The sequence below is a fragment of the Camelus dromedarius genome, chromosome 2, assembly GCF_036321535.1.
Source record: "Camelus dromedarius isolate mCamDro1 chromosome 2, mCamDro1.pat, whole genome shotgun sequence".
NCBI lineage: Eukaryota > Metazoa > Chordata > Mammalia > Artiodactyla > Camelidae > Camelus > Camelus dromedarius.
Genome location: NC_087437.1, coordinates 6,863,419 through 7,133,001, shown reverse-complemented (window position 1 = coordinate 7,133,001; position 269,583 = coordinate 6,863,419). Strand labels below are relative to the sequence as shown.

At 40.1% G+C, this 269,583-nt stretch overlaps 1 protein-coding gene and 1 long non-coding RNA gene across 14 annotated transcripts; one reads left to right on the top strand and one right to left on the bottom strand.

Annotated features, from left to right (window-relative positions):
- Positions 1-81,411: 81,411 nt before the first annotated feature.
- Positions 81,412-124,430, bottom strand: LOC135322391 (uncharacterized). 4 transcript variants are annotated; one of them, XR_010382915.1, is made up of 5 exons: positions 124,294-124,430; positions 108,147-108,209; positions 106,061-106,132; positions 98,783-98,879; positions 81,412-82,559 (listed from the first exon to the last, which is right to left on the bottom strand). It is a non-coding gene; the product is annotated as an uncharacterized LOC135322391 (long non-coding RNA). The 4 variants fall into 4 exon arrangements; XR_010382917.1 differs by lacking the exon at positions 81,412-82,559 and adding an exon at positions 97,238-98,577; XR_010382914.1 differs by lacking the exons at positions 81,412-82,559; positions 98,783-98,879 and adding an exon at positions 100,739-104,405.
- Positions 124,171-222,006, top strand: SATB1 (SATB homeobox 1). Of its 10 annotated transcripts, none has more exons than XM_064490988.1 (12): positions 124,171-124,215; positions 148,893-149,127; positions 152,773-152,949; positions 153,733-153,859; positions 154,635-154,758; positions 172,940-173,051; positions 175,426-175,880; positions 183,370-183,582; positions 191,497-191,652; positions 218,408-218,611; positions 219,187-219,282; positions 220,978-222,006. In XM_064490988.1, exons 2-12 carry the CDS (start codon positions 148,917-148,919, stop codon positions 221,479-221,481), a joined length of 2,379 nt encoding a protein of 792 aa, XP_064347058.1. In that variant the 5' UTR covers positions 124,171-124,215; positions 148,893-148,916; the 3' UTR covers positions 221,482-222,006. The 10 variants fall into 10 exon arrangements, with proteins under 10 accessions (XP_064347058.1, XP_064347042.1, XP_064347044.1 ...); XM_064490972.1 differs by lacking the exon at positions 124,171-124,215 and adding an exon at positions 124,921-125,120; XM_064490974.1 differs by lacking the exon at positions 124,171-124,215 and adding an exon at positions 125,216-125,612.
- Positions 222,007-269,583: the final 47,577 nt, after the last annotated feature.

Genomic DNA, 269,583 nt, shown 5'->3' with positions numbered 1-269,583 from the left:
CTACCCCACAGGCAGCTCAATGAAACAGCGCTCTTAACAAATTACTCGATGCTAAGCACATATTAATTACTCGAATTATTATCATAATTAGCATTGGTTGTGGAGTCTGGCTTCTTAAGTGGTTTGAATCCTACTTTGCTCTGTATCTACTAATCATACAGCCTTGGGCATAACCTCCTTACCTCAGCTTCCACATCTATAAAATTGGATAGAATATCCTTTTAGGTTTGGTGTACAAAATGAGTGGATATCTATGTAAAGTATTTGGCAGCGTGCCTGGTATATAGTAAGCACTCAATAAATGTAAACTATTATTATTATTACCATTGCTGCTAAGATTATTCACGGGGCAGGATCAATATTCTCTGGGAAAAAGATAAAATAACCCATTGTAGCCATTTTGAAGATTTTTCTGAGGACCAAGAAGCAAAAAGCTGACAATTAGATGATACTAAAGGTGCAAAACTTCAAAAAAAATTAATTCCTTTAAAAAAAACTATTTTTTGGAAATAATTTTGTATTTACAGAAGATGTGCAGAGTGCAGAGTTGCCTTATATATGCCTCACCCAGCTTCCCCTAACATTAGCTTATTACAGAACCACGGTCTGATGATCTAAAGTAAGAAATTAACATTGCTACAATACCATTAACTAAATGACAGGCTTTATTCAGATTTCACCAGTTCTCCACTAATGTCCTTTCTTCCATTCCAGGGTCCAATCCAGAATCCACATTGTACCAGACGTGTCTGCTTCATCTCCTCCAATCTGCGACGTTCCCTCAGTTTATCATTGTCTCTCATGACCCTGACGTTTCGAAAAATGCTGGTCAGATAATGTGTAGACTGTCCCTAAATTTGGGTTTGTCTTAAGTTTTCTCATGATCAGACTGAGATGATGAAATTCAGGGAAGAGCACCACAGAGGTGAGGTGCCTCCTCGGGGCATGACACGAGAAGGTACGTGGTACCAACAGGCTTTGTTACTGGTGATGTTAACTGTGATCACTTGGCTAAGAAAGCTTGCTGCCAGGTTTCTCCACTGTCTAGTTACTATTTTCCCCTTTTCCTCTCTATTAAGTAGAAATGAGTCACTATGTATGGCCCTTGCTGAAGGGGAGAAGAAAGGATCTCCACCTTGTGGTATCAAAGAATTCACGGCTGTATAATCACAAAATATGTATAATTAATACATGTTTTGAGGAGGGATCATTTGTGGTGATGCAAAGCTTTCTTCTTAAACTTTTGCCCACTGATTTTAGCATTCATCGCTATATCTTACCTGCAGCGACTTTTACTGTAATGTCCTAGTGGTAATTTTCTATGTCCCTCATTCTGTCTGTATTTATTCATTGGAATTTCTCTGAAAGCAAAAAGTGACCTCCTTTATTTATTTCTTTAAGTATGAACTCATCAGTGTGTATTTTACTCTTCGGGCTATAATTCAATACTATATTATTTTTGATGCTCAAATTGTTACAGCTTTGACCACTGGGAAAACTTTACAGTTGCTCGTTCCTGTATCCTTTTGACTTTTTTTTCCTCACTTTTTTACTTTTTGAAACCACAGGATGCTCTGGTCTCAGCTTATATGTTCCCTGCCTCAGCCTTTTCTTCAAGGAGATCTGATTCCTTTTATTGGAGAATGGTACTTAGAAACCAAGTTCTGGGTGTTAAAAAGGGGCGTCACTGCTACAAGGCCCTCCCTGGGAATGTATGTATGTATGTTGACCAGTGAATACACACACACACATGGATGCATCCTCATTTTTATCTCTAACTGTGTACATATTAAAATAAACATGAGTTCATACTGGTACCTCTGAATCTCATCTGGGACCACAAGGTTCATTCAAGGTTTCCCCCAATTATTTGTAAACTTCTTTTCCAGCAGTGAGAAACCTGGCGTTTGTTTACTGCAATATATGTATCATTTGTTCAATTGTAGTTTCAGGATCGCTAACTCATACCCTTACAAGAGACACATTTATCAACTAGGGTAAATAGTGCGTCTACAGTTTTGGTCTCCAGGCTGACAGCGTCTAGTTAAAATACTGTTTGCTGAAGTTCCGTGGGTCAGCACCTTTCTTTCCTCATCACTTTTAATAATTATATCATGCATTTATTTATCACAGTCTGTATTCCTTCTTGGCGTCCACTGACATCCTATTGCTTTCAATTTACATAAGTAAGATTCATTCTTTGTGATGTTCATTTCTATGGATTTTGACGAATGCATAGAATCATGCATCCACCATCCCAATACCATTCAGAACATCACCCTCCAAATTCCCTCGTGCTGCTCCTTTGAATCAGTGCCTCCCCCACTCCCCCCACCGCCGGTCTGCTTTCCATTTCTATAATTTTCCTTTTCTAGAATGCCGTATAAATAGAATCACACAATATGTAGACTTCTGTATTTGTCTTTTTCATTGAAGAAAATGCATTTAAAGTGATGTTGTTACATGAATCAATAGTGGGCTCCTTTTTGTTGCTAAGTAATATTCCATTTTGTGGATACTCTGCATCTGGTTTATCCATTCTCCTGTTGAAGGACATCTAAAATGAACAGATTCAGGGGAAGTAAGAATTCCACACCTGACACAAGCCCGACAACTGAAGCCCCCAAAGGAAGGCACTGGACTTTTCACACATCAAAGATTTGGGCGTTTGAGATGAGGGGATCTCAGCTAAGCCTTCAGCTCATAGTCAGCAGTGCATTCCTGTGGCCAGGAATAGGGTAACACTCAGGGTTGGAGTATACAAATGGTGCATCTCTTGTGTGTATTATCTGATTGAAAATCACTTTTAAAATATATATTGGCTTTTAATATAAATATATATATATATACATTCATAAAGGCACAGCAAACTGAGCATGTAAAAATAATCTATTTTGGTCTCTACATTCTACCATCAAAAGAAAGCAAAGAGGTCAACTTGCTCAAACCACTTGGAATTATTTAAGAATGGTATTATCTATCTGCAAAAGAGAAAATACAGTTGAGGTGACTGTCAGAATGTTACTCTGGGAGAAGATAATGCATAATTATGAATTTATGTTTAAAATGGCCTCAGTCTCCTCCAGAAGGAAAATTGGGCATTTTCACAGGGAGCTGGATAAAAGGAGAGATGGCAAATGAGGTGGACTGGGATTCTGGTGATGCTTGGAACCACTGTTCCCAATCTGAGTCCTGCAAAGACACTGAAGCCCCCTGCACATAACGTATTGCTTGCAAAAGGCAAATTGGGCATAAAATGCCAATGATTTTACACCTGAGACACAAAAGCAAGACATATTACAAACAAGTGTATTTTGGGAGATTCTTTCAAAACAGTTAATCACTAACTTTGGCTCGTAGTCTGTTGTATGAACTTCAGTACCAAACAAGAGGCAGTTGGAGTTACTGTCAACAACAGAAGCACTGCAGAAGAAAGTCAAAATTTTAAAAGAAAACCTCCTGTACATTTATATTGTAGGAACATGTCTTATAAACAAGGGAGAAAATGTCACTAAGAACTCAACTCAAGGTATTATTCTTGGAAATAGTCACGTTCACATTGTCTTGTATTTTTAGGGGGTTCTTTTTTGTTTGTTTGTTTGTTTGGGTTTTTGGTTTTTTTGTTTGTTTGTTTTTTGTTTTTTGTTTTTTTTTTTTTTTTGTCTCCAGAATATCTCATGCCCTTTACTGAAACTAACACGGAGAAATTACACTCCTCTGAATTCCCTTGAATTTGGTCCATGTTAGGGATACAACACCCGCATCAATCCAAGTACATTTGAAAGGGGGCGTTTTTCCATCTTAATCCTGATAGACAATATTCTTTAACGTTTGTCTTGATTTCATTCCCCCAGAAGCGGACCCTGACATAAGGGTTTGAAAGCAAGTAGAATATTTGGAACATGATCCCAGGAAACTCGGGTAAGGGAATGGGGAAGAGAGATAAAAAGGAGATAAAATCCAGTAAAGTGCCTCATCAAGGAAATAATCGCTGTGGACCACAGAGACTCCACACTCCTGGAGAGCCGGTGGGAGACGGTGCAGAACACACTCAGAGTTATTCCAACTGAGGGGCCCGGCAGCCAGAAATAGGCCTGCCAATGCCTCAAGTGTCTGCTGAGAGCTGCTTCGAGGGACAGTTAACTCTGCAGTTTGCCCTGTGGCTGGACCACCCATCCAGCAGGGACCAGAGAAGCCCTTTAGAGAGAGACGAAAGTGCTTGCCTAAGCAGCTTTGGGAGACTGTAGAGGCAAGTAGTAAAGGGATGTGTGTAGGGTACCCATAGCACCCTGACGTCACTCGAGCATCACTCACAGACCCGTCGCAGAACTGTGGGATGAAAGCAATGTACAAATACTGAGGGATCGAGTCCTTTCTGCAGTTGGTTCTGATGCCATCTTCGCATTTTAGGCCCCCATGTTTTTGTAGTGAGCACCTTATAGTCTTTTAGGGAGGGAGAAAGGGAAGAATTATGAACGCGTTGCTGGTGTTCCCAGCTGAGTCTACGTGAAATTCATGCAGTTGTGACTTCGGGAATGAGGGGAGGAGAGAGTGGAAAGATGGTGAGTTCTGATACAAAGGGCAGCAGAAATGGGAAGTAGGAGAGAAGAGTCCATACGGTGGTGTCTGTTCCCCAGCTTGGCCCCAGGGACTCTGAGTGCTGGGGTCAGTCCCCTCAGCACAAGTATCAATAATTTGGAAGAAGACAACCAAGTATTAGCCTCTGTGCTCAAAGCGAGGCACCTCTCCAGTGGCTTCACAGGTGACATATCACAGGGTGGGTAGGGTTTAACATGTGGGAGAAATGGTCATGGAGACCGGAGGTACTGTCAACCACTCTGGGATACCAGAGAGGCTTCAGAGGAGGGGTGGTGTGACACAGGAGCTGGGTAGAGAAATGGGCCGAGCATCGTCATGGAGAGGAATGGACAAGACTCAGATACTGCTTGAGGAGTGTGGGGGGACTTCAAGATGGATAAAGGCTGGAGTGAAGTTCTTGGGTAACAAAATCAGGACACCAGTGAGAAACCCTGTGGGTCTCTGGAATGGCTCTGGAGCAAGGATTTATTCCTTTAACAAATGTTGATCAAGCTTTTAATACTTGTCAGGCATTATTCCACACCCTGGGGATACATCACCCAAGATAGAAAGTTCCTACTCTCACAGAGCTTACAGTTTAATGCAGCAATAGGCTATGTGTACATGCTACTAGCAATTGATTCTACTTTTTTTAAACATCTTTTTTATTGTCAAACAGTAATTATCCTTTAAATTTATTCTCTTAGGATCAGGAAATGTGGATTCTGCATATAGAAATGACCCAGGATGAAAATAGTTGCATCGAAATTGAATATGCACAATATCCCCATTAGTCTAAGCTATTTTTGGTAATTCTATTCTTCTTGCAAGTGATTGGCTAAGGCGATGGCATGTGATACAACTCTGGCCAATGAGACTTAAAGGAGAGTCTGCTAAGGAGCTTTTTTTTAATTGGAGTAAAGTCAGTTACAATGTGTCAACTTCTCATGTACAGCACAATGTCCCAGTCATGCATATATATACATATAATCATTTTCATATTTTTTATTAAAAGTTATTGCAGGATATTGAATATAATTCCCTGTGCTATATAGCAGAAACTTTCAAAAATCTATTTTTATATATAGTGGCTAAAATTTGTAAATCTCAAACTCCCAAAGTTATCCTTTCCCATCCCCTTTCCCTGGTAACCATAAGATTGTTTACTATGTCTGTGAGTTGGTTTCTGTTTTGTAGATGAGTTCATAATGTCCTTTTTTTTTAGATTCCACATATGAGCGATATCATATGGTATTTTTCTTTCTCTTTCTGGCTTACTTCACTTAGAATCATGATCTCTAGGTCCATCCATGTTGCTGCAAATAGCATTGTATTCTTTTTTATGGCTGAGTAGTATTCCACTGAATGAAATACACCACGACTTCTTTATCCAGTCATCTGTCGATGGACATTTAAGTTGCTTCCACATCTTGGCTTTTCTAAGGAGCTTCTGAAAAATAAGTTTTCCTTCTTGACAAAAAGACACTCAAGGAGAAATTTCCTCTTTTCTGTCTCTCCACTTGGTTGTGTGAGAACATGGCATCTAGGACCACAGAAACTTTCTTGTTTTTATGAGGAAAAAAACTAAGGGAAAATGCTGACAAGCTGCAGATGGAGAATGGACAGATACGTAGAACCTGGGTCATTAGTATCTGCTCTAGGCCAGTGATGGAAGAAATCCTGGACTTGCTCCCGTTTCTGAGCATATAAATTCTTCTCATTGTTAAATCTAGCTTTCAGAGCATATTCTGCTACTTGCATCCAAAAGCATGCTCTCTAATGGATTCAGTGAGTTTACCAATCAATCAAGAACATCTTTTTAACATTGTTACCAAATGTTCAAAACTGCCCAGGTTATATCACTGAAAACAGAAATGGTATTTCTTGACTTAAAGTAAATCTGTTTCTACCAAAGCATTCTATAGATGGATTTTACTTGCTTTGTTCTTATGCCTCTTGAAATAGAAGCCTTATAGTTTTCTCCATAGAGCTTTAAAAAAAGTATATATTGGAGGTACTAAATATGCCAATTGATAAATTTTTAATAAGGAAGAAGAATGAAAGTAGTTCAAGCCCAAATATCGTAGTAAACAGCTATCAGAATTCCTTATGGGAAACTTGCCCTTGTAGTCATTTGTTTAGCATCCAGGGCATGCCATCCTTCATCATCTATTTTTAAGGTGCAGAGGATGCCCTGCCCTGTCTCTCCTTCAACACCACTTCTTCTGAATGGTCACCCCACCAGCCACTTACTTTACGGAACAACAAAAAAAAATCTTCCAATGTCACTTAATGTAAGAAGTATCATGAGCCAGTAAGAAAATTTCCAATTATACCCTGACCTAACTTCTTTTATGGTGTCTTTATATTCCCATAAATCAAAACAGGCGAACCTTTAACACCCTCTTTGGAAAGTTAAATTTAAAAAAAAAAGAAAAGAAAGAAGCAGTTTTTCCTCACTGTCAGATTTTACTGTTATATTGTGAAGACCTTTCAAGACTTTTCCAATATAAACAATGTCAGGAGAAATCTCAAAATACATCGTATGATCTGAATTACAGATGACAAATGGCCCGAGTTTCCCATCATTCCAATGTTGTCAATTTGGCCTTCCTCTTCATTGACTCAGGACAGACAGTGGGACTCCAGACTCAGGCCTGCATTAAGTATCACATCCAGTAAATGAATTTATTTCCTTTACCAATATCATTGCATCAGGGAGAGTTGGGGGGAACACGGGCTTGGAAGAACATTCCTGGTAGCTTCAGATAGTTCCATTTCCTTCCTGTAGTCCTAATAAAGATGAAAAAGAAAGAAACAATGAAGACAGAAGGAGTATTCATCTGTTTTAGAATTCCCCTCCATGTTTCGCACAAATTCACTGCATGATTTAAAAAAAAAAAAAAATCCAACACTTGCTCAAAAGAGTGGGCCCACGAGCCCTCCACCTCCACCTGTCCGCCTTCCTCAGAACCACCAAGTTCACAGGTGATGCGGAGGGAGGTGTCTCCGATCCTGGGTGCCAACCCCCGTGATCCAATTTATTCCCTTCCTGAAAGCTTCCTTCCTCAGATGTGGCAATCACACCACCTCACCTGCCTCCTCCAAGAGCTTTGTTAAGTTTCCTGATTTGTTTTCCCCCTGCTTAAATAATCCAAAACCTGCTACTGCACCATAGTACTTCGCAGAAGAACAGATGCGTTTGGGTGCACCTGGGGACAGCTGCGGTCTGGACTCCAGGCCCCCATCAATTATCACCCCTCTTACACTCACCCTCCCCTCCATCACGTTGCCACCTGTGCTTCTGTGTGTTCCTGAGACTCCTTGGGAAAAAAAATGCAGTGAGTGGCATTTGGGAGTCTCTCCGATTCCCACACCATGTAGAGTCCTTCCTTCCATCCTTCTTTTTCAACGTACTCATTGTAAATGCAAATACGAAGAAATGCCTCCAGAAAGCACAGACTTCAAGCTCAACCCAGACAAAGGTGAGCAGCTGCCAGGACTCCCATCTGAGGCATGGCTTTGTAATGACTGCAGGCTAACGACGCCCCTTGCCTTCAAGGGCAGAAATGGCCCAAGAGGGAGGTGACCACTGTGCACCCGAGGGCCGCCCAGCCAGGGGACGTTTTTCAATATATTACAATTATTAAAACACCTGTGTTAAAGACCCTGCTCCAGGATGAAATGTTCCTGAATCTCTGAAATTACTCCTTTCTTACCTCGGCTGGCTTATTGACTGCATTTCGGGCAGCACTAGAAAACGGAGGCAAAGCCAGATTCAGAACGTCTTGTGGCTTTTTCTCACCTGTGTTGTGAGGCATGCTGCATCTGCTTCGAAACTTCTCGCGCTCTCTTATTCTCCTGCTATCCCAGTGAAAGCCAACCCAGATTTAAATGGCACTAAAAAGGCAACGGTAGGCAGGCTGAAGATCCAGCCCCGGGATGAGCCGCGCTGTTTACTTGGATTGAGATTGCCGTGGGAGGCGTCTTTCGTGCGTGTTTCCTACTAGCATCAGATGCTTTGGGGAAAGGTCACTTCAGGGAGGAACCCAGCAGGAGGGACAGAAATGCAGTTTTAAGTGAAGAAATTCCCTCCTGCTTCTCAAGATGTACCCAGGGCCCGTGTCAGATGCTCAGAGTGTTTGAAAGCAGCTGGTCACTTAGATCGAAAATCACACAGATGGATGAAAAGTTCTCGCAAGGATTAAGAAATGTCTTTGAAAGAGCCTTGGCCACATGGGTTCTGTGGCCATCGGCAAGGCTAGGACTTCAGCCTCGTTGCTCACAAGCCCACAGACTCCTACCGTCTGAACAGAGTTCTGCCTCTAGCAGAGTTTTTGCTTCCTTCAAATGCAATTTCTTCTTTGGCCCGGGGTTTCTTTCCTAAACAGGAGGGCTCCGTTCAGGTCCTGGCAAGGGAGACAGGGCCCGGTGGAAGGAAGCCATCCCAGGTTCTAAGGAGATTCAACTCCTGTTTACTCTCTGAACTTCCTTGAAGCACGGAAGGGCTCTGGGTCTGCCCTAGAGTTGCACCCACACTTGAACTTCTTGACTATCCCTAGGCTTAGAATCAAATCAGACCAAGCCAGGTTGAGCCCATAAATGCAACCCTTGACTCCCTGCTACCCCCACGCAACCTAGGAACGTACAAGTGGGTGCCATTTGAACCTTGCAAATCTTCTCTTGAGCAACCTCTAACCTTCCATTGGTGCTTAATATGTTCCAGGAACTACCCTAAGGCACCTTACATGAAATGTCTTATGTGTTCCTCACAGCAAGCTGGGGCAGAAGACACTGTTGGTTTTCCCATTTTATAAATGAAGAAGCTGAACTCTAAGGTGCGCCAGTAACTTTCCCAAGGCCACCGGGCTAGAAAATACTAGAACCAGAAGAGGCCCCACACTAATTCCAAGGCCTGTACGCTTTTAACCACCGTGTGACTCACCCCTCCCCCATCAGAGTCATCACACACACACACACACACACACAAATACCTGTTTAACCTCATGAAGAGCATCAGCAGTGTAAAAGAGAGTCACAGTCAGATACGCTTTTCTTTCTCAGACTGGAAAATGTTTACAATAGTATTATCTGGGCAGGGCTGGGGGATGCGGATAAGGATCTCACTGCTTCCGGGGGGTCTAAGTAGGTACAAATTGTCTGGAGGGCAATTGGACAATAGTATCAAATGCTTGGGGATTTCACCTTCTCCTCCAAATCAGCAAATTTATGCCCAAGGATTTCTCCGAAGGCAACGATTTAGACACGTGTGAGAAGATAAATACACCATGATTGCATCATAGCCTTGTTGGCAGTGGAGTGGGAATCAGTCCCAATGTTCAGTAGCAGGCAACTGGCCAAACTGTGGTATATCCATACATTGGAAGACTTATAGTTGCTCAAAGTTGTGATTTAAATGTACACTAAATGATACGGAAATATGTTGAAGATACAAGGCCATATGATCATATAATCCCACCTCCCCTTTTTTTTTTTTTTTTTTTGGAACATTTATACACACCCTTGGAGATTTCATGAAAAAGCATTTCTTACTCCCATGTGTTCGACTCCGATTTTCTTTGGCTTGTGGAATTGCGTGCAGGGGTTTTTATTTTTCATTTTCTCTGGCTGAATAATGTGTTATCTGTGTAATCAAAACTTTTTAAAAAGCTGCTCACTGTGGTAATAAGATTAAACTGATTGTATAAATCAGCAAATCTCAACAATATGGTATAGGCAGTTACAGATGTGAGATCAGTTATGACATGTCAACATTTTCTTATTACAAGTAATTCTGAACTAAAATTAGCCAGTGCTTTGTAAATTCAAAGTTATCCCTTTAATAACGACCTTTTTTACTCCCTTTGGTTCCAAGATGCTCTCCTGAGTAGAGGTAGAAGGAAGGGATTAGAATTCCCACTGACCGGGGATGTTCATGCCAACCACAGCTGATGGGATCCAATGCGAAGCCATCTCCCCCCTTCAAAGTGACAGCATCTGGTCTTGGTGGTGGTGGGGGTCAAACTCTAGCTAACGTCTGCATGAGAATGACCATTTGTCACGTGGCCTCTGCAGAAAATAAAAGTTGAGAACAAAAGCCCTAGACTGCTCAGATTATTTCCAAACAAAAAATGTTTAAAGTTCAACACTGTCCAAAAAACTTCATACTTAAAATTTATCACACCACTCCAGTTCTTAATGTTTCAAGCTAAGCCCACAGATTAGAAGATTCTGACTCGAACTCCATCCCTTTCTGCCACTTTCTCCATCCACCCTTACAAGGCTTTCCAGAGGTCAGATCCCTGGATCCAAGGATGCAGGTCCAAGTCAGTGTCAGGATGTCGACCAATGTGACTCTGAACCATATGCTTATCTCCAATTCCCTACCCCAAATTGTACAGTTTGGCCAAAGGAACCCAAAATAAATTACTCAGCTGAATTGTTTGCCAATGTGGCAAAGATCAAAGCACATGCCTGATAAATTGTAGGTGGCTGACACCTTTCTGGGCTGCAAAAAACAAGCGTTATGTGGCTTGAAACCATCCTGCAACCACGCACTTTTGTTGTTTGTTTATCACTTCATTCAGTAACTGTGCTAACTGATCGTCCAGGGCACGCCCTTCAACAAGATCGAATGTGCCGACAATGTGAGGGCCCAGGTGAGTAATTGTTTCCACCACTGACATTAGGATTAAGCATTTGTCAGATAAGGAAAATCCTACAGTTCAACTGGGAGCATGGGTGACAGTTCAGATAAAAAGTATTTGGAATACACGTTGCTATCTGATAAACATCTCAATCTACTTCCTTGTTATTATATCCTTGTAGAAATCTGTAGAAATCACAAGATTCTGTTTTTGAATACCATACAGCTATAAACATTTACATTTGTTTGGGTTTAAATAACTATCCATGTATATGTGTATACTGTGTGTATTTGCATATATATCAAGATACATATCGTAATGTGCTATAATTCACACCAAAGTTAAGCCCGAAGCGATTTTGCACACCAAACCGTATTTTAGTCACTTCAATAGAAATATTTAGTGAGCACTCTATGTGCAAGATCTTGTGGAAGATGCTAGCAAGAGACACAAAAATGAATAAGAAATGCAATATGTATACTCTCCAGGAGCTGACAGTCTTTCAGGTGGTTGGAAAGACAAGTAAACAAACACATATTAGGAGAACTCAGCCAAGTGACAACGAGAGAGATGTAAAGAAAGTCTTATGGGTATTTCAAAAATTATATAGAGAGACATATGTAAAGATGGGTCTAGATTAGGGGTTGTCTTTTTCCATAAAGAGCCAGACAGTCAGTAAATTAGGCTTGGTGGACCAAACAGTCCGTCACCACTACTGGAACTGTAGCCAAAAGTACTACAGACAAGACATAAATCAATGGCTGTGGCTCCTTTCCAATGAGACTTTATTTATGGACACTGAAATCTGAATTTCATGTAATTGTCACATATTGCAAAAGATTCGTTTTCTTTTCATTGCTTTTTTTAATCTTCCAAAAATGTAGCAACCATCCTTAGCGTGCACACAATGTGAAAACAGGGGGTGCACTAGAAGTGGTCTGAGAGGTATGGTTTGTGGGCTCCTGATACAGATACAGACGTAGCTAGAGAGCTGGAGATCACAACCAATTGGGGTGTGACAAGAAAGAACTGAGGAAGAAGCTTCATGGAGAAATAGCTTTTGGTGGGCACCACGAAGAAGGGGGCTGTTTGGAGGAGATTGGCAGTTGGATGGGAAAGGTAATGAGGAGTGCGGGGTTGGGGAGAAGTAACCAAGGTCAGTAGAATGTCAGGCTGAGGAGTTTGGTGGAATTGAGGGATGAATGGCTCAGGAGCTGACCCTGAAGAATCAGGGAAATATTTTAAATAAGAGGAGAATTACCCCAGCAGCCATCCAGAGAGTGGAAGGAGGGATGTTTGTGAGGACAGGGAGGGAGCTACTGCAGCCATCCCGCGGAGTGATCATAAAAGGCATGGCCTTTCAAACTGGCCACGGGACTAAGAATGGGAGGAAGGATTTGAGGGACAAGGATGAAGCCAGGGAGAGATTTGGCGGGAGAGGGAATATGGCGGCTGAGAAGAGAGAAGGAAGCAAATCTGACTCTGCGGTTCTAGTCTGGGAACATGCAAAGGGGATGTCGTGAACAGAGACAAAAAGGACAGAAGGATTCGTTTTAGAGGGATTATAGGAAGGACAATGCACATCAAGGCAAGCATACAAAGGAGTTGATGGTCCCCTGGTTCTGAAAGCGGTTTTCCACTTACATCCTACCTTCTCCAAGCTGCATGCCATCGACATCCTCCCATGGATGATGGAGATGATCTCAAATCAGCATGGAGCGTCACCTCCCAGCAAGCTGTTTTTGGGTGCTATCAGAATCGGGGCTCAAACAGTTGTCATTCACGTCATATGTCTTGGCAGAGAACAGGGGAAGAGCCACTTGGTACCAACCACTCCCAAACTCAAGAATTTAAATCCTCACATTCACCAAAACGCCTGAATAACTGGAAGCTGGACTTCGTTCCTGCCTTACTTCTTCTTTATCTGCCTGTTTACTGGAAGTCTGGATCTCGAATGACGTTTGGATATCAGGTGAAGTTGAGGAATCAGTAGCATACGGAGCAGCGCTGTCCAGTAGAACATTCCGCAGTGAGGAAATTCTTCTGTATCTGTTCTGGCCAGCGTACTCCAATATGGCGGCCACTAGCTCATGTGGTGACTCTAGGTATCCAGTGGGCAGCATGAAGAGTATCCGAAAATCCCAAAAAGAGGTGGCATTTTAGGATGGGAAGAGGCAGACGAGGCATTAAGGAGCACATGAAAGAAGGTAGCTAGAAAAACTCCCCAAAATAGCTTAAGGAAAGCTAAGGAGGAAAAGAAACTTTAGAAAGGAGGCGTAGTCATCAGTTTCAGCAGGTGTAACCGACATGAAGAGACACAAAGACAAGATGTTTTCACAGACTGTGGATGTGGGGTGACGGCTGGTGACCTGATACCTTACAGGAATGTGATGAGAGAATCGAGTCGCAATGGGTTTAAGAATGAACTGGTGACCAAAGCGGAAGTAGTAACAGTGATCACAGCCACCACCGGGACGTGACGTCGCTCACGGGAACTACTCCGGAAAGAAAACAAACAAAAAGGCGTGCTTCTCAAAATCATGTGTGGCTTGACTCAGAGTTATTGGAAAGACCAGACTGGGAAAGGCCTTGAAATGATTGTATATCCTGAATTCTAGGATGCCTTCAATTATAAGGTGGTTGATCAATATAATAACAGCTTTCTTTGGAGGGGGCAGGGGGAGGCCACCACTTCACACACACATATTAATTCAAATCACCAGACTTTCTAGACTCAAGCGAAGGTAGTAATTACAAAGGTAAAAGGTTTTTCTGTAAAACCCATGGCTTTTTTTTTTCTATTGGAGGAGGAAACTTCAGGTATGTGGACAGACTCCAGACAATTTTATCACGGATTCTCAGAGCATTCTGGCTAAACATTCTTGTGCAAATGGTAGCCAGAGTGAAAAATATACAAAGGTTGCCACAAGAGGTAATGATGTTAGGACAAAGAACAGGGGATGAGCGGAGAGGTATGTTGACTTGGATTCCAACGAGGGTGGGGACCATATTTTTCTGTCACTGGCCTCGATTACAGAGATGAGTCCAGTCTAGGGGTCAAAACCACTCTGAGCACATGGGTCTGTGAGAGACCACATGCTTCGGTGAACTCCGGTTTCAGGTGAGGCCACTTTTGAGAACTGGTGGCAAAAGGACTTCATCAGGGTTGCTACGTCGTTTGACAGTCGAAAGAGACACAAGGCTTTCATCCCCTGTCCCTGTCTCCACTCCTGCCGTTTTGGGAATCCCAGCTTAGAGGCCAAAACTGAGCCTGTTCCTCCACCTTCATCTGTGCAATTACCATCAGCATGGCCGCCAGCCCACCTCTCTAGGCTTTGTGTGCACATTGAGGAGTATTTCCTTTCAGTAAAGACCACAGAATCCTAGAACTAGAGAAGTCATCCTAAAACTACCCTCAGTCTGATACTGTCATCAGACAGCTATTTGTTTATCCTGCCCCTGAAAGATGACTATTTATTTTCTTCTTGCAGATTCCCTAGGGACAGAGACGTGACCTTCTGCCTTGTTTGTCTGCTGCTGCATCTTATCCAGATGTGAGACCCCCCTGTACATCCGTGGTGAGATGCCCCAACCTCGATGCTGAGGGTCTGGGTTCCACTGGGGACTGTGTTCGAATCAAGACGTCAGGGCCACTAAGTTCCTCCCCACAAAGAAACAGCTTCCTGTTTCTTTCTTGCATGTGTTCAGTTCATTTCAAAAATAATCATGGTCGTTCTTTGCCCTTTTGTCCAGTTTGTTTCTCTCTCTCGTATTCTTTTTTAATTAGGGAAATCTAGGGCAACATGGTACGCCTCTGATTCTAAATGTTGAGACAGGAAAGCTCTTCAAACTCAGGGTTTCCGTGGCAAATGCAACTCGGTCTCGCTACCCAGTCACAGAGGCACAAGCATTAACATTTTATGCTATATGACTAAGTATTGCACTTTCGGAAAGCGCTGGGATTAATGTTACTATGACAACTCCAAATTTCTGACTTTTATGTGTGTACAATTTCAAGGATACAGTTGCATTGTAATGCAAGGTTGTTTATAAAATCTCGCTTGACCACTAAGATATTTATTACAAGTCTTCACGGAGACCGAAAGAAAGTGTCCCCCCTCCAACCTCGCCGCTCACCAGCACGCATCAGTGAAATAGATGGTAGTGTATATGTGGTGGCAAAATATTATGAAATCAATTAAAATCTTATTTCTTTTCACAGTGGCTATACTTATAAACACACACATACAGTATGCAGCCCTGGATAAAAATACAAATAAAACATAAAGAGAAAACATATAAAACCTCATAAATATACAGTATCCTGCCTTATCAATATTCATTTATGCATATCTCTGCACTCACGCATTAATAAAAAGCACATATATTGGATTTGAATGTGTGAGGGATGGGCCGGGACGCTGTAATCAAGATATTCCAGCTCTCTTCTTCACGGAGAAGTATTACATTATCTCTCTCAGCCTATTATGTTTTCTGAAATTTCCAAATGTATGTTTTGGCCTCTTCAACTATAGTCTTCTGCATTTAAGTAATGAGAAAGTTAAGTACAATAAATGGATCACTCAAGGGCATTACAAAGAATGTTTTGATCTATTTAGAGCCTTTAGCTTCAGAGCAAAGGCCGGGTTTGGTGTGACCTGAGTGAATTCCAACTGTTTTGTTTCACTAACAAGTGAAGCATATATTTCAATAGAATTAATGTATGACTGGCTTCTCCAAGAAGACTCCATTTCAGGGGGCGGGGGGGGGGGGGAGCTCCTTTCTAAATTCCCTCAGAAATTTTTAAGAAAGCATTTTGAGTCCACACGTGAGCGATGTCATATGGCATTTGGCTTTAGTCCTTTGGTAACTAGTACATTGAAAAAGCTAAAGCCCTAAACTGTCCTTAGAAACAATCAACAGTACACGGATGTAAATTTCAAAATGGTAATAATAGATAGATAGATAGATAGATAGATAGATAGATAGATAGATAAATAAAAAGCATCTCAAATGTCGCGTCAGTTGGGAGGATCTGAGGAGTGGCTGGCCCCACAGCTCTGTTTTATTTCTCTTTGTAATTAGCGGTGCGAAGACGGTTTCCTTCCAGGACTCAAAGTGCTAGCACTGCTTTGTGAGACATCTGGGCTTTTTCTCAGCTGGGTCTGACCTGTTTCCCCATGGGACACGGGGTACAGGGCCCCCTGCTCCCTTTTCATTTGGTAACTGTGAATGCTGAGGCCAAACCCAACTCGGTGAGGAGATTACTGACTGTCTTCTGGGCTTTCGTGTCCCTTATGTGTCTCCCTTTTCTATGGTTTTTGTCATTCCTTTGGCAACGATGAGTAATGCGCCAGCATTCTCACGGAAGACCAGTTGTTTTATGGAACCAGGATGCATCGTTAGCGAATTAATTCATTAGCATCACCCTCCTATTATTGAATCAATCATCTGTAGAAGCAAGATGCCCTTAGTTTATAAAAGACATTTGTGCCTGTGCGGGAATAATTGTGAACCTGTTTTTCTAGAAAGAGTTGAGGAAGGCATCTCACATGGAGTTCCTTTGTGTCCCGACACAAAACAGCTAGAAGAACGTAACAGGGGCCAGAGGCAGCTCGAGGTGCCAGGGGCCACGGGGTCCAACCCAAGAATTATAATAAAGCCTCCAAAATGGAGTCCTTGATTGAATAATAGCCCACACTTATTGAGTTCTTACTGAAAGCAAGGTGCTATTTGTCTTTTTTCTTTTTTCAATTTTCTTTTAGAGGAGGTACCAGGGATTAGAACCCAGGACTTTGTGCGTGCAAAGCACATACTCTACCACTGAGCTATACCCTCCCTAAGGTGCTATGTGAAGTAGTTTTCAGTTACATGCTTTTTTAAAATTTATTTTTAATTGACGTATAGACAGTTTACAATGTCCTGTCAATTTCTGGTGTACAGCATAGTGTTTCAGTCATATGTGTACATACATATATTCGTTTTCATATTCTTTTTCATTATAGGTTACTACAAGACATTGAATGTAGTTCCCTGTGCTCTACAGAAGAAACTTGGTGTTTCTCTCTTTTATATATAGTAGTTAGTAGCTGCAAATCTCGAACTCCTCCCTTCCCACCCCTTTTCCCTCCTGGTAAATAAGCTTCTTTTCTATGTCTGTGAGTCTGTTTCTGTTTTGTAAATAAGTTTGTTTGTGTCTTTTTGTTGTGGTTTGGTTCCACATGTAAGTGGTATCATATAGTATTTTTCTTTCTCTTTCTGGCTTATTTCTCTTAGAATAATGATCTCCAGGTCCATCCATGTTGCTGCAAATGGCATTATTTCATTCTTTTTATGGCTGAGTAGTATTCCATTGCATACATATATCACAGTTTCTCTATCTAGTCAGCATTTACATGCTTCAATCATCACAAAAGCCCCATAAGGATGAGGCAATGACACAACAGAGGATGCAGTGATTTGTTCAAGTTCATACAATCCAGAAAGCAAAGGAGCCAGGATGTGAACCCAGGCAGCCTGGCTGCAGACTGCTCTCACCTGCGTTTCTAGACTTAATTTTATCAGGTCTCTTAAGGAGATTCGGGGTTTTAGGCATAGAGTTTTAGACCCCCTGGAGGCACCCCTATGACCATCTCCATCTGAGGGTGTAATAGATTTTCCTGTAAGTGAAGACTTCAGGGAAGTTCCTCTCTGTTCAGACAGTTTTACCTCCTGCAAGTCTGATTTTCAAATACATAAGGTCCTACTATATAGCACTGGGGATACTCAATATCTTGTAATTGTCTACGATATTAGAAAAAGAACATGAAAAGATATATATATATATGTATAAATGAATCACTATGCTGTACACCAGAAATTAACACACTTAAACATTGTAAAACAACTGTACTTCAATAAAAAAAAATTTTTTTAAATACATCATTGACCTTAAGTCAGCGAGATAAGAAAGGACCAAAGTTTTACCTTAATGGTAAAATTTTTCTCTTTATGATTGCAAAGGCTTTTTGTCTTATTATTAAAGTAATAACCTCTTATTTTAGGAAATTTATAAAACACCAACACTATCACTTAATGTTACATCCTGTTAATGATCACTCCTGGCAGTGATGCCATGGAAATTAGCCCTTTAACATATTTGTTGTGTCTGTTTTCCATATTTTGGATCACAATGTGTGTAGTAATTACTCATAATATTTAATGCCAGTGCACTAATATGCCAAAGACAAAGTGTCATATGCACCTTGTTTATTTTCTTTATAACAAAAGCCTCATGCTCCTTGTTTATGACCAGGTCAATGACTTTATGATATTTCATCATGTGTAATACCTAAGGTGTTTATAATTAGACATTTGTGTTTTCCAGTTTTTTTTTTCAACTATCATAGGGAACACCAAAATGAACATCTTTGTGTGTTTCAGATTATTTCTAACATGGATAAGGTAGACTTCTAGACGTGGGATTACTGTATCAGAGAGGGGGCCCTTTATAAGGTAGTTACTGTCAAAGTAAGGGTTCCTAGAATCTACTACTCAACTCTCCCTAGAAGCCTGAAACATTAAGCGAACCCGCTGTTGCTCGGGGAGGTTGAGTTCAGGGACGTGCCAGCCCTGTCACCAGAGTAAATCCTGTTTGGAACTCACTGACGTCAGCCTCTCAGGACGGACTTCCCAAAGCCGTATGTCGAGAGTACGGCCTTGGCTTTCATTGCGGACAATCAGGACCAAGTCTTCGTGGGCAAAAGCACTGCTGAAAACATTGTCTCCCGTGTTGGTCACTGTTTCTCAAATAAGATAAACAAACTTCATCCTGTCTGACTCACCGGCACAATCCATCTTCCTCCTGCAAAAAAAAAAAAAAAAAATGTATATATATATATATATATACACACACACATACTATATATATATATAGTTCCATTTTTTGCCTGGACAGTCGGAAAACCTACAACTTAAATAAATATCCCATAGTAGCCTACAACTACAGACTTTTCATTAGCAAAATGTCCCACCCACCGTTTCCCCCCCCCAATCATAACCTCCTCTTTTTGCTGTAAGTACACTCTCTTTCCTAGACAGTTTAAGTCCCACTTTTTGATGACTCTTCACTTGTCTTCAACATCCTCATGACACGCACAGTGCCCTGGTCTAAACACCAAATTTGAATCGTACATTTGAGTTTATTTTTTTTACTTGCCTTTTATGTCCAACTTGGTGACTGGGCCATAGGAGGGCCTCTCTCCTGCCACATCCTGTAGGAACTCCTAGAGGAGAGGGTCTCCTAGCTGAGGTTTGTGCAGTGATCTCTCTGTGGTCTATTTGGTATTCCCCAGGGAAGGACAGCGAAGAGAGAAGAATCAGTTACTACCCCTTTTCACCCTTAAGGACTTGAAGTCCCTTTTACATCATAATAACCTGTAATAAAGGCACAGACACTTAAGTCAGGGAGTCATTCTCCTGCAATAGGAACGTAAACTGCTAAACAGGTCCTGCTTTTACTAGGAGGACTACAGCTTAAGTACAAGTCCTCTACAAGATCTCAGCTAGAATCTTCTGAGCGGTTAGCGAAAAACAAATGTTGACTCTGCCAAGTATAGGGACCTAACCTCTCTTGGAGAGATGAGGGCATTTCTGAAAACCCCCCTTTCAGCTTGGTTAGGGTTTAGACATTGCTTTCTGTAACCCTGCACCACGGAACCTTTCTCAGGGGCACTCCTTCCACTCAAATAAGGACTCAACCGGGCTTGAGGAAAGAAATCTAGGGTCAGTGTTCCCGTTAGCCTGGCAGAGGAACCAATCCATCGATGAAGCCGCCAGGTAATGAGTAAGTTGGAGGTAATTGAATTTTCTGTCTGGAGAGGTCTTAAACTCTCAGGGGGGTGAGAGAAGAAAGACAGACTTGTTGATTCAAGGGGCTCTTTAAATCTCTCGTGTCTCACGTGTGGAAATGTCCAAAACTAGCTATTGAGATAAGATGAAGCCGCTTCAGAACAGGCAGTGACAGCTTCCCTTAATTCCATCAAAAACCTGCAACAGAGAAAATGCAGAAGCCATCACCCAGATCCGGGGGACCGGGAAGTAGCTAATGGAGCCATATATTCATCGTATTGATTGGTCCATTGATTTTTCTCCCCCGTTTTTAAGCACCCATTGCTTGGTCCTGTGCCAGAGATGCTTTAAAGAGCTTAAACAAAACTTACACCAAATCTTGCCAATGGTCCCCAAGGAGCCTGCAAAGTAACTTTCTCTGTTGGCCCAAGTGCAGCACACAGGTGAATCCCCTCCAGAAGAAATTGCAGAGTTCTGGATCCAAAAAGCTGCTCAACCTGTCAAATTAATAACCCCACCTGGGAGGGGAGGTAAGGAAAACCTAAGTGGTAAGCTTGGACTGTTGCGCCAAGAGGTTATGAAGAAAGAGGTTGGCTCAGGTGGTCCTGTGATTAAAAGTTGAAGGATTCTTATCTCAGCATCAGAGAATGGAGTGTATCCACTCTCACAGGACCAATCACAGATGTTCTGGGACCAGAAATTCCCTAATCCATTAGTGTCCAAACTCTACTGTGTTTGAGAATCATGGGGGCATCATTCTTTTGATACCTGGATGCAACTTCATTGAGTCTGGTTCGGTCAGGAACAGGACCTCAGAACCTGCATCGTAACAAGCAGATTCCTAAGTGAAGGAGGTCTTTGGATTCAACTGCTCGAACTCTGCCAACAGGTTTCCAGAGCAGTGTTGTTTGTCGACTGCTGTGGATGACCTGGACAGGTGTAAAATGGACACTGTTAAATACTTGGAAGATTGATAATTATCCCTTGATTGTTGTCCCTTCATCCTCCTGCACACAGTAACCGAGAGAGCCTCTGGCCAACCCTCGAGCAACAAAAACACACCAAGATTGGCATTCTCTGGAAACCTTTGATTGCAAGTAGCAGAAACTGGCTTACCGACTTAAGTGAACTCAAGCAAAGCGATGTGACTTTATCAAGAGGCTACCATGGTACCTTATGGCGTTTGATGACCTGAGATCTGGAACCAGAAACACATAACCCTCTGCCTCTCATTTCTTCTTCTCTCAGCATCTATTTCTTGAAACATTACTTCCTTGCTTCTTAATTTGCAAAGCAGGACACGGGTGCCCCAAGCAACCTAATTAACATGAGTTCTACAGGCCAAGATGAAATGCCAATTCTAACTTGGGTTGGTTCCTACCTAGGGTACAATCAATACAGATTCCAAGGTCATCCAGAGGTCAGGGGCCCCAAGAAGGGTGGAGGGTAATCTCGACCAGGGAGTGGTAAGGAACTGAAACTTTCAATCCTACTGTTCCTAGGCTTTCCGTTTATCTCAAATCCCCACACTCTGAATAGAGAGAACTCACAACATACTGAGCAGTATGTAGCCTGTCAGCAAGGAACCAGTCGTTCATAGATTGTTCTTTCTTAGAAGGAAAATAAAACATATAAACAGGATTTAGTCTCAGCACCGAGTCAGCTCAAGGCGTAATTGTCAAATGAATGGAAAACATTCTCCTTCCAAGCCTCTACACTTCACCTGTGTCCTCATGCTCACCCCCCCACCCCCATCTTCTTCAATCAGAGTATCTGTTATTTAATCATTCGCATCCAATATGCATGGGTTAAGTTGATCTGTCCCTTACTCCAGGGGAAAAATGACCACAGTAAGCTTAAAAACACCCATGGGAATGACAGAACATTAATTTCATTCACCCTGAAGGGACCCCTGTCCTGGAGCATCAGGCATGCGAGTTATTCCTTGTGGTAGGATTTTGGTGCATCTCACATTTGAGCAATAAAGCAAATCAAAAATGGACAGAGTATAATCAGGAGTCCTGATCTCAAAAGTAGATGTGTTCTCAGATATATCTTTTGGCACTTTCCTGACCTATTTGCCTGTATCAGGAGAATTTTCTGTTTTTAAATATTTAAACGGGGTGTAAGAGTTCATTTCAGCCTCAGCGACAGGCAAACCCCATGGCACCCTGCCATGGACAGAATTTTCTTCCTGAAAAAATTCATCCTCCAAAGGTTGAAGGTGGAGGTGCGTGCGTGCGTGCGTGTGTTGCGGGGCAGGAAGGGGGGAAGTTCAGTCACAGCTTAGCAAACCCTGAATGCTTTACAAACTCCATCGTCTACTGCTGGAGGCCGTTTTCACCTACCCAGGTGTTCTGTTCCACTGGCAGCTAGTTGGTGTGTGTGTGTGTGTGTGTGTGTGTGTGTGTGTGTGTGTGTGTGTGTGCGCGCGCGCTGATTTTAATCAAGCCACAAACTTCTTTGCCTGAAATTTTATAAGTTCTTTCTGGATTTAATCCACGTGTGCATCTGAAGAAAGAATTACCAACAAGCATCCTGTCCTGAGGCTAAAGACCCTTACAAAGCCGCCCATCAGAAACCTGAGCCGGCTTCTAATGAGCCTCCCTTTGAGTCCAGTGAGCACAACCACACCCTCTTCTTTGAGAGGAGATGAGCTCGTGCCCGTGAAACCTGATAGGACAGGAGGCAGCAATTTGCTTCCACACCTCTGCTTCCCTTTGGGAATTCACGCTCAGAGGGGAGGTCCCTCTACACTGAGCCACCTAGTGGCCAGTGCGGAGAACAACAGCCAGAGACACAAGTCTTGGGGGACAAAACAAACGGGGGACCCTCTTGGGGAGGGTGTGGCAGTGATTCCATGAGACTCCTGATAAGAAGGAAGCCACTGGACGACAGGGCTTGTTTCTGCTACTCAGTTTGTCTTTTGTAACCACTCTGCAGGGAGATGGTATTATTGGTGTGATCCAGAGCAAAAATCTGGACAGCCACAAAAATGTGTCAATCCTCACTCCACCGGTTGCTGATCACTCAACCTCGGACTAGTTATTCATCCTTGTGAGCCTCTGAAAAATCAGACTGATGATGGTAACCTCCAACCTTTGTTGTGAGAATTAAATGATGATTTAATGATGTGCGGAACGTCTCGCACGAGGATGGGCTCAAAATGTTTTCAGTGGATAACAAGCAAACACACTGCTAACCAGACTTGTCTGGGAAATTCTCACTGTTTCTCCTTTGAAGTTAGATCCGTGCTTCTCTTGTGTGCTCAAAGATTTGATGACAGAGTTGCCTTTTGAGAAAAGAGGAAGAATCTTTTAAGAAGCACTGTTAAGTCAGTGTATTCCTCTTACCACTGTCCAATTCACTAAGTCAAGTAGGACCCACTGTAGAGCACAGGGAACTATATGCAGTTTCTTGTAGTGACATACAATGGAAAAGAATCTAAAAAGAAAAAATATGTATGCATGTATTTGTATAACTGAATCGCTTGGCTGTACATCTGAAATTAACATCGTAAATCAACTACACTTCAATAAAAAATAAAATTTTAAAAAATAATAAATCAAGGAGAATCTACTCCTAGCTTCTCTCCAGTTATAAGGAGGATGTCCACCAGGCACCAAGGTGGACTCTGACGACCCCCCTTCCTCTCTGTCTTTATTGTGCCATATTTGACCAAACTAGATGTCTAGAAGCCTTAGGAGATATTAATCAGAGAAAACAGATCTTTTGACCAGTTCCAGCAGCTTAATTCACATCCATTTAGATGAAAGTTGAAAGCTGTTGATGATGGTCGCACGATCATTTCAGATCACGCAGAGGGATTCCGTCTAAAGCACAGGCCACCCGAAGCCAGTGAGAGGAAAGTCCCTTCCCCGTTTCCTCTCTGTCTTCTTCCTTTCTCTTTTAATTTTAACATCAAACGATTCCTTCCCCAGCACGAACCTCCAGGATACATCTGAGAGCATTGTCCATATCACAGACCCTCCACCTCTGCCAATGTGTGGAGGGGGAAAAAATTATAGAAAAATACTATCCAAACCAAATAGACTCCAATTTTGAGTCTGGGTAGTATGCCAACAACAAAAACCTAAATAAAACAGAATGATGTAGGGGATGAAATCGCACATTATTAGCAGAAGACACCAGACACTCAGCCATATTCTTCTCTCTCCAATTCTCAGGCTTGGTCTCACCGGAAGAAAGTCTCAGAAAGATGGATTCAGTGCACTGAAAGGGCCACAGTCCCAAGTAATGGGGTAAGGCTATTATTTGCCTTATTCGTTTGGGATATTTTAGAGACGGCATGAAAACTAGAGTCAAGGAATCAAAAGACTATCCAAGTGTAGGGACATCGATATTTTAAGTCATAATAACAGAATGTGTGTCTTTGACCCCCTTCCATGATGCGTGTAAGGTAACAAAAGCAGGGAGAAGGCTGTGGGTTCTCCCTCTCTCCTGAAGTGTTCAATCTATTTTGTTGATTCTGTTTTATTTTGAGAGGTGTTACATGAGCCGGAACTATGTTTCATACCACTGTGCAGTTCTTCCCAGTCTGAGAATTCCTTTCAAGTGGGCTGTTTGGTTGGATGTTTACAACAATGAAATGAACTCCACAGATGACGGTTAGAATTCAGATTTGGCCAAGGAGTTTCCAAGTGATTCGGTGACTTGTTCGAAGACATTCTGCCAGCAAATATTCAAGCTGAGATACAAAGATCGTGTGGCTGGGAGCTTCAACGGGATGGCAAGGCAACTTTGGAACTTCCTCTGCTGCAAATCTTCTAGAAACAAAGCTGTTCTTTTCTGCATAAAGCAGTCTGATATGCGGTCCTGACTGCAGATCAGGAAGGAGACCAGAAGACCTCTCCTGAGGGTCCTGTATTAAGACCCGTTTCTTTCTCTCTAAATGGAAGGGCAGTGATGCTAACAATTAAGAGGCAGGCTTCCGTACTTCCTTTGTCTGAGCTCTTCAGCCAGACAGGAAGGAACCACGCCCTCTACAAGGTAGAGCTCTCTCTGCAAGCTGGTTCACATGCTTTCACTCTCTAAACTTTGATTTGGGGTAAAGACGAATGTCTTAGAGGCAGGAGGGTGTCGCTCACTGGTAGAGTGTGTACTAAGCACGCACGAGGTCCTGGGTTCAACCCCCAGTAGCTCCATTAAAAAATAAAGAAACCTAATTACCTCCCCACCAAAAATAAATGAATTAAATAAATAGACAAACTCTTTCTTAAGGAAAACCTCAGGAATCTGCACACCCCAGCAAACGGGAGATCAGGGCTCCGTTTTCTCAAGCCGGATGTCACCCTTTTAGAAAACTTTCCGAACGAATAAAGTTGGGGCTCTTCTGCATAAAAATGAAGTGAAGGAACCGTCAAAGTCTCTAGTCAGCACCATCTGCAAGTTTAGGGGGAGAGTCTGAAGGCAGAGCACGAACAGAAATGTGAACACTCCCTCGCTCCATCCCCGCCCCCTCCCAGCCTTCCACCTGCAATAGACTGTATTCATATCTCCCAGAGGAAATATGCTATTACTGATAATATGATCACTGAAACACTGGGAGTGGTTAGATCCAGAGCTCTGGCAGTGGGTTAATAAAAGGCCTAATGAAGAACAAAAAATCCTGCCAGTCGCTGTAAAAAAATATTGCCCTCGGGAAATTATAAATCAGACACCATAGTGTGAAGTTTTAAAAAAAAGTGTATATATATATGTGTGTGTGTGTGTGTGTGTGTGTGTGTATATATATATATGGCATTGACTCACTGATAAATGCAGGAGTGGGCAGACTGGTGACGAAACAAATATGTCACTGGATGCCCTTGAAGTTTCAGTCCCCCTCAGCATGATGAAGTTGAACGCCTCCGCGGTGCAAAGCCAAAACCACATTTACTCAGCCTTGTCACTCTGCCCCGCGCCGCAGAAACAGGATGCTCCGTCCACAAATTAGTTCTAATTCCCAGAGCCTCACTCGCCTTCTCTCTTTTTATTTTTTTCTCTCTCTCTCCTTTATTTATTTATTTTTTTAATTTGTTTGTTTGCCCAATTCCACAGCATTCCTCTCAATAGACTCCTAAAGGCTGTCCCTGGATAGAGACCTGTATTGAGGGTTTTCTTTATCTGTCCACACTGAGCTTGTCTGGAAAGAATCCAGTGGAAATCCGTTTTATGGGCCGCCTCAGCCTAAGGCCAGCAGACCAAACTAGGAAGTACCATGAACAAACTACGGCAGAGGCCCTGACTAGGAGCTCACCTGACCTTTCAGCTACGTGGTCAGTGGTCAGAGAAGGCAGTCGGCCTTTCCCACACTAGGAGCACTCACACACCCGCCTCGCGAGCTGGATGAGCCATTGTCCATCACTGGGTCACTCTTGTCCGTGACCTTCCTACAACCCTCCCTCCAACAGGAGAGTCTTCTCCCAAGGTCCACTTCTGCCGGCTTTTCCCTTGGCAGACTGCATGCCAACTGCGGGCTCTGCATCAGAGACAGGCAAGTCCCCAGGAGACTCAAGGAGAGGGGGCTGAGCAGTGCCCTGGAGGTCCACGCCAAGCAGGAGCCCTCCGCCCACCCCTCCCCAGTTGCACCGATCCTACCTGCCCAAGCTGGTAGCTCTCCCCTGGAAGAAGGGCGGAGATGCTGGGATGATTCAGGAACGCCTTTTCATCCCGTGGGGTGTGAGGACAGACTGGGACGTCGGGGATACTTCTTTCCTTCCTTCAGGAATTCCAACAGGGCAACTCCAGAAGTACGAGGAAGCTCTCACAGAGAAACCTCCAACTGCCTTAAGGAAATTGAACCACAAACCTCCAAGGGACAATACGGGGCAATAAATCAACTGTGATGAGCAACTGGACCCTCATCCTGAATTCCCTCTCCTGAAATTTACATTTTCCTGGAGATGGCTAAAACATTAGCCTAGTAACTACCATTGTACTGGTTTCAGAGGGTCCGCTGGCCCCAGATGTGGATTCATATTTCTTTCTTTCTTTTTTAATTGAAGTTTAGTCAGTTTACAATGTTGTGTTAATTTCTGGTGTGCAGCACAGTGAGTCATTTATATATATTTTTTTATATATATATTTATATATATAAAAGTCATTTATAAATATATATATTTATATATATATTCCTTTTCATATTCTTCTGCACTATAGGTTATTATAAGATATTCAATAGAGCTCCCTGCACTATACAGTAGGACCATATCACTCATCTATTTTATATATAGTAGTTAGTATCAGCAAATCCCAAACTCCCAGTTTATCCCTGTCCATCCCCTTCCCCCACCCCCACCCCCATAACCATAAGTTTGTTCTCTGTGAGTCTGTTTTAGTTTTGTAAATAAGTTCATTTGTATCTTTTTTTTTTTAGAGTCCACATACAAGTGATATAATATGATATTTTTCTTTCTCTTTCTGGCTTACTTCACTTAGTATGACGATCTCCAGGTCCATCCACGTTGCTGCAAGTGGCATTGTTTTATTCTTTTTTATGGCTGGGTAGTATTCCACTGTATAAATGTACTGCAACTTCTTTATCCAGTCATCTGTTGATGGACATTTAGGTTGTTTCTATACCCTGGCTATTGTAAATAGTGCTGCTATGAACATTGGGGTGCACGTATCTTTTACAATTGGAGTTCCCTCCATATATATATGCCCAGAAGTAGAATTGCTGGATCATAGGGTAAGTCTATTTTTAGTTTTTTAAGGAATCTCCATACTGTTTTCCATATTTCTTTTTTTTTTTTCAGCTGAGATAAGATGAGAATCTATAAACCCAACTCTCCCAAAGATTCAGGGATGGGAAAAAACAGGAAAATAGACAGTAAAGGGAATATACAATTCATTTACAAATAGTACTCTGATTTATGTATTAAAGCTTTGTAAAGCTATCTTTTGGAGCATTGATTTCCATATGCCAGAGCAAGTCTCTGATGGAGTTTTCATTGGTGCACAGTGCAGCAAAATGCAAGAGAACAAAATGCAATGAGACTTTCATATGATGTATATGAAACTTATAGGATATATAATATCATATGATGCATAATATAAATGGTAAATTATATTTATTTTATTTATTTTGAGATTGGGTCCTTTTTCCTCTTATTTCAGAAATAGTCCTCTCTTTCAATAGCAGATTACACTTGCTTTTTCAGTGTCCTTATTTGGTAAAATAAAAAGTTGTCATTCTGTGTTGCCTTCCTACTTTTTAAATTTTACTGGTCCCAGAAATCCAAAAATCTGGAACTTAGCACAGCAAGGGGTGTCTCCTTGCCTTGTCCCCAGTCTGCCTCAACATGACAGAGACTACCTTTCTCTCATCACCACACAACCAGTCACCCTGAACATATCCAGAGTTCTTAAGGTACGGACCCAAAGCAACAGACCCATGTTTCCTCCAAAATATGTGGTTTGCCTTCCACTCCAACCTCAAAGTACCAACTTCAAATTTTTATTCTGAGGACTCTCCTCTTTACAGCTGTCTTTGAGGGAGAATTGGTTTCTGAAATGTGTTGCTAAGATGATGTCTACCACGTGAAGACAACAATTAGACCAGTGGCTCTCTGGTTTGCACCGCCACACTCTTGAGCCAAGCCAGGTATCCACTTTCCCATATGCATATGCTTGTATATATACTTATAGACTTAACAGCAGTATTGTATGTGTTTGGTCTTGTGTGTTATCAGCGGGAGCTTTGTAATGGTGTCAAACGTATAGCCACCAGACTTATTTGTCAAATAAAGTCCTTGATGGAATCTAGTTATTTAGTCATTTTAGTTCATGAATTTCAACTTATGATAGATGTTACTCAATACATACTGAATAACCCAACCAAGCTGGGTTAACTAATACTTAACTCAGTAAGTTATGCTTAAATAGCTGTTAGCCACATGCAAAAATAAAGGCCATGAAATGGCACATGGTTTACCCCTAATTTCTAAATATTAAAGAAATGACTTGTACCCAAAGAAGACCCTTCAGGAGCAACCATGGGACCACAAACCATTCTTTAAGAATCAACACTCTGAGGGGGGAGGATGTAGCTCAAGTGGTAGAGTGCATTTTTAACATGCATGAGGTCCTGGGTTCAATCCCCAGTACCTCCTCCAAAAATAAACCTAATTATCTCCCCCCCCCACCGCCAAAATAAAATAATTCAATAACACAATAATAAATAAATAAAATATTTTAAAAAAAGAATCAGCACTTTGAGAACCCCAAGCTACAGATGAATAAGCCATGTAAGGCCAGAATGTTGGCTTGGTAGATTCTTTCTGCGTTGATTTTCTGGGTTTCGTTATTCCTAAGCTTTTAGTTCAGTATTTGTTTTTTTTTAAACATGTCCTGCTGTCCTGAGAGATCTTAAAGAAGCACTTAAGTCTACAGCTGAATTAGGAATACTGAGAGACATCATAGGAGAAGCCTCAAGTCCACATCTGAATTTGGAGTTAGGAAAGAGAAGAAGCAGAGGCCCTGCCAGTGTGTGGTTTCGAAGGAAATATGTGTGCATCTTGGGAACAGAAAGAAGAGATGAAGAACCTCCCACTTGAAGGTTCGTCCTCTTGGCCAATTTTAGAGAACCAGGCTCTCCTCTTACTAAAGATACCACTCAATGCTGTTCGGAAGTCATTGAAGATAAGGACAGAAAATCAATCTTTGACATTGGTCCATGAAGCCTCTTGGTGGTCTTAACCAAAGCAATTGTCGTGGAGCAGCAGGGCTGGGAGCCAGTCTGGAGTTTGTTAAAGAGTGAATTCAGTGAAAGTGTGGAAGCAGACTTTGCAGACCTATCTCGGGAAGCCGAGCTATGAAAAGGTGCAGGGAAATGGGGCAGTAGCAGGGGGGGCGACAGGGTAAAGGAAATGTGAAGGTGGGGGCTAAGTCGGCATGTTTGGATGATGGGAAAGATCATTTAGGAAGAGAAAGACTGATGGTGAGAGAGAGAGAGAGAGAGAATGGTCAAATGAGAAAAGACCTTAACAAAGGGAGAGAGGCTGAGATCCGGAGTGTGTAAGGAGCTACCCACATTTGAAAGAAGGGAAATGCACTTCATTTTAATAGTAAGGAAAAAGAGGGTAGGTACTGCTACAGAGGGATTTGGATCACCAATTCTAATGATGGAAAAAAATGACCGAGTTCTGTATCTTGTGCTTTCTCCTTTCATAACAATACTAGGTCATTAGCTGAAATGAGGGGGAAAGATAGAAGTAGTGAGAGTAGAGTAGAGTTTTGAATGGTGCTTCTTATTTTTGTAATGTAGAATTGTTGAATAGTCAGTGTTAAGAAGCCATTTGAGGTCTAACATCTTAATTTTTTTTTTCCCCTCAGCTATGGTGTCCTCCTTCATGTGTGCATACGGAAAAAGCAACAAAAGCTGACCAAGGTTGGAAGTTTCCCAACTTTATACAGCAGAGGGAGAGAGGGCAAGAGCATGGAGAGATTTGCAAAGGAGAACTTTTAATCACAAGTCTAAGCTAGAAATGAAAGAATGTGGTACCGGGCATGAGCTAAAGGGTTTTGCGTCAGCAATGAGATCAGTGGGTTGAATGTCATGAAGTAGAAAATACCAGACTAACGAGATGTTGTGGTCAAAGAAAGAGATACACGAATCTGAGATTTTGGAGTAGGTGGAGAGGACGAGGGCACTTCACAGAGAAGTCAAGGAACTGAAAAGCCAAGGTCCCAAGGATGATGAAAGGAGTGTAGAAGAAACTGAAAATATATCCTGAGGCCAAAATTTAATTTAGTGGAAGAAGAGAAGTGGCCAGAAGGAAGTCTGTAAACAATGGTCATGAGACGAAGATGATGGTCTGTCTAGAAGGGCTGAGCCTCAAGGATACAGGGATTGCGGGGGAGGGAGGGGACTCCCAGTCTGAAAGCAGCCTGGTACAGCAGAGGACAACTGTGTCTCCTCTGGTCCTGATAAGGGGGAAGAAACCTCTCCAAGAGAGAGGACTGCTGAGGAGTGAGGTCTTCAGAGGACAGTCAGATGTCAGAACAAGTGGTGAAGTGGTCATTTATCAGAGGCTTTGAGTCCCTGGCTGGTTTACCTCCCACAGGATCTGAAAGTCAGGGAGAGTGAAGGGTGGGGCCAGTTGTCCAGCAATGAGAGTTCAAGTCATGGAGAGCAGAAGAGGACAAGCAGAATTGTGAGGCATGATGGAATGCTCCCAGCTTCTGCTTTTTCCTATGAACATCGCCACGACCATGAGCATCACTGAGTATCTGCAGGGTATGCAGTATTCACGTGCATGATCTCATGGAAACTTCACAATTTATGAGCAAATTGCCTCATTGCCCATTTTACAAAGGATGAAATTAGGACTTGCCCCCAAACACACAGCTTTTAAATGACGGAGCTTAACCACTCTTCTACAGGGTTTAACATTTAGTTGAACAGATGCATTACTGAAGGAGTTGATCATAATCTGAATTTTTGTAAATCAAGCCATCGTCATAATTCACTAAAGAAGTTCGTATTTCTAGGACTACTATTATGAATCCTTTGTCAATGCAAAAATAACTTCCCCAAATGGACACCTCCCGGGTAATCTGTTTGACCACACCCTATTTTCTTGAAGCCAGATCATTTTTATTAAAAGGTGTTGTTACACAGTATTCTAGATCAGAAATGATCAAGGAATTTTATAGACCATAAGTTGTCTCTCTGATTAGAAAAAAAAAAAAAAAAAGACCCAATAAGGTCAGTGGCAAAAGCAAGAATTACACCAAGGCATTATGACACTGCTCACTATAAAAGTCTGCCATTCCTTCCTCATTAGAAGAGCTTTATTTTCCATGGGATGGATTTCAAATGAGGATATGCTATAAGTGGAAAACAATACATACGGGTTCATTAGTCTTGCTCTTTTAAAGATAAATGCTGTATGTGGGATAAGTGCTGTGAGCAAGAAATTATAAGCAGGTTCCCATATGCTAGATATCTATTTCCACAGTTTGTATCATCATGGTTTCTGGGCACTTTGACAGATAGATGAGGCTAATTCAGGCAACGCAGTACATTCAGAAGAGTAGGTGAAAATCCTCTTTCTCCTTAGCTCCCTGCCTTGAAAAGCAATAATTCCTCAGAAAGTGAGAAGAATAAAAGATTTTCTTGAATGGAAACCTCAGAGAAAAGCTGTACAGAAGGCACAGGTTTCAATCTTTTGGTTCCGAGGAATGTTGACTGTGTGACCCGTTGATCAAGGTGTTTGGCATCTATCCTATGTAAATAATCCTAAATGGGGTAAATGCTGTATGCTAATCATCGCAGCCGACAAAAGGAAAAAATTCCAAAGCAAACAAGATAGAAAAGTGTTCAAAAGTTGGAGAGATTTTCAAATAATTTGTAGTGTATATTTCTCCAAATGTTATGTAACTGTTAAAATCATATGTATAAAAACTGCAGAATTATTTGGGAGAATTCTTATGTGACAAAAGCAGTAATATGTTAAATGTCATATGTCCCAAATATTAAATAAAGAGGTTGATGACAACTGTGAAAAAGAAACAGACAAAGCATAGAAAAAAGGTTGGGTTTAGGTGTTGAGACAAGGAGGAATTTTCTGCTTGTTCTTTTAACTTTTCTGTATTTTTCAAATGTCTGTTAAATAAAAAGTCTTATTTTAAAATAGAAACGATAATGTCATGATCTGGAGGTTTAATAGCTGGAAATTTTACCAATAATTATCACATTTTAAAAATGAATGTGTGTTTCCACTAAGTATATCTTATTGGCTAACCTTATGGTATTTTTAGACCATCTTTAATCAAATGTTCCTGATTTTACATACCTTTAAGTACACTAAAGTGTGGACGGTTGATGAATTTTGAGAAGCGTACGCACTCATATAATTACACCACAGTCAAGCTATCAATCTTGTCCCCACCCCTCCAAAAAGTTTCGTTTTGTGCATTACCAGTCAAATCCTCCCATCTTGTAGGAACAAGCAACCCCTGATCTGTTTTCCATCACTGCAGGTTAATTTTTCCTGTTCCAGAGTTTCATGTAAGTGTAATCATCCACTTTTCATTCTTGTATCTGCCTCTTTTGGCTCAGAATGTTTCAAGGTTAATCCACATTGTTGTATGTATCAATAATTGACTTTTTATTGCTGTGTATATTTATATAGCACATGTATGTATATACTATACCCTTTTATTCATTCACCTGTTGGTAGTCATTTGAGTTGTTTCAGTTCAGGGGTACTATAGACATTTGTGTTCAAATCTTTCTATGAACATGTTTTCACTTCTGTGGGGTAAATACCCACCAGTGGAATTCCTGGGTTGCATGGTAAATGTGTGTTTAACTTCATAAAATTAAACCACCTTCCATGAGGTTTTCCAACGTGGTTTTAAGCATAAAGCTTCTAAGAGAAAATCTTTCAACCTTAGAATATGCAAAAAATTCTGAGATGGGATGCAAACAGCACCAACCATAAAAGAAAATTTCTCATATCTAAGATTTCATCAAAGTAAAAATGTTCTGTTCTTTTAAAGGCAGCACTTAAGGAAATGAAAAGGCAAGCAAAAGACTGGGAGAAAATATTTACAATATATATATATATGTGAAAAAGAACTTGCATCTGAATATATAAATAACTTTTACAACTCAATGATAAGAACTCAAACACCCAATGAAAACATGGGCAAAAGATTTGAACAGACATTTCCACAAAGAAGATAAACAGATGGCAAAAAAAAAAAGCACATGAATAAATATTCAATATCATTAGTCATCAGGGAAATGCAAATTAAAGCCATGATAAGATGCCATTACACTTCTACCAGAGTGTCTAAAATTACAAAGATTGACAATCCCAAATGTTGGTGAGGATGTGGAGCAACTGGAACTCTCCAACGCTGTGTTTTTTTTTAGTGGTATGACTCATTTCACATTGGCATCTTAGACAAGTAAAGGATCAGTCCCTTGAGTCAGACCTGAGATTTAATTAAAGTTCGTACTTGTTCTGTATCTCACTATGCCCTCAGACTTTGCTAATTTCTATGGCGTGATTGTTGTTCCATCACTAAATATCAACTACTGTCTACATGAGAAAAGAAACAATTAATATTGACCTGATAACTTATTTCAGGACATCACCTCTAAAACACTACCGCTTCTTACATTTACTATCTCATCGCAGCTTTCTTCTAGACAAATTTTTATAAATTATTTTAGAGCTCATATTGTACCTCCTTCTTACCATGTAAATCTTGTAATGTCTTTGGCCAAAAGGAATAAAAATTCATACCAGGAACAGTTAGCAAGTTCTTGAGTACCTTTCAGTTTGTATATTAATTTCAAAAGCTAAATTTCCCTTTGACTCCAGTCAAGCTTTATGGAATCAATTAGAATGCTGACTGTGCTAGGTTGTGGAGTTGGAACTGTGAGACTGGGGAAATTCAAAGATAGTTTCATTTACCCTAGACTTAATTTCCCATGGTCTTCTCATAATCTATAATAAAACAGTTGAGTGGTCTTTTGGAAGTGAACACAGGCTCACTCTGAATTTTACTCAGTGTACTTTTCTACAAGCCTTATTTGCTGTTTTGCGTGTGTGTGTTAGTCTGATTTTTTCCAAACCTAAAATCAGATATTTTGGAGGCAGCTGGGAGTGAAACAATCTGAGATATGTTGTTTCTTTGCCAGAATAATGAAATTTCCACAATATTTTGATGATTTATGGAAATAATGGAGCTGATATTTTAAATCCAATTCTTCCTAGATCCTCAGATCATACATTTACTGGAGCTATCGCCGTACCATCACGTGAGGGCAGAAATATGTTTGGATGACGTACTACTGAACCCTCCAAGTTGACACATCAGATGTAGCTGATGATTTTATAAATTATCTGTGGATTCTGCTCTCCACGACTTACTGACCCCTTTTCAGTACCCATATAAATAGGCTTTACTCCATTATTCATTCCTTCCCAGGTTTCTTTAATATGCTGACACATACAGATTAAATCAGACAGCAGAATTGTTCATGGTACAGCCTGTACCTTCTTGGAGAAACATATTTAATTAATTAAGAAAAAAATAACAGCATTCTTCAGGAAAAGCAAAAAAAATAAATAAAAGCAAGATCAAAACTCCAGCTAAACTCTTTAAGCCATTATGAGTGACCTCTAAACCACAAACAATGCTAAAGTTCTTGGGAAAACTTGGTTTAACTGGCACTCACAATGCATATTAACTCAGAAGCAGAACTCTGCCAAAAATGTAAACCAGTCACTGTTTATAAATGTGAAAAGAAAATTAGCACATGAGCAAGAGGAAAAACACATCTTTGGTGTCAACCCTTCTGTGAACTTCACTACAGTGATTATCGTTGTGTTTGCTGGTTTTTGCAGAGGTGTGATGGACAGAGAAAGGTGCACCTGTGGTGAAGGTGCAGCTGTTTGTAGTTTCAGGCTGCAGCAGGCTGTGGCAGGTACCACTGCATTCATTGTTCACGATTCCTGATTTACAGAGCCCCTCAAAATCAATGCAAAAGAAGCAAGAGGTACAGGGGCCCCCAGTTCTGACTCACGTAGACTCACTAGAGTGCAAAAAACAAAAACAAAAACAAAGCGCTTCAGTGCCTGACTTTCTCCAGGTTCACTAAATAAGAACCCCTGGGCATGGGACCTGGATATCAGTATTCCCTAATAACCCCTGGTGATTCTGATGCACAGTGAGGTCTGAAAAACTCTGTATTAAAACAAACTTTAGCAGCTGTGTCCAACCCAGTCCTCTAAGATGATAGAGGCGGTAGGAACAGGACTGATGGTCATGGAGCTATTTCCAATTTATCGAAAAGTCCAAGAGAAACACACATGCAACCTACAACATCCGGGGGCAGGGGGAGGGTATTGTTTGTTTACTTGTTTATTTGTGTTTCGTCTGTAATTATACTGGCTCAATATTGTGTCATGAAAGAAAGATTTATCTGAGGAATGGGAAATAAAGAAATGAACTATTACATAAGAAAGCATTTCTCAGTGGACAAATATCTTCAACCATGGACTCCATTTGGGGAGAACTAAGAAGATCTCTTGTAGATAGCTGTGGTCTTTGTTTATATAGCATCCATTCTCCTTTTGAAAACAATGCTCTAATTTTGTTTTGGGAAAAGATTGCTCCTCTAAAGTCAGTCGGAGTCTAGGTAAGCCCACCACCTGGTTCTAGAATAAGTATGTGACCCAGACTTGAATAATTCCAATGTCACCTCCCCTCAGCCACAATGGCTGGTTCAGGTCCTTGAAGATGACCCTTATCTGGCCATTAGAACAATTATGTGTCAGCCCTGAACCTTTTCTAGAGGGATAAGAAGGAGCCACCAGGACCATCATGAGAGAAAAGTCTGTGCTAACATGAAGGCATTGCAGAGCAAAGCCGAAAATAGCAAGAAAGACGGAACTGGTCCAGCTGACACGATTGGATCCCTGAGATACAGATCAAGCCAGCAAGCTCTTGGGCTTGTCAGTTATGTGAATAAATAAGTTTAGTTTTATTAAATTTGTTCATTCATTCATTCATTCATTTGGTAAAAGTCACTTTGAATAAAGTTTCTCTTACCAGCAACCAAGTAAGTGTGATAAACACAAGATCATTGTCACTGAAAGTGTCAAAATCAGTAAGAATTCTGGAGATGCTCCACCATTCCATAGGCAGCTTTTGCCCTTTTGTTTTACTAGGCAAACTAAAGCTTTAATTTCCTAGAACCAGAACCTCAAGGAAATTTTTAGCCAATCACTCAATCCATCAACAACTATTAAATGAGTTCCCCATCTGGGCCTGAGCGTCTACTGGGAATGACAGGAAAGAAAAAGAAGGCCTGGTTCCTGCCTTCAGTAAGCTTGCAATCTCCTCAGAGAGACAAAGCAGACACATTAGAAATATCACATAATTTGTTCCATCTGCCAAAAATACAATTTAAATCCAACCTCTTTTGTAACTGATGGGTTACATTGTTGTATCTGATTCATGGCTAGAATTTTAAAATGGAAACATGAGATCTCTGTTTTGAGTGTTTGTATGTCATACACGTAAGGTATTGTCAAAATTAATTGGTAAAAGAATTCTATTTAATTGGCTGAAAGGAATTAAGTGCTTATATGAATACTCAAAAATATAAAGGAAACTGGCCAAGATGAATTTCAGGCTCACGTTGTCTAAAAAGAATTCAGTGCTGGTTATTAGTATTGAAGCTAGCTTAAGCTTGTTGGTTTAACTAATATAGACATGTCTTTAGAGTCATCAATGTTAAGTACAATAGTTCTGTTGTACCTGGGCTTATGGGAGGTCAGATAAGACCTTATTATATCTGTTACAAATTTATCAACAAGGAAAGTAACTCAATGTGAAAAAAAAAAAAAAGCTTTCAAAAAAAGAAAAGTAAACAAGAAAAGAGCTTTGGGGTAAAATCTGTAAGAGTAATCATGTTTTGAGAATGTCTGCCTAAAATTGTCTCTCCAGATTTTGGTACTTGAAACTTAAAACTAAGTTAAAGAGAACTCACTGACTATCTGTGTCATTTATAAAACGCTAAAACATTTATTGCTGGGCAGGTCTAAGTTTACCTACCTTTGCTTTCTTAGGAAAAAAAAAAAAAAAACTAAAGCATAAGTTTCCAATCAGGAAATGCTGATATGACAACCAATTCACAATTGCCTGCTTCTTGGTTTTTTCTCAGAGATTGAAGGTTTTTAAGGGTTAAAATTATAATATATGTGATTAAAGCTACTAAAATATTGAAAATATTTCAGTATGCTAAAAAAATAAGATGTGTGTTTTCAGTAAAAAAAAAGATTTGTGGAAAATAAATACTGAGAAAAGAATTTCATGCATAATCAGAATTTTCTAAGATTGGATTAAATTTAATTAGGTAAAAATGTTTTGTTATTAAAAATAGATAAAAAAGACTAGAGTTTTATTCTCTCTGTTAAGAAAAGAAAGCTTGCTTAAAATTCTGCTTTTGATAATGGATTCTGCCTGATTCTTTGCCTTTAAGTGATCGTGTTTGCTTTTAAAATCTTTGGTTAAGTAAATACATATTTAACAAATTCTAAAAGTTCTTTGGACCTCCAGCTAACTTTGAGATTCTTTAAAGGAACCCTGAGGCATCTTAGGCATTAAATTAACTAGGATTATTTGGTATGTTAAGTTAAATGTAATAAGTCATATTTCTGGTAATTGTAAACACCTCTATCAACTGCAGGTGTTTAACCATGCCTTTTTTAAAAAGTATTTTGTTGTTTATAGACAGTTAAACTGATGTCACAAAGATGCTTCATCTTTAAAAAGATTCATAGGAAGTCTATAGAAACAATGGGTAAAAATCACTTAGACCACCATCTCATTCAAGCCAAGGACATAAAATACTATGGGACTTAACTATTTTATACTAATAGACCTTTGTCCCCACATTGTGTTCATAACTTGTCTCTTCCATGGGTCCAGATGGCTGCTGCCTTGTTAAAATTCATCTGCTCCCAGATCTTCTATTATATCTTCAGGATACATCTAAATACGTGACACTCCCCAAAATGGGAGCCCAAAGACAAGCGTACCCCAGGAAAATTTCAGCCCCTACGTGAATGCTTATCTTTATCAATAATGCGTGGCACGGGGAAGCCTGTATATTAGGACATTTGGTCTCATTTACAGTTAATAGTCATAATCCTAATCTTCCTCCTTAAACTTTTTGCTCTTTAACTTCTTGGTCAGATTTGTGTCTTCCAGGTTACAACAGTCCCAGATGATGACGATGTGAGGATTCCAGCCCATAACCGCCCTCAGATGCAAAAACAAAAGGCTGCCTGCCCCAGGGGCCCCTAGATTAAACATTGAGAGATTTTTTACCCCCTGATAGGCAGGGTCAGCGCCCCTACTCAGCCATGAAGTAGTTTTAGAAGATGGACCATCACCCCTTTGCACCTCTATAAGTTTATGGGAGTAGAATCTCTGAGGGGGAATGAGACTGGAGGGAAGGGGGCAGAGCACAGCCATTCAAGAAATGACAGCAATTAACGCCAAGATGGTGGAAGATTCAACTCCCAGTAGACCTTGAAGCTCAACATGGCGGGAGATTTGACTTCTAGTGGACCTTGAGCTTCATTATATGCTCACTGTGATATATTAGCATGCCAAATGGCACTCCCACAGGTGCCAGGACCGTTTCAAGGTTAACCATAAAAGGTCAAAAAGTGGGCAGTGGCCCAGTTCCTGGCAATCCCAGCCCCTTCCCAAAGTAGTTGGAATAACCCTCCCACTTGTTAGCATAGGAAGCTATGGAGCCATAAAAACTAACCACCCCACACCTCGTGGCCGTTCTCCCTTCTGAGTGAGGAGGCCCACACGCTGTCTGTGGAGTGTGTATGTACTTTCACTAAGCACCCAACCCCCACACCTCGTGGCCTTTCTCTTGCCTTCTGAAACGGCCTGCACTCAAAATGAAATACCACAAAAATCACGTACACATCAGCGGAAAGAAGTATTAATAAGCACGCCGTAAGTGCTTTCTGGGAGCCGGACGTCATATGTTGCAAATGGTACCCAGTGCCTTCAAGGAACGTGTTCTCAAGAACACAGAGCACAGATTCCAGAGATGACCTTAGTGCGTCACAAAGCTCCATGCCATAATTCAACAGCAAACATGGTACCTCAGGATCAAGGTCATGAGCAGCATGATAATTACTTTACTAATTTACTCTAAAAACTCAGACTCCCAAGCACCACCAACTTCAATCTCAGAGGCTAATCTCCACTAAAAGTTGAACCTCTAGGGTTTGAGGTCTTCTCCAAACTCCACCACCAATCCCATGACTTCTCTGTTGCAATATGTCATCCTTAAAAAAATAAAACCACCTCTGCTGGTCCCTCCTTCTCCCTCCTTCTCCAGCTTTTCATTATCCCCCAACTCCTCAGCATCCTTTAATGCTCCATCATCCTCCAGCTCTCCCCCACCTCTCCAGCTCTGTAAACTGTTTGCAGCTCAGTTTCCAGAGCTGCCCAAGTGTATTGTAACATAGTTCTTGTACTGCAGATAGAGGAGGAGAAGATGGAGGGATGGACACAGGAGAGCAGATATTGGATCCATGGTGATACAAACCTCTATTTTCTTTCTTTTTCCTCCGGTTTTCTTTTTCTAATTGAAGAACAGTTGATTTACGGTGTTGTATTAATCTCAGGTGTACAGCTTGGTGATTCTTTTTCATCCTCTGATTTTCTTCCTCCCTTCAACATCCAAACCCAGATTCCTTTGGAAAGAAACTTCTATTGAGTAAAGCATTGCTTTGGCACTGTAAGAGAGGAGTTTGGGAAGAGGGTAGAGTTCAGGGGTAGAGAGCCTGCTTAGCATGCACAAGGTCCTGGGTTCAATCCCCATTACCTCCATTAAATAAATAAACCTAATTACCTACCCCTAAAAAAATTAAAATAAAAGAGGAGTTTGTTCATGCAAATGACTCTCCAGCCTGTGCGTGTCTGTGTCTATATGTACGTGTGTGTGTGGGTGTGTGTCAGTGTGCTAAGGGTTGATATTTCAGATCTTTGGGAAAGGAAGGAGGCCATGAGAGGCTGAGAAAAAAAAAATCACCACATAAGGACCCTTGTGTATTTTATGCACTCCTTTATCATTTCTTCAGAGGCTGTGGGTGATAGATCACATTAGCACCACAAATATTCACGTATCAAGAACACAAAGAATGCCTCAGTGACAGAGTCAGAGAACAATCCAAGAATGAAAGGTTCCCTAGGATCGATCAGTTCTGCTGCCTAACTACCTTAATTTTCCCTGTGAATTCTCGGTAATCTTTCTGTGAACGCACTGAGAACGAACACGAGGCATTGAAATGGAAATTACACAATTGGACTACATAGAACTCTTATTTTTAAATAAAAAGTTGACATTTAATTGAACGATGGAATAATAATGTTAAAATATTGGCCAGCATGATCCCACCCACGCACCCCAAGTGGTCTCTCACCACGTCCTTGGCTTACCCGCTGTTCAGTCAGCGAGGCTGTTCCATCAAATTGTTTCAGAGCAGAGGTGGGGCCGCAGAAAACAAAAATGGGAGTTGTTTCTTGGCTTTTGGAGTCAAAAGCCTAAACAAGGAAGGAGAGGAAATAGAAAGGAATCATAATCAAGCAAAAGATTGAAGGTAAAAAATCACGACAAAGCACACGACTTTTCCAAAGTCCTCTCGGCCAATTTAGAAAACAAAGTTCCCTGAATGTCACTGAAATAGGAACAAAGGAAATGCAATGCGAGAGAGAGACGTCAGTGTCCTGCCAAGAGAGGGTCACTGTCCATGTTCCTAGGCTAAGCCCAAGGCAGAAGGACAAAACCCCTGAGAAGCTGGAGAAATCTAGGTTGAACCAAAGGAGGCAAAACCTAAGAAAAAAAGCGACCACTGAGGACTCTGAGGCAGGTAGAACTTTAGACCCTGGGAATTTCCTGCTTCGCATTGCGGCAGAGGAGAAGGAAGATAATCGATTTTGGTCAAGTGTGGCTTGGAGGTAGCAGGAGCACCATGGACCTGTGATTGTGCTCACCGGAAGAAGGCTTATCTCCATGGCAACATGCGTAGATCAACAGCTGAGGTCCAGATGAGACAGGGAATGTCATAGCCATTGTGGATGGAGATCACTGAGGATCGGATAAAGCAAAGGATGTCTTCAAAGGCACCTAAATGGGAAAACGACATCGAGGACCAGACTTTGCCTGTCCCCATCCCTGCCCATGCATCCTCACCCATAATGCAAGATCTTTAACATTGAATAATTTATAAAGGCAGACGCAATATCTGTTAAGCTCCTTAAAAAATACCGACATATTTAAGCCATCAAAACCCATGATCCAGCTGAATAATAGGGCTCAATGCACTGTTTCTAAGGAAAAACCTTGTTTTTCATGTTGATGATCACAAAATTCTGTAACTGATCTCTTTCTAAAATGAAGATGATCAAAGTTTTACAACTGACAAATATGATCAACAGTTACCGCATGACCTCAAAGTAATAAATGCTAAACCAATCACACTTCCCCTCCACCTTGAAAACAGAGACATGACTGAGATATTTGCAAGCCAGCAGGCACCAAAGGCGTTTCTTCAAACAATGTTAGATAATACCACCATCTTCCCTGTTCCCAGAGCAGTGAGTGGGTGGCTTAGGGCCAGAGCAGAGTAAACCTCTGAGCTTTTATGATGGGAGTAAATTAAAAAGTATTTATAATGTCACTCATTTGATGCCTCCACACTCATGTACCATTTACATCATAGAATGGCATGCTGCTTTTAAATGCCTTGTGCGTTTCTGAGGTCTATGCTTTGGGTCATCAACAAAAGCTGTTGAGGACAAGGATTGCTTCAAATCCAATGCTGGCTGCCTCTTTATTTTATTAGATCTTTCTCCTGCATTTGACATCATTGTCCATTGACTCTTCTTAAATCTCTTTGCACTTTGCTCCTTGACTTGAAACATTGGATCATTCAACAAATAGTTACTGACCACCATGTGGCAGGTACCGCCCTAAGTCCTAGGAGTACTACTATAAACAAGAAGACAAGGGTCTGACTCTTATTTAATCAACATTCCAGTGCAGGAAAAAAGAAACAAAAAAAAAGTAATTTAAAAAAGAAATACATGAATGACACAATTTCAGATCATGATGTGTGCTTTTATTTAGGGTTATCAGGTGACTTGTGAACTGAGACTGGAATGATTGGAATGGATCAGACTTGCAAATATCTGGAAGGAATGGGAGTAGCATGTGCAAAGGCTCAGAGGCAGGACCAGCCAAACCTCATGGCGAGAAGACAGTGTGTCTTAAGTGACACACTGAATGGTCCAGAGGGGAGAGGACGTGGCTTGGAGAGGGAGGCAGGGGCCAGCTCTGTTGGGCCTCTCCCTGATCCTCTTCTTTTTTCTGATCATTCCATCTTAATCTCCTCCCTGAACACTTCCTGTTCTGCCGGTCTCATAAGTAGTCGTGTTCCCCAGATTTCTCTCTTGCCTCTTCTCTCCCTTTCAGGCTTTTCCCAGGTTATCAACAACCATTTGATGAAAACTCCAAAATCGTTAAGTCTAGTTGTAGAATGTGTTTGTTATGACTCTTAGGCCCCAGTGGTGGCCGCAGACCCACCTCTGTGTCAACAAATGAGAATGGTGTGAGCCTTATGCCTGTACAACCTCTAGCCAGAGGAGTTGAGGCAGCAGAGTCAGCATACATAGTAATTGTATCTAGGGTCAGTGGAGAAGAGCTGTGGAGGGCTAGGAACAGCATCACCTACAGGAAAACCAATTGTGAGAAAAGAAATTTCGTAACATGGAGCTGTTACACCTCTTCAGAACTTCTCCCAGGGCAGGGTGCACACTGCCCCCTTGTCTCCTAACTTGCTTGAAGATCAAGCTTCCAGGGACAACAGAACATTTATCCCTACAAGACATCTAATGGGCTATTGGAGGCATTCAATCAGCAGTTAAGGTAATGTGCCTTTATAACCCTACCCTAGATTAGTCTAGATGGGATAATTTCATAATGGGAATATTTCTGTAATGTTGAGTAGTCCTGTAATAATTATAAATTATTTGGAAAGGCTACTTACTGGTCATTTCCACTTATGACATGGAAGCCAATGGAGGAAATCTTGCACTGTTGGCTGTAAGTCTTAGACCTCCATTGCTTTGACACCAGCATGGTCCTTCCTTCCTGGTCTGTCCATTTTGATATAGCTAGGACATATGAACTCAACAGACCCTAAACTGAACACCTCGTTCTTCACCACAAGCTTAACTCTATACTCCTCCTATACTTCTGATTTATTCAAAGATGATGATTATACTTTCAGGCACCCATGTTAGAATCTAGGAGTCAATTCAGACTCTTCCATCTCCCTCATCCCCCATAGCCAATCAACTAACAGATATTCCCATTTTTATATCTCTTAAGTACATCCCCAAATCCATTCCTTTCTCTACTTTCTCATAACTTCTGTTCAAGTCAGGTTTCATCATCTTTCATTAAACCATTATGATCAATATTTCATTCCTTTTTTAATGTTAAGTAATATTCTGTTTTATGGATATACCATAATTTGTTTACCCATTAATTATTGGATGGACATTAGGGTTAGTTCCAGTTTGGGGCAATTGTGAACAAAGCTGCCACAAACATTTGCATATATGTCTCTGGTAATTAATTGTTTTTGTTTCTCTTGAGCAAATACTTAGAAGTGGAAATGTTGGGTCATATGGTAAGTGTACATCTAATTTAATGAGGAACTGTCAGACTGTTTTCCAAAATGACTGAACCATTTTGCATTCTCACCAGCAAAGTATTAGAATTCTAGTTGTTTTGCATCCATGCCAACACTTGGTATTGTCATTCTTTCTTTAATTTGTATCAGTCTTTTCTTATATATTTCAGAGAAGTCTGATGTCTTGATGTCTAGGGCAGATTTAGGGAATATGCAAGCATTGTAGGTAACAAGGACCAATCTCCAGATAAGTGTTTAAGCAATGTGGTGAAGCCCTGAAGAGTAGAATCTGGTACAAAGGCAGCAGCCGAGACTTTCTAAGCCCTAGGAGCTGAAAGGTGGCAACAAAACTGAAAGGGTTCTTCTTTAGGGTTCAAAAGATAAGAATGCAAAGGATGAGAACGCAACCTTTGTCATTTACAAGCATTAGTAGGGGAAATACAGGGTTAGGATTCCGAGAGCCTCGAGCCACAACATTTTCATCAACCAGTCAAAACGTAACATTGTTTTATGTATGTTTCTGTTTAAAGACATCTATTTAATATGTATTGTTGGTTCATTCACATTGAACTCATGGCCAACAGCACTATGACTCACCTGAATGAAGTTCATCTGACACACGTAATTTTATTCACAAGGCACATCACAGCTGCCTTGTTCTCAGGGACACTAGACAGTACTTCAGGGGTTTGGCAATGTATTTAGGGGCCATGTTAAACAGCAAAATCACCAAAAGCACAAAACTGCACACAAAAAAAAATGGGACACTAAATAGACCACAAAAACAGTATGTGTTTTATAATAAGAAAGCCAAAACAGGAAAGCAGAGGTTGCCTTGTTCATCCTTAGCTGGGAACATGCACCTCTGCTGACAAGAAATTTCAGGTCCATGAATGAATGATTTGGAGGTTACAGGTAAATTTTAGCAGGTAAATCAGCAAACATAGAATCTGCAAATAATGAGTGTGTGTGTACTCACAGTAGACAGAACGCTCCGTGAAGACATGAATATTGCTAATATGGCTTTAGAAAGAAAATTAGCTCTCTGTGGATACTCAACAGATCCTGAAGAATCAGTAATTTTTGATCCAACATTAGGAGATCAAAGACATTTATTCAAAGCTCTGTTTCTCTCTGGAGGTGTTAATAAATTAAAATCATTTAACCTCAGTCTCTAGCCTAGCTAAAGGGCTTTGCATACATGATGCTTAACTTTGTGAAATAACAGTTTTATCCAAAATACAGAGTTCAAAAACCAGACACCTTATTGCCATCCATCCAGTTTTCAAGGCTTAGAAAACCAGTTGCTCAGGGTTGGGGTTTTGTGGCCATTCCTTATGGAAACTCAGGATTCAGGTCTTTGTGAGATCATACTTAATTAGCACCCCAATTTTCCCTTCCACTATCTAATTCTTCCTCAGCCCTTTCTGGAAGAAGCAAATACCATTCCTTCCATATTTTAAATAAACTTATGTCACGTTATACCAAGCATAGATTTCTCTTTCCATAATTTTAATATTATTTTTCTTACTGCTCAGGGAAAGGGAATAATAATTGGCCATTCATTCACTTTTTTAATAAAAATCATTTAAGAAATGATGATTGAGTGACCACCATGTCCTAGGTCAACATCACACTCTCTGTGAGACTCCAGCGTCTACTTAATGTTACCCAGCCAGCTCTCTGATGGATCTAATAATCTTAATGCACATTTCCTGAACTTTTGATCACCTTAATGTTTATCTTCTAGTATCTTCTTTCTTGTTCTAAAGAGCTTCTTTTGGTTCAAAAGCCCAGAGCTGAAGCCAAGAAATACCTGACCAATGCAGGTAAAAGCAACAAACAGCAACAAAAAACCTCTTGGAATTTGAAACAGGTAAAGTTTAAGTTTTTCTAAATATAAAATGAGTGGATTTTATGGTCCCAAAGTATTTAAAATAGCTAGGGAACCTCTAATCCCAGTACCCAGAGATAATGCTTTTTACAATCTGTTGTCTTTGTCTCCTATGTATATTATTTTAGTTTAAATTGACAATTTACACATTTTCTTGCCTTTTCCACTGTCCCATAATTTAAGTTATTTATAAATATAATCATATTCTCTTGTATAATGACATCATAATTTAATTAATCATGCCCATGCTGTTAGGCAAATACATTCCTTGCAACTAAACAATATTGCAAAGGATTAGTTTGCTATCCAAGCGAAGCCTTAGTCATTTTTGACAGGGTTAAATATGGCCTGTTATTTCTGACTGGAATACACAGTGTTAAATTTATTCTTGGAGAATATAATACTTTGTGTTTTTTGACTTCCATTTGTGTTTACCAAGGTCATTTCAAATGTATTCCTACTAAAGGCGTGAATTTAGCAATGAAACTTTAAGTGGTTTTATTATAAATAAATGACACTTGAACAGAAAATATATAGAAGGACATCTCTGCTATAAACAAATCAAACAAAAATAATGTCAGAAGAATAAAAGAAAAGTTAGAACTTACAGTTTTAGAATAAGTCAGGGGGATGTAATGCACAGCCTGGTGACTCTAGTCAATAATACTGTAGTGCACATTTGAAAGTTGTCAAGAGAGTAAATTTAAAAATTCTCATCACAAGGAAAAGCAATATATTTGTTGCAACTTTGTATGGGGAAAGACGGCAACTAGCCTTATTGTGATGATTATTTCACAGCACATACAAATATTGAATCATTACTTTGCACACCTGAAACTAATATAATGTTATATGTCAATCATATTTTAATTTTTAACTTTTTAAAAAATATAAATAAATAACAAAAATAAAGAATGTTAGAATAATGTCAAAAATGAGTATGGAGTTTATGTCTACTAGAGTTCAAATTTGGCAGTAAAGATAGCAACATGGCCTATTTAGGGCAGTCCATTTCACAATAAATTATAAATTTGATATCATGCATGATAACGAAAAGAAATTAGAGCTCTCATTACCCAGAACTTGTGAAACAAGATCCACTTCTTCAAATGGGAGCATTTACTTTGTAATTTTAATCATTCGAGTCTCCCCACTGAATATTTATTGAGCCCCTCGTTCACCCCAGGGAACATGGCAATGTACCAATTTGCTTTGTATTTGCTGAAAAGAGCAATTAAAATGTCCAGAGAATTTTTATTTTAAAGAAAATGGTTAACTCACTGCTAATAGGTAAAAGGTGCTGTCTCTCTATCCCCAAGGTGAAGAAATAAATAGAACCTCAAATATGATCACCTAAGAGAAGCAGAATTCACTTGCACTGTAATCACTTGCTTAAATGGTAAGAACAGAAATAAGAAAGTAGCTAAGAGGTAGCTTAGCTGTGGCCACCACCCCCATCCTTTCTCTTTCTTTCTCAGTTGTGGGCACCGAGTAAGAGGAAGCTTGTCTTCTGGGAGACGATCTATGGGCAAGAAGTTATGATATAGGCATAAGAAATAGGTCTCAAGAGAAGGGAGTCCAAACTGGATGCTGAAAAGTATGTACACATGGATGATTTTACACAGAAACAAATCCCATTTACCATTCCTCAGAATTTGCACATGGTAAGATTGCACATCCCGCCTCCTTGATGTGAGATGTGGTCATGTGACTTGCACAAGCCAATGAAACCTTGGATGTGCAGCACTTCCTGGTGGCCACTTAAAGAAACAGGGCACAATTTGCCAAGACGCCTCCTTTCCATTGTGATCATAGAGTCACATTTTGAGATGCAACCCAATTTGCTTTGGAAATGTAGCATGCACAAGAAATACATTTTTTATTATTTTAAGCCACAGAGATTTTAGAGTTGTTACTGTTGTCCTACTGTAATTTATCCTGACAGCCACACTTGTGAAAAAAATCTCCAGTCAAAACAGAGAATGTTTCTTGTTCTCAGAATAACTTCATTTGCAGAGCACCAAGTAGAACAAGGGTAGAGACTGGGGTCTTGTGGCTGAATTAATTCTTCACAGCCTATGGACAGGTAATATTTGAAATTTGCCTCTATTGGACACAGAAAACTTGCTGAACAGTCCTTACTCTATGAGGTAAAATCCCCTTCTTAATTCGTTTGATTTTGTTCCTTTTTTTTTCATATTTGTTCACTCCACAAACATTTATTTGTTACTGAGTATGAACAAAGGACTTGGAGAGCATCTTCAAAGATGACATGAATCTTATATTGGAGGACTTTATCACCTAAGGGTGGGGTAAAAGACTTCCAAATATTAGGGTATAAAATGGGAAGTGAACTTCCCTGCCGTAACTCAATACTTTGGAAACAATAATTTAATTTGCTGTATAGCTTTCAGGATTTTGATGCACATAAAAAGTTTTTCTTTACTGTAAAGAGAAATGTACTCTGTATGGGTTTCTGGAACCTGAGTTATTACCATTTCCGGAGCATCTTTCCATATAAATACACACAGACCAACCTCATTATTTTTTTAACAGTTGTTTTGCATTACATTTAGAAATATCTCAGTTTATGTAACTAACTGCCTTTTTGTACGTGTCTTTTAAAATATGGTTAAAAATGAATAGTCTTATTATTTATAAAATATACTAAATTGCCAAAGTGACATATGTTTACTCAAACTGAATGGAAGGATATTAAAGGAAAGGAAAAGAATCATCTCAGCTACACCGTAATTCAAAGTTGCTTCAAGAAAAAAGAGTGGCTTCTTTTTATGAACATGTAGATTCGTTTGTTTCTTATTTAACTGAAATGTCCACGGATCTAGCTCTGAGCGTGTAAGCTCTACTCCTTCCTTGTGCTCTGTTTCATCTTTTGTAATATGCAGATGCTGCAACAGTCCCAACATACGTCTTCCCAGACTCACATCCAGAGTAGAGTTCATATTCCCAGAAGCTCACAAACAAGTCCCAAGACTTACTCTCATGGGACCAGCTGGCAAGTCATAACATCCCTGAGCAATCACTGTGGCCCGTGGCATTGGATAGGCTGTTTGATCAGGCGTGGGTCTTAACACCCTACATCTAGAATCACAGTGACAAAGGGACAACCCAAAGTGTGTGAGCTGGGGGAGAAGGAAGAACATAATTATTCAAAAAAAGGAAGAATAAATGTTCTTGGCCAAAAAATAAATTAGTATCCACCGTAGCCTCTGTCTCCCTCCCTGGACTCTGATTGGCTCTGCTCACCTAGGATCACTCTTAACCATCACTCATGGATTCTTTTACACATTTTCTACGAGTATACATGACATACACAAATAGGATCACACCAGAGATTTTTTTTTGCTATTCTACAATTCATTAATAATCCATTCTATACTCTCCATATTAGCCCATAGAAATCTACTTCATGCTTTTCAATGACTACATAATATTCCATTGTAAGTATGTCCTATCATTCATTTAACTAATCCCCTACTGATGAACAATTGGCTTTTTAGGGGGTAGTGTCTTCATTACAAATAATATTCCATTGAAAATACTTGTAGGTAAAGCTGATGCATTTGTTCAAGTTTATCTCTAGATTAAAGTCCTAGACATAAAATTACTGGGTCAAAGAGGATGTGCATTTTAAATGTTAATAAAGGTATTCAGAAATACAAATAAAAGTTCAAACTTCTGTACTCCTATCCGTCGTACATGAGAACGCCTGAGTCTCTTGTACCTTTGCATTTTTGCTCATGATGACTAAAAAGCAGTATTTTTATTTTATTTTGGATGTCACACATTTCTGGGCCACATGAATGCCATTACCTGTGAATTGCTCTTCTCCATGCTCATTTTTCTTCTGGGTGCTGAATTGTTTTCATTGAGCTCTTGGTATGTTAAGAAAATTAGCACCTCGTCTGTTACATTAACACACTTCTTTAGACTTTTAACTCTTTCCTTTTTCATGGTATGTTTGCCACGTCAAACTTTGTCAACATTTTATGCATTTAAATTTGTCAGTCTCTTTCCCTTGTGGTTTCTGGGTTTTGGTATGTTACTTCAAAGTCACTTTAAATGTGTACAAAATTCACACATGTTTTCTTCTATTCCTTTGTGCCGTTTTTTTCTTTAGGTCATGGATCAATCAAAAATGAATGTTAGCCTTGGGATGTCATTAATCACTTGTTTCTCTCTTCTTCCAGATACACAGTGGATGGCAGGTGCACAGTTCATAGTAGGTTGCATTATGAAGCTAGTTCTGGGTAGTCATTTGTGAGTGGACTTGGCACAAGTTCATACTATTTAACTGCAAAGGCAAGGCCTCACTTTTCCCTCTGAGAACGCAATTGGCCAAGTGTGATGTGGTGACTCCTCTACCCGCTTGGGTCTTCAACTTAATGCAATCCACAGAGGTCCCCTGACAACCAGGAGTGAAAAATAAACGTTTGTGGCATTGAGTCACTACAATTTGGTTGCTTTGTAACCACAGCATAACCAGCCCTATTCCAACTGACACAAGAGACCAAGTTGTTTTTTTTCTTGCATTTTTGTCTAATAGATGCTCATTTGTCCAGAATGTTCCACTCTGTATCTGGGGCACAGTTTTCTTAGCAATGGTGTCACTGCCTCTCTTTTATCACCTCCCTGTGAGCATTTGTTTGCATCCAGCCCAGTTTCCAGCTTCCAGCACCAGTTTTGTTGAGGTGTCCCTTAACTGATAGAACTCACTTTGCCCACCTGTTCAACACAGTGTAAGTTTCTGGAATTCATGCCTCCAGGCCTCCAGAAGCAACTCTCAAGCAATATCTGGGGAATAGTAGAGTATGAAAATTCCAGCTCATTTACCCCTTGGGTGAGATAAGTCTGAGGTGGAATTACTCATCTGGGTTTCCAGAGCTTCTCAAGTGGGATTAACCCCATAACAATGCTCAGTATTTATCTAATTACAACTTTGGTAACCCCATTCTTGTAACAACCTGGGATGTCCACATCCCAAAGGAGACATCGTGGAGAGAACATGACATCAGCCCTGAGAGCTTAATGTGAATTAAGACCTAGAAACTTCCAAGTCTCAGGAAATAGAATTGATTTCTATAAAAAGGTAATAAGCCTGTCAATTATTGCATGCTTATTCACATGTAGTGGGTACATTTAACTTTTCTGTTGTTAAATCTGCTTGAAATCCTATTTGAAATTCTTTTCCAGCAAGGATCTCTCAATTTTAAATGGAATGATTGGATTTTAATAAAAGGTATATTTATATAAATTAAGAACAACTATGCCACTATAGGGAACCGGATGGAGGTTCCTTAAAAAACTAAAAATAGATTTACCATATGATCCAGCAATCCCACTCTTAAGCATATATCGAGAAAAGGTGAAAATTCTAATTTGAAAAGATACATGCACCCCAATGTTCTTATTTACAATAACCAAAACTTGGAAGCAACCTAAATATCCATCAAAAGATGAAAGGATATAGAAGATGCGGTATATATGTACAACGGAATGCCACTCAACCATAAAAAAGACTAAAATAATACCATTTGCAGCAACATGGATGGACTTGGAGATTATCATACTAAGTGAAGTCAGAAAGAGAAAGAGAAATACCATATGATATCACTTATATGTGAAATCTAAAATATGATACAAATGAACCTCTTTACAAAAAAGAAACAGACTCACAGACACAGAAAACAAACTTATGGCCACTAAAGGGGAAAGTGGGAGGAGGGTGGGATAAGTCAGGAGTTTGGGATTAACAGTTACACACTACTATATATAAACTAGATAGACAACAAGGCCCTACTGTACAGCACAGGGAACTATATTCAATACCTTGTAATAACCTATAATGGAAGAGAATCTGGAAAAGAATATATGTGTGTGTATATATATTTATAACTGAATCACTTTGCCGCACATCAGAGAAAAAAAAGAACAATTAGTATATAGGTGACCAGGAAAACACAGATGCAATTCAGAGATAATGTAGTCATTCTTTAGGTGACATTAAATTAAATTTGAATATATTTTTATTGCTGATAAACTTCAAGTGAGAAGACATATTTTGAATGAAAGAAGAGTATGGTGGTATCCAAAGGATTGAATATTTATTTATCTCAATTAATTCAAAGTTTATCTAATGTCTCCTATGAGAGGGCATTTCAGGAACGTATGTGAAGCTGATACTTTTCCACCATGAATTAATCAGCATCCTCAGAGTTGAACAGGTATCAGATGAGAAAGTTCAGGCTTTACTAACATAAAGCAGCAAGAAACCAACAAACTAAAGCCCCTATAATCCATCATCAGACTGCAAATCAAAAACCAAAACACTATTTCAAATGATAGTTTTGAATGTTTTGTCATAAGCCATTATTGCTCTGTATTAGAGAAAAGGAGGTTTAAGGAACACCAAGAGAAAAATTCACTGTGCTGGTTACATGAGATTATGGCTGTGGGAGGAATTTTTCCACTACTAGCAAAGCCAGGGGGGGAAAAAATCTTTGTTTTGTTTTTTTGTTTTTTGCAGAATTTGCAGAAACAATAACTTTAAATCAGCCCTTCCGATCTACCACAGGCTCTGGGTAATTATCCCCAACAGGTCCCTTTAGTGAGTCAGTTTCTATTTTTTTCTTCAAAAGTAGTTTCTTTTTGACATTTTTATGCAGTCTTTCTGTTTGCTAAAATAACAGAAGTCTCCTACTACAAAAACATCCACAACTGTCAGGGATTTTGTTTCTCCAGAGCAGAGCTCTCAAGCCTCCTAACATGGTGGCTAATCTGATCATCTGAAATCTGTGAGTTTCATGTAGATTCTTCCTTCTCTTTAGCAGATTAATGAAACTGAAGTTGAGACTGGCCCACTGCTCAATTTAATGGTCAAACATGTATGCCTCATCCCTGATGTCTATCTGTGAGTTTCTCGAAAGATTCTTTTCTCCTTAATCTTGATCTGAAAGAATCCAGTGTAAGCCAAAAAGAAAAATCAAAATAATAACACCTGCATCAGGCCAGGATGGAGAAAGGGGAACTGATTTACTCTCCCACCTAAAACAATCAAAAATTAGACAAAGAAATAGAAAGCAGTGGTTTTGAAGAGACTGGATCTTCAAGTGATGAAGAATCCTGGTCCCTGAGATATGAGAAATAAATCAAGTGAATTGTATGTTGCTTCACCTTCCTACCGTACAAGAGTCTCCTGGCCACGCCTTGAGAGGGAGAGCCCAGGTGGAGGGCAATCAACTCCTGGAGTTGAGGAGACAGAGGTGAGAGTCTGAAGAGACCAAGGCAGCTGTAGTTCCCAGGGCAGAGCACCAGAGAGTGAAGCACTGCACAGAGGAAGCACTGCAGACATCAACAGCGTGTCCCCCTTGAGTATTCAGCTGAGAACAGATCAGTGCATGCACGTGAGGGAACTTCCTGAGCCCAGAGAAAGGATCACCCAAAAGCATTAGAGGTACCAGTGCCCAGTGAGCACTCAGGAGTAAGAATAGTCTCAGTACCCAACAGGCAGACTGACAACCTGAAAATTCACAACACATTGAGCACAATACTCAGATGAGGCTTTCTTCAGTGGGGAATAATTAGCCCATGAGTAAACACTACACTGGGTCTGCCTCACAGTTATTAAAAACAAGACCAGAAAGGACCAAACTGTTTCCAAGTAACTTAACTGTGTCCCAGAACAAAGCTCGAGAGTATTGATACAAACACAAGAATATTCAACATCCCACAAGGTATAAATTGCAATGTCTGGCATTCAGTCAAAAAGTTCCAGACACACAAAGAAACAGGAAAATATGATCCATAATGAGGAGATAAATCAATCAATTGAATCTGATTAAGAACTAAGCACAGATGTTAGACTTAGCAGAGAAGGATATTAAAATGGTTATTATAACCATATTCCATATGTTCAAAACGTTAAGCAAAAACATGGAAGATATAAAAAAGATTGACATCAAACTTCTAATGATGAAAACTACAGTGTGTGAAATGAAAAATATACTTTCTAGGATTAACATTAGATTAGACATTGTGAAAGAAAAGATTGGTGATTTTGAAGGCATAGCAATAGAAACAACCCCAAATGCAACATAGAGAACTTTAAAAAAACTGGACAGAGCATCAGTGAGATGTGGGACAATTTCAAGTCACCTAATGTATGAGTAATTGAACTCACAATGGGGAGAGAGGCAAAACAAAACCTATATTTGAAGGAACTATTGATGAAGATTTTCCAAATTTGCTAAAAGCCAAAACACAAGAATCTGAGAAACTACAGAAAATATAAAGAAAATGAAACCAAGGCACAGCATAATCAAACTGATCAAAACCTGTGATAAACAGAAAACCTTAAAAGCAATCAGAGAAAAAGATATGTTATGTACGAAGGAAAAAAGGAAAATTAACAGTTTCTTGTTGCAAACAATGCAAGAGGAAAAAAATGGTGTAGCAAGATCTCTAAAATATTGAAAGGGAAAAATCTGCCATTCTAGAATTCTAGTGAAAAGGTCATTCAAAAATGAAAGCAAAATAAAGACTGTTCAGATGTATGAAAGCTGGAAGAATTCATCAACTTCTTTGAGAAGATTAGTCAAATTGATAATAAATCTCTAGACTAATCAGGGAAAAGGGGGAAATATAAATTATGGATATCAGAAATGAGAGAGTGAATATCACTACAATCTTCACAAATATTAAAATGATACTATATACAAACTTTACACCAAGAAACTCTGAACCTTAAATATAATGGACAAATTCCTTGATAGATGCAGACCATCAAAACTCATTCAAGAAACAACTATTAAAGCTATCGCTTAAATAGCTCTCTGTTGATTAAAGAAGTTAAGATTGTAGTTTAGAAACATACAACAAAGAAATGCAGAAGCCCAGATGGCTTCACTGGAATATTCTAGTAAAGATTTAAGGAATAAATAATATCAATTCTACACAAAGACTTCCACACAACTGAAAAGGAGACAACACTCCCACCTCAGTCTGTGAAGCCAGAATTGCCCTGATAAAACAAACAGATGAAGACATTACAAGAAAAAATTGCAAGCCAATATCCCTTCATGATTGAAATGAAAATTTTCTTACCAAAATTTGAGCAAATTAAGTCTGATACTATGTAAAAGATAAAACAGCATGACCAAACATGCAAGGTTTTGTAAAGTTGATTTAACAATAGAAAATTACCAATGAGCTTTATAATAACAAAACACAAATAAGTGAAATAAGAAAAAATTATATAACATCTCAATAGATGCAGAAGAAAGCATTTGACAAATTTCAACATATATTCCAGATAAAAACTCTTAGAAAACTAGGAATAGAAGGGAACTTTCTTAATTTGATAAAGGGTGTCCACAAAAATACAGCTGAAAAACTGTAAATATAGCTTTATCTAACATGAAGAATGAAGCAGGATGTCCACTCTCACCACTTCTCTTCAATACTGTATTGGAATTTCTTGTCAGTGCAATAAAGCAAGAAAAAGAAATAAAAGGCATCCAGACAGGAAAAGCAGAAATAAAGCTGTTTTCACTCAGAAACAGTATAATTGTTTCTGCATAATCTTCATTGGAATCTATTTTTTAAAAACTGCTATAACTATTAAGAGAGTTTAATGTTTCAGGGTAAGAGATCAATATATAAGAATACAATTGAATTTTTATATATTAGCAATAAACAAGCAGAAATTTAAATAAAAAGAAAACACACCAGAAAAAAAGAACTCTTCCCAACTCATTCTATAAGGTCAGTGTTATTCTGATACCAAACCAAAACAAAAAGCCAAAAAAAAAAAAAAAGAAAAAAAAAAGAAAAAAAATTACAGGCCAATATCTGGGATAAATATAGATGCAAAAATCCTCAGCAAAATGTTAGCAAACCAACTTCAATAACACATTAAAAGGATCACACACCATGATCAAGTGGGATTTATCCCAGGGATGCAAGGATGGTTCAAAATCTGCAAATCAATCAGCATGATGCACCACATTGGCAAAATTAAGGATTAAATTCACATGATTATCTCAGTAGATGCAGAAAAAGCTTTTAAAAATTCAACTTTCATTTATGATAAAAAAAAAAACTCTCAACAAAGTGGGAATACAGGGGAAATAACCTCATAATAATAATAACATAATAAAGGCCATTGATGACAAACTCACAGCTAACATCATACTCAATAGTGAAAAGCTGAAAGCATCTCCTCTAAGATCAGGAACAAGACAAGGACACCCTCTCACCATTTTTATTCAACATAGTATTGGAAGTTCTAGCCACAGCAATAAGACAGAAGGAAAAAAAGAAAAGAAAAAAGAAAGAAAGAAAAGGTATCCATATTGGAAAGAAGTAAAACAATCACTCCTTCCAGATGACATACTATATATAGAAAACCCTAAACACTCCACCAAAAGAATTCTTAGAATTAATACATGAATTCAGCACAGTTGCAGAATACAAAATTAACATGCAGAAATCGGTTGCATTTCTATTCAGTAATAATGATCTATCAGAAAGAGAAATTTAAAAGAAAAACCCAGTTACAATTACATCCAAAAGAATAAAATACCTAAGAAAAAATTTAACCAAGTATGTGAAGGACCTATACTCTGGAAACTATAAGACATTGATAAAGGAAACTGAAGACAGCACAAATAAATGGAAAGATATACTGTGCTCATGGATTGGAAGAAGTAATATTGTTATAATTCCCATAGAGCCCCAAAGAATCTACAGATTCAGTGCAATCCCTATCAAAATTCCAATGGCATTTTTTCACAGAACTCAAACACATAATCCTAAAATTCGTATGGAACCACACAAGACCCCAAATAGCCAAAGCAATCTTGAGAAAGAAGAACAAAGCTGGAGGTATAATGCATGCTCCCTGATTTCAAACTATATTACTGAGCTATAGTAATTAAAGCAGTATGGTACTGGCACAAAAACAGACACATAGATCAATAGAACAGAAAAGAGATCTCAGAAATAAACCCACAATTATGTGTTTAATTAAGGTATGACAAAGGAGGCAAGAACATACAATGGGGAAAGGACAGCCTCTTCAATAAATGGTATTGTGAAAACTGGACAGCTACATGCAAAAGAATCAAACCAGACCACTTTCTTATATCATGTACAAAAATAGACTCAAAATGGATTAAAGAGTTAAATGTAAAACCTGAAACCATAAAACTCCTACAAGAAAACATAGGCTGTATGCTCTTTGACATCAATCTTAGCAATATTTTTTTGGATATGTCCCCTCAGACAAGGGAGACAAAAGCAAGAATAAACAAATATGACTACATCGAACTAGAAAGCTTTTGCACAGCAAAGCAAAGCATCAACAAAACGAAAGGGCAAATGGGCAAAGATATTTGCAACAATATATTCTGTAAATGGTTAATATCCAAGTTATATAAATAAATCATAGAACTCAATATGAAAAAAAGTAAACAATCCAATTAAAAATGGGCAGGAGACCTAAACAGACATTAGACATTTCTCCAAAGAAGACATACAAATGACCAACAGGCACATGAAAAGATGTTCAACATCACTAATCATCAGGGAAATGCAAATCAAAACCACAATGAGGCATCACCTCACACCTGTCAGAATGGCTGTCGTCAAAAAGGCTACAAATAACAAATGTTGGTGAGGATGTGGAGAAAAGGGAACCCTCACGCACTGCTGGTAGAAATGTAAATTGGTGCAACCACTATGGAAAACAGTATGGAGTTTCCTCAAAAAAAAAAAAAAAAAAAAAAAAAAGAGCTACTGTAAGATCCAGAAGTTCCACTTCTGGGTATTTGGCCAAAGAAACAAAACCCCTGATTCAAAGGGATAGATGCACCCCTGTGTTCATTGCAGCATCATTTACAATAGCCAAGATATGGAAGCAACCTGTATTTACTGATAGATGAATGGATAAAGAAGATACATGTATGTATGTATGTGTGTATATATATATATCAGCCATAAAAAAGAATGAAATCTTGCCATTTGCAAAAACATGGATGGATCTCAAGGGTACTATGCTAAATGAAATAAATTAGATGAAGACTAATACACATGAACTCACTTGTATGTGGAACCTGAAAAACAAAATAAGTGATCAAACAAAACAAAACAGAAACAGACTTGAAGAAACAGAGAGCAAACTTGTGGTTGCTGGAGGGGGCGGGGGCGGGAATGAAATATATGGAGGGGATTAAGAGGTAGAAACTTCCAGTTATACGATAAGAAAGTCACAGGGATGTAATATACAGCATAAGGAACATAGTAACAGTCTAATTATTTTGTATGGTGACAGTTCCTAGACTTGTGATCATTTTATAATTTATTTAAATGTTGAATCAGTATGTGTTTATGTCAACTATCCTTCAATTACAAAGAGAGAGAGAGTGCTTGCCTTCATAGGAAGGGGAACTAAACTAACAACCAACAATGGCGATAATAAAAGCAAAGAGATTGTGAAATAATATCTTGACAGACTGAGAATATAGGGTATTTAACACAGAACTGAATATACAACCAACGTATCTTCACAGATAAGGGTTCAACTCCTTTGGAAAAAACCATTTGATGGTCTTCTTTAAAAAGTGAAACTAATGTATAATCCAGGCAATTCACTTCTGGATATCTACCCAAGAAAATTAAAGGGTATGTCAGAACAAAGACTTGTACACAAATGTTCCTAATAAATGTATCTGTATTAGCCAAAACCTAGAAACAGCACAAATGCTCAGCCCAGAAAAAAAGGATAAAGAAACTGAGGCATAGCAATATAATGAAACACTACTCAGAGATAAAAATGAATGAACTATTGATACAAACAGCACAAGTGAAGCTCAAAAGAATTATGCTGAGTGAAAGAAGCCAGGACCCTCCCACCCCCCACAACAATGCATACTGTTTGGTTCTATTTGTATACATTTCCAGAAAACACGAACTAACCTACTGGGACAGAAAGCAGCGAAGTGGTTGACTGAGGATGGGAGGGGCCATGAGGAGATGGAGGAGGAAGAGATTAGAAAAACAAATGAGGACACTTTGGGTGTGAAGGGTGTTGCCATTATCTTGATTATGTTGCCAGTTTCGTGGGTGTAAACGTAGGTCAAAACTTACCAGATAGTACACTTTAAATATGCATTGCTTGTTTTATGCCAATTGTTCCTCAGTAAAGCTGATAAAAAATTTTTAAATATGAAATAAGTGGACTTGATCTTTCCTTTTGTGCAAGAATCCAGAAGCCCTTCAGCGCAGACTGGCGGTGAACACTATGGTGGCCCCACAAATAGGCATCAGGCTGTAATCTTAGGCGGTAAGAAGGTTCACCTAGATGTTGAACCAGTTTCTTTTTACCTAAAGCTTGGACAGACCAAGGTCAGATCCAAGGGTTTGGGGTCTAAAGAATGTTAATTTGAGGATGTTAATTTCAGACAAAAATACAGAATTTAAAATATTAAATTAGGTTGGGATGTGATTATTCATATAGCATAAGAAACTGGAAAATGTTTCTAACTTTAAAAAGCTGAAAAACACCTCAATCGCACAAAATTAAAAAAAAATGATGTCCATATTTATTCATTCACCAGTTTCACTTCTTAATACATTTTTTGTGCAAAATTTTCGTTCATCTCTTTTATGATAATTTTTACAGCATTGTCTATAAGAAAATAAAAAGAGAATTCATTCTTTCCTCTGCATATAATCTTAGGAATTGTACATGCAGCATTATTTATTATATTGCTGAAGAGAGCAAACTTTGTTTGACTTGATATTGATAAAAACTCAATCCTCCACTAGCAATTTTACATTTCTAATAATTGGAAGAATTTCCATAGACTCACTTCTACTCCTGTACATTTTGACCCAAATTTCACCTCACTACCTGTACACTTGTAGTGTTGGACCCCTAAGCACCCATTTCGTGATGAAACCTCTGACCCTGCGCGTTGTTGTCACAGTGCCTGGTGAGCTGGCACAGTGGATGGAATGAGGATTCCTGGAAGGCAGTCCTGCCCGGAGGTGGCTAGCAATACCTTAACTAAATAGGGGAGTGTCTGTAGCCCACATACATAGACCCTCTAAAATTGCATCCCCTAGGATTTCTGTAGTAGTTCCAGTTCTACCCAACCCAAGTAAATATAACAGGGCCGAGAGCATTAGAAGGGAGAAAAGACAGTGGGCTTAACCAATATCAGTTAAAAAAATCTAGTTTTTGAAAATTTTGGAAGAATCTGTGACTGTATGAACACATCAGTAGAGTCTCCCCTCTCTCCCCCACAGCCTCAGAAGGGACTCTGCCAGTAAAGGATCCTGGAACTTCAAATCGCTGGTTTCCCAGTGGAATGACCTTCGAAATGATCCTCTGTTTCTTCCTACACTTTCCTATTTTCTCTGTACTGTTTGCTGTCCCCTTCAAGCCATTCCCCGACTCAGTTCCTCAATCTAGGTGATGATAGGCATTTGGCTTTATATGTGATCCATAAAACACCTTGAGAATTATCCCCGCCGAATTTTATCACATGTAAGGGAAGGTATAGTGATGATAATTTCTGTAAAATAAGCAATTATCAAGATAAAGAGAAATACATTTTGCTTAAGATACACTAATGGCAAGGACGGGTATAGCTCAGGGGTAGAGCTCATGCCTAGAATGCATGAGGTCCCAGGTTCAATTCCCAGTACCTCCAATAAATAAGTAAATCTAGTTACCTTTCCTCCTTAAAAAAAAGAACAAAAAAAGAGTTTTAAAGATATACTAATAGATTGCCTCAGATGAGAAACCAATGTGCATTTACATGTTTTAAATTAAGCATATGTAAATAGTTTCAGAATTTTGCCCCTCAAACATAAACCCAGACTCCAGTTTTTGTTATTCCTCTGGAATTCAAACTCTGATTAATTAGAATTATCACAGGATGGCATCATTTAATTAATTTCTTTCTGCCTAACTTAAAATCCTTAGCCAAAACATTCTATGTTTTCATTCTGCATTGTTCAGAATTGTGGTAAGTTTTAAGTGGGACAACTTTTCTCACTTAATAGCCTGAATGGAATTTAATTTGATTATTAGGCTGCTGAATTGCTTCAGGAATGTGATTCTGGAAGTCAGTTCTCCTCATACCAGAGAGCCTGTGTCACCTACAACCCTTTGTAGCACAAAACACATCAAGTGGCTAAAACTACAAATGGTAGTTTGAGCAACTAAGTTTGCAGTCAGTCCAAGGGCAGTGCTTACTTCAGGTAAGGCTTGATCCAGGAGTTCAATGGCTGTCAGTATGAGCCTGAATTCCCTCTGTCCCAGTGGCTTCAAACTCGGGCTCTACCTGGTGGTAACTCCAGCAGAACCATGCTCTCTCCTGTAGGTAAGAAAATGCTGCCACAATTTCAGAACTCACCTCCTTCATACAATGCAGTTAAAGAAGGGAGCGCCTTATTCCCAGAAGACCAGCAAACATCTCATTCTATTTCATTGGCTCTGAATAGAATGTATTCTTTTTTTTTTTTTCTATTCATTTTTGAACTAGGTAGTATGGCAGGGGAAAGGGCAATGAGGAATCGGCTATAGTGGTTGGCTTACGTCAATCTAAGCTCACTTCCAAGGGAAGCGTGGGGTCACTTCTACACAAACTAAATGGCTGTGCCATGGGGTTGGGGGACAGGGAGGGAGGGTAGATTTTCCAGAGGAAAATAATGATGAGGGAGAATGGGTATTAGGGATGCAACCAACAAATATATGTCTGCTACAACATCTATGACGTGATTATGCTTTGAAGTTGGGTGGCGTGGAGTTCTAATTCCATTTGATTCCACCTAATTCCACCATTTATTATTTATAAGACCTTAGGCAAGTTAACTTTTTAAAGGCAGTTACCTCTTCCATAAAATGGTGAAAATGACACCTACCCCCCAGAGTTATTATGAAAGTGACAGAAGGTAATGTACATACAGGGAGTCACAGTGTCTGAGGCATGATAGGTAATAGTAATTGTCACTCTTGCACAAATTCTTTAGTCCTGTGAATGGCTGGTATTAAAATGGGAGGCAGGGGAATTCTCTTTTACAGAGAACAAATCACTATTCTGGCTGAAGGGAGAGCAGCCGTGGACATCGGGGGGCAACTGGCCTCCCCCAATGTATAGAAAATCCCCTTGCAAGCCTCCACTGAGAGGTATGTTAGGATGGAAATAGTCCTGTGGTCCGAAATCAAAACTGGAATCTGTTTTCTCAGAGATAATATGGTCTAAATGGTGATCGATTTCTGACACTAGCTCAGAAGTAGCCATTTAAGTCACAATGCAGCTAACAAATAGTACCTTCAAAAGAATATTTGGACCTGGAGATTGTCATTCTGAGTGAAGTAAGCCAGAAAGAGAAAGAAAAATACCATCTGATATCATTTATATGTGGAATCTTAAAAAATGACACAAATGACCTTGCTTATGAAACAGACACAGACTCACAGATATAGAAAACAAACTTATGGTTACGGGGCGGGGAGGGATAAATTAGGAGTTTGGGATTTACAGATACAAACTACTATATATAAAATAGATAAACACTAAGGTCCTACTGGGAAGCACAGGGAACTATATTCAATGTCTTGCAATAGCCTATAATGGAAAAGAATATGAAAAAGAATATATATATATGTGCAACTGAATCACTATGCTGTACACCAGAAACTAACACAACATTGTAAACCAACTCTACTTCAATAAATTGATAAATAAATAATAAAAAAGTAAATGCACATGCCTGTAATACACATATGGAAAAAAAAAACTTATGGTGGTTCTCACACACACAAAAAGTATATTGGTGTGACTGCAATGGATTCTGTCCCAAAACAGAAGTCCATCCAAGTCAGAGTTTCTATGGGGAAGATATAATCATAAGTGACTTCTAAATGAATGTTCAGTATATGCCCCATTATAAAATAGTGAGTGGCATACTCTGACAGCAGTGCACAGCACACACACACACCACTGAGTATGTAAATATATGTTAACATTTAAGAAATCTCCATCATCATCTTACACAGGAAATCGGGGGCAGGAGCAGTGGATGGACAGAGAACAGCAAAACAGCAGATGGTTACAGACAGGTAACACTTCACAAGGTCCGTTCCCTCTGCTGCCTAAGCAGTCAGTGGCTCCATACTGCACTGTAGCGTCAACAATGGTACTTCTCTGTATTTCTTTGTAAAATGCCCTTTTACATATATGCAGTAGCATTTGTGATCTTGTCTTTGGGGGAGAAGGGATAAAAGTGGAAAAACAAAAACGTTCTCATTGAGAAGCGAATTACTAGACCAGACCAGAAGGAACCCCTTCCCCAGCGCAAACTACGTGACAGTTTCTGGTGGGTCATCTTCAGCTCCAGTGAAGTTCATTGCTTTTATTTTTTTTTTTAATTCACAGCTCCCACTCTGTGTGAAGTTGCAGGTGTGAAGCATCTGTGTTCAAGGTAACATCTCATACATTTGCACAAAGTGGCAGTCTGGGCTTGCATCTTTCTAGTTTTCCTCTTTTCTTTTCTTTCGTTTTCTTTTCTTTTTCATTTGCATTTACAGGACTTCGCTCTAGCACTCAACAGCCATTATGGCCAGGGAACACTTGCTTTAATTCAACATAAAATCCTCCCCCTATAAGACCAAGAAGGCTTCTCTCCTAGACTTCTCTATGATATTTGAGCACAGCTGGTCAATCTATTCTGTATTAAAACCTCTCATGAACTTCAAGATATTATTAGATTTCCTCCCTTCTCCTGGCCACAGAATTATTCCCGCTCATTTGCTATAATATTTCTTGGTTATAAATTGTTTTATCATCTCTGTTTTTCCTATCTACCCTATCCCCCAATTTCCTCATCCTTTCCCGAACTGAATCCCTCACTGTGGTTATGGAATATAACCAAAAGGAATATTGGAATATAATAAAACGAGGGTAAAGTAAAGGATAGGAAAAAAAGGAGAGGAATAGGAATATAAGAAGTGACTAGAAAGGAATATAAGAAGAAGAAAGAAAACCCGTCTTTAGAAAAGGCCAGGAGAAAAAGACATGGTCTTTAGATGGCCCAAGAGTTGAGTCTCGGCTCTGCCGCTGACTTTTTCTGAACAGTCTTACAAATTACTTAACACTTCAGTTCCTTATTATGTAACATAGAGATCATTCATTGGGGGATTGCAAGGACGAAATGATAGACTCCCTGAAGAAAAAACTTTCTTGGCACCAAAAGTCTCAGTAAATGTTGCCCCGCCCAGACCCTCTTGAATTCCTTTGACATTTCTGTGCATTCCTTCCTACTCCTTGGCTTTTACTTCCAATGGCCCTGCACGTGACTCTCCTTAGGAGGAGGAGCCCAGGGCTGTTGGAGCCAAGGTTTCCGTGGCCCTGGGCTGGGCATCCGCAGTGACGGGGGCTGCAAGTCCTCCTGGGAGACAGTCAGCTCCCATAGGGGCGCCCTTTTAGGATGAGGCTAAAGCTCTTGCAATGGGACTTGTGAGCCTGAAGTTCGCCTGTCACTGCTTCCTCCCTGTTCTGGTCCTGATGCCTCTGCTCCCTCAACTGGTTTCCCCAGGGAGCACTTCCTTGTATGCACATCCTCATCTCAGGCTCTGCTTCTGAGGTCCTGACCTAAGACAGTTACCAATGCAAATATCATTCTCACTTCCTCATAGTGCAAGGTCTTCAGATACCTCAGTTTAAGAAACAGAATACTGATTTTTGCTCAGCTGAGCAAATATTCTGGACAAATTCCCAAGTAGGGCAACTTCCAGCACGTAGGGTATAGCTCAGTGGTAGAGCGCGTGTGCTTAGCATGCACAAGGTCCTGGGTTCAATCCCTAGCACCTCCCCTGAAAAAAACAAAAAACAAAAAACAAAACTAGGGTAACTTCCTTAAGTCATCACACTAGAACAAACTATGATGCATAGTGAATTATTTAGTGAATTTACCAGAAGAAAGGAAGGTGTTTAGCAGGTGGCAGAGCCATTTCCGGAATAATTCACGGTTGGAAACCGCCTTGCCATCCCTCACCCTGTTTCTGTACTACTGAGCCTACAGGGAATAAAATCCTTCCCAGCCTGTGGATGTGATTCTGTGCTGCATCCTGAAAACATGGTCCCTGCATGTCTAATCTCCTCCCCTCTGTTGCAAGAGAGCTAGGACTAGACATAGGGCTTGGAGGAGATGGAACGAAGCCTCGTCTCCGTGTCACCCTGGAGAAGGAGCTGGGAGAATCGGACACCTTGGAGTAAGCACACACACTGAGCAGAGTGGGAGGTCTTACAGAGAAGGGCTGGGGCGAGAACAATGACCTGCACTCACAGAGCATCCCGGGGATTGTCGGCCACCCTTGGGTCATTGCCTCTGAGGTGTGGAGGCCCGTCAGGCTGGCTTAAAAGTCCAGATGCAGAGATTTTAGAGCTGATGACCGCAGAGGGTGGGAGTTTATTGTATCTCACTCTCAAGCCACCACTCCTGAGGGGGGCATTTAAAAGACTTTAAAAATTCAGTGACTTGCTCCTCTTCCGGTGCATTTTTTACCTTTGTTTTTAACCCTCCCCGTTGCACCCAACTCCCAGATTGCTCAGCAATGGGTCAGTAAGTCTGCTGTCCCTAATTTAAATGGAACTCAGATAACCAATAGGAATCAGTATGTTGAGGGCCCCCCCCCCACCGCCCTCCAGGGCAGGACCACGCCTCCTTTCCTAAGTGAGCTTTGTGACAGCTTTCTCTGAAGAGACTGTATTTCAGTTCGCTGAGACGGCAAAAGAGACAGTCCCAAATATACCAGACAGAGCCATCATTATTTTCCACGTGCATTTGCCTTTCCTGAATTTTATGGGGCAAAGGTCTACATCCTTTCAATCTGAAAATTAATCGGCTCACTCCCCTCCATCTCTCCCTCTTTGACCGGTTTTTGTTCTACTTAGGCCGAGTTGGAGGCCTTCTAAAAATCAAGGATGGGCTTGGCATCTGTCTCAGCCAAGATTACCCTCCACCCTTGTAGCATAAATCTCTCCGATCAAATCCACCCACACAACTGCAACCCCATTCATTTTTTAAAAAACTGGATTTTTACATTTAAATGGGTAACTATAGAGAGGATTTTAACCACTTACATTAGACGAGTTGTGGGTGTTTTTTTTTTTTCCAAAAGATGAGAAATCACTATTTATTTTTCCCTACCTTGTGCTCTTGCCAAGGCCAGCATGATAAATATATTGAGAAAGCAAAGAGCGCGCACACACACACATGCACGAAGTTTCTACAAGGCCTCTTTTCCCCGTTGTCATGGTTTCTACTGAAGCCTAGTACTGTGGTAATCCCATTTGGATGATGTTCTGCTTTTTCGTTTGTTTGTTTGCCTATTTGTTTGTCTTAAATATCACATCATTTCCATACTTTAGATCGTAGGATGGTGCTGGTAAGGAATTTAGAACTCTCTTCACCAATATCTTCCTCTCTCTCCAGTCTGCATTTGAACAAGTTGTCCACACCTGAACTCATTTCCTTACTTAATCCATAGAGCTTGATAAGGTGGCCTTGGATTATTTAGACCTTAAGACCAACAGAATTAGGTTCTTCTCAAAGTTACTGATGATAAATTAGGAGCTTAGGATTAGCAGGTACACACTACTAAACATAAAATAGATGAACAACAAGGACCTACTATAGAGCACAGGGAACTATATTCAATACTTTGTAATAACCTATAATGGAAAAGAATCTGAAAAAGAATATAAATATATACACATAACTGAATCACTTGGCTGTACACCTGAAACCAACACAAACTGTAACTAAACTACACTTCAATTAAAAAAAACCTTTTTTTTTAAGTTACTGATGGAGGGAGGGTATAGCTCAGTGGTAGAGTGCATGCCTAGCATGCTAAAGCCTTGGGTTCAATTCCCAGTACCTCTATTCAAGAAAAGAAATAGGCAAATAAAACCTAAAATTACCTCCCCCTATTTAAAAAGCTTTTTTAAAAAAGAAAAAAACTTACTGATGACCTCTGTACTGTTCAATGCAATGGTTAAATCCCATTCAGTGATTCTCCTCTAAGACCTTTCTGCAACATAACATCCAGAATGATCCTGTTAAAAGGTAACTGTGATCATCTCAGTCTTCTGCACAAAACCCTCCATTAGCTTCCCATGGGACCTAAGTCAAAAGCCAATGTCCTGTCTATGATTTACCAGGTCCTACATGGTCTGGTCCTCATAACTTCTGTGACATCACCTCCTATAACTCACCCTCTCATTCACTGTATTCTTGTGCCCAGGCTTTTTCCTTTCCCCCACAAAAATGCCAGGCAGGCCCCGGCCCCAGGGCCTTTGTACCTGCTGTTCTCTCTGCCTGGATTCCTCATCCTCCAGTTACCCACATGGCTAGGTCTCCCATTTTCTTCAGGTTTTTATTTACAACCACCTTCTCGGTGAGGCTACCCTTACCTCTCTGTCTGAAACTCCTCCTTCCCTCCTTTATTTATTACTAGCCCTTAACACTGTCAAACTTGTCATTTACTGATATTTTTGTTTATGATCTGTCTCACTCACTGAAATGTAAGATCCACAAGGGCAGAAGTTTTGTCTGTCTTGTTCACTACAGAACCCCCAGCTCCCAATGCCAGAAGCATAGTAGGTGCTTAATGGATATTTGTTGAATCAATGGATAGTGCTCAGTAAATACAGAGAGAGTTTTATCTAACCCATCTCACTCATCCATATAAAAAGAAGATAGCGTAAGACTTGCTCTGGGAAAGGATACAAGAATGGTCACAGGAGACTGTGCTTGATCATTACTAACGCAATACAAGGTGTCAGACTAGAACCCACGACCGTCCAACTCGACCATGATCCCATATGTACTGGTCATTGGATGCACCTGGTTGGGAAGGAATGGATTTCACCCAACTCATCCAGCAGGTTAGGCTGCCAAGAATTCACTTTGTACTAGATTTCCTGCTGAAGCTTTACCAAACCCTCAACTTTCTTCCATGCCATGAACATAGCAAATTCACCATCCAGTAGCATTGATTTTGTAGGACCTACATCATTGTAAACATGTAAAAATGGAGTTTCTTGACCTTGCTGTATCAGAGAATTATGTGAAGTTTTGTTTAAAAATGGGGTCTTCATAAGCTGATGACCAGACAGGTCCCCTTCACATCACCTGATTCTCCTGCCCTTTGTTTTCCTGACTTTTACAGTTCTCCCCTTTGCAAATTTTTGTTTGCTTCCCTTTTGTGGTTATTATTATTTTTTAAAAAAAAATTTGAGGGTACATAGCAGGGATTCTGCATAGTTCACCTGAAAGCAACAGAAAATTAGTCAAGGAGGAAAGAAGTACCTGCAGGTTTATTGCTCAGCAGAGACCCATTGAGACAACTTTTCAGAATCGTGGCAAGTCTTCTGATTTTGTTTGTTTGTTGGTCTTTCTGGGTCTGAGGTTCCATCATACCTAAGACTAGTAGGGGGGGCTTCCCTTCCCATATTGTGACAGCTGCAGGCATGAAGATACCTGTAGGCACTCGTGTGCTTATCTGTTCGTCTGGGGACCGGAGATATTACTATTAGGGTGTGGAAGATTTGTTTCATACAGGGAGTTATGTAGCATCTTCAGGGGATCTGAGACCTAGAAAACAGCAGTCTTATTCAAGGAAGACCATGTTACCAGGGAGCCCAGTTATCAATCAATGTACCGCAAAAATTAAACCGTCTCTTATAACAGCAGTGGAAGCACTGTGGGCAATGAATTCTTAGGGGGTGGCAAAACAGATGAAATCCAGTCATCACATTTTACAACAGATCTGCTGCTTGATAAAGTACAACTGGAGAGCAGGCTGTTAGCAATAAGGCCATTTCTAAGAATAAAATGGGAGTTTGTAAAAGATCGATTTGAATTATTAACTCCAAAGAGTGGCTGGAGAAGGAAATGGTTGCGGGGATCCCTGGCTTTTCTCCTCCCGTGGATGATTAGAACAAAGGGAGGCACAGAAGAGCAGGGAAAAGAGGGGAAAGCAAATTTCTCTCCGACATAAGGAGGCACATTTTCACGCAGCGCCTTGTCGATACATAGAGAGGCCACCTACCAGGTACAGAACAACACTGCGTCCATTGTAAAAGCAAGCAGATGCCAAAGCAGGGGAAAACCACACTCATTTTTACCAAACACGGTTGTTTGGTTTTTTTTTTCTTTTGCTTACAAAAGCATTCCTTTAATACCAAGTGGACACCCCAAGCCTTTACTTTCTTCTGCACCCTGTGGACTCCTCTCTGCTCCAAATACCCCAACAACATACAGTCTGAAATGCAAGGCAGGTTGGAAGTCACAAGGAAAAAGCCCGGGTGACCACTACTCTCTCCCTCTCTTGTTCTGACGTTACAAACGGAGGATGAATCGATACAGAAAGATGATACAAGTGTTTTCCAATTCAGTACTTTTCACCACATTAATGGTGAGATTTGAACTTTTCCCTCCCAAGACAAGCAGAGAAATATGTTCACAGGTCACAGTGGTCAACGCTCTCCTTTGATTTGATGAGCACGTGTTCTCCACGTTGTGTGGAGACAGACGCATTCTGACTCCAGAAAATAAGGTGCTTCATTACAGAATCCAGTCCCGGGGAGGAAAAGAGAACTGCACTATCACGGATGCTGGAGACCCCAGGATATAATTTGGCCTTTTCCTCTTCAGGAAGTTGCTCTCAGGACCCTTCCAAGTCTTCCTCTTCAAACCCTTTCAGTAGAAAATCACGAAGTCTTCTTTAAAGAATGTAAAATATGACCTTTCAGAACATGTAGGTCCTATACTGTTAATAAGTAACATCAATGTTTCCTGTTTCCTGTTTCCATCATTGTTAAAGATGCATGCTTTCTTATATAAAGCAAGTGACTGTTAAGATGAGTTATATAATAACAAAGGCCATTAGGATTTAATCGTCTTTCTATTTAAAAGATTGGGGGAATCGAGTTTACATCTCAGATATTGCACATCTGATCAGGGCACTTCAAGAAACACAGTATAATAATGGGAAAGAATATGAAAAAGAATACATATATATGTATATATGTATAACTAAGTCACTACATTGTACACCAGAAACTAACAGAACATTGTAAATTAACTACATTCCAATAAAAAAGAAAGATAGGACAAACATTCCAAATATGAAATACAAGTTTTAAGAAATAAAAAAAAAGAAAGACAATATAGACCCAAGATAGGAAAAAAAAAAATCGTCTGGACTTGCTTAGTCTAAATATCTAAAGGATGAAAGGCATATGATCAAAGGTTAGACAATCATCACGGATAATAGACTTCTTCACCAAATTCTGGAATAAGAAGGCTAAAACACCTGAAGGAAGTAGTTTGAGGTTGAATTATTGCAATTGTTTGTGTTGAGTTTTTGTCTTTAGGAAAATTTTTCATATTGCAGGGTGGATGTAGATTTAGAAAACAGTTTTTTTCTATGACATTGTATGTAAGATTCAAAGAAGATTTGGGTTAATTTTATTTGTATTTATTTACTTTGTGTTCAGTAATGTAGGTATTCTTATTATCATCTTTTTTCAGGTGGAAACTGAGGCTCAGAGAGGGTAAGTAACCTTCTTGACATCACACAGCTGATAGGTGGTGGAGTCTGGCCCCAGGGTCTGTGCTCATCACTACTCTGTCACTTCTCATTCAATTACACGTTGGATGAATGGTCAATGAACACCCCAACAGGGAAAGGGGCTGTGCTAAGCTAAGTTAAATACTGTCCTTTCTTCAAAATGTCTACAGATTAAGAAGAGAGATGAGACATGGACACAAATGCCGACATCCTAAAGAAGCACGTGACATGCTACCTAACAGAGACACCTGGACTATATGAAGCAACTTTGTAATCTCTCCACATGGTCCAAGGACAGTGGGACGTGGCGGGAGCAGAAGAAGAGGACAATTTAGGAGGAGGGGGCCCAGCAATCATGCTGTGGGTCGTTAGGAAGGGAGCCCACAGTAAATACCATTCCAGTGTTGAGAAAAGAGAGTTCTCCCTGGGAGAAAAAACAGTTCTTACAAAATACTGGGCTTTTGCCGATTTCAATGTGTCGTAGGCTCAGTGAGGCCAGATGTCTTAGAGCAAAACTTGGCTCTGGCCTTTTTTTCTCACTTGGACACCAAAGAAACTGACCAAGTATTTGCACACTTTAAAAATATAATTTAGCTATGATACACCCATGAAAAGATTAAAATTGAAAAAAAAAAAAAGAGAGAAACTGGGGAAGGGTATAGCTCAAGTGATAGAGCATGTGCTTAACATGCATGAGGTCCTGGGTTCTATCCCCAGTGCCTCCATTAAAACAAATAAATAAATAAACCTAAGTACCTCCCCCCTAGATAAAAAATTTCAATGAAAGAAGTAATATGACTATAGAATTCAAATGTACTTCTAATAAAAAAAAAAACCTCGAGTCGATAAACCAATGATATTGGAATATAAACACAATCTCTGGATCCCTGAGAATTTGTGAAAGATATTGTTTGCTTTTTGTGCAGAAAATTTAGGAAAAGCTCTTAAGTGCAGAGTGAAGAGGAAAGAAGCCACCCACAGTCTTCTCCTGCCACCAAAAGAAAATCACTGTTAATAGTTTGAGAAACTTACTTCCAATGATTTTCTTTCCACGTGGTTAACGAAGTTAACACAGTAAATATAATACTTCAGTATAATATAAAAATGTTTCATACGAACTGAAAAGTTGTTCATAAGTAATTGTACAGGCTACATAATATTGTTTGAGTGGGTATTTTGTATTTTACTATGGAAGTGTGAGCATATAAGCCATTTTAATTTTATTTTGCTGGAATAATGTTGAAAGAACATCTGGGTGAAAAGCTCTTTTCTGATACTGTTTTTAGGACAAAGAATTTCTGGAAATGTACCTTTAACAGAGTATGTGTTAAGAATAGTTCCCACCTACTCTTCCTCTTTTAATCTTGTTTTTTTCAAATTTATTTCTTTTTAATTTTTGGGAGGGAGAGGCAGTTAGGGTTGGGGGGTTGTTTTAATGGAGGTACTGGGGATTGAACCCAAGACCTCGTGCATGCTAAGTACGTGCTCTACCACTGAGCTCTACCCTCCCCGCAGTCCCCATGGACTCTTGACAAAATGCCCTTATTGCTACAGAGAGTTCGATGGTATTAAATATGGGGTCAGCCTCAGCCCATGGTTTGTTGGCATCCCAGCTGCCCATGGAAAAAGAATCACGAGCTGTCTATACCTGAAGTTCAGGTAGACACAGACATACACACTGGACAGAGCATGGGATGGGGAGGAGATGCTGAACTCAGTCTGAAATGTTCCTTTCTACTCTGGCAAGGAATGAGGCGGGACCCCAGCGCTGGAAGACGCAGCAGAGAGTGAGGGAGAGAGTTGCTCCTCTCACAGCGAGAGGTTGTGATGCTTGCTTCCCTCCCAGGCTGAGGCCCCGAGTGGGTATCCCTGGACGGAGCAGCCTCTGTGTCATCAAAGGATAAAGAAACTGCATCACGTGAACAGGAGGACGGATAAACTATGGCACTGCTGAGGCCATCTTTAAAAGAAGTGGACATGAGATGGTCAGTTTTTCCATTTCACAGCAGAAAACCTGAGAACTATGGACAGACACTCAGAAATAGGGATTCATTGCAAAAGAACTTAAACTCAATGCATCCTGCAAATCTCGTACTCCCAATTTCTCCCTTCCCACCTCCTTCCCCCTACCCTGGAAACCATAAGTTTGTTTTCTATGTCTGTGAGTCTGTTTCTGTTTATTTGCAGATACTAACTAATATATATAAAATACATAAACAACAAGTTCATACTGTATAGCACAGGGAACTGTATTCAATATCTTGCAATAACATAGTGAAAAAGAATATGAAAATGAATATATGTATGTTCCTATATGACTAAAGTATTGTGCTGTACAGCAGAAATTGACACAACATTGTAAACTGATTATACTTCAATAAAAATATATAAAACAAACAAAAACAAAACAAACAAAAAATCTCAACGTATCCTCTAGGCAGGAGGACCTAATGCAAGGTGAAAAGATTTCTCTCTCTCACGCTCTGCCTCAGTAAAGGACTCAGCTAGGAATGTGTTCCAGGGCGAGCAGGCACCAGCTGGAGGGAGCTGAATGGGAAATAGGCAGGAATTTTGCAAACCGGTTTGGTAACTTGAAACTGGCCACAATGGGAGTATTTAGAGCATGGAAATCAGCACATGCCGCATATCAGAGCTTCCCCCACCACCTCCCCCTACCCAGGAAATCTGGTCTACCATCTCACCATCACTCCTGAACCAAAGCGCCTTTTCTGATCTCTCCCCCAAATTCCAGACCCATCACTGCCAACCACATCCAGGACATCTCTCCTCAAACTCACTAGGTTAAAAAGAGAACTCACCGTATTGTCTTCCAGGTGTGATGTGATGAGTGTGTGCCATACTTCTGTTAATAATTTATCCTCTGAACACCCAAAACTCAAAACCTCACAATCATATTTGACACTCTGCTCAATCATAACAAGAGGAAAAAAAAGGAGGAAAACTATTTGAGCAGCATGAATCTCTTAACACATCACGTCAGCCCTTGTGATAAGCCCTTAAACATCCTCGTAACGTCTCCTGAAAGCAGTTATTACTGCAGTTCTGCAAAGGCAAAACGAAGTTCAGGGAAGTTATGTTACTCACCCAAGTTTCACTGCTAACGCATCATTGCAGAACTATGTTTTGAACCCAAGGCCCTCTGCGTACAAAATCCACGGCTGCGTTGCTAACTAATCAGTTGCTAAATTCAGCCCTATAGGACTTTTTTTCGTTGTTTTTATGCGAGTATTACTTACATGCAATGAAATGCACAAATCGGAAATGTACGTGCACCATGTTGACAGACATACACCCATGTGTCAACTAGTACTCATATCAAAATATAGAGCATTTCCATCACCCCAGAAAGTTTCTTTCTTCCTTACTCCGGTCACTTCCCCCAGAGAGTAACCACTACTTTGATTTATTTCATCAGAAATGAGTTTTATCCATTCTAGAATGTCATAGAAATGAAGTCCTGGGCATGTCCTCTTCCATGAAAGGCTTCTTTAGTTCAGCATTTTGAGAATTAACCATATTATTCATGGATATCAGTATTTTTATTTTTTTTTATTGCTGAGTAATACGCCATTGAAAGGATAAATCAATTTTTTATCCACTTTTTATTGATAGACATATGAATGATTGGCTATTATGCATAAGGATGCTATAAATATTCTTATACAAATCTACTTGTTGACATGTGTGTTCATTTGTTTTGGGGTAAAACCTAAAATTATAAGTGCTAACCCATAGGTTAAGTGTATTTTTACCTATGAGAAACTGTCAGACTGATTTCCAAAGTGATCTTCTCATTTTACATTCTGACTAGCAGCATATGATGATTCTGGTTGCTCCACATCTTTGACAACACTTAGTATTGTCCATCCTTTTAATTTTAGCCACCCCAGTGAGTGTGTGGTGATGACTCATTGGCTTTAGTTTGTATTTCCCTAAAGACATTTCCTTAGTGGCTGACTGTGTAGACCTAGAGATGGAAGAAAACACGGGAGAGTCAGGAGTATATCTGTGTGACTTTAGACAAAAATTCCATTGATGGGACCCAGAAAGCACTAAATTTAAAAGGAAAAAATATATATATGACTTCATATATGTATACGCACACACACATATATGACTTGATATATATATACATATATATATATATATGACTGCATCAAAATTAAAACCTTAAGAAAATGAATAAACAAGCTGCACTCTGAAATAAATATATACACACAAGGGACTTATACCCAGACTATATAAACAACTCTTCCAGCTCAAATTTTTTAAAAAATCCTATGGGAAATTATGGGCAAAAAACAGAGCAGACACTTCATGAAGGAAGGTATACAAGGACCAAAAAGCTCCTGAGAAAATTTGTCAGAGCACTTCATCTTTACCTTTTTGAGGAGCCAACCATTTTGAAGTCTGTACCACAGTTTGTGGAAGTATAACTTCCCACCCAAACTGTAAACCCCTTGAAAGCAGAATGAGTCTGCGAGGCACCCTTGTACCCCCCCCCCCAGGGAGTGTGTACACGTGCAAACAGAGTAGGCTCATAGATATTTTTAAATGGTTGACTAAATGATGTAACAAAGTCTATCTTGAGTCATTTTAGCTGGCTATTAATTTTGTAAGCAAATGAAGCAGTAATATTAGAGCCGTGCCAAGAGGGAAGAAGTAAAACAGGTCGCAAGAAGAATAAACCAAAAATGGGGAAAAAGTATTTCACACAGACAGATGAAATGACATTTCACGGGTTAGTGTAAAATATAAGAGGAAATCGGGTTAGTAGAATAAAACAACAAAATAATGTGAAACAAAATAAGAATATGTATAAAATAATTTCCCAAAATAAGACACCTACTCTTTTGCATGGGCAGCCCATCTCTGTGTCGGTGATTTTACATCTATGAAAGCCCAGGGGAAGCTATCAGACCAAAACAGGAAGCTGTGCATGTGGTCTGAGGCGGAAGTCACCAAGACATGCCTCCTGTGTACTCTGATGTGCATCCTGCTTGCCCGAAAACTCAGATTCCTTGCCAAAAAAATAGACCCAGAAAACGCACATGGCATCATGACTGCGTTACAATAGTGTTTCCAGAGTCTGGTGACATCTTGGAATTCCCAGAGTCCCATAATTTTAACTCCTATCAGGCACGTCCTCCTTGAAATAAAGTTTGTTCACTGGGGCACTTGTGAACTACTTGGGTGAAATTTACTCATCCTCGTGATTCATGAACTACTGTTCAATATTTACAGTTATTCTGAAAGGAATTTTCTAGAAGTGGAAGCTTACCCAAATCATATACCTAATTATCTTAAAATAATGACGTTATCTCTGTTCCCAATGGTGACCTCAAATCCAGTTCTTTAAAGGAAAAAAAAAAAAAACAAAAAAACCTGAATATATTCTAATGATCTTATTTCTGTCCCAGATTTCAAACTAATTTGTGGAAATCATTCAATTCCCTTGTATTGTTTTGGTTTTATTTTTCCCTTCCTGATCAGAACTTTGGCAGATGTGGAAATTCTGACCAATAGGAGTAATTTTCAGGACTTTTCCTTTTTTGAGATTCTCAGGAGGAAAAAAGGAAACTTACTGAATGAATTAAATTACATTTCATGACTAGAGCAGTAAACAAGAGGATTAAAGGGACACTCTGGGTGGGGTTCATACAGGTCCTGGGAAAAGAAGGAGAAACTGAAGTTCTTTTTTTTTTTTTTTTTTTCTTTTTTAATAAGGAAGAGTTAAAAGATTTGAAAGATCCTTAAAAAATGGGATCTTAGAACTATAAATTGTGTGTGTGTGTGTTTGTGAATGTAGAGAAAGATGGTGTATGAGAGTCAGAGAAAAGAAAATCTTCAGTGAAAATTGTAGTTTTACCAAGAAAACCTTGGAGTAAACGTATTTATCTCTAGTCAAGCAAAACACATTCAGATAATTAGCAGAACTCAAACAATGTGATCTCACCCGAGATGCCACCTCAGTAGCATTATTCTCCAGCTGAGTAGGCCCATCTAACACACACACACACACACACACACACACCCCTTAACACCAGACCTGTCATTGCAGTAATAGACCTAGGGAAGGAGAGATGGAAATAGCAAAATGGCAGAACATGCTTAAATGTGTTGGTTTGGACATACTTACAGCCTTCAAACCGCTCTCCTGATGTCTCACTTCTTTCTCAAGTTTTCTCAACGAAAAGCTAAAAAGAAAAGCCAGTGCTTATGACCAGGGCTGGGAGAAAACAGAAAGCAAATGGTTCAAAATCCTAGAGTGACATCGAGGTAAAGGCAGATGCATTCTGGTATTCCATTCTTGGTCCTTCCAAATTATAAGCGGACCTAGGAGACACCATCAAGACTCCTCCTCACTCTCCCTCTTTCAGGGCAACGTTGGCTTAGATCTTTCAACAGATCTGACGCACTGCTGTATGTATATCATTTCTTAGATCTGTCATATATTTTTTTAGTGCTCAAGGAGGCCTGTTATGAAAAGGAGCCCCCTAGTTTATAGACATCTAAGTTCCCTCTTTGGCATTTTGAACTTCTCCAAAACTCAGCATATCGGAAAAGTCCTCCATCCCAGACTGATTCCATCCCGTCAGTGGGTCTGCTCCACCCGAATAGCAGGCTTCCGCATGTCATTTCTATACTTTAATTCAGATCCTGTTGGTGACTTCCTGTCCATTTCTATTTTGAATTTTGCTGGGTGGCTTAAAGCATTTACGTCCCTTCGCATCTCTTCTCTAAGATGCTTACTTTGGCGCCTCACATCGTCCCTGCACGGTTTTCTTCACGCGTAATCCTTTGACACCCCAGGCGGCAGGCTCTGAAACAGCTGTTGGGCTTCCTGTGTCCCCCAGACTCTCCCAAGGCATATGGGCGACTTGGGAGCGTCCTAAAGGGTCTGATGCCCCGGGTGACGTGTGCTCTTGTTGAGCGAATTAGCACCGCAGAGAAAGGCGTGCGGAAGGCGTGGCCTCCTGAGGAAGCCTGGCGGGTCCGGCTCCGCACGATTCGCTGCCGCGTCAGCAGTCCTCGCATTTTGCAGTCCTCGCATTTTACACTCCTCGACGGTTTTAGCCTTTGAAGTTATGATTTAGGAGCTGTCAGTCGGAATCCATGATCCAGGAGCATGCGGTTTATTCCATCAAAGAGGAGCCTAGTGCCTGTCTTATTTCTAACCGTGCGCTTCTGCAGGAATGCGGAGTCGATTTTCCAGGGACCTCAGTGCTAATGCAGGTTTTTTTTTAAAATTTGTAATTTACCAATAAATCTACAATGACTATTTTAAGATCTAAATACATGAAGCGTTAAGTGGTGAAAAAGACACCTGCACTAAGGAAGAACCAGTAATACCTACCAGCTAGGCGGTGCTGAGCAGGGGACAGTTAGGAGGCTGTTACCCACATACACCTAATCTTCATAAAACTGCTACAACTTGGGCGCTATTGTTTCTATTTCACAGACAATGAAACTGAGCCCTTACCTTGCTGCCAGTCTATACAGCCTTGAATCCAGAGCCCAAGGTTTTGACCGACACTATATTGCTGCTCTTGGTAATACATTTAAGTACACTTTGAAAAGGCGTCACACTCCGTCAATGTCAGGTGGTACTGTGGCCGTTGGGAAAAGGGCCTTATTCTTGCACTGTTCTTACCGCTACCAACTAAAGGAAGAAGTGCCTTAAAGTGGTTTGAATGGCACAGCTGTCCTGAGAGTCATTTCGGTGAGTGTAGTCCTACTTTTCAGAATCAGGGGCAGCACCACTTCAGAACTAGTGTTTTACAATTTCAAGAACTCGAGCGACGGGCCAATGTCATCGGAAGCGGCTGTTACCCACTCGTGAGTGTGGAGAAGGAAGAGCCTTGGCAAAAACTAACAAACAGAACCACTACTTCAAAACGAGTTCAGGTGTCTGTTCCCTGGAAGAGGCCTGTGTGTTAACGTCTCTAAGGAGAAGATTTTGTGTCTGGGACACCCCGAGTTAAAGACATCTGTTTCCTTCATCTGTCACTGTTCTTTTGGAGTGAGATATCGATGGAAGGTCAAAGGTCAAGAGTCCTGAAGCAGAAAACTCAAACGATGTGTTTAGCACTCCCATAACACTACTCTAGTGTATGCGGCTATGACATTTCAGAGTTTATGGGCTGTGGTTTTCTGATCTCTCTCTGTGAAAGAAACATTCTGTGTCAGTCTCCCTTGAAATGGGACCACACATCACTGTTGAGAAATGAGACTAATTCTGCCAATACCTTGATAATTCGGGCAGCAAAGAGCAACTGCAAGTTATCAATAATGGCTTTATGAAGCACACAGATTCCAGCCATATCTCTGCAGGAGAATAATGCTCTCATGACATCAACCCTTTAGCTGAAAAGAGGACTTAATCTGTGGCTGAGATAACTAAAGCGATCTTAATTATAGCTGTGAATTTGGTCTCAACCATAAATTAGGGGAACTACTTTGTTGACCTCAATTATATTTGCAAGAGTTTTCTCTCTCCCTGTCTCTCTCTTTGTCACCCTCTCTTTCCCTCTCAATTAAAGAAGAGTCTGCAGGCCTGAGCTGATGTAGTGAATATCTATTAAGGCATTCAAATATCTACCCCTCTACTGGCATTAGTAAGCATTGCTTCGGGGCAAGCGCAACCACAAACAGCCTCTGTCACTTGCAAGGGGATGTCAATACATCCTTCTGGATGAGGTAAGAGACCTGTGATCACACACCTTCGGGAGAGAAGCAGATGGGCTGTGTTTGGATGAAAAAGGTGAATAAGCCAATTTGGGGACCGTCCAAGCCGAGACTAGCTGGAGAACTGGAATTAGAATGTAGATCAGAGCTGAGGTGCGTAACTGACTTCCACCCCTTTCTAAGCTTTTAAATTCTTATTAGAAAGCTGAGTGGAGAAGCCGTCCACAGTGTCCTCTTGCAGCACCTCTATTTCTTCTGCCCTCAGGAAGTCTAATTTACTGTTGTGTGCAGTTCTGACTTGCTTCGTGTTATTACCGATTCATCCCATTTTGTTTTAAATTGTACTCTGCTTTGTTCTAGAGGGGAAACCTTGAACCTTTAAACCTCCCCGAGGAAAATGTGGTGAAGAATCCATGGTAGGTTTTGTAACAGCTCTCAGACTCTATCTACACAGAGATACGGTTGGAAAGATCATAGGGGTCTGTGTAAATTGTTATTCCTGAGTTAATGAGAAAAGGGCTTTGACCAATTAATACACACTTCTCTGCCTTTAAAGCAATGTGGGAATGTCCTTAAAAGATTTCTGATAGAAATAGCTGAAACATTGTGTGTGTGTGTGTGCGTGTGTGTGTGTGTAAAGCCTTAGGTTTGGGTTAGAAGCTGGAAGGAGAGTTGAAAATTAAAAATAATAGGCAAAGTCTTGAAAGTCTAAGTATTGTTTTCGCTTTGAATCTTAAAGAAGAGTTTGAGTGGTTCGTATTCTATCTAAAATGGTTTGTTCATAAATAATGAATGTTAGAAAGGCAGGATGCCTAATGTCCCTTTAAGTCCGAAAGGAAATTTATGAGCCCTTCAAAATTTTAAATAATTTCAGACTGTGTAAAAAGAACCCCTTTAGGTATTATTCTTGACCTGAGCTCTACTCTGCAAACTTGCTAGAGTCATGTTCCATAGAAGGCAGAGTTAACCTCCACACCACTGATACTTTGGACCGGATCATTCTTTGTTATTAGGGGCTATCCTGTGAACTATAGGATGTTTAGCAACATTCCTGGCCTCCCCCTTACTAGTAGTAACCCCACCATCAGTCATGAGACTTAAAAATGTGTCCATATGAAATAAACAAGGACCTACTGTACAGCACAGGGAACTATATTCAATATTTTGTAATAACCTGTAATGAAAAAGAATAGGAAAAAAAATATATATGTATCACTGAGTCGCTATGCTGCACACCAGAAACTAGGCCAACATTGTAAATCAGCTATACTTCAATTTAAAAAAAAAAAGTCTCCATACATTGTCAAATGTCCCAAGGGAAAGATTGGGACAAAATCACCCCAACTGAGAACTGACGATTTAAGAATAACGGTGTAGTGTGTGTGTGGCAGAAGGAGGGCCGATCTCACTAAAGACACCAACTGTAAGATAATTTCATCTTTAACTGGGTGTTGTCCGTAGCTGCAACAGTTGGCATCTCCTAAGAATCTGGCCTTGCCTCCTACAGAGCTTTGACAAAAAGGAAATGTGTAAGTGGCATTATGTGACATCTGAAAATAGGTAAGTCTTTCAGCTTCCAGTTTGCAGACTTAAGACGGCTGCCCTGAGACCACCAGGTCAGAAGGCCAGTCTAGCCTCCTGGAAGATGAGCGGCCACGTGAAAACAAAACAAGGTGCTCCAGCCGGCAGCAAGGCCCAACTGCCAGATGTATCTTGGACTTTGCAAGCCAGCTGATCTTCAAGTTAATTCAGCCCCGTAAGTGAACCTGGGTGAGATCAACAGAAGAAATAACCAGCCTACTTACAGACTCAAGAGAAATAAGGAATCTTTATTTTAGGTCTCAAAGTTTGGGGGGGTTTCTTATGCAGCAAGAATGACCATGGTTCCCTGGCTGGTACCTGGCTGCTGTGGAGAGATTCCCGCGTGAAAGGTGATGGGTCAGATCCAAAGAGATGAATGCCTTCCAGTTAGAGTCATGAAGACATGGTTCCCATGACCTCAGAGACTTCACACAGCTTCCCCAGGGCACACATGTAGATTACATACTAACTCTACAGAATTGCATTTAATTCAGTGAGGAAAAATTGCATTTATACAGTATCATTGTACAAAGTTAAGAAGGGAAGGACTTTCTACCTTTTTTAAAGTAGGTGAAGACAAAATCTTGACTGTTATTGTGAAAAGAAATAAAACATGATGCTCTGGAACAAATTAAAAAATATAAAACAAATAAGGTTGGTGAGGGGTTTGGATGGATTACTTGTCAACTTGGCTATGCAGGCAGAATTTTTCCAGACTTTCCTTCCACTTATGGTTCTAGATTAAAATTGACCAAAGGAGAAGTTTGCACGAGGTTTTCGAAAGGTGTAGGGGGAGCTGTGGCCATCATGCCCTGAAGGTTCTCACAGTTGGATGCAGTGAGAGACAGATGCAGAGATGCGAATGGAGTCCACCACATCCTTGCTTTGTCCCCCACTCTGTGTCCAGCTCTCCTTCCCAAGTGTTGGTCCAGCTGACCAACAGCTCCCCCAAACTGGACCCTCTGCTGGCTCTCCATGATGGACTTCAGCATCTGGACCCACTTATCTTCCAGATTTTCCTGTGAGCTCTCACTGGTCCTCTTGTCCTGCGTAATGAAAGGACTGGCTAGTGGCCTTTATCTTACCCTTCAGCTCTTCCTTTTGGACTTCTCTCCAATGTCCCCCCATTTGTGTAAGGTCTTCCTATAATAGATTCTTTATATCATGATACTCGGGGTAGTTTTTGACTTCCCGGTTGAACTCTGGCAGGTAGGGTAACACAAACAGTTCAGAAACAGGAAATGCTGAGAATAGATTTTGCTCTGGCATTCTGTGTGATCACACTGATTTTGAGGATCCCAATTTGTTTGGTTTCCTAGCGTCAGTGATGCTGGGAGATGCCCCCGTGTTATCCTGTACACACAGTCCACCTGGTGCTGGAGAAGCAGAGGATGGAAGAAACATTCAAATTACTCTTGCTCCTTAGTTGTTGCAATTATAAATCCAGGAAGATTCAAGAAGTAGCAAAGGAGATTAATACACTGTATAAACAAAGAAAGATTTCACACACAAAAACTGTATTATGATAACACTTTATGTGGAATCTAAAAATAAAAGGACACAAATAAACTTACTTACAAAACAGAGACAGACTCACAGACAGAAAACAAACTTATGGTTATGGGGGGAAAGGGGAAGGGAAGGATAAATTGGGAGTTCGGGATTTGCAGATACTAACTACTATCTATAAAACAGACAAACAACAAGGTCCTACTGTACAGCACAGGGAACTATATTCAATACCTTGTAATGGCCTATAATGAAAAAAATATGAAAAGGAATATATATATATGTACAAATGAATCACCATGCTGTACACCAGAAATTAATACAACACTGTAAATTGACTATACTTCCATTTTAAAGAAAAGGAACACTAATCAGGGTATTTAATTTAGAGAAGAAGTAACTCTGAGTATTTAGTGAGATGAGAAAATGTTTATGGCATTTGAAGGAAGATGTATCTCTGAAATAATTTAAATAGGTTTCAGTGCCTGTCATAAATACCAAAATAACCAAAAGAAAAATCGGCAGGCAAATGCAACCTTGAGGGGTATAAATTAGTAAAGAATAAAAAATTTTCTGTAAGGCAAATTGAAATGTGTCAGGGAGAAATAAATGCTTCGAGCGCCACGCTTGGTAAAATTGAGCGCTGGACTTCTGAAAGCATTGCATGTGCAAAAAGTTACACTGTTTGTGGTGTACTCCATAATGGTCAGAAGGAATTCTGAAATTGTAGAAACGAGGCTGCAAGACTAGAATTCTGAACTGTAGATAATTTGTTAAGCTCAGTGGATCAAGTCAAACATATGCTGCTTTCTTTCACTCACCTTTGGCTCTAAATGGTTAACCCTGGGCTAAATTGGATGGGCTCTCTACACAAACTCTAGGGTACATCTGAAATCACCCGGGGGCTTGCTGAAATATGCCATCTGGCACACATCCAGAGATCCTAACTCAGTTGATCCTGAGTGAAATCATGAAATGTCTACTTTTTGAAATATTCCAGGTGATTCTGACCAAACTAGTCCAAGATCATACCTTGAAAAACAGTTATCTGGACCCAAGAGAATGAGTTCCCAGGCTCTGTGGCGAGTATACCAAATGAAAATCTCTAAATGTTATTTTTAAAATATAAAAATACCACGCAATGTCCAACAAGCCTCTTTGCCGAAGAAAACACGCCATTTGCTTTGTTCCCAAGTAAAACGCACGAAGCTCATTATTTGTGCATGCGCGTGTGCGTGCATGTGTGTCAGCATTCTCTGCTGATTCTCCTGAGGCTGTTGGCAGCTCTGTCTCAGAGGGGAAGGCATGAGGGTCTCAAAATTAGTAGCAGACCCAGGAGGATGGCCCAGACCAAAGCAAAAATTTCCCCCCATAGCATATTGCTAAGTCCAAAGAAATGCATAAAATTCCTCCTGTGAATTTACTGGCCAAGAAAAATCTATATTTTCTTTCTAATGAAGTCCATTTAGGAAAATCAAGGGCACCTTGAGTTCACTATGAAGAGTTTACTTTTGGCAAAAGGGAAAATGTTCAAACAGCCAGCTTCCAAAAATAGCAAAGGTGTTCCCATTTTGTATTTAAGAATTTTGCAATAATTCAGATGTGGGATGGGATCTCAATCATCCACACGTCGCATCTCAATTTTTCCTTCTTATTTTTATTTTTGTGTGTGTGAGTGGTAACGTCATTGCATTTAACAAGGACAAGTGTTTCAAATGTTCTCTCTAGCACCCTTGCTTTGTAGACTTCGTCCCCTCTGTCAGAAATGCATTCCCTATACCTTCTTCACTTAACTAAATCCTGCTTTTGCCTGAGACTCAGCTCAAATGCCACCTCCTGCCGGGGCTGTCCTGGAAATGCCACCCATTGCCACCCCCTTACCCTCCCACATGGTCTTATAGTCCCGGTGTTCCCCTCCATCAGTGCCCCGTGACTCTGACGTCTGCACAGCCTTTGCCTCCACCAATAACCTGTGAGTTCCATGAGATGGAAAGCCTCTTCCAATTTGCTTGTTTCTATTTCCGGGACTGAGCAAATAGTAGGGGTTAAAAAAATCTGCATAACAGATGGATTTTAAAAATTGAAATTATTAACATTTGGTACCTCTAACGAAACATAACATTAGTCCCTGAGTATTAGTTGCAGGTATACAAAAAACCAAGAGGTCATTAGTTGTAAGTTGTGTAACTACATCAAGAGAAGCGAACATCGTAACACATCGCACACCCACAGGGGCACACATGGACATCAGTAGAGAACTCAAGGAGTAGTGTGACCTTCTATGTTGAACTGCTATAAAGTGTGGTCAGAACTTGTTTTCCCTAATACACTGAAAAATACACACACACACACACACACACACACACACACACACATACACACACTGTCTCTCTCTCTCTTAAAGACAATGAAGTTTTCTGACCCGTTTGTTTGCTCGGTCCAGCACCTCGCACAGAGCTGAGCAAATGTTGATTTCCTATTTCCTTTGCTCTTTTTAATCGGAACCATTGAGTACCATTCTTCAAGGCAAGTGTACAGATTCTCCTAACCCAAAATAAGAAAACAACTAAGTGCTTGATTTTCAAAGAAAAAGCAGAAAATGTTCCCTTCCATTGATTCATTTATTTAAAATACAACATCATCACTTAATTAGCATTGCTTATTTGGGTACAATTTTAAATTTGTTTTTACTGCTCAAAACTTTTTTTTAAAAGTGCAGACTGCTTATTTGTTTTGTCTTCTTTTCTCCCATTGCAAGTTGAGCTGTGCAACGCCAAACAAACTGTGATTCAGAAGATGAGTTTTGCTATTAATCAGTTAAATTAAAAAGTTGGCATATGAAGCTCTTAGCTTCTTAAAATAATGACTAAATAAAGACGTGGTAGTTTAATACGTAGATAGTGAGACAATAATCGGAAGATAATAGAAAACAGACATCTTTAAATAGGTAAAAGTGAGAATCTTATATAATGCATAGGGTTTATATCAATAACCTCCAAAATTAATTTCTCATGAACAGGTGAATGCAGATCACTGCACCTTACTCAGTGCACCTCAATCAGACTGAACCTGCCGTCTGACTACAAAGCTATCATTGCAGAGGCATTTATATCCTCAGCAAACAAATACGGTTCAGGTAGGAAGATGAATACACACAGGAAGGGAAACATGTACATATTTCAGATGAAAAAGTGTTCATTGAATTAAAAACATGGAGACTTCAAATACTTGCAGCCCTACATTCACCCCAGATTTCCTACATCACTTTATACCATTCTTAATCTTAATTCTTTATCTTATACCCAAAATACATTTTATTAAAAAATGTGCAGAAGAAGTGAAGAGACATTTTTCCAGAGAGGAAGTGCTGATGGCCAACAGGCACACAATAAGATTCTCAACATCACTAATTACCAGGGAAATGCAAATCAAAACCGCAATGAGATATCAGCGCACCCCTGTCAGATTGGCTGTCATCAAAAAGTCTACAAATAACAAATGTTGGCAAGGAGAAAAGGGAACCCTTGTACACTATTTGTGAGAATGTAAATTTGTGCAGCCACCATGGAAAACAGTATGGAGGCTTCTCAAAAAACTAAAAATAGAACTACCATATGATCCAGCAATCCCACTCCTGGGCATATATCCAAAAGGAACTCTAATTCAAAAAGATACATGCACCCACAATGTTCATAGCAGCACTATTTATGATAGCCAAGACATAGAAACAACCTAAATGCTCATCAAGAGATAATTGGATAAAGAAGTTATGGTATATTTATACAACGGAATGCTACTCAGCCATAAAAAAGAATGAAATTTAGCCATTTGCAGCAACATGGATGGACTTAGAAAGCATCGTGCAAAGTGAAATAACTCAGAGAAAGATAAATATTGTATGAAATTGCTTACATGTGGAACCTAAAAAATACAACAAACTAGTGAATATAATGTAAAAGAAGTGGACTCACAGATATAGAGAACAAATTAGTGGTTATGAGTTGTGAGAGGGGAGGGGCAAGGGAAGGGGGGGAGTGGGAGGAACAAACTACTGGGTTTGTACCAGACAGGCTCAAGGATGTATCGTACAACAGAAGGGAATATAGACAATATTTTGTAGTAACTGTGAGTGGAAAGTAGCCCTTAAAAGTTGTATAAAAGTAAAAAATTTAAATATATATATTTTTGTCAATATAAATATTCCCCGAGACTTCTGTACATTATATTGTAGACACTCTTTTATTTGATAGTTTATAAACTTAGAGATATGCATATAGGGAAACTCATTTCTACAAGAGTATCTTAATATATGTAAGTCTGATAAAACTGGGCTTATTTTACAGTCAAAATGTTGAAACTGAGAACTCTGCCTTCCATCTGACATTGGAAGACTTTGGAAAGAAACAATTGAAAGACATTTCCATACTATGTTGTCCTACACCCATTTCCTTGATGAGCTCACCCATATCCACTGCTGATCCACTGATTCTGCGCTATTAACTCGTCCATTTACATTTCCACACCTGTGCCACATCTGTCTTGCCGGTATGACCTCAGCGCTTAGCCAGACATGGGACCAGAGGAGAGTAAGTGTTTTTATTGCTACACTTTTGTTAAATTTCCCCAGGGCCCACCTTTCTAGTCAGAGAAATGTGACCCTGCCTGTAAATTCTACCACTACCGGTAATGGGATTATCCTTGACCTAAGAATGCCCCTGCTCTTCCAGGGAACATGGTCTTCTTCTTCAACTCTCCAGCACATATTTGGGAAAGAGCTTTAAAATTCACCTTGCAGCTTAGGGATGATGAAATGCCTCACCCTTTCACTATCACATCTGGCTCCTTGGGTTCACAACTTGGAATTGACCCTGATTCCTCTCCCCTGTTATTCAAAACCCCTCAAAATACTGATACAGCTTCATCTTCTAGCAGACCCATGATCCGTCCATTACCTATGAAATACATGATCGGAATCCATGCAACAGAGAATGGCAAAGTTATGGAAATTTACTGACAGTCTTCTTTCTGGTTGTAGTGTAGATAAAAGAAAAGCAATAAAACAACACAGCATTCCAAAAGGTGACTCTTGCATTTGTTATCAGCGGTGCAGCTCTTTACATGGGATCTCGTGCCATTTTTTGAATGAAAGTGCGTATAGGGAAGGTATTGGGTCAGGTGGATCCTGCTCCTTTTCCCGTCTTTGATGTCATTGCAAAAGATCAGGTCATAATCATTTTCCTGGTCTACAGCAATCATCTCTTCAATGGCTTTCCCATTCCCGCCCTGCCATAATATTGGTGAAAACACCTTCCTAAAAACTTCTAACCCCTTGCTAGCTCCCTACTGCATGTGAAATGAAGTCTTAACTCCTTCGGAAAGCATCCAGAAAAGAGCCTTAATAATGTGGCCCCGACTCACTCAGCACTGCTCTCTCCACTGCCTCCCACCTTTTCCTGTGTGCCTTAGAGGGAAACGCTTCATGATGGACATGGCCATACTATTCCATGCGTCCACGTTGTCCAGCCAGTGACTAACATGGAAACTGACACATGTCCGATGCCAAAAAAAGAGTCCAGATTCAAGATGGTTGATGAAATGTCCAACCTCCCCCCCATTCCAAATCACAGGATGGGGGGTGGGGGTGGGAGCAGAGCTGGAAATCTGTCCCTGGCGGCCCTGGAAACACAGGAAGGATGCAAGAGGCAAATGAGCTCAGGCAGGAGTTTGAGGACAATATGGACATTGGCCTAAAACAAGGCTCTTATAAATTTTCATGATTTCCAATTATTTAGGAAAATCAATTTTTTTTAAATTGTAGTAGAGTCGGTTTACAACATTGTGTTAGTTTCTGGCGTACAGCACAGTGATTCAGTTATACACACATATATATACACTCCTTCTCATATTCTTTTTTATTATAGGCTATTACAAGGTATTGAATATATTTCCCTGTGCTGTATAGTAGGACCTTGTTTATTTTATATATAGTAGTGTGTATCTGCAAATCCTGAACTCCCAATTTATCCGTCCACCCCACCTCCCCTCCAGTAACCATAAGTTTGCTTCCTTTTTTCCTTTTCTTAATTTTTAAAACAACTATATTGTGGTATGATTTCTGTACAGTAAACTACACATATTTCAGATGTACAAACTGATGAATTTTGGTATATGTATAAACCCATGAAACCACCACCACAATCAAGATACCTAACATTTCCATCACTCCCCCAGAGGGACAAATTTCCAATTCCCAATTTATCCCTTCCCACTCTTTTTACCCCCTGGTAACCATAAGTCTGTTCTTTATGTCTGTGAGTCTGTTCCTGTTTTGTAAATAAGTTCATCTGTGTTGTTTATTTTAGATTCCCCATAAGAGTGGTAGCATATGGTACTTTTCTTCCTCTTTCTGGTTTACTTCACATAGTATGACAATCTCCAGGTCCATCCATGTTGCTGCAAATGGCATTATTTTATTCTTTTTGTGGCCAAGTAATATTCCATTGTGTATATATAACACATCTTTATCCAGTCAACGGTCAATGGACATTTAGGTTGTTTCTATGTCTTGTCTGTTGTAAATAGTGCTGCTATGAACACTGGGGTGCATGTATCTTTTCAAATAAGAATTCCCTCTGGATACATGCCCAGGAGTGGAATTGCTGGATCATACGGTAAGTTTCTTTTTAGTGTTTTAAGGAATCTCCAATTTCCATAATGGCTGCACCAGACTACATTCCCACCAGCAGTGTAGGAGGGTTCCCTTTTTTCCACACCCTCTCCAGCATTTACCATTTGTGGGTTTTTTAATGATGGACATTCTGACTGGTGTGAGGTGATACCTCACTGCAGTTTTGAGGAAAATTCATTTTCTATCACGGACACAACTGATGAACAAGTTAGTAACCTGGCAGATCAAGCAAAGCAATTGTCTCATATAGTACTGAAAAGATAAAGCTCCGGAAAGTGTAAGGAGACTGTTAGGGGAAATAAAGGATAGATTAAGAAGTTTCAGTTTCTATTTAATAGTGATTCCAGTGAGAGGGAACAAAGAACATGCAGGGTTGGAGTAATTTAAACACGATAAAAGTAAATTTTTTTTTTAGAGAGAGTATAACTTAAGAGGTAAAGAACATGTTTTGCATATACAAGGTCCTGGGTTCAATCCCCAGTGCCTCCTCTAAAAATAAATAAATAAGTAAACCTAGCTAATCCCCTGTCCCCCCCAAAAAGGGGGAGGGGGGGAAGAAACATTTCCCCAAGCTGGGAAAAAAAAGATGCAAATCTTTTGTTGGAAAGGGTTGATATTGCCAAGCTGGAAATTTCTCAACTTAGTGAAAATTCAGCTTCAAAGATAAAGAGAAAAATCACAAAATTGAAATCACAGAAATATGAAAAGAGTTTCCTTCAGCCTCAGAGGAGTTAAGCTAAAATGCAGATTTATTGTCTACAAATCTGGATGCTGGAATGGAAAAAGTTCCTCTCTGGGTCTGAGATTAAATTATTTTGAACGTAGAATTCTATACCCGGCAAAATGATGAATCAAGTGTAAGGGCAAAAGAAAAACATTTAGGGGCATGAGAAGACTAGGACAGCTTAAAATCTAAAAACTTTCTGTAAGAATTACCCAACGCAGTACTCAGACAGAGCAAAAACTGATGTCTATCAATAGAGAGGAGAGCAAAGGATGAAAGAAGAAGTAGTGAAAAAAGAAAGCAGTTAAACTCTTGATTTGGCTTAAATAATCATTATTAAGTGACTGAGACATTTTTAAGAAAATTCTATACTTCTTATGCTCTAGGAATTCCCAAATAAAATAACATTTTATTTTAAAATTTTAATTTAATTTAATTTAATTTTTTTTCCCATTTTTAATTGAAGTATAGTTGATTTACAATGTTGTATTCATTTCTGGTGTACAGAACAGTGATTCAATTGTACATATATATATATTTTTTTCTTTTTCATATTCCTTTTCATTACAGGTGACTACAAGCCATCGAATAAAGTTTCCTGTGCTACGCAGTAGGACCTTTTTGTTTATCTATTCTGTATATAATGGTAACAAAGCAATTTGTTTCAAAAGAACAGATGGAAAAACATAAAATAAGAGAATATTATATTATCTATTCCTGTATACCAATATTTTGGTAAACCTAGAAATCCAGGTTCTGAAACTCTCGATTCTAGATTCTAGTGGGTCCCTAATCTTAGAAGGTAAAAGAAATTGTATCTTTATCTCCACTAACCTCTGACTGAATTCAGCACGACCCTCCGTTGTGAATCTTGGCAATAAACATAGCGGGTGTTAGCGATACCTGTGAATTTTCATGGGTAAAAATCACAGGCGTGTTTATATCACTTTTCAGTTGGTGTGGTGTGTGGAAATATCATTAATAGTAGTCATTAGATCAGCTGTCGATTGCACATAATCTCCAAATTCCTGTTTATAAATGCTCCTGCAAATGAGCTGACCACGCCCTCCCTCCAGGTAAATCTGCCTAGTTAACCCATTACCACTATAGTGACCCCCTCGCCCACTTTACTCTCCAATATTCTTACTCCTTCTGTTCATCAAGAGTTGAAAGGGGGTGCGCTTTTCCCATCACTCTTTAAAGTTCTGTAGAACCTGACAGCTGAGATGAGAAATTTTTAACTCTCCATAAGGCAGGATGGTGTTTTGTAATCCAGAGAACTGAGTGAGCCACCAGTATTAGCCTTGCAAGTTCAAACACATCACATGATGGAGGTAACTGTTGAAGTCTTATTTAAAGTAACTTATTAGTATTCACAGATTGTGCAGTGATACAGGCCGTGTGGGTTACACGTTCTGAGAAGCAAAGGTTCTTTTCTTTGTTTGGATCCTTCTTTGATTCCCGCTTTGTACACTGCTACGAGGTAAAGGCAAGCATACATAGTGTATTACATAAGCAGGCTTTGTGCATTTTTATTCCGTGAAAACACTGAGCATATTGAAATAATATTGTGAGAACATCACAAACATAATCCAGAAACACACACACACACACACACACACACACACGGTATTCATAGGAAGGCACAAAAAATCATGTGCTTCCACTCACAATAAAAGTCAAATTCCAGGAAGAACATATTTGAAAATGATTTTAAGAAGTGCCCCATAGATTTCACCAACTGCCAAAGGGGATCATAGCATTTAAATAAGAACCCAAAAGGTAAAGACTCTCTGACTTAGATCAAGTAAGTGTTTCCTAAGAAGGTAAAAATTACCAAAACTAACTCAAGTAGGGAACCAAGGCGGAGAGTATAGCTCGGTAGTAGAGTGAAGGCTTAGCATGCACAGGTCCTCGGTTCAATCCCTAGTACCACCATTAAATAAATAAACCTAATTACCTCCTCCCCCAAAAAAACAATAAAAATTTTTTTAAAAAAAGAAGGGAATCTTAAGATTGTTTAATATGTCTGTGAGTGGGTGGGAAGGGATAAATCTGAAAATGTGAGATTTACAAATGTTAGCCACTATATACAAAAATAGATTAAAAAAACAAGTTTCTACTGTAGGGCACAAGGAACTATTTTCAATATCTTGTAATAACTTTTAATGAAAAAATATGAAAACAAATATATGTATTATATATATGACTGAAACATTATGCTGCACACCAGAAATGGACACATTATAACTGACTATACTTAAAAAAAAAAAAAGCTGAGCTAGAGTAACAATTTTAGGAAACACTGAAGGGTATAAGCAAAGGGTTACATACACATCACCCATCACCCTTACCTGTGCCAAAATGCTGCTACCAAACTCAAAAGGAACAGATCATTTCTCTTATTTAAATCCTTTGAACTCTTAGACAAACAAAAAAACAAAGTGCCCCAAACATTCTTCAAATCAAGTAAAATGACCCTGAAATCAAGACAAAGAAAAGTATGTATACAAATGAAAACTATTACAGCAATATTACTTCTAAATATAAGTATGCAATTCCTAGGGCATTGAGAGTTGTGGTTTTGCAGGCGGCAGCAAAAAAAACAAAACAAAACAAAAAGGAGTCAAATAAAATAATAACTATCTAAGCTGGAAAAGCGAAGTGAAGAGGAGAGGAAATAGGTCAACGATCTATGGATCCTGCTGTTGGAATAGAAAGATCAGGTTAAGAAGAGTTCATAAGGAAGATTACTACATATTTTTATTATTGGATCTTAAGTTACAACTTAAAAGAATGAAGTAAATATACATGTACTAAAATGTAAAGCTCCCCAAGACATCGTGCTGAATGTGCTGAATAAAATCAAGACGCACACGTGTGCGTGCATATGTGTGTGTTTTCTCCCAAATGATGCCATTGCAGAGAGAAGGGCCCACACAGTTTTATTTATTTATTTTACTTTTCAGTGGTTTGAGATGTCTACACCTAGTATGCATTTGAATTTTAAAAATATTAAAAAAGCTATTTCCATGTTAGAAAAAAAAATGCTGTGCCTAGGTGCGTGACACACAGACATCGCTGTTCTTATTTCTGTTTGTTTTCATCCAATATTTTTTTGATGCAAAATTTTTTTTTTCTTACAGAAGGGAGTCACATTGTGCACACTATTTTTTATCAGTTTTTTTTCCCACCTTTCCCCTGATATTATATATTTCTCTAGTATCACTTTTAAGGGCTAAATAAAGCCTGGTTGTTAAATATTTATGTTTCATTCAGTTCTTGTTTCTACCAAAAAACACTTCCATAAAAATCTCGTAGCTGTAATTTTGCAAACATCTATGACTATTTTCTTAGCGTGAATCCCCCAAAGTAAAAAATGCTGGTTTAAAGGTTTTATGCAAAATTCTGAGGCATTCAATAGACATGGCCAAACTGCCTTCCAGAAAGATTTTAAAAATTTACACTCTCACCAACAGCATATGACAGACTTCTTCCATGCCATTTTGCCAGCACTGAGAATATGACTTTTTTTCCATCTTGTTTTTAATATGAGGTTCTTCAAACTAGATTTATCATAAAGTTAAGGATTTTTCCATTCTAACTCGATATCAAATTGTATTTTCCAACTCAAATACCACAGTGATAATGACCTGACAGCAGCTTGATGGTGTGAGATACAGAAGTCAGGGCAATCCATGCTGTACTTCTTACAGACTTCTCTCCTTAAGTGTCCTTTCTTTGCCAATCAGTTACACGGAAAGATTGAGGATTAGATTTTGAGAGTCTCATTCTAACTGCCTCCAATGAGTAAAATTATTAAAATTTAAACGTAACTTTAAAAACTGTGTGTTGGACCTCTGTGCCATGACGAAGGTCAAGTTCAAGACTCTTATTTAAAAAGACCTCCCCCTGAGGGAGCACAGAAGGCGGTCTATTAACATTACATCTTTCTCCTTTCTTTTCTTCTTTGTTCATTTTAAAGCAAGGCTAATACTGCCTGAATGCTAAAATTGCAGAAAACTGTCATGACTTGTGCTATATTGATAGGGCATCAAATTTGAGTCTGTTCCCCCCCGGAATCCCTGTAGACAACGAATAGTGAAAATCCTTGATGAATTATCCAGCTAAACAAAGCCTTGCTATTTCGTTTTCTAAACAATACTGGAAAGGACCCATTAAAGATCGCCAACTTGGGATGGGCATTGTACATTATTTTCAAACAAGAAATTTAGAGTTTGGTGTATTTGGAGTTTGGTTACTAAGCATCTTCTTGTTCCTGTAAGAGACAGTGATAAATTTTCTAACAGGCATGCTGTTTGAAATGCTTTGATACTAAACTTTGAGACTGTGAAATGGTCTAAAATTTTTAAATTATTTCTTTTGTTAAGAAGATATTTGCTTGCTGTGGCTACAGTTGTGAGTGTCCATGCAAATAAAATAATAATCCACTGAGAAAAAGATGAAGAGGATGCTTGCAAATGACTTCATTGTGTAGGTACAGCCATATTCTTCAATTAATTATAGCGACAGTGTTAACTTTAATCGTTCATTCTCATGTAAAAATTGCAAAAATGCTACAATGCTGAAAAAAAGAGTAGTTGAGACAGATCAAAGAGGATCAAAAACAATGGAAACCTCTGGTGTCTTAGCAGTTATCAAAGGAAATCACACAGCTCTCAAGACAGGCAATATTTATTTATTTCATTAAAAAGCATACAGTTGAAGTCAAAAACGAAAAGAAAAAAAAAAAACAAGCTCCCACAATAAAACACTATTTTTCTCTGTAGCTTCACCCCAGATCTTTTCAAACATATAAAAGCCTGCATATCTTATTTACAAAATAATTACAAACCCTAAAACTAAACTTTTGCTTTATCTGCTACTTACCTGACCGCTAACCTGTTTCTTTCATTGCCAAACTCCAATGATAAAAGGTCCACATTGATCAAGGCTGTTTCACTTATGCCCAGCTCAACTTTTTTTGTAATATATCAGAATATGAAGTTCGTAATTTCAGGTGAGTCACCACATTAGAATAACGCCATGTGACAAAGGAGGTGCTCGACCATATGGAAATTTACAGAAGAGGTTTGCAGAAACTTGCTTAAGAACTTCCTGGAACCCCTCACCTATTTCAAGGTTATAAAGGGGCCAGATGTGGGAGATGAAAGAGGAATTTGTGAGGGGAATAACTTTAAAGAGAACTGTTCTTGAGTTCAGCTCACAAGGGGAAGGAGGAGAACCCACCACTGCCCACCACCCCAAACCTAGTGGGGCATCAATGAGCCCCCCTGAGCTGCTGCTTCACCTGTGTTTTTTGCAGCTGGGGGACCCAGAGGACCTTGACTGAACTCCTATCTATATGGGAAAGCACAATAGCTCCTATATGGGAACTCTATTGGTGGCAGCACCGTGGGAGGGCCATTGCTGGCCTGGGAGGTTATCTGCGCTTTCCACAGACAACAGGTGAAAATGTGCTTACATCCTAGAGCAGGTGATCAGACTGGAGTAATTCAAACTTCTACCCAAGAGGACCCCAGAGAGAGTCTGTGTGGAGCAGACTGACAGAGGACCAGGGGCGGGGGTTGAGGGTGGGGTGCTGCCCCCTGGAGACCTACCACGTCAAGGGGGTTTCAGTCAGAGAGGCCCAGCAGAGGAAACTCTCAAAACCTACCAAAGTGTCTGAGAGAGAACATGTCGGTGCTGAATGTTTCCCAGACATAGAGAGGGCCACCTTGTCTTCAAATGTATCAGTTACCACTTCTACAGGGAATCTAAAAATGTGATACAAATAAACTTATTTACAAAACAGAAAGAGACTTACAGACATAGAAAACAAATTTATAGTTACCAAAGGGCAAAGAGGGGGGAGCAGATTAATTAGGAGTTTGGGATTAATAGATACATACTACTGTATATAAAATAGATTAAAAAAAAAAACAAGGTCCTACTATGTAGCATAGGGAACTACATCCAAAATCTTGTAATAACCTGCAAGGAAAAAGACTATAAAAAAGAACATACATATATACATGTATAACTGAATCACCATGCTGTACACCAGAAACTAACACAACATTGTAAATTAACTCTACTTCAATTTTTAAAAATGGTACAGTTAAGTGGATTTCCCACCTCTCTGCTCCTTGTGCGTCTCTGCTTCAACCCCTGGAGGGTCGGAAACTCCGATTAGCCAAGTTGAGGAAGGGGAGGGAGAAAGAAAAATGAATTAACTGTAAATTCAGTTGGATTCACATCAGATGCTCTAAATTCTGAGATGAGATTGTGACTCCAGGTGACCAGAGGATGTGCAGTTACATGAGAAGGACCAGAAGAGTCGAGAAGCCTCTCCAGGTTTCCCACCAGGAGCAGAGAAAGGTTACCCTCTGAGCAGGTTTAAAGGGCATGTGCAAAGCCAACACAGATTATTCATTTCACTTGGTCCCATGAGCCCAATGCTCTTAGGAATCACTGTCTCAAAAATTGATGATCATCTTTAAAAGGCAATGTAGTATAGGGAGAAAATAAATGGACATGGAAACCTAAGATTTGAAATTGAATTCTGAATTCACAGCCAAATATGGAGTGGCCTTGGTGATGTCACGTAACCTCTCTGAATCACATTTTTTTTTTTCCCATCTACAAATGTAAGAGGTTGGAATATTTATTCTCTAAAATTCTTTCCTGTTCTTAATGCTGTTTGTTATGGTTTGGATTCCTCAGAAACTGACCCTGAGTCAAGGATTCTAGTGCCACCTGGGAGGTAATCTCAGGAAATTTAGCAGAGAAGCAGGAAAATGAGAAGGAAAGGAAGGCAATAATAATATAATGTGTGTTATCAAGCCAGTTACCACTGCGGGCTCTAGGAGTTCAATCCACTGAACCACCCAGGGAGGCAGTGTAGACCGGCACTGGCCAGTAGACTATGAAGCAATGAAGCAAACTAAACTGGTTGTTTTAGATGTTCTAGTAGCCACATTTAAAAAGGTAATAAAAAATGAAATTAATTTTAATAATTTATTCAACCTATTAAATCCAAAATATTAAATTTCAACATATAAAAATTATTAATGACATTAAGTTTTTTTTTACTAAGTCATCGAAATCAATTTTATACTTATAGGATTAACTTGACTTGGACACTAAAGTTTCATCCTGATGTGTATTTAGATTTTGGAAAATTTACAGTTAGCAAGTAGATTTATGTAGCTAAGGTTTTCTAAATCTACTTAAAGGACTTCAAATAACTGAAGAGTATCATGTTTTACTTTAAATTCATTGAAATCAAAACTGAAAATGCAGACCCCCAGTCACACTAGCCACATGCTACATGCTCAGTAAGCACATGCGGCTGGTGGCTACTGCACTGGACAGTGTGTCTCCGGGTTATTCTACCCGAGGACCAAAGAGGCTGGGGCTTTTATCCTCCTCGCGGACCGTCATTGGCTAAGGGCTGCATCTGGGGCGGTTGACAGCTGGGCTCACAAGTGAGCCTGTCTACCACCAGAACAAAGCTCCTTGCAGAGAGATGCAGGTGTTCACAGTAAGAAGCCTTCTGCACAAGGAGGTGACAGCCAAGGGGATGTGGGCAGAGTGCTGACAGCGTCGGCTGCACTCTATGACCTCCACTTTGCCAGGGATTGCCATTTTGATCGAGTCTCTTCTTCGTCTCTTGGAAGGATGTGACAAACCCTTTTTTTTTTTTTTTTGGCTTGTTTGTTTCAAATATCTCCCTCAGTTTCTCATTGTCCTTCACGACCTTGACACTCCTGATGGGTGCCAGATGGATAACAGTCTAACCCTGACACTCTAACCCTGTACATTGGTGGTTTCTCATGATCAGATTAAGGTTATGCACTAACAGGAATGATATCACAGAGGTGAGGGGCCCTGTTCAGTGCATCATGTCAGGGGTCCATGTCCTCTTACTGGTGATGTTAAAAACTATGATCGCTTGATTAAGGTGGCATCTACTATGCTTGTAGGTACAGTGACATTACTCTTTTTCCCTTTGTAAATAATAAATATTTTGAGGCTATGCAAATACCCATTTTCTCCTCAAACTTCTGCCCACTCATTTTAGCATTCGCAGGCGGATCTTGCCTACAGCAAGTCGGACTAATGTTCTAGTGCTCTAGTGACGATTTGCTATTTCCTTCTTTCCTTCTACATTTATTAACTGGAATTCTTCTGCAAGGAGTCAATATTTCTCCACCATTTACTTATCAATCAATTATGTCACTATGGACTTCTGAATATTTATTTTACTGTTTTATAATCCAATATTTTATTTTGTTACTGAAATGGTTCCAGTATTCATTGGTCATCGTGAGGAATTTCAGGTTGGCTCCTGTGTCCTTTCCACGCGCCGCACCCTTTGTACTTCCATATTTTTCGGTATTACAAGATCCTCCAGGCTCACCTTGTATCGTCCCTGCCCAGCCTGAGAATCTATCACCTCTCCAAGGACCTGTTTTATATCATAGGAATGGATAGTTTAGGACCCTCCACTTTCATCCAGGGAAAGAGGATCAAGTCAGAAAAGAAGCTGGAAGGACGTTGGAGAAGCCCAGAATTCAGGGCTTGAGTAGAAGGGTCTGTCAGCGAAGTGGGAGGAAGCTCAGAGCACGGTGTCGGAGAAGCCAAGCAAAGACACCCCCACAGAGCATACTAACCTGGTCCTGCCATCTTCTCTTACTATTTCCTTTTCAGAGAAGCAGGGCTCTTCCAGCCAGACATCCTCACTGCCCTAGGAGGACCAAATCCCCGACTCTGAGAAAAGGCAGTAAACATAACCACAATTACCACATTCAGCCAGTGGACTCTAGACCTTCATTCTTCTAGCTGAAATGTTTCCCCTCTCCTCTCTCAACCCAAATCCTACTCTTCTTTCCAAAGCAGGGCAAGTTGCACATTTCCCCAAACGCTCAGCCTACATGTATCATTTGCTTTACACGAATACCGTGGCTCCTGTCTCTTCAGTCGATTCACGTTTGGATTATATTCTTTAAAAAATTTATTCTATTTTTTTCATATTAGTTGTTTCCCCAAAATACTGTAGCTCCTTTATGTCAGAGGCCATACCTCACACTCAGCAGTTAATATCTAAATACCAAATAGACGTCTAATAAATATGTATCATTTTAACATTCATATTAATAAATCAACCACTATATTGAGTCATCAAAGAAATAGTTAAGCACTGGGAAGCTTCCAGGAGCTATCTTATCTATGCAGGAATGTTAAAAACTACTCCTTAAAATGCAAAGTTAGAATAGCTATGTGAATTGCTTATGGCTTTGATGATATTCCAAGAAAATATAACCCTGAGCCAGGGTAATTCTTATTTCTCATCAGGAAATAATTCATCAGGATATTTATGGCTTACCTATTAATAAAGTAAGCCCCTGTGATATTTTATATGACCCTTTTTCGCCTTGTTTTATAAAAAAAACTATCTGATCTATTTTCATTTTGAAAATCAAGTACCTGTTACAGAATTACTAATGTATATAGCCATCAAATTTTCAAAGGACAAATGGGAGACTGTTAAAAAAATTCATTGATTTTTTTTAAAAAAAGATAACATCATTGTTTTTCTTATTAAACTAGTACTCATTTGTTGAAAAATATCAAGAAAATAGATAAGCAAAAATAATTTCATAATCCCAACACCCAGAAACGGATACCATTAACATTTGTCCTAGCTTCACTGAGATACAACTGACTCATTAACATTTTATAACGTATCATTTGTGTGTGTATATATGTATATATCTGAAGTATATGTGATCATTTTATACAAATTACTTTGTAACTTACTTTTTTCACTTAATGTTTCATATTTTTCACATCATTAAATATTTTCAACATTATTTCCCTTGTGATAGTGAATGGAATTTTATAGATTAGATGTATTGTAAGTTATTAAACTAGTCTCTATGCTTGGACATTGAGGTGTTTCCCCGCAATGAACATTCTTACACTTAATATGAACACACTCATATTCTTTAGCACAAATTTCTAAAAATGAGTTTCTCTATATGAATGACTCTACACAATTTTAAGGTTTTTGTTTTGTTTTTATGCTGTTAGCATCAGGTGGTGCAAATTTACCATCTCAATCAGTGGTAGTTAAAGCAACTTTCAAAGAATATATCATCTCATATTTTTAAAGGAAACTTGCTCCCTTCTTGAGTCTCCAAAAAGATGATGAAATAAAGCTGCATTTTCTTTTTTTCTACTATGGGAGTGCCCTTTTCCCTGCAATTTTGATTAATTTTTTAACATTTGCTTCCTGATATAAAAAATGCACAACAACCCGCATTATTTAGTGTAAGTTGCAGGGAAAGTAGAAGGTAGTCCGAGGTTAAAAACTTCAAGAAAGAAGAACAAAAATAAAGTTTATTTATTAGGCTCCCACTTGTAATCTCTTGTCAAAAACAATTATTTTTTGAAGTAAGTTTTCTTGCTTTCTTTGGCATGATTAGTATATTTGCATGAAAGATGATATTTTGCACTTTTATTTCAGATTCACCAGTTTTTTTCCTTATACAAAAGAATCTGGATCAGCCAACAGTTGCACATGCACAACTGAGGGACAGTTGCCACATTTAAAATAAATTTCCCAGTAGAAATGTAATCATTAGTTCTTTATTTGTAGTTATGTATACATTGCACAAAGACCAAAAGGGCCAAGAAGAAGGGAAATACAAGTTCGTTAATAACAATTCTGCTTGAACTTCAAATTTGGTTTCATGAATTAGTCCTTCCTGTTTGGAACATAAGTCTTTGTTGTTAATACACACATCAGATTTATTTCATGTGCAACATTAAGATGACAATTCAATAATTTCTAATTATAAATGTTTATATGAAGAGAAATGAACACAAGTCCTTAAAGAAAAAAGAAGCTGATATATATACATGTCCCCATTTCCATAGCTAAAAACCAGAAAAGCAATGTTAAGTTACTTGCAAAAATTTGAACAGTTTTGAAAAACAGTCTACTTTCTTTCCCCTCTAAAGTTCTGAAAGGCAGAGGATGAAATCAACCTTCATTTTTTTTTTTTTTCTATTTGCCTAACATCAATCATGAGTGACTAAATCTCTACAAGTTTGTTCTAAGTTGAAAAGTCCTTTAAACTAATATTGCATTCTTGAACTATTCTTAAACAAATACTGAATTCTTCAAGTGTAAAGGAGACAAAGTTGGCATATAGGGAAAAAGAAACACTATTGGTCCCCAAAGAGACATTAAGACAGCCAAAGATCACATAAGTGGTCTGTTTGGCAGGGGCAATAGTCCAAGGGAGGGGATATTTGTCCTAAACAGGACTGTGTGTGCCCACCAGGACACAGGAATCAGCACACAGGATCTCCTTTTGCTGTTTGCAATATTATTTCTATTTTCTGCAAATTGGATAATATGTATCGATAAGACAAACAACACTGCCTCTTTTTTTAAATTGAAGTACAGTCAGTTACAATGTATCAGTTTTTGGTGTACAGCATCCTGTCTCAGTTATACGTATATTCATTTTCTTATTCTTTTTCACTAATGGCTATTATTATATATAGTGGTTAACATTCTCAAATCTCAAACTCCCTAATTTATCCCTTCCCACTCTTTCCCCTTTGGTAACCATAGTTTGTCTTCTATGTCCATGAGTCTGTTTTTGGTTTGTAAATAGAATTTGTATCATTTTTTTTTTAGATTCCACATATAATTGATATCATATGATATCTGTCCTTGTCTGACTTACTTCACTCAATATGATAATCTCTAGGTCCATCCATGTTGCTGCAAATGGCATGGTATCAACCTAAATGTCCACCAACAGATGATTAGACAAAGAAGATGTGGTGTATAAATGCAATGGAATACTACTCAGCCATAAAAAGAATGAAATAATGCCATATTTTGATTAATGTGTTTCTTCTTTAACTTTTACTTCATTTCTGGACTTACAGAGGCACTGTGCATTTCCCATTTGTTTTAAGCCTCTGGCCAGTAAGCACTTTCCCGATGCTTACAGTGTCAAAGGAAGAGGAGATAACTCAGAAAGAGCCCCAGTTCTTGGTACTCAGAGATTGGCAGCAAAGCATCATCTGGGAATTTACATTAATCTACTGTCTATGTATAAGACCTCCTTCATTGTCTGTTCAGGTTATGGGGATTCGTTTTGTTACAGCAAGATTGTACAGAGAAAGGGAAAAAGTTACTGTTCTGCCTACAACACCCAAAATAAAATATTTTATTCTGCAAAAGATAAGAGACTTGAAAGCCAAGATTTGTTAAGAGAAGATTTTCTCCGAGCCCCATCTTTCCCCCTTTTATCATATCATGAAGCAGGTGGATGCAGACCATAAGCTCTTTCCATAGAACAGATATCTATTCCACTTATGACCCAGGTTGTGAAGGTTTCCCTTCATTAGGTTTATTTGGAAATAACTGTATTTACAGAAGAGCTGCAAACGTGGTTCTGAGAGAGAAATACAGGTAAGTTCATATTTAGAAATTCATATCATAAATGGACATTGCCATGACATCTTAGCATGCAATCGGTGGACTAGTCTTGGTGAACAAGATGTAGACCAGTTTAGGTGTGTTAATCTCTCACGGCGAGTTACTTATACCACTGGCTGCATCCTTATCAGCTGCAGGAAGACCATGTACTTGACCGACGATCCATCAGACAGGCTGATCAATCTATCTGAAAGATGATGGTTTTGAAATCATCACCTTTGGATGGGAATAAAATGGTGACTACTTTGAATAAGAGCTTGTCATCGTGTGTTCCTTGGACCTACAATATCAGCATCACCCAGGAACTCCTTAGAAACGCAACTTCTGTGTCTCCACCCAGTGTACTGAACCCCTGGAGGGTGCACCCAGCAATCTGTGTTTTAACGAGCCCTCCAGGTGACTCTGCTGCACATCTGAGTTTAAGAGCTACTGGTTAGAATGTTTTAAGTGAAAGAGTTACGTTCGAGCTGGAGGAAAATGAAACACTATTAATTAAGTGCAAATTATCCCTGCTAGAATGCAGACCTGGAGCCCATGAAAAAAGATCAGACTGGGTACAGGAAAAAGGAAGAAAATGAAACTTTCTTTGCATATTGGAGCAATATGCAGATGCTAAAAGCCAAATACTTTGAGTGGGGATGATTTTTAATCCTTCTCCATAAACTTACCTCTGGAGTTGGGGCTCCACATTTCTAAGCATCACTCATTCCCCAGCCCAGCGCAGCTTGTTTTAACCAAACAGGATCACAGTAATAGGAATGTGAATGAAAAAATGAAACAGAGGATGCTGTGGCCATCAAGTCATTAGTTGCCACCACCGACCCTGACAGCGAGGACCCCTCAGGATGGAGACAAGCAGGCAGCCCGGGCTCTGCAGCCACTCCCTACAGTGCCCACTGAGGGAACTCTGGATGGGAAAGAACAGGACACTGGCCCTAGACAGCTAGGTGCGCACCGAAGGAACAATTTCAGTGAGCCCAGAGCTTTGCACCTTCCCGTACATAAGAAAGCGCTAAATTCTTAAACATGAGATAACTTTTTTTTTTAATTAACAGTAATCTTTTGATAGTCTGACTACCTGGTCTTTGCAACAGAATTCCCGTATATCGGCTCCTCCTGTGCCTCTTTGGGGCAGACCCTCAGAGCCATCTGAGAGGCTGTCATCCGGGCTCGAGTCCTCAGAAAGTCCACCAAATAAAACAGAACTCTCAAATTTTAGGTTGCGCATTTTTTCGGTCAACAGGAACAGAAGTGTTTCTTCAGCTTTGCTCTCAGCGCACAGACTGCTGAATTTCTGGCTTTCCTCATGGTCCCTGCAACTATTAATAGCTCAGGAGGACCCTCTTGGCTATTTTGTGATCACCGTCCTTTCCCCTCTGTGACTTCTAGTATATCGTCTTCCCTGGTGCTTGTGTCCCTTCCCAGGTAAGGCTGATATGGTTTGGGCTTAGAATCGGGTTGACCTGGACCTAAGCCCGATCACAGCCAAGAAATTCTCTTCTTTTCCCTCAGTGCTACATTCTCTTACTGGGGGATGCCATCTGGAGCTCCCAGGATCCTCTAAGACCGGCTTTTGCAAACTGAGGCACGTACAAACCAGCCGGGGCTCCTGTTCTGGTGCAGGTCTGATCCTGCAGGTCTCGGGTGGGCCTGAGCAGCTGCATTTCTGATAAGCTCCCAGGGGATGCTGATGTTGCCAGTCTGCAGACAGTCACGTTGAGACACAAGATTTAAAGCTGCAATTTTTCTGCTTTCACTGTGTCTTCTCCCTGGGTTTTAAACACACGGGAGGGACTGTAGTTACAGGGTGATCAGCTGTCCTGGGTTGACACCCTGTGTCCTGGGGTACCCCTACACAGTCCTGGGCAAACCCCGGATGACTGGTCATTCCAGCAGCCCCCAACCATTCTGAACAGCTCTCACTCTGCTTCTCCCGAACTTCCCCCACATCTGGCCCTTGTATTCTTGCTTCTTAAGATGAATGTTTTCCCTTGAGGCTCTTCTTTTCTCCTCCATATCACGCCCTCTCTTTTGGCAGACCTGTCTCCACCAGCCCTGAAGACAGAGTCGCATGTGCACCCCATATATTTAGTTAGCTCAGTCTAGGAAGAGCAGTCCATTTAACTTGGTTTGGAAGGTTCCATTGAAGGTTTCCCCACAGTTAGTCAGGTCTAAGAGCCCTCCCCGAGATCAGCCAGGCCCCTATCTGACTGTTCACTCCTGTGCTTTCACATAAACATTCTCATCCGCCGTGGTCCCTGGAAACCAAGTAGCTTTGCCCAGTGCCTGGGAGCAGTGCCTGCCCTGCTTTGCTTCTTAGGTGATGTTGGCTGTTAACTGAAACTATGAAAAACCAAAATCTTCAACTTTGAGGCTTCGCGAATACATGTTTTCCAGGATTTCCAGCTGTCCTGTGCCTGTTGAAGCCATGAATTCTTTTAAGCACAATCTCATGCCTCATCATCTGAGAAATACAGCTCTGATTCTGTCCATCCACAGCTAGAAACCTTCATTAACACTGAATTTCCAGCAGAATAGTTCCCGAACTGTCCCTGTTAGTACAAAGTCAAAACTTTAGCATGCATCTGAATGACCCGGAGGAATGGCTAAATTACAGATTGCTGGCCCCGCCCCTGAGTTTCAGATTTAGTTAAAGCCTGGGTGGGAGCCCAGAAATTCGCATTTCTAACAAGTTCCCAGGGGACACAGATGCTGCTGGTTCACAGACCACACTCCAAGACCTACCAGCCTAGTGGACCCACTGCATCCAGCCACAGGTTATGTTCCTAACACCCAACCACAGCACGTGTTTTCAAAGATAGCCTTTTATTCCCCATTCATACTATATGCCTTCCTACTCTGTGCCTTTGCTCTGTTTCATTCATTTATTCACTCACTTACTGCCTTAGCTAGAAAAAAATACCATAAACTGGGTGGCTTACACAACAGACATTTATTTCTCAGTTCCAGAGGCTGGGAAGTCCAAGATCAAGGTGCCAGTAGATTGAGTTCTTGGTGAGGACCCTCTTCTTGTCTTGCCTTGGGTCTCTTCCTCTTCTTGTAATAGCACTAATTCCATCATGGGGCCCCACCCTCATGACTTCATCTAAACCTAATTACTTCCCAAAGGCCCCACCTCCTGATAACCACCACATTGGGGTTTGGGGTTTCAACATACAAATTTGGGGGGACACAGACATTTAGTCCAGAATGCTCATGAATTCATTCATTCAATCAATGGTTCATTACCCTATCAAACTTCCCCCTCCAGTTTTATTGAGGTGTAATTGACAAAAATTATAAACATTTAAGGTTTACAATATGATTTTTTGATATACTTCATTAGAAGTATCTTTAACTTTTTAAAAAACCAACATGACTGGCCCTCATGAAGTTTATGGTATTAAGAGAAGAAAAAGTTTACCCTTTTCATTTACAGAGTGCTTCAAGGTTTCCAAAGAGTTTCTGCATCTCCCATTGGATCTTCTCCAGAGCCCTGAAAGACCAACAGGTACAGATCATTTCACACATTTCACAGATGAAGAAACTGAAGAAGTGGTTCATCCAAGGTAATGCCAACCCAGGTCTTTCCAGTCCCAGGTCAATGTTGTTTCCACCCAATTCCACAACTTGAGTCTTGGCTACTTGTATTCTCTCCCTTCCTGCTGTCCAAATTTTACCCCTTCTTTAAAGCCCAGTCCCTACCACCTCCATGAAGCCTTCCCTGATAATCCTAGTTAAAATAATTTCTCCTTCTAGGAAACTCTAATTAGAAAAGACACATGCACCTCAATGTTCACAGCAGCACTATTTACAATAGCCAAGACATGGAAGCAACCTAAATGTCCATCGACAGATGACTGGATAAAGAAGTTGTGATATATATGCAGTGGAATATTTTCAGCCATAAAAAAGAATGAAATTACGCCATTTGCAGCAACATGGATGGACCTAGATATTACCACATTAAGTGAAGTAAGTTACACACAGAAAGACAAATATCATATGATATCACTTATACGCGAAATCTAAAATACAGTACAAATGAACTTATTTACAAAACAGAAATTGACTCACAGACATAGGGAAAAAAACTTATGGCTACCAAAGGGGAAAGGTGGGGGGAGGGATAAAATAGGAGATTAGAATTAGCAGATACAAACTACTATACATAAAGTAGATAAACAACAAGGACCTGCTGTATAGCTCAGGGAACTATACTTAATATCATGTAATAAACTATAATGGAAAAGAATCTGAAAAGGAAAAAAATGTAAACATACATGTATGTATATCTGAATCACTTTGCTGGACACCAGAAACTAACACAACATTGTAAATCAAGTATACTTCAGTTAAAAAAAAAAAACTTCTTATGAAGATAGTACTTTATTGTTTCTCTACTGGCATTTAAAAAAAATATAACCTCCATTTCTAGATGCTAATCTCCTTGAGAATAGGATCAATATTTCACTCTTCTTTTTGTCTCCCAAAGCAGTCAGTTCTTATCTTATAGTAGCTGCTCATTAAAGTATGAAATGAACAAAAATCAGAGAGATGAAGATTTCACCTACTTTCTGAGTCAATGGTTATATTCATAAGACAATCAATGAAGAATGTGTTTGAAGACAAAAGCAGAATTGTGTGTTGTCTCTTTAACTCCTAGCTCCATAAACAGGGATGGGGAAAACTAGCATTCACTGAGTGACTGCTGGGCGCCAGGTGTTTTAGGTGATGACATTTTGCTTTCATAACCTTGTAGACAATTACTATTGTTCTTATTTTCAACTGAAGACACTGAAGCCCAGAATTGTTTAGAAATTTTCTCCAAGTCCAGATATTGATGACCTATTGCAGAGAGGACCAAACTCAATTCCATTGAATTTTATGTGGTAATATGAACACATGAAATCACCTCCAATTATATTATAAGAATAATAAATTGTCTGGCATCTATCTCTATAAGAAATTAGTTCAAATTATATCAATAATTTTGAGATCACTTTCATCTTATTATTAATAAGGTAATAATAATACCTTGTAATTGACCCATCATTGATTCACCACTTGTTACATGAATACTTTGATCCACTTTTCCAAAAGAGGAAAGGAATTTCATTATTACTATACTCTTTTTTTGTTCTTCATGTGGCTGGTTATCATTACTTGTGAAATGCTGGCTTGTGACTTAGTAAATCTGCCATGACAAGTGATATGTGTTATAATAGAACATGACTATTAGAAAAGAGAATGTGAAAAGTTTAGGGTAAATCCTGGAATAAAGTGGGTGTGGGGTAGATAAACCTAGAGACGCTTTCATAAATAACCCCAAAAGGAATAACTTTAGCAAAAATGGAAAACTCAGACATTGAAGCAGTTTGTTAACATTTCCCATATTATAGAGCTGTGAATTATTACAGAGTTTAACCAAAGGACGTTATTAATGAATGTCATAGAACCCGGACAGAGGCAGGTAAGAGACAGAAGCATTAAGGAAATGGTTAACTCACCTAGGAGGGTTCACGCCTGGGTTCCGCAGCAGAAGTCTTACAAGAGCAGAGGCCAGCAACATCCTGAAAACCAAACAGACTCATTGAAGGTGACTGCTCTCCCAAGGGTATAAAATACCAATTTGTATCCTTTCCTCTTACAGGTCCTGCAATATTTTACCTGGCAAACACCTGTCAGTATAATTGTGAGGGGTTATTATAAGGTTTTACCATTTCGTTCGTTAGCCATTAAGACAGTTAATAAATCCTGGCATCTTAACAGTTGTTTGAGGGGTTTTTTGTTTGTTTGTTCTGTTTTTGTTTTTGCTTTCACTGAAACTGTCTCAAGTAATAAGAAATTCTACCAAAATCTTCCAAACTTTGGGGATCTGCCAAGTGGAATAAAGTTTCAAAGCACACCTTCAGGTCCCCTAGGGTGTTCAATTTGGAAAAATCAAGTCACAACAAAAGTCCTATTTCTTAAACAGCTTTCTATTGTCAGATCAGGGAGCTGGGAAAAAGTCATGCATCTAGAGAAAGGTGAAATGGAGGCAGCAGATAAATATTTTCTCTAATTCAGGGCTGGTGATATTAATATCAATGGTAATATTGGCTTCAATGAGCAGTTTCAATCACTCATGTACATGTCCTCAGAGATACGACACAAGCAGAGAGACTATGCTTCTTGAAAATAAAAAACAGACGTTTGATTTTTGTCAATCTTTCTTGGAAAGAGTTCAAAAGTGCCCCCTACAACAAGTGGTAGGTAGGTTCCTAGAAATCTCTGCACTGGGGAATTCATAGTAAGGACGAAGAACGATCTACATACAGAAACAAAACTTGTTGCTATCTAAGGACCGGCTAGAGGGAAATGTCATTTTTGTCCAGTCCCTAAGGAGCTGTAGCACAATGAGGTTTATTTGTAAAATAACAATAATAATAGTAGACGGTGCTTACATATTTAAGTTCCACCCAGTGTTCTAAATACATTTAAAGTATATTAATCCTCCCAATCAACTGATGAGGTAGGTACTATAATCATCCTCATTTTACAGGATAAACTTAGAAACAAAAGTTCAACAACTTGTCCATCATCACACGCCTAGTAAGTGGTGACACAGGCAGGCTGGCTCCAGAGTCCAGGCTCTTAACCAATATACTTTATAGGTTTTTTCAAATATATAAATAATGGTATATATTTTTGAATATAAGGAACAGATATTGTTAAATATTTAATATTATTAAATTAAATATTTAATATTTATATTTTTAAAAATTTAAATCATTAACAATTTGAGAAAATGAGAAACAGAAGAAAAGAAATGGAAGAAAAGTGCTACTAACCTCACAGAATTAATGTTAGCCTTTGGGAATATTTGCTTTCAGTCATATTTATATGTAAATTTTTTGATTTGCTGTAGTTCTATGATTTTTTTTTTTCTCTTCACAGTATATCAGAACTATTTCCTATGTCACTAAAGAGTTCATGGGTGTTCATTTTTAGCACCTGTGTCATACTGCGTAGACTGGGGAGACCGGACTTGTTTGGCAAGTCTCAGTTGTTACCTCTTGAGGTTGGTTACAACAGCCCAGAAGAGATTAAAGGGCAGGCTGTGCACGTAGACAGCCAAGTTCAAATCCTCACTTCTCTATTCACTAGCTACACAATCCTGAGTAAGCTACTTGACCTCTAAATGTCTCAGTTTTCTCATCTATAAAATGAGGAAATGAAAAGTAACTGCCTCCACTTCCTTGGGTTTTTGTAAGGCTTGACTGTGTGGATTAAAATATTACCTGCACACAGTTATTACTATCATAAGTAAGTCTGCCGTGAACATCATCATACATAAAGCAATTCACATTTTAAAAATAATATTTTCTTAATAGATATTCCCAGACATAAGTTTACTTGGTCAAAAGATATAAACACCTTTTTTTTTGTTCTAATATCTGATTTATGTTGCCAGAGTATTTCCAAAAAGTGTTATATAGGTTTATATGCTACCATTTATGTAAGCAGAAACCATTTCTCAATGTACCCTTACTGACTTTGCATATTAACATTAAATTTTCTATTGGTTTTGCCTTCCAGCTTAGCAATCTATTCTCCAGCTCTTCTAATCTGCTCTTAAGCCCATCTATTGAGTTTTTAATTTCTCAGTTCTGGAATTTCCATCTGATTTTTATCACAGTTCCCAGTAACATGCCAAAATTGTCCATCTTCTCACTTAATTTCTTTATTAATCATGGATATTTTAAAGTCTGTTACTCCTGCATCCAGATCGCCTGTAGGTCTGTTTTTGGTCATTTTATCTTGTCTGCTGGTATGCCTGGTAATTTTATTGAATGCCAGATGCTGCATATGGAAACTTATAGAGATAATTTGAGCCTTTGGATGATCTATTGTCAAGTGATGTTTTACTTTAGCTTCTGACAGGTAGTTATGTAAGTGAGCTCTCTCTTGAATTCCTAGCTCTCTGGGTTCTTGGCCTCTCAAGCCCTCTCCACCTTGAAGCTCTCTGATGCCTTTAAACAAATATTTGCTAGATTTTATCCAGCTTTTCTACTTGCTCTCAGAGGATGAGCTGATCTAAATGAAAATACTCTGCAACAGCTGGGAATGTAAATCCCTGATATTCATTTAAAAAATAATTGATTAAACCAAAATATAACATTTTTGTTTTAGTGGATATTCATTTGGTTATTAGTAAAGCTGAATTTATTTTATGTTTGCAAATGTGTTATATTTCATCTTTTGTGAAATGTGATTTTAGTCTTATTTCATATATTAGTTAAATGTGTTTCTATTCTTATCTCACGTACCAGTTCTCAGCTGTGTTATTATGAGTTTGCATGAGCTTCTGTGTAATAATCACATTAACCCTTTCTGTTATGTTTAAATAATTGCACCTAGGCTACTGTTTGTTTTATTGTTGCTTTAATATAATCAAATCCATTTTATCTTTCACTTTGCAATTAGTTACAGTATTCTAATCCTATACGAAACAAGTCCCTTTGGACTTTCTAAGGTTTGAGTTTTGTTAACTTACTATATGTGTGTGATGAGTGTATAAATTGATGTTTTCAAAACTGTTAATCAGTCCACGTATTGTAAGACATTCTCTATTGATTTGTATCCTGAAATTACTGAATATTTAATTATTATACAAAACATAATTTATTTTGACAGTATATTTTGCCTCATTAATCTATGTATGTTGGTGCCTGTATCACATGGTTTTAAGTATTATAACTCTATAATCAATTTTAAAATTTGATAAGACTAGTCTTTCCTCATTATTCTTCTTTCTCAAAACTGATTTCTGCTATTCTTGCCTACTTTATTTTCCAGGTTTATGTCAAAATCAAGTTGCTCTCATCATTATCTCAAAATATGAAAAACAAGAGATTGTCATTAGATTCCTCATTAAATCAATACTTTGAAAAAATTAACAATTTAAAAATATGTTCTCTTTTAAACCAGAAACCAGTCTTTTGTTTAATTTAATATTTCCATGGCTCCTAAAAGTTTTATTTGGATAGGCAACATCTTTCTGTTTAAAACTGATCATAGAACTTTGTATATCTTGTTGCTCTTATAAAGTTAATCTCTTTAAATGGCTATGTTTGAGTTCACGGTTGCAACATTTAGAAATACTCTTGATTTATGTTAATATTCATATGTCTTCACTTTTTATTAATTTATTAAGTCTATTCATATTTTCATTCCCTTCTTGGGGTTTCCAAGCTATAAAAATATTTCCCAGTATATAATGATAATGTTTTTCTTTTTTCACTCTGTATAGTCCTTCTTTCTTTAGTGTGTTTTATTATATTGATCAGGGCTTTTAACATAACATTTAATAAAAGCACTATGGCAAAATCATTATACCACATATACATTTCTAGTATTTTTACATTAATTTTAATGTTGACTCTTAGTTGAAAATATTTATCATCATATTGAAGAAACAGTTTATTTTTCCTTTTTACCATTGAATCAGGATAGGTATTAAATTTTATCCAATGCTTCGAAACACAGTCTGTTAAAGTAATCATTTACTTCTTTTCCTTATTTAACCTATTAATATGAAATATTTCGTTAGTAGAGTTTCTAATTTTGTAAACTTTTGCATGGCTTGAATACACATTACTTTCATTATTTTGCTATGGTGAGTTCTACTGCATTAAAAACAGCATGTATAAATTATTTTTTGTTTAACATGATTTAATGCATAATTTTTCAGTACCATATTCCTTCACTAATATTACATTATTAAATGATTATAAATCAGTCCTCTTTGTCTTTATTTACTGCTTTTTGACAGAAATTCTGCTTTGCTTAATATTCATTATTGTTATATCTGATTTAGATGTGGGCATGTTGCGCTGGAAAGTCTTTGCCCTTTTAAAAAGTATTTTCATGTCATTTCTTCTTTAAGTATGATTCTTTAAGCATCACCAAATCATAAGACTTTCATTTTAATTTAATGTGAAGATCTTTCCATTTGAATGGGGAAATTTAAGCCATTTATACTTGTCATAATTTTTAAGCTTGATTGGACTTATACATTCTTCTTTTCAATAACTCCTAATTGTTTTCTTTCCATCTTGTCTTTTGCATGAACTATGTTTTGTTTACTTTTATCTTCCACAATTACTTAAAAAATACTGTCTCCCATTCAACTAGTACCTATATTAAAAATTTCACAACTATCCTTAAATGCATTCTTATCCAATGATTTAAAGATAAAGAAACAACTTCTAATGTTTTTGTTTTTTCCATCTTCTCTTTCCACATTGTGATCATTAGTTACAGAATCTTCATTTAAAAATTTTAAAACTGCCTTTTCAGAATTATTTTCTTGAAAACATTGCTTCTTTAGTTAAAAAAAAAAAAACCCAATATTTAGCCATCAGCATCAACTGCATTCCTTAGAAGCCACATGTTATCAAAAGGTTTTATAAAAACAATTACTTCAAGGACAAATGGGGCTAAGGGCTAAATAGTTTCAAATGCACAATAATGAGATAATTTTTACTACAGTCATTTCAATAATAATGTGCTTTTATATATCTCTTTTTAACTAAATTACAACTAATAAATGTTTCTATCAAAACCAATGGAAAAGAATACATATGTATAAACGAATCACTATTAACACAACATTGTAAATCAACTATACTTCAATACAAAAATAAATAAAATGATGAAACCATCTTAGATGCAATGACTGGGGCCTTGTTAAGAAAGTTACGGTGTATCTACATAATAGATGACATAAAATATTATTTTATGCTATGGAACATGCTCATGTTACATTGATTAACCAGAAAAGTGACTTTAGTCATGATGTACAGATGTCGTGGTGCAGAATCCCTAGCTAACCAGAAAAGAACGTGTAACATGAACAAGAAATAAATCTATGTTGCTTTAAGTAAAAAAAAAAAAAAACCTTTAAATACAGTTCTCAATAATTCTGACTCAGTAATGTTAAGACTTATGATGTAAAGTAAGACCAGATTTTAGACAAGGAGTTTCTAGGACCATAAAATAAATATTACAATTTGCAACTATCCGAGGTGAGAAAAGGACTCTAACACCAAGCGAGCAACCAGCCATTCAAACACATTTATCCCAAATATTTTTATGGAATAACTTCCCTTCCACAGGTATAACTCCAGTTCTAAACAGCCAGTAAAATGCAAATGATACATCTTAACATATTAGTGATGTTATCCTCAATTCTATCCACAGAGGAAAAGCTCGCATGCTTTCAAAGTACTTCCACAAAATTCCCCTTTTCCTGTAAGCTTACGGAGTCAGCTTCTAGCACTTACAATGAAAGCAAAGGAGAAAACAAAAAAAGAACAAAGGAGACCATTTTTGTGATGCTCATATATTTCAAGTCATTGGTGCATAAGGCCCAAGAAGCCATCAAAGGGAAAACTCATGTCTTGACCATTGAAACGCAGAAATGTAATTCTGGCCAGGAGTAACAGTTACTCTGTGAGCACAGGCAACTCCTAAGGTATGTCAGGGCCAGCAACACAGAAGGCCACAGAAACATGCTACAGTACATACGTGATGAAGCAGACTCTTCATTCCAATATCTGGAATATGCTTATTTCATACGTTGCTATTGTTGATACATAAAGTTATTTTTCAGATGGTTTCAAAGCCTCTAAAAAAAAATAATCCAGTGGAAGAATGTGTTCATATATTGCAACTCATTCAGTGTCTTTGCAGAAGTCCCTTCAAATATGTATATTGGGATGGAAAAAACTAGCTTAAAAACAGTTTTGTTAAATGTCTGTTTTTCTAATTCAATGAATGATTTTAAAAATTAACTTCATTGTTTTTTAATTTACCATCTGTTAACTCAATAAATATGAGTTCTTAAAGTTAACCTAATAGTCTTGAAATTTGCTGTTTTAGAAGCTGATTAAAGTTATTTAAATTAATTTTATTGTATATCCAGACTAGAACAAAGCATGTCTGCATTTGGATAGATCTTGGCTAATAATTTACAAATAAATGTGCCCACTTTTAAAATGGACTGATTTCATTTATGGTCCTTAATATATATCAGTCAACTTGTAGAAATACAGAGATGCTAATGTTAGGTAACCAAAGAGATACACCAAAAGTTGTAGCCATAGGAAAAACTGATCCAGTACAAAATTTTCATCAACTCTGTCCCTTGTCTAATAAAGAGGAAATGTGGAGCGAATATTAACTAGAATGCAATTTCTTTTTATCCTACATTCCTGTGGATGAGAGGTTTTCTATGCTTCTTTAAATACTGCCTTTCCTCTTGTCACAGTTTATTGGACTAAGTGTGGTCATGGACTCAAGTGGGACAACTGATCAGACTCTTCCCTGAAAACTGTGAAGGACATTAAGATGGTCCTTTCTCTGGATGATTCAAACGGAACACCCAGGGCTCAAGAACAGCCAGCAACCATGTTCTGCCACGTAACTGAGGAGAGGAGAGAGCTGGATGGCCACAAGGCAGAAAGACAAAGAAGAGATACAGAGAAAGAAGACTGACTGGGTTCCCTCAAGCATACCTGACTGGATTCTCTGAAGAGCCCCAGTGTGCTTTCCTCTTAGTGCTTAAGCTCAGAACCAGCTTCTATTACTTAGAGGTCAAAACAACTTGAAAAAATGCACAAGAGAGGAAATCCTCCTGACAGCAGTGATTGTTTAATCATGGAATCCAAACTACTATATACAGAAGAGATAAACAACAAAGTCTCACTGTGTAGCAAAAGGAATTAGTCAATAGCCTGTAATAATCTATAATGAAAAAGAATATGTAATATGTTTAACTGAACCACTATGCTGTACACCTGAAACTAACACATTGTAAATCAACTACTTTCCAATTAAAAACAAAATTAAATTTAAAAAAAATCATGGATTCCCAGGCTTTAACTCCTCCCTCTGCTTTCCTTTAGATGAGACGTCTTTAATTTTAACATGTATTTTATCTATTCTTTTCTTTTATGATTATTGCTATTTCGGCTTATCTAAGAAATCTTTGTCTATCTCCAAGTTATGTTAGGTTTGAAAACATAAAGCTCTAAAATCTATGGTTTTAACTTCTACAGTTACATCTATAATCCATTGCCAATGAATTTTTGTGTATGGTATGAGGTAGGGATCAGGGATTTTTGTTTGTTTTCTAGGTGGATGTCTAGTCATTCTAGCATCATTTGAAAATATTTTCTTTGGCATATTGGGTTGATTTGGAGGAGATTGAAAATGGGGAGGGAGAGCATGAGAGGCCACCTGAAACTAAACTACCGACTTAATACTAAACTAAGGAGGTAGATGTCTTTATTTTACTAATCTTATTAATGAGTTTAAAAAAGCAATAGTGGCTTCTTCACTTAACAAAAGAATGGGTTGGCAGGCCATTCATCAGAATTCACTTTTTCCATGAAATTGCATGTAATGCACTTAAAACATATCTGATGACCAACAGTTAACTCAGTTTTGTGTTCTGTGCTGTTACCAGTTTACCCCTTTACACTGTCTGTATAATGCACATCTGTTTATGTTCCAAACATTAACTGAGGTCTAGACTAGGACTTGTATTCATTAGATAGGATAGACCATAAATGCCCCAAAATATTAAATAAAACAAAACTGAAAACAAAGTTAAAGTAGGATTCAGCTGCTGGTCCTGCTTATTTGTTTGTCCCACTTCTTTGCACCATAATTGGAGCTTTTATTGTCCTTCCAATTGCATAAACCAACTTCCAAGTCATCTTATGAAGATCCTGGAATAATAATATCATTGGGTTTGAGATGACCCCATAGGGTGAACGATCCTCAAAATCCATTGATTCTCAATGTGCAAGTCACAGATGACCTGTATATACATCACCTTCATGGAACCCATGGAAAATGCTTAATATTCCTCCAAAACAGTGGGGTAAATGGATGAGGCAACTGGCTCAGGAGCTCTGACCACCCTAAGCCTTTCCCAGGTCCTGTTGGGTCACCCGGAAGGCTGAAGGCCTGGGTATCTCGGCACACTGGTTATCCTTTTGTAACACAGCAGTTGGCTCATTCTCATCTAAGTAATTCTAAAAAATGCACAGAAGTGGATGGAAATCTGCAGTCTGGGCAGATAAGCATCCATTTCCCCTATTTCGGGAAAAATTATTCCCAATTTCGTTTGGAGAACCATACCTCCCAGACTACCTGATTTGGGTCGGATGGCTACACTCGCAAGTCCAAGGTGGGCATTTGACCCAAGGCTGGTGAGTTAAAGAGCCACAGCCCTTGACCAGGGTGATGAATGCAGGGACGGGTACAAGAGGCAGTCTGGGCCAGCCACAGCCAGCTGGAATTCTTCAGCTGGAGACTTTGAGAAGGGGAGCTGTTTGTGCTGGGGTTTCTGTGTCAGCAGATCTGAAGCTTGGAGGGACTAGCTCACTCTAGTAAAGGAACAACTAGGCTGAGAACGAAGTGAAAAAAGAAGAAAACAGAAACAAGAGATAGTTGGTGATACCTTATTTGAGCAGCTAGATCTAATTATGCCTAAAGCAGCCCTTAGACTGTAATTTCCAAATAATGTGTGTACGTGTGAGTATGTATGTGTAGGAGAGAAGAAACTATGAAACCAAGCCTTCTTTTCTGAGTTGGACTTACAGCCCAAGTTTCTCAAATCCCTGTGGATTGCTGGATCCCAGGTTGTTTCTCCTGAATCTGGATTTACAGATATGAAGTCAAGGAATCTGCATTTCAAATAAGCATTCTATTTAATTCCCAAACACACTAAAGTTTGAGATCTACTGATCCCATTTTACAGCTTAGGAAACTGAGACTAATAAGGACCAGGTGTCTTTCCCAAGATCACTCGACAACATGTATTTATTCTAGGTACGTGGGAACTCTGGGTGAGAGCAAAGTTTCTTGCCCTCTTGGACATCACCAAACTAGCTGATAGTTATAGAATCAGAACTATGATTCCGTTCCACTCAGTTTTCTTCCTGGTGACTTGATCTTCCCAAAAGTATGCTCTAATACGTTTCTTCCCTAATGCAACATATTTTTCATCTAAAATGTGAACATTTCCTAATGGCCAAGATTTTACCTTGGGCAGCATTCATAGCATATAAAAACAGGAGGTACTTTAACCATCTTAGGTAAATGTTATGAGTGCGTAAGGTCTGGAATTTGCAAACAGTTCCACCGAAGTGATGGAGGAGAGGAAGCAGCAGAAAGGGGCAAATGCAGCCCCCATGCAGTTGTCACGCCCCACCCCCACCCGGCCGCTCAAGTCTCAAATAGTCTGGAGGTCTTTGAAGACTCTTGTTTTTGTTAAAAATTCATGCAAAACGTTGCATTCAATTCCAGTATATGTACAATTCTTTTAATAGAAAAGTCACTTCTTCCAGAATCTTTCAGTAAAAAATAAATATTCCAGAAATAGAGGCCATAATTACTCTCCCTGCTTTGTGTACCCCGGGCACACCAGTAGGACACCCTGGAGGGACTTGCTTCTAGCCCACTACATTCCAGTCAATTCATTTTCGATTCTTGTTTAATCCCAGGATTTCTTTTCTTCTAGTATAATCATGACGACAACAACATTAACAAAAGAAGCAATGGTTAGTCTTAATTGAGTGCTAACTGTGTTGAAACACTGTGCATTTACCTAACTAGAGGAGGTGGGTACAATTATTATTCTCATCATAAGGATGAGGAAGTTGAGGCAGGAACTAGGGGAGCTGCTCAAGGTCACGCAGGTAGTTGAACCAGGATTAGAATCCAGACAGTCAGACCCCAAGGCTGCTTTGCCTATTTACATATCCATTTACTCTCAAGTTCACTCAAAATACTGTGATTCGCTCACGCTGCTCCTTTGTATTCCTAACGCCTGGAACACATAAAACGGGTGAATTTTACTGTATAAAAGGGAGTTGCATAAAAACATTACAATTTATAGAGCAAGTTGTTGAGAATTTAAAGACTTGCTTGTCCAGTGAGCTGAGTGGCTTTGAGAACCTGGACGTGCCCCGGGGAACAGAAGCTACGGGAAACCAGTGACACACCTGCTGCAAGGGTAACTAACATTTATGGGAGTTACGGGAGAGTTGGCGGGGGGGGTTCTCGCAGACTGTGGAGTGGCAGGTGAGTATGACTTCAACACAGGAAAGGAGCTGGGAAAAATGTGTTTAGTGGACTCAATTTTTTTTTTTGTAATTGAAAAATTAAACATCATCAAGACAGTTTTGGGCACATGGTACAGGACAGCCTGAGTTATAATATCCTCTGATGGATGATGATAAAGAAACATACGTAAACTATACAAACGGGTCTCTAGTTTCACAGAGCCTGAGTGTACAGTTTTAGGACCTGGTACAAGATCTATCTGTTTAGCTGACATTCCTGAATAAGACGGGAGGATTAGTTAAGTTTAGTCCTAGACAATAGATACTCTGATGCGGGCTGATCTTTGTGCCCTGCACTGAACGATTTACGCATTTAAAAAAAAAAAACCAATCATATTTATCATACTGTGATTCAGAAACGTTACATATGATCAATATGAGATCATCACACCCTTGAAAAATAAACAGTCTAAGTCTAGGAAGCTTATAACAAACTCAAAATATATGCCCTCCTTTGAAAACTTTCGCTTTCTTCTCTTTCATTCACTAGCTCTGCAGATGTTGACTAGGAACTCCTTAAGTGGAAAGTCATGTGCTCTAAAACAGGCAGGGTCGTAAAGGGCTTTGCATCATGGCTCAAATGGTTATAGAGAATCAGCTGGCGCTTCCCAGGCTCTGGCTTTTCCTCCATCTGCCACCAGAGCGATCTTTCTAAAGACATCTGGATGGTGCCACCCTCATCCTTATACGTGTCAATGACGCTCCATCTCATGCAGTAGGAGACATGTGACTTGTGGTCCTTAAGCTGATTTTGCCTGGCAGACATGTTTTCCCCCCACACTTGTATTTTAAAAGGTGGAGAAGTTTTCAACATTTAATATCCCAAATGTTTTATACAAATCTGAATCAGTAGCTTCTTTCTGAATGTCGGAAGATCCGACATTTGGCACCATGTGGCAACAACCATCCCATTCAGAGAATCTATTCTGATTGCCACGGTCCCTACCACTGCCTCTGGTCTCAACTCAGTCTGCTCTGTTCATTTATATTCAGGCTTGGACCAAGGTAGACATAAGAGTTCGCAATCCTTGATGGATGGGATAAGGTCTAAACTCTACAGATTATGTCTGCAAGGTCTTTCGCAATTTGAAGCTATCTGGTTTCATCTTTCGCAAAGACCCCATGTTCCAGCCACAGTGAATTCCTTGAAGTTCCCTAAAGGACATGCTTTGTCATCCTCAGGGTTCTTCCTCATCCTGGTGTCTCTGCTTGAAATATCCTCCCTCCACCTTCCTTTTCTACCTAGAGGAATCTCATTTATCCTCAAGACTTGGTTCAATTCCTCTATGGAACTTCCCTAAATCCTGCCAGAGAGTTAACTTGCTTCTTCTCAAGTGTTCGTATAGCATTCTGTGCCTCTGTTAGCATTGCAATAACTTCTTTTTTTTTCTGTCATCCAATTGGAAATGTGTTTCTTGAAAAGGAGAACTCTTTATAAGTCCCTATCCCCAATCCTTAATAGGCGCCTGGCACCCAGTAGGTTCACAATGACTGTTTCCTGAATGAACAAAAAGATGGATCAAGGAATGAATGAATACTTCCAAGAGAATTTTTAAATTTATGTTACAAGATTTTGATGTTTACAATAAGGGAAGTAACTACTCAAGGCCAAATTTCAAAGTTTGATAATGATCATGACATCGTCAGATAACAGTTCTTAAAAGTTCCTGTTCACTGTACCCTGTACAGGAAAACAAGTCTTGAGAAAATAAAATGTGTGTAATGTTAGTAAATAGATAAAGAGTGACTCAAAGTTGACAGTGTGCCGCATTTTGGTGGGGAGGGGTGGACTGTCCACATTCGGAGAGTAGATGGTGAAAGAAGTCAGCTCGCTGTAAGCCGGGGGTTCCTCTGGCACTGTTTATTCTGAAGAATGGGACATTTGGGCCACGAAGTGGCAGGAAGAGTCACTGAGCAGGAGGCTGTCATGCGGACAAGAGTCACTGTGAGTAGGGCAGTCCTTAGAACTGAGAACCACAGCTCTCCACTTTGGGGCATGAGGTAGGCTGCTCTATTTGGCCCTGATGTGATGGTTACAGGGAGTCATGTAATTAGTCCTGGATGATAAGTTGTGAGACTCAGTGATGTGTGTCACTTCTGGCCACAGTATTTAAATACCAGCCTGAGACCTTCCAGAATGCACTTTATTTTCCCCAGAGCAACATGAAACTCAAGACGGGAACTGTTCCATTAGCCTGAGGGGAGAAGACATGGAGCAGACCAGCTGACCTGCAGTGGACTCATAGCAGAACAAAGAAGACAACTTTGGCCACTACAGGTCACTAAAAATCGGAACTGTTTGTTACTCCAGCATAACACAGCCTATCCTGACTAATACAACAGATTTGCTCTGTTTTGCTGCAAGTGGCAGAACTAAGACTGACGGCTGGAAGTTTTAGGGAGACTGATTCTTTGCAATGTAAGAAAAATGTAATAAAGTGAACAAAGGTGGAATGAACTACTTATTGTATTACTCATTCACATTACTAATTTGTATTACTCATACACTGAACTCTACTCTGCAGTAAGTACTCTGCAGATAAAATCATTGCCTTTAGGGAGGTGAGCGGCGAGTTCCCCTTTTCCCTCAAGATGTTTGTATTGATGGCCCCTAAAGTTCTAACTCAACAAATTAACTTTAAAAATACCTCCCAACCTGGAACTGCAGGATGTCTATTTCCTCTGGTCTAAACAAGTAAAAAAAAAAAAAAAAAAGAGAGAGAGATCTTTTTAAAAGATGCCTTCAATTCAAATCATTTACTGATCCACTGAGTTGTCTTTTCACGTTTTTTTAGAGCTCCTTTGATTTTTTTAATCTTTTCATGTTTTAATGCCATTTTCCTGGCAAATAAGTTCCTTGCAGGCCAGTCCTCTTTTATTCCTCCTTTGCTTCTTTATCATGCTACTTAGTAGGCAATATTTTATTTTCTGTTCTCTTGGGAAAATAATCAGCTTTTGCCACTAGCTATTATTATTGACCAATTGATATGTTTCAGATTTACTTGTCTTTCAACCATTTACATTAGGTTTGGACTTGTTTAAAAAATCTAAGAGCACAATTGTATTACCTTAATAACTTTCAGGCAAAATTCTTTTTTTTTTTCCTTCTGAAAGTCCTGTACTATTGAATTTGTGGCCAATTACAATATTTCATTAACTTCTTAATCCAGTAAGTAGTTAATGTATTCCTACTATGCGCCAGGGGGCAAGGTTTACATAAAGGTTTATCAAGATATGTTACTTCATGCACTGTACCTATCGTTACCTAATTTTATATTATAATAGGACCTACCAGCTCTCTGTACAAGACTACTTGTCGGGGGGACAAATTCACAAGGTTGGGGCAAAATGTTCCCTTGGTTAAATCAGAGGGGCACATCACACTTTAAATTCTGGGTGCTTAGTTGATAACCTGAGGTGGGGCAGATAAGTCAGAGTGTATAAGGTTGAAGAAAAACAATCTTTTTTTTTTTTAATTTCCATTTCTGTTAAGCTTCATTTCAGGCTTTCAGAATTGGAGAATCAGCTGCCTGCTACAAGAAATTGCTAATAAGCAGTAATTAAAGACTGAGAATTTATTCTTTCCATTCCAAACCTGATGTCATTCCCAGATGGAGATCTTGGTACTAGTCAGGCAACTCAGCATTTTGGTAAATTAAGGCAGGAGGATTTGGTGTCTCTTGGATCCTGTGGAGATGGAAAGCGGTCCAGGAAGGAAAACCTGTGTTTTATTTTGTTTTGCCTATTGCCATTGTTCGTACCTTTTTTTTTTTTTTTTTTTTGCTTGGCTTCAGAATCAGGAGTTGAGGTGGGCACCTATGTCTTAAAAAATGAGGGGCTAGTTCTCTAAAAGAATGTTAATTCATAAACTTTCTATATTCTTATGTCTTTGGAGTTATCTCTGCGTAAAATGACAATCAACTGAAAAAGACGGATAAATTCCAATGAATTCGATACCCATTGATAGAAAAGAACGAGCATTAAAGAAGGCAGAGTGAATACAGGCGCTCCTCAATTTAGAAATACAGCACAGTTGATGTGCTGTTACAAGGACCTGAAAGTAGAATCAACCACTGTGTAAAAGATAAAATAAGACGGCACGGATATCAGGATTTTCCCAGCGTGCTTTATTCATAAGCATCTGACAGAAGAGGACCTAACAGGGCTTTGAGGAAAAACTGAATTCTCAGCCCAGAGTCACTTTCCAGGAACTTCACTGCAAACAGTGCTCTGTGCTGGCGGGATAGAGATCTTAGCAATCTCCCTCCTGCTTCCATAGTTTCCTTCTCTCTAAATACAATTATTTATGGGGATTTAATAAGAGAGCAAGCCTTGTGTGAACGGAACTCAAGAAAGTGCAGCTTCTAAAAATACACAGAGGCGCCTCTACAGTACTTACTGTTACGAACTGATGTTTGGCAGTTCAAGCCATGAACTTAACAACTAAACACACAGACACAGACACAGACACACAGACACAGACACAGACACAGACACAGACACAGACACACACACACACACACACACACACACACACAGAAAGTAAGGACTTTCTTTTTTCCTTTCTGCAATTCCCTTAACTTTGAGTAAACAGTAGTAATTTTCTGTTGTCATACTCAATGCGAATTTCCCACAGACAACACAACACAAAAGACCTGTTAGCTCCTTTAGAGCTGGGGGGGGTGGGGGGAGGAACGGCAGGAAAAGAGGGCTAAGTTGACCGAGTTCCAGTTTCTCCTTATCCTGAACCTGGAGTTGCCCAGATCTTGCAGAGATGTTTGGAGTTTCCGTCCCCTTTTGGAAAGGTTCCCTCTCCCCTTCTTCTCTCCGAGTCTCCCGTCATTAAATCATCTCCCCTGGTCCTTTCCGCTTCCAGTTTTTTGGAGAAATTGGACCTCAGTTTGGGCGTCTTTTTCCAGTGGGTGAAAAAGATGTAAAGCGACCGACGGGAGGATATTGAACAAACGAGCAGGGGCGCGGCGCTGGGGTCTCCGAGAGGGCCCCCTCCTCCTCCTCCCGCCATGTGCTCCGCAGTTGGGGCGCAACGCCCCCGGATGGAGTGCTGAGAGGGGCTAGAGTGGGGTGACGGGAGATGGACAGAGCAGGCTGTAAGGGAAGGAGGCCCTCTAGGAAAGATCATCTCGACCGAACACTGACAACAGAAAAAAAAAAACTGGCCCACATGCCCCTAGTGGGGAGCGATCCACCCCACACAGGCTGGCTTGGGGGGGGGGTGCGTCGAGGCCTCTCACCTGACTTCCTCCTCCGCTGGCACACGCTACAATCACCCCTTTTCCCCCCACCCCACCCCCCAAAAGCCCAGCCAAACAACGAACAACAAGAGGAAGCCGCAGGCGGCAGGAGGAGGGGTGCGCGCGCTGGGGGCCCCGGAGAGGTGAGGGGGCAGGGTTGGCGGGCGTCTAGAACCGCGCCGCTCACCGCCACACGCACCCCCCCGGGCGCCCACACTTACCCTTGCCGCTGGGGGTCGGGGTCTCTGGGGCCGATCGCAGCGCGCGCCTCTTGCCCGCCCGCGCCCCTCCGGCCCGCCGCCCCCCACACCCAGGCCGGCGCGCCGGGAGGGAGCCAGGGAGCGGCGCGCGGTGGCGGCGGCGGCGGCGGCGGCGGCGGCTCGGGCTCGGCTCGGCTCGGGCTCCGGAGCGCCCGGTGTGGCCGGCGGTCGCCGAGGCTCCACCGCCAGGGGGAGAAGCCGGGGCGGGCGCTGGGGAGGCGGGCCGGGCCCTCGCCGCCCAGCCGGCCCGCCCGCGCCGCACACGCTCCACGGCGGCAGCGGCGCGGGGTCCGCCGAACCCCCGGGCGCAGCGTGCCCGGCCGGGGAGCCGCGGCTGGATGCGCGCCCGGGTGGCCGCGGGGTCCCGCGGGGGGCACCCCGGCTGCCCCGGTGCGCCTCCGGACTGCGGGCGCGGCGACCGCAGAGCCGAGAGCGGCTCCCGCCGGCCCCTTCCCCCTCCCGCCCCCGCCGCCGCCCCCTCCCCCTCCCCCCGTTAACATCTCCTCCCTCCACCCCCCCTCTTCCTTCCCTCGGCCCCGCGCGCTCGCTAGCTCGCTCCTCGCCTCGCTCTCCCCTTTAAACGCCCACTTCGGATGGGAAAAGAAGACAACTTGAAGTCAAGTTGCAATTAACTTCCGCGGCAGCCGCAGCTCCGGCGGCGGCGGCGGCGGCACCAGAGGCAGAAGCCGCCGCCTCGGAAGTCCGACGCCGGCGCGCCCTCCCGGGGAGCCGCGCCCGGTCTCGGGCCGCGCTCCACAGCCACCGCCGCCCCCAGCGCCCATGCCTGAGTGAGTTCTGCTCCTTTGCCTCTCTTTTATTTTGCCCCCCACTCTTGCTCTTTCATCTCTGTCTCTCTTTTTTTTCCCGAAATCTATCCAAACTTCACTGTCGCACCCACCCACGGTGCCCCTTGTTGGGGCGGCTCGGCTCCCCTCTCGTGGGCGCCCGGCGTCAGGGGTCTTGCGAACCCCTGCCCTCTCGCGCAGCCGGATCCGGAGGGATGGCGGGTAGAGTGAGGGAGAGCACCCCGGGACGGGGGACTTGAAGATGCCATTCGTTCTCTCTCGGGGTGTGGACCCGCTCACACACCTGCCCGACAGACCCCGGCTGAACAAACTCCTCCAGGTCTTCAGTCTGACCCCTTTTGGAAGAGAAAGGGGGAGTCGAAAAGACGGAAGGAGGCACAGGGGAAAAGGGAGACCCTCTCTGTGCGCCCCGGAGCAGAAAGGTGCCCGGCGGAGTAGGCTGGGGAGTGGAAACGTTCCCCCGCCGGATCGCAAGTAAGCTCAGCATCTTTCCTCGGTCCATCTGCGCCTCCCTCCGCCCCCCGCCGCCGCGGCTGGTTGGAGCGGCGGCAGAGAGGGGCCTGGGAAGTTTGTGGCAACTTCTCCATCCCGGGAGCCGCTCGGGCGCCAGGGCGCTCAAGTTGGAGCCGGGAGTTTGAAAGCCGCGGCACTCCGCGGTTCGAGCCCTCGCCGGTTGTAGGGAGGTCGGTCCTGTAGCGGCTCCTGGAGTGAATGTGGGTTTGGAGTTGGGCTGGAGGCAGGAAGAGGTGCTGCCCTCTTTGCGGGGACAGAGACATCACAGGTGCGGCCTCAGGGTCCGCACCGTGTCTCGCTCCTGCGGTCCCGACCCGAGCGTGGCGGCCTTCTTTGAGCGCTCCCCGACCGAGACTCCCGGGGCGGCGGAGCGTAGGTTTAGACAATCATGACGAGAGGGACGAAACAGGCAGGTGGCAGGTCTGGGGAGTGACAAGCGCGTACCGGGGAAATCCGCTGAGCTGGACTCTGGGGATGACCCCAGAAGACGGAGAGGGGCTTATTTAGGGTCCTTGCTGGGGATTTTGGCCCTGACCTCCGTTAGGGCTTTGCAAATTTCACTTAAAAGTGTCAACCACAGGATTGCCTCTCAAAGTGCCCTGGTTGGCAACTTTGACCTCTGCGCCCTTCCTCGGCGAACTTTCTCAGCAGCATTCCAGATTCCCAGGCAAATGCAGTTAAGACTTGGACTCCACACGGTTGTAAAGAGGTAGAGAAAACAGAAGCACGTCCGATTCTCAGGAGAGAACCTTTCTGCCCCGACTGACTGGGGTTCCATGCTTGCATCCTGGGAAACCAGGGGACCGGACTTTCCCAAGAGGACAGAAGAGGGGGTAAGAAAGAGTAAAACGCGACTGCTAGGTGTCAGGATTTGACCTAATCCGTCCCTGAAATCTACAGTGTTCGTGCTGCTGACCGAGTAACTCATCCAGTTGAAACTTTATTGAAATTTACACCCAATCTTAAAGTGGATTTTTCTGAGATGTCAGGAATTAAGATTTACTCTGTAGTCAAACGTAGCTGGGGGGGGGGGGAAGTACCTCAAGACTGGAATAAACCAAGGTTGAGGTGTTTGCTCTGAAAAACCTTTAATCTGCTGTGTGGTACTAATGCTAGGGTTTAGCAGCCGTCCTTTATTTCTATTGCATATTATTTTAGTAGAACAGTAGTACATTCTTATACTGGCTCCTCCGGTCTGCTGACAAACATTAGCATTCAGGCTTACATTTTTGACAAATGTGCAGACAGGAATAGCATGAATAGGCATCTTAAATATTAACAACCTAAGCATCTGTTGTGAAACAAATTTAATATATTTACTCTGTTTTTCTCACATTGTTAGAAAAGGTTATAATAAGTGCATAATTTCAACTTTAGTTAGCAGAAGTAACCAGCTGTATCTTTCACTACCTCTCCAAGTGTTTAACACAATCACCAGACATAAATACTTTAATTAACTTGGTTAGGCACATTATTAAATACACTTTAGACGATGTGTCTACCATGTAAAATGTAACAGTGGCAAAATATGTATCCTATTTGTGCACATTTTAAACGACTATGCATTTTATAAATATACCAGGCATGTTTATTCTTCATCGCCATTTGACACTTATTACTTCATATTTTTCCTAATGGAAACAATATTTTACATGTAGAGTCATTCAGTCATATGTAATACATAATATGTAAACAGTAGCTATAAAATACAAAGCATTGTTAAATTTGAGTATGGCTACACATAACAAGATTATACCAGAGAAATAAAAATCACTGCTCAATTTTGTATTCCTTTCTGAATAATGGATACAAATGATGGGTGGAAAAAGAGCAAATAGGGATTTCCCTCCTAAAGTACCAGTGCCTTAAAACCTGTGTGGGGTGGGGATGGGAGGGGAGGGGCAGGAGGGACAAGGGGAAGAAGCAGGGGGGAAAAAAAAAAGATCAGCAGAGAAAGAAGACTTAAAGAACTTCCAAGAGTCTGAATAGTTATTTCCAGAATCAATGCATTCTTCATTTTCCCACAAGCTGAAATATGTAATATATAATAGTTCTTTGTATGTAAAAGTATTCAAAAGGAATGCCTTTTGTTCAGTTGCTGTAATAAATTAATATATTCTTTGGTTGATCATCTGCAAAAGTAGTTCTTTTGTCTCTCAGCATCTTAAACAAGGACAACAACAAAATGAATATTGGTTTATTTTTGCAAAGGAGTCTGTGGCCGGCTATATGAACCTGCGATTGAATAAGCTGATATGCTGAATGATGGTTAAGAAAATCTGCATTAAATTAGCAAAGACTGAAATATCTGGGGGAGATTTTCCTTCATTTTTTCACATGACAGGTTGTGGATTGTAAGTTAGGCCTAAAAGGTCAGGTGACAGGCACCTGTTCCTCATTATTGTAAAAATCTTTGGGTAACAAACACTATCAAGCTAAACACAACATGGATGTACAGCAGGGACTCTCTAAAGCACTCTAGTGGTTTTTCATCTGCTCTGTAAATTTCCAAAAGGGCCATACATAGATAGGCCCTTTACACAAACACATCTTTTCTTCCAAGACGTGTTTTCTTGAATGATGCTTGTAGTATATTAGTACTCGGGGCTGATGAAGTATATAAAATACATACATATGACAGGATCAATCTTTGGACTGTGTCTAGACATGTTGAAGTCAAATGTAAAAATGTGTTATTTTCCAAACTTCTTTTTCCCTTTACAGTCCACTGATTAATGATCCAAGTTTGTTCGTGTTTTAAATAGAAACCTCCCCAAATTGCCTTTTATGCTTTTTAGAGAAGGTGAGTTCCCATTTGCAGTGATGCCAGGAGATATTCCGCTTGGTACTTGAGTGTAAGGAGACCATGAATTGCTGTATACTGCCATAGCTCTGTGGTGTATAGAAAATGGGAAGAAAACCACATTTTACATGAATGCTGTTAGGAAGGATATCAGTTTGATCTTCACACTTGCCACATCTCTCAGGGGAGTTCAGTAACATTTCGATTAGAATTAAGGAATGTGACTGGGTTTTTATGAATGATTTCCCTTTGGATATTTCAGAGAGCAGAATCAGCATACATATTGATCGGACCTAAGAGGCACAAGGTTGCAAAATGTTAAAGGTGCCAGTTGCTTTTCATTAAGCAGAGGAGGAGGAATTGGAGTAAATTCGCTTGGTAACTGTGATTCTTTAGTTCTGTATGTAAATATGCTCTTTGTCTGTCTTTGATTTGGTATAGCTGCTGCTGATCCTATGAAGTGTTCCTTTTTAGCATTTGTGATCAGATTACAGAACATTACTCCTGCTCTCCAAATTGATTTGGTTTTCCAACTCCCAAACTCTGGGATGATTTTAACAAATTGGTTTACCTTTTAGACAGAACAGAGTTTAAGTTAATTAATAGAGCAGGCACGAAAAATCCTCCACGGTAGGGTATATGTTCTGGTAAAATGAAAGTTATGTCTCAGCGTGATGGCCATCAGGCTTCAGTAATCTGTTCCTCGTGTGGAATGAACACTTCCTACTTTCAGCTAGCAGACACCTACTGTTTATTTACGCTGCATTAAACTGACAGCTCAGCAATCGGAGGAAAAATATTACTTACCTTCCTGAAGTAAATACCAGTTTATAGGTTAGTGCATGTATTTATATTCCTGTCACCACTAAATAACTGCTCTGTCTCCATTTTAATATCTACCTGTACTATAATCCAGGGCTCTGACTCTCCCTGGTTGGGGGCAGGGGTCGAGAGGAGGTTTTCCGATCATCCCCCAGTGGCTACACTTGAAAGACAAGGAATTTCATCTTCTCGTGTCTGTCCTGCGAGTTGAAAGAAATATTACGCACTTTTGCTTTACGTACCTCAACTGTAACATCTAAATCCCCCAAGGATCCACATGCCACTTAAAATAGTCATCTTAGAGCCACCTCAGGACAAATACGTTCCAACACATTCAAGTGTATGTTTGCTACAGTCGCTCTCCACAAAGTTCCAAATAGGTAACTTCAACTATTTGATTACGTAGATAAAAACTTTGATGAAGTGTCTTCCCTCCCAACCCTTAGTTGGAATGTTGCAGTTTTTAATGGAAATCTGCAAATATGAGTATTTGCAGTATTTGCAAAGTGGGACACGTTGATATTGATTGATGATTGATTGACACTGTTAGCTTTCCTCTGAAAATATTCTTCCCTCCTTTGTCTTTTTGTTAATTTTCCAACCTCAAGGGGAGGGGGAGGTTACAACTTTGTTCCAATACTAAATGCATGTGTGTTTTGTTTTTTTTTAATTGAAAGTCTGTTCTCTTTCGAGACCCCTAGAAACAGCAGAACATTCTTGAAGCTGAATTCCAGAACTTCTGATGAACTTGAGAAAATGCTTGTTTTCACTTCCATTCTAGAAGTAGCTCTTACACTCATCCTGTACACACGGTTGTCAGTCTCTAATCACATATTCCATTGACATCAGAGCAGAATGTGGTCTTAATACAGCATATAAATCAAATCTGTTACACAAGGTTCTTCTCTTTCTATACCAAAGAAAACGTGTCTACTATGGTAATTTATATATCGTTCCTAAGTGCGATTCTCAATGGTAAGTCTGTTTAAACTTGATGTCTTCATAGAGTGTGATCAACACATTAACACACATTATTTAGTACTTTTGAACTTATGCCAACGGTACCTTTTGCTGTTTATTTTTTTAAGTCTTTTTTAAGATCAGATACTTCATTTCAGAGTAAATAGATACAGATTGTGTGTATATATATTCAGGGTGAGATTTAGTAGCGTAGCATTTCTCCAGCATATTGGCCTATTTTTATTCTTTTCAGTTATTCTGTATCACTTCCACAGTTGTTGCTGTCTGAAGGTTCGTAAATAGAAATTCTAATCACCTCTTTTCAATGGACTTTCAAGGATGTAATTAGGTTCTGGGGTGATCTGGTTTAGTTATGAGTGATGAAAATTAGTTAACCGGTACCCTGGCATGTATGTTCCTAGATTCGGCTGAAATTTATTCAATCCAGTTATTTGATATTTTGGGAATGAAATGTCTTGTGATCAAAACTTAAGAGTTGGTTCAGTTTCCAGTGGAGGAAGGAGCTTGCTGGATAAGACATTGAACTGTGCAATATTTTATTACACTCATCACTCACTTGAGATCCCGCTCCTTGTTGCATGAAATTTTGCTGCATCTCGGGGTGCAGGTCATCCAGATGAAGCTAAAATGCTTGCAGAGGAAGCAGATATCAGGCTGCACCTGGTTATGCCTTTGCTAGGATGTCTGTGGACCTGCATTGGCCCCCCCTTCCTTTGCACCCCTTCCCCCCAAGGTGTGCAGGAAGTGGAGGGCGTTGCACCGGGTGAAGTGGGTGGACTCTACCCAGAGCTGTGACCTGATTTGTGACGTACCCTCAGAACTGCAGTAATGGTCCAGCTGCTTCACAGGCAACTGGTAACCACCTCATTTGGGGATGCTTCTGCCTCGCTAGCAGTGCCAGAGCGAACTCCGTCATTGTCACCTCATCAAAGACTACTTCTTGAGAGCGCTCCTCTAGGGCTAGATTCGGAGAGCAGCCTCTGATATTTGGAAGGGTAAGTGCCAGAAAAGTTGCTATTAGTTCCGTATGGAGAATCAGGGCTGCAGCCACAGGGAGAGCCCGGCGTTTGGTGTCCGAGGGAAGTCTCTGGGTTGGGATGTTGCTTTTTCTCAGCAAGGGATGATTTGGAACCAGAGACCCAACAGAAATTCTACAGTGTGCATTCTTCTCTGGGTGATGAAATGTGGGAGGAAGCGCCCAGGAGAAATTACTAGACCTTCTTTTCCTGAGATATTTAAAGAAAAGCTAGTCAGTAATCTGTGTGAGGGGGAATTCTTTAGCTGCAGTTTTCCAGGAAGCTAGGCATATAGTAGAGTTGATTGCCAGACGCTTCTTTTCTAGTCTCACTCAATGGTTTCTGATGTGCCGTTAAGAGCATGTGTACGACAGTTTGGCCTTTACTCTTTATAATGTTAGGGACTTTAAGGTAAAGGCGATTTTATGTTATAAATATTTGATTGTAATTTATAATTATTATAAATAAAATAGAACCTAGTCTACTCAAATATCTTTTGAAATGGAGATAGTCTTGAATAGAGTGTGTCCGTAATTAGCTGTTTGATGTTGAATGCAATTGAGTTTTCTTGTTCCAGTGAAGCAGACAATGGAAATCATCGGGGATTAACAACAGGGCTATGTGATTCTTGCAGTAGCAAACCTATCTCTCCCCATTCACTGGTTTAAAAAAAAAAATTATCAGTAAATAAAGGACTAAATTCAAATGCTTACAGTTTTCAATTTTAAAAGAATATATAGAATGGATAAAATAATCCAAGTGTTTCCCACTGTGTTTCACCAACTGAAATGATACCTAGATGTTCTGTCTAATATGAGACAGGTTTCTCCAGGCTGTCGAGGAAAGAACAATATTTTAATAACTGTGCTTTTAATTTTTTTTTTCCCTTAGAGGTGGGCTCTCTTTTGGGTGGTTTAAGGGGACTCAAAACCAATTGAGAACATTATCTTAAAAGTTTAAAAATGACAGCCTTACTTTGTATGGAGTCATTGTGTTTTAATAATACTGTACGCTTATTAGTGTTATTAGAGCGGTAGACAGTTAATTACAGCCTTTTCTGAGACATGTTAACTGTATATTAACAGTCATGTTAAAAAAGAATGATGTATACTCTTAAATACAAGCTGCTGCTTGCTAGGCTCCTTCAAAAATAGTCTTTGAAAGTGTATGGAGTCAGATTTTTGGTCCAGAATTCTCAAAATATTTTCTGCTAAAGCCACTTAATTTTCAAACTTTACACGGGAATGTACAATTTTCAATTTTCTTCCTGTCTTTTTTTTTTCTTTCTTTCTTTCTCTGAAATAAGCATTGGCTTGATCACCTTTGCCCAGTGGCATTAGAAATCATTGTCCCTCAGCAGTTTTTGCCCTCCCACACTGTATTTTGAGATGCCTGCCTTTTTGTTTTGTGATGACTTTGGCCAACATAAGCCATTAAAAGCTTATTGAGTTGATTTAGCACCTCTGAAGACTCCTCTTTGTGGAATCATTTTAGTCACTGATTCTTGAGCCAAGTTGTGTTTTCTTACAGTTCTCTACAACCTGATATTTAAGGTGCATTTGAGCAATTGATCACAGCAGTAGTTCCAGGTCTATGTTACTTGCCAAATCTGAAGCCTGGGTTTTTCCTTTGGTTTCTGGCAGAACAATGGATGACTGAAACCAGAGGAGTTTAAAGCTGGACTGAGCCTGCCTTAGACAATTCTATCAAGTTGGTTAACGATTTGAATTCCCTTGGTTCATTTGGATATGGAGACCTTTTAACCTTGTTAGACAGCACTTACAGATGCATTGGTATTCCCACTTTACAAATGTTCAGGTGATGCTCCTATTTATTTCTACAAGGTATTAAACTACAAAAAAAATTCAGTGTGAGGTGCACGTCTGTGTTCTGTAAAATAGTAGCAACTTCGCAGTTAGCCTTCTGTGTCTTGTGTAGGGAGCACTCATTAAAGATTTGCTAAATTAAAATAAAATAGCGAATTTAGCTTGTGCTGATATGGTTTAGCGGGAACAGACTTTTCTAATTTTCTTTTTTTGCTGGGGTTATCTGAACACCTCCTCTCCACATGCCCCATTTTCTGGATAATCCAATGTTTTCCTTCTCTGACTAAAGGTCATTTTGGGACCATAGCACTGGGGTTTTGTTTTTTTTTTAACCCTTGTTGACCTTCAGAATGAGGTGAGGTCTCTCTGCTGAGGTTCATGGTCCTTTGGTGTTTGGCTTGTGGTAACAAAGTGTCCGGGAATCAGCACAGAGCACTCCTCTCAGGTCCTTGTAGTCAGGATACCATAGAATTGTTTTTCCGATGTTCTGGGGCCAAAAATACTGTGCACTAATGGCCCAAGTCTGATAGACCTCTACCTGTTCTCTCCTACAATAATGATTTTTTTCAGGACCCCACATGATTATTGCATAAAGAGTTTTTTTTTTTTTTTTCCATTGTGGCTATATACATTGTTTAAAAATGTTTCAAGATTCAGGGTATTTATATTAATGAAGGTTTCACTCCACTTCTTAAAATTAATGCCAGAGTTGCAACAGGGTTGTGTTAGGTGCCTCTAAAACATTCTGAAAAGTTCTGGGCATTCTATGAAAGTTATCTTAAAAAAAAAAAAACTTCCTCTTTAAATTTCTTTTCATGTGTGGGGCTATTTGCGAGTCAGTCCTACTTAGTTACACAAAGGAAAGTCTTCCTTAAACAGTGCACTGCTGTGTGACCTATTACATTACCATGCACATTCTGTCTCTTTAAAAACAGTCTCCTCTATTTGCCCTATTAATTGTTGATATGTTGCCATCCACGAGACAAAAATTAGAGCTGTAATTAAATAATCATGTGATGCTCCTTAGTGCCAGTGAGAGCAAACTCATTTTTCCAGGCCCTGATGGTCACTGATTATTGTATTACTACTGGCTTGCTTTATTTTTTTTAATGATTCTCTATCTCTATGTTCCCTAATGACTGTCCTTCTTTTCAAAATTAAAGAAAATAGAGAACATTCAGCCAGTTAATTGGCTAGAGGTCCTCAGGGAGGTAAGGTAGACATACCTTTCTCTGCTTTTGGTCACCTGGTAGGTTCTTTGGGGAGGCGACATCAGTGGTGTGGTTGCCTGCCATTTAATTTACACTGGTGTTTTGGCTGGGATGGAGGCATATGGGGGATGCCAGGAGAATTACAAAAGGAGCCGGGTATTAAAATTCAGAAATGATTAAAATTGAAATAAAAGGATGCTGCTTCTTTGCCAGTACTCTGGCAGTCATAATGACACATAGAGATTAGTTTCCACCTTCATCTTTTCCTTCTTTTTCATTTCCTCTTGTTTATTGTTGACACATTTTTCTTATGTCTGTCTCCCGTCTCTGTATCTTTTTGCACCATTATGCATTCCCGCCTCTCCCTCTTTCCTTAAGCCCAGAGATGCCTACTTAACCTTATTATAACAATAACAGAATAGGTTATTAATATTTAATATGCACATGATTAAAATTTCTCTCCCTTAAACATAGGTCAGCTGTATTGTTATTAACCGGCATGTAATTTTTCATTTAAAATATTCTTATTCTGCCCTGGCTGCTTCTGAAATGTAGTCCACTTTTGTAGTGATTTAATACATAATGTTTAGAAAACTGTGGTCGGCTAGTGAGAAAAGAACTTACCAGTCCTGGATAATCAATTATGCATGAATTCAAATGTAACAGATGGAATCTGGTGAGTTAAAGTTTCCCTTTGCCTTAGTGGTTTTTTGTTTTTTAATTTGTTTGTTTGACACCTGTCTCATATATAGATAAACATCTAATGTAGCATGTGAGAAATTTCCTTGTATCTTTATATTCTCTCTAAAGTGAACTTGATTTTTTAAATTAAATTTAAAGGCAGAGATTTTTTTTTTTTTTTTTTTTTTTGTGGTCTTAAAGATGATCAGATTCTTTTCCATCACTTTATAGGTATGGAACCTGGTCTTGCTTGGCTTATGAAGACTCTCTCTCCTAGCTGGCGGAGGGGGAAGCAGGATCTCGGTGTCCCACCTTTTCTCACTGTAGCAGTTGTCCTCTTTTGTAGGAATTGCTTCATTATAGAGCATTATTATGCTTACTCTGGGTTTTAAAGAATTTCTGAGAAAGACTGTAATTGACTAGTCTTAAATTGTGAGACATTCCCTTGTATGACAGGCAAATAGTGTCTGTGAACATATATATACAGCTGTATGTGTATTATACAGACATCTATTCATGCTATGCTGTTGGCCAAACAATTGGATTTACCAAAATCTGGGAATTTTTATTGAAAAGATTTGGTTTATATCCGAAACTACAGCACACGCCAGCCACAAAGATGCCTTTACACTAGCTTGCAGTGTTGTGAATTCTTAGTGACAAAACCCCTTTGTGCAAGGTGAACTGAAAAGTTATTTTTGAGAGTCTTGTTACCTCCACATAGAGATAAGTTTAATTCTCATTAAATATGACATGAATGGGTAGTATCTTTTTGCAGTCGTGTAAGTCATAAAACAGTGGGTATTGTCCATCTTTAAAGCAATTACAGTCTCAAAACAGTTACAAGCTGGTCCCCATCAAAATTTTTCATAAATATGTTGTTTGTTTCTCTCCCAAGCGTATTTTTATATATAAATAAAATACAAATGAAAGTCATCTTTACAGGGTAAATAAAAAGAAATGATTAAAAAAATAGCCTGAAGGCTCAGCAGTTCTGGTTTTAAAGTTATACTTACTTATAAGCATTACTTATCAAGTTTTTGCTTCATATCAGCTGGAAATTTGCATATATATTTATAGTCCACGATAGTTATCTAATGAATCAAATACACAATAAACACACTAATAAAGAAAGCCACACCTGCAAAATAGGTAACGGGATATGCTTGAGTAACAGTTGTCCTGTAAAACTATTTTTTGGTATTTTATATACTTTTATACACAATAAATATGTAAATTTAATTTGGCTTTACTATGTATTCATATTCCTTAGGCATCAGAAAAATACATATACGTAGGTATGAACTTCAATAAGGTATATTTTATATATGACCTACCAATCTATTAAAAACTCCATCGTTGATATAAAAATCCCGAACAGAAATCAGTATGAATAGATGCTAGGAAACAGAATATAGGACAGTATACTCTAGGAAAAGGTGATACTACAAATTACTGCATGCAGAAGTGAATACTACCATGAAAATGTGACTGATAAAATCAAATGTGAAAGTCTTTGGGGTTTTTTTTTATAACAAAAGTTACATTGTCTTGTTAAAATTGCAATCTAGAGTCTCTCTCTAGAGACCATTTATAAATCATTACATTGACTACATTTAGACAATTGTGATCCATCTTGGCTGTGCTTCATGAAAGAGGTGGGCACTCTTAAGGACTGTTTAATTGGGAGGGTCTACTGTTTCATGAGTACAGTTAATTTTGACTCAGTTTGAAAATATCCAAAAAGAATTTTTGGACTCCAGGTACTCTTACTTCTCGATTTGTGTCTATCCTTCTGTCTCTTTTGCTAAAAGACAGCAGTATAGAAGAAAATCTGAAAAAAAGTACCATTTTCCTGCATCAGAGGACCATCAAATTACCTACTTAGGGTGGGATCTTGGTCTCTAATTACCAAGCCATGTTAATTATCCTCGGGTCAGGTATTCCTCGTATGAATTAATTATCCAGCATAGACTGGATTGTGGCTGTTGGCGGGTAAGGACAAAGCAGTGGAGGGGTTGGCAGTGAGGATGGAGTTGTTTAGTAGCTCATTGTTTTTCTGCGTGGTCTGATATTTTCATGGTAATATATGTGTGCCAACCTTAGGAGTAGATGAAAGATTGTTTTGCCTTAGTATTGTGGTTTTTAATTTTTTTTAATTGGGATAAAAGATCTATTCCATAAAATATGCCGTCCCGATGATTCTTAAGTGTACAATTCAGTGGCGTCAGTTACATTCACAGTGTTGAGCAACCCGTTGCCACCATCTCCTCCAAGTCTCTTCCATCATTCCAAATAGAACGTGCTTTAGTTTTGCGTTAAACTTCTTTGCTTCAACAAATTTCAAGCTTTATTGTGGTATGTAATCATTGCCCAGATGTGCTGCAGTGTTTCTGGCAGTTGCTTTTCTTCCTGACAAACAACCCCTCTCCACTGCTTTGTGACCGTGGGCGTGGCAGTACGACATCAGACACTGCCCTTGGCTGGTACTCCCCCAAAACAATCTGGGACTAGGATGCAGGTCTCTGGTAACCTACAGCTGTTTCTCCCTTCAGTTAAACCAGGAGAGATTAGCAGTAACACTCGCATCACTAAGAAGATTTGGTTGGTACGTCTTGGCTAAAGGTTGATTGGGAATGGTTGCTGTTGGACCTCACTTAAATTAAAGTCCCCTGAGCTTCGCAAGAGGACCACACAGCAAGCTTGGTGCCCTCCCATTGGCCCCTGGGCATGGACAGTGTGAATACTACTGTTCTGCTGAAGTACAATGGCTAAGTCTAGAAACGAGCTGAACAGTTTTCAACTGTTTCAAAGGGACTCCCGCTCAAGGTTGAAGTTTTCTGGGAGGAAAAACCCTGCTCAACTGTGTTGGGAGAAAGAATTAGAGAAAACCGGGATGGTTCTGGCTCCAGTAAATAACAGACTGGTTTTAGAACTTCACTTCCACGTGTAATTTTGTGGTTAGTTGCCTATGTCTGTGATGATAAATCATATAGTTGCACCGGATTTCTGGCACCCCCGTAAATCTCAGGCAAATGCCCAAATGCTAATTTATCATGGTTCCTCGAACAGCATGCTTTTTTACTCACCAAATCAATGATCTAATAGCTTGCTCCACACCCGCTCCACCCCCGTGCCCTCCACCTTTTTTTGTTTGAAACTAGTCACTTGCCTGCACACACATTTCCTAAATTTGGGGTGAGTGCTGGTTCATAGAAAAGCCTCAATTTTTCTGAGTGACCCCAGGACGGGGTTACAAACTTCACTTGAGGCTGTCCAAGCAGGTATAGTCAATTTCCTGCCTCCAAAACACTACCTAATATCCAATGGATGCCAAACCCGGCTATACCCTGGAATCACCACGGGAGCTCTAAACCGCCGCCTGCCTGGCTCCGACCCTGGGCCATTCTAGCTTAACTGCAGTGAGTACGGCCTGGACGTCTGGGTTGTTGAAGTAGTTCCTCAGGTCACGTCAACGTGCAGCCGCCCAACTGACTTCCGATCCCGCACCTGGCTTTACTTCTAAGTTTGTGAGAATCTGGCTAAGATTCTTAATAAGCACTCACTCATACAGACAGCGATGGCAGGCACTGGGAGAGACTCCAGGGACACAGACCTAAGTCCACCCTTAGGATCTGGACAGACTCACAGTTGGGAGGGGCAGATGTGTGCATATGAAGTGCCTGCCCCGCTGCAGGACGGCGGTGGGATGGGGCATTGGGGAGGAAGTAACTAATCGCTGGAGAAGGCTTTGGACAGAAGAGGTGCAATCAAGCTGCAAGTTAAAGGATGTGGCAGAAGGGAGGTCCCCAGGTGAGAAGACGGAGGGAGGGCACTCTAGAAGCAATGGGGGAAAAAATAAGGCAACCTGAACCGCTTCAGTACTTTGGTGGTGATAACTACGTGGAGGACTTAGTAGAAACTGCAGGACCCCTGCCCTCTCCCTACTCAGTTTTGGATCTGGATCTAGAGAGAGCTACCGATTTTTGATGGAATTATTACCATTGTGTTTTGTCAAGGTTACGACCCACGCTGACATGTATAGAATGAAAAGTAGCTTTAAAAAAAAAAATTGTCCAGTAAGTCTTTGCTTAAAAAAAGGTAATATTTCTGGGTAAAAGGCCCAGATAGCACGTGTCGGGTTCTCGAAGCCAACTATAATGGCTATGCACGCCCCACAGTCAGCTCTCTTCACATTCGCCTAAACATTGGCCTTTCTTTGCTTCGCTTTAATAATGACCTTTGTCTATTTGAAACCAGAGTCCAAGTGTAATACAACTTGTGATCCCTATGTGTCTGGCTATAACTGAAACCCCACTTATTAGGGAAAAAAGCAGCAAACCCCTTAAGCCCCGTATTTAGAGTTCGTCATTATTTCTCCTTTCTCTCTCCTGAAACGTAGTCGAGGCTTTTGCTGTTATTTTCTGCAGGACACCATTATTTGTTTGGTATTTGGATGCCCTCCCAGTTTGAGTAGGGATCTACATTAAAGCTTCCCAAAAAAGCCATTTCTAATGGCAACCTATGCGTATTTAATGTGGGGATGAGAGTCAGGGTGGGGAATGAGTCTGTGGTTTTTAGCTTCACCTGCGAGCTAGCTCAGTGTTCATGGAAAGCAGCCTTTGGGGTAAACGCATATTATTCCAAATGCACTGTAGGACCCTTTCACACACAGACATGTTCTAGCAAGTTGTCTTCAGTTTGCGTGCAGTGGCACCAAAGCCTCGTGCCACGCAGCTTGATTGACAGACCTATTGGCTTATTCTAAAATGGAAAATGACTTCAATTTGGACATCATTAGAATGTCTGAAAGCCATTCAGCACCTCTAAGACTCTTCCTCGCTAGGTCCAGGATTTACTGAGTCGTCTTTTAGAGAAGTTCTCTTGATAAGTGCTGTCCTATAGAACTTTCTGTGGTGGTGGAAGTGTTCTGTCATCTACACCGTCCCATAGGAGAGCCACAAGCCCCAGGGGGCTCCTGAACACTTGAAATGTGACAAATTTTATTGAATTCCAGTTAATTCCGATTTAAATGATACAGCCACTTGCCCCACCGTTAACCTCATCTCACTTCTGAAACCTCTGAAAGGAGTTGCCTTTGCAGTTAGCCGTGGAAGTGGGTTGCATGGGAGACTGTGAGCTTTGTGCTCTCACTTTGCAAGGATGCTGTATGAATTCCTGGGAATATGGCAGTGAGCAAGGCGCAGCCTCTGCTCTTACGTGGATTACAGTCTAGCATGGGAGATATTTTATGAAGCCAGCAGTCATCCAAATTGTTCACTGACGATGACTGTGACAGAGAAGAAGGGACAGAGGCTATGGGACCATACCTTTGCGTAAGATTACTCAGAGAATTTAATCGGAGCTCTGTTGATTCACTAAAGGGGGAAAGCACGAAGCAGCTTCCCCTCCTCGAGTTCAAGGCTAGGCCAGGCTGGTTGCGGGACCCAGGGCCGGCAGAGCAGGGCAGCTACCCTGGGCCAAGCCCCCGTGACCTCCAGAGAGGTGGGGGTCTGTCTGATTCTGCTGCACGCGTGCACACACACACTGCAAACTTCTGAACCTGATCATACAGATCCTCTGTGAAGCGAGGCAGTTGTGATGATGTCAGTCACAGATAAGACGTGAGAAGAAGGGTGCAAATGTTTACAGGATATTGCATTTCCTCCCCAATATATGTTTTGACAAAGTCGTTTGGGCTCCAGCCCCAGTTTTCTTCCCCCTCTCTGCTCTGACAAATTTGTATTTGGTCCATTCAAGAAACGCTGTGGGAATCAGTCCTGACATCCCAGACAGACAAAATGAGACATATGACAGTAGAACATATGGCTCAAATAGACATCCTTATATGGCCAACACAGACCGGATTCCCAGAAATTCATATATGGAAAACGCCACCTGCAGCTACAGCCAAAAAAACAAAGAGTTGACACGACAAAAAGAGCAATATGCTACGTAAAATGTGCTGCTTTAAGAGGGTAGAGAGGTAGCCAACAGTATTTGAATTTAAAAAGATGGAACAAAAAAAAAAAATGTCCTTAGAAAGTGCTCTGGTGGTAAGCATAGCTTTGCTCACACAGTCACTGGCGGATCTGCCACATCTTAAAAGCGTTCAAATTCTAAATGCTTTCTCTGTTTATTACCAACGTATGTGCTATTCAGAACACTGAATGTGTTTTAATGCTGTCGGATATCTGCCTGCATACTTATCTTAATACGGTGCCATCTGAAACATGCAGTAGTCCTTTTATTATTATGTCCCCCCCTAAAATCTTGTGTACGTGTTATAGTATTTTCTCTTTGCTACCTCTGTGTAGCCAGTCTGAATGCCTTGTCCTGTGATAAAAAATTGATGCACTCTTGTTTTCACTGTACATCCACATGTTAAATAGTTCATGTAAGTGACTTGCAGTATTTCACTTTCTGGAGGTTTTCTATTTTTGATAGCTAGATTTCTAATTTTTTTAAACTTTTTCCCCAATACTTGCGTGCATCTTTATTGCCAGATATAAGATGCCTGTGTAGAATACATGGATGTTTTTCCGCCTCCAACGTGATAGTTTATTTTCACGTATGTCTAGAAGGGTGGTATTTTCCTAATTACCTTTCTTTTCTTCTTCTTTGTTTTAACCTGGATTCATACTGGCCAGTGCTCAGTGGTATTCTAAAGGGGTAAATAATATATAGGAAGTTGATCAGTGTACTGTAGCACTTGGAGGGCATAAACCTCTGTGCCAATTTCCTTATGTCATTTCTTACAGAGTTCTGAAATAAAGAATGTGCTTGAGGAAAATGAGTATCTATATATGATTAATAGATTTATAATTGTACTATATCATTATTTTATAATAAAGCCATTATTTGATGCCTGTATCCTCATTTATTCTGTTTATCATTTTCCAAGGCCATATCCATCCTTATTACATCCTTTTACTTTTTTTATGTTTGACAATTAGTTTGTAATTCCTCGGTGAAAAGTGCTCTTCAAATTTAAAGATTAATATTTTAATCCTCTTGTTATATTAGCATTGGCCAGGTCATTCGGAGGCTGAGGTAATCAGGAAGCTTTTTTTGTCTTAATTTTTTGTGTGAATAATGGGATAAACATCATTTACAATATTTTCTTCCAGTGTCTTAATCTTGATATTTCCAGTAACCATTTTTCAGTCTTTGCTCTCTGCTCAAATTTCATTTTGCCCAACAACTTTCTTCTTTTCTTTTTTTTTTTTCTTTATAAAAAAACATTCAACTTGAGTTGAATTTGCATGGGTACATGATTTGTTGGTAGTCCACTTTAATTTTTCTCTACTTTTAAATTTTGCTATTGTTTGTAAATGTGTACAGTGTGATACTAGAATGCATTGTCCCTACTGAAAATCAGGCAGGTTTCAGAGAAACGAGTGAGGCATCACCAGGCTGAAGCGACTGAAATATTCACCTTGGAAAGTCCCAACTTAACCTATCTTATTGCCAAAATCATTGTCATGATAAAGGTAACTGATTGCTATCCATGTTTTTTAAATATCAGATATCTTCAAAAAATAAGTGTAAGTCGTTCCATCCACAGTACCAACTCTTGACGCCACTGCTACATTTTGCCATGTTTTCTTATTTCCTTATTGAGTATATTTCTTATATTTTAATTAAAATATCCTCCTCCGTGCTTCTTCACATTTCAACTTTTAAAAATATGGTTATCACTTGGACTTTTTTTTTTAGTAATGACTGCCTTATATTTATTTTCTTGTTTTCGATGCTGTGTTTTGTGTTTTATCACATCCGTCCTTTTGCTCTAGGCTTGGGTTTGTATGTGCCAAGATTTCACTGTTGCCTTCCTGGATTTTTGACTAACCTTTATGGTTTGTGGGTGAAACGTGGGTGCCATTACAGTGCTCTGTTTTCACTGTGTTTCTCCTGAACGTGTCCTCCCCAGGAGGTCATTATTTCCGGTACTTTATCTTCTGCTTTACCTTTTTCTGGTCTTAGATTTCTAATGCACAGTGTCTAAGAGTGAGTGGGTAGCTTTAAAGAGCGTAATTTGCACATTTCCCTCTTATCTCAGTACTTGCACTAACTTGTTGCTTTTTTATGTGTAACAAAATGCTTATCTGGATTTTTCTCTTTTCCCTCCTAGTGTATTCTGAAAAATAATTCTTATAACATTTTTGTTTTTGTTTCACGATTAACTTGCCTTCGGGGTTCTAAAATGTTCCTACTGAAACCTAAGCGATAAACCCCGCATCTCTATTTTGAGCCAGACGGCAAGGTTCTTCATTTTTGTAGGAAGTATGTTTAATAAATTATTTAAATAGGACGAGCATACTTGTGTGCCAATGACCATTTACCTACCCGGGTAATTTCTTTAGCTTACGTAAGTATGTACTGCGGGTGTACTTACCCACCCCAACTTTCCTCTCTCTCACCCGGTGTAAATTAAGAATGGTGGCATCTTTCCCTTCGTCAGGTTTTTTTCAAGTGACCCAAATTTTGTCTCACTCGGCCACTGTGGGCCATGTCTTTCTTCCTCCAACGTGTTCTCCGGCTCACAAGTGAGGGAGTTTTGAATCTCCATCTGACTCGTACAGAAAGGCTTACTCATCTTTTTTGAACGTTGGTTCCTAACAGTTTAGTATTCTTACTCCTTTGAGGAGCAATCTTTGCTAGAGCGTTTCAGGGATCCTGGCCTTTATTCCTCTGCAAACGCTCGTGCACCCTCCGCGCTCCTCCCCAGAGCTGGCCCTCCCGATGGGTCCCCTCCGGCCACTTCCTGAAGTCCCCCTACCCCGGCCCTCGGCGCCTGTCACCTGCCCGCCCGGGACCTTCTCCTGCGGGCCGGTGCGCCCTCCCTGCTTCGCCTGTCCCTCGGGTGCCCGCCCCCGACGCTCCCGACGGATTCCTTTCGGTGGCTTTTGTGGCGCGTGGGTGGCTGGTTAGTTTCCCCCGGCCCTCGCCCCCTCCTCCCCATCACTTTCCTCCCCCGCCTCTCCCCGCCCCGCCGGCCCTGCCCCTCCTCCCGGCCCGCGCCCCCGCGCACACCTGCCCCCGCCGCCCGCGCGCCGCGCCACCCTCCCTGCCGCGCCCGGCGGCCGCGGCCCGGGCCGCCCCCGCCTCCTCCCCGCGCGCCCTCCCCGCGCGCCCGGCGGCCGGCGCTGGCCCGCGCGCGGCGCCCTGTTATTCTGGGTATTGTGTGTAATGAACGTCGGGCCGCCTCACTCTAATCAAGCTCATTACAAATTCTTGCGCGCCCGGGGCCGGAAACCGTGCGCTCCCCCTCCCCGCACTCATTCACTAGTTACTTGTCTCGCTGCTTTTTAACTCGCCGCCCCCGCCCCCTCCCCCAATCCCGGCCCTCCAGCCCGGGTTTTAATCCCCATCCCTTTTCCGCCTTCTCCGTGCACCCTGCCCCCCCACCCCCACCCCGCCGCCTTCCTCCTCCTCTCCCGCCCCCTCCGCCGCCGCCGCCGCTGCCGCCGCCGCCGCCGCCGCCACTCGCTCGCTCGCTCCCGCTCCCCGGACGCGGCGGCGGAGCCGGCCCCGCTGGGGAAGGGATCGGGGCGGCGGCGGGCGGCCCGGAGGAGGCTGCGTGCTCGGGGCTGGGGCTGCGAGCGGGGTGATTGTGTATTAAAATGAGGAGGAGGAAGAAGAGGCAGCCACAGCGGCGGCGGCGGCGGCAGCAGCAGCAGCGGCGGCAGCAGCGGCGCGGAGGGCTGCAGCCCGGGCGGACGCGCGGGGCCGAGCGGGGCGCGGCGGCGGCCACCGCAGCCGGGAGGAGTCGGCTCCGAATTTGATGGGGGCAGAGCCGGCGGCGAGGGGGAGAGCGGAGCGGCCCCGTCCGGGGACCGGCGCCCGCCCGCACGCACACACACCGCCGCGCGCGCGCCGCTCCCGGGGCCACCCGGCCACCGCCGGCCTCGTCGCCACCGCCGCAGCCGCGGCCGCCCTCTAGCCCGCCTGGGGGCCCAGGCGACTCCGGGGGGCGCCCCCACCCCCTCTTTGCTTTCGGGAAACTCCTGCTCAGTTTTGCCGGGGTTTCTGGCTTTCTTTTCCCCCAAGTCCCAGTGCCATTGTGGGGCTCGTTGTTTACCTCGGACTCCGGCTGAGTGAGAGCTCGGCGACTTTTGGGGGGAGGGGGCGGGGAGTCGGTGGCGGCGGAGGCGGCTGGGGTGCCTTCCGATCCCCCCTCTCCTCCCCCCCCAGCCCTCTTTCTCTGCCTCACTCTCTCGGCTCCCCAGACGCTCGCAGCCCCGCGTCCATGGGCAGGGAGGGGGTCCTCGGGGCTGTCGTCAGCGAGGGCCGAATCAAAAGTGGCATTTTAGTGCCTTGCCGGGGCTTTTTCCGCGACCTTCTGCCCCCCACCCTCTCGGCCCCCCGGTCGATGCCCTCGTTGGGGGCGCGAGGCCGTGGGAAGAAAGTTTAAGGTTTGTTAATATCAGTCGCAATCGTTGGGGAGGGGGCGGGGGCGACCGGAGGGGAGGCGAGCCGGCCTTCCCCTCCCTGCGTTCTCCGGGGTGACTGGAGAATAATATCGCAAGTGACAGCCAGAAGTAGACTTTCTGTCCTCACACCGAAGAACCCCAGCGAGCCGGAGGGAGGGAGGGAAGCCAGGGGACCTTTTTTTTTTTTTTTTTGCCTTTCTGGAGACCTTGTCCGCAGTGATTTTTTTTTTTCCTTTTTAAGAATCCTCAGTCACCACCTCGCCTCCCCAGCACCACCACTGTGTACAGCTCCTAACGGGTTTTGCTTTGTTTTTACGATTTCCCCCCACAACGAATCACTTGTCAGATCAATTTTACCTTCTCCCTCCTCCCTGTTTCCCACTCTCTCCTCCTCCCCCATCGAAAGCCCCGTTCTCTGAGGTTAGACATTTTACAAACCATATATGTTATTTTTCGAACTGTGATTTTTTTTAACCCCCCTCTCCTATGGCTACTCTTCTAGACGTTTATTTCTGCCCTCCCTGCCCTTCCCCCGCTTAGGGGGGCGGGGGTAGGGGAAGAGAAAATAATACAATTTCAGGGGAAGTCGCCTTCAGGTCTGCTGCTTTTTTTTTTTTTTTAATTAAAAAAAAAGGACATAGACAACATCAGTCTTGAACTTCTCTTCAAGAACCCGGGCTGCAAAGGAAATCTCCTTTGTTTTTGTTATTTATATGCTGTCAAGTTTTGAAGTGGTGAGTTTCAGGTCGGTTTTGCTAATTTCACTCAGTAAAACTGCAGTGTTTCTGTTTCTAGATAGTACTTTGCTTCTTTGTCTCTTTAAAAGGTCACAGTGAAAGCTTGGCCTGGATCGTGCCGGCCATATGGAATGGATAAGGGCACACGCTCTTTAAATGTGATTATGGGGTGCTGTGGGGGTGAGGGAGGCGATCCAGCAAGGAACTCGTTGAAAAGGCTCCCACACTGCGAAAAAAAAAGGTTCTTGAAACCGGAATTTCGTGCTTTGCTTTTTCTTTTTAAAGGAAGAAATGGCTGTGTCTGATTTCACTGTTTAATTCATTAATTATCCTAGATGGACTTAGTTGACGGACAGGGAAATGGGGTTTTAAGAAAGTAGCCTGCTTTCTGTGTGCCAACCAGACGTTACCATAAAATGGTTTTTTTTGGTTTTTTGTTTTTTTTTTAATTGTGACTCAAAAGAAACTCTTCAGGCTGGCATCTGTTGAGACCTTAGTTAGTTCCCGAGCTGTCAGTCCAGCAGGCCCCATGGTGGAGGTTGCTGTTCGAGTTCCAAACTGAGGTTTGGTGAACTTAAGCCTTGGGCATAGTTTAACTGAATAAATTGGGTGTTTTATGTGCATGTAATTTTGCTTTATAATGTACAGCTTTTTACAAGATGACCGAGTGTTTAATAGCTGCTTATAGACGGGTATTCAAAGGACAATTTTGCATGACCTATATGATGTTTTGATTGTCAATACATTAACTAAATTATCATCTATCACTTTCGTTTACTGTACAGCTTATAATGCTGTTAAGCCTCATGACTCCTTAATATGTTTTGTAGCATTAACTTTGATGCTGTTGTCTGCTCCCCCCTTTTTCGGGGGGGGGCCTCTTAAATTGCCCTAAGGGTTAAGTATTTTCTTTTCAAACCGTACGTTTGAAAATTCATCTTCTGCTCTAGGGTAAAGCAACCAATTTCAGAAAAAGCAGTTGTGTCTGATAATCCACGTGAAGCATTATAAAGAGTGTTTTGAATAAGTTAATAATCACCACTAATTTTGGCTTTAGACTCCAGTTTAATAGAATGGAAAAGAGTCATCTTGATAAAAAGTGGTTAAAAGCGGCACATTTATTGTTAATGAACCTCATAACCAAAAACAGATGGGACCTCGATCAACGGTAAACCTTTAGTCTCAGCGAGCCACCCTGGGGTACGAGGATAAATAGCCATTATTTCTCTAACTTTATAGTTCTTCAATTGGCCTTCTTAGGTTGCTTTTAAACCTACAGATTACCATCGCTCCCCCCTCCCTGATCACCTCTTTCCTTGATTATAATGGACAAAGTAATCTATGGTTAAACAGAGGGAATAAGTGCTTACAGAAAGGCCATGCTGATAATACAAGCTGGCTTTCAAATCTGGATCTAAATAGCTTCTTCAGTTCAGTGGAATATATATATTTTTAAGTACAAGATATGTTGAATTGCCAGACAGCTGGAGGAAAGTGATAATTATATTCTCTCTGGTTTTTCTAAATATGGTCCCCTCTCCCTTAATATTGGTAAGCTCAGTACTTCAAGTACCAGCAAAGTTCATGAAATAATTCTGCTCACCTGTTCTTATCGGTGCTAGTTAAAACTGTATTTTAGAAGTGACTTTGATAATGTACTAAATAATTCCTTTATTACAAACAGTATGAAAATTGATGTCCAATGTGTAATACAACTGAAAATAATTATCTGTTAATTTTTTCTGAAGTTAATTAAGATGTTGACTTCATTGCCTGCTGAGATTATTTTTGAACACTGGCAATTCTGTTTTACCAAAATTATCAAGATTTTTCTTTTTTAAAGCGAGCTTAGCAGTTCAATCTAATGTGTCTGTTACAAAATAGTTTTTGCTATTTAAATTGTTAACAGTCTTCTGTTACTAATGGACACCTAAATATTAACTCTAAAATATCTGGGTTGTAATCCTTCAGTACCGGGGCTATTTGAAGAAATCCTTCACTTCTATCCATTTGCTTAGGGGTGGAGCGATCCAATCACGTTTTGAGCCAAGTCTTAACTAAATCTTTCAAACAGGTCACGCAAGTCTTGACACTTTGACAGTAGAAGACTTTTTCTACAAATTAACCTGAAAAGCCAATAGAAAGTTTAAAAAGCAGATGTTTGCTACTCTCTTTTGAGGCAGTGTATACATATATATTTTTTTTCTGTATAAGAATTAAACTATATAAAAATACAAATATGTTCAGCTCTAACTAGTATTTTGGACTATGATTATCTTTCCATCTTTGATTAAAGTGTTGTTACTGTGTTCTGTAATAACATTTCTCATTTTTAAAAATTGGGACTACGTAAATACAATTTGCTTTTTTCTTTTTTGCTATCCTTGTCATAATTTTTGTTCCGAAAGTAAACCCATTTCCCCACACTTAAGTTTTGTTGGTAGGTGACAGATGACCTTTTTGTTCATGTGTGTTGGTGCAGTTTCCACGAATTATTCTGTTATCTTGAATGGAAATATAATGCTGTGATCTAGAAATAGAAGAACATCTGCATTATAGTATATATCTAGTTAAGCAATCTTCCAAATATGTTATCTTTGTGGAGAGAAATACGTAGGAATAAAACATTTGCATGATATTACATATACAGAGAGACAGAGAAAGAGATGCAGGGACCCCCCCACCCCACCCAATTATAACGTGTCTCCTTCTTTTTAAATTCTGGCAGGTGATCTTTAGAGAGTAACTGAGTATGGATCATTTGAACGAGGCAACTCAGGGGAAAGAACATTCAGAAATGTCTAACAATGTGAGCGATCCGAAGGGTCCACCAGCCAAGATTGCCCGCCTGGAGCAGAACGGGAGCCCGCTAGGAAGAGGAAGGCTTGGAAGTACAGGTGCAAAAATGCAGGGAGTGCCTTTAAAACACTCGGGCCATCTGATGAAAAGCAACCTTAGGAAAGGTAAATACTTTGGAGCCCAGTCCTGGGAAGCGGCAAGCCCTGCATCCACCCCGGGCTCCTGGTTTTAGGGGGTATCGGGGTGGAGAGGCAGAACAGGGCTTCGTGCGTCCTTTTCCTCGATTCTCTTTCTAGTCTGAAAGGAGTTCTATTCCTGGCTGAAGTGTTAGTCACGTTGGAAAGTGTAAACTCGCGTGCTGGAGCAGAGCAGCTTACTCCACTGTAGACTGGAATCATTGGACTTTGTGGATGATAAGGACTGAATTAGAAATAATGGTCTCCCTTACACAAGGCTTCCACCGACAAGGTGTTATTGTCGTAGAGGGTACGTGGGTGGCTGTTGCTGAAACTGACCCTGATTAAGAATAAAACACTTAAATTGTTCGACTACAAGCGTAGCCTTTTCGTAGGATTACTAGTTGTAAGGCAGTTGCACAGATAATGGAAGTCTCCTGTGGTATGATGTAAAAGTTGTGTGATGTCATTTTTTTTTTTTTGGTGATTTGTTTTCTTAAGAGTAAACTCATTATTTAGCAGCCAAAAACCTGATGACGCTAGTGTTTTCACTTTTGCTGGATATTTTTTGATAAAAGAAGGGCAGATTTTGGCAGGTTTTTAAGGAGAGAGGGTACGTGACTATGCGATTCCTCCCTGCCTATTTGATACCACATTGTTGAAGTTAAACAACTTGGACTGCATTCAGCACTGTTGTTTCTATAAATCAGGGCCTATGCTGGGAGGCATGTGTGTGCCTTAGAAGGTCTTTATTTGTCTCTGAATAACTGTATAGGATTCAGATTTTCCTTACATTTGCGAAAGCAAAGGCTAAAAATGCCGTCTTGTAGCAACCAAGAATATTAAGTAGATAAAGTTAGAAGGCAGAGGAATTTCATTGTGTGTGATGCATAACATTTATCATACAATCATTTATTTTTTCCTGGGTTTGGTGAAAACAAAGAATATATTGATCCTGAAATGAACAGACACAGCAGTCCGTATTGTTAGATCTTTATCTATTAAAAATGGAAAAACAGCACTTCAGCAAATTCTTTGGCCTCTACTCATGATTACCCTATTTATTGATTGTTTGCCAAGAATGTATGCATCTTAAGAAAGCCAGGGTAAGAGCATTAAAAATATAATTTATTACGGCTTTTCAAACCGAGTGCATTAATATTGTACTGTGAAGCACTGGGGCTCTATAAAAAAGACTTTCTGACGCCTGCAAACATATAAGTTCCATAAATTCCTAAATAGGAGATTTCAGCTGTCTCTGGTATTATGTGATATTTGCACAGCAAACTTTAATGCCAGGACAGTTTTAGACAAGGATTCTACAGACTTCGCTGCTCCTTATGGCAGACGTGCTGTTTACACAGGCTCATAAACCTTCAGCAAGGCTTCTAAGACTGCCTCCAGGTTTAAATCATGCGGTATTTTTAGCAGTCAGCAGTGACCAGTGCACTCCCCCTTTTTTAATGCTGGAGGGTTATGAAGTTGCTGTAGTTGGAAGTCTCGCCCGACACCCAGATTTAGCAGCTGAATTTGGATTTAAATGATACTGTTGTCGCTTTATCAATAGCCACCCTAATTATCTGATAGGGGCCCCCTAAATAGAGTCCAGGATAACTCTTAATGCATTTCCATCGTTTGAAAGACCTACGGTTATTTCACAGGTCTAAGGAGCAGCAGAGAGCAGGACACGTCTGTATCTTCCTATAAGAGGAAAAATCAATGCGTATGTTTTTGTCGTGCTGGTAACCCAACTCTTTGAAGACATCAGGACAGGGGGAGGAGAAACCAAAGTACAGTAATTTCACTTCCTGCCCAAGGGCTTTTTTTTTTTTTTAAAGCATTGCATTCATAGTGACGTTTTTAAAATGCAGTTTAATTGTAGAAGGTCCTCTGCTTACTTTGAACAACAAAATGACTCCAGCCTTTTGGTGGTAGTGTTAGTATTTCCTTTTCTTCTTTTTCACCTGCGTGCTTTTTGCTTCACAGGTGCCAGATAAAAATTGTGGCTGGGATGAGAAAGCCTGGCTTAAGAAAAGGGGTTAATGTTGTAATTTGCCTCGGAGGTTTGGCCAGAGTACCTTCAAGCCAAGGAAGAAAGCACAGTGTTGTTTTTGCTGTGGTCTCCCCAAGTCGTCTTCTGGCCCCTGATGGGTTCCCTCCCCAGTATAAAACAGCTGAAGGAATGACAGGAGGATTGGCAAGCTGTGGGGCTTGTTTTTCATGCCCAGCCTGTTGGGTACCTCCAAATGAGTTTGTGAGCTTTTCTAAGTAAACCTAGAGGGGTTTATTTGTCAGAGCTAGAATCTCTTGTGAACAGTTCACGAAAGCTGCGGTGGAGAAAGAAATGTAGAGAAATGTAGCTTGTTTTACTGCTGGCTTTGTTTGGCGGAAACACGCAAATAGGGCATTTTTAAAGGGCATCTCTGGAGTCTGGAGGACATCCTGATTTTTTAGCTCTGCCTGGCCTGCATGAGACATATTCAGAAGTTGGTTGGATTCTGCGAGTCCACAGGGCAGGGCTGAGAGAGGCATTAATGTTAGAGGACTAATTGGGGACCCTGGGTGCCCTGGTAAAGTAACCCTTGTCATCATTTATGCTAAGGATGACAGTCCCCTGGCAGTGTGCCACCGTACAGTTCAGATGCATCTGCTTTTAACCCTTTTCCGTTTATCATCGGAAGCATGACGGTGCGCTGCGTAAACACCTTGAGAACTGCTGCATTCCAAGATTTGTTTCTTGAAGCCTCTTTTCTAACAACGGTGTGGCCTGTGTTGGTTAATCACCTGGCTGCTGGCTTATTACATGGCATTACAGTAAAGAAAGAGAGAACACAGCACATCTCTGCAGATGCCTTTATCCTAAGATGTCCCGATGAAGCCAGCTTTCTTTCTTCTCATTTTTATCCTATTTACTATAACAAAGATGGTTCATTTTAAAGACATATGGCTCCTGGGGTATCTTTTGAGTCAGGTAGAATCAGTGAAGAGCCCTAACAGTAAATCTCATTTATCTGTGTTTTGCACATATTGAAATCATATATTTTGAACATCAGTTTGGTTGAGTTTTGTGTTTCTTTTATGGAATCATTAAAGTCAGTATCTTAAAAAAGGACGCAAATGCTGATCATTTTATCATCCAAGACAATGTGTTTGGACACAAACAGGGAAAGTTGAATGTTAGCAAAAGTGTGTAGGACACGTGAAGGTGGTTCTTCCGAAGACCCTGTAGTCAGTTACACGTGCGCGCCAGGTACCACTCGCAGCTCATCAGACCAGACACTCCTCTCTCGTCAGCCTTATTATTTGATCCAAAAGGTAATTCTGCATTCTCTGATTTGGGGAAATGCACTGTTAAAATTAAAGTAGAGCCCAGGTTACCTTAGGACCCGGTTCACATTCTCTTTGACTATTTCTCTTACAACTTCAAAAAAGGAAAGGAGCGTATATGTATGTGTGTGTGCGCGCCTGCCGGTGTGTCTGTGCCCTGTCTGCCTTGGAAACACAGTCTCCCCTTCTCTCACTGTTGCAAAGGTTTATTTTTCATGGCGTAGCTCTCCGTCCCGCCCCCACCACCTAAGACTGTGATTCTGAGGATTGTTGGTTTGCGTCTCTTTTGCTCTGTCTCCTTGATAGGGACCATGCTACCAGTTTTCTGCGTGGTGGAACATTATGAAAACGCCATTGAATACGACTGCAAGGAGGAGCACGCAGAATTTGTGTTGGTGAGAAAAGATATGCTTTTCAACCAGCTGATAGAAATGGCACTGCTGTCGCTGGGCTATTCGCACAGCTCTGCTGCCCAGGCCAAAGGTAAATAAGGCATCCATGGGGCTTGGAAAAATTGCTCGGCATCCTTTGTTTACCTTGCAGAGAAAGCCCTGGATATTTTTGTTCAAAGGACTGTAGTCTGTGTATTCCATTGGTTCCTGATAGACTGTGGCTTTAAAAAATGGGCTTAATTCAGTTTGGTTTAGTTAACACACATTTTGCTCATGTGGAATGTCGAGGTAGATTTTTTTTTTTTAAATTACTTCAGCTGAATCATTAGTATGCTTATTGACCTTAATAATCTGCTCCACTGAGGACCCACAAGGAAGTGAGGAGCGGATTTGAGCAGATGGACTGTTGAGAGTCAATTTGCATTTATGACTGAATATCTAGTTCTGTTTCTTTTATTCTGTTTCTGATGGTTTTATGGGCTGTAAAGTATTTTTCAATGCTGATTCCCATTGCAATAGAGAATCTTATCTAAATCGTAAAGCCATTGAGAACTGGTTCAGCTATGTCTTATTAGAACTTCCCGTAAGTTAGGAAAATGTGGCCCAGGCATAGGTTTTATGGATGGGTTTTTATTTCCAAAATAATAAACAACCCTCCAGTCATTTACATAATTTCCCGATTTGGAAAGCTAAGCTGTGAATATTTTCATTGACCTGCCTTTTAGAGGGAAGGGAATTATTCAGACAGAAATAACAATATTGCTTGTGGTGGGGGCAGTGGGGAAAACAAAAACCAAAAAACAAAAAACCTTCTACTAGATGTATGATCTGAAGGGTGCAATCTTTAGTGACACATTCTCTTTATCTGGAATAGGGCTGATCCAGGTTGGAAAGTGGAATCCTGTTCCACTGTCTTATGTGACCGATGCCCCTGATGCTACGGTAGCGGATATGCTCCAGGACGTGTATCATGTGGTCACACTGAAAATTCAGTTACACAGGTGAGTCAGGGCAGCAGTTCTCCTGCGGAACATGCTCCTTACCTGATCTTTTGAAACAAAGCATCTCTGGTCAACCTTCAATTGTTATTTACTCTGGGTTTCAGAAAGGTTAATCCCAATTGATTTTGTGGCCTTAACCCCCTTCTGTTTTATCTTCTCAACTTCAATCTATCATTTAGAAGCCACTTTTCCCCCCAACCTGGGTCGATCTGTGCAGGTTATCAAAAGACAAGACTCTTTTTATTTAGTCAATTAAATGATGCCTTACAAGAAGGCATTTTACATAAAGTTTACTTAAGAGAAAAATATTTTTGCATATCATGAACAGTGCCATCTGGGTACGTTTTGTGAAAGAATGCCTTATTCACGATTGCTGAGATCTTATTTATTTTTATATATGTATATTTATATTCTTTTACCATTTTTATTCGTCTGAGCAGAGTCGTGAAAGGAAAACGGTTACTACGTTAATGGTTTTCACGATGGCTCGTGAGGAAGCAGTACACCTTAAATTGTCTTCCCGAGCGCATCAGAGCAGGGAGGTAGAAGTAACATGAAAAAATAGCCACCACAGGCAGCTGATGTATAATTCATGCATCGATACAGCAGATGTGTTGTATAAAGTAATTAACTAATCGGAACAATCAGGAGACCGAGAGCAATCTCCAGATGCATCTGTTTGATGCACAAAATGAAATCTGTCTGTCTTAAAGGAATGTTCTGCAGCGGGATGCAATCTTGTCATAATCCCCTCTCTAATCTATGTCTCCAATAGTTGCCCCAAACTCGAAGACCTGCCTCCCGAACAGTGGTCGCACACCACCGTCAGGAACGCGCTGAAGGACTTACTGAAGGATATGAACCAGAGTTCCTTGGCCAAGGAGTGCCCCCTTTCACAGGTATTTGGCATCTCTCGGAGTTGATAATACACAATCGTGAGCGGCCCTGGTTTGAGGTGCGAGGGGGTTCCGTAGCCTAAAGCAACTGGTATCCAAAGCAAGGTTCTCCCCCAAATGCCAAGTGACTTGACCACTGGGGCCTTTGAAAAATATGCCTGATTCATTCTGCACAGAGAGCCTTCACTCATTTTCTTCCTTGGGGAAAAGAGCGAAGGAGAGACAGCCCAGCACAACCCTGTGCTAGCTTTAGGTTTCTTCTGAGTGCACTGAGCTTCGCAGCTACACAGTCCTGAGAGCCCCTGCTTAAGGGAATCAAAGTGGTATAAGTTCCTGGAGCCCTGGGTGAGTGGGCGTGGCGTTGCAGGTATTAACATACAAACTTCACCATGCTACCTGAAAAATTAAGAGTACAGTTTTTGGCTACTTTGTTCATTAGCCAAAAAAAAGAAAAAGAAGAAAAAGCATTTTGTAAAAAACATTATAAAAATAAGAACAAAACAGAAGTCTCTTCTGGAAGAATTATTAATTATCAGGATTTTGTCGCCAGCTTTGTGGCATTGGTTTACCTTTTTTTTTTTTCCTCCCCACTTTTAGTGAGATCATATTTTTTTCCTTGGAGATGCCTGTCATCCCATCAGGGATTTTTGAAATGAGACAAAGATTTATTATTATTGAACTTGATTTTTTTTTTTTGGACAATGAATTTTGGTAGCAGGGCAATTAAAACTCCAAGCAAGAGGCTGCCTGTGTTTCAGAATGTAAAGCCAAATACCACTTTTGATAATGCTCAGCTGATTTCAAATCAGAAAGAAAGGGTGCTGTGAGCCCGCTATTCACGGGCTGCCTGTGTGGTCAGGACACAAGTGTGTCACAGTGCCGTCCACCAGTGCCCTAACCATCATTCCACCACAGAGTGTGATTAAAGTGCTGCTCTGACTCCATGCTCACTCACTTTTTTAAGTTTCTTTTTCAATGCATGTTTAAACTGTACGTCTGAATGTTAGTCGTCAGTTATTTGAACTTGAACTGGCTGACTGCAGTAAACATTGCTGCAATTGAGATGTTCTCCAAATGCATTTCCCATGTGATGCCCATAAGGATATTTGGGTGCCTTTGGAGGGAAGCTTGCGGGCTTTTGTGCTGCCGTTTCTTGGAAGCTCCGTGCATTTCAGGTTTGCTGCATTACAGTCCTTCTGCTTGACTTTGATATTTGTTAGCAATTAGAGGAATGAAGCAAATGAATTAAGCTTATAATTAATGATGGCTTTTTATATTCTTTTAAGGTAAGCTGTAGCCACAGGTAAAAAATATCCTCTGGTATTAAGAGTCCATTTCTTGAAATTTAGAGCAAACTCTTTTTTGTCATTCTAGCTGAACTCCTTCCATTATCTCTCACCCTTGGAGTAGAGAGGATGTGAATTTATAACCATCAAATAAAAGTAATTTAAATTAATTAAACACAGTTAAATCAATAGGATGATATAATGAAGCAGGTGACTCTTACCTCTGGGACTTTGGGTTTTGCGACGACTGCACATAATCTGTCAGTTGATTTCTAGCATTTGAACATTTGAAATGTTTTAGAAACAAACTTCTTTTTTTTAATTCAGAGCTAGAATATGGATAAGCACCCATGATAGGAATCCCATGTATGTTCATGTTACCAAATGTCCCATTGATTTTAGAAGGAAATTCAGGCAAAGATTTAAGGCATTTACTGTGAGCTGGAGAAGAGGGTGCTAGGACAAGAATTTATTGATACAGTGGGAACTAGCTGTTAAATGACATCAACATTCAGCCAATAAACTCCACCTCACTGTAGCTTATAAATACAATTGTGAGTTTACTTAACGTTATCATGGGAAATGAATTGAATCCAGACAATTATAACATTAAACAGAATGACACAATGAAATCCAGGACTTGGTTTTGGAGTCAGGCATTGGTGAATTTCTCTAAAGAAGCCTTGAGTGGAACACGTGACCCCGTGTAGCTGGGGACTCCACTGTCATCATTCAGGGGTGAAATTAGACTGTAAGTTCAACATCAGTTGTAATTACAATCTTCTTTTCTTTAAAAAAAAAAAGTTGGAAAAAAAAGATTCATCAGTGGAAGCAAATATTCTAAATTAATTTAGGTTTATGAGAAAGTGCAACTTGTTCTCTAAATGAGGGGGTTATTCTATATTCTGCTGCATCATCTTCTCTTTCTTCCTCTAAAATGAATTCCTGAATCTGATCCTCACTTCAGAATGTTTTAATTATGAACTATTTTTCCATTTGCTCCTTTATTTTCTCTTCTGTCAGAAGTTGTTAGTTAGAGCAAACGCAGGCACTCTTAGGCCTACGGCCCCAAATGCATGCTGAGCTTGGTCAAACTCCTCTTTCTTGCCTCTGCGGTGAGATTTGGTGATGAAGAGGGTGTGAAAATCCCTAGCAAGTAAATACTGCCTCCGTCTTACACCAAATGGGGCCCAACACCAAGAAATACTCTGTGTAAAGACTTTTTTTTCCCTTCTTTGAGGTTTGATTCATTCAAGTGATGCTCAGCTTGTAGCACCCAATTCAGCACATGCATTTTGCTGTACCTTAGGGTTCGATTTTGTTGACTGGGATAAAAATACCCCAGTCTCAAATATGACTGTCAAGTCCCTTAATGATACACTTAGCAGAATGTCCACCCCATAGGCAAGTGGGTTCCGTTTACAGAGTAGAGATCCTGCGGAAAGGGGGATTGTCCCACAGTTGCAAAGCACATGTCCAGTTTGCACTTGGAATCTCGGAATCAGACAGATGAAGGAGCCAGTGCCCCTAGAGATTAAAGTCAGAAGCCTGGTTAGGACGGACCCGAAAGCCCTTTCCCACTGGCAAGTTTTAAAGTGTTGATTTTGGAAATGAAGACGTAGGTTTTGGTGCAATCATGTTCTCTCTGGTACTGTTTGCAGGGTTTTTCTCTCTAGCTGCAGAAATTCCATAAGTGTGCATGTGGTTTGACTTATAACTCATGCTTTCATTTCTGTTGCTGCTTCCCTATCATAAATCTGCCCGAATAGCTTGCCATCCATCTATTAAGTTTTTTTGACCCCGTGTTCGTTAATTTTTGTAAAGCATTCTAAGGCTTAAGAAAACCCTAGCTCATTATAATGTGAGGTTGGGCGTTCTGTTATCATTCTTGCTTTTTTTCAGTGGATGTGGTTAGATAAGTTGGATGTTGTATTCTGCCCTGCAAGTAAGGAGGAGAGAATAAAATCTTGGGGACAAGAAAGCTTATGTCATGGGAACTTGAAGAGTGTGGATTTGGAAGGTAAATTGGAATTTGAAAAAGGAAACATTTTGATTTACAATAAAACATTTTATTTTGATTTTAGTTTTCCCTGAAGTTTTGGAAATTGAACTTAAACCTAAGTATATACATTCCCTAGATACATGTATAGGTTAATATAATATAAGCCCTAGATATACACATTCAATATAAGAACAGATTCATTGTGTTAAAAGTGTCATAAGTAAGATGAGTTAATTGCTTTTGCCAGGCTAGAGTCTTCCTTCAAAAAATGTTTAGGTCAAAAAAAAAAAAAAATGTTTAGGGCAGATATTCCTGAGGGATTTTAATCTGATGTGTGTGCATTTTTACCACCCCTCCCCACCACACACACATGCACACTTGTGTGTACGCACACACACATCACCACTCTCACATTTTTAAGACACTAGATCTTTCTGTTTCATTTCTCACCTGGGGAAAAGTCGCTCCAAGCCCAAGTCCCACACAAAGTGAGAATTGTCATTTTTATTTCCGAGTAGCAAAAGATGTATAAAATGTGTTAAAATTCGAACATTCTGTCGAGAAGTAATATTGAGAAAAATGATTTTTTTTCTCTCCCGACAGCATCTCGGGATCTATAATGTGCCAGACTTTTTATTAGATCCTGGCAAAATAGCTGAAAAAAGAAACCGCCCTGCCCTCCTGAAGCTTAGCATTTAACCATGCGGATTCTCCAAAACTTGACAGTCATTTCCATAGACCTTAATAAACCCCTGTATTCACCTGATTTTCAGCCTTATTATACAAAGCAACAATTTAAAAATCCCCGTCCGTTAGGCTATGTGTGTGTGTGTGTGTAACATATGTCTATATATATATATATATTTCACTACACTTTGTGTTAATTCTTTTCATAATTTTTAGACCAAACTGGCATTTCTGAAGAAATTTTAATGAACATTAATAATCAACTTCTCTCAAGAGAATATCCAGCAGTAGATTCATATATTGTATTTCACATTGAGAGTCTAATCTATGAAATTTATTTGTGTATTCACATATTTATTCATTCAAAAATATATATATTGGCAGTCTGTTGTGTGACAGGCATCCTGTTTCCTATTGTGTAATGAGGATGACACATCTTAATAGTTGAAATAATAAACCTGCATTTGGTGCTTTTGCAATATCAAGAGTGTGTCTATAACCCCAAGTTGTGTTTAGTTTAAATTCCCCTCTTCAGCTGAGGACCCTGAGCTATGGAATGTTTGAGTCCCATGGTTATGTGGCTGGTAAAGCAAAGGGGCAAGAATTCACACCCAGACCCTGTGAATTTAACCAAGTATTCTTGGCTAGATGGGTAGAGTGCTTATTTTTAAGCCTTTCTCTAGTTAATTTGACATTTTATCAAATACTTACATTTCTCTGCAACTTACTGTTCTCCATTTCTATTTATTCTCACCGCTGAAATGTTTAACGTCTTTTGTTTTTGTAATTTTGATATTGTCATTCTTACATTGACTTGCTTTAGAAATACCATCACTTCTGGGGGTGGGTGGGGATAGCTCTGGGGTAGAGCGCATGCTTAACATGCACAAGGTCCTGGGTTCAATCCCCAGTACCTCCGTTAAAAGAAAAAACAGAAATTTTACTTTAAAAAAAAAAAAAAAAACCATTGTTGCATGCTCCTAAATTAGAGCACGTGAGGGTGATTTAGACCACAGGGGCTGACATCTGGGGTAGTCTGGATTTGTGGGGGGTTCCAGAAGATTTGACTACCAGCTGTGGGACCGTCACTTCCCCCCGTCCTCACGTCTGGATCGGTGGGTATGGCTGAGCTAATGGCCCTTTTTATTTGCGCCCCCACAGCAGTGTTAGACGTCTGCACGGGAAACAGCGGGCAGTTCTTTAAGTCTGTTTGGGAGTGTAGAGCTTAGTTGTCCACTGGCTTGATGTGACGAACGAGTTGATAACTGGCAGCCCCGTTGAGAAACACAGGTTCCTGTTGGAGCTGTGCTTGGAGGATTTTGTACCTGCCCCTTCCTGGTATAATACTGTCAATCTTGTTGTAATTAACATCGTGTATTTTGAGGAAAAGCTCCACAGAGGAACTCTTCTTTCCTGTTTGAAATTGCACAACTTTCCCCAGTTCGTACCCCACGCCCATGGGAGTCCGAGGCTATGAGTATCTGCTTTGCCAGGCACGGAAGCACTTGATACTAATTGGGTTTTATTGCCGCTCTCAGCAGTTGCAGTAATGGCGAGCTGGTCAACCAGTTCTACGTGGGTAGAGGTGTGACTTGCTCAAGTTGCACCCAGTGCTTTTTCCTGTCTCCTTTTTTGAACCGGTTATTGCTTCACTCTAGTACCTCTTTCTCGAATTAGACCGTAGAGGGGGAGGGTATAGCTCCGTGGTAGAGCGCGTGCTTAGCGTGGGCAAGGTCCTGGGTTCAAGCCCCAGTACCTCCGTTAAAAAATGTGCATAAACAAATAAACCTAATTACCTCCCCGCAAAACGAAACAAAACAAAACATCAAATTAGACAGTGAGATGTCTGTCCTGGGTTAGTAATATCCCACACAGAATCTACAATAGACGTGTCCTCCAGGCTGCGAGTTTTTCTTTTTACATCTCCTCTCTCAGGCTCATTTTCAGCCGATTTAGATACATAAGGATTTTACTGTAGCTTGATGTCAGTTTCCTGTAACCTTTCAGATACATTCATCCAAAAAGCCAAACTTAATAAAGCATCTATCTTACAACGGATTGATCTCAAATATTTTATGGCCTATCTTTTCACTATAGTCACACAGACGAGTTTAAGCCATGCCAATTTAGAGAGTGCTTAACAGTGTGTAAGTACTTCATTTTCACTTAATAGATTTTTTACCTATGCTTTGTTTCAGAGCTGAACAAGTTTCCTTTGACCTCAGAATCACTAATGCAAGGAAAATTACCATATCATGAATGCACCTCCCCTATTTTTTTTTTTTCTGATTTGCAGAATAATAAATACAGCCAAGGCTCAGGAGTAGGAATGGCCTGAGAGAAAGCCTCTTAAATGCTCTTTTCTAATTTTTTTTTTTTCTTTTAAAGTTAACCAACTCAGGCTAATCAATCAGATTTTCTTGCTAAAACAGAGCTAGTTTTAAAGTGCTTTTTGAGTGTCTTTTTTTTTGAAATTTACTACTGAAATTTCAAGTTGGGCTTTATCTGAATTTGGTTTTTAAACCTGTTTTATTTCATGTCAGACAGGGGCCCCCAAGAAACTCATAAACAAACAGAAAACCCTAAATTCGGGATAATCAAGACAAACAGATACACGCACCCAATTTTTCCCCCCTCTTTCTTTGGAAACTGCTTGATCGTAAGGTGCTCTGAGTATTAAAAAAACATAAGAGAGCCTTTAACGTAACAGGAGAGAGCTTCAGCGGGGCCTCACAGCTCACTGCCAATTGAAGTAAGGAACGCTCTGGCTGTTGGGACTTTTAAATCTAGACTTAAAAGTTATTTGTTCTGTTTAGCATTTTTAAAACGATTCTATTAGGAATTGTATGTGCTTCAGTTTTAATTTTAACTCATAATGATTGTAAAGCACCCTGGGATTCCTGCATGAAGGGCGTTATAAGATTGTATTGTGTTCTAATATGCTGTGGTATTATGGGCAGTTCAGAAGGTTACAAAGGAGGTGGCTGACTTCCTTTCAAAGTCTCTTTCCTTTCTCTCATTCTTACTCTAAAACCCTATCCTCTTTAGCCGTGATCTTTTTCTTTCCTTTCTTCTTTTCCAAAAGCTATTCTCTTGTACGGCACTATTTTCCCGTTTAAAAAAAAAAAGCAACTCTAACTTGGTTTACGCAGAGGTTAAATTTTATGCAAACCAGATTACGTGTTGAAAGTTAAGAGCGATTAGCACTTTCCTTGTTAGCACCAGTTGAGATCACTCTTCTTTTCCAGATGACAAGACAGGGTATTTCATCACTGGGTACCACCCGACTGTCCCAGACTTGTCCCAGTTTACTGTCAATCCAGCGTTTATTCCTCTGCAGTTAAACAATGTGGAGCTAACAAGAACAAGTACTAACGCTATGAAATGTCACAGTAGAGATTTCCCAACATGTAGTGACACTCCTGGGTTATTCTGGCATAGGACAGAGCTTGATTTCACTTTATTTCTTAATGAAACTATTTTTTAGATTTATTTCATTAGCAGTTGTGTTCTCTCCCCCTTTGTGGGAGTCTGTGTGTGTTACTGCTTGTTGCCACCCCATAATTAATGCGCTCAGAGCGTTCATTCCATAGGAGTCTAGAAAGTGAGCTGTGCCGTCACGGCTCTGTAAATTCAGGCAAGTGACTCTGTGCCTCAGTTTCCTCATCTCTAAAGCAGAAAGGTAACAGTACTGATTTTTCAGGATTGTTATGAGAATTACATGAGTGAATCCTTGTAAAGCATTGAGAACAGTGCTCAGTTCTAAAGTGTGCAATAACATGGGTTGTTTTTCTAAAACGTGGGGGGTTGAGAGTTTGGCATCGCACTTGTGGGTCTCAGAAACTTTGTTGCTACGTAGAAGATTTCTATGCAAGCGTGAGTTTGTATGGAAACAACCAAGAACTTTTCATTTGTGAAAAAAATTAAAGAAACGTTTTATAACTTGTCCTCACCTTGAAGGAGCGCTTTTAGTCGGGTCCTTAGAATCATGTATCTTAAAATGGAAGTGAGGGAAGACTCAGGCAAGCATGATGCTTTAAATAAGCACATTTGCAAGTTAAGCAGATATGATAACTTAGATGGGACAGTGTCGGGGAGGGAAAAGAAACCTCCTGGGACTGTCATCTGGATGTGAGTTTTCCCTAGTGCTCTTTCCTTCACCCTCACCCCTGCTCCCCACACCCAAGGCTCTGTCCCCTCCCTTTATACAGCCCCATAGCAGTTTCCACATTGTTCTGTAATTATCTGTGGACAGACTGTGTCCTCTACGTGAGTAATTGACAGCCACAGAGGGGCTAAGTTTTATTCACCATCACAGTCATGGATCTGGCACACAGGAGGATCTCAGGAATACCTGTCAAGCCGAGATAGCCTTGTAGCGTTTTCATCACATCTATTTCATGAACCAGTAAACTATGTCAGTAGTTTTCTTTGTAGTGTTTTATCTATAGTCTTATTTAGAATATCCTACTTTACAAAATATTTTCCCTATTATGCTTAATTCTGAATTTTTAATTTATGTAACCCAAGAGCAAATTACTTCTGCATTTTTCTCTAAGAACCCCTACTGATAATCCAAGCTGTCCCATAGTTTTGCTTATATTGTGATGTTCTTAAATATATGGATAAAATTATGTTTGTAAGCAGAACAGTAGTCTTGGACCCAAAGATCTGAAAAAAGGACCCAAAGAGCTAAAAAATGCCCTAAGAGACCTAATTATACATCACTGTTAAGCACAATTTAACAACACAATTCAGTAAACATTTTAAGTTTTTCTTCTATAATCAGGTGTGTATTTCAGCGTCGCTCATAGTTTTCATTTTTTCTCCATTGTGTTATATTTGAGATCCACACTTTTTTACTGTTAGTTCCATTTGTCTGTTTCTCATTTGAAAAAAAAATATATATATATATATAAAGGGGGGAAATTTCAATAGCAAAGTCAAATGATTTCTAGACCAAGATGTTGGTACTGCCAACATGGAAATGCTAACAGTCAGTACCACCCCATGTTAGTTCACAGTGTCCGTTCTTCATTTGAGGGTCCAAAGTCCACATTTGGCAGTGGAGGCTCCGTTTGGGGCTGTAAACATATAATGTGTAAAAGTCAGCTGTGTACAGGTCCAGAGTCACCTGGGTTTAGAGAGAGCTGCAAATGTAGATAACTGTTCAGCCATTCCAGAACAAAGCCTCAGAGCCTTTGTCCCACCTCCCGCAGGAGCACCAGCTCAGCCTGGAGCCCACGCCTCCAGTGATGGACGGGGCTTGGGACTTCGTGGCGGCCAGCCCATCCATCCAGCACAGATTGACCATTTCGCCCTAACTCCCAAAGAGCTGATCACCAGTATACTGGCATTTTCATAACATTGACAGAGATGAGCCACATTACCTTGATCTTTCTCTCTGACCTCATTCAGAAGTTACATTGGTTTATATTTATTTAGTAGACATGGGAAATCTTGACTAACAACTAATAAAATACAGAAATCAGGGGTATGATTTAGCCTTCAGTCTCCTATGAAATCTTGGATCCGTAGACCCTGCAACAGGCTCCCAAGAGTTTGTGCAGACCCGGAAGTTACGAGTCTCTTGGGGCAGGATGTATGTGGAGAGAGCTTTCGTAAGTTTCATGAAATTCCCAAGGAAAGTCTTTGGCCCTATAAAAAACTAAAAACCAAGCTTACTTCCCCCCCCCCCCATTTTTAGGCAATGTGACTTAAAATCTAACAGCGTTCATGTAAGGAAGGCGTGCAGAGAAGGAATATAAAATCTGAAGAGTCACAGCCTAATTCTAGTACTTACTTTTGGAAAAATGGGCTGATTGTTCAAACTAGTTCTTTTTTTTTTTTCACTCGGTGCCTTAACATTTTTCAAAATGACTTATTTAGGACCTCTGGAATTTACTACAAATTTGATGTCTTTTCCTGCTATTTCTAAGTACAGATACTAGAAATTTTAATCTCCAGAGAGAATGGGAGCTCTAACCACGCAAGGGCCAGCAGAGAAAGAAGAATCCCGCATTCCCCAAATGTGCAAGTTGGTAGAGAATGCAGGAGGTTTAGAATCTTAGGAAACAGTTTTTGCTATAAAATCAAATAAGGCTCATTCGATTTAGATTTACCTAATGAAAAACTTGTGAAAATTCTATTTGGAGTAGCATAACGTTTAATTCAATAATAGGGAGTATATTTTTAATAATCATATTATAAGCAAGATACCAAGGGACTTTAACCTTCTTAAAAAATAAAACTGTAGTGGGGGATGTTTGCACAGTGAGTGGATGGTACGTATTACAGTTGCAGCTCCTTTAGTCACTGAAGACCCTGTAGGACCTCTGTTGGGGAATACACACAGATCTCATAGAGTCTTCAAGCTGTTAGAAAGGACCTTGGAGATTTTCTAGTTCATTTCCCTTCATATTGCAGATGAGCAAACGTAAGCCTCTATGTGCAATTAATTTGAAATGTTACATGCCCTTCGTAATAATACACTTTTTAACAAATATTTTCTAATTTAAGCCAGCATAGTCAATTAGTTTGAATGAGAAGGTTTCAGAATAGTAAGAACGATCTATACGGGTTCTCAAACAAAAAGACAGAATAGAGAATCTGGTCAAAAGATACTCTCCGGGCTTTATATAAAATTCCTTTAATTATGTGGCAAAGCCACGTGAACTGCGAACCAGCGTTTTCTTTTAAAATTACAAATTGGATATTTCAATCATTAAATGAAATTTCTGTGCTTCAAAATGATCGCAATGTCATCTTTAGGAAATGTGATAAGAGAATTCAGGCAGAATTGGATGGGTTCTCTTTCTGCTTGCTTTCGTAGACCTTTGGGGCTCTGTCCCCAGTTTCTGTTTTTAGCACAACACAAGGATTGCTTGGTGTGAAGATGCTGTTTGCAGGCACTGGGGTTGATCAAGATGGCAAGAACCACAATGATGACAACTGGAGTTTAAGTAAAATTTAGAAGTGATTAGTCTCTCCTTAACAAATTGAGATTTCGAATATGCCCCAGTTGTGTCTCCCCAGAGAATAGCTTAGAAGGCAATAGAGGATCCGGAGGGAAAGATCTGGGGAACGTAAGCTAACATCACAAACAGAATATTACACCCAGAGGTCCTGCCATTTGCTTCCCATAAATTGAAGCCCGTTTCCCTCCCTTCTTGGCACCCCCGCCTAGTACCCGATAGGGTCTACCTGTGAATTTTCACCAAGTTCATTCCATGTCACCATCTCCTATGATGTTTTTTAGAGCTTGTTTGTAGAATTTGATATCCTTTGGGATTTAAAGAAAACTTCATGTGCTGAGAACCATGAGATAGTATTTGAATATGGGGCTGATTCCATTTGCTCTGAAGTTAAAGTTTGACCTTGGAGTTCTCCACCACGCACATAAAAACCCCCGCTGTGAAAATTCAGGCCATAGGCAGACAGGACCTGGAGAAAGGGGAGTGTCATTAGTGTGTGTGGAGTTGTACTGCTCAAAAGATAAAAATGTAAGGGAATAGAGAGCCAGCAGTTTGACAGATTGTTCAGTAAATGCTCATTTTATTGAAAATTATAAAAAGGTGCTTAATGTCTCTATGCCATTAATATAATACATAAAAAGGTTACTGTCAAGATTAGTGTTCCAGCCCTGAAAATTAACTGCTGGGTTTTATAAACCATCACTCTGCGTCGCCTGAGAAGTTAAAGGTTTCTGTATATACATTTTGCACACGTGGACACTTATCTCAGAAAACAATTATTTTAGACTTTACGCCAAAGGCATTAGCAGTGATATGCTTTCATTTAAAACATGGACCTAAGTGCTGTGTATTACAAACAAGGTGAAACCATGAAAGATCGCCTTGCAGAATTAAATGTGTGCAAGATTATTTCCCTTGCTGTCTCTGGAGTATTCGATTCAAAACATACATCCCTTCCTACAGAAGAAGAGATTCAGATTCCTTAGTTGAAATTAATTAGCATTCAGAAACCAGATAGCATGTTTTTGGGTATTCATGAGATCTCTGTTTGAAAAAAAATGTTTTTAACTTGTAGAAATGTGTTGCAACACACAGATGGGAAGAAAAAGAAAAAAAAATCTCTTTAGCAAGCACTGTGTGTAAAAGGAATATTACATTTTGCACGCTCCTGATTGCTCTGTGTAAACAGTTTTTGACATCTGTCTTTATAGTTTTCTAGGAGAGGAAGACTTTGTTAAAAGAATCATTTTTATACAGCAGTCACCATTTTAGTCTTGCTTTACCTGTATTATGAAAGCAGATGGTCTGCATGTCTTTTGAATATTTATAACTATCAAAAACAATCTCTTGCTATTCACCCTTAGGCTTATGAGATGTCAGGACTGTTCTGGTTGAAAAAAAATCATCTTGGGTGTTTACAGAAAGAGGATTACATTAAGCTGAAATGACTATACATTTTCCAGTTTAATATTTGTCCATCAGCTGTTTAATCGTATTTAGATAATTGTGTAAATAAGATGTGGTAGCTTTTGGCCTCTCTGCTGATGGAGCCTGAAAGCTTTAAACGTGGGTGAACCACCCATTTCGGAGATGCTCTTGGTACCTACATCCACCTGTGCTAAACCATCAGCAAGTCTTTAGTAAGTTTGGGTCATGATATCACAGTCCTCTTTGTGGAGGGGGAAAAAAATTGTGCACAGAAAGCCCGTATGGAGATCACAGGAAAGCTAGGGAGCTGCTGGCTTCTGGGACAGGCTGTTTAGTTTATTAGAGTATATTGTAATATGCAAATATGGTACAGCACTCCAGTTACCCTTTAAAGATGACAGGGCTTTCCCTTTATTCTCTGCATGCTCGCAGCGCTTTGAGGGTATTTTGGAAAACTTTTGGTATAGTGGGGGTTAACTGTTTTTTGACTGGAAGCTGAGCAGTCAGAGATAACAGATTTTGCTGTGGTTGGTTGATTTGGCAGAAAAGCATGAACAGTTTTGGTTTAAATGATTGAATAACCTGATTAGCATTGTTTTGGGGTGGGTTTTTTTTTTTTTTTTTTTTTTTTGGTTGTTGTTAAAGGCACAACAAAGCAATTTGAAGGGTAATCAGATCCCTGTCTTCTCCCAGTTGACGAACGTATTTTTCAGAAGGCTTCCCCTCTCCCCAAAGTCTTCATTGGCTGCAAAGATGACCAAGTAGAAAAATAAAACTATCTCCCCTCAGTGTCTAAGTGTGTTATAAATACAGCCCTCCAATTCGTGTCATATTCTAGCAGGGGTTTGAAAGAATATAATCTTTTGAAAAATGATGTAACCTCAACCAACTCCTTGTGGGGTTTTTTTTTGGGGGGATGTGTATTTTGTTTTTCAGATGTACAGCCCTGCTGTGTTTCAGAGCTAAGGTTCAGAATGTTCTAACCAGCTCGAAGTCGGGGCTTTAGGAAAATTCCACCCTTACCTTTTCACAATTAGAAAGGTTATAAATAATGTATTTGGCTGAAAAGGAAGCCCAGCCGGTGGCAGATGGTACGATTCTAGAGTACCGGGGCTTCTGTGAAGATGGCGTTCTTTTAGATCGGAACTTCAGCAGACTCTCAGAGAAAGCCAGAACTCCTCACCGGGCGCAGACATGTGCTTTATGGCTCTTAGGAAAGCTTACAACCTGGCCCCTCGAGGGGAAGATTGTGTCACCCTGGTGTTAGCAAGCACGTCACAGCCAATGTCTGCTGACTTCCAAATTGTGTCTCCCGACGCTGGTGGCTGGGGACCTCGTCATTGGTGGGGGTTACGCTGTAGCTTTTGAACTTGGGCTTTAAACCGGAGGAGTTTTTTTCAGCCTGATTGTTTCCTTCCCTGAACGTGGATGCTTTTACACGACCGGCCACTGACTAGGAAGATTCGTGGTGCAGATCGTGCCCTTTTCCCGGTGCTTTGGAGAAGCTTGTATAAATAGACACCGGGAGAACCGGGGTAGCGTCAGCACTGAGCGCTGATTTCTGAGACATCTGTGTGGATGGAGCTTAAAAAGCATGGGAAGGAATCTCTTACAAATGAAAGAACAAAGGTTCCTCAGACTCTGAGTTCTCTCTTGACAGCTAAAAGTGATGGATTTTAAAAGATTCACGTGACAATTAAGCTGCCATCACCTTTGACCTTGATAGAAAACAGGAGTGAGAGGAGGATTTTCTGGTAGCCTGCAGGCACGACTTATTTCAGTGACCTTTTACTGATCACCAAATATGTGCCCAGACCTGTGATGAGTCCCGGCTACACAGAAATAAGACCCAAGTCTCACCACCTAGTAGAAAATAAACAGCATTGGCAGGTGCTCTGTACAGGACGTTTGGGCCATCGGGAAAGGCCTTGCAGGAGTCCCCACTGAAACTGTACCCGAAAGGGTGAGCAGCTGTTACCTAGACATGGGAGAGGGCGTGGGTCACCCCTCCAAGTCAGGGGAGTCAGTTACCAGGTGCAGGCCAGCTTCAGAAGACACCACCAAATTGGAATATTGAACCAAATGGAAATACTTTTTTTTTTGTTGGTGTCTCCTCTTGCTATCCCTGGACCTGACTTATAATTTAATAATTTAATTTGTATACTCTTTGTTTTTCCTAAGGAAATTTACTGGACTTAAAAGACATCATTTGAAGATTTTATCTGAGACTCTTTTGTTGTTTAAAGCAAAGTCTTCCAACTGGTCTGAAAGGTGGTCGTATAACAAAAGCCAGTGAGGAGGGAGACGGAGGGCTGTCATGGTAATTAACTTCCCTTAAGTCCAAGCTTAAGGAAGTTCCAGGCTGGGTGCTAATTGCATCACATTGGTTATTTTGTCTGTTGTCTGCCCAAGTGTAGATAGTATGTGTCTTCAAGGCATTATTTTTCTAGTGACTTGTCCAGTGCTTGGCACATAGGAGTTTGGTAGGTAGATGCTGAATGAGTTGGGGGAGGGGGGAGAAACACCTGTATGAATGGATGCTCAGGACAACCCATGAGGTCCGCGCCGCTGTTCAGGTCCCATTTAGGACCGGGGATCGCGATGGTAGTTGATTCATTTGACTGAGGTCGCAGTACCAGTGTGCGACCCATCTTGGACTTGAATGCAGATTTAGCCAATTCTGCTTCATCAAATGAATATTTAGTGTGTGCTTAAGACACACCAGGCATTTGGGCTGGAAAGGAACACAGGGCCCCAGACCTGCAGGGACTCACAGTGTACAGAGTAGTGTTTTTAGCTACTGGTCTTTAAACCAGTGTTTCCTTTTGATTGATAGAAGAATCCTAAGCCTCCCCCCTTAAAAACGTGGATCTTTGTCTACCTCCCCCCCCCCGCCCCGCCCTCTGGTCTGTCTTTACCGTGCAGGAAAATCCCATCACACTTGACTTTCTGCTATTGGTGTTATCAAAACAATAAGTGGTTCTTTATGATTTTCCAAATTGAAGATACACCACTGAATACGGTCTTTCAAATACCATGTGCTCCACAAAAGTCTGAAATCTCTCTTCCCTGCCCTTGAACCTCATAGCACTAGTCAGGTGCCACCCCAGAGCCTTCAGGAGGGATTTTACCACGAGGGGGAAAAAAGTCTCGTGCGGTGGCTGTCTGCGCAGTTGAGTCGTGAGACAGATCACTGCGTATTATTCCAGTAAAAACAGAGTTGACCCCAAGTTACCTGAATTATGGAATATTTCCCAGCCCCCTGAAAGCACAGGAAGATAGAGAACCTTGAATGCTGCTTTGGCATGCGTCATAACCCATGGATTAGCCTTTTGATTTGTGTCTTGCTTGGGCTAATATTTACATTAATCCGAGTTCCCTAAGCACACCCTACTTGACAGAGGGGAAAGCATCCAAAAAGTCACTTAAGGACAGAGCCTACCAATTTAGGGTTAAACAAAGGCAGAAGGGAGCTTTGATGATCACGCACATATGGGTATTATTTTCCACACATGGATAATAATGAACTGCGTAGCACTGTTACATATGGGCTCCCGTTGTATAAAAATATTCTAGAATTTTTTCCCCACACACATGATGTATTTTTTCTCCTCCCCCCCCCCCCACCATATATTTTCCACTGTTGGTCTACTGAATCCCATTAGGTTGAAATGATCTGTTTACATGTCTCTTCCTAATAGTAAACTTCTTGTTGGCAGAGGCTGTGTCTTACCCTTCTTTGCATCCCTGGTACAGCCGGGCACATAGTAGGTATGAGGCAAAGAGCAAATCTCATAGACAGAACAGCGGGCAAACTCCAGTAGCCTGGACGTTTGTCAGCAAAATTTAGATGTGTCATCCATTTCTGAAAAGGACATCAGCTACATCAGAATTTCCATGTACTGTAATATGAATGTTTAAGAATCTTCCAGCACGTCTATATTGAAGTGTAATAATTTTTTTAATTGGACCAAAGTAGAAGACTGTGGGCTGTCTGTCGCCCATTTGCAGAATCGACGGTGATTCATCAGCATTCTCACTAGTTTTATTAGCGTCTGACTTTATTGATCCGTCATTACAATAGAGTAAGTGTGATTGAAGCTGACAGATTGTTAACCAGATCGGGTGATCTTCTGGCTCAGGCTTTGGCAACCTTGCTAAGTATCTTTTTGGACTTTGGACGGGAAGGATGCTTTTAGTAAAACTGCACGCTCCTGGATTAATGGCGAAGCATCACGAGCCCATGAAAAATGTCTTTTTAGGGAAATAAAATGTGAAAATGACTATAAAGTAGGACATGTCGAGAAAAAAAGATAGCCCAGTGCCTCTTAGGAGAGCGAGCCGTGTTTTACATAAATAATGCACCCCCAGCTTACCCTTCCCTGGAAGTTCTTCAAAGATCTCCAGGGTTTACATATAACAGGAATGTGTGCATGTTATGAAGTTAACACTGATCACGGATATCAGGAAAATCTGTGGGAACCACAAGGAGGGCTTTACCTGAGAAGTCGCTTAAAGAAGATACTGCTATAAAAATACTTTTGTCCCCAGACTGGCTTTTTCGGTTGTTCACCGGCCTCCCAAACAAGGCTGCCTTCTGTAAACTGTCTCACCATAGTCTAACTGAAGTCTGAAATGTCAGTTCTCCAGTTTCTATACAGAGGAGTGGAGGATGGATTGGTGCTGCAAAGTCTAATTATTCCTGCGACTCAATTGGAAATTAATTTAGCCGCTACTAGAGGATATGAGTGTTGTGGTTAAAAATAACCGTGATTGAGTCACTGAAATTATCGGTACCAAAATTCGCTGGGAAGAAAATGAGTTTTAGAAAACCAGCAAACTAGTAATACATCAAAAATCATTGTCTTTCTTCATTTGTATATGTTAAACTGTCAACTCTGTTTTTCAGGCTTTTGTTAGAAAAAGGATGCAGACATGTGACAAAATAAGTCATTTGCTTTTTGTGTGTGTGTGTGTGTGTGTGTGGTGTCCTTGAGACATCAGTTACCATGAAATGCATATATTTAAAAATTGTAGGGGTAGTTGGAAATTCAGAGCCCAAGCTTTACTCTACGTGAAGCCAGCAGTAAGATGGCAGCCTAGTTTTTTTTGCTTTTGTTTTTTTCCTTCTGCTGGAGGTTCTCTGTGAATAGTTTGTTTCTCCTTCAGTGTGGTCAGTCAGCCTTTGAACAGTGCTAGTTTGGCTCTAGTTGAAACCCAAATAATAAGAGTGGAAAGAACAAGTGGTGGTTCCCAAACTCTAATGTGCACGCAGATCCCCAGGGGGACCTGAAAAAATGCAGGTACTGAGTGACTGTCCGCGGGAGGGTCCACTGCTCTGCATCTCTGATAAGCTCCCAGGTGATGCCAAAAGTGCTGGTCCCTGGGCCATACTGGGAGTTGCAAGGATGGAGAGCCCAGACTCTAAACCACAAAGTGTCATTTATTTCTGAATTGCGTTCAGAAAGTCACCTTCAAGTATTCGGATTTATCGGGATCGGTGAAAGTTCGTCAGCCCAGGAGTAGCCAACATTGATGGAGGTCCCTTAAATTCAAGGGCAGAGTCTGTGGGTGTGATAGCTTTATACCAGTCTCCGTGGGCTGTTGCTTTCTACTGAAATAAGCACTGGATGGTCCACTTTATGAATTTTAAGAAGTCGAGGCTTTAGGCTAAAGTGTGAAACAAAAAAGGTATGGGTACTCAGTTGATGTGGAAAAAAAAAATACATTCCCACCATCGAATTCATTTCTGTGTCCTGCCTTGCGTTTCGATGTATTACAAATGTTTCCCCCCCTTCTCCATGCAGAGTATGATTTCTTCCATTGTGAACAGCACTTACTATGCAAATGTCTCAGCAGCAAAATGTCAAGAATTTGGAAGGTGGTACAAACATTTCAAGAAGACAAAAGATATGATGGGTAAGCAGAAATCCCTGCCCGGGGTGGCTCTGTACCATTACTTGTCATTGGGGGGTGGGAGCGGTGATCAAAGTCACACCGAAAGCCAGGTCTTGTGATTGCCCAATTAGAGATCCATTTAAAATCTTTCTTTGCTGGTGGGGAGTGGGTCTGAGTCTAATGAGATAATGAAATTCCATAAATGTTTGTGTTTAAATCAGCCCAACTGACTTGGTTGTCAGACTTGCCGGAGATCCAGGCGAGGGGAGAGGAGCTGTCATTTTTTAACATCTCAGTGAAGACCTAACCTGGCCTTGAATAATGAATATTGGCTGTGGTTCCTCTCAGAGAGAAATCATGCTTTTATGTTTTGGGATTTTTGTTTAAGAGACGGGGAGGGTGCCTAGTTTTCCACCCAAGTTTTAAGGAAATTAAATAGTGTTTATAGTCCCCAGAGTTGGGCTCAAGGGACTGTTAGAGCTGCCCCCTTGGTAGGTACAAGGGTGAACATCCTTTTTTTCCCTTTTTTTTTTGGTGGGGGGAGGTCTGAGCATCCTGTCACCATCCTTACCCAGAGAACCATTGCGTCATTTCTAAACTTTGCATGCCAACATGGCGTCCTATCTCAAAATGTAACTTTAGGTCAATATTTGTTACGCAGGAAATACATTAAAATTATCTGCAGTGTGCAATGACAGATAAAAGTTGTGTGTTGTACCTGAGCATTTAGATTATGACATTTTCTCCCTGTTGAGTTCGTTAGTGTTCATAAAAGCAAACACTGTGATTAAGGTTAATGTTTTAATTTTCTATTAAGGTTTTCTTTCACATACTGGTACCTTCCAAATAAAATATCTTTAAAATAATATAGGAGTGGGACATTTAATATGCATAGCATTATGTCCTGTTTTAAATCTGTTTCTGTTTCCTGCCATGACATTCCTTTAATAAAGCAACAATATTAACTTTTCCTTAAGATTTTAAGAGGCAAGAGAACCTGAATTTTGAGCATGTTTTAGCTTTTAATATTTGAAGCAAAACCATCCATCTACCAAAACAGATTCTCTGCCTTTTATAGCTTAGAGCTGTAATGAAGACAATGCATCATTTTTGGAATAATTGCTTGAATTACTATTCCCTCTGAATGGCCCACTTGGGCTGGTATCACTGGTAGAAAGGGAAGGTTTCTTCCCCAATTCTTAGTTATATTTTGCACATCTCAGTGACTATAGCAATCAGTTCCTCTAAATATAAAAGCCTGAATATATAATGAAAAGAGAAATGATGATTGAAATTTACCCGGAGTCCATACATGGAAAGCACGGTGTACTATTTGGAAAGACTCACCTGTTTCCCATCCTCAATCTTTCCAGTCGAGAGCATCAAACCAGCCTCCTCCTTGTAACAGCAAAGTGTTTGGCATACTGACTGCTCACTCTCAGTCCATCCACTTGCAAGATATAGCCCGGGGAGACATATCCAGCCTGGGTGGCTGGTTGTAAATTGCAAAATCGTGACAGTATCACCATTGTGCCAGAACTGACTCCCCACCCCTTCCTTGAGAGATTGTCTTTGGCATCTGGTGATAGCCATAACTTCTTCAAGAAACATTTGGGTCTTGGCAATACTGGGTACACCGGCTTGCAGTACAATAAATCATTTGCTTCATTCTAAGAAATATTTGCGGACATCCCTGCCGTCTAACAGGATGGTTAGAATTACGTGACACAGGATATATAAGATACTCAACACAGTGTTCAATATGCACTTTGTTATCATTACTTATCATCATGACCCACTTTTATTATTTATTATATTGATTGCTTTTTATATATTCATGGCTAGGTTAAAATTTAACATAAATAACATTTATGTCCTCTTTTTTTCTTTCAAACCTTTTGCCTAGAATAGTGAAAGTTAATATGTATTAGGAGAAAATACGGGTGTATTTCTTTTTTCTTAAGTTTGCCTATGGACTTTTCTTAGCCCCACCCACTCCTAATTACCATTAAGCAAATAGTGTTCTTCTAGAAGTTACTTTAAAATAAACATTGCTTTATAAGCCTCTTTGGGGTGATAAGTAAGAGTGAATAATAGTTTGACCCCAAAACTAGTCACATAGAATTTGAAAATAATTGATTTCATGCCTTCAACCTAAACTGCCTTCTAAAATGAGACCAAAAAGTGTCATCCCACTTTTTGAAAGTTGGTGGAAAGGTGCAGAAGAGGGAAGTCAAAAGACAGACAGTGGGGTTCCAGCCTGGAATGTTCTGGGTTTAGTTGGATCTGTGGTGTGCCCCGTGTGCCGGCTGTCTCCTTGCAGGGAATGATGGGAGATCTTTATCAAAGCGGGTCACCATTGGCTTAACATGATTTTGCTTTTTATCCACTTTAGTCGAAATGGATAGTCTTTCTGAACTGTCCCAGCAAGGTGCCAACCACGTCAGCTTCGGCCAGCAGCCGGTCCCAGGGAACACGGCGGAGCAGCCCCCGTCCCCCGCGCAGCTCTCCCACGGCAGCCAGCCCTCTGTCCGGACCCCGCTTCCGAACCTGCACCCTGGGCTTGTGTCAACGCCCATTAGTCCTCAACTGGTCAACCAGCAGCTGGTGATGGCCCAGCTGCTAAACCAGCAGTACGCAGTGAACAGACTTCTCGCCCAGCAGTCCTTAAACCAACAATACTTGAACCACCCTCCCCCCGTCAGTCGATCTATGAATAAGCCTTTGGAGCAACAGGTTTCAACCAACACAGAGGTGTCTTCCGAAATCTACCAGTGGGTACGCGATGAACTGAAACGAGCAGGAATCTCCCAGGCAGTATTTGCACGTGTGGCTTTTAACAGAACTCAGGTCAGTTTTGTTTTGCTCAATTTGGAAATGGTTCTCCTCTCTCTTTCTCTTTCTTCTTTAATCCCAGCTATACTAATATTTATTCTTTGATTCTCTACTCACATTTTCTCCTTCTCTCCCTGTGATTGTGTTGTCTTTTCCTGGGAGAGGTGCCTAAATTTGATCACTCCTTTCCCTATCAGAAACGGGGGCTCCTCTCCCAAGAGAGAGCTGTGGATAGACGGCTTCTGATTCAGGAACCTTGAAAGAATAAATATCGAAAATACTCTAAACTGACACTTTTACATAATGGAATCATGGACTGTTGGTAGTAGCGGACTGAACAGTTGCATGACTTCATCGAGGCCATTGGTAGGACCCCAGGCTCTAGCCTGCTCTCTGTCTTTCTGAGACCAGGGATCCGAAGACCTCTTCTGTAGCAGGCCAGACAGTAAATATTTTAGGCTTTGCGGACCATAGCAGCCAGAGACAGAAATGAATGGAGGTGAATTTGGTGTTTTAGTCCAACTATTTACCACAGGCCCTGGGGTAGGTTTAACCTTGGAGGCCTTAGCTGGAGACATGTCACTGAGATCTGCATAAATCCCCTGTGTTCCCACCTTTGTCCTCCAGGGCAAATTCCTGTGAAGATATGATCAGCATGGGTGCTGTTTAGCAGAATGTGGAGAAAGGGTGATACCCATGGGAAGGCCTCTGATAAAGATAGTTGAAAAGCCCGAAATGAATTCATTCTATTAAACTGTGAATGAGAGGATTTTTTTAAACCTTTTTTGGAAACTGGTATGATATATATGGTGTTTATCTGGGGCCTAGGCACACACGCACACCAAAAAAAAAAAAAAAAAAACCAGCAGAACATGTAACTTTGATTAGAATGAGGACATGATGTCCTTTTAACTTTCTTGTTTTGCCGCTCTTCTTTCTTTTGTCAATTTTTTTTTTTTGGCCTGACTCATACTTTCCCTTCATATTTAAGTTATTTTGTTTATTACGTGATTATAAGAATAAAATCCCGGTACAAAAATATCTAGTATTAATTCCTTGCTGGCAGAGTTTCCAGACCTAGGAGAGTCCCAGCTGTGACTTATTTTTGGCTTGCCTTACTGGATTGAAAGTTAGGAGGCCTTACAAAGCCTTTAACTCAGTGTTTGTGTTCCGTTTCTTTCACTGTTTTTTTGTGCATCATTTGTCTGATTTTAACAGGGCGGTTGCAGTGTTAGGTCTCATGTTAAAATTGTATGGTTTTACCTAGTTGTATATTTTTACAAGCTAAAAATGTCTTTATTAATTTGCTGGTAAATTTAATATGACAGCTCCATTCGGTTGGGGGTGGGTCATTATTTTTAAAAAACGAACCAATGAATGTATCAAGTCAACCTTCTAGAGGCTTCTGTTTCTGGGGCATTCTTTATTTTCGTAAATAGCAGTAACGACCAGTAGTGCAAAAAAACAGACAGGCCTCTGCATAAAAGTTCAATGAGATGCTTGTTGAGTTGGATTGAAAGCCCACGAAGACAGCATTGACTTGGACACAAATGACTTACCGATAAGCACTTTGGAAATTGAGCAAATTGTTCTTTGTTAAAGCACCAAGGAGGGCATGTTTTATATGGTGAAGAGGGTCCAGCTGAAGGAGAAAAGGGTGAGGTCAGCCCCCATCAGTGCATTCTGTCTTCTCTGGGGCTGTAAGGTCCAGACTTTCCCCAGGAAAGTGACCATTTGTTCTCCTTGGGTTAGCACATGGACGGAGTCCACAGATACCAATAGGATTTGTTACTGGAAAAAAAGCCAGAGCTCTCTGTCTTTTTGTACCATATTAATCTCTCCAAAAAGATAGTCATCTCTGTGGTTAACATCGAAAATGGTGACTTCATGTTCTTTTTGAGGGTGAGAGGAGAATGAAGTCCTGCTTGTTACTGGTCTCTTTATTAGAAAGAGTCGTTACCGAAAAATTACTGGGATCCCCGGGTGGCAGAGGGGTCTGATTTTACACCTTCCTATTGGTAATCGGTACTCCTCAGTTAAAGCGGTTATTGGACCGTATCTGAGGCTGTTTGATTTCAATGAGAGTCAATTTCTATGTATATTTAAGTGTTCACTTTTGGGGAATTTGCTTTGGGACATGCAAGCCATGCGTGTCTTTCCGGTGGTCACACTTAAACACCGCGCACGCGCACACGCACAGCTGCATTTATCTTAATGATTACACATTCATATGAATGCATGTAGTGTGTTTATTTCAAAGTGTATGCATTTCAATAAAAGCAGGTGCAGCGCGAGAGTGTATGGTGTGAGTGTGGAGGACGAAAATACGCATGCTAATGCATATGTATAGAGCGGGAGCTCTGCGGAGTTATACTGCACATCACACATTTGTGTGCACTTACTACAATGTGCAATTCCAGCTCCAAGTTTAAAAAAAAATGTAAAATATGTACATACAAATGCAGAATTCTGTGATATGATCGGATAAAGACGTTGGGACCCTATAAACAGAGTATCAAAACATTCATATAACAGATAATGCTGGTGTGAGTTGAGAATATTTTAGCCATTTAGCCATTGACATTAAAATCCTGGGTTTCATGTTTTAACTCTTAATTAGAGAATTTTCTCATCATCCTAATTGGGTCTCCTAAATTAAAACAAACCCCTCTCTTAAGACGTTCACTTATCACTATTAAAAAAATAAAAAAGTCTACCTTTTCTGAAAATTTGTGATGAAATTTATATAATTACTTGGGTTTTTTAAAATTTTCTTTTTAATGAAGTGTAGTTGATTTACAATGTTAGTTTCAGCTGTACAGCAAAGCAATTCAGCTATACATATACATACGTATATATACATATGTTTTCAAATTCTTTTCCATTATAGGCCATTACAAGAAATTGAATATAGTTCCCCATGCTATACAGTAGGTCCTTGTTGTTTATCTGTTTTATATACAATAGTGTCTGTCTGTTAATCCTGAACTCCTAGTAGAATTACTTGTTTTAAGGACTCTTTCCCTTTCTAAATTGATGGGTATATGTTCTTTAATTGCTACTGAAGGTACCAGCTTTTAGCATATGTCATTCATTCAGTTATGCCTACTTGATGTCTTTTTAATGGAAACCTATGGCTCACATTAATTGCCGAAGCCTCTAGATTTATACTTTTCAGTTCACTTCTCTGTATTATTGCTATTTAAAGGTTGTGATAGAAGAAACTATATTCTTTAGTGCTTTTTTTTTTTTTTTAATAAAACCCAGAGTTTAACTCTGATCCCATTCTCTGCCTTTTTCCCTTTTTTTCCTCCCCCCCTCCTGGTCTTTGGCACACTTCATTTTCCAGTAAAATAAAGAATGAAGATGGATTATTCAAAACTGATAACAGTAATGGACCATCATGTAATGTTTTATTGAATTTGAGTTCTGTAAATTATGTGGTGGAGAGAAATTTGCCTGCTTAAGTATAACAGAAATCGCTCCTGTGTCCCTATAATTCTTCACAGTGTAATTTAAGAAAAGTCTACTATCCATATCACTATTGAATAAAAGGTAAAAAGGTGCTATTACCCCGACGTGACAGCTCTCGTTTGGCCTCGCAAACGACAGAGATAAATGTGTCTGCTTATAACTTATTTGGCCTGAGTCCAAGGTAGTGGGTGGAGTTTGAAAGTAGCCTTCCACCTGGACATGTGATTAGAAATTCACCCAACAACAGAGGCAGGTAGTCTTGAAGAATATTAATATTCTCCATGTTTTATTTTTAGGGGGAGGTTTTATCAAATCGTATTTTCCTGTGGAGGGCTTTGAAGTGCCACGAAGCTGATAAAATCTATTTGAATCAGTGATGATGTTCAAAGAGGAGACAAACTAGAGGCCAAACTGGCTTTTTTGTTCAGATTGGCAGTCTCTTTCACTTATCTGCCGTTTTAAAGAATTCATAATTAGCTTTTGGAAGTGCTGATAATACTTACTGAAGGTTTTTTCTTTCTATTACAATTACTAATGAATTTTACTTGTAAACTCTTTCTGGAATGTAAAAAGAAAAAAAAAAGTTTAGGAATTCACCTGCAAGTTCACTCTTTAACTGGAAAAATTAGAATGCTCACAATCACTGTGTAACGACCGTGCAGACTGATTTTATGTTTTCAAGGGGTCAGAGCAAATATTGAATGATTTGAAGATGTGACGCACAACAAAAAGCAGCTTCTCATTCCCCAAAAAATCAATGTCCGTGAGGTGCTGGTAACTTTACATAACGGACCAATTCTCAAGTTCTTTGCAGAAACAAGAAGGACTAATGATTTTGCTCCATTTCATTCAGCAACTGTGTTATGTCCCTGTGGTGCACAGTAGTGATTCATTTTAGTCCTAGTGTGTCCGCCATAGCCAAGTATGGTACTTGACAAGCTTGATGTATTATCTTTTATCATGAAGAAGAGTTTTTGGTAAGACATCCCTCTTACTATGCACCATGGGGGATTACTACACATGACCTTGACCTAACTTGGCAAGTCCTAACTGTATTTTCAACCATGTGGAAATGCGAGACAAGAGCCATGGGCATCTTGAATCCATAAATGTGGCTACTCAAGTAACAGCAACCAGAATAGGACCAAAACATGCATTTCTGCATCCAGATTCTAATGGCAGTCATTTTGCATCCAGAATTTTCTCAGGTGATCACTTTTTTTTTTTTTTGTAAGTAATTAACACTTTCTAATCAGGACATTTTCTAATAATATTTTCAAGCATTTCCACCAGGGGGCACTCCCCTCATTGAAAGCCTGGGCCAAGAAAAAAAAAAAAGAAAGAAAGAAAAAGAAAAACCCCAAAGGTTTGTAAAACACCTGAGACTGTCTACACCGGCTGCCTGAGTGTTCCAGGGTTTGAAATATCACTCCAGACTTTCAACATATTCCAGGCAGAAAAAAAAAAAACTGCACTTGCTTTAGTTAGAATAATTAAGTGGAAATAAAATGTTTTGCCCTGAAAACATTTTATATGCTCAAATGGGAAGTCATGCCAACATCAAAATATGGGGAGAGAAATTTCTAAATCCTCCCCCCAGGTGGCCTGCTGTCTTTTCCTTTAAGCCATACAGGAATGACTCATGTTAGCAAGACTTGATGTTATTGTGTATTTTTTCACATGCTGGCTTTCTCACTGTAGTTCCCTGCTGTCTCGGAAACATTCCTAACAGAAAGATGATATTTTGTTATTGGAGATTTCTGAATGCCTAACTTCAAATTTCCCAAATATGATAACATCCTAAGTGTTTACAGGATCTCTTTTGACTTGAAGTATTTTTTTTTTCAATTATGGAACAATTTAGTCTGGATAAACAAACATCGTAGAGAGTGCCACATAACTTCTCACTGAAGGCTCACCTTGAGCAAATTAATAATTACCAATAGACTTTTCCCAGGGGTAGTATATCTCATCCTTAGGTTTGTCACCCATTTGTAATTTTCTCCTTCTATGGTCTGAATATATGTAATCCATTTAGTAAATATTTATCAAACACCTATGTGGCAGGCATCTTGCTGGGATGACGGATCATTCTACCCAAGGAATTTATAACATTGTATTTAGGTGTACCGGATGTTTCTACATCTTTCTGTATAATTAAGATATATTGCTTTGCCAAGTCCATCTTTTAATACCTTTTAAACTTTTTATCCCCATTTAGTGGGGAAGAGTGGAGAGCAAGGGTTATTTTTTCCCACCTGTTTTCCAACATTGTTTTGGAGACCTGGGTTTTTCGGTTCCAACGTGATACTTTGAAAACACAGTCTGATTCGCTGGCCTTGTGCGAATTAAATAGCTGGATGATTGACTGCCTTTTAGTCTGACTGAATTTTAGTTAAATTGACTGGATGTTGTGCTCTTGTGTAAACATGGTTGCAGTGGTACTTGTCAGTGTTATGAATGGAAGGACATGTACCCTTCATCCTTCAATAGCGTTTCTTAGGGTGAAACCAAAGGTTTGGGTCTCATTTGCATAGACACAAGTGATAGACTAAAGTGTACGCTTAAGCCCCCTGAGCCTATTGGAAGTTCTTTTTTAATAGCAGCCCATAGACCATTTTTAAAGTGGATAGTGCTTTTATATTGTCTATACCCAACTGTTCTATTGGGGCAGTAGGATACACTCTCCCAGAGGAATTGGGGATGAAACCAGGTTGGCAACTTCTAGAAAACCATTGAAAAACCGCAATGGTATAACCTGGGGCTCGATTATTTTGTCAGAACACTTAACCTCCTTTCCCCAAATGTATCGTGTCACCATTTCTGCAGGGTTATGAGAAAGTGAAATTTGCAGATTATTTGGAGATCTTGACATTTTATTCTGAGCTCTTGTGTGACGAGCTGAAATGTGGGAAGCAGACATGGCTTGGCATGCCAGGCATCGCTTCATGTGCGGCTGGAAGAGGTCAGGGCTGCTCAGCTCTAATCAAATGGAGAGAAAATGTTTCTAATCCCTGTATTTCATATAATCCCGTATATAATCCCTTAAACAAAAATGTGGAAAACCACCCTTTTTTTTTTTTTTAAAGCATTTCTCCAAAAATTAAAGTAGTTGACATTGACAATACTCTGTTATTTGGGGAGGAACACCATAAAGGAGTTTACTCACGGTTTGTGAATTTCTTTATCACTAATAAAAATGTGTATTTCTCGAGAAATCTGATTATTATGTAATTTGACATTCTTTTCCTAGCATACTAAGATGGATTTTTGCAATGTGGCAAAGGGGTTGTGTATTTCAAATTGAAAGGCTGGCTTCTTAAGTTCAAAATTTCAACCTGTCACCCAGAGGTATCCTGGATAGGAAGATGGTATTTAGAATCATTAGGGTAGTCAGTATAGTTTTCTTAAGCAGTAAATAGAATCTCCTGTCCTCAACTCATTTGAAAACCATATCAATCAAATGACTGAAAAATCATTTGAAAACCAAGGAATAACTTAAAATATTGCCCGTGAAAGCGTCGCATAAATCTTAGACGATGCCCTAGTAATATTCTCTTTCCTAATATGTTGCAATCCATTTTCTAGTATTTCCTTTATAAATCCTGCTTCTCTAGAAATGGCTGGATATCTTTACATATGGGGCTGTTGGCATTCTACTGGCTTTGTCTGGGCAGCTTGCAGACTATACAGTTCGGCGCTGTTGTAGTAGGAGCATTTCATTTATTCCTAACTTCCCTCAGTCCTCTCTCCGTGAAAGATTTCATGGCAAGTTAAGCGACTCAAAGGAGGGAGACCAATTAGGCAGTTTCAGTTGATGTTATATGTACAGCGGAGGCTTAATAACATTAGGAATACAATTGAGGCTCTCTTCTCTACCATTTCAGTTGTAACTAATATATTCCTACGTGGAGTGGGTGCTCCGGCCGGTTCATTTTCTGAGCAGAGTGGAGGAGGAAAGGCAAGGACCGCGGACTCGGGCAGGGCAGAGCGGGGCGCACGCTCACCCTGTGCCTTTCGTCCCCCGCAGGGCTTGCTTTCAGAAATCCTTCGAAAGGAAGAGGACCCCAAGACCGCATCCCAGTCTTTGCTGGTAAACCTTCGGGCTATGCAGAACTTCTTGCAGTTACCGGAAGCGGAAAGAGATCGAATTTACCAGGATGAGAGGGAAAGGAGCTTGAACGCAGCCTCGGCGATGGGTCCTGCCCCACTGATAAGCACACCGCCCAGCCGCCCTCCCCAGGTGAAGTCTCTTTTTCCTTCTCACTTTTCTTTCTGCTTTTGGTTTAAAAAAAAAAAAAAAATGTCCAAGGGAGAATCTCGACAAGGTATTAGAAAGATAGATGGATAGGGGTTTACCAAAAAAAAAAAAAAAAAAAAAAAAGTAGCTCATAGACTGCTTGAGGACATTTGGGTCGCAAATTACTCATTCTGGTATAAAAAAAACTACTGATTTAGATAGAGGGGGAAAAATTGCTTTGTGTTGCTTATTTTGGGGGTTCTTTGGGGTTGAAAAGTCATCTTTACATGAGATATTTGTCTCTTTTTTTTTTTTTTTTTTTTTGAAGTATAGTTGGCTTACAATGTTGTGTTAGTTTCTGGTGTACAGCATAGTGATTCAGCTATATACATACATGTATTCCTTTTCATATTCTTTTTCATTATAGGCTATCTCCTACATAAGAAAAGAAAGTGTTAAGTAAAGAAGTATTTTCAACTCAATAGGGAAAAAAATGTAATGAAGTCAGTTTTATCCCTCCGAGTTTTAGATCCACCATTTGAATAGTAAATAAATAAAAATAAATAATTCCATTTGTATTTACCCTTTCCGATAAGAACTGCAGCTGGTCCCAATTACATACCATCTCGTTTGTAATCTTTCATAATTAAGTTTAATACAATCCTTGAAAGCAGCTTTAAATGGGGCTGATAAGGAATTCCATCTGTATTCCCAGAAATGGGCACATTTTCTATTTTCCAAATTTTTGCACTTTTTAGAAAGGGCAAAAGTCACCTTCCAGGTAATTTTGTGTGTACGCATCTGTATTGTTTTTTTTTTAATCAAGTTTAAAAGGTAGCCTCAAAGAATTCAAAAGAAGTTAATTTTCAGTACAGCTATCAGATAAAAGATTGACAGTGGTTTAGCCTTGAAATCCATAAGCAGATTTATTTCTTGCACCATTTAATTTGTGGCATGTGCAACTCTTAAAAGTAAGGTCAGCAAAAACTGGATGAAAAGTGAATATGGAATACAAATTTTAAGTATTTATGTAACATAATGTCATAATGAAATTATATCCTAATGTTAATTTCATCAGTAGTTAAAAAAATAACCATCCATTTCCAAGTATAGAAAGAGAGGAAACGCTCATTCAACACTAAAAATGAAACTGCCACAGATACTCATTTTAAATAAGGAATTGGCATAACATACAGCCACTTGTTGAGGGTCTTAAACTGCATAGTGTACTGTCCTGAAATGATTATTTTTTAGAAACATCACAAAAGTCCACTTTCTCCATTTTATTCAGTGAAAATCAATTTGGTCTTGGTGTCTATCAGAGCAAACTGTCAGGCAGTCATGGCTGTAACTGTGAGAAAGTCACGTTTCTCCAGCAGAAAAAAATGGCGTCTGTATCCATGCATACACACCCACCTGCCCACATTCACATGCTCATTGAATTTGATTTGTCAAGCCTTGGATGAAATAGTTCTTACAAAAAAGAGGGAGGAGCTCTTTACTTACATATATGACTTTTGTGAGAGTGATGAAACAGAAGGTAAGGTGCTTTGGACTTGATCTGACGCTTAGACCACTTAGTTGTGGCGTTTAGAGTTCACGGCATCCTTAGTTCATTTTGCTGCTACAGTCCTCACTGGAAGCCCTCTAGGCAGAATCCTTTTACTTATCACTTAGTCTGCAATACTAACAAAAGAATGGCTTGGTTAAGACCAGTATGAATTTAAGCATTGAGCTCTTTTTTTTTTTAAGTCTATCCAAATATTTGACTTAGTATAGTAGTTTCTTAATATAGTTTTTGTTTTCTAATTTTTCTAGGACTTTAATGTTTTTATTTGTTTTCCGCATGTGATTCTGCTGTCTTTACCCATCAGGTTTTTTTTCTTTAGCCAAAGTTACATTAATTCTTAATTCATATTTATTTTTGTATACTATTAAGATATTCTTGGGTTGCTTTCTTATGTGTATGTCTAAAGACTATATGCTGACACGTTGGGATAGAAAATAGAATTTATTTTAGCCTGAATTACTGATTAACTGGTTGAGCCACCTTCAGCTGTGTATGTGTGTTCTCAAGCAGAGTTGAGACCACACCTTTGGTTGGGGTGGTTATTTAATCATTGATGGACGTATTAAGTCCATAGATAGTGTCGCTTCTTACTGAAGCTCTTTCGAAGGAAAAAAATTTCCATTAACACAGTATTCTTGGCCATCTAACCAAATTCTGAAATGATCATCTGATAGGTGTGAATAATTTTATTTCACCGCCGTCATTTAAATCTTCAGGGTGTCTTGTGCGCCCTCATTGAGAATCCCCTTCCGTGACTTAACATCACCCTCACAGAGTTTGTTCACCTTTTACCCTTTGACACTGACTCAGTGAATAGAGTTTTAGGAAATTTTTAAGGTATGAGACGTATTATCAATGTAAGACGAGTACTTGGGATTTGGAAAAATGAGTTAGAGAGCAGCTGAGCCAGCACCGTTTTGCAGCAGTCGAAGTAAAATGCTTAGGCTGGAACCAGTGTATCACAGGTAAGGTTTAACACGCTAATTTACTAATGACTGGAGTGAAAGGGGGAAAAGGGTGAGACTGCAGTTACAGAAACAGACTGCAAAGTTTTGTCTTTCTTAATTTTATCTTTAGCCAGAGAGGAGTCTCTGTGACATCACTGTGCATTTCGTCCCCCTCCCCCACCTAATTTAGATAGAACATATTTTGAGCCAGATCTTTGGCTTGGGTTGGATCCAAACTGAATTGTTGAAGGCAGAGGTCCTTGGTGGCTCACAGAGGCCCCAGGCCACATCTAGATCTGAGAAATTGGATTCTCTTCCCTGGAGAGTTTAGGTCACATGGAAGATGTTTGGGGTGACCCTGGGTCATACTAGACAGAGGATCTAACTATTAAGGAACGCAGATTCTAAATCATCTTCAAGAAGGGGCTTCCTTCAGGCCCCAGGTTTTATTCTTAGTAATACCACCCCCCCAGGGAAAACCTAGATGAGCCTCGGGACGCCTCGGTGAGCTGTTCCCTGTCCGCACCTGTCCCTCACAGCTCCGTAGAGGTAGCCATGCCGGGAGCTTTGTCTCCTGGCTGGGGCAGTGGGCTCCAGGCCAGACCTGTTTGTCCAAAGCGTATTTTCCCAACTTATGTGCTCTTAATTCAAGAAATACGAATACCTTGCCCTTACGATGGTTCACACTTCTAAGCACCATCATGTACATGAATTCATTGAGTCCTCATGCCAACCAAGTCCAAGATTTAGTCAGTTTTTAAACCTGCCATTAAGTCTGTTGCCCACTTCAAGCTGCCTCCTCGAAACAGACATTTTAGAAAGGAGAAAGTGAAACTGGGGGACTCTCTGTTTGTCATGGAGGATGAGCAGTTTTACTGTTAGGTTAGGAAGAGGAATGTGTAGAGAACACTCTCCTGATAGACTGCATCACGTATGTGGCAGATGACCCACTTTGGAAGACTTTGAGTGATTGGGCATTTCTTCCAAACGTCACTAGTATGGACCCAACCCCTCCAAACGTCCCTGGTCTTAAAGGTTTCTTTTCTGGCTGTGCTTAGCAAATTTTCCAGATGAGTTTACGAGATTGATTTGATTAATATTAATTAATTACTGTTTTCTGGGATTAGTCTATTCCAGATCAGTTTTAAGTTGGTTTCTGTGTAGGTGTGTACTTGTTATGGTTTTTAATTTGTGTGTTTTAATACGTGTTGACTTTTGGAGTTAAATTAGCAATTTCTGTCTTCATAAGGACTGTTTGACAGCCTGTAATCATCGGGTTATAACTTTTACGTGAATTATATCATTACTTTTGCCTTTATATTTTTTACATCTCATCATGTAATTCTTTGTTTTTCCCCCTAATGTAAGATGTGATATTTTATTACAACACTTTAGAAAATGTAGGGAGTTTATATAAGCAACATGTAATTAATTTAATCTGATAGCTGCACTTTTCTGTCCCTTTACAACAAATCCTTCAATAATATAATGAAACATAGATTCTAGTTATGGGCAGAAACTTCATACTTGATAAGTTTTATTTGTTATGAATCCCTTGACCAGTTTTATGTTAAGATTACTTATGTGCTTATAAAATGCTTCTCATTAATAGTCATCTTTTAAAAGCTAGAGGAATTTTGAAAGTCCAGATTTGGAAAGAAATGAATATTGTTTCTACAAAAGGAAGAAAAGCATTAAAAGATATCATCCTGATACTCAAAACAGTGTTAATATATAAAAATTTGAAAATAGGGACTACTTTTTTATCACCAATAGGAATTCCTCAGAGTAGCACATTTCATACACAGCATTACTAAGAACACACTTCTAGTTTGCATAACTTAACTAAATTCATATTGGAGTCTTTAACCTAACAATAAGACCATTCGCCACTAAAAATTAGATGTTAATGGGCTAGACTTAGCAAAGGGCTGCCAAAAAGCATGTCTTAAAAAATAAGAATTTTTTCAAGTAAAGAAATCCTGTATAAAACATCATAACCTCCGTATATTTGCAGTGGTTTTTAAGATCAGTATTGGCAGTAGACAGACTTAAGTTCAGTTCTCAGCCTTGCCCCATGGACAAATCCCTTAACTTCTTTGTTAGTTTTAAAATGGAGACGTTTTGCAGGTTAGAGTTCATGTATGTTAACACAGTACCCTGCTCATGATAAACAACTGATCAATGTTAGTCTCTGTTATCATTAATAATTGTTATTAAAACTCCATCAACCTTTATGTGTGTGCACGCTCTCACACACGTGTGCAATACGTGTGTGCAGGAAACTCCTCCCGCGTCAGGGGACGGCACAGTCACCAAGCAGGACCCCAGTGGAGTCCGTTCTGTGCAGCATGTACGTAGGTAGCACACGGGGGCGTGTGGAGTGTGTATGGTCCATTTTGTAGTGTGGGTTGATGGATTCAACAGTCCGTGAAGAAGCAAAAAAGCCTTTGCATGGAAAATGTGCGTCCTCCTGCACAGTTTCATTGAAATGAAACAGAGACCCCAGTGCTCACCCTATCCCCACGTGGAAGGGTAAATACCAAAACTCCAATCCTTAACTACTTCCCCGGCGCCGCCGTAATGATGGAGTAGAACCCGCTACCTTGATAAAAGCTATTCGGAAAGCGACTGCATTTATTTTACCTCCTGTGTTATTTGCGGAGAAGAGCTGAAGAGTAGTTTGTTTTGCCTGGAATGAACTACTTTATGAATTTTAATGTGTGATATAATATTAAAAGCTAAACCAGGATTAAAGAAGATTTTTTTCGGTGCTAAGCTAAAATAGTACTTAGTAGAGTGAGGTATAAAAGATTCTTGTTTCCATTTTTACCTGGGGGAAAAAAAAATTCAGCTTTCATATTTTTGAAAAGCTGTCCAAGTCAGTTCCCCTTAAGCAATAGCTTGTGTTTAGGAAGAAAGAATGTGATTCCAAAATTCTAATAGCTTATCTGTGATAAGATGCATATCCAAGCCAACAAGATGATAAAGAAAAGCTTTTCTAAATATTTCTTAAGTGAGTAATACAGTTTCTTATTATTTTTAAAAGTTGTTGCTCTCGCTTTTTTTTTTAAGTGTTTCATGTTACTTCTTATCCACTTCTGATTGTGTTGGCTACTAGGAAATGGTTCTTTGATTTTTTTTTAATGATTTAAAAGTTTTGCTTTTTGGTTCAAGTTGTAATTGCTTTATTTAAAAAAAAAATTAAAGCCAAGAAAATTTTAGCAAGAAAATCACAGGGTTGAAACAAATGATGATAGCCCACCTCGAAGATACATTCTTAAGCGTAATTTTTACAAAGGAATGAAAATTATTTTAAAAACACTGAGTTTCCAAAGTCTGCTCTCTGAACTATGCAGATTGCTACCAAGGAACTATTTCTTCCAGTGCGCTGGACTTCACGCCTCCATTTCCGTAACATTCAATTTTCAAAGCGATTGAAATGGCTTTTCTTTTCTCTTTCATTTAAGCAGTGAGAAAAATAGGTATTAAAAGGGACCCCATGGGGTGATCAAATCTATCCTTCTGCCTCAAAGCAAGACCACCCCAGAGCAAAGTTGCGAATCTCACCAAAGCAACTTTGTAGGCAATTTATGGTAATGCGTTAACTCTTCTGGCTCCTAAAGTGGTGTTTAGCAGATTATTGCTTCAAAGCCCTGTGTCTGTGCCTAGTGGTCTCCAGTCGTTAATATACCTCCGTGAGTGCCCTTGCTTACGAATCACAGAGCTGGCAGGGGACAGCTGGAAATCTAACCCCTGCTCTTGCCGTCTCTGTCCCCGGATGATGGTTTGGGACAAGCCAGTGAGGCTAGCCTGTTGGGTACTTGTCCTGCCTCACCTTCTGCGTCCTCACTTGGGGCGTGTGGTCCAGCTGTTTCTCATCGTCATCCTTTCCGTGCTCACAAGGGTCCAGGTGGGAGAGTCTAGCTGCCTCCTTCAGATAAGCCCGAGGTGAGTTCTTTTGCTAAATGGCTAGAAGTTAGGAGACAGAAGGCACGTTTTAAAGGAGCCTCATCTTTACTCTGTAAGTGCAGGGAATTAAATTGCTTAGAATAACCTCCGCCCCTCTTTTGATATCAAATATTTAGGGGCAGGGTGAAATGAACATTGCAAGACTTGCTGCACAACCAGGAGGAATGTCATTTAGTGTCAGAAGATCATTTGTTTATCTTAAAATGAGCTTCATTTTCTATTGTTCATAGTGGATGAGAGAAATGGTCCGAGATGGTAAGTTTCTAGAGCACAGAAACCTGGGCTCTGTAAAGGACCCTAAGCAATGCGGTTCTTGATGACTCATTTTGTCAGGAGAAACATGGTCCTGCACCTGTGGTAACTTTTCATTTATGTTTTCATCAGTTTCCCAGAAAACAGCTGCCCCATGGTTCATATGTAAATTTCCCAGGCTGGTTCATGTATCTGCGTGATAAAGTCAAATTTTTATTTTAAAGATTTTAAGTTTTAAAGATTCTTTTTTAACTGTTGAAAATTAATGATGGCATCAATAAATCTTGAGGTTATTTGATTTTCCCAAGTTTTGTGGCATTTTTCTGCTGATACCCACTTATGATTATTCCCAAAGGCATTGATACTGACTTCACACTCAAAATTATACATTTTGCATATACCTGTAAAGTCATTGATGATATATTTTGTGTAACTTGCAGTCATATTCTATTAAATATTGTGAAACATTTTCTTATCATCTGGCTCCACAAGTCAAAAGGAAATAGTTATATACAGGGGTGCCAGGAAACGATGAAATAATTATACAGAACAGCTTGGACATGCACGTGTAAAATGCAACCAGCCTTTATGATAATTAAGCAAGGCACTCTACCTGTTTCATGGATGGGTAGAAGATTTAAATATGCAGCTCTGCAAATGGCTTTGTTATGGAAGACTTTTTAAATGAAACATAAGAGGAAAAGGCATAAAAGAAGAGTCTAAAATTAAAAAGGCCATAGTATGTAATCACTATTAGTGATGCAATTGTCTGTCAGGCACCCGGTACCCAGTGAAGATACGGCAGTGTGCATTATAATTTTAATTGTGAATTTCCTTTGTTAGAATGGCAATGGAAGGTAATTGGGAAACAATTAGTTTAGGGTTTTCAAGTCTTTGAAACTATCCCGTTTTCCAGAAAACTTACTTTATGGCATTATAATTCCTGGCTGTCAGCTGGCGGTTGCTGTCATATTACAGATGCAATCACCTGTGACAATGTGACTCCCTTAACGTAAGCAATCTGATCTCCGGGTAATAACTAATGTTGAATGACCGCCCTGTTGGTCACCTTGATCGTAAAAGGAGCGACACTGTCCAGTTTGGATGCCTAGCCTGAGAAGCTTCAGAACCATTTGGCCAGTGGAAAATGACGGGCATGTCCAAAATGTTTTGTAGGTGAAAACGGCTACTATTGCCACGGAGAGAAATGGGAAACCAGAGAACAACACCATGAACATTAATGCTTCCATTTACGATGAGATTCAGCAGGAAATGAAGCGCGCTAAGGTTTCCCAAGCACTGTTTGCAAAGGTGGCAGCAACCAAAAGCCAGGTAAGAGCCTCTGTCAGGCATTGAGAACTCCGAGCTGCGTTACCTGGGAAAGCCCACTCAGAGGGGTATCACTTCTCAGTTGGAACTGGTGTCCCTGAGAGGTCATGGTCTCCAGGGTTATGGACAGAACTCTGTGATGAAACACGGTGTTCAGATTCAGGGTAACAGACACTTGGTTGGGTTTCCTCCAACACTCACTCTCCAAACCACGGATTTCTCGGCAAGTCCCTGAGTCGGTTAACGTTTCCAGAAGCGTATTGTCATGTGTCATTCCTCCAGCTGGTCTAGGTAGTGGAACAAATAACTTGAATTACTATTATTTCATTAGTACTTCGATGACTTTCATTTCCATCCTAAAATACTACAAACATGATCTTTTTTTTCTGTTCCAACTCAGACATCTGAAACTATTAGGTGCACTTATTAAAACAGACACACATACTCACATATGTGTTTGCATATTAATGATTTTAGTTTTTCTATAAATATATGTAATATGTAAGTATATAATGTATAGTAAATAAAATAAATATAATAAATATATAATCATAATAAATAAATATATATAAATAATAAATATATATGATACAAATTTAATTACAATTAGAAAAACTGCCTAAATCTTTTGACTTATAAAGGAATAGAATGGAATTGGAGAAGTCAAAAATTCCTACAAGATGAAGACATAATGAAGGATGGATAATGGAGTCTTTTATCAGTAGGGTTGTCATATGTTGATCATATATGTTCATCCAAAGTAGAGTCATCTTTGTAGGAACAAACTTAGAGTTATCTACAACCCTGTGTTCAAAGCTAAGAATACTTTTAAAGGACTGGAAGGATACTGAAGTCTCTTCCCGTTTGCAAAAAGATTTGAAAACACTATCAAGGTGGGACTGAGAGGCAGTCGGGGGATCGAATGAGATTTTAACAACTTGAAATTTTAAACAAATATACTTCACTCTCATTAATGAACTCGCCTTTATAAAACAGCCTGGCTGCTGTCAACTTCGGATAAAATGATACAATCCTGAGAGTATTTCCAATATGACATATTTACCGTACGATACTTTCACGATTCGCTTTTTCTGAAATTATCAACGTTAATAGCGGTAACTTGAGGGGAATTTTGCTTTGGAAACGGTTGTTCTTGTTTTAAGTTATAGGCTAGATGAAATACTTCAGGGATATCTTGGAAATGTTATATAAAAATGATTAAACTCAAGCTGTGGACTGTAAAAATTACAGCTTTATAGGCCACACGCCTGCCTACCCTTCAATCACTGTCAAAGTGATAATTTCTACAATAATATGTTTCTTTTATTGTGAGATTCTAAACATCAAGTGCTGTTTAAACATTAAACGGAATTGTTTATGTTAGCGCCTCACTCAGTGTGTCACACATCGGGCCACCGTAATCTCTCATGGAATGTAAAATTCTGTCATGAATCATGGCTTGTATATCGGAAATTACTGTAATTTTGATTGGAAATTACAGGGCTCTTGAAATGTTTCTAATTATGATAGAATGTTAGAGCCGCTTCAAACCTGTGTGCGTCTTTAGATATCTTCACTGACATGCCAAGACGAGGCATTGAGGAGAAATGTCCTGCTCTCGCGTCATCCTCCCACCCTGCACCTTCTTGTTTGGGCCACTTAGTCTAATTATGATGAGGATCTCATATTTAAACATATATCATCCTGTCTTTCTTTCTGATTCTCCATCTCTTCTGACCTGTCCCATTAAATGATGGAAACTCACAGTCTGTCTTCCTACAGGGCCACTTTCCCCAAATCTCCAAGGTAGGCAGACAGAGAATCGAGGTGTGTTATTGTGATGAGGGTCTGCCCTAAAACCAACCAACAAAAATAAATCTTGAAAGTTTTTGATGCTTGGCATCAGTCATTTAATGACCGCCTGCCCCCGCCCTCCTTCCTGGCTAGAGCATCGCTTCTTCTGGCCAGCAGCTTCTTTTGCTACCTTTATTCTTTTCTTTCTTTAAAATGAGATCCCAGATTCTCCGCACCTGGGCGGGGTTTCCGATGTGCGGACTATTCACACAGTGGCAGCTGTTGGTTGATAGCGAGTGTGAGTCATGTTCTGAGTGTTGTGTGTGATCATGTGAGTCATGTTCTGAGTTTCTGAACATCCTTGTTCCTTGTACCCCTGTCCTGTGAAGCTCCCCCTGAGTCACCTTCAATGATGTCGGTTGGCAGCTTCTGTGTATCTGCCCTGATGGTGTGTTCCCCAGAACCCCCAAAGCTGCACGCTGTCTCCTCCTTGCTGGTGGAAAGAGAATTCAAGGGGGCCAGTTGTAGGCTATTGGGGTCCAGCCAACTGTTAACTTTCATTCTCTCCAGATAGGTATTCCTAACTACTAATTTACTGTAACTTCCTAGCAGAGCATTTTTGTAGCTTTCTCTTAGCTGTTCAGTTTTGATGTTAGCACAGCCCTCTTTACGAAAATATAAAGATGGATGATTACTGAAAAATAAGACAGTCCAAAAACTGCATGTATCCCCAGGAGAGGAGGTCTGACTTCACAAGGGAAGGTCATCATTTACTTAAGTTCTGTTCTCCTGCCGTGATTTTTGTGAAGGAAATAGAAAAACTAAAACACAAAAAAAGAATCTTCCAATCAGACTGACCTTTTTCATAGTCAGAATTCTTAACGTGTAACAGAGTTAGTTATTCCTTGGAAGCAGGTGCTGAGGCTTGTCAGAGTGAGGCAGGGGTCCCCCCAAATGAAGGGCATGTGAAGAGGGAAGAGCTGGGACCACTCGTATCTCAGCTGGTCCAGCCGCAGCTGCTTCTGTGTCTCGCCCTGATTCTCTAGGTTGGCTTAACATTCATCACCCCTGTTGTGCTAGACCCCACCGTGTGTTGTAGATGATCTGCATTTAGTTCTCAGGATAACCCTGTGGGCTGCAACGTTGATTTCCTCGGTTACACCCGAGAGTCACTTGACTAATAAGAAGCAGGGCCAGCCCCGAATTCTCTGCATCTCCCTGACAATTGCAGTGTCTCCTCAGGGTTCCAGGGAGCATCAAGACTGAAGTTATCCTCTGCCCCACGAAAGAGAAATTAAGGGATGCTGGATGACTTGATAGCGGAAATAGTGGGGACTTTCCTTTCTTCATTGACATATTCATGGAATATGGCTTCTTGCCTACACAGGGCCCTCGGAATCCAAGCTCCTTCATGGCTGTTTGGGGCTGGGGTACGGAGAAAGGGTAGTGATGGAGGACTCAAAGGAGACTACAGTCCAAGCTGTGTCACTGGTGTCAGAGTATTGGGAAATGATTTAACCTTAATGAGCCCAGAATCCTTTTTCACACGGGAAGGGGTCACATGCTGGACAGAAGAGCTTTTAAACTGACAGCACTGCGCACAAATGGATAATGTCTTAGAACGTGCTGAGCAAGGAGCTCAGACCTCCACACGGAGTGACGTATGTATTATCTCTGTATGTATCTCAGAAACCTTTCTGTTTCAAAGGTAACGCTTTCAAGTCGGGCCCCTGCATGGCAGGCAGCATAATTATTTTAAAGATGACAGCCCCAGAATGTCGTGGAACCAGACCCGTCGTCACTGTGGCATGCAGTGACTAAGGCACAACGTATTTTCAGTAAAAGACACCGACTGCAGATTCCACCATTTCACTTGTATTATATTATCTCTTCTCTCCGATGAGTAATAGAAATGAGATTGTTTTTAGCCCTAATAGAAATGTCTGGATAAAATATGCATACTGAAGGCAGGCTACTTTTTGTGCTTGAGTAGGAAAGCAGGCTCGTGCAAACTTTAAAAAGATGAGATGTTCTAACCATACTGCGAATAACGCCAAATGAATACATTTTATATTCTGAGTATTCAAATAAGAAGCCTTTTTTTTTTCCAAGTGAATCGTATTGGAATTTGATCATTTAGTCTGATAACATTCAAATAATTATGAGAGCAGAATTCACTAATTTTACTGTTTTTTAAAAAAATAGTTGATTTGGGTAATAACCATTATGGTATCAAGGTTCAGTTACTGTTCATTGGTTATAGTGTTTTCATATGGGAGATGGAAATGGAATTTTTTTCCTTAATGGTGGCAGATGTTGGAATCTAATTTTATGCCACAGCAAACCCCCTGAGAGCTCTGGGACTAAAGGTGTATGTCCAGCAAGGGGACATTAGCAACACCAGAAGCCTTGCCTTGTACATCGAATTGTTACATTGATTTTCATGTCTGCAGCGTTAGAGCTGCAAATGCAGTAACGCAGGCAGAGGAAAGGCTTGTACAGAGCCGCTGCCTCGCCGCTCGCGTTTGGAAAATGATTTCTCTCTGGTGCTTTAGTGAACAGGATGCTTCTTTGAGGTAAAGCCACGAGGTGATGTAAGTTCTATTTGACTGAACGTGTTTTCCACAGAGTCTTCTGCAGTCTCTCCCCACCAGTCCTGTGGAGTTACTGGACTCTTTGGTTGCTACACCTTCACCTGGTTGTGATAGGTGTGGTTTTTAACCCTCAAAAAAAAATTCCTGCCTCTGTGAAAGTAGCAGGACCAGTAGAAGAAACCAGAGAATTCAAAGGCGTTGGCTTTCTTCCATCGACTTTTCAGACACTTGTCATTGAGATTCAAGACCTCTAGGATGAAAGAGAAGGGAGGGTGAGAAAGCTTTAGCGCTCTTTGGGCTTGTAGGTGGGTGGGAGCGGGTGAAGCGTCTTTTTGACCTTTGGATTTAGAAATTCCTAGATGGTGATCGGAATGCCTTAGATACAAGTGACATATGATATGTCACAAATCAGTGGCGGGGGGGGTAGAAATAGGGCTAAAGATGTCATTTTCATGGCTGGTTATAGGAATCTACGGTGATAAAATCCAGGGGGGCAAAAAAAAAATCACAGAACCATGACTGCGTGCTGTATTCTAGCACGTCAGTGAAGGCATCTTTTATTTTGTTAGAATTAAATCACACTCCCTGGAAACGACACTGTGAAGCTCTGTGCTGATTCATCCTTTTGGAATGTTCGTGTAACCAGACTTTGCGGCAACACGACTTTACCTGGGCGGCCTCCTGTTTAAGACGCGCAGGAGGGCCCTGCGGATGGGAGAGTCACGCTTCCCGTTACTTCTGGTGCCGCACGCTTCGCTGGCAGTCTGGGGGAAGATCTAGCGCCGTGTCCTCAGAGCCCCTTCTCTGAGTTTCCTTCAGCCAGGATCTAAGACAGGGACTGCCTCTTCACACATTCTCCACCTAGTGTCTTATTTTATTTTATTCTTTTTTAATTGGGTAGAGGGGACCCTGGGGAGATAGTTTAGGTTTCCCTGGAACATCTTCTGTGGAGGAGGACGAGGCAGGTTGGTTGCTTGAAAGGAGAGCAAGAAGAGACCTGAGACATCTCAGCTCTTCCCGGGGTTCAGTTTAACCCACATTTGGGGAGGCCCCAGTGCTGCCTTCTTGATAAGAAGGACGTGGGGTCCCATCCCTCTCCTACTGAAGGTGCCCCACATTGGTAGGTATCTCTGAAAATCTCCACTGTCTAAATTTTGGGAATCCACACTGGATTTCATTCTCTACAGTGTAGACCTTTCTTTATGTCTCTAAGTTGACTGCTAAACTGAACTCTTAAAACATAATGGCTTTAAATGCATAAATATTGACATACTCTTAACAGTTTAAAGGTACACAATGGTCTGTTATGTGATGTTTTAAGAACTAAATTTGTGAATCTGAATATGAGCCTTTCTCATATTTCTGTTATTAAAAAAGCATATGTTTTCATTAATCTAGGCTTTGATCAAGGAGGTTCAGAATTATTAAATAGAACACATATTTGCCCATTATATTGTTGGCTAAAAAATGTCAAGGGGTGTTTATCCCTTAGACACTGGACATTTTCTATTTAAACAAGTTGGACAGAAAATGTGTGGTTATCTTATTGCCACCTTTAAATCATTAAACAATTTCTTTTCCTCTAAATTTAAAATTAATTAACTAGAGTCCTGTAAATATCTCTTCCTTATTCTCCCATCAGTAAGTTAATAGTAACAGGTATAGTCATCACTCGTTAAGCCTGGTTTCCCCATCTTGAGAAAATGTCATAAGAAAATTTTCATCAAGATTTGAAAAGAAGCACCTTGTAAACATTGAGCCAACTCTTTCAAGAGGATCATCACATGAGGAAGTCTAGGGAAGGTCACCCCAGAAGTGGTCCACTTTAAGGCAAGCTAGTCTCATGCATTCTAAAGCATGAATATCCCAATTGTATTTGTAGAATCTGCTTTAATCTGAGGCCCTTTTTGTCCTGAAATGTAGTATAAGTTGAAAAATGTGGACTCAGAATATCCTATGAAATTTCCTCTTTTTGGAAACTCTTCTGTCAACAGCTTTGACAATTGAAGAGTTAAAATTCTTCAGGACAGGATCCACTAGCTACAGAATGGGAGTAGGGAAGAGATCAAACCAGTGGGGTTTAACTCTTAGTAGGAATTAATTTTACAACAATGTCATTCAGTTAAACGTAGCTAGCACATAATTACAGCACTGATACAGTTCTTTAACAGACTACCACGGTAAAATACAAAGTGTGTTCTCTGAAGTCTCACCAGTTGTCTTTTATGGTTTGGGTAGTAAAAAGAGGTTTTATTTTAGCTTTATCTTCTTTTTTCCCTCATATGAGAAATGAAAATAAAGGCCCTGTGAAATGAATGAGCTATGAAAATGCATTTATGCAAAATGACAATAGAAAAATAGCTCCGGAAGAAACTGCACCATTAAAATTTCACATCACTGAAAGGTGCTAAGAGAAGGATGGAAAAACTTCTGTTGGTGATGTGAATCTGATGTAGGATTTTTCAGTCCTGCCAAAAGAATACCTTCCAGTACCTTAAAAAGTAACCTTGGAGGTTATTCATTTTTTGTAAGTGTAGTTGTTCTGCTTCGAATACATGCAGTTCTTTTGCATGACAAAATGGCATCTGAATCAATAGGCCACCCATTTAAAAAATATATATATGTTTTAGAGATTAGTAGATATATAGCCATTTTATAATTTCTCATTAAATTCCTTGTAGAACTATCAGCTGCAATCCATGGGTAGCACTGTCAAACAATTGCTACATTGATGAAATTGTCCTTTTTCTAAATCTTCATCTACTTCTATTGTATGTTAATAGAGAACCTATCCTCCTTTGATTTCTTGATTCAACAATTCCAGTTGCCTTTGTGTACTTTTTGGTTTTTTTTCCCTTAACAATTCCCTTTTCAACCAGTGTGCTTCAGGAATCGGGTTTAAAACACACTGTTTCATAAACTGCCAGCCTCCTCGGCCGCCTCAGTGCCTCTGATTCTGTAAATCAGATCATAGGCAGCATGCTGTCATATAATAAGGTGTCTGATCCTTATTACCAGTTTGTTGATGCACAGACTCCTTCAAATTGACCATTGCAACACATGGTTTCCCCTGAAACTAGCTGTGATAATTAGCGTGGTTCTAATGAGACAGAATGTCACTGATCTTGTGCTGAACTGTCGAGTACCAACGCTACGGATGGGAACTGTCAGAGCCTGCCATCTGTGACAGCGCTTGGCGTATTCCAGGGGCAAGGTAGAGCATGCTCAGTAGAGTGTTTTCAAACAAATGGCCCTTTTGACGAGGGCTCTGTGTTCCGTTCAACTCAGACAATGTTTGCCCCAACTTTGGCCAATGCCGAAACCCATTTTGAGATCCAAACGCGAATAAATATTTAGATCTCTGTGATGTGTTACCTAAGAGAAGACTCCTTTGTTTAGCAGGTGAATTTTAAGCAGCATTCCTTCCCCTGGTTTGTGAGCAATTATTTATTTATTTTTTTGCTTCTGTTTTTGTTTTTGTTTGCGTCTCCTGATTGCCCCGTATTGTGAGCAGGAAAGCACTCATTTAAGCTACTTTTTCCCCCAATTTGAACATCGCCTTGTTTAAAAGCGATCTGTTGGGGAGTGGGGAGGTCTTGACAGAATGAAGCAGTTTGACTGAGAGAGGGGAAAGGAAAAATCGTTCCGAGTGTGTCTAGAAGCACACCCGCTGAAGAGCAGAATTAAAATGGACAGGACCGTTAGAGCCGGGGGCTCCGGAGGGAAGCGGAGATGTTTTTGCCGGAGTAAAAAGTCCAGTGCTGCTTATCATCCCAAAATATGCTTTGTTGCTTTTTATTTCCTCGTCTCTGGCAGACCACACAGGGCTTGTTCTGAAGAACATTTTCACTAATCTGATCAGGCAGCCAAATACGCCGGGAAAACTGCTTTAATGATCCCACTAATTACCTCAAGTCAATATGAACTGTATTATTAGACTGAGGGAAAATATTCCATTAGGTCTCCCCCTTGGGAGTTTCTCCGCTTTGTGATGTCACCGAAGCCTTCACCCTCTCGCTTGTAATTAATTTTATTTACACACGCAGGCACGCACAAGGTCACACCTGCACAACCGGCGCTGGCCAGGGAGCTCGCGGCACTCCGGCTTAATCAGATCTGTCATAATTACCATTCTGCATGTTTCTGACACACGCTGTGAAATATTTCAATTTAACTGCCGCTACCAGCACAACCAGATGTAGTGCGAGTGAGGCTGCATTGGAAATATTATTCCTCGGGATAAACTCTCTCCTCCTCCCCTCTCCTCCCACCCCCCCAGCCCGGCCTCCCCGCCTTTGCAGCTAATGTGGCACAGAAGCTGATAGATCCTGTAAATCTTGAATGCAGCGCTAGATTGATAACAGGCGATTAGACAGTTTAACCACAAACAGCTTGTTCATTTTTCACAAATGAAAACCACATGTGGTGTAACTAAAATTTCAGCCCCCCCCCTTTTTTTTTAAGAGTGGGGGCATGTCTGTGTGTGTGTGTTGAAGATGTGCTTAAATAAAAATAAAAGGCAAGGAAAGAAGTTAAGTGTCTAGAAAAATGGAGAAGTGGCCTAGTTTTTTTTTTTTTTCCAGGTTTTTTAATCCAAACTGTCATCAAATTCCATTTTTTCACTTTCACCAAAACTTGAATGGGAAAAAGATTTCCTGTTTTTTTCTGTATGGTTTTTTTTTTTTTTTTTTTTGGATGGGGGTGATAATATCCCTTTAATCTCTGCCTTTTTTTTTTTTTTTTTTTTTTTTTTTTTTTTTTTTTTTTTTAGTGTTGAAACTTTTACTTGAACATAAATTCTGGAAGAATTTCTGCAGTGGGCATATGCAGTTTTTATGATTTGTTTTTTAATGAAAAGTTAGTTTAGGCATGCTTGGTCGTATCCCAGACAGCCCCAAAACAGAAATGGACCCAATCAGAAGATTGATTGTCTAGAGAGGTGTGTTGATTTGTAGAATGACTTTGAAAGGTAGAGTTGAAAACCAGCGAATTCCGCTTCTGCAGAAATATTGGCGCTAACAGGGCAGAAGTAGGTAACCATATGAGGCCAGAATTATCACCAGTCTCAGAAGAATCCAGTCATAAAAAAATTGAAGTACTGGAGCCATAAGAAGGGAAATAAGCTGGTGGAAAACTAAAATTAAGAGAGGAGGAAGAAATAGGATCGGCGGTGATTCAGAATCGTACCTCTAGAGAAGGTTTACAACGATCCACTTTAGAGAACATTTAAAACATACATAGAGCTAGTTAAATGTCTTTTAATACCAAATAAAGCACATGCTTTTTCTTTTTATCTTTATTTTTGTTTTACAACTTAAGTTATGAACCTCGTTTGGAAGCTTCCTAAAATTCTGTGGTGATTTCTGCTGTCAGGCTGATAAGAGGTGCTGTTTCCCCTAGGACACTGGGTTTTCCCCCTTTGTCCCCTTCCTTTAACCATTTTCCCTCTTCCTTATTTTCTCACATTAAAAAAAACCCAAAAAACAAAAAAAAAAGTCCAATTTTTCACTGTTTTGTGTTTGCTCCATAATATCTTTGAAATCTAGCATTTTTCCTGTCTATTCTTACTGTCTTCTGGCCTCCATGTCACTTTAGAGGAAAAGAAAGTATTTGCCTTTTAGCTGGAGCCCTTCTTCCATCTCAGATGCTAAACCATTCACATAGTTCCTACCTACTCATTAGGTCAGTATCTTCGAACAGTCTTTACCTTCATTTGTAGTCATTTTGCAAGTTACAGTTATCGTGGAAGATTGGCTCCAAGCCTCAGATCACCAGTCTGTCAAAGTACCGATTTCTCTGAGTACAGATACCACCTCAGAATCCTTCTTATCACAGAAGTGAAAGCACTAGTCGCTAATCAGTGCGACCCACCTGCCACAGCTGCGGTCACTTGTGTTTTAGGATTCCCAAGAAGGTGTTTGACGTACATAGCATAGTTATATGAGGATGAGTCCAAGAAATAAGAGTGAAGGTTGACGTATAACTGAAAAATTGTGCTCTACGCTGGAATTTGATACAACATTGTAAAATGACTATAACTGAATAAAAAAATGTTAAAAAAAAAAAGAAAAGTGAAGGTAAAAAAAAATTATAATTTATGACTTCATTGCTACTGCCCTTGCTTTAATGACCCTGAAGATTTTGCACAGCTACTTCAGGATATGTTGGGGATAGGCCAGAGTGCAAATTGAATCACATTGTGCAGTCATTGGTAAAAACTCACTACTTAAAGGAAACTTGACTTGTTTCTTTGCAGCTGAAAGATTTTATTTATAATCTGAAAACTCTTCCCTAGCTTTCCATGTTGGCAAACTTTAGTTTTCATGTGCTAAGATTTCTTTCTTTCTAAGCACACCTGTTGATACGAAAGGAAAGAGGAAAGAGAACGAAAAAAAAAATCAGAATTGCTGTTTAGGGATGCTGGAGGTATATATGGAATTTGAGAATGTGTCTTTCCATTAAATTTAATGAGACTGCAAGAATCCCTTTATTAAAGAGAAATACTGTCATTTTCTTTAAGGACGCTGCTAGGTCCCTGTCTAAAAAACAGTATATTTTGCAGGGATCTGTTAGCAAGTCCCAGCTGAAGATTCAGTAGAAAAGTAGTTCACGAACTTGACCCTGAACTCAGTCCACCTTCCTCGACCACTCTGCAGTCTCTCTTCTCTGCTGCCCTCAGATCCTTAGGAAAACATACAGGAAGAAAAAGCAGTTTCTTTGAATGCCTTCTGCTATTTTCTTTTGGACCCACTGTCTGCATTTCTCAGCAGCATCGCTGAAGTCAGCAACATCCTTTAGAGCATAGCTCACGTTTTTCATTCCAAGCTGAAAGGGGTGGGAGGGCGTGGTTCCTGGTTATCCACATCAGACAGAAATAGTGTTGATCTGCAAACTCAACATGCAGTGTATGTAATAACTTGTACAAGGACTGCATCTTTTAGAGAAGGCAATGAGGATTGCACAGAGTTGGGGGGGGGGGGGGGTCCCGTTCCACTTTTACCATGTTGTGTAGCCCCAGGCAAGTTACTTGACCTTTCAGGCTAACTTCCCCTTCAGGAAGGTAGAATGGGTGGGGTCAGATTATGTCTCGTGTCCCTGGCAGTTCCAGGGTCTGTGAGTTTGTTGCTGGAACAGGTGCACAAGTGTGAAAGAGATGCTATTTCTATTGAAGGTACTGCCGACAGGTGTGGTAGTCTGGGAACGAGTCACAGAGGAAGTGAAGTTTTGAATAATGGGGGGGTTTAGTTTGGGGGAACCAAGCGCTATGTTGGAGTCGGTAGCCAAAAAGGATTATTTATGTGTGGCATACAGTGAGGAGAAATGATTGTTTGGAGTCTGGGGTATGAACTCCATATTATATAGCGTGAGATGAGCTCAAGACTGATGCGATCTCATCTGGGACTTGTTACTAGAAAAGTGGAAGCCGTCCTCCCCCGCCCCATCAGGGACCTAGCAGTCAGAACCCTGTAGGGAGGGGTGAGCTTCATTCAGGTGGGGATTGGGGTGGCTGAATACATGCTGGCTTGGTGGTTACCAACACGATATGACTCACACTTTGCCAAAGTGTTTCCTCCTTTAACATGTATTTTGGGGGTTTTTAACTGATGCCTGAAAGTCCACCTTTAACTTCTCATTTTGGGGGATTGATAAAAGTTCTTCAGGGAAGAATAGCACATTAAAGAGGGAAAAATAGACTCAGTCCGTGAGAAACCACAGGTTTGGAAGAGGTTACTGAAACAGGGAATAAAACAAGGAGGAGGCAGGGCGTTCACTGCTGATTGGAAGGAATAGCTTGAAGCCCGAATTTGCAAACCCAGCACGTGGTACCTGTAACATTTAAGACCTGCTGAGCAGTGCCGGCCCCCAGATGTGTCCTTTAAACGTTTACCCATCTGACTTCTGGTACCAACCCAAGCGCTACTTGCCCGAGCGTTACTTGGCTGGGTTCATTGGTAGAGTAGTTGGTAGTTTAATAGGTAAAAATAAATTACTTTCAATAAGGTCAGGGGAGCAAAGTATGTCACAAACAGAGACATACTGTTAGGAAATCCAGCTCAGTCCACACCAAGCTGTTCCTGTCTAAATTGCCTCCTTTCTTCCTGGCTGGCAATTAATTTTTGCTTGTGTGTTTGGAGATTGGGGGAAGGGTAATAGCCTAATGGGTAATGATTTTATTTTAGTATTTTGATTAAAGAGACTAAATAACTTAGACCCTGGGTAACCATAAGGACTAAAGTCTTATCCATCAAGCTTAATTGTCAGACGGAAAGTTGTGTTTATGTTTTTGGAGAAATTTTGCATTAAGCTGTATATAATATGAAGTAATGAGATGGTTAGATGTTGATTTTGTACCTCTCCCCCCTTCCTTTATCATCTTTCCTGCTCACTGTTTTTTTTTTTCTTTAATCCTTTGGCTAGCTTCCTTCCGCCCTGTTCTCGAATCCTAAAGGCGTATCCTGTATAACCGTGTGCTCTTTGAAGAGGTGATGAGAGGGAATACTAACCATTATTTGATTTCTGCTGGTTTCCCAGCATTTGCAAGCCTCCCTCCCCGTCCCCAGCCGGATCCCCCATCACACAGCATGCCCACGCCACCATTCCTCGCCTTTCCCCGCTTCCATCCTGTATCTGCCTTGCTATTTGGGAAACTCCAGGGTCTTTGGGAAAAAAATTGTTACTGTTCCTCTCCTGCCAGAGGGACATTTCTCAAAGGATACTTTGGTGCTATGCCTACCTTTATACTTATTTAGATGGTATGAAGTTGACCAAGTATGGACGTTTTCTTAACTCAGAGCTTGTCAACCCATTTACTGAATTTGTAACAGGACCAGGAAGAAAATCAGTGACATATATATATCTGCTAGTGCAATTTGTCAATCCAGAACGGTTAAGCTGTAAAGCTGTTATTTTATGAGTGAAATCTCATCCAGAACTGAAATACAGAAAGCAGATAAAGGTCTTCCTCCATTTTGATTGACTTGAGGGTTGAGTGGGGGGCGGGACCTTCTCATCAGCATGCCACCCTACATCCACACAGCCGGGGCACAGCAGAAACACCCCTATGGGGTCCTCAGGACCCAGTCTGGGAACCATTAACTAGTGATTAACTGGTTTCCGCCAACCCATCTCTAAGAGGCATGGTCCTATAGTGACAAAAAATAAATAAAATAAAATAAAATAAAATAAAATACCACAATAAGGAAATCTGTTCCAAGAATTCATAAATACCAAAGTTTTCTAATCTACTGGGAGCTTATGTAAGATGGTTCTGGAGTAATGTTTGAAATATATATATGTGTGTGTGTGTATATGTAGGTATACAAACGTATATGTTGGGGGCAGTTCCTCTTCAGGAGCTCTTAACCTATATCCTACCTTCCCGCAAGAGGTCCATGAATGAACTTGGGTAGAAAAAAAACCCTTTATCTTTACTCATGTCTTCCTGAAATTTGACTTTTTATTCAATTTTCAATATGCAACAAGTCCCAGTAGTGTTAGCAATACCTATGAATTTATCACCAATGAAAATCACACATTTCAATGACATGCTGTCTGGGATTATATATTAAAAAGCCGCTAAGTACATGATGGTACACACAAAAATCACACATTTTCATATCACATTTCTACCCTAAATCTCTCACAGTACTATTTTTTGTTCATCACTGTAAAATTGTGGTGGGTGTTAGAGCTGCTCCTAGATCTTGCTATTTGGGGTCTTAAGAAAGAAGCATGTATATTGCCATATGACGTGTTTTCGATGGCTGTGTTTCAGTACAGTTGGTTGTCTTTGTGATCGGACAGATCTTATTCTGGGTACATAAAAACATTGTTCTGAAAGGCATCATTTGTCGGCTTTACCAGACAGGGTCCAGAAGGGTCCACGACACAAGAGAGATGAGATCCATGATTAGATAAATTGTGTGCTGGAAGGTAGAATTTTATTTTTTTTAACCCATTAGCTGAGGAATTCTTGAATTTACCTGAGAAAGATTTGTTTGTTAATTATTACTTTTTAGGATGCTTATTTTTCCAATGCCCTTCACTCCAGAGCAGGTAAGCTGGGGTTACGATTATTGCAAGAACATTAAAACAAGAACAAAAACCTCCCAGACAACCTTTTCTCCAACTTTCTGATGCCCACAGAGAGTGCCAGATTTTGGGAGAGAGTGAGTGCCTTTGCCCTCAGACTCGAAATTTTTTGTCAGTTAAACTATGCCTTTACCGTCTGCTTACCCGTGAAGTTTAAGCCGTTCCTACCTTGCAGGACAGTAGGTGCCAGGAGGAGTGGTTCCCCGTCGTGACTGTCCCCAAATCTCCTCCTTCTCTACACAGCGGGCAACCCCTTGATGGCACTTTGTGATTATTTATGGAAGGATGTGATGCTTCAAAAGCAGATTTCATCTGCTCATAATTTTGTCCTCCCAAAAGCTGGCATATTCCTAAGGTAGTCCCGGTGGGAGGAGTTGGGGCCCTGGGATCAGGAAGAATCAGGCCAGACTCCACTCTTGTCCTTCTGTCCCCAGACCCCTCTCTGGGCTTGACTTTCTCAGTATGTATAAGGCAGGCCTAGTGGTTGTGAGGAGTAACTGATGGCCTGTGGGAAGCCCCAGCCCCTCCTTGTCTCTTCTTATTGGTAAACTTCTAACCTGTCCATTATCATTGGAACTCACATGATGCTTCTAGAAATATTTATGCTTTTTTTAATTTAAATTTTTTTAATTCATTTATTTATTTTTATGGGGGGAGGTAATTAGGTTTATCTATTTTTATTTATTTATTTAATGGAAGTACTGGGGATTGAACCCAGGACCTTGTGCATGCTAAGCGGGCGCTCTACCACTGAGCTATACCCTCCCCTCACCCAATGCTGTCTTTTTTTTTTTTTCTAAACCCTACTTGTGAATCGCAAGATTTGGGCCCCTCCGTTAATTCGACTTCTGAGTAGTTGGTTTGCATCATGGATGAAAAGATGTGGTTTGGAGCCACAAATTGGGTGTTACTTTATCAGCAAAATCATTAGCAGCTTGGGAGCTTGTCATGACCCTGCCCACTTGATTGTTTCTCTAAGATACGAACCCTAGAACTTTCACAGTCCCGAATTGCCTTCCCCTGGATTGAAGCGTTCTTTGTTCTCTTTCCTAGACTATCACAGAGGGAAGATTTAAGTTTTTAATTCCCAGCCCGTAAATATGCCTTTTGGGAAGAAGAGCTCATTTCAGGAGATATCCACAGTGTTGAAAAGTTTTATATAAATCAGTTCAAAAGGCAATGGCAGAAATATTTGTTTCAGTTAACCTGATAAGTTATTTTTGTAAGCAAACAGGCCAGCGTAGCAAGTAAATTATCACCTAAAACTTACTCATTTTGTAAGTTCTTATTTTTATAGGTTTTTTTTTTGCACACGGCATGTACAGATACTCAGCAACCTTTTTTTCTTAGTGATCATTATCATTTCGAAGAGAAAAATAAATCTTGTAAATTTTTGATAGTGACTTTAGAATGCAACACGGTAAGAAATTTGCTTCGTAACATTATCGTGTAAGAGCATGTATTTATTGAGGTTGAAGGGTTTGGAAAAAAAGTTAAGTTTCCTGGGAAGCTTTGACTTTGTCCTGGCAGATGTATTTGCCTTTGACAGAAGCCGTTCCTAGTGCTTTTCTGCTTCCTTGACCTGGTAGACTGAGTTCAGTTTGCATCTTATTCCTTTGAAATGCAACAACGTTATTGTGAATGTAAGTCATTGGACTTGGCGGCAATACCCAATTCCTCAGGAACGATCGAGGTGTATATTAGTTTTTGCTGCTCACTAAATGGCCCAGACTGTGCCATTTTTATATTTTCCTGTGATTCTCCCAACTTAGGGCCACTGCGGTGCATTGCGTGGAATCTTTTGCTCTATTTCTACACTCACTTATTGAAGTGTGAGCCTCAGGGCGTTTCCGAGCCCCTCAAGGGTGAAGGAAAGTGATGAGTGTCTCATTCAGGGGCTGTCGGTGTTGACAATTGTTTATAATAACTGTAACTCAGAGGGCAGAGATGAGCATGCATGTGAATAAAGAAACCCATCCGCCTCTCTAGCTTTGAGATGCTTCAGAGGGCCCCTAAAACATCTCCCAAAAAAGTATTAAACTAACTAGGTTCATTTAACATCTTAAATTACACAAAAAGTATTATCAAATAAGTAATAAATCTTAGGTTATACTGCATGGGTAAATGTTATTAATATAGATATTCTAAAAATTATTTAAAAATTCCTAAAGATGTGGTATGTCTTAATAAAATATTATCAATTGTTAAAAAAAAAAAAAAAAAGTCAGCCTTAGTTCCTGGAAGAAATGCTGAGGGTCTGAACTAGAGCGGTAGGAATGGAAAAGAAAGAACACATTCAAGGGACATTCTGAAGGAGTAGAATTGACAGAGATTCGTGATTGTTCGCTTATGGAGGAAACAAACAGGAAAAATCAGATTTTTTATTGAAGCTGTTTGAAATTTTAACTAAAAACCAGTACTAACCACTATAGGAAAAAATTTTAATGTACGCGTAAAGGAAGAAAGAACAAAAAATGCTCATAATCCCAACTGACTGGAGATAGCCTGATTTCTGTTCTTTATATGCAATGCATATATGTGTCTGTTTGTGCAGATATGTAATATACATATGTGTATGTGCATTTATATGCCTTACATTCATTCATAGGCTCTGTTCACCTTCTAATTCCCTATGGAGGTATATTTAACTTGTATTCAACTTTTGCTATCATAAATATTGCTCATGTGAACATTATTATGGTTAAATGTTTGTGTGCATCTTTAATTATAACTTCCTTAGGATTAATTCACAGAAGTAGAATTGTTGGATCAAAAAAGGCATCAGTGTTTTAAAGGTAACTGCTAGACATTTCTACATTCAACATTTCCACATTGTGCTTCAGAAAGATTATACCAGTTTATACTTCCAATAACAGCCTTTCAGCCCAGGTGACTGGGTGAGTGGTGACGCTGTTAACTTGAGTTAAACTGTATGGGAGGAACCTAGTTTGTGGGAGAAAGACGGTGGGTTTAGGTTGGGATGTGGTAACTGAATTGTTTTCATTAATCCCCTAGTTATTCAAACTTCTTTGATTATCTTTGTGATAATGACAACAATCAGAAAAATAATAATAGTTGATGGTCATCAAACTGTTACTGCAACAAGCCCCCTGAATGAACTTTCTCACTAATTCTTGTAACCCTATGAGTGGTGGTAAGATTACCCCCATTTTACAGAGGAGAAAATTGAGGTCTAGAGAACCTGAGTAACTTGACCAAGGTTACAGGGCTAGTCAGTAGGAGAACAGATGTTAAAATGAAAACCCAGGCTTCCTTAACAAGTAGATCTTAGAAGTACCTTATATAAAGGAGAAGTCACAGTGGTTAAGTTGCACCCTCAAGAGGGTGTGGTAAAGAGTTATGGTGAGTGTTAGGTACAGTGGGTTCAAAAGCAACTGGTCTACCTATTTTTCCTAGCACATTGCTAATTCATTTCACTCTTTTTTCCATTATTCTTCCCACTTTATAAATATTGCCGATTCTTCAAAGCTAGGCCAGCATTACTCTCCATCAGCAAAGACTTCCTTGACCACCCCAGCCCACCTCTTCCTCCTCTGCTCTCGGTTGCCCCTTGATGTCTGCGCATTATTGACCTTCATTGCATACTGCTTTGCTCTAATAATTATGTTTGACTGCCACGTCTTCCCGAATGTACTGTGAGCCATTGAAGGCAAATGCTTTTAGTTACGTTCATCAGACCTTTCTGTAGTTTTGTGGGCCAGGCACCAGGCTGCATGTATCCTGTTTCACTTGTACCAGCCACCATCTTCTGCGATTAGTACCATCATTGTCTGCACTTTGCAGAGGAGGAGCTGAGGGTCAGGAAGGGAGTTTACTCAAGTCCACACACACAGACATGCCTATACTGGGTGTAACCCTTGATTGGTAGATTGAGGTGATTGAGAGAGACTTGAAGGAGCGTTCGTTTTTGGATGGGCGGAAAAAAGTAGAAAGGGCTTTCCTGTCTGAGAGAACAATATGAGAAGGGGGAATAGAGTGTGGGAAAGGGTCGGGCAGCAGCTAATAAATGGTCCAATAAATTACGATGTGAGTGTGATCAGAGGAGACTTCAGAGCAGCTCTAGGGAGTGTGAACTGGTATTGGGAAGCATGGAAGGTCATTTTGAGCCGTAGGATAACTTGGGGGAGTTTGAAAGCAAAGACCAGAGCAAGGGTTTTCATCCTAATTTCCCTTCCCCAAGGGCGTCTCAAAGAGGGCTGAGCGGATTCGAGAAAGCTTAATTAAACCTGCGTATTTACACGTTGGGAAGTTTCATAGGCCAAGTTGACTGTCATATTTATTTGCTTTTTGTAGGAATCCCAACTCTGTGCCATCACCCTTGTTATCTCATTCTGCCCTCGATCTCATTGGTATACTCTTTGCCCTAAGTTAAGAGAGGAAAAGGAATGATTACTTAAAGGCTTCTTTTTTTTTTTTGGTTCAGAAATTAAAATAATTGTCCATTGGACATAATGAAAAAGAATGTTTGGTGCTTAAGAGCATCATCCAAGGAAGAGGTGCCCTGGCGCCGTCAAGTCAGTGGTGGACAAAATGGAAAGGAACAGACAGTTCTTCATGATAGAAACTGAGGTGGAAATTGACGCAAGTATTACAGTGTCAGCCTCGGGGGATTGGCTTTTTCTGTCTTTTAATGATGCTCGCTATGAAAAATGAGGAGAGAATAAAAACTTAAGTAAGATTTTAAGGCAAGAGAGCATAATTGTTAAACAGGAGCCAAATCATATCACTGAAACATATATAATATCAAAAATACTTCTTAGATTGGGAGAAAAAAAACAAATTCTTTTTCAGAGTCCCTATTCAAGCATCGGACTTGTAAACCCGATGTTTGCTTCATTTAAGCTTTGAAGAAACCACCTTAGAAGCAGGTTTGAAGTATATGAAAAAAATTAATCTTTTAAATTAAATATCTTCCAAATCTAATGTTTTAAAAATAAAATGAAGGCTTTCTTTGGAAATTCTCTATCAGTCGAATTAAGAGATTATCTTCTTGCTAGCTAGTTTAATAGGCTGTCTAAAATTTCACAGTTCCATCTTCATTCCTCCTTTTTCTCCTTCTCAGATACTTCTTCCTGAAAATATTCTTGAGAACTTTCCTGATAATCTTTTGAAGTGAGAACCATTTTTATGTTTTTATCTACTCTGGCCAGATTATCATCTGATAATCTTGTTATGAAGCAAACAATCTGTAGGAAAAGAAAAAAACACCATATTTATGTGTTCCCTCAGGTCAGTAGCTTAGAGAAGGTAAAAAAGAGGTGAACAATAAAACCACAGAAAACAAGTCATGTTCTCTCTCGCTCTTTTTTTTTTTTTTTTTGCTTGATTGCATTTTAAGCAAAATTGAAAAATAAAATTCATTTATCAGTGATTCTGAATATTTCTTCTAAATTCGCTAAATTTATCACATGAGCTTCTGCCAGACTGTAGAAACATTTCTCTTTGCTAATACCAAACCTCCAGAAATTCTGCTAGATGTGTTTAACCTCTTAAAGACAAAGTGGCAAAAATTTACTCAAGTGGGAAATTTATGGGTAGCCGTTTTATGGCCTCTAAATACTGTAATATGGAAGCCCACAGATTTTGGCTGAGATACTGAGCCCCTTAAATAAATTGTAGAGTCTAGAGAGAGTTTAAAACAGTTTGGAAGTTTAAAATAGTAATAATTTTAAAGATTAGTATGATTGATTTTTTTTGTCCTTCAAAAATACAAGCATCAGAAACCACACCTTGAAAATAAATATATTTGGGGATACACACATACACGTATATTCCATTTAAATATGTTTAGATCCCATCTTTGAGTAAAGTGGAGGTAATGTGCTACTTTTAGAATGGAAAATGCATTTGTTGGGTAGGTCTCTGTTCGACTTTATTTCACATGTTTTCTTGAGTAAGACCAGTGTTAACTTAGCAGGAAAAGTGACTTGCACCGCCTGCTGAAATTCTCTTCACTTTACACGAAGTAGATGTTATTACACTGGGGAGAAAGATCAATGTATTTCCTGCTAATTCCATAGAGAACATGTATCTTTATTAATGTTAATGGTGGGGCTCCCTCATTATGTTCTGGAATAATCTGCTTTAGCAAAGGTTTTTCTCCTCAAGAACTTCATAACATTTAAAGGTTAATATGTTAGGTAAAGAACAATATCTTAAGACAAGCGTTTTTGTTACAGGACATGATGGGATGGTTTTTATTAAATTACATGATGATTTGAATGGGGAGGAAGAAATACATCACTCCTTTGCCCTCAACTTTAATGCCTTTAATCAAATAATGACCTTCTGGAAAATAGTTAATTTTAAGCATTTGGGAAGATCAATACCACTTTGCCACCAAAAAATGGCCCAGACGATGAAATTTGATGTATTTGGAGTCTCATTTCACCCTTTTAACCTAGTAAATAATTTAAAATGCTTTCAGGATCGCTTTGCCTCTGTTTTGTTTCTCACTGTTCAGAGTGTCAGGATTGTTCTCGAAAAAGCCTCACACCTTGAAGTGGGCTTGTACCTCCATCAGGCCTTGTGTGTCTCTACATTAGGGGCCCGGACGAAGGAACACGTTTTCGTACTCTGTGTGAAGCAGAGTGTGTACAGAGCAAAAAAGTGTGAAAATGGAACCTTTCTGGAATGTTAAAGGGTGTGGTGTAAGAGCTCATTAGTCACATTGCATCTCTTGTGACATCTTTAAACCTTTATGTTAGGGGTAGGATTCAGTAGCTCTGACAATTAGAATCCATTTCCGCCCCCCCACCCCCCACCCCCAGCCTATAGAACCTTGGTATGAAATTACCCTTGAGTGCCGACAGCTTTGTTAAAAAAAAAAAAAAAAAAAAATTGCCGCCTATTAGCATGTTTGTGGGCAGATTAAAAACTGTCTTCATTAGCATAAGTAACACTTACAGATTCTTTTAAAAGTAGAAAATTATTTGCTGAATGATAAATTGCTAGCTTTATAGTTAGTTGTTGTTGAAAATGTACTCATTCAAAATGCCTGGTGTAGTTTAGTCTACAATAGTGAATTTTTTTGTGTGTGTTAGAAGTACTGTTTAATGGATTATGTACTTAATCCTGTGCCTACCTACTTGCTTAATGTAATTCATGCTTTCCACTAAAATGTTTGTATCAAATCTCTCCCTATTTAGATTGATTTCTCTTAATATCATATATTATTATACTATATGCCCCAGAGATCGGAACAAAATACTCCTGCAAATAACACATAAAGATGAGGGTGAGGGAGGGGATAAATACAGACTATAAAATGTTTTGCTTTTTAGAACTCAAATTACCATTCTGTTTCTTTAAGTGTATTTTTCCTTCTTAGTTACAGGACGAATTATTTGTCATTTTCTTTCTCTTTTTACAGCTCCTGGGTTTAAAACGTATACATACTATAGACATATCTGTATCTTGTATGAAATGACTTTCTCAGGGAATGCTGAAGTCTGTTTGCCCCTGGAACACGAGTTGTTCCGTGCTCCCAGCTTTGTCACAGACCAGACCCTGGAAAGGTCCGCTTTTTCTGTGCGTGAGGCTTTAGAGGTACCGTAAATCCATTAGTGAAAAGAGGGGGCTTTCTTGGCTCAATTAAAATCATTGTGCACCCCTGATCCGTTCAAACGTTAGAAGTGAATCGGTTTGAATTAGCTGTTCTGAAAAGAGTAGGGTGGAAATCAGAGCTGGAGTTTGGGTGGATATTCGCAGCTGAGAGAGAAAGGTGCCAGAATTTGTATTTAAATGAGGTGCAACCAGATTCCGTGGGTAAAGCACGTCATTAGGATCTTGAGTTTAGAACTGCTAATTTTTCCTTGGAAATGAGCATACAGTCGATGTGTTTCATGGACCATACTTAATTGTCATTGTGTTGTCGTTGAGTTTGTTTTGCTTTTTTTTTTCAGTACTGGTTTGGCAGTCGTTCTGTATTTTCTCTTTTTCCTTTTTCTACCCCCAACCTCCATCTTCCCTTTTCTTTTATAGATGCGGAACCAAAACCAGCCCAAAGAATGGTATTGATTTCATGCCGCCTGAGATTTAGCGTCTTCTGCAGCTTTTTTTTTTTTTTTTTTTTTTTTTTTGCTTACGGTGGCAAGACATTGGTAGATGGTTCTCGGTCCCTCTAAAGTGCCTCACAGTATTTCCTTTTGTGGCAGATGGATTGAAGAAGACTTTTAGTTCTCAATAAATGTAGGTTTACAATACATAACTTTACAGGATTTGTGTTGTATATAACAGGTTTGAACATATTATCTCAGAATTCATCTGCATGGCATTTTCAGCTCGAGCAGGGTCCATGCCAGTTTTTTTAAGTAATAGGGGGAGGACTGTGATTGATAGCAACCGCTCAAGGCGTGATTTTGAATAGAAACAAAGGGTTTCGAACAGAAGGTGTCAAATTAAACTTTGTCAGTTTGAAAAGTAGTCACATCCTGAAAGTTTTACTAATTTATTTACATGTGGCTACTGTTTATATTTTGCCCTCTTTAAATGCAGTGTAATGTTGCTTGGCAAATTTACTACATTTAAAGTTTAGGTTGTTCCTTGTACCATTTTAGTTTTTCTGAGACTCGATAGGTCGCCTCATTTTCAGGCTGTTCGTCTCCTGTCTTTTCTCCTGTTCAGAAGAACAGTTGTGATCTGATTTAATTGTCAGAGTAGTTCCCTGCGCCTGCCTGCCTGTGGTCTTACAATATTTCAAGTCCCAGAGACCTCGCTTAAAACGTCATTATGTTCACATTTTGCAACAGAGTGCTGCATTGTATTCACTCTTTTTCACCATCTCTCCTCCACCAAGCAAATCTATGCATTTATCATTTAAAAACCAATCTAGTACTGAAGGAAATAATTATTTTTATGTGTCAAATATTACAAATATCCTGGCACATCACTGTCTTTCTGAGTTTATTTACTCTAACAATATCGCTTATGGAAAAGTCACCTAGGAAAAGGTACTGGGGAATCAGAGAGCATTTGGCTCTTTTAGTCTCTTTCGGCAAAACATAGATCAGATTTACTGTCATCATTAATAGAGTCTCAATCCATAGAATCTGAAGTCGGAATATTCCGAGGTATTTAAATAGTATTATAATAAATTAATCTTCTTTTTGTCAGTGTAAATTGGGAAGGAGCCAGTTTATTTCTCTGCTGACAGAGATCTAGCCTGTCAAAATATCTGTTTTCCATTATTTGTTGAGAGAGATGAGATGCACATGAAAAAAGGCACGTCCCTACCACCACCACCCCCAGTCTTGTTTTTTGGAATACCCACGTAGAACTAACAGTTCCCAGCTGCACCGTTAAATATTTTTCTAAGAAGCATCTGATTTCAGTCTCTTAAAACCATCGTGTCTCTTGAAAGGCTAGCGGAGACATGCTTCAGATATATAATTCATCAAATTATTTTTAGATAAGGAATTAGAAGTATTATTGAAGGGCAGAGGTTAATGGCAAACTACTGGAAATGTTATGTTAGTCATGGGCAATTAATAAAAATAAGAATCTGTCTCGTAAGTACAGAGACTCAGAAGTGACAATATGAGCAAAATATTTGTTAAAAGAGTCAGGGCTCTTTTTCTGAAATATTTGTTAAACCAGCATGAGTGTGATTGTTTAGGAATTAGCTATCATTATTAGCCATTTTAAAAGAACTAATGATTTTCTTTTCCAAAGAACATCTGTGAGCCACATGGTTTTTTTTTCCCCCCCACATATATCCAAGTGCTAACCGATCTCTGCGTTACTTTAAAAAGTTTTTGAAAGGATTTGAAAAATTATGGGAGGTTTTCAGCTTTCTCCCAAGAAGAGTTTCTTACATGAATCATTCTTAATTTAACTTTTAGCAATTTTTAGTTACAAGCATTTATTTCTTAAAAAAGAAAAAAGAAAAGAGAAAGAAACTTAGAGGCTCGCTATTAAGCACTTACTCAAATAGTATAATTCTAGCTAAGTATAAAAAAATTTTTTTCTGTTCTGTGCTTTATGAACCTTCTAATGTCTCTTGGAAGGTAAATAAAATTGTAGTGATGTGTTTAAGCATGGGGGCCTGTCAGTTGCTATAGTTGAAAGTTGGCAGGGTAGGGGGTTTAATCTTAACTATAGTTAATATTCAAGCCTACAGGAAGATTTAGAACTGAAACCTGCACTGCATCAAAACATAGAGGTCAGGTGTAAAGAAATCGCTTAGATGTGGAAAAATATAAAATATTTTCATGGTGTGATCCAGATAGCACACAGTTGTCAGTAAGAACTAAATAAACATCTCCAGGGCACCATATGCAAGTGATCTCAAATATTTCAAATACTCAAATACGGTTTTGTACTTAATGTTACATTCACATGAATAGAGCTGAAATATGCCATCTCATCGCATGATTCTAGAAATCGGCACAGAATTGCCGTGGTTAGGAGAGAGGCATGTTCAGTGACACTGTCACCACAATTATTTTTGTTTTTTATTTCGTACATCTTCCATTTACTGTCTGCTCCCTTAGCCTGGAATTTTGCATTCAGTGGCATCAAATGGATGCACAAGTGCATGACTGCCCCCAGGTACATATTTGTTTAATTAAAAGACATGTTGAATGGAGAGTCAGAGGCGTCTCAGAGACACTAGTAGATGTCATGAGGTTGTGGCAGCTGTCGCCCTTGGCTGGGTGGTAGGTGGGCCTTGGCAGGCTGGGGTCTCAGGCTCCGTCTTTCAAAATTTCTCTCATAGGCCATTTTGGGGAAAATGGGCCTTCCTTCTTCCCACTGTATATTACAGTTGGAAGAGAATTTCTCTGGTGGTTCTGTTTAAGAAGAAGGGAAGGAATATCATACCATTTTATGATTCACCCAAAGGTCTAAAGGTAACATTAAAGAAAAAAAAGCAGTTCCCCTTGGCCAGTAAATCAGATCAGAAATTGTACTCTTTCCATTCTCATCCATCTAATTTACTTGGAATTTCCTTTGTCTTTGGTTGACTTCTTAAAGCAGAGCCTGAGATTAGGAATTGATACCCTCATGATATAGTGAGGGACTAGAAGCAGTTAGGGAGGATAAGACAAAGGGAGGAGTCCAGTAAGAACGTGGTCTCAGGTAAAGTCTGCATTGATGGGGAGACGGAGCAAGAAGATGAGGGAGGGCCATCTCTGGAGACTCAAAGGTAGAGTGACTCTGGGGCCAGAGGCAAGAACTTGGTACCACTGGGTCAGCAGTCACTGGCCACCCAGGGTGAAGGGGTCAGGGAGGAAGTGGAGTGAGCATCCTGGCATCTCTGGGGGAGAGGGCTCCACGACATTTCTCCAGAAAAGAGCATAGCTGTGAGCTGTGGGTAGGCAACCCAGAAACTAAGGCTGGTTGCCTTGGTGGCTGGTGAAGGGGGTCTGGGTGGGACACTCTCCCTCTCCACCCCATTACTTTGTGTCCATCATGGCAGCCAAGATGAAGAAGGTTTGAGACGATGATTGGAAAACGTTAGACGGTATAGTCTGTTGGACCACTCGGTTCTTGATGGAGAATGAGAGTCAAAAACGGGGCCTCAGAAGGCATCAGAGAGGTTCAGGATTTGGCATGCCTTGGACATTGCCTTCTCTCTTAGCCAGGAAATCTTTGAAAATCCTTGCCCAACAAAACATATGTGTATACTGCAGCAGGCAACACGCCGAGGTGTCTTTCTGGAAAGTTCTGTCTTGAAGAATTCTTCTAATACCTGTTCTAGATGTAACACCTCACCTTGGGACAACATTCTTGCTCACATAACTGCACACATCCTTTCCTCCACACACTCACACACACACAAATATTCACACAGTTGCCTTTCTAAGACAAAAATTATAAACGTCAAAAATCCTTTTAGGAAAAAAAATCATTCTAAAAAAATCTGACCTGTCCGTTCTTAAATACCTTCAGAACCTCAGCCGGCACTCGTCAGACAAAGAAGTCAGGTCACACTCCTCACCCACATGCTGTAGAGTCCGTGGTAATAAATGGGTCTTCCCCCTGGAGTCTGAAAAATACGACATTCCTTTAAGATGCAAATCTGAGCATTTACTGAACACAGAGCCAGCCTTCTTGATAGCCGCAGCTCTTCTCTCTTAACAGGTTAAAAAAAAATTGTTTAAGCAGATTGGAGTGTTTTGAGCTTGTGACAAAAGTTAATTTCACAAAGCTCTCCCTTTCTAAGCTCCTCATGGTGCCTGTCGGGCTCCCCACCCCCGACCCCAGCAACCCCACACCATTGATGGGAACTGACCTGTCATGCCCTTGTCTCTAAGGGGTGGTTGTGTGAGCTGTTACGCTGGAAAGAAGATCCTTCTCCAGAAAACAGGACCCTGTGGGAGAACCTGTCCATGATCCGAAGGTTCCTGAGCCTCCCTCAGCCGGAACGGGATGCCATCTACGAGCAGGAGAGCAACGCGGTGCATCACCATGGCGACAGGCCGCCCCACATCATCCACGTGCCCGCAGAGCAGATTCAGGTTCGTTTACCTTGGCCCATTCAGTATAGCACTAAGTAAGCAGAGGTTTAAATTTAGCAGGGAAATGAGCGTTTCTCTTCTGCCCTCCAGTCTAAACATGGGCTTTTTTAGCAAGAGGTGATGGTACACTGCCGGCTCACGCAGGGGGAGAAAAGGAGACAGAACATGCTCTTCCCAGCACGTGTCTTGTGTTCCTCTCCCTTCGCAGCCCCTACCCCCAAGCGGCAGAAACCCCCTTTTCTGCTTCTTTGTCAGAATTGGGTTGCTTTGTGGTGTGAGAGCGTAAGGGTTTTTTGTTTGTTTTTTAAAAAGCAGAATCTTTCCAACACCAGCCTATTTCTTAATGAATACCAATGCTGTCCCCAAGGAAAGGCGTGACTGCGGTTTCTGTAGAAGCTTGTAGCGTCACAGTTGTCAACCTTGGATTCTGTCCAAAAAAGAGGAAGGGAGGGAAACCAAACTGGGATCTCGCCTCTGACTCCCTGGCCCCTGCCGTCACTTTGTTGCTCTGTCTCCCCTGCACCCGCCCAGAGCACAGGTTGGGGGTGAGTCATGTCTGTTTGTCTTTCCTTTAGAGCCCCTCTCCCACCACCCTTGGGAAAAGAGAGTCTAGAGGCGTTTTCTTGCCAGGCCTGCCGACCCCCGCACCGTGGCTCGGTGCTGCTCCTCAGGTGAGCGGGCACAGGTTACCTATGCCAGCAGGAGAGGGACACACGGAGGCATGGCATCAAGACCGGCTCCCGTGGTCAGGATTTGCAGCCTTACCAAGGCCACACTAACTGTGATGATGGCCAAAGACCACTGTGTGGGCAGAGTCAGCCTGGGTTCAGCTTGTCCTGTCCTGGGACCTGTCTCCATTCATCCACCGAGGGAATGGCCCAGTGAATTGAGATTGGGAAACTCTGAGCTCAGGTAGTCTGTTGGTGCTTTTATGGCCTGGACTGCTTAGGAAATGCGTTGAAATTGAATTTGAGCTGTACAGATGATTCCTCCTCAATCTAAGAGGGTGTTTTTAGCTTTCCCCTCTAAGGGAAAATACCATTGCCCACCAGAGTCCTAAAGTCTATAGTCTGTTGAATCACATGTGTATTATTTCTTGGTATTGCTGGCAGAGGGGCCGGGAGATGGTTGGATGGATGGATAGATAGAAAGAAAGATAGATAGATATACACAAACACAAATAATAATAGGATTATCCATCCACTAGGAAAAAATGAAAAATCCTTGAGTGTATATTAAAGATAAATTGAAAAAGAGAATCCCTTAGGAGATCAAGTACTAAAATAATTGTGAAAGCCTATAAAACTTACTATTTAGCAAAAACACAAACAAAAAAGAAAGATAAATGTTAAGTAATAGGAATAGTACTTGCTTGAAAATGTAAGTTGTTTTTAATACAATTGCTTCATAGGGGAATTAAGGAAATGCTTAGGGCGCAGTACAGATGTTCTAATATTTTACCGCTTATTCAGGTGGATTTGCTTTGCTGGTCAGAATCCTGGACACAGAGTTGAGATACGCAGTATGTGCCTGTGTCACACATTTGTTATGTATAATCGTGTATGAAAATTACAGCACATGTACTGATACTAGTTATGAAAAAGTGTCTGCACTAAATCTAAATCCTAATTACATCCGAGTTTCCTACAGACAAAACAGTTTGCTAGCCGTTGTGGGGTGGAGTGAACCTTTATTTAAGAAAAAAACTTGCAGTGTCAGCCTAGTGCGATTTGAAGTAAGAATTGTGTGTCTGTTAGGACTGGAACTGCCTGGTGGGAAATTCACAAACGTGAGAATCTCAGATATCCTTTCGATTCACAAGGGCTAATGCTGCAGAAAAGCAAACGCCTGCCCATTTCATATTTCTATATATTTCAATACTTCTAATTGTTATTTAAAATTTTTTTTTATATTTTAAAAAAGACTTTCTGTGCTTGCTCCATCTGATAAGATGGGACAAAACATATCTCCTTCCCCACGGCTCCATAGCTCACCTTTCCACAATGACTTTGAAATCTTTACTTCTCGGTCTTCATTTTAAATCTGTTAATTACTGACATCATAATATGCTGTCGCTGCCTCTGATGCATTTCTTTTTTGGTGAAGTTCATGGCTCATATTTTCAGAGCGCTGAGTTCTCACTTCCCGTGAGCCTGTCTGACCTTTGGCCAGGAAGCCTGAGGGCCCCAAAGCCCTCGGAACTCCTCCCTTCCTAGTGATCACTTTGACTCTCTTCCCAATGCTGTGGGCCACGGAGCCCGCCAGGCAGGCGCACGTGGGATCCCCAACCGCGGGCTCGCTCCTTCCCAGGCCGCATGCGCAGTGGCCGAGCGCGCAGCTGACCTGTGCTTGTTCCTTCCCCGCAGCAGCAGCCGGCGCAGGCGCAGCAGCAGCCCGCCCCGCCGCCCCCGCAGGCGCAGGCGCAGCAGCCGCCGGCCGGGCCCCGGCTCCCCCCGCGGCAGCCCACGGTGGCCGCGCCCGCCGAGGCGGAGGACGAGAGCCGGCAGAAGGCGCGGCCGCGGACCAAGATCTCCGTGGAGGCCCTGGGCATCCTGCAGAGCTTCATCCAGGACGTGGGCCTGTACCCGGACGAGGAGGCCATCCAGACTCTGTCCGCCCAGCTGGACCTCCCCAAGTACACCATCATCAAGTTCTTTCAGAACCAGCGGTACTATCTCAAGCATCACGGCAAGCTGAAGGACAACTCCGGCCTGGAGGTGGACGTGGCCGAGTACAAGGAGGAGGAGTTGCTTAAGGACTTGGAGGAGAGTGCCCAAGACAAAAATGCTAACACCCTTTTCTCGGTGAAACTAGAAGACGAGCTGTCGGTGGAGGGGAACACAGACCTGAACGCAGACGTCAAGGACTGAGATGAACGCCTACTCCTCCTCCATCAGTGCCACCGGTAACAGACTCACGCAGCGGAAAGTCCACCTTGTGCTTGCTCGGAAAACCTTGGTTGTCCATTGTTTGGCCAATGAATCTTCGGAAACTTGCACAAACAGGAAAAGTCGACAAAGGGATGATACAGACTGCACTAAACGTTTTACTCTGTTTTACAAACTGCTTGGCAGCCCCAGGTGAAGCATCGAGGATTGTTTGGTATTAAAAATGGAAATTTTTGTGTTCACGGGACACACCCAGGTGTGGACCCCGTCAGCATGATACCAGTGATATTTTTTTTTTATTATTATTACTATTCTGGAGCCTCAAACAAGCATTATAACTTCTGTGATTATTATTTCCTTCCTTTAATTATTTCTGTAACACTTCACACTGATCTTTGGAAACTCGCCCCTTGTTTTAAAAAAAAAAAAAAGAGTTTGTTACTCTATTGTATGTTACAAAAGAACTATAGACTGTGGAATGCAGTTTAAAGATGACATATGCCAACAAATGCCTTGTATTATATGGCACTGCCGTAATTCAAATTTGTTTTTATTTTGGAAATAAAAGTTCACTGTAATTTTTTTTTCATTCTCATTGTTACATGGTTTTTTAAAAAAAATGGAAAGAAAATGTGAAACACAGTTTAGTCCTCATTATTTATTTGTAGATCCTGCAACATCATATTGTAATTAATTTTTTGGAAGTTTCCGTTAAATGTAATATTGCTTCTCTTGTTACCATACTGATTCTTTTCTATTTATAAATGTATTTTGATGGGCAGTAAAACAAAGTGTCTTAAAAGTTTTAAATAGATAAAATGTGCTTTACACAGTTGCCTATAAAAAGTGCTCTATGTTATCCAAGCAATTCATACTATAAGCTTCACTCTTATTGTTGTATGCAATTTTTACTATCATGCAAATAAGCTTAGATAAATAAAACTAATAGATCACCTTAGAAAATTATGCAATTAATGTGAAAATAATTGATGTTTGCAATGTGTCTTCCTTTGGTTTACAATCAATTTTAAAGCTACATCTGTATAAAATTTCTGTATAAAGGTGTATTTCTTTTTTATGAGTTTATGGCTATGAAAACACCAGCTATTTTGTTACAGCTGGCTGTTTTTATAAGTGTATCACAATTTTCTTTATGCAGAAATGTTCTGATTAGGAGTGGTTATTGACTGTAACTACACAATTAAAATTGTTTGTATGGTATGACATGGTAGGGTTTGTCTGCTTATGTGAAGTAACTTTCAGAAGTCCAAGATGGCCCACTCAGTTAGATGCATGGTAATACTTTCTTGATGATATTTTACTGATTTTAAAAAGAGCAATTGAAAAGTCACTTGAAACACTGTAAATTTAACTCACAAACATGCTCTTTTTTTTTTTTTTTTTTTAACAATGAGGACGATAACCTGTTTTTGGTTACTATTTTAATAAACAGAGATAGCAGAATGGTCAAATGACTCGCCAGCAAAGATATCAATTCAGTCTCCAGCAGACGCATGCTTAGAATGGATTCATCTGCAGTGACTTCACAATGCTTCCATCATGGCAGCATTTTTTCAAGCTAACAGAAATATTTTTAAAGGCTATTAATAGTAAAAATAAGTAGGGGAAAAAATGGACTGTGTGTAAAAAGTAAGCAGTGTAATTTTTTTAAGTTGTAAATGGAATATAAGTTAATAACTTGGAGCTCATTTGGTTGTGTTATGTCATAACTATATGAACTCCATGAAGGAAATAAGAATAACACACCTGGAATTCAAGCAGGATCTTCAAAATTTTTGCAACGTAAAACTCAGTAAACTCCAGGATACAAGATAAGGTGGGCTAATGGTCCTGGAAAGGATTGAGACCAGTGTTGCAGTTTTTGCTTATTATTATTAGGTTTATACCCACTTTTTATTTTTTACTGCTGCTTTTTACGATTTCCTCCTTGTTACAGGGTGTCTGAGTTCCTCGGCACTTAGCTCTGAAATCACCCATTTTCTTCCTGCCTGTCTTTTCCCTAAGCCCTGCTGAGCTCATTGGCAGGCAACTGGGCTGCTTTAATGTTGAACTTCAGAAACGAAAATAGGGTCACTGAAAACTCCCAATTTGGCTTTAAAAGTCACTATTTTACTTTCGAAGCACAGCTGAACTACTCTGAAGACAGCTGTTTGGCTGTAAACTTACTTGATATGGGAAAAGTTTTCGGTTTTGTTTTTTTTTTTAATTAGATGAGAAAGCAACTTTTAAACATTCTTGTGTATGACTAGAGTTCAGAAAATCATTTCAGCAAAAGGAATTTGAGTTAAAAACTAGATTTTATATATTAATAAATAGAAACTAGTATGCCATGATTTTTTTTTTTAATCTGTCTTCTTTTCTCTGAGTTTAAGGGGAAAGACTAGAACAGAGAATATAGTTTTTTATTGTTTTAAACCAGCACAATGCCTAACATAACGTGTCTGAAATTTAATACCCTTTTTAGGAGAATTTGAGTTGTCAATAAGATTCCCCACTCCCAGGAACCTAACTTCTTTGGAGATAACGTTTTCAATGAATTGTTAAGTATGTATGTGTAAGAAATCAACATGGTGATACTAAGAAAAATAAAACGCTCACTTAGCCCCTTTAACTTAAGCAGCATAATCTTGTTAATATGATATTTTAAACCAAAAAAGCACATGTCAGTAAACAACGATGGTCATGATGGAGTGAGCAAAATTGTTTTCAGGGAAGACGACGCATTTTGCAAAAGATTTGTCTGGGGAACCCTCCACGTTGCTCTCCCAACGTCATTTTTTGCTCATACCAGTCCCAGTGTTGCCAGTGGCTGTGGAAAAAATTCCTTGAACAAGCTGCCTTGTGTCCAAGTATTTCAGAGACTTTTAAAAGCGGGGCATGACATAGCGCTTCGTGCTGTTAAGACCTTAGCAGAGTCAGGTAGTTTACGGGTAATATTCAACCTTGGGCATCTGAATCTGTCATGGATTCCTTCCCTCAGCACTTTGCCACTAATTTGTATTACACTCTGTGGCCATATAATACTTGCACATTATGCAAAAAATAATGTCGATAGTATCTCCTTGGCGCGTAATATGCAGAGTTGACATATAACCTTTGAGAACCAAGGTAACTAATACGCGTGCCCTACTTGCGTGGCACTTGGTTACAAAGTCTGTACATATTATATATAAAATGTGTATCTATTAACATTTAGTCCTAAGGAATTCTGAGCTGAAAAGAGGTGTTTTTTTTTTCTCTCCAAGTAGTGATAACTATATCTAACTGTGCTTATCTAAAATTTGTAGCTTGAGAAGAGAACATTTTCACATGGTTCAAGATGGACTGAAAATGACAATCCCATAATTCCATTATTAAAGTCTTCCCTATTCCATATTGTTACCATTGGCTGATCTTAAGGTCCTTGATTGTCACGATATTATCAATAAATGAGGTATTCTGGACTGCCTGGTGATATTTTCAAAAAGAGCATTTAAAATGTGTCTCCCCTATTATGTAGCCAATAGAAATTAGACTATTGTGTTAAAACAAGCCAGGAATTTGCATGATAGTGCGGAAACCAATGGAGGTCCAAAAACATTAATCCTATCTAAAATACCAGAAGATACTGATATGGTAACTTACCTTACAGAGAAATTTTTTACTTCTTAAAGAAGCATATTATGGATTTAACATTTCTTCTGAGGCAATTCATTTAATGTAAATATTAAATACTTGCATGTCTCTTGACAAAGGCTAAACTACAGTCTGTTAACGTACTACACATTTTTTGATAAAATACAAAGAAACATGGTGGAAGGTGTATGTTCAGGATACTACTACGTGTTTAGTAATACCAAATGTTAAATAAAAATAGTTTGGAATTCATGTTTCAAAGATGAGCCACATTTTTAAGCCTTCCTTACTTTACCTCCCTATGTGGATCGTATGTACATCCACATTTAATTTTACCAAAATAAGTCTACAAAAGTTCCATTTTGGTTTCTTGCCCTATATCAAGGTTCATGTATGAAATCACCTTCTATCAACTGTCAACTGGGAAGATCCCTCTTGTGATCCAAAGCACGTGACTTGGGCCGTGGTCTCCGGTCCTCGTTGATGAGGTGATTAAGGAACAGCAGAGCCCTACGTTATTTTTGCTGCCTGGTAAAGAAAATACGGAGAAACTCTAAAGTGACAGATTTGGCACCAAGTTAAATGTTGAACATTATTTCTTTACTCTCAGTTGCATTAATTTTTACTGTTCTTGAATATTCTCTTTTTATGGTATTCAAATTAGTTTTCATCACAGTGGCAGTCTCTGATTCATGCCCCTAAGCCCCTCAGAAAGCATGTCCCCTGGACTGCTGATTTTCTAGTCACAAAAGAACCAACAGTAGCTGTTAAATGAGAATGTTGAGAAGGTTCAAATATTTAAATGTAGGCATTAATTCACTGAGTCTGTGGCAATGGGATGCAAAGCAAGCATTCGTCCAGCGTGTAAACCCATCCAACAGCATCTTAATGCCAGATGGGTTCGCCTACTCCACCTTTTGTTTTCAATTTTAATTTCCAAATATTTGTTCCACCAGACAAAGCATACAAAGGCTTCTGACTTTCTGAGGTCCCATCCCTAGAATTGCCCTCAAAGATGCTTCAAATGATAGCAACATTTGTAGAACGCTTCGTTTTCCAAGACACTGCTTGTAAAGCACTACCACAAATACATCTACACTCTACTGTGGGTTCTTCCGGCAGGCACCAAAATGCCCACTTCAGCGACAAGGGAGGGGAGACTCAAATAGGGTAACTGATTTGTTCAGCTTGTGAACAAAAAATACTGCAAACCGTATCAGTAAACAAAGAATGCTGAAGCCATCAAGTCATCAGAGGCTGCCCCCCAGCAGTGCAGCCCGGCCTCTGCACCCACTCACAGTGGTGCACCCTGAGGGGACTCAGAATAAGAAAGGACAGGATACTAGCCCTAGATAGCTAGGTGCTTGTCAAAGGAATGAATTCAATGAGCTCAAATGTTTGCTTCCTCCACATAGAATAGCACTAAATTCTTTAACTTGAGATGCCTGGTTTTCTTTAGTTAACAAGTAATTTTTTAATGTTCCAACTACGTGGTCTTTGTTGTGAAACTCCAGTATATCCTAGCCTCTCCCCTACCTCTTCAGAGCAGTCCCTCAAAGCCCTCTGAGATGCTGTCATCGGGGGCTCGAAGGGATTCGAGTCCTCAGAAATGCCCACCAAATAAAACATAACTTTCAACTTTTAAGCTGTGCATTTATTTCAGTCGACAGGCTGTTAGGTGGACATACTGGTTTCAAACCCAAGTCTTATATCTACAAATTTCTATCTCTGTTTTCTCCTTAATGAAAGTTTTTTAAATGCAGAAAAAATTTAATGCAACTCAAATTTTTCAGAAATATGATGTAACATTTTACTAATATGAAAAAGTCCATCCCTAAGTAATTGAAATTGAAGTCAACTGAATGAAAAATTAACCCCCAAACTCTGCCATCCTGGTGTAAAATCCATATGCATACATCCCAAATTTTTAAAAACATACCTTTTATTACAGGAATTTTCAAATACACACAAAAAAGTAGAATAGCATAATGAACCCCCAAGAATTCAGCACCCAGTTCAACAACTGTAACATTTTTCTAGTAATAAATACTTTGTGAAACTTGTTAGAATTCTGATGAAGCTTATGAAAATATCCAAACTGTTTAGTGGCTTTTGCCCATCATGATGTTATGACATCGTCTCGCTTTTGCAAAGTAATGAATTTTCTGATTTCCAGAGAAAATACTAAAGCCTGAAGTGTTTCTCAGGACGCTCTGAGAATTTCAAAAAGCCAATTTTAGAAAGAAAACCTGCGAGAATTCCACAAATATTTGTAACATTAAAAAAATAGAGACAAACCAGCCGCTCTTTATTTATAAACAATACATGCTTTCATATCATTGTTGAAACTAAAGTACATAATTTTCAGTTATGCATAATAAAATATGTAATTAAGCAACATTCCATGGTGGATTAAAGAATTAAAAGCTTCAGGTGCAGAAAAGAATTTGTTGGCATTTTCTTTTTCAAGGTGGTATTTTGAGGTGTTACTTTTCATTTTCCTTTGACATCTTATACACAAATAAATAGACAGGAACAGGTGAGAAGCAGAGAAACGAAGAATTGGCTCTACTACAATGGACCTGAAAAAAAAAGAGCGTGGTGGAGTGTTTGCAACATGCCCGTGAAGGCAAAATTAAAAAGGACAGAAAGCTCCTTAGCCTGGGGAGAAAAAAAAATCTCTAAACAGGGGTATGCGCTTCAAGAAAAAGAAATAACACACAAAGTGCATTCAGTAAGTCCTCTATTTCAAACTACATTAAATGAATTCCCACTCCAATGGGTACAGTCCAGTGAACTTCTTTTTCAAATGAAAAACTACATCTAATTAATAATTCTGTGCTATAAACACTGCAGTTCACAGAGGCGTCTGGCATGCATCCTATTTTTAAAAAAGGGTAATACATCAAATAAAATCAAACCGCTCAAATGTCAGAATGTGTCAGGATGACTCTGAGAATAAATTACTCTACTGAACATCTAAGAAAGAAAATAATAAAGAGGTGAAGCTCCATCTAGCATTAGTAGAACTTTCGACCCATATCTACAGTTTTTCGTGCGATGCTTAAACTACGGTTACAATCAACCATGTAAGAACAAGTAAATTCAGTATCATGTGTTTGTATTACTCAAATCCTGCCACGGGAATATGCATTTGAAAGTAAATGAATGAATAAATGAGATCAGACCAGTCAGAAGAGGTGTTGGGTGTAGAGTAGGAAATGAATGCCATATCCCACAGACAGTTCTCTTGGTGACACATTTTAAATGGACATTTGTCAAGAGGCTTTTGTTAGCATCCCATGGTCCTGCTGAAATACGGCATGATTGTATTGTTTGTGTGTGTGTGTGTTCTACCCCCATCTTATTACAAAAAGAATTTGCGAAGGCTTTCATATATACTATAATAACATAGGAGAAAAAAGAAAACAAAATTAATCCAAAACTTGGATAGGAAATAACACAAAATGAAAGGTATGTCTGACACACAGAAATGCGTATCATGAGAGCCTGTACAATTTATGAGGATGGGCTACCAAAGGATTTAACAGCTTTGTTGAGGTATAATTGATACACCATAAACTGTATGATATTTCAAGTATCCAGTTTGGTAAGTTTTGACATAATGTCAAATACAAATATGACAGACACACACACACAACTGGGAACAAAATGAACACACCCAGCATCCCAGTAGTTTCCTTGTCCCCTTTTGTAATATTTCCTCCCTCCCACCTTTCCCATCTTCATCTGTCACCGTCCCCATGAAACCACCGATCTGCTTTCTGTCACTGTAGGTGAGTTTGCATGGTCTAGAATTTTATATAAATAGAATAATTCAGAGTGTACTCACTTTTTTCTGGCTTCTTTCACAAAGCATGATTATTTTCAGATTCATCCATGCTCATTCTATGTATTATTGCAAAATATTGCCTTTTGTGGACATAGTGCAGTTTGTTTATCCAGTAAGCGTTTGATGGATATTTGGGTTGTTTCCAGTTTGGGGCTGTTACGGATAAAGATGCTACGAGCACGTATAGACATGCCTTTGTATAGGCAGATTGCTTTTCTCTTGGGTGAATCCCTAGGAGTAAAATAACTTCTCGCATTATAAGTATTAGTTTAACCTTATAAGAAACTGACAAACTGTTTTCCAAACGCATTGTACTGTTTTACGTTTCCAGCAGCAGTTTCTGAGAGTTCCTGTTACTTCAATTCTTGTCAACACATGACAGGGTCAGTGTTTTTCATTTTAAACTTTCTCAGTGGGGTGTAGTGATATCTCATTGTGATTTTAAATTGCATTTCTGTAGTAAGTTGCATTTCTGTAATTGAATATCTTTTTATATGATTTGCTATTTATATATCTTGCTTTAAGAACTGTCTGTTCTTTTACCTCTTTTTTTATTGGGTTGTTCGTTTTCTTATTGTTGAGTTTTGAGTGTCTTTTATATGTTATGGTTACAAGTCCTTTGTCAGATACATGATTTGCAAATATTTTCTGTCAGTCTCTGGCTTATATTTTTATTCTCTGAACAGTGTCCTTTAAACAACAGGAAAAATTCTTGATTTTGATGACATCCAATTTAACAATTTTTTTCTTTTAAAGGTTGTGCTTTCAGTGTTGTATGTAAGTAATATTTGCCTAATTGAAGGTCACAGGATTTACATTTAAAACTATGATCCATTTTGAGTTAATTTTTTGTATATGGTGCAAAGTATCAAGGTACGCATCAAAATTGTTTTTTCTTTTCTTTTTTTTTAAAAAAAAATGTATTTCCAATTGTTCCAGTACCATTTGTTTAAAAGACTATTCTTTCTCCATTGAATTGCCTTTGCCCCTTTGTCAAAAATCAGCTGACCATACACGAGTCATTTCTGGGCTTTCCATTTTGTTTTGTCGCTCTATCAACCTTTCCACTAAGACCACACGGTCTTGATTACTATAACTTTCTAATAAGCCTGCAGGCAACCTACATCTTCTAACTTCATTCTTCTTCTAAGTCATTTGGATGGTTCTGGGTCTTTTCATTTCCCTGTGAATTTTAGATGCAGTTTGTCAATTTCTACAAAAAAAAAAAAATGCTGAATTAGGACTGGGATTGCTTCGACTCCATAGATCATTTTGGGAAGAATGGACATTCTAACAATACTGACTCTTTAGACTTGTGAACACGATATAGCTCTTCATTTATTCAGGGCTTCTTTCATTTCTGCAGCAATGTTTTAACATTTTTATTGTCCAGTTCTAGCATGGTTGTCAGATTTCTCGCTAAATGGTTTCATATTTTTTATTCCAGGGCATAGGATATATTTTTTACATTTTGACTTCCAATGACTTATTCTTAGTATATAGAAACACAATTGTTTTTTTTTTTTTTTTGTATATTTATATTTTATCCTGCAACCTAGCCTAAACTCACTTCATAGTTCTAGCAGCATTTCTGCAGATTCTGTCAGGTTTTCTACACAGACCATCATGTCCTCCACAAACAAAGACAGTTTTATTTCTTCTTTCCCATCTCAGTGCCTTTCTTTCTTTCTTTCTTTCTTTCTTTCTTTCTTTCTTTCTTTCTTTCTTTCTTTCTTTCTTTCTTTTCTTTCTGTGTTCTTTTTCTTTTTTTTACTTTTTTTTATTGAGTTATAGTCATTTTACAATGTTGTGTCAAATTCCAGTGTAGAGCACAATTTTTCAGTTATCCATGAACATATATATATTCATTGTCACATTTTTTTTCACGGTGAGCTACAATAAGATCTTGTATGTATTTCCCTGTGCTATGCTGTATAATCTTGTTTATCTGTTCTATATTTTGAAGTCCCAGTCTGTCCCTTCCCATCCCCTGCCCCCTTGGCAACCAGAAGTTTGTATTCTGTATCTATGAGTCTGTTTCTGTTTTGTATTTATGTTTTGTTTTTTTTAGATTCCACATATGAGCAATCTCATATGGTATTTTTCTTTCTCTTTCTGGCTTACTTCACTTAGAATCACATTCTCTAGGAACATCCATGTTGCTGCAAATGGCATTATGTTGTCAGTTTTTATGGCTGAATTGTATTCCATTGTATTAATATACCACATCTTCTTTACTCAGTCATCTGTTGATGGACATTTAGCCTGTTTCCATGTCTTGGCTATTGTAAATAGTGCTGCTATGAACATTGGGGTGCAGGTGTCATTTTGAAGTAGGGTTCCTTCTGGATATATGCCCAGGAGAAGGATTCCTGGGTCATATGGTAAGTCTATACGACTTAACAAGAAAGAAACAAACAACCCCATCCAAAAATGGGCAAAAAACCTAAACAAGCAATTCGCCAAGAAAGAAATACAAGTGATCAATAGGCGCATGAAAAAATGCTCAAGATCACTAATTATCAGAGAAATGCAAATCAAAACTGCAATGAGATATCACCTCACACCAGCCAGAATGGCCATCATTCAAAAATCCACAAATGACAAATGCTGGAGAGGCTGTGGATAAAAGGGAACCCTCCTCCACTGCTGGTGGGAATGCACTTTGGTGCAGCCACTGTGGAAAACAGTATGGAGATTCCTCAAAAGACTAGGAATAGACTTATAAATGCTTTCTTTAGTTTCTTTATTTTATTTTTTAGAATGTCCAGTATGATGTTGGCTAGATAGGCTAAGAGCAAATATCCTTGCCTTGTTCCTGAACTTCATGTGTTAGCACTGTCCTAGGTCCTTTACACGACAAACCCAATCTGCTTCACAACCATAGAAGGGAGACACATTATTATCCTTGTATTATGGAAAATTCAACTGAGGCACAGAGGGTCTGTGTTACTGGCCGCAGTGGACATACCTCCAAACATCTCTTTCACCTCTTAAAAGGCAGTTGTTGTTTTCGCCTGGGCACTCACTGTTTTAGCCTTATTTGCCACAAAGGTGACAGCTTTAACACTCAACTCTCGATTAGGTCATCAGGCTCAGCCACAAAATTCTGTCTGACCCAGTGAAGTTGAAACATGGAAAGGGAGTAAGTGGAGGACTGTGCAAAAAAAATAACAAAACACGAAGGGAGGAAAAGGAGCTAGGGAAAGAAGAGGGGCACAGGAAGAGAAGGACGAAGATGCTGGGGAGGAAATAGAAAAACCTTGGCCGGTATGTGAGATTACTCAAAGGCAGGGGGGCAAAACTTCTGCAAATTTCCATATTATGAGTAAAAAAAAAAAAATTGGGACTCACACAGCAAACTGACCTCTTTTAGTGGTTCTAGAAACACTGTCTATTTTTAAGTATGGTGCTTGCAATAAGTACCCTAATTTTAGAAAGGGAAAGATTTTTATATATATAATATAATATATATTATATAATATCAGAGAGGATCAAATGAGTCTCAGTGCCCCAGATCAGAGATCGGTAAACCGCGATCCATAGGTCAAGTCTATCCTACTGCCTGTATTATAAATAAAGTTTTATTGGCACATAGCCACCATGCTCATGCATTTACCTGTCATCTGTGACTGTTTTGTGCTACAGCAGTAGAATTAAGAGTGGTTGTGAAAGAGATCATACTCTCAAGTCTAAAATATTTACTCTCTGACCCTTTTCTAGACAACATTTGTCAACCTCTGCCCTGGGTCGTTAAGCTGTGCCTACATTTGCAAAGGAAAAGAATTAAAGCAATTTTCTGGATAACTTGTGTCAAGACAAAAGAATCATTTTAGCATTTTTCAGAAGAGTTGGAGCATAGATTAACTAGACAACTCTTTTGTTCTCAATTCCACATTTCACTTGACGTGGATGAAGAACCTGATTCTTTCATTCTACGAATTCTCTCATTGGTCTACACGAGACCGGAGATCCTACACCCTGTTGCTCACCAGTAACTGTTCTATAAATTTAGAAAATTATTGACTAGGAATTTCACCCCTTCTTGATAAACTCAAGAAGTGTTAATATTCTTGGCAAAATTGTTCTTGCGCTAATTGCCGCATCCATCTGCTCTGTGAGATGGATGAGACTCTGAGAGCATTTGCTCTCTGCTGCCGTCAGCGCTTCCCGGCCCAGCAGAAAGTGAGAGCTGTCTTATTCCTATCCTGAGAAGGGCACAACACCGACACCTGTAAACGTCTCCTGTGAGGACTGGAGATTAAATTGGCACTTGGCTTGATGGCCCTTGGGGAAATGATTCAGTCTAGAGAGAGTTTTGTTGAGGTAAAGCCAGACAACAGGGGTTTAAATGATTTCTTCTTGCATAAAGAACCTTCCCAATTTCAGAAAGGCTGTTTCTGTAGGTCCGGTGGTTGGGTGCCAGGTTCTGGAGAAATGCAGGAGGAACAAAGGGCCCTGCCTTCATCTCTCTTATCTCTTGGGCTCATGAAACCCACAGAGACTGAATAATGCTGTCAGTGTGTCTAGGGGAAAGAAGCTTCAGAGTCTAAATCTGTCTGGGTTTGAACCCAGTATTCTATTCCTTTATTTATTTAGTGCTAAAAATAAACCTATCACAACAGCCTCTGGGTGGAAAGAAAGAAAGGAAGGAAGGAAGGAAGGAAGGAAAGTAGGAAGAAAGGAAGGAAGGATGAAGTATAATAAACATTTATCCAAAAATAGCAACAAGCTTCTGCCCTGACAGTGCTTCTCAGGGACCTGATGACTACACCATGTTGGAAAAGTACCCCAGCACCTGGGTGTATGTGGTGCGATGTCCTACACGAACCAGCTTTTATATGCTCCTTACTGAGGGCCAGGTGGTGTGAGTGTAAAGTCACCATTGCTGGAGAGAGAATCTAGGGCAGGAGTTTCCACATGCTTGTCTCTCCACCGGTACTTATGTAAAATGGCATTTCCATTGGACCAGGGTGGGTTGAGAAAAATGAAAAAGACTTGGAGGTAAAATCAAGTACAGAAAGAAAAAAAAAAAATGGCCAATGCAGAGATTAAGGAGGGGATAGGAAGGAGAGAGGGTGTGGCTATAAAAAGGTGCCATGATGGAAATGTTCTATATCTTGATTGCATCAGTGGCAATGTCTTCCTTGTGATAATTGTGTTATAGTTTTTTTATTGAAGTGTAGTTGATTTACAATGTTAGTTTCAAGAGTACAGCAAAGCAATTCAGTTATACATATAAATACATATATATTTTTTCTTTTTAGATTCTTTTCCATTGTAGGTTATTACAAGAAAACTGAATAGAGTTCTGTGCTATACAGTAGGTCCTGTGCTATAGTTTTTGAGATCTTACCATGGGGGAAAATTGGGTAAAGAATAAGTAGATCTCTTTGTATTATTTCTTACAACTGCATATGAATCTAAAATTCTCTCAAAATATAAAGACTTATAATAGGACAATAAAGTATTGAATTAAAAATAGAATTACTATATGATTTAGCAATTCCACTTCTGGGTATAAATCCAAAAGAATTGAAAGCAGAGTGTGAAGATATCTGCACACCTATATGTGTAGCAGTGCTATTTACAATAGCCAAGAGGTTAAAGCAACCCAGATGTCCATTGATGGATGAATAGATAAATGAAATATAGTATATACATAAAGTGGAATATTATTTAACCTTAAAAACAAAAGAAATCCTGTCACATGCTACAACAGGGATGGATCTGGAGAACATTATGCTAAATAAAATGAACCAGTCACAAAAAAACACATACTGTTTAATTCCACTTACATGATGTATCTAAAGTGGTCAAATTCTTAGACACAGAAGGTAGTATGGAGGTTACCAAGGTGGAGGAGGGGGAAAGGAAGGTTGTTGTTTAATGGGTATAGAGTCTCAGATTTGCAAGATGAAGAGTTCCAGAGAGCTGTTTCACAACAATGTGAATATATTTAACACTACTGACTATACACATAAAAATGGTTAAAATGGTAAATTTCATGTTATGTGTTTTTTTTACCACAATCAAAAAATAGGAAAAATAAATAAATTATTGACGATGCCAAAGATCTTTTGTTTTTATGGATTGCATCTATTGATACCATATTTGACATTAAAGTTGAGAAATGTTTAGAATAGTTATTTACAAATTCATTAAAAACAATAATCTAAAAGTCATTACCTATTTAAATAAATATATTTATATATTAATACAGATAATTATATTAATTAATAATTAATATATTGATATATTTATGTTAATAAATGCTATGCTTTTGTTTAAAATTACCATATATTTGAAAATAATTAGCAAGAATATTGGCATTGTTTTACATTTTGCAAATCTCTTGACTATAATCTGCCTCCTCAGAAGACAGCTGGATTTTCACATCTGCTTCTTCAATCAATCTGTTGTCATGTTACACACCTTATAGACCCTGGGAAAGGGCACTGCACACTCGTAAGAGAATAAGAGTAAACAAATCAAATAATATCTCATGATTTTTATCATGAACATAGTTTCAACCTTGCAGACCTCTTCTCAGGTCTCAGGGATTCCCACAGGTTTCCAGATCCCACTTGAAGAACCACTAAGCAAGACCATTCATCACCCCAACCAGCCAGGACTTTGTGGTCTATTGAGTTATTGGTTACAATTCCTGACTCTCAGGAGGTAGGAGTTGCATTCACACCCTTGCCATAGCCAAGTACATTCTCTGACTCCTTGAGTTTGGGCTTGGCCATGGGACTTGCGTTGGCCCATGGAACATTGGTTGTCTTGAGGCAAGCAGAGGCATTCAGCATCTTGGGTCGCTACTTCTCTTTCTGCTGGAGGCAGAATAAACACACATGGAGCAGACTTGAGTCCAACTCACAGGGAGGAGCCAAGCTCAACCAAAAGCCCAGAATGAAACACAGTCCAGCTGAGCCCGCCCTAGAACAGCTGATCCTACAGCAAAACTGAAGACTCATGACCATGAGAGTAAATACTCATTGTTGAATGCCACTGAGTTTTTAGGACAGGAGCCATGAAATATTACTGAAGGAGGCCCTGGAAGGAAGAGGCTCTCTTTCCTTGCATGGGGGGTCTTTTGTAACAGGTGGCTTTATGGCTCAAGATTGACAGACAGTCTTGTCAACCCAAGAAAAAGAGTCTAAAATAGCAGAGGATGTGAGAGAGGTGAAGAAATTATGTAGAGGGTGTTTGCCCAGAAAATTTCAGTGTCGTCGTGCGTTCTCGTATGTAATGGTCTATTGGTCGTGCTTCTTTTCTTATGAAACTACATTTAAAAATCTATCCAGCAAATATTTATTGAATAACTACTATTTTATGTTGGATTCCATGAAAGCAGACATTAAGACTTAGACTTGAGTGCCAGCAGCGTATCTGGGACAAGAGTGAAGGGGTTGGCAAAATGAGAAGGGAAGGGAAAAACACCAGTGAAAAGTGTGCATTAATCAGCGGATTATAAGGAGAGCCACCGGGGCTGAGGTCCATTAAAGACTCAGAAGAACCATGTGGAATAAAACTCAGAATTGTCCCCCAGGGCTGGGAATGCTGGGGTACTTATCCATTCATGGCCACCTCTGACTGGTGCCATGTTGCTTTTGGGTTTGTTCAACCTCCATCACTATCTTAGTTATTCTTAACATAATTTTATTGTCGAAGTGTTTTCAAATACAGCAGGAAATCCCTGGACTACTAAAAATGTGATTGGGGTGGAACAGGCTAACTGAACGTATTCCTGGTAACTCCTTATCTGGGCGTATTAATAAACCACATATGGATTAAAGCCGTGGCTTTCATAACGTGGTCCGGAGAGGAATGCCCTTGGTGCTTTCAAGAGAGTCATTCACAGTGAAATTTAAAACCTATGCGTTGGGCTACCATCAGCCCCGAGCTAAGATTCCTTTAACAGGAAAGGATGGCACATTGGGGCAAGATTTTTTTTCATTCTTGAAAACTTCATATTAGAGGTTGCTAATTTGCATATTAGTAGCCCCAACTCTGCGTATCATTATATATTTCAGCTCATCTTTTGACTTGAGCTGAATAAATCATGAATAGAAATGCCTGCAATGAGGAAAATACCACGATAACATAGAGAAAAATCTCTCTCCAGGACACCCAAGCCTTTATTCCTGAAAATGTTCCATGGTTGCTTAATGGTTTTTAAAATCTTATCCTATCAAGAAGCTCCCTTTTTTATTGAAAGGATGAATGTTTTCCCCCTACTATCAGGAAAAGGCAAGGATGTCCTAAGAAATAAAAGACAAAGAATTTAAAAAGAGATTAAATATCCCCTTTTGCAAATAACATGACTTTTTTGAATGTAGAAAATTCCAAGGAATCTACCAAAAAACTTCAGGAAATAATAAGTGAGTTTAGCAAGGCCACAGGAACCAAGGTGAACAAATAAAAATTAATCCAATTTCTGTAAACAAGCAATGCAAAATTAGAAATGGAAGTTTTGGAAAACAAGATCATTTACAGCAGTGTTAAACAGGTGAGATGATCTGGGCCTTGCTCTTGGCCAGTCAGGCACAATCTGAACAGAGACAGTTCTATTTCTGTTCTTTGAAGGCAGACACTTTTCGCGGGAGCTGAGAAAGCTCAGTGAATAATGTAAAACAGAAGAAACAAAGATTTAGAGAGCACTCATTGGCTTTCTAAAAGCTGGTACCAAATAATCCAATCATCTGATTCTAGATATCCACCCAAGAGAAATGAAAGCACGTGTCCGTATAAAGACTTGTGCACAAATGTTCATAGCTGCTTTATTCATAATATTCTTAAGCTTTAAACAACCTAAATGGCCATCAGCTGGTGAATGGATGAAGAAATCATGGCACATCCATCCTATGGAATATTACTCAGCAGTAAAAGGGAGTGAGTTACTGATATATGTGTGGATGAAATGCAGAAACATTATCCTGAAATGAAAGAAGCCAGACACAAAAAGTATACACTGTATAGTTCCATTTATATGTAATTCTGCAACAGGAAAAACCAACGTACAGTGACAGAAAGCAGATTAGTGGTTACCTGAGGCAGTGGCTTGAGGACAATTGAGGAGCATGAGGAGCGAGGGAGGTGTTCTATCAATGGTGCTGGCAGATACACTGATAAATAAAGGTCTCATAACTCATTGAAATTGTTCCACTTAAAATGGAGCTTTTTAGTTTAGGCAAATTATATCTCATTACTGTTGATTAAAAAAAGGACAATCACTTTTCTTTACAATCTTCTATGAACCTTAGAGTTTTCTTTTTCTCTTTTCTTTTCTTTCTTTCTTTCTTTTCTTTTCTTTCTTTCTTTCTTTCTTCCTTTCTGTCTTTCTTTCTTTCTTTCTTTCTGTCTTTCTGTCTTTCTTTCTTTCCTTTTCTTTCCTTTTTTCTTTCTTTTTCTTTTCCTTCCTTCCTTCCCACCTCTCTCTCTTTCCTTTTTTATTTTCCCTTTTCATTTTTTCCTTGTTTGTTTTATTTATTTTTCCTTAAAAAATTTTTTTTTCCAACTCCAGTGCCCCTCAACCTGCAGGTGGTTCCATTAATCTTGTACTAATAAGGAAGGCAATATCCTCTAGTCAACAAGCTGGAATATGAAAAGGGTCTGACACCATGCTGTAACTATTTGGAGTCAGGTGTGATGAAAACATATGCAGTCAACTGGCTGATGGCATAAATCAGATCTGTACATGTATTTCTAAAACAAGCAAGGCTCCTCATGTCGAAAGACTGCAGCGGAAGAGAAGAGTTTTGGAGGCAAAAGGTATTTATTGCCAATGGCAACTACGCTGACTGAACCACCTCAACAGACAAAACTAAAGAAAGATAGCACTTCCTCTTAATATCAGATTCGGATCAATGAAGAATGATTCCTTCAGAGAGGAAAACCTCTGCTTGGTTCATTGAGATAATAGTCTTTATATATATATATATAATATATATATATATTTCCTAACCATGGAGATCAGGACTCTTCCAAAGGACAACTCACAAAGCAACTAAAAATGCAATCAGAGATTTCTTGACACTGAACACAGAGATTTAACTAATATAAATTTTCCTGTCTTTCTTTTCTTTTCTTTTCTTTTTCTTTGTGTGTGTGTTTTTAATTTTTTTGTTTGAGGGAGGAATTCGATTTATTTATTCATTTTTAGAGGAAGTACCAAGACCTCGTGCATGCTAAGCACACACTCTACCACTTGAGCTATATCCTCCCCCTTCATTTTTCCACACATTTTATTTGCAGTCACAATCGAAACCCCATCTCTCCATCTGAAGTTCACAGAGCCAGAAAGGAACCAGAAAGATTGTATCTGTGCATCCGCATGAGGGCATAAATCAATTGGGCCTTGGCAGGCAGGCCAGATTATGAGTTTGAGTCATGAGGATGTGACCAGGATCACTCCAGTTCAGAGGACAAAGCCACGTAGTGGCTGGATGATTTGGCCAAACATCCCAAGGAAGTGGGTACAAGTGCGAGGGATACATACATATGTGATGGTTTCCTGCATGCAGAGGCTAATGGCTACATCTTGAAGGAACAGCCGCTGAAAGTTTGAAGTGTCCATTCCATTGCATGTTCATTTTATGTTAGCTACACCCTGCCAAAGAACAGCCAAAAGTTTGATCGTCAAAGAATGACCTAAAAATGAGAGGAACCAAACTGTTTCCTAGACAAACAGAGACGAAGTTTCATTCCTGGGCAAAAATTATTTTTTTAATTATAAAAAAATATATTGACAAAAAAAGTTATTTGGAAAGATAAAAACCGAGTATCATCACCCTAATAGGACTGTTTTCAATTTTGGCATTTCCTTCCTATTGGTCCATAAGAATAAAGACTTGTTTCTTTTACTAAAGTCTTAGCTTATTTATAATTTTGTTTTATGATTTTTGTCACTTAGCAATAATTTTCATGAAGCCTAAAAATACTATTTTTAAAGGATTTCTTAGCTAGAAACAGGCATATGGATCATTCAATCTGGCCTCTCTTAAAGTGCTTTATCTGGATTTTAATAAGTGTTAACCTGAGAAAAGATTCCGTGATTAAATAAATTGGCTGACCTGTGGTAAAGGTCGCATAGACTTGAGGAATGACTGCAGATACGACATATTTTCTGAACCTGTTTGATTGTAGCCCCCCTTTGAAAAGGAGCATTGCACAGGCTTTGTGTTTTACATAATTTGTTCTTTACAAAACAGTTCTTAGATGAATTTCTCAATCAGGAAACTGAGGCCCAGAGACATTAATTAAGACTCAACATTACACAGTTAATATGTGACAGAATCCAGACCAGAAAATTTATAAATAAGTTTCCAGAAATAAAACTTCAACCCAAATCTCCTTTACTATTTTGGCTGAAATATTCTTACACAGCCACCAAAATTTCTCAGTTAGTGACAATTCCATGAATACATTCCATACCATAACATCCTTCTGTTGAGTCAGTGGGACCAATGAGCACCTTAGGACAAAACGAGGTGTTGAAGCAACATCTATGGCAGGGTAGATACTGAAGGAGTGACCTGGGGGCCCAGAGCTCGTGACAGATTAAGAAAGTTGATGCCTGGTTATGTGCAAATCAGACCAAATTGTTACTAAGTCCTGTAAGTGGGGATGACAGAAGAATGTTGTTGAGAAACTCCCCCAGGAAAATTTTGAGCAAAACGTTTCATTTTTTTGCTTTGATTTCTAAATGTCCTAAAATGAAACTATTAAAAAATGCTGCAGGAGACTATAATTCACAAGGAAAGGAACTGTCTTAGTGAAAGAACAGGTTTTTCTTGGTCCTCTAATGCTTTAATTTTGATTCTGAAATCCTACCAAATATTTGGTCTGCTTGTCAGAATTGACGGATGAAATCCCACTATATTACCAAGGAATGGATTCTTGGCATCACATACAGTTCTTTCTTAAACATTGTTATTAGCTCACATACTAAAGTTACTTAAGGGCGACTCTATTACTAATGTCTTACTTCAAAGCACTGCTGTGGGTTAGGGTTATTTCTGCTTGTTAGAAGAGAAAAGAAAAGAGAAAAGAAATGAAAAGAAGAAAGCAAAGTTAAGTATTCTCTGCCTCATCCTCAGGATAGCAGATGACAATCCCACGGTAAATTTGTGTTTCTTTTCATTAAGATTGTATCCCTTTGCTGTGCTGATATAACCAAGACCTCATGGGTTTATAAAGGCAGATGAATTGTCAGGAACCCAAAGTTGTTGTTCTTGCCTTGTCTGTCCAGAATGGAATCTTCTTCTACTTTTAAAATCTCCGCAGAGTATTTCTGGGAGTCTCCAGAGGGCTGACCTTTACCTGGCAGATACTGGGGTACCCGTGATTCACAACTGGCTTCTAGTCTAATGGGCCACTCTCAGGTATTTTGTGCTGATATTCACATATGGGCTGACAAACAGACATCCAGTGTGCTCCGGACCATGACTGGCCCCTGGCAGTTGCGTGTCTCAAATATTCACTCTCAAATGTCACTCCTGCCAAGGTCAATAGAGCTCACTGTGAAACAGTCTGCCTTCAGTGCTTCCCGAGTTACCGGTGTTTGATGTGTCACGGGGAACTGTGCCTAAAGGAAGGACTTGCACAAAGTCCGTGCCACACGGTGTCACCTGGAACCTGAAAGCTGACTTGCTTCTGCCCAGAGCTTCACAAAGTCCCTCATGAAAGCACATGAAGCGTCTGATCAGAGCCCTCAGATCCATCACCAGATGGACCCACTCCCAGCCTGGAGAGCTGGGTAAGTCTCAGAGGTTTCATCCTCTCTTCCAGAGTGCCACCCACTCTCTGCACTTCTGAACTCTGTCCTCAGCCAAATTCTTCCCCTTTCAACTAGTCACAAAGTGAAGATCCCTGTGAATATCGGTGGCTGCCACCTGATGCCCGTGGTGCCTTGGGAGTGACTGTTGTTCTCACCAGTTGCCACCTGGATCACAAGTCAAACCAGAAAAAATACCCCTTGACACTCTTACAAAGCAGTAGTCCTTGGAGGGCTACACGTGCACATTGGTATATATAAAATGACTTGCATCAGTAACAAGGGAGAGTGTGGAGGGGTGGGAAGGCTGTGATGAAGCCATCTGGAGCATTTATATTGAAATAGCTGTTTCTTGGAGATTTAATAAAAGCATTGCCTGTTGACAACATAGACTGTTCTATCTCTACTGAGAAATGCCTTCCTTCTTAACTCAAAAAAAAAAAAATGCCTCGGTATCTTTTAATTTTGTTTCAGATGGCAGGAATTTAAGTTATAGAATTATTCCTTCAGATTTAAGGCCGCAGTGAAAATCTGATCTTTGAGATTTCCCATTTGAAAACAATGGATGCTATAAAAGAATGGAAACCCTGAGGATTGGCAGCCATGGTCAGTGGGAAACTTGAATGATGTTGGTCAAATTTGATTCCCAGAAGCTCCTTTAAACAATCTGAGATGATGCAGTCTTTCAAATAAGTCATGAAGTTTCAATCAGTGGAGCTGGAATATTTCCAAGATTAAAAAATGGTAATCATCTGAAGCTGATTTCACATATTAAATCAATGTATCAACATAACTGTGACATCTAATATGACACTTGGCTCTGGTTTTGATGCTGAAAGAAATACACAAAAAGTTATAATATGGTCACGTAGTTTAGTAAAAAATGTTACTTTTCATTGGGAATTTTCTTCAGTTTAAACTTATATTGTGATGGCAACTCTCAAACATACTGGTTTGTAAGTAACAATAATGGTCGGTTTCTCTGGTTTGATTTAGTTAGAGGAGAGACTCCAGTAGTCTTTATAAGGGGACAAGGGTACAGAGCAAAGGGGCATGGGAAGTATCTCAGAGGCACGATCCAGGAGGCACAGTGGTTGGATGGAGGTAGGTCATGATGAGGAGAGAGAAGGTAAGATCATTTCTGTTTTGCGTGTCTGCTTGGTTTGCTTTTGCCCTGGAGCCAAGGTAGGCAACCTGTTGTGTGGTGAGTTTGAAAGGATTTCAAATCCACTGGCATGTGACCAGAATGGAGTTGTAAAGTTGTTTTGATCTAAACGTGAAATTGTATTGTCAGGATGGCCACTTGTGACTGTCCCACAAGCACTCAGGAGCTCCGCCACTGAGGGCACCGCTGGGGCGGAGCGATAACAGATGAAGAAGAAACTACAGCGAGGAGACCCTTAGACTGCAGACGCCAGAGTTTGTGAGGACTCTCCCAGGGCAAGGCGACTGTTGGATGAGCTAAATAGCTTTCTGAAGACCTTGGGGCGCTAGCTCCTGTGCAGGCAGTGGTGCAAACCATGCAGCCGCTGGAGGAAAAGCTCATCTTGCCGCCAACACTGGAGCCTTCCTCCCTAGCCACGTGCAGTAGCATCAAGGGACTTAGCTGGACGTCAGCTCCTGGCTGGCTAAGCCCACTCTCCTGAGAACCAGCTCAAGGAAACTTACACTTCAGGCTTTAATCCTGTCTTCTCCTCCCTGCCTGGAGCAATCGTGTAATTCATCTATCATCGTTTGCCTTTTTTCATAGTGAGGGGTGTTGGTAATACAGAAATATAAAACTGCCTATTTTCTATGAGGAAACCAAAGGAGCCAGGTCCATCCTTTTCCTGTCCTAGGCAGACACAGATCTAGGCTGGGCCACTGGGGACAATCTCTTCCATGATTTACAATTTTTTTTTTTTTTTAAGTATGGTAGATTTACAGTGTTGTGTTAGTTTCTGATGAACAGCAGGGTGACTCAGTTACATATATATATATATATATATATATATACACACAGACATACACATATATATTCTTTTTCAGATTCTTTCTCATTGCAGGTTGTTACAAGATATTGAATATAGTTCCCTGTGCTGTACAGTAGGACCTTGTTGTTTATCTATTTTATATATAGTAGTGTGTATCTGCTAATCCCAAACTCCTAATTTATCCTTCTCACCCCTTTCCCCTTTGGTAACCATAAGTCCGTTTTCTCTGTCTGTGAGTCTGTTTCTGTTTTGTAAATAAGTTCAGTTGTATCATTTTTTACATTCCACATGTAAGTGATACCATGTGATACTTGTCTTTCTATGTCTGACTTCACTTACAATACGTATGATAAGTATGATCATCTCTAGGTCCATCTATGTTGCTGCAAATGGCATTATTTCATTCTTTTTTATGGCTGAGTAGTACTCCATGGTATAAATATACCCGAGCTTCTTTATCCAGTCATCTGTCAATGGACATTTAGGTTGTTAATGTCTTGGCTGTTGGTAAATAGTGCTGCTGTGAACATTGGGGTGCAAGTATCTTTTCATCTTTTCCAGATATATGCCCAGGAGTGGGATTGCTGGATCATATGGTAAGTCTATTTTTAGTTTTTTAAGGAACCCCCACACTTTCCTCCATAGTGGCTGCACCAATTTACATTCCCACCAACAGTACAGGAGGGTTCCCTTTTCTCCACACCCTCTCTGGCATTTATTATTTGTAGACTTTTTGATGATGGATATTCTGATTGTGTGTGAAGTGTGACGTGGTACCTCATTGTAGTTTTGATTTGCATTTCTCTAATAATTAGCAATACTGAACATCTTTTGTGCCTATTGGCCATCTGGATGTCTTCTTTGGAGAAATGTCTATTTAGGTCTTCTGCCCGTCTTTTGATTGGGTTGCTTAGTTTTTTGTTATTGAGTTGTATGAGCTGTTTGTGGGTTTTGGAAATGAAGCCTGTCAGTTGCATCGTTTGCAAACATTTTCTCCCAGTCTGAAGGTTGTCTTTTTGTTTTGCTTATGGTTTCCTTTGCTGTGCAAAAGCTTGTAAGTTTCATTAGGTCCCATTTGTTTATTTTTGCTTTTATTTCTGTTGTCTTGGGAGACTGACCTAAGAAAATGTTGCTATGACTTACGTCAGAGAATGTTTTGTCTATGTTCTCTTCTAGGAGGTGTATGGTGTCCGGTCTTATGTTTAAGTCTTTAAGCCATTTTGAGTTTATTTTTGTGTATGGTGTGAGGGAGTGTTCTAACTTCATTGCTTTACATGTGTCTGCATGATTTGCTATTTTTACTGGGAACAGCAAGAAGACAGGGAATAGTCTAGATTCACACACCATGATGGTGATGTGGACTAGACTGGACATGATGTGTGAACATAGTGGTAGTTATTTCACCCAGTTTACTTGTCTCTCCTGATCTTGCAGTTTTCTTTTTTTTTTTTTTTTCATTTTTTTCCCAATGAACTCACTTCTACTTAAGATAAATAGCTAACATAAAGTTAAATTAGTTATAACTAAAAAGATCGCCTATAATAGTTTTGAAGTGGGAGGAAAGAGGGCAGGGCACAACCACTGAAGGAATGACACAGCAGTGAGGACAGGACAGACTGGTTAGAACCAAGATGGTGGAAGATTCGACTTCCAGTTGACCTTGAGCCTCATGGCACAGCCACAGGGCCATGGCAGCTCCTAGGCTGACCATGAAAGGTCCAAAAGTGGGCAGGGGGTGCATTTCTTAGAAATCCTCGCCCCTTCCCCAAAGTAGTTGGAATAATCCTCCTACTCATTAGTATATGAAATTACCAAGCCCATTAAATCTAACAACTCAGCACTTCAAGGTCGCTCTCTCTCTGACCTTCTGAGACGGCCCGCACTCTGTCTATGGAGTGTGGATCTGCTTTCACTTTAAACTAAACACCCTACACCTCTCAGTCTCTTTCCCTCTCACCTTTCTGAGACGGCCCACATTCTGCCAATGGAGTGTGTGTCTCCTAAGCTGTTTTCCCTTCTGAGTGAGACAGATCCCACTCTGTCTATGCCGTGTGTATCTCTCTAAATAAACTTGCTTTCACTTTACCATGCCTTGTTTTGAATTCTTTCCTGCAACAGGCAAGAACCTATTCTCCCACAACAGTTTCATTGTATAGATAAGATGAATAAACTCAGGTTCAGTAGTATGAAAATCACCCAAGTTCATTGAGTTAATATGGCTAAATGGGACTAGAACTCATGTCTCTTAACTTCTTGGCTAAGACACTGGTTTTGGTTTTTGTTGTTATCGTGGTAAAATACGTACAACATAAAATATACCATTTTAACCATTTTTAAGTGAAGAGCTCCGTAGTGTTAGCTACACCCCGATTGTTGTGCAACTAATCTCCAGAACGCTTTCCATCTTGGACAAAGATGCTTTCCATTGTACCGCTGGCGGCACATGACCACCCCAAATAAATCTCCCTTCCCGGCCTCCCTTGCATCTAGGACTGGGCAGTGGGTTGTGAGGAGATGTGACTTGTGCAGCCTCCAGGCTGTAACCTTGAGAGGAAGGAACACATCTTTCTTTTTCCTCTTTTCCACTTGAAATAAATGTGGACCATGAGCCGTTCTCATGGAGCCAGTACTTAGGGATGAAGGCAGAACAAACTTGAAGATCATCCTTGACAACTTCACGAAACAGAGCTGCCATGATAGCTCTGACAATTATACATTAAAAAAAAAAAATCTTATACCATTTAAGCTGCTTTTTTTTTTTTCTGGCTTGGGGAGCATTTCTCTTAGAGAAGCTGAACCAGTTGTACTTTATACATCAATACTGACTATTATTTCCCTTCTCAGACACTGCATGAAAAAAATACAAGGGATTTACCTTCATTCCTTATGAAATGTTGAATAAGTGGAGACCCACATTTTTTATTCTTGGACCCCAAATGCAAGCTTAGTTTATCCTGTCAGCAATGTTAAGTTGACAGAGACTCACATGCATAAAATGCTATAGTTTTGTTACCAGGGGGAAGCTAGGAGGGAATTTATTTTGGGGCAATGTGTTTGAATTGGGACAAAACAAAACAAAACAGCTTACCAGATAAATGAAGGGAGAAATGAGGAATATTCACTCAGGAGCTGCCGGTTCCGGCAGGTGGTAAATGCTGGATGAAGAATCCAGGAAAGAATGTTTAAGGTTTGTATTTAGCAAACGACAGAGAGTACTATAAACGTATTCGTTCTAATTCACAAAAGTCTGTAATTCTTATGAAACACTCACTTTGGATAAAGATGAATTATAATGCTGCATACTTTCTTCTAGGAGCGACTCAGATAGATAAATCAATTATGCACTACTGCAAAAACAAAGCTACTTAATTTCCCCCCAGTATCAGTGTAGTCAAAATAGATGCTCAGTACCTTACAATCACTTGTCTGTGTATCAGACAGACTTAGGTACAAATCCTGACTCAACTACTGGATACGGTTTGAAGAAAGCTACCTAAATTTTCTAAGCCTCAGTTTCCTCACCTGAAACTGGAGGTAATCCTATTTGCACGATGGGGTTGATATGATGGTTAGAGAATATAATTATGTGAAGTGCTTAGCATGTTAACAAGTGCTCAGTGAATTGTACATGCTGTTACAGTTTATTGTTATTCATCTTACTATTTCTAAACAATAATTTCATTATAATGGAGCTTAATAGCTGTGGGTCCCCTCTCCCATGTTTCTTCTTGGATTTTCTTGACCCTGGTGAGTTCGTATTTTTGAATGTGAATACTGAACTTTAAATTAGAGAAATTTCAATGAGAAATGTAAAAGGAAATTCTACTTGAATTCAAATCAAGTTGAATCTTTTCTTAAAAGAGGGGAGACAGAGAGAGAGAATCCAGTTCACTTAGAAAAATGCCAAAAACAAAGGAACCAAAAAGAAACCATAAATAACAGAAAGCCAAAAACTAAGATGCCTAGTGCTTTGTCAGTGCTCAGTAAATGTTAGGTATCACTAGTGCGAAATGTTAGTGTTGAAAAACTTTGCATCAACATCAATGGAGAACAGTTGTTGGAAATAATAATATACAAAACCCTTTCTGCAACCACTTAACCCACCCAGTCTTAAACCGAAGATACAAGTGAAAAGTAAATAATGATACAATATAATTTCTATAATTGAATTGAGTTAATATTATATGTGCATTAATCTTTAGACCTTTCAGAAAATACAGCTGCTTTAGGCAACTCTAGAACATGCATAAAATGTATGAATCTAAAAGGTCTTTCCGTCTTCTAAAAAGCTGTATTAATACAGGCTCTGAATTTCCATGCAAAGAAAACAGAAATCAGTACTTCAAGTTAAAATGTAAAGGCCCACCTACTCATAAACTTGAAAAGCAACTTTTGTGCAGAAGAGATAATAAAAAAGCACAATTACAAAAATATTCAGAAACTAGTGATGACAACATTGTGTATCTGTTAACTGTGCATAATGTTTATTGTGTTATTTTTTTGTATCAAAATTAAACTTTAAAAAAAAAGCTAAAACTGATCATTCTTTCTTTTGTTATTTATAACTTTTCTTGTCCCCAATTATACTATTTTTTTCCTTGCTTTTTGCCCCTTTTTCTTTTTGATCAACTTTAGGGAAAAGGTTTAAAACTTGCACTTAATACATTTGTTTCTTTTTATAATAATTTTGAGATTTTGTTTTGAGATAATTTTAGGTTTAAGGAAGAATTTCAAAAACAGTGTTGAAGGTTGCTGAATATCAGTGATTTTGTGTGTATATCAATCCTATCGGGAAGAACTGATACCTTAATAATACCGAGTCTTCCAATCCGCTTAATATATTTGTAGTTCTATTTTATTTGTAAGAAAGTCCACTTTATATGTGTGGCTGTAATATTATTTGGATCAGGAAGGTTTGTGATTTTTATACTTTCTTTGTTAAATATACTTTTTATTAATGTAAAATGACCTTTCAAGACAAGTAACTCCTTTATCTGTTGTACTGAATTCTACTTTGTCTGATATTAGCCTTGCAATATTGTTTCCTTTGACTAGAATTCATTAAATACACTTTTATTTGGACTTCAATGTTTGATTGCACACTCTGTGTCAGTTTTTGATATATGTTATCATCACTAGTATATAGTTAGATTTTGATTTTGATCCACTGTAAGTCTTGGCTTTCAATGTGGGGATTTAATTTACTTATTTTTTTGTTACAGCTTAAATATTGGCTTTTAAATCTATCCCCTTATCTTGTGCAATCTATTTTAGCTTTCTTGTTTTTCCACTCTTTTTCTTACTTTTGCTATATAAATTATGTTTTCCTATTTTATCCTCTCCCAGGTGTGTAAAGATAGATTCTGATTTTAATTATATCATTGGCTATATTTAACAGTTTCAAAATAAATCTTTAACTTCTATTTCTCTGATTTTCAACAACCTCAGTGAAACAACAAATTTTGAGTTTTCCCCCACCTCTTTGTAAGTAAAAGAGTTCAGGACACTTTCTTTCCTATACCTTACTTCTCAATTTTTTTTCTTTTTTCTTTTTTTTTTTTTTTTCTTAGATATCTTTTTTTTTTTTAATTGAAGTGTAATCAGTTTCCAATTTTCCATCAATTTCTGGTGCACAGCATCATGTTTCAGTCATACATACACATACACATATTCCTTTTCATATGCTTTTTCATTACAGGTTACTATAAGCTATTGAATATAGTTCCCTGTGCTAGACAAGAAACCTGCTGTTTACCTATTTTATGTATAGTAGCTTGTATTTGCGAATCTCAAGCCCAATTTATCCCTTCCCATCCTCTTTCCCCCCATTCTTACTATAATCTGGAGTTTTAGAAGCTCATTATTATACTTTTTTTTCAGTTACTGGGTATCGTCAGTTTTGAAAACAATTCTTGACAATTTTAACCATTTAATAATCAGTTCATTAATAGTAATTATCAATAATTATTTTATTAATAACATTGTCATGCTTCATATTTATTGATACAGGTAACTGGCAGTGCTTACTCCCTTTTGTATCCATCTCTCCCTTTCCTGCAGCTTTGTGTTTATTCACTAAGTTCTTTGGAAAATATCACTAATTTTTTTCCAAGAAGGACATATGGGTGGTATATTTTAAGAACTCTTGGATATCGGAGACTATCTTGGCTCTGGATAAAATCAAGTCATCGAGTCAGAATATTTTCTCCAAATTCAGTTGATATTCCTTTACCAATCTTCCACATAGTGCTGTAGAAGAGAAGTCTAAGGCTATTTTTATTTTTGTTTTCTCAAGTAACTTTTAGGTAGAGTGCCTGTTTATTATGAGCATATAACTATTTTTCATGTATCTTATATATATGAAATTATATATAATAATTTTTGCATTCACATATAAGTTCATAATTCAAAAATGGTAACAGAGCACATTAGCTGTCTATTGCTGTATAAAAAATTACCCACCCCGATTTAGTAGCTTAAAACTACAAACATCTGTTACCATTGCTGTGGGTCAGAGTCTAGCAGAGGCTTAGCTGGGTGCTTTTGACTTGGTGTCACTGATGACGCGCAGCCCAGTTGCCAGCCGGGGCTGCAGGCATCTGAAGGCTTGCCTGGGGCTGGAGCATCCAAGCAGATCATGGCTGCTGGCTGGTGACTGGAAGTCTCAGCTCCTTTCTGGGAGTCATCAGGATGCATCCGTTCCTAACCACAGGTACCTCTCTGTAGGGCTGTTCAGCCTGTGGCAGCTGACTTCCCCCAAAACAAGTGATGAGAGAGAAGGGTGGGGCTGGGGCATGGAGAGAGAGAGAAAACAGGAAGCTCTGGTGCCTTTTAAGTCCTAGTCTCTAAGTCATACTCTGCCATTTCCACTTTATTTTATTTGTTTGTTAGAAGCAAGTCACTTAGAAGTAAGCCAGAAAGAGAAAGAATAATACCATACGATATCACTCATATATGAAATAAAAAAAAAAAAAAGAGGACACTAATGAATTCATCTACAAAACAGAAACAGACTTGCCGACATAGCAAACAATCTATGGTTATGGGGGAAAAGGGGTGGGAAGGGATAAATCTGGGAGTTTGAGATCTGCAAATCTTAGCCACTGTATATAAAAATGGATTAAAAAAATCCCCAAAACTCAAGTTTCTTCCGTACAGCACAGGAAACTATATTCAATATCTTGTAGTAACCTTTAATGAAAAAGGATATGAAAATGAATATATGTATGTACATGCATCACGGGGACATTGTGTTGTACACCAGAAATGATACATTGTAACTGAGTATACTTCAATTAAAAAAATAATAATATTAATAAAAGAGAGAGAGAAAAAAAGGGAAGCAAGTCACTTAATCTGGTCCACACTGAAGGGAAAGGGAATTAAGATCCACCTCTTGAAGAGAGCTTTTTCTCTGCTGTGACACAGGGCATAACATTTTCACAAGGCATCTTTGGAGAGCACAGTCAATGACAAGCAACATACAATAGTGGTCCAGCTCCCTAAATAACAATCACCAGACAAAGCGGACACCCTCTCCCATGTGCACAAATCTGCACAGAAAAGTACTAACCTTTTAGACTTGGACTCATGTACTTTAACTACAAGAGAATGAGAGGGCTTTCTTTTTTTTTTAAATCATCGCACAGAATAAGCCATTTGAGGGTATGATTTCACTGAATTTTCCCCTGCAAATTATCAGCCTATACTTCCTAATTTTTATTTTGTTTGTAAAGTTGTTTTCAATCATTTCTTTGGTATTTTCTTCAGTTGCATTTGCTCTAGCTTTTCTGCACGAATTCTAATTATTCTACAGTATTTATTTCAGCTTTCTATCCTCTTTGTATCTGGCAACTTTGATGTCTGTGTTCATCTGTCTGCTTTTCCTTTGTAATTTGGTAAAGGATCCCCAGTTTGTGGTTGACATCAGTTCTTCTCCTTAGGCCTCCAATAGCCCGTTCAACTTTTAATTTCTCTACAGTCCGGCATACCATCCACCTCTATTTTTAGTTCTTGCTGTTGGCTTTTCATGACAACTTGTTGGCTTTCTTCCTGGGTTATTCTCACCATACACATTTCAGCTCCTCTTCATTGAAGTAATTTTTCCTTTTATCAGTCAAAGATGCCAAAGAGTTTTATGAATTTTTTTTTCTGAACTAGCAGTTGATCATTTTCATAGTTACACTCCTCATCAGAATTGTGCACTTTGCATTTTCTCATAGGCTGACTGGTGTTGCTTTTCACTTTTGTTATAAGCTTAGCATAGATCCACATGTGGCTTCCCTTGCTTCTGTCCACTTGCGCGATGGTGACTTTTTTTAAAAAAAAACTTATCATGACAACTAAAGGGCAACTTGATGCGTTTACTCCAAGTTCAACACCTAACTTCTAGAAAGTACTCATCTATTGCAGCTCTGCTTTATTGAGATGTCAGCTACTAATGCTAATGTTTGGCTTTATGACGCTGTCAACATGCAGAATGCTTGGAATCTGTCTACTCTTTGATGCACGTCTCTCAGCACCCTCCTTACCTCTGTGCTCCTGACTTACAGAGTTTGCTTTGGGAACTGCAACATCCCTTAGGATGGGAGGCGTTACCACCAGCATCCCATTTGTTCTATCCCTTTTCGTTCTGGGCATAGCTGTCTCTGTAGTGGTGAAGAATAATGTGGTATTGAAAAGAAGGACGCACATTGTTAAGAAGCAACAGGGCTAGTGCAAAGAATAGCTTCTAAGTTTCTGCTGGGTGAAGATCTTGGATTCTGAGTAGGGGACAAACAGTGGGAGAATGTACAGTATCATATCTTTTTTTTTTTTTTTTTTTTTTTGCCCCCAAGTGGTATCTGTTTCATAGGGATGAAGATTAGGCATTTCAGGAGATGAAATTTAAAGAGTGTTTTGTTTGCTCAGCTTTTTGTCTTAAAATAGCATTGACTCCTTTCAGGTTCTTGCATTAAATTGTTTGTGAATCACAGAATTCTGGTGAGTTTTTGTTGTTCTCTGCCCTTTACAGTTATTTTCCTTGAAAATTAGATGAAGTTTTATTGTGGTGACCAGCCAGGATGGCATTTTAGCCTGGAAATTTCTCTTGGCATTATTTATATTAGTGAAAAAAAAAAAAAAGGAAATACTTTGAATGCCGAGCAATAGGGACAAACACAATAAATTATGTCATATGTCTGAGAAAGAACACTTTGTAGTCTTTAGAAATTACCTTGTTGAAGTACATTTAATGGCAGAGGGAAATGCCCACAGTTTATCATTTGGCAAAAAGAATTACAGAACAGTATATGCAACGTGGCTCCAATTTCATAAAACAGCCAAAAAGGGAAAACAAAAAAAAAACCCAGGAAAGATCTATAATGTAACATTCACAGAGGTCCTCTGGACAGTGGAACTAGGGGTAACATCTATGTTTTATTTTGAAGGTGTTTTCTTTTTAAATTTTAGGCTAAAATATGTATTACTTATTAAAATAAGGAAAACAATTTTTAATTAGTTTCCTTATTTTATAGTTTATAACTGCAAGTTAGTTATTTTCAAAGGTGTTACCTTTAAGGATTAATATAGTATCCATAGTGGTGTGGTGGTGGGAAAGGAAATGTACTCTCAGGGATAGAGGGAAAAGGCCCTAAGAGCAAAGATATGTGAGAACCAGAGCATTCTATATTTAATGACACTAGCTAGGTATGGATTTATTGTCCTTCAAAGTAATTGATATATAAAATTATAACATATATACGTGTATACACACACACACACACACACACACACACACAGACACTGAGTGTGTCTTCTAGAACTGATTTGAAGGTAACTGATTGCCACTTTAATAGGATGCTGGTATCTTACATCCATGAGAGGACAATAATGGAGTAAATCTATAGCCGGGTGGTTCTCAAAGTGTGGTCCTTGGACCAGCAGTGACAGCATCTCTTGGGCTCATAGTACAAATGCAAATCCTCAAGCTCCACCTCGGGGCTGGAACTACTGAATCAGAAATTCACCCTGTGTTTTAAGAAGCCCTCCAGATGACTCTGATATATACACCTTTGAAAGTCACAGCTCAGGATATTAATTAACACCCACTGAAGTGGGCATTGTCAAGCGAAAAGAAGCCTTTTATAAGTATGGTCATGAAGAACCGAAAACACTCTGAGAGGCAGAAGCAGCTCTGATACTCAGCTAGATACCTGCTCAGAAGACGTGATCTATCACAAGTGTCTGATGGAACAATAGGAAAGTGAGAACTCAGCCTTACTTCTTCCGGGGCTCTGTTGTTCCACATGTATTTATTGTAGAAAATAAAAGTTTAAAACATCACGTGTACTATAAACTTCTTGTGAACCCGTCAGCTTAACTCATATACCATTGTTTTGTGAGAGCTGACAGAGGCCCAGAAACATGCTACCCTGTGCTTCAGCGGAAATAGCTTGCCATCTCTCCCTCCCTGGGGAGGGGGGTGCTGATGCTGCCGCGCCAAGTCTAAGGTCACGTGTGGGACCGCAGCACTTAGTGGGGGAGATTTGGGAGTAAAGATAAAAGGCCCCAGAGCTCAGAGAACCTGAGTCCGGCCGGCCCCGCCCAGTCTCCCTTCGTCTCCCTTCCTTCTTCTACATGGTTAACATGATGGAGGGGCTTGGGCCATGTTCCTGGGGATGCTGGGACTGAGAGGATTTGACACGGTGCTGTAAACTTTTAGGGAAGAGGTTTCCTCCACTTGCTTACTTGTGGTATCCTTTGCTGGCAAGTGGGCTGTGTAATGACGTATGTGACTGGGATGTGGGTGTTGGTCCAGGTGAAGGGGTCCAAGCAGGGCACTTGCCTCAGGCTTACACGTAGCCCAGGTGCTGGGAGTCCTTTTCTTCTTAGAAGGGTTGCCGGGTTTAGCAAAAACCAAACCAAACCAAACCAAACCAACAAACAGAAAAACCCAGTGCACAGGTAAATTTAAATTTTGGATAAGCAATCAATATTTTTAGTATAAATATGGTCTATTCAATACTTCGGACTTACATAGTATATTGCATGCATTATTTTAGTATATGATATTTAATATATATAATACTTTGTATGTTATTGTGGTATATAGTTAATATTTCATTATATTGTGTGTCTACATGTCTTTTCTCACACGATTAGCTGTTTTGGTGGGGTTATGGATTATACTTTACATTCCTAGTATGCAATCTTTGGGACATACTTACCCTAAAAGATGATCTATTTATCTAAAATTCAAATTTAACTGGGTGCCCTATATTTTATCTGGCAACCCTCCTAGGTAAGCTTGGCTAAGCGGGAGGCTCCATGAGGATCTGGGACAAAAGCCCTACAAGAAAAACAAAGATTTTGCTTGAATGCTGTCCTCCTGGCCTGGTAACAGGCGCCTGGCTGTGAACTGGGGGTGTTCAGTGTTCCTGTACCCACCTCATCCTGACACTATCTCAGCCCAGCTGACAAAGAGCGGCTATACACCAGACTGGCTAGAGAATTGTCACTGTTTTTCTTCTTGAATAATTCGGAATTTCTCAAGGATGTTCAAAAGGGGCGAGGGGGTGGGACGCGGTCTTCTGCATGCCCCATGATGAATTTCTTATGAGAAATGTATTTTCCTGGCTCAGTCAAAGCAGAAGACACCATCTCGTTTCCTGTGCATGCAGCTTCCAAACAGCAGTAAGAGCGTACTGATCAATAGGTCCTGATCTCCGGGGTTCACAGCCACACGCAGCCAGGAGCTCAGAAAAGCAGTTCTGATTCAAATTTGGTTTTTACTTTCCTGCTTCAATGGTAGTTCAGGGAACCAATTTTGCTACCGATTTTTTTTTTTTTTTTTTTTTTTGTCAATAAGAAGAAAGGCCATTTTATTAAAAAAACAAAAAACAAAAACCAAGTCTGAAGATGATCAAAGAAGGTTAAAGGAACTTGTCTTGTGTTCCCCAGCTTGGTCTGTTTGTCAGTCTGGGAGCACGGCTCTGTGCAAAGGCTTTGTGTGCTGCTGGCTTTCAGCTGGGGAAGTTGTGTGTGAGCGATGGCTCCTCTCCCAGGTGAGAACAGGTGTACACCACTTTAAATTTCCCGTGGATCTGATTGCATCATTTGTTATATTATCCAACATAATGACATGAAATACGTAAATAATAAAATGCCAGTTGCCTGCTGAAAATTTAAAGTGGCAGATTCTCTTTCTTCCATTGGAGCGGCTGCTGTCAGTTGATGGAGTTTTCACCGCTGAAAAATGATGCTGAAGGGGGCCTCAAGGGAAAACTTACTCCTCTGGCTGAGAAAGCGAATACAAAAAGGAACGGCAGGACATCACCCCTTCTCCGCTCTGCACCACCGCCCTCTCTTGCTGCAGTTATCATATGTTTAACAAAACAAGTTCCCTTTAAGCAGCATTTAAATTGTAAGACAATGGAAAGGAGTGTGTTCAAAGGTGAAATGCTCTGCTCTAAATCACGTGAAAGAGATACCACCATTTTCCACTATGTTTTTGAAAAATATACATGGTCACTTTTGCTTGTCCTTTTATCCAAGTGTCAACTGGGTAGGTAAGTGTTTGTATTGGATGGAATCCTTAGCACAAATGCAAAGCGGAAGAGGCTGATTAAACATTTCCCATGGATTTGGGATCTCAAGGCAAACCCCGCCCAACCATTCCACATACTGTTTGTCTTGCTCCCTGGGTTCCTTACAATCCAAGAATTTCCCCCCCTAAACTTGAGTAACGTTATCAGCAGATTTCCATCTGCAGCCTAAACAAAATAAACCACAATTTTTAAAGTTCAGTTGGAGTCAACACAAATGCACCAAACACCCATTCTGGAAGCTTCCTGTGAGTTGCAAAGAGCTCAACAGTGAGTAAAATATGGTTTCTTCTCCCAAGGCCCTTATGGTCTGGCAGATCATTTTAGTAGGAATTCATCTACATTGTCATCTATAATGTCGTCTATAATACCATCTATAATGTCATTTGCAACCAAGAGATGAATCATGAAGAAGCCTGCAGGAAACGACCTTTCTTTACCTTCAAATTCCTTTTTAAAAAAGCACAAAGGTGTAATCTTTACACCTGCTCTGTAACCGTTAGTGCAGAAGTGACAACTGGCTCATCAAATGCCTCTACATAGTGACACTGGGACAAAAGTTGTAAGGGATAAATAAGCCAATGGACCATGAGAAGAAATATCCCATAAGCAAACTACCATTTGTCCTGATCAATATAGCTGGGCTTCCAGTTCTGGGCCGACAAAGAGGAGATGCACAGAATACATTCTGGAGGCCTTACAGGAGACATAAACAGTGTGGTGAAGGACTTAACAGGGGATTTGGCTATAGTGCAGTTGCCCGTGTGTTGATTGAGGAAGGGATGCCAACACCACACACAGCTCTGAGACTTGCCAGCTCCAAGTATTATCTGCTTATGAATTAAGAATGCCTTTTGATGGAGCTCTGCTAATTTGCCTAAAGGAATGAGGGTGAGAGCTAGAAAAATGGAAGCATCTCCACCAGCGAGACATTGATGACCTCAGCCATCGGTAAGTTGGAGTCCTCTATGTCTGTGGTGGGAGAAACATGATGTATTTTTATTGTTACTGTTTGGGGCTGTGTTTTGGATGGTACACCGTCTGACTATAACTATTCTGCCTTGAAATTTGTCATTTGCAGCAATAGTGAAAATGGGTTTTTGAGATGTTGTTCAGAACGATCATGGTGCATTATGCTTGTTTCTCGTTCATATGCGTTAGCATCCCTTCTGTGCTTTGTCTGCCCTCTCCCTTTCCTCCACTTTCAACTTATTTCCTCTTGGGCATGAGAGTGGAAACGTATTGCAAACTGAGGATGGCCTAAAAGTATGAATCTGGATTAATGAGATGTAAATAATATTTCCCCCCAAATTGAAAAGTTATACAAAATTCCATTATAGTTGTCTGTGTGTGTCTTACCTCATTTGTGAGTGTTTTGAGGGCATGGATCTTACTTTATACCTCTAGGAATCCTCTATACTACCTTGAACACAACAGATGCTCCCTGATCATAACTGGATAAATGAACACATGAATAATTCTAGAGAAACAGGAGAGAATTGCTCACAGACCTGTTGCAAAATGATGCGTAATACCACACGTTGTCTATGGACTGGAGATAGACAAATGAGGGGTCAGAAATATCAAAAATATCTGTGCCTGTAACAAATAGTGCTTTCTCGTTTCAAACCTGCCTAATGAATCACTATTTCATTGTAACAGATCTCAAGTTTGCCATCAACATGGTAGGCCATCATCTCAAGTTTATAGGATGAGCTGATCTTTTCCCTCAAGCCCTGCTTCTATTTGCTTTTGGTCTTTCCATTCAAAGACTGACATTCCATAGTCTGAGGTGAGAGCTACAGAACTCGTTCTGATATGTTCGGCTGTTAGAGGCCAGACAGCTAGAAAATAAACTAGTTAAGCTAAAGGTTTAAGCCTTGAAATTCAGCTCTTCTACTTGCTGGCAACTTGACCTTGGCTCTCATTTCTCTCTTCTATAAATGAGGGAAAGTAGTTGTGAGCAATAAGTTAGATAAATGAGTATAAAGCATATGACACATAGTAAGATCTTTTGGGTAATAAAGTTGTAGACTACTTGGGCAGAGGGGATTATTTTTCCTGATGAAAGTTGGAAGTAAATTTTGAGCTTTAAGGGGGAGCCGGGAGTGTTTTCTTTTTGTTTTGTTTTAGGCACAGAAACAAGGGAATGAGATTCTAGACAGAGGAAATAGCACAAGCAAAGGCACTGGGGTTAGAAAATACAGATATGTTCAGGAGTCAGAAGACCATCCTCCTATGGTCCATTGGTGGCCCCTGAACCATAGTAGAGAGCACACAGGATGGGGAGGAGGACACTCAGAGCCGTGGACTTGTTCGTAGCACAGATGACGTTAGAACCTGCCTCTTGACTCCCAGTGAGTGATTTCCTTAACAAATACCAATCTTCCTGAAGCTAGAATTGAAATTTCCAGCAGTTTTCAGTATCTTTCAGAAGCTGAAATGCAGTCTACATCAATTGCTGGGTAGAGGATCTTTATTCAAGCCCTTGAAAGCCAGGAGCCTACCTGTTCTGGGTGAAGATTAAAGCCTTCTCAGTGTGCCCTGACAATGAGGCAGATGTTGCTGCCAAAATTTTTAGACAGAATTCAGAGACCTGCTAAGAATCCTGAGCAGCTGAGCAGTTACTCTCCACATAGGCTATTCGTCACCCCCCAGACACATCTCTAAATGCCCTGGGACGAAGTTTACTCTTCGAGCTCACGCAATTCCAACAGCAGCTGTTGGTGGACGGTTACTTAGTAATTGTGACTTCAAGAAGTGCAGTGGGGTCCTCAGTGAGTGGACCGACCTGTTTATAGACAGGAAGCCCAGCGTTACTGTCGTGCTTTGGGAAAATTATGGTTCTACCCATAATGACTTCTTACTTTCCATTACGTTTGGTGAAAGGGAAGTAAGAACTGTATGTTTTTTAACTTGGTTTTTGGATTGACTGGGCAGGAGTGCACTGATTGATTAGCATCAAATGTTCAACAGCACATAGACACCTAGCATCTGGCAGGTACTCAGTGACATATGTTAGGCATGTTTTCAATCAGTATCTGTTGAATGAATGAATGAATGAATGAATGAGTGAAATCAGCCAAACTATATTTTTTAGCTGAAGTACAGTCAGTGTTGTGTCAGTTTCTGGTGTACAACATCACGTTTCAGTCACACATACGCATACATGTTTTCGTATTCTTTTTCATTATAGGTTACTACAAGATATTCAATGTAGTTCCCTGTGCTGTACAGTAGAAACTTGTTGTTTATCTATTTTATATACAGCAGTGTTTATCTAAAGCCATATTTTTAACTTGGGTTTCAGAATGTGTGGAGCATTGGCTAAAGCTATGACCTATGACCATTTTGTTGTTATATGCAGAAAAGAAGCAATATATATTCCAGAAAGATTCCCAGGCAGGTGTCAGTTTCCTGACCCTGAGCTGGTCATTTACCCTCTCTTATTTCCTCTTAGAAAAATGAAGGATTTGAACTTGGTGACAGCTACTGTCCCTCCTAACTCCAAAACCCTGTGCATGATCCAATTTCTGGTTTGGCTGATGCCAGAAGTCATGCAATGGCCCTTTGTCACATTGGCCCGAAGTTGAACTGTTTTGTTTCACATCGAAAGCATCACAGCCCGTCTTAAATTTCTTTATGGAAATAATGTCTTCTTTAATGGTTTGCCGCCTTATTTGAGTGTTTTGCTTCTGTACAACCGTTGCACTTTGTGTGTGTACATTTCTGATTCTGGTCTCTCCCTCTCGAGCTGGGCATCCGGAAAGCCAGGAGCTGTGCCTTATTCATCTTTGTGCACTTTGAGCACCTAACACGGTGCCACACGTAACAGGATTCTTCTTTAAAATCCCAGAGTTATTTAACAGTCATCCCGGTATAACGGTTCCCCCCCTAATTTGTGGGTTTAATAAAGTGCAGCTGCTACAAGAGCCAACCTATCTCATCTCTGTTTCTCTCCCTTACTGTGTTCTAGCCCCTGGGCCATCTTGTGAGTCCTCAGAAATGCCACATTTGCTGTGGCTTCTGGGACCTTGTCCTGCCTGAAATGCTTGTTCCTGAGGTCCTCATTCAGGTGTCATTACCCAAGTGACCATCTCACAGAAGAGTTTCCTGACCACTCAGCAATTACTGTCTCCTCCTTTATAACACCACTACCGGAAATGGTGATAGATTTTAAACTACTTTTGTTTTCCTTTCCCACCAGAATATAACCTCCATGGAAGCACAGAGTATGTCTCTCTTGCGTTTCCCTCTATTGCCAGCAGCTGGATCAGTGCCTGGAACGTAGTAGGTGCCTGTTAAATCTTTGTGGGATGACTTCCGGGGCCTCTACCACCCGCTTCACCACCTGCCGCTCCTTTCCACTCTGTCCTCCACGCTCTCCTCTTTTGCTCTGGGTCCACCTTAGTCACTGGCCATCCATCACTCGGCATTTCCACGAAACATTGTTTACCGTACTTTCTTTTTTTGCTACCTTCAGCACGATTGACCAGAAAGCTCCCTTATAATCTGCCCCACTTTGTGACTAAAAATAGGAATTGTCATCTGTAAACAAGTCAAGATTTTATTTTGTCAGGGAACAGAGAAGAATTCTTTGAAATTTTAATGTGATGTTATTGCTAGACATTACATGATTAGAATAATGGGGATGGCGTTGAAGGCATCCCGGAAACTTGCCAGTGGATGGAATAAACGTGTGCTAATAATAATTGCTATAAGACTTGGGCTCCATATATAGAAGAAAAAAATAAATAGATCATCAGGCAAGGCGAATAAATAATTTTAAAAAAATCATAAGCTGATGACGTCAGAGGATGTATTACATGTGTGTTATCAGGACAGCCTCTCCTACGATGTTTGCCTCACAGAACGGTCCCCTCTCTCAAGTTCCTTTAGATAACTTATAGGCAGAAGAACAAGCAGAAGGAGTTTCAGACATAATTCTGCTCCAGTTCCAAACTTTTCCTTAGGAGGCTGTGGCAGTCCTGGGACTGTCCCAGCTCTGCTCTGTGTCACAAAGGACTGGAATGTGTGTGTCCCAGTCCCCTTGACAACTAACTGGCCTTCAGTTAGACTCTAGCAATGGGAGGTCGTGGAAAGAAATTGGATTGGAAGGAGAGAAAAGCAGGTGTATTTCTCCTCCTGTTTCTCTGCTCTGGACTGTGTCTCCCACAGCAGCTGCCTGTCCCCTCTGGATGGAAGCCTGAGCACCCGGATCTGGTTACACGACGTCTTCCTTTGGTCCTTCCAGCCCTAGAGATGAGGACAGCTTCCTGCTGTGGTTATTAAGTCCTGGGCACACTCACCGTCTCCGCTTTTCCCTTTTGTTCTTACAACATCTTCCTAGATATTTCCTGAGGCAGATTGCCCTCTTTGGAAAGAGCTGATGGCTGTTCTCTTGTTCTAAGGAAACCCTGGTGGTTACAATTGCCTGGCAGCCATCAGTTTGGGACCTTGGGGTTTAAATCTCTGAACCTGTGGTCTCTGGAGAGGTCTTTTTTTTTTTAAACATTTTTTATTGATTTATAATCATTTTATAATGTTGTGTCAAATTGCAGTGTAGAGCACAATTTTTCAGTTATACATGAACATGTATATATTCATTGTCACATTGTTTTCTCTGTGAGCTACCATAAGATCTAGTGTATATTTCCCTGTGCTATACAGTATAATCTGATTTATCTATTCTACAATTTTGAAATCCCGTCTATCCCTTCGCACCCCCCACCCCCTTTGCAACCACAAGTTTGTATTCTATGCCTATGAGTCTATTTTTGTTTTGTATTTATGCTTCGTTTGTTTGTTTTTGTTTTTGTTTTTTAGATTCCACACATGAGCGATCTCATATGGTATTTTTCTTTCTCTTTCTGGCTTACTTCACTTAGAATGACATTCTCCAGGAGCATCCATGTTGCTGCAAATGGCATTATGTTGTCAGTTTTTATGGCTGAGTAGTATTCCAGTGTATAAATATACCACTTCTTTAACCAGTCATCTGTTGATGGACATTTAGGCTGTTTCCATGTTTTGGCTATTGTAAATAGTGCTGCTATGAACAGTGGGGTGCAGGTGTCATCCTGAAGTAGGGTTCCTTCTGGATATATGCCCAGGAGTGGGATTCCTGGGTCATACGGTGAGTCCATTTCTAGTCTTTTGAGGAATCTCCACATTGTTTTCCATAGTGGCTGCACCAAACTGCATTCCCACCAGCAGTGTAGGAGGGTTCCCCTTTCCCCACAGCCTCTCTGGAGAGATCTTAAGAAAGCAAAAAGCCCTTCTCCATCAACTCAGACCCTATTCTTTGCAGGTACTCTATACAGTGCTTTATCGCCACTGGGAAAAAGCAATTGCAGTTTCAGGATGATGGAAGATTCATACATAATAATGATGAAAGCATGATTTAAATATAATAATGGGAACTTTAGTTTTCAAAAGACCCATTTAAATATCTAATTAATAAAGGAACAAGGAGGGCAAGAGAAAGTTCTCAACGCAGAGCAATTCACCCAGAGCACAGAAGAAACCAGCTTTCTTAGAAAGCAAGGATGTTTGCCTATTCACAGAACACCGACAGCTCAAAACCCATTCTGCTGATCCCTGAGGACAAGCGAAATTCGAAGTCAGACCACACTGAACCAAGCATTGCCAGAGAATTATGTGTCTCCACACGATATGTGGGGAAGACGAGCAAGAAGGGATTCAAAAAGCACTGCAAATGATTCCAGCCCAGAGCCCCTCATGGTACCGACAAGTTGGACCATGCATTCCAAGAGTGGGCACGTGCTTTACTGGCACAGGGGAGGGACTAGACTGGTAGGAAACTGGAAACAAATTAGAGTGCACACAGTTTTAAAATTTTAATTTATGTGAGGCAAACACCCTGAGACATAGACTTGTCTCTCTTTCACAGAGATACAGTAGCCAGAGGGGTTTTGAGGTCACCTCCTAAGGTGTGCTCTGATTTTCAGCCCGTGCTTCACAAAAGGCATGACCGGATAACTGTGCCTCAGATGGAAGTTTCCATTAAAAAGGGTTTAACCTGTAAAACTGGGCTTTGCACATTTATTCTGCTTCTTCTTACCCTCCTCAGACGATAAAGATCTCTCCTTTCTTCTCTGGCTTCTGCAGTCTAACTCCTGAGACCATGAAGACGCCTTCTTTTTGATGACTTCTTTTCTCCTCTGATGGCAGACCATGTTCTCATGGTTTAAGAGCTTGTCGTTAAAAACAGATCTGGCACAAAGACGTCCTGAGGAATAGGGGATCATTAACCATTCAAAACGCTGCCTATTCTGGAGACAGAGTTAAAGGTATGAAGTGTTAACAAGCCACTGATGTTAATTCCAGCTCCAACACTCACGTATTGCACGATATTAAACAAGCTGCTGAACTGCTGTATGTCTTCAAAGGAAGGTAATATTCCTAGTCCCGGACTGCTCAAGTTTCTTAGTTGCAAACAACAGAATCCACTTTGGCTGTTATAAGGTGAAACTGAACATTTTAAGGCTATTGGGCAGCTCATAAAATTAGTGGGAGCAATAAAGTCCCAGGCTTAATTCTAAAGTTTTGGCCACAATGAACAGTGCCCTAAGCCATGAGGAAGAACTGGATGAATGAGGGAGGTCCTGTGACAGCTGCTTCCTGAGCCCTAGGGCACAGGAACTCTTCTGAATTTCCCACTGCCCGTCCCCCATTTCTGCTTTTACCAGTCTGGATAAATGAATGCCCCTCCCACATCCCTCAATTCTGAATGAAGCCTTGTAAGGGTGAATCCGTTAGGTTGAAAGGATGACACATCTCCACCTTAGCTGCAAAGGAGTCTGGGGGAAGCAGATGTTTGTGTACACCTTGGGAAGATGGGCCTCGCATAGGGAATTATCAAAACAACAGGTGTCTGCTGCCAGACGACCAGATATGACTGGAGCAGGGAACGCTTGAGATGATGCACATAAAACGTTTAACAGGTGTTCAGCACATACATAACACACCCTGAAAGAGGATGGGTTTTATTAATAGTTGTTATATGAAGCTGGGTTTAACCCAGATACCCAAACTTAGCACCAACTAATGGTTCGTCAGGGAAAATCAGCTCAGCCACTGGGAGCTCTCATATGACTAACCTAATATTTACATTAAGAGGTCAAGAGCAAGGCCTCCACCTTGTGAATATGGAGACACAAGTGTAGTCATGGGGCGGAGGACTGGGAAAGCAGGGGCAGGGATTCCGCAGATTCGTGTGAGTAGCCCCAGGGGAATCCTGGGAAGCAGACATCTGATTGAGCAGACGCGAGAGGAATCAGGGGATTTGACTGTAAATCGAATCTTGCTCATCAAAGAATTCTTGGCCTCTTGTGACTGTTTTTATCCGAGTATTTCTAGATAAAAGATATTTGCAACACTTTGGTTGAGTGGTGCTTGTGAAAAGAGGGTGTTATTCTTTAATGGCATTTGTTGAAATAGAAAACAGAACATGTGACTAAAGAAACTTAGGACCCTCACCTTACCCTCTTTTCTTCTCCAGACTCTATTTAGAATTGCACTCCTTTGTGTAACACAGAGGATGTGATTCTTCCACCATCGGATGAGGCACGTGGCGGTTTGCATGGAAGCTTGCGTGTTGCATGGCCCTTTTCCTTGGCTCCCAGAAGATGTGCTTGCATTTTGCTTCCCTTTAGCATACGAGGCACCTTCAGTTTAAAATGCAGATGTTCTTGGTTACAGTTGCTATGTGAGATGTTGTGAGCCAGAAATTACTGTCATAATTAATAACAGGTAAAGGCTTTACCTTTGATGTGCAGCAGCCTACGTTTGATTGAGTCTTTCTGATTGTATTGACGGTACCTCTCTACCTTCCTCTTGGTTTTCTAGCTGGCTGTGTGCTTCGCTTGGTGTCTCTTTCTATTCAGTCAAGGTGATTAATACCTTTCAGACTTATTTTCAACTGCTTTGTAAACCCATATGGTTTAAGTTTAAAGGGAAGTTTGCACTATGACTCTCTCGGATATTAAAACCCACTTGTGTCCTTCTCTGTTTTGCTGTCCTTAAAAGAGGTGGTGATTTATAAAGAAGGGACATATAATTTTGTGTTCATGGTAGCCAAAATAAGAACAAAGATGCTCCAGGAATTAGGCTCTCCCAAAGCCAAAGATTTTGGTCAAATAAAGATCCCAAACATATGTGAAGTTGTTACAACTTACAAAGCCTGTTCACCTCTGTCTGGGAGGTACTTAACGTAGCCAGGGTGGACACTGCACACTTTTACTTGTCCAGCATCTTTTCCTCTTTCTTCTGGAAATAATGTCCTAATTTTGCTTTGGGAAATGCCCTCTCCCCAGTTGAACACAATATTGGTGAGGCTGCTGATCAAGGTTACATGACATCTCCTGGCAAGCGGGTGGGCACATGGTTAAGGAGATGGTGGTCTCCTTCCTCCTAAAATGGGACCATTGAGCACAGTTCCTCAAAGACCAAAGATAATTGCAGGTCATTCATTTGGACCATTCACCCCTTAAAAGGCTGCTTGTTCAAGTTCTAGTACTTTCCAAAGCTTAAGTTTGAGCTTTTCCTCCAATGCCAAAGGCTATCTGATATCCATTTAGTAAGACTATGCCTTCTTTTTCCTTAGGATCTTTTATTTGCAACCAAAGAACCCTGATAGAAAATTTGCAACCAAAAAACCCTGTTAGCTGGAGTAGGAACCAGCTAACCACCAGGGAAATGTGTAATAGATGGAATTGGTAACTGGGCAGAAGACACGGAGGCACTAACTTACTGCCTTTCCATACTTAGCATTGTGTGCCCAATGGAAACAAAAATCTAGGGTACATGTTTCAACTCTGCAGAACAACTTAAAAGGCATGAGGAATTCTGGGACTGGAGTGAAGTTAGCCTTGATTGTCATTAAGGTGAGAAGACAGAAAATTGAAAGACATGAATTCTTGCCTCAAGGTCCTAAATGAACTTCAGAGACCGTCCTGACTGTGCTGAAAGCATCTCTTGCCTCCTACAGATAAGGGCTAGGACCGCCCCCCTCCCCCACCAAATACAAAGCCCAGGGAAGAGTCATAAGGTCACTGAGCAATAATGACAGTTGAATTCACAGCCACACAAAGCCTTTTAGGTGGAGGTTAGGTAGTGGCCTGACTCCCAAAAATAGGAGTGAGAATTTAGACACCACCAACCTCCTGGGAAGAACTCCCATGAAGTAACGCCCCCCCCCCCCCGCCCCGCTTACTTCCTACATCGCCTAAGGAGGCAGAGTGGAGACTAACCACAGCTGCTCGCTCTCTGCTCCCATCCCCTCCGCTCTCAGCATGGGAGGCCGTGGGGAGGGGAATACGGAGTCAGGGCAAAGAAAAGAGTTGCACAGCATGTTAACATATATCATTAAAATCTGTGGTTTATTGGGGAGGGGGGGTGGATTTGGAAAGTACTTGATTCCAAAGCATGAACCGGTCTGAATTCTACGATATGAATGTGCCTGTAGGATGTTTGGCCTCAGACAGCTGCCTGTGGTTCTCAAAGCTCTCTGGGTGGGTTAATGCAAACATAGATCTAACGCTTTCCCCCGGTAAATTATATTGAAAGGCCAGAAATCCTATGATGTAACCTAGAACAACGGTTCGTGGGTCCCAGACCAGTGGCATCAGCATCACTTGAGAACATGTTAGAAATGCAGACTCTCAGGCCCCAGCCCAGACCTTCTGACTCAGATACGTAGGGGACGAGGCCCAACAAAGCGTTCCAGCGAGCCCTCCAGGAGAGTCTGATGCATGTTCACGCTGAAGATGTAAGGGAAGGAATTCAAAAACAGGGAGGCCCAAATGCTGGTTTGTTTCCATCAGGTACTTTCTGCCCACTCCCTCCCCACTGGGGCCCTTCTAGAAGGGCCATGAGATTCTCTCTCATTCAGGAAGGCCTTGAGCACAAAATCAGAATGACCCCTCTGGGCTCGTCTCTCTAGGACAGAAAGACTTCAGGAAAGGCCTCTACTAGGAACTGCCCGGAACTTCAGTGGGCATGACTGCACAACGACAGAGACCAGCTGTATGTAGGCCTGAAGGCTGGCGAGGCAATCAGAACTGGGAGGCTACACTTACTCACTGATACCTCTGGACGTGCTTGATTAAACATGGCTTGCAAGCATTGCAACGAATAAACAACCACCCTTAAGTCTTTTCTTGATTTACTCAAGAAACAATTAAAAACATTCCAGCCCTGGCAACTAAAAGTCCAACTTGAGCCATCACCTTAGAACCCCGCAGCCTCTCGCCAGATCTCAGACCTGAGTCAGTTTTGGACCCAGAGTCGTAAGGACGAAAGAAAGATGGAATATGTGGGAGGGAACGTCTATTCTTAACTGTTGATGTTTACTTTGCGCATAGCCCTTCCAGGAAGGGGCCTACACACATGTATCAAGGCAACTGTTTACTGTGAAAAGGACAAATTTGGGGGATTTTGACTTAATTCTGCCTTATGGTAGGTCCAATAGGAACTCTTTTTTTGCAGGGGGGAGGTAATTTGATTGATTGATGGAGGTACAGGGAATTGAACCTAGAACCTCGTGCATGCTAAGCACATGCTCTACTGTTGCAGAAAAGCATGTTACAGCTCAGTGTCACAGCTCGGTGTTACAGCTCAGTTGTGACAGCAACCTGGATCCAGGCGAGAGACCAAGCAGCACTCGGAGAGTTGGAGAACTCAGGTTTATTACACCAGCAGGCCCAGAGGAGTTAACACTCCAAGCCCTGGACCCCACCTGTAGGTTTACACAGGCTTTTATAGGCTGCCAGTTTACACTTTGCAACATCATATGCAAATAACGTATAACCAAAGTTGACTAATTAAGAATAAGCTTTACAAAAGCTCTACAGAAATGGACCAATCAGGGGTGAGGGAAATGGACCAATCAGGAGTGAGAGAAATAACCAATCAGGAGTGAGCTCCATGCAAATGAAGCACTACAGATGGACTAATCAGGAGTTAGCTCAGGGAACCAATAGAATTTTAGGGATAAGTTCCACTTTCCTAGAAGTAAGCCATTTCAGAGGCAAAAAGTGAGATAAAGCCACTTGGCCAGGGAACCAGATGGTGCTGGCAGGAGAGTAGTGGCCCCTGCCTGGGGGTCCTGCTGGTCTTTTTTATGGGGCTTCCCACCTCACTACCACTGAGTTATAACCTCCCCCCCAAAAACATCTTGAATATATCTAAGAGTTAATCCTTCAGATTTTTAATACAGAGTTGCAATAGATGTTGTTGGCAACTGTCAGGATTCCTTCTTTAGATCTTTGAGTAAGACAGGGCCATGCCAGAGAGGGACCAGTTGAACTGATGCTGCTCCCTCTCTGTGTCAAAGAAACAAATCAAAAGGCACTGAGCATCCCTGAAGGGAGTGTGGCGATCAGAGCCGTCCTGTGATGTAGCAGACTTGATGGATGTAGGTAAGTGTGACATTCATGTACCAGTCACTAAAACTAAGGGTAGGGTTCAAGAATTGGTGGTGAATGATGTTCATTCCCAGGGACGATAGCAGGGCACAGTGGTCAGGAGCATGGACTCCAGCACCAGACTCCCTGGGTTTGATCCCAGCTCTGCCACCTATGAGCTGTGTGGCCACAGCTGTCACTTAACCTCTGTGTGTCTAAATTCTGCCCCCTGGATACAGTGGAGATGGTAGTCCTAATGGATAGGATTATTATGAGGAATTAATGAGTTAACATTGACAAGGCACTTAATACAGTATATAGCACATGCAAAATGCTCTCAGAGATGTTTTTTAAAATCAGAGAAATTCAGAGCTATGCTTTAGTTCGCTTTTATTTATCCCTGAACAATGGCTACACGTGTTCTGTAGATTTTCTGTGTTAAGGGTTTTTAGTTGGTTCAAGCCAGCTATAGTTGATATGCTCATCTAGTCAACGGATGGCCCTTTCATTGCATCTGTATTAGTTTCCTGGGGCTGCTTGAACAAAGTACCACTGACTGGATGGCATGAAACAGCAATTTATTTTCTCATAGTTCTGGAGGCTAGAAACCAAAACTGAGGCATCAGTTGGGCCAAACTCCCTCTACAACTTGTAGGGAATCTTCTCTTGTCTCTTCGTAGCTTCTGGTGCATTGCCAGCAGTACTTGGCGTTTCTTGGTTTGTAGATGCATCTCTCCAATCCTCCGTCTTTGCATTGCCTTGTCCTATATCCCTGTGTCTCTTCTCCTCTTACAAGTACATCTGCCATATTTGATGAGGGGCCCCCATA

What these genes read in the sequence shown, in the direction of transcription:
- SATB1 (XM_064490988.1), top strand. Translation starts at nt 148,917, where the DNA reads ATGGATCATTTGAACGAGGCAACTCAGGGGAAAGAACATTCAGAAATG. An exon ending in TGCCCGCAGAGCAGATTCAG is followed by an intron (nt 218,612 to 219,186) that starts GTTCGTTTACCT and finishes TCTTTCCTTTAG; the next exon opens with AGCCCCTCTCCCACCACCCT. An exon ending in GGCTCGGTGCTGCTCCTCAG is followed by an intron (nt 219,283 to 220,977) that starts GTGAGCGGGCAC and finishes CCTTCCCCGCAG; the next exon opens with CAGCAGCCGGCGCAGGCGCA.